Raw genomic sequence first — 288,358 nt, forward strand, 5'->3', positions numbered from 1 at the left:
TTAGGGTCAAAATATCAAATTTTGATTTTGTATTTGGTATATTTAGCTTTGCAAGCATGTTTAGCATATTGTTAGCACAATTTGGATCTTGTGCTGATAGTGTTTATGTTTGATTTTGCAAATTCAGTTGCTAGATATCTTGTTTTGATGTGTTTGTCCTCCTATGATGGGATTAGTTCATGATTTATCAAACGTAGATAGGAGAAACATTGAGTTGTGCGGGTTTGGATACATTCTTCAGATGTCGGATATCCATGTAAATCATGGGATGTTGACCACATTAGAAGAGCTGTTTCATTTAGACTATAATACTTTCCATTTACATATAGGAGAGATTACGATCAAACTTGAGGATGTCTACGAGATTATTAGGTTTCCATTCATTGGTGATAAGGTCAATTATGATTATGCTCAGCGGCCAGGTATCTTAGCTTGGAGATGGATATTCCACGATAAGATGATGCTTGAGCGGGCCATTACCTGGGATGTTCTAATGACTAGGTATAGTGAGCAGTTTTTGCTGGCATGCATGTTAGCAAGTATCATTGCGTGTTTTGTTATGCTAGATAGGGGATAGTAGGGTTTTTTGTGTGGCTGGGATAGGATGCTCGAGAGACTACTGACTCATCCTGAGAGATTATGGTGGGGATCTTGTTTGTTAGCCCATATGTATCATGATATGTATGAGGTTGCATATAGGGATGGGAAGAGAATGGCAGCAGGAGTCTTAGTTTTGCAAATATGGTCATGGGAACACATCTTAGTGTGTAGGTCGATAGTAGATGATGCTAAAGAGCCACACAAGCCTATTGTATATTGCTAATCAGGTTATGTCACTCAGCCCCACCTAGGCAAGACAAATTATTGGAGGAGACAACTCGATGATTTTGATCATGGTAGTATGGAGACCGTATAGGGGTCTAGAGCTATGGGATGATTGGAGAGGGTAGAGGAAGATATGTTTATGACTAGATGTCTCATTCGCTGATCGGTGTGTATCATTAAGTGGTTCGTAGTTTCTAGGGTTATGACGCAGTATGGCAGAGCACAAGGTATATCTCAGGAGTTTACAGCCTATATCTGATATGGAGATGAGGAGAGATGAGGATGGGCTCTGAGATTATCCTACACACTGAGAATGCAAGAGCTAGTCAGTGTACAATGACAATGATGGGATTCTTTGGAGGATATTGGAGATGCGAGGGTATTGCCCTAGTATAGGGATTGGTTCTAGAGAAATCCATTTGCTAGATTCATAGGAACATGTACCAGGTCAGGTCCAAGGATGGGGACAGGTACAGGGATGAGGACAGGTGTTGGGTCAGAGAGAAGATGCACCTAGGCAGCTAGGAGGTGATCCTAGGGCGAGTAGTAGCAAGATACCAGTTAGAGTGAGACAACGATAGAGAGGGGAGGGTGGATCTCTAGGGAGTGTTGGGGTTGAGGCTGGTGGTGCTAGGGTGACAAAGTGCAGAGGTGAGGAGGAGAGAGGAGATCCTAGGTAGGTGAAACAATAAAGAGATGAGTAGGGAGGCGAAGAGCCTATGAGAGAACATGGTGTTGGAGGGGGAGGTGGTGGGGCTGGGAGAGAGAAGGGGGCAGTGGATGTAGTACAATATTTGAGGGCTAGATTGACAGGTTTGCAGTCATAGTTGAGTGTGGTGTAGACGCAACTTATAGAGCAAGACCAAAAGCTTGCTAAGGTCAGAGCAGAGTGAGATACTCTCCAGCAAGAGGTTTTGCATAAGACGAGCCGAGCAGCCTATTATTTTGCCACTTATAGTCTAGCAGTCCTAGTGGCACAATAGGTTGTTCCATATTCTCAGTATATGGCTCGATCTAAGGGAGCTAGGGAACCTAGATATGATGTCAGTCAGTAGGCAACACCTCCTCCACCTGGTGATGAGGGATAGGCAGAGAGATAGATTTTGATATTTCCTAGATTTTGTTATACACCCCATTTTTGTAGCCTTATTCGATTCTTTCTCCGATGAGACATTGTATATGACAGTTGATATCAGTTGTACTGTGAGACTTTTATGATGATATATATGATTTCTTGATTTGATTTCATTGTAGTTGTGTTGAATGATAATGAGACGGATTTCTATATGCTTTATTCTATATGTATGCATATGTTTTCATTATGGATGTGTGTAATACAGATGAATATAGATGTTTATTTTTTATTCTTTTTCATATGAAAATAGTTGATGAAAATGAGTAACTAGTAATGCAAATATTTATTTTCCATGCAATAATATGAATGCAAATGAGTAATAATGGAATGTATGGATCTATATAAGATGCTCATGTATGCAGATAACATCTCAATACACAAGTACTCAATCAGAGAAATGAAGATGAAAAAGAGACCACTTAGCTGAGAAAAGATGATTGCGTCAGACTCTCATTCAAAAGATAAAGAGGTCATTGTTATTATGCTGAAATCACTTGAAATGCATAAAATTTAGAATGGATGCAACCTAAACCTGGTCACTCGATTTGGAATGCTTAATTTTCATCACTGAGTGTTGTACAAACACAACAGGCATGTTAGAGTTCCTTTCTTTTCATATGCAATATTAATTATCTTGTCCGCAATGAACCTTTGTTCGTTCTTATCCTTGGACAAATTACGTATGCATCTGCATTGCACATTAAAGAAATTGCCTCAAACAAACAAAAAAATGAGTCCAACCTCCCTGTAGCATACAAATGAGTGGAGTCGAGGTATGTGTGGTGATTTCATTGTGATGTGAAGACACTTATCACAAACACCCAGTTGATTAGATGTTTCCAGATCATGGGATTCATTCCTACAAGTAGAAAACAAAGAAAAGTATTATAACCTCAATCCTTAATTCTCTTATTCGAGATAGACTTCCTCGAGTTACTCAAGGGAATAATAAGAAAAAGCCAATGTAAAAGACAACACACAAAGAAAATTTCATGCATATCTTAAACAATTTAATGTTTATTTTCAGTAGTCTTGTTTTGCTTGTATACTCAGTGATAAATCTCTTCAGTAGTTGGGAGATAGGTGACTGACTCAAAGTGGATGACCAGGTACCACTGATTGAAAGATAACTTGGTTGATACTTCTTAGGACATGTAAATTGCTCAGTCGATTACCCTAAGACTAGGACATTGATTGGATTCAAGCTATGAGGGTTCCAAAAGAACTAGGATGTCACAAAAGTCACCAAAAGATTTGTACAAGCAAAATCAAAGATGCAAGAAAGTGAGAATGAAAACAGAAAATACCAACATTGTGTTGATAGAGGGAGCGCATGAGTACAAGAAGCACCTATTTACTAGCTTTTCACCTACTTGGCAAAGATCCTTTTTTTTTCAAGACATTTTATGATTTTTAGGATTTCTTTTAGACTTTTTATGATTTTTAGGATTTCTTCAGGACTTTTTAGCTGTATAGGTTGCTAGAGTAGAGTATACTACATGAAGAATTTCTTTAAGTGGATGGTGTTGATTGGCTCACGAAGCTATTCTCCTTCCGAGGTTGAGAGTTGATAGGCACTAGAGCCAAAGACTGCAGTAATGATGTAGGGACCCAACCAGTTGAGTTCAAACTTCCCTTTGTTGTCTCAAAACTGTTGATTCTTAGGATTTTCTCTCAGAACTGTTAGGATTCCCAAAGATACTAAGAGGGGGGGGTGACTCAGTATCTAACTGGTAATTACATTTTCTTAACTTATAACATGAAAAAAATATTAAAACTATGTGTCGGTAAACTAGAAATAATACAACAAATAAGAGAAACAACCACAACATGAAAAGCACACCATAACACAATATTTTAATGAGGAAACCCAGTGTGGGAAAAAACTCGGTGGGATTTGTGACCCACAATATTAACTTATTGGCCAATAAGAGAATATTACTGCTTACAATAGGGGCCTACACATGTAGGAAGGCCAAGTGCCTAGAGCTCACTCCTCAATTACAAAGGAAGTCACACTGACTTCCAAAAATGGATTATACTAATCCAATGTCTTGTACTGCTTTAGATTAGCATCTGCTATGCCAGAGTCAGTACCGATTTAAGCTCTGCTACATACATAAACCCTTATCCAATAGTTCGCATATTAGGTCTGCTACCTTCTATTCATATTTCACATCATATCATTACCTAAATGATCTACAATGATCTCATGCATATATGAGTCATATTACAATCTACCATGTTGGCTTACAAAAGATTTTATAGTTAATTACAAAATACATTAATACAAAATTGATGCTGACCAAGGTGCCGGTATTCTTCCTTTTCGGTGCCAGTGTTCTGTATGTCGATGTAGAGTTTGTCGATGTCAGTGCCTAAGTCTACCTACCGGTATCACATGATTGTAAGGTTGCCATCAATGAAAATACCTTCAATCACCTACAATTTCTCATTGGATTGTGCATATGCCAACAATCTCCCCCTTTGGCATTGATAGCAACACTCATGAGAAAAATCCAAAAAGAATGTGTCCAATAATGGTTTGCCAAAATTGTCTTACCAAAAATGTATGGTTCCCCTGAGCTGATGATGTCATGTTCTGAGCATTTTTCTCATCTCACTACTCCCCGTTTGACATAAATGACAAAGGTTGTCATTCGCTGTTAGTGGAGTCCTACCTAGATTCTTGTAGCTAGTGGGTTACAATCTGAAAAATATCTATCAAAACCAAATTTAAGTTGCCAATGAATCTTTTGCTATCCTATAATGCTTCTTGTGTTCTCTGAACTGTACCTATGAGTATGTGCATTTTCTCTTCTGATGTCTTAAATCTGAGAACTAAAGCCTTAGAAATTTCTTTTCTCAAAGAAATGAGGTAACCTAGTTTAGGACCAAGTTGACATTTTAAGCTCTTTGCCTTATCCTTTATTCTCTCTTTGTCCTTCTCTAACTTCTTAATTTTCTCTTCTAGATCTGCAATTCTCTTTTCTATCTCCAAAAATGAATCGGATGTACCTATCAGATTATCAACAATATTGTTAATCTTATCTTGTGCTTTGCTGATTTCCTTGTCTAGATCTTCTGTTAGAATATTTGTTTTACAAGTGTCTCTATACAGTTTCTTGAAATAAAAAATTGTCTCTCCAAGTTTCGATAATAATGTTTCCATTTTCTCCTTGTTCTTCTTTAAAATTTCATCAAAGAATTTCTCCTTTTCCTTAATCATTCTCTCCTTAAATGTGTCCTCATTTATTTGATCAACAGTCAATATGTTGTTGATGATGAACTTAGACAATGTGTCTAGTTGACCTAAAGAATCCTTATTATCAACAATGCACTTTGGTGCTATCAATTTAAGAATATGAATGGTGTTGTCAATAGCCTTATAAGCTTGTGCGTTACACTTTGTGATCTTCTTTATTGAATCCAATAAGACCTTTGTTACATTTGTAGGTTAGAATTCTACTATAGAAGTACCAGATGTCTGTCCAACTGTCTTCACAATATCCATGCTACTGGTTGTAGTAATCACCTTTCTTTATTCGACCTCAAGTAGGTCAGTCTATGTTTGCATTTCTATAAGTAAAGGTTTGGTCTTTTTAGTTTTAGCCGGTGGCACTATCTTTGTCTGAACTTGTGTCTCAACCTGTTCCTGTTCTAGTTTCTCCATCTATGTCTCAGAAGGTTTTTTTGAGCTCTCAACAACCCGTTTCTTAGGTGTAGCCTCTATATGTACTTCAGGTTTCTCTATTTGTACCTCTGCACTATCCATTGTTGGTTCTCCTGACTGTTTTCCAGTTGTATTTATCGGTTCCTCTAATGGTTTACCAATGGTGTCTTCTGCCGATTGCTCCGTCTGAGTAGGTTTTTCTATGCTTATGTTTATAGTATCATTACCGTTAACTTCAACATCTGCAGCTGGTGACTCAGTAGTCACTTCTTCCTTCTTATCTTCAGTGGTTTCTTTGTCAACCACAACATTTACTTCTTGAGTATCTATATTTACAGTGTACAAAATTTTAGATTCATGATTAGTATCCTCTAGTGGAGTCTTCATACTCTCAGTGGTTGGTTGACTGTCTGTAGTTTCTACTGGTGGAGTATCTAAAGGAGGAGCTGGCACATTATTAGTTATTTCAAGGCTTGGAGGTCCACCTACCTTACCTTTCCCCTTATCCTTGTCCTTTTGGTATATTCTGATAGTCTTGGGTCTTAGTAATTCTTCCTATTTCCCTTTTTCTACAAAGAATATATCCCATGCATCTACTATTTTCTCAGAGACTTCATTCACTCTACCTGCCATCAGTGCTACATGCTAGTGAGCAGTTGAAAATACCGTCTGGTTAGCTTCACTAATTAGTTTGTCTATCTCATCAGGTGAGTTTACTGGATGCACTGCAAGTAGTTTTTCAATTTTTATTTTCTTATCCAGCTCAACAATAGATACCCTTCTAGCTTCTAGTCTTCTATACAAATCAGCTGGTATTTCATCATCAATTTCCATCAAAAATTTCTTGTATATATCTAAGTGTAAGATTACACTATTCTCTATGCTTTCTTTGTCATCAACAGATAGTGTGTTGTATAGTTTCCCAATGTTTTTCAACTTTCCATCTTTAGTTATTTCACTTAAGAATTTATCTAGTGGAGCAATATCTTGTTTTACCTTCTTCTTCTTAGGAGTCAATTTTTTCACTGGAGGCCTCACTGCCTATTGCTTTTGCCTTGTTTTATTGGGTCTAGGAGAGGGTGCCGGTGAGGGTTTTCTTTTTCTTTCAACCCTTTTGAATACCGTTGGTATATCACTCTCACAGGAGGTTCCAATCAGTGAAAAATGAGTTTTCGGTTGAAGTCCTTCCAACTCACTTTCCTTTATACCAGTTTGTTTCAAGACATCTTCCTTAATATTTGTCTTTGCCTATCTGGTTCCTTTCCTTACTGTTTCTTCAACCTTCTTAACCCTTTTTTGAGACTAAATTGCACTTTGAATTGTTTTAGCATTTCCAAAAAAATTCTCAGTGGGTTCCTTTGGTGCTTCAAGGAGGGCTTTTGCATAAGTTTCAATAATATTATCATCTATCTCATAGCCCATTTCAGTTACTCAAATAGTTCTAGGGACAACTGCCTCCATCTAGATTTCATCCTTTTTAATTACAAAGCAAATTTCCTTATGATATTTATCTACAATAGCTTGTGACAGTCTTATTCTAGTTTTCATTCGAGCCTTCAATGCTTGAAAATGTTCATTTAAGTTTCTCTCTCTGTTTTCTCCCATGTTGTTCAATAGATCCAATAGTTACTTTTCTACTGGTATATCAAAGCCAAAATCTCTTCTACCAATACTGGGTACTTGTTTAGTTATGTACAACATTAGACAAACAAGCAAATTTCCAAATCTAAAGGTTCCTTTCTTGTCTCCCTTAATTTTCTTTAGATTGTCTATCAATTCATCTTTGAGCCATTCACATACATCTATTCTAGCATTATCATTGACCATATCATATGCACTTTTGATACATAGGCTAGAAACTGAGTTCAACCTATTTGCATGTGTGGCTTTGTAACCTAAGATCATACTGATAAATCTGACATTGATGTCCTTTACATCATTTACCCTTAGTGATCTTTTGTCAAAAGTTGCACCGGTTAGTTTCATCACTATGTCATTCGAGACCTTGTTTGTTCTGTTAGGTCTGCTACCGGTGGAAGGTAACCCTATTACTGCTTTTACTATTCATTTTGTGATTTTATGACTCGAATCCAACCAGAAGAATTCACCATGGACTCTACTTAGCACAATTGTTATAATATCCTCAAGAAAATCAGGAATGGTAAGAATATCCACAAAGCCTAGGGTTTCTACTATCTTGTGTTCCGGCTTTACATTACCATCTACATCACAAATCATAGTCCTATACATGGTTTTGATCTCATCATCACCTAATTCCTCTATTTGATAATGTATGTATATCCTAGGGTCTTCAACATATACTACTCCCTTAGGAATTTGAAAAAATGCACCAATGCTATCATCTTTCTTTGCAATTTTAGGAACCAGTTTGAATACGGGTCTAGGGCACTTAATAACCTTAATCATAGTAGGGTTTGCAATAAATTCAGTAGCGAAGAAGGATGCCATAGTTATAAATACCTCAATCCGACTTAGGGATGAGTGCTTTGATGAACTGCTTCACTTCTTCGCTAAGAATCCCTTCGCTCGAGAATTTTCGTGCTCTTGAAGATTTGAATGCTCGGTGAATGAAAAAGGAGCCAAAACACTTTCTTTATAATGTTATTTTCTCCAACTACCATATTTAATGCTTGTCGGTTAAGTCATAACTTAAGTCATCTGCCGGTATAGAAGTTGATGCTTTGCAAAATACACAATGGTTAGACTTAAGCCTATGGTCGTATAACATACAATAACACAAGAAACAGTTAGTGTTAATCAACCAAAAACTAGCCTAAGCAGGCATATCAAAAGAGACACTAAAAACATGAAGAAATATTTAACTTGGAAAGTAAATATAATGAGACATCTCCAAATGCCTCCTAACATGCTCCTAGCTCCTTCTCCTTTGTTTCTCTCCTCTCCAAGTTCCAAACTAGTGTAGCTCTCAACATCTGTTTGCACTATGGATTCTTATGGAGGTTCAAGATTCAAATGTTTACTCTAAAATGCTATGCAAATGTGAATTAAAAAAAAAGCTAATATTAGATGCTATAATGCTAAAATGATTTATTTTAGGCCAAAATAACAACATATTAGTGATTTATGCTAAATGCTCTCTAAAATTCTCTATAACTTAGATGCATACAAGTTTTCAGGATCTGGATTATAAAGAAATGTGCTCTATTTATAGGAAAAAATGGAGCAATGGATGGTTGAGATTAAGTAATCTCAACAAGGGTTAGGATTAAATGATATTCAATCCATGTGAGGACTTTCACCCCAATCCCAAGATGACAAGTGTCCATATGAGATAGGTTGAGAGGAGAGGGAATAAGCATTAAATGCTTAACATGACCTGAGAGTTAACTTGGGAGTTAAGGTCAAGGTTAGGTTGAATGAATAAATTTATTATTCAAAGAATAAAGCTTTTATCCAATGGATAAACTCTTGTGCAAAGGCAAAAGGGATAACCATGGTCAAAGCAATAAATGCTTGAGGAGACACATGAGTGCAAGTTGAATTAACCATAAATGGTTATGTAAGAGCCATTAGTGGTTTTGGAAGACTTTAGAGGTTAGATTGTTGAACACACAAAGCATTAAATGCTTTTCAAAGACTTTAAAGTCTTTGAGAAGTGACTCCAAGTTGCTTATGAATGTGACAATAATTAGGGGATGGATTAGGTTAATTAGGAAGGGTCTAGAAAAATCTAGAAGGGGGTTTTAGGATTGCAAGTGGATTTGGTGGGTGAGGGAAAATGGGATTTTTATTTGAAATAAAATTAATTTATTTAAATAAATGTGTGCAAGTTGCATTTGTAGAAAAATGCAAGTGGGGGGATAAATGATTTAAATAAATGTTTTCTTTAATTTATTTAAAAGAGGAAAAGGGGATTAAATGAAATAAATATGATTTATTCATTTAATTGATTTGTGAATTTGGTTGAATGAATGAATTAAAATAAATTGAATAATTTATTTAATTAATAGGAGATTGTTTGAAGATGAATTAATTAAATATTAATTTACTTAACTAATGGCTAGTGGATTTTTAATCAAATAAATACGAAATATATATTTAATTAAAATGGACAGATTTATGTGACTACATTTGCCCCTCTTTGAGACGGTGTAGTTTATCACGTCATTTCAAAAAAAGAAAAATAGGTATGAAGAAATGCCCCATAAAATGTTAATTTAATGGGTGGTATGCCCCCTCGAGAGATGGGCTGAAAAATTTCGAAAAATCGAGCGATCTCTCGAAAAAGAATAAAAAATGGCAAGGTGATAGAAGAGAAGAATTTAGCAATGCTGGTGAAAAATAGAAGAAATCAGAGATAAAATGGAGAAATGAGAGGTTCGGGAAGTTCATGGGGATCACGGTGGTGAGCGGGGAAAAATTAAGAGTACGATGAAGGGTTTATATGGGGGGAAAGGGGTGAAAGCAGGCTCATTTGTATCCGCGACCATAGTGAAATTTTAGCTCTGATAGTGACTTTTTGGAGGAGCAAGCAACAGTTAGGATGCCGGTTCCCATAGTAGAGCACCGATTAGAGCGAGTCTGTTGATTCCAACAGCCAGATGACTACAGATTAGCGGTATGTGAATTTGAATTTTTGAATTTTATGCATTTTTTATGTTTTTTTAGCTAGGTCCAAGTTTAGTCGAGACAATAGCGCTAGAACTTTGTTTTGGTTCTTTTGTCAATTGAATTTGTGCTATTGTGTAGTCGTTTTAGTGCTTCTGCAAAGGGTAGCGCTATTGCATCCCTATTTGAGCACTATTACTGTTAAGTAGCGTTGTTGCATAGTTAATGTAGCACTTTTGCATAAGTGATTAAGCGCTTTTGTTAGGGTAGTAGCGCTATTGTTAGGAGATAGCGCTTTTGTTTGCAAGATAGCACTTTTGTGGAGGAAAATAGATGCCCTAGTGTATGAACAAAAATCTCCTGATGCCAATGATGGATAGATAGAGAGATGAAGGTGAGAGTTGTTTTGAACCATAGAAGCCCTGATGAGACTTAGGTCATTTTAGGATAAATACCTGTTGAAGTCTATGTCTGCCATGATTGCTTACTTGTTGAGACCCAAAGATACTTGATCAAAGTATCTGTTGATAGTTTAGGTTTAAACTTAAGAATGTTTGTAACAAAACAACTGATGATGATGGTTGATACAGTTGTGTAGGAGGATCTTCGCATCTTACAGTTGCGCGAGAGGCATCCTACCACACAGGGGCTACACGAGTGGTTGACAAAGGCCGAGGTGGATTGTATTGCAGTGATTGGCCTGTATGATATGATGTATATGCCCATGATTCAAATGAATCACAATTTGATGACAGCATTGGCAGAGCACTGGCATAGTGAGACATGCACGTTTCACTTGGCGCAGGGGGACATGACTATGACACCCCAGGATATATGGTGCATCTTGCATATTCCTATTCAAGGTGAGCTAGTGTCATATGACAGAGTGTGGGGGACCCTAGCGGTGCAGAGATTTCTTGATGAGGACATCTTTATTGATGATGGTTCGATAGCCTAGGAGGATATAGCGGCTTTGTACAAGCCATTACTAGCAGTGCTATCAAGGATTGTGGGGGGACTATTGTGCCTAGATCATCGATCACATGGACTTGCTATTGGTTGGGGGCAAGTGATTGAGCAGATGATGACAGAGGGGACCCAGTTTGCATGGGGACCATGCATGCTAGCACACTTATATGAGGAGCTACATGAAGTAGTATACCGAGGGAGGGGCTCATTAGCAATGGGAGTCATGCTGTTGCATATTTGGATGTGGGAGCACCTACCAATTACCCGGCTAGTGAGCTTGAGATTTTGGGCAATCGACAAGCCATATGTATATATGTATAGCGGTATGATGAGTCAGCCCCACCTGGGGAAGTTAGAGTGGTGGCGGTGGGCACTGGATGATCTGGATGCAGTGATCTGGAGACCATATATTGAGTGTGAGCCTTAGGAGGATGATGCGGAGGCATTGTCGTATCTGTTCATGACTTAATTCCTCATTGGGAGGATAGCCTATCATGTGAAGAGATAGTTGCCTGATAGAGTTTTGAGACAGTTTAGACAGCGGTAGGGATTGCCTAGGGGATAGGGAGAGTATGCCAGGGTGGTTCGAGAGAGGTACACATGGGGGCCAGTACTACTTTATGATCAGGCATTAGTAGAGTTTTAGATGCTATAAGTGAGACCATGGGATATATGACCGAGGATGGTAGATACAGGGGTGTCAGAGGAGTGTACGCAGTATATGGCGGCTCATTTGATTCCTTGGATATCAGATCCGACAGAGCCGATTCTCGATTTTGAGGAGGATAGGGGATGAAGATGGAGGAGGAGAGGAGGTTGAGGACCTATAGTAGATGGATGAGGGAGAGGGGATGGTGGTGATGGAGGAGGAGGGGGGATGGTGGAGGTGGTGGATTCAGAGGGGGAGGTGGTAGTGGTGGTCGAGTTCAGTGGAGAGGGAGAGGCAGTTTTCCATTGCCCACAGGGGGCTTTGATGTAGGGAGGAGTTAGATTAGGTGGCAGAGGTATGGCAAAGAGGGAGGTACTGATGGATAGAGGGGAGGAAGCCATTGAAGAGGGAGCTACAGGAGATGCATCTATGGATATAGGGGAGGGAGCCACTGGAGATCTTTGAGATCATATGATATTACATTTGCAGACTCGACTTAAAGTAGTCGAGACACAAGTGGAGGATTTGGAGGCAGAGGTTGCAGCTTGAGATGTGCAGCTATTTGCATGAGAGTCAGAGTTTACTGTGGTGCTGCGGGAGAGGGATGATGCGGTGGAGAGATTAGAAGAGCTGTAGGAGAGAGTTTGGGTTGGAGTAGGAGCACAGGGTCCTACTGGGGAGGTGATGAGGGAGATCCAGTGAGCATAGGCTAAGATAGAGTATTGGTGGGGGTTATATGAGTAGGTGGTGCCATCTAGTCAGCGAGCACTAAGCTATTCATAGATGTGGCAGGCCAGATCAAAGCGGTCTCAGAGGATGCAGAGTAGTGGGGGTGTGATGGGTCCTCTATGAAGAGATAGGTCAGGGAATGTAGGAGCTAGTGGGGATTTGATGGGTCATCCATGGAGAGATAGATCAGGTGGTGCAAGCACTAGTGGGGGAGCAGGTGGTGATGGTGGTGCAACATCTGGTCAGAGTGGCATTTGAGAAAGTATTTTGCATGCATGTATTTATATTGTCATTTTGGACTATGTCTTGGATGGCTCTTGGTAGCCGATTTTGTAGACTTCATTGTACTCTAATACATGAGATGATATATATGAGGAGATCCCATATTTTTGTGATGATATGCATTTTGATATGTATGGAGTTTATGCTTATGGTGTTTTTATGAGTTATTCTTAGATGGATACTTGTACTTTGCGATATGTATGTATTTATGAGATGATTCCTATGTTATATTTTGATTTATTCTTACATTATGTCTATATGCATGTCGTATGATGTTGGATGCTAACATGTGGATGTAGGTTGATATATGTGTGCATGGTGTGTTGATGATGTAATGCCTTATGTATGCAATGCCATGATGATTATGTATACATAATAAAATGATGATTTATGATGGTTGCTTGGATTTTGATGAGACAATGAGATAATGATATGCAATGTTTTTAGGGTTTAATGTGGTAAATGAATGATTTATATATGTAAATGCATCTAGATGTTGGTTAGATGAATGTAACAAATGTAAAGTACAAGTTTTTAAATTGATGATTTCTAAATGACGTATATGGATAATAGATGAACCTATGTGGAAACAAATTGTTTTGTTTATGAGTCTAAATGGTGAAAAAAATATGATGACGTGAAATGATAATGCAATGATAATGCAACTCATGAATAATTGCACCTTAATGCAATTAATTAAAAAAATGAATGCATGTTTGTAATGAATCCTCAATGAAATGCATTGAATGAGTATAGAAATATACTAAATGGATAAATGAACTCACTGAACTAATGGATAGATAAATAGATGTATGCAATGATAAATGATGATAAATGATAATAAATGATGATTGGGAACTTGACACTAAATGAATGCATAGTAATGGTTAATACAATCAAGGACAATTTTATTATATGGATGAATCTAAATGTCATGATTATGCAATGATGAAATGATATAATAAGACTAATAAGTGATAAGGAACTATATGTAATGTAATGCAACTAAATGATTATGAAATGCAACTAAATGGAATGATAATGATAGCATGGTGATAGATGAATTCAAGGTTGTTTTAGAATTTGCATGATGCACTTGATGATGTATCAAAGTACTCTGTCGCGATTGTATCCAAAACCAACTCAATTTTCGCATAACTGCTCACATTTAATTTTGTTCACATGTGCATGCGAAATCATGTATATGAATAATGAATGAGTAAATAGATGGACGATATGCAACAGAATGCAATATTATTAGATGAGATGGAATGACAATCCATAGTGCTTTATTATTCATCATCGAGCTTTAAAATGTTGTAAGAAAATACAAGCAACTTGACATAATGATTCTAGATGACCTAAGTATTCCTTACATGGATTTTGATATAGCAAGTTAATACAAACTGTATATACACTTAAAAATGATTTGAAGATAATTAATTAAATAAGAAAGTATTTAATTAATCCTCCTTCCCAATTTAATTGAATTCACTAAGCAATTTGATTAAATCTCTCATTCATTTACTTATTAATAAATCTAAGGATTTATTAAATAGGTTCATTTCATTTCACCCCTTTAATTAATTAATTAATATTAATTAATTAATTAATATTAATTAATTCCCCCCATCAAAATCATTTCTTCTAATCCTAATTAATTAAAACAAATCATTCATGAATTGTTGAGATTAATTATGCTTTTTCATATTATTTGAATTTTTAAATTCAAATTCTCCTAACTTCTTGATGGGATGGGGTTTGGGATAGACTAGCGTAGTCTATGCTCTTGGATCCTTTCCTTGGATCAACAGGTGTTCTAACCATACCCTAGGGTCTCTAGGACTTCCTCTTATTGTGGAATCCCTTGACCTTTCCCAATCCACCCACCAACAATTTGGATTCTCACTCCTAAGATCTCACCTATTCATGAGTTTCAAGGAACCCTTACTTAGGCTAATAAGGGTTTGGCTTGTTCCACACCTTCCTAAGTCTTAGCAAGGATAGGCTAGGTCTAATACATGGTTTTTCCACCCATTCATGTGCCCCCAAGAGGTTTCAAGCTTTCAACCCCTTACCGATTTCACTATTTCGTGTTTTGCCTACAAAATAGGGCTACAAGGATTGTGACTAATTAGGCCTCCTATCCGGTCCTTTAGGGCTCCCTCTTACAAATGATGCATTTTCTTGTGAAACCTCCAAAAAAACTAGCTATTAATTTGTTAAGGACTCAAGGATTTTTCAGGTTTTAGGCCTCGAAGTGTCCGTACACTGCCTTAGGTGGATTGTAAGGTTTTTAAGGGTTTTTAAGAGGGTTTTTAGGACTGCCAGGGTCATCATGTAGGTTTGGTGCTCTTGCCACCTTGTCTGGATTGGTGGAAGTTCCTCCTTCACACAAATGGTGCTTCACTCACCCCTCTACAACTCCTCCAAAGGGTGCCTCCTCCTTTGACCTTCCTTGCTCTCCAAGACCTCTGTAACTTAACCCTTCCTAGTTGGCACTATTTAGTTTCACCTAGGAGTGGGTCTTTAAATGGCCTCCCTACATCTTCAAGGGTCCTTCTTGCATTGAATTATAGTACAAGTTCTATACTCTCATTCCCCATGGTTTCATGGTGACTTCACAATGGGGAATGGAGTTATGAACCCATTTATTCAAACTAGTCCAAAACTCGATAGTGAGAAGTAATTTACAAAAGATTTACAAACACACCACACTTGCCAAACAAAAAACTAATCTATATGCTCAAAATGAAATTATTTACACCATAGAAGACACTCTACATAGTTTTTCTTGCAAATCAATCCATTAATGATCTTTCTTTACTCCATTTGTGCCGACTAGCAACAAAATTGCAGTCACAGTCAAGTCACTTTGCTTGGGCCGTACAATAACTGACATGCAACCCATTAACTTAGGGTTTGCAACTACTTATACTACCCTTTCCTCAGTCTATGTGCCCATATTAGGGTTGTCCATGATAACCTAAATATTTTTACGTCTAGGTGGAAAAGTTACTTGACAACTTTTAAAAGTTGTCATGCAACTTTTGCAACTTGTGAGCAACTTTCTCAATGTTGCTTTTCTTGACTCCTAGGCCCACATTGGGAAAACCTAAGGACACCAACATGCTAAGAAGGACCCCTAAACACCTCAAAGGCACATATACCCTCTATTTTCAAGAAAATCTCAATCTTGACTTATGACCCTAAGACCTCAACTAGGACCCTAACTAGGACCAATGAGCACATGGCTCTTTATTTTATATACATTGGCTTCATAAAGAAGCAAGAACACAATCAAAAGCAAATGGTGGGAGCCCTTTGAAGGGTGCTCCTGCACCACTTCTACCACTCCTAAACCTAACCCATTCTACCTACCACCATGTCCCCTTTCATCCAACATCTTCTAAAACTTTGTGACACTTGTCACTAAGTGTCCCCTTTCATCCAACCCTTCTAGAAGCCTCTTGACACTTGTCACCATAGAGATGACAAATGTTCCCTTTAATCCAGCCCTCTTTGCCATCCTCCTTCAATTTAACCTTTGATATCTTCAGATCTATCTTGACCATTGATTCTTGCCACATCACCCCTAGCCTTGGAAAATCCTATAAATAGACCTCATTTTGGAGTACAAAGGGTCCCAATTCATATCATATCCCATCTCATTCATAGCTTAAGCATTGTTATTATAGGCATCTAGCTTCTAGCTTATTAGTTCTAGCAAAGTTATCATTCTCATTTTAGCTTAATTGCATCTTCATTCTAGTTCATTTTCTAGATCAATCATGATCTCATATAGCTTAATCATGCTATTCTTGCTAGATCATGCATTCTCAGCATTCAAATCCTCCATCTAGGTGTAGTCAAGTCACTGGAATTTGCATAGCAAAATTTGAGAGCATTTTTCACACTCACATTTACTAGGAGGCAATAAGTTGATTAGCTATGGTTTTGTCTTTCATTGTTTCAATTTACTAACCATTGCTTGTAATAATTTATTGAGTGCATTGTGTTTGCAGATACAAGTACAATTCATAGAGCACGATAGTTTGGCACCCACCATGGGGCAGAAATCATCATTTTTGGCCTCTTAAGCTTCAGCAAACTTGATCTCTGCCGAATCAAAATCAGAATGTCATACTAGTTGATTTTCCAACTCGTACGAACTTCCTTTTAGCTTTGGATGACACCTAATCCTGACTCGTACTAGGTGTAATTCTGACTTGTACGAGCTTTTATACTACAAATTCTTTATTCGTACTACGTGTAAATCTATGTCATACGAGTCTATTTCTTGCAAATTCTTTACTCATACTAGGCTGATCCTGTGTTGTACGAGTAGATTTTCACTATTGTACGAGAGCTAATTATGTTTTGTACGAGTTTCTACTTGTTATATCCTGTGTCATACGAGATGGTTTTTGTGTCTATGCAAAATCTACATATTTGTCATTCTATCTAATAAAGCATTTCGTACGAGTCTCTCGTTTTGTGATTTTTTGAAAAACTGCAAATTACAAATTTGAAATTTATCTATACATCGGTAATTTGCATTTTTGAAGGCTTTCTAGTCATTTTTAGCTCTTGAAAGTGCCAAAAGCTAGGTTACTTTCAAAATTTCATCTACAACTCTTGGAGACCTTTCCAACAAGTTAAACGATTCATAATTTCGAGACTAGAGCAGAAAGTTATGCCTATTTGAAGTTGGGCTAAAATTTCATATAGTTTTTTTTGAAAATTTCATAGTTCGGATCACTAATGCTAATCTTGTTATGTCTATGAGATGTTTGCAACCTAACTCTTTTATGCAGGACGCTTGTCAAAGATATGCTTGTCAAAGACAAATTCAAAACACAATCATGACTACTAATGGATCTATTTTGCAGGTTGCCTAAGGATTCAGCAAAAAAAAAACTTTGTGTATTCTTTAAGATTTTTAGGCACATTTCAATTTGGGCTTAAAGAAATGAACTATCATGTCTTATGTGCTTGTGATGATAGGCGAGTATGCTCTCACCTTTCTTAGGTGATCAGAAAGACAAACTCATCTTTTTTGCTTTCATTAGTGCATCTCTTTAGCAGGCCTGCCCTCCCAAGGAGTTATTAACTCTTAGCCCTTAAGGCCAGTGAGAGGGGAACAACCTAAGTGGGAATGACTAACACCAAGTAATCCAACCCACTATAAAATAAATGTGTTTTTGATGAAAATCAAAGTAACGACAGTGCTCGGGAATAGATCTCCTTCGTACCTTCGAGTATATAAAACCTTGGTTTTCAAGGCTGGGAGACCTCTTAATTGAGTTTATACCCCGACGTGTCGAACTGATCCCTTACTAGTGCCGGTTAAAATAGAAGCTACCCGATTCACCTCCAAAAGGGTGATAATATTTGTGCAAGAGAGATAGGGTGATAATCTTTAGCTTGATTGAGAGTCATGTATCACATCATGTGTTTGTTGTGTATTCATCCCTAAATTGAAAAATCAGACACTTAAAACTAGATAACCAAAGTAAAATATCAAAATTCAGTGGTCAAAACTCAAACAAACAAACACTTTTTACACGTATTAAAATACCTATCGTACGAGTCAATATATTCTATCGTACTGCTTGATCTTCTATTGTACGAGTCAAGGTTCTATGGCATACGAAACACTGCTTTACACATGAAGTCACTAGTTTGTCATTCTGAATTGTATCTCTTGTCATTCTATGCTGCATAATCTGTCATACAAAACTCTGCATTTGTCAGTCTAGAACTATGTCTTACATGTCTATTTCAGATTTATCATTTCTGCCTGATCAATTTGCAATAAGCATAAACACCCGTTATCTATCAATATGTGCTTATATTGTCTGCTTGGTTTGCTTGGTCAAGTTATCATCTGTCAAAATCAGACTCTAGAAAATATACACCTCAAGATTTTCAAGTGCTCACCCCCAACAAGTTCAAGATCTAAACATCTTAAAGTGCATTATCACCCTCTTTGATAAACTGATCACTCAAATATAGTTTCTCATCAGGATCAATCATCTTTTATCATGAAACTAAAACATTTGGTCAGGGTAACCTTATCCCACATTGTAGGATAGATCATTCCTACTGGACTTGGTTCTTATCAAATCATTACCATTGCACTCCTAAACCGAAGATCAAAAAACTTGCAAACTTTTAAACACTTGAATTCTCCTTTAGTGTCATATCACCCTATTGCCTTGAAATTGACTATTGATCACTTACCCAAAACAATCTTTTGGACAATCAGATCCTAGCACAATATCAAACACAATGCCCATTTTAACAAGAGCACTGAGACATAAGATCACAAAAACATTTGAAATAGCTGAAAATCATATCAACATGACATACCAAAGAAAAACACAAGAAGAAAATAGAACAAACCAACAGATCAAAGAAATCAAACAAGTTCAAAATCAAAATCCAACTATGTTAAAACCTCACAAGGATTTAAATACATCTCAAAAGAAAAGTGGTTCTTTTATGCACCTCTTAAAGAGATCCCTAAAGGATTTGGCTAAAGAAGATCAAAATCGTACACCCATATCTAACAATGATCCATCCATCCATAAGCAAATTGACTCTCCAAAGGAATCTATTCCTACACCTCATCAGAGCTTACAAGAACCTTCCATAGCATCTTCACCAAATGATACATCCAAAGATGAAGTTCCCCAAGGGATATCCATGATTGCCATCAAGCCTATTTTAGAGAATCCTATTCAAAGCTCATCTCCTTCATATCCAAGAATTGATTCATTACAAAATCCCCATAGTTCTGTTACTACTTACTAAGTTGCCATTAGTTCTATATCCAAAGTCATTCTATATATTTTAGTCGATTACTACTACCGAAATATTCAGTAGGTAAGTACAGAGCAGTCGGTTATAGAAGAAAGTAGTCACAGAGCTTAGTATAGACCGAGTTGTCTACCGAGAAGCAATAATGATATACCGAGTGAACACACACTAAGTGAAACATGTTACCAGATTCATTGAACCTAGACACACATGGGAAATGTGTTACAAAATCGAGGAACAAAGAACCATTATCACATTGGAAATTGCACTTAAAGATTTTGTATGATTTTGAGGTCATCTATCCAATGAAATATTTTCTATGGTTATTCATTCGATGAATCATGTTTATAAGATTGAAGCATGAATAGATCAGCAACATAAGAGATTTATTTATATACCATGAATTAAGGATCAAAAAAAGGAGATATATGAAGCAAGACATGTGCAGTAGATAAGGAAGCACTGAGTATTGTGACTGTTAGAGACACAGAGGTCACCGAGAAGGAGTTTAGAGAATAGTCAAGGAATAGAGTAAACAGAAGGGTTTACTGAGTTATTTTATGGATTACCAAGGTATGCTATAAGCGAGGTAATCTCATTTTGAGCACATAGAATCTGCTATAACATTTCAGATGTAAAGTTGCAGATATTTGTAAAGATTTTATTGTAATATTTTGAGTTGTAAGAGAAACCTTTAACAGGGTAAAAGATTCTAACAAAGTCTATAAATTGTAAAGCCTTTAACCAGGTTCAACATTTAGAATAAGTGTTGTAAAATCCTTTAGCAAGGTAGATCTAACAACCTCGATACTCCTAATAGGGTAAGCTATCAGAAATAGCTAAACATGTAGCTCTAACCAAGCAACCTTTATTATTGCAGTAGTGAAGTTGTGGGTGCCATCCCCACCACAGTTTTTCTCTCTAACCAAGAGTTTCTGCATAACCAAAATATATGTGTTATGGAGTGAATCATGTATGATTGTTATTTATTTGTTTTATCTTTATGTTATGTTACGACAGTTTTTGGTTTATGCATAATAGTAAAGTTATTGTTGAGGAAAGGATATGAAGTACTGATTCACCCCTCCCCTCTCAGTACATTAGCTTTCAATACTGGGCCTAACAATTGGTATCAAAGCTTGAATCTTGGAAAAGGGTTTAACAGCCTAAAGAAAAAGATCTTATCAATGGAAGGCTATAAACAATCTCGGAGAATTGTGTATTTGCAAGAAGAGTCGGATCATGCTAATCAAGTGATTGTAGACATGCAAAGACAAATGTAAAAATCATTGAAAATTAGAAGAAGATTGTCTAATGATTTCCAAGACTCTCAAGAGTTAGTGGAACAAATTGAGAAATCATCTAAGAACAATATATCTGATGAGACTGAAGAGATGATTGGAGAACTGAAAGAAGGGAACAAAGCACTGACTGATCAGCTAAAAGCAATGAAAAGAGCACATGAACATTTCAGCACATAGATGACTGAAAATCTTGATGCATTGAGGACAACCGAGGATAAAGTAAGAGATCTAGAAAGAGAAAAACAACAACTTGAAGCATTAGTATCTGAAAAGAATGATGAAATCACAAGGTTGACTGGGATTCAACAAAATCTATTAGATCAATTGGGTTATGCACATCATGAAGCAAATCTGAAGGATAATGAGAATCAAGCATTGAAACTTGAAGTATCAAGGTTGACTGATGAACTTGAAGCAGAAAAGAAATCCAAAGAAACACTGAAGAAGAGTTATGAAGCATCAAAGATATTGGATGAGCAACTGAATACAAGAAGACCCAAAAAAAATGCAGGACTCGGCTACAAAGGAAAAGACACTACCGAGAGAGGAGAATCATCAAGGAAAGCTAGAAATAAGAAGAAAATCAAAGGAAAGAAGCCTATTTGCAACTAATGTGGAAAACAAGGACATTCTGCTAATATGTACCAAATCAGAAAAGGTAAGAAACTGAATGTCACTAGGTCTAATGGTTATTGTCACAATTGCAATAAATATGGTCACACATCTAATCAATGTAGGACAAAGTTTGTTAACAATTATCAGAAGGCAAAATTCAAAGGGTTTTGTAAAAAATGCAATAGATATAGACATAGTACTGAGAAGTTTTGGTTTAAGCAAAACAACTATATGTGGTCTGCACACCGAGCAAATACTAAAGGCTACCAAACTCACACAGATCCTAACCGATAGTATTCTATAGTACCATGGGATTGCAATACAAGGATATGTTGTGAATGTTGTGGAAGATATGGACACATAAGTGCCAACTGCTTTATACTGTTTGGAATGAACAACTGAAGATCATGGAGAAATCCTTGTATGGCATATTTTCATTGTCACAAAGTTGGACACTTGGCTCGAGATTGCAAAGATCAACCTAGAGGAGACACTAAGGAAATAAGAAGCCAATTACAGATGATTTGGAAAAAGAAGGAATTTGTGTCAAATGAAGAAAGCACCTTATCTACCGAGTTAGGTGCACCTATTCCAAATTAATCAGTAAAGGTATGAAGGGACTACATTATCTCAAAGGTTAAATCTTAACAGTTCCTATTTTATCATGTACTTAATTCAAAATCTGCATAACTAAAGATGCATTAGGAAATTTTATCTAGTCTTCAGGAAGCCTATCAAGTCGATAAATACAGGAAGCCTGTCTTGTCGATAACTATAGGAAGTCTGGCTACTTAGTAAAAGCATAAAAAGGAAGTGGTATCGAGTGCATTTAATGTTTTTGACCTAACTACACGGAGCTCGATAAGGTATATTGTGTACTTAAAGCTTTTGGGTGGTCTTTTTACACTTACCAAGTTTTCAAGAGAGCAGAGCAAAGCGATTCAAAGGCAATCAAACCTCCTACAAAGTGAAATTCAAGGTATTTACACATCAATCTCAAGCATTTCTAAGAGCTAGCTACTGGGAAATATCAGTGTGATTATCTGTTTTATATTTGCTAAGTGGAAAGTGTCTGCCATTTAAAAGTCTTCAAACCCTAAGAATCTTTTGTTAGTATTTATACAAAATTTGCAATGGCACCTAAGATCCAAAAGCCTGTTGTTGTTGAGAACATTGAAAAGCCCTCACTGAAATACTCTCTAACTCCCAAAGTAGCATCTGAACTGGATGATAAAACTGCATTTTCACTCATTCCGAATAGGGTTTTATTAGTTGAGGATGTCAGATTCTTCACTAAGTGTTGTGTTGAGGAACTAGGTCATGTTGAGATCAAGGACACATATGATGAATTGTGTACCGATGGGAAATTGGATAGCAAGTATGAACACATTAAACTCAAGGGATTTACCGAAGCCCTAACCTACCCGCGAGTCTTCAAACCCCAATGGGTAAAGTTTGTTCTGGGCAGAGTTCATGATGATTTCATGTGGTTAGAGGAGCAACCATTTAAAATCACCAAGGAAATCATTCATTTGATCACCGATTACCCTATTTTTGATCATGCTCAAGCTCAGAAAATGATATCACAAAAGGAATTGCTCACTTTAACCAGAGTTGAATCTAGTTGCAGAGGACTGAAACTGAACAATGTGATAGATGCAGAGCTGAAGTTTGCCATTATAGTAATAGGTTATTGTTTCTTTCAATCAGCAAGGGAAAACAGTGTACCCTGTGCAGCAGCCGATTTAGCATATAAAATTGTGAAGAAGGGAATGAAGATTGATCTTTGTGCAGTATTGTTGAAAAACCCGTTTGAGAATCTAAACACCATAAGGAAGCAAAAGAAGAACAACTTGGCTAACACACTGAAGTTTGGATCACTTCTGGTATGCATGTTTTTCTATTTTGAGAAATCATTTCCATCAATTGATAATGTAGTTTGGGAGCTACACCGACCAATCACCCATCAAATCAATGACTTCATTAAATGGATAGGTGATAACTTTAATGATATTATGGATGATTACTTTAGAAAGTTTCAAGAAAATATGCATAACAGGTATAGAATTCCACCCAAGTTAGTAGAGAAATACAAGGATGACATATGCTTTGAAGTAGACACCGACTACTGCTATGTTAATGCTGTGGAACCGAGAACTCAATCTTTGCCACCTATGGGTTATGAGATTGATTTTGACATAACACAACAACAGATAGATGCTTTTCTTACATTACCAAGGCATGCTACTGAGCTAAGATATGGTACATATGAAGAAGTTAAAGAGAAAGTTAAGATGAGTATTGTAGTACCCAAGGCTACAAGGAAAGCAACAAAAATGATCAAGGCATTAACGGAGAAATTTGGAGAAGGTTCTTCCTCCACACCTGTCAAGGGCACTCTAGTCATCACCGAGGAGGAATCTAAAGCCTAAGAGGCAGCTATTACATTGAGCACTGAGTTGCCTAAAGCGAAAGTTTTGAAAAGAAAGAAATAGGATACATCAAAGCTATCACTGACTCCTTCAGTAAAGCACCCAAACACAAGATCATCTACAGCGTCACTGAGTAAGAAACCAAAGAATGTTGCCGCACCAAAGGTAACAAAAACTTATAAGAAATCTACTCAGAGACTCATTTTGACTAAAGAGTCCAATGACACTGAATCTGAAGACAAAAACAAATTTCAGATTGTCAAGAGTAAAAAGGTAGATGTACACAGTGTTGATAATTTTTGTGCTAATCTGAAGCAATATGGTGGATTTCGAGCATTCAGATATGTTAAGTATGAATCTTGATCTGATGATGAAAAGAGACCAATAGAAGAAGCTATCATTTGCACACTTCTGAAATTCCGATTGGTCCCATTGGAAGTAACTAATTCTATTCCAAAAGAATTGTATTTGCATATTGATAACAGGTGGAAGTATGCCATGGACTTAGAGAAATAGATGAGAGAAAGAAGTCTAGTACATCTCTTTCCAAACATGTCGGTAGATGAAATAAGTGAACATCTGAAAATCTACCACTCAAACTTTCTAGTCAAGCAAAGAGCCTTGAAATTGATGAATGGCTTTTATTTGGATGTAGAGAATGAGACCAAGGAAAAATGGCAAGAAATCTTTCGAATCAAGAATGATGGTGATCAATTTGAAGTTGAAATAGTTGATGTCACCGAGCAAGATCCTGTTATCACCGAGCAAGACCCTGCTGAAACTATAAAAATTGATGAGGATATCATGGACATCGAGGCACAAGAACAGGAAATGATAGAAGGGAATGCATATGCCAAACTGGTATCTAGTGAGTCAGTTTTGGAACAAGTTCAACCCTATCCTCCAGTCACTCAGCCTATTTCAACCGAGGCCCCTCAGGATACTGAACAAAGAACAGAGGGTCAAAAGTCTACAGAAGGAGAAGCTACTTCTCAGGCCATCGGGGAACAAACTTCTCAAGCACCTGGAAGCATAGAAACTGTTGCCACCGAGACCCCAAGCATAGATGCACTGAAAAACACAATAGAGGCTATAGGAACCGACAAAAGTGTTGCCTCTACCGAGCAACCTACCAAGGGTAATCAAGCCTCCCAAGACATTGTGTTAGTTCAACTAGTGAAAACCAAAGAAAAGAAAATGAAAAAGCATAGTTTTAAATTAAATTTGTCAAAACCAATAGTGTTGCCGAATGTAGACATATCCAAATTAAAAGGGTAAGTAGTCATTGATTTCGGTGAACTATGCAAAGCCAAAGCAGAACAGGAAAAACAAATGGTTATTCAAAAGAAAAATAAAGTACTTCAGAAGGTGAAAGCACTATTAACAGATATGCTACCTAAAGCTACAGTGTCCAAAGATGCAGCCATCCATATTCAACTGGATGGACTTCTAACTAAAATAGAGACATCTGGAGTAGACACATCTGAATATATTTGAGCAAACTGAAAGACAAAGAGCTCACTCCAAAAATGATTGAAGAGGTACAGAAAGCTATTGCTATTGGAAAAGTAAAACTAGTCAAATTTATTGTTGAGTTGTCCCCTCAACTCAAGCATATTTTTTATTTATTTCAGAAATTCCTTACATTCTCTTTATTCATTAAAGATATCAAAAATAAAATAGAAGTAATTGAGAAAGAGATCACCGATCTCTACAATAAGTTGACCACTGAGCCAAATTCTATTCAGCATTTCTATACAAAGTTACAAAAGCTCATGGCTTAACAATTGGAACTTAGGAATGAAGAGCACAAGATCAGGATGGATATAATGACTCTTCAGACATTATTCATTCCTCATCTTTCATCTGTCCAAGAGCAGATCAACAAGGCTACCTCCCTATCCACACAACAAGAGGGAAGCACTTTAGATGGACTAATTTCACTGTTAGCTAACATTACAACTCATAATTTACTCATGGATAGTGTCAAGGATGCCCTCTCTGCCACTCTCACTGATGCAAGGACAAAGTACAAATCCATTTTGAACTAGTTGCCTCCATCGAATGGTAACTAAGTTTTGATGTTTGTCAAAAAGGGGGAGTATAGTATCAAAGTATCAAAGGGGGAGTGTAGTATACAGGAGGAGTATAACAAGCAGAGTATCCAAATGCATAGTTGAATTTGACAAGGGAGCAATAACCACCATGCAACAATCAAAGAGAAAAGAACAAGTGTAGTAAACACAAAACATTGAACACCGAGCATGCAAAATTAGAGTTATGTATATTGATAAGTGGAGTATATATGAATATACTATTTCATTGACAAATGTATATATTGTCAGTTTAGTCAAATTTTGTAAGTATATAGATTTTTGAGTTATGACTTTGAAAATAGTTTTGTCAAACATCTCAACTAATGTCAAAAGGGGAGATTGTTACTACTTAGTAAGTTGATATTAGTTTTATATCCAAAGTCATTCTATATACTCTAGTCGGTTACTACTACTGAAATATTCAGTCGGTAAACACAGAGCAGTTGGTTATAGAAGAAAGTAGTCACAAAGCATAGTATACACCGAGCTGTCTACCGAGTAACACTCTATGTCTACAAAGCAGCAACAATGATATACCGAGTGAACACACACCGAGTGAAATATGTTACCAGATTCATTGAACTTAGACACACATGGGACACATGTTACAAGATCGAGGAACAAAGAAACATTATCACATTGGAAATTGCACTTAAAGATTTTGTATTATTTTGAGGTCATCTATCCAATGAAATATTTTGTATGGTTATTCATTCGATGAATCATGTTTGTAAGATCGAAGCATGAACATATCACCGACATAAGAGATCTATTTATACAACATGAATTATGGATCAAAAAAAGGAGATATATGAAGCAAGACATGTGCAATAGATAAGGAAGCACTGAGTATTGTGACTATTAGAGACACAGAGGTCACCAAGAAGGATTTCAGAGAATAGTCAAGGAATAGAGTAAATAGAAAGGTTTACCAAGTTATTTTATGGGTTATCGAGGTATGCTATAAGCAAGGTAATCTCATTTTGAGCACATAGAATCTGCTATAACATTTTAGATGTAAAGTTGCAGATATTTGTAAAGATTTTATTGTAATATTTTGAGTTGTAAGAGAAACCTTTAATAGGATAAAAGACTCTAACAAAGTCTATAAATTGTAAAGCCTTTAACCAAGTGCAACATTTAGAATAAGTGTTGTAAAATCCTTTAGCAAGGTAGATCTAACAACCTCGATACTCTAACAGGGTAAGCTATCAGAAATAGCTAAACATGTAGCTCTAACCAAGCAACCTTTATTATTGCAGTAGTGAAGTTGTGGGTGCCATCCCTACCGCAATTTTTCTTTGTAACCAATAATTTCTACATAACCAAAATATATGTGTTATGGAGTGAATCATGTAAGATTTTTATTTATTTGTTTTAGTTTTATGTTATGTTACAATAGTTTTTGGTTTATGCATAACAATAAAGTTATTGTTGAAGAAAGGATTTGAAGTACAGATTCACCCCTCCCCTTCTCCATACATTAGCTTTCCCTACTGGGCCTAATAAGTGCTTCCTTGCAAATTGAAGTCCTCATTCATAGAATGCTTATTAAACATGTCCTAATAGATGGGGGAGCTGGCTTGAACATTTTCTCTATGAATCTTGTCCGTGCTCTAGGATATTTAGAAGATGCAGCTGTTCCTCGGAAAATGGTAAAAATCAAAACATCTGGTGAAGAAGAACATCACTCCAAAGGAATGGTGACTTTACCTATCAAAGTGGGACCTTTGCAGAAGGACGTAGCATGCCAAGTTCTAGACTTGGACCTACCATACAATATACTCTTGGGGAAACCATGGATTCAGGACATACAGGCTATTCTATCAATAGATCACCAGTGCTTAAAATTTCCCTACAATGGGAAGGAAATCACTATCTCAGCAGTCTCAAATCCATTGCAGTGTTGTAATTATCAGAAATCAGCTCAAGAGGTCATTGTTCCACATAACAAAGAGGAAACACCTTCAAGCACACAATCCAAGGAACAATCATTTGAATCAATTTTGTCAAACATGGAAAAAAAAATGCAGCTAAAAGATCAAGGAACTAGAGAATATTTGCTATCATGGAAAAGCAAACAAGAGAAACTTCAAATTGAGAGGGATGAAGAAGCAGATATAATAGTCGATGTAGTTCACACGTATGTAGGAAAAACATTAGGAACTAGCCCACTTGAATTAGAATCACATGTGAATGACATGGACTTAACCAAGGATGATTGAGATTTTCTAATACGAGGTTATTCTGATGAGAGTATTGTTCTAGATATGGAAATACATACTGAAAGCTCTGACATCTCTATCATGACCCCTAATATCTTTGACATAATCCAACCTGAAGATACTTTATCCTTAAGCTATTCTGAACCTATGGACTAGGAAAATGAAGGACATACTACTATTGATACATTTCCAAATGACCATGCCATATCCTTATATCTTGATGAAATCAAACCCGCAACAACTTTCACTAGGGATTTTGCTAATGTATCTTTGAATCAAGTGGGTGTCCAATCTCCTACTCGCAAAAGTGAAAATCAAGAAAACAATATCAGGTCTAATGCTAAAAACCATTTATTGGCAACATTAGATCGAGAAAGAGTAAAAGTAAAGGATGCATCTAATGGTGAAAACCTCCTCAAGGCACCGAAAGATGGGAGATTTTACACCTTACCTGAATGTTATCAAGAGAAGTTATCTATCCTAATAGACCCAATAGAGGCAACTATCATTGCCACAACTGATCTACATCTAGCAACAATCTCTTTATCAAAACTAGCAAGGCAAAAATATTTTGAATCCTTTAAAAGGTGGCAAATCAATTTTACCTGTTCATATACAGACGTTCCAGGGTTTGATCCATATCTTACAATACATCACCTGAATATCAGTTCGAGAGCAGAAATCAATAATGGAACACATCATGCATCAAGAGAAAGCATCAATAATGGAACACATCATGGATCAAGAGCAAGCATCAATAGAAGAACACAACATAAATCAGAAGTAGGCATTCTATTTATCAAAATGGCTGTAGAATGGAACATTAAACAACTTCAAGTCTTTGGAGACTCTTAGCTTGTCATTAATCAAATCAATGATGACTATCAAACAAAAGATGACAAACTCATGCCTTATAAAAAGATGGTGAATGATATCAAGAAGTACTTTGTAGAAATAACTTTTGAATAGATTCCAATAAATGATAACAAAGTAGCACACGCCATGGCTACACTTGCTTCTCTATTGTAGACACAAGAAAATCAACAGCGTTATGAATTCCTGGTTGAAGAGTTATTTCATCCCGCCTTTAATTGTCTTGATTCCCAAACCATCTATCAACTTATTGGACATGATTCCTCCTACTATGACCAAACTTACACATACTTGAAAGATAATATCTTACTTCCCAACTTATTGAAAAACCAAAAGAGAAGCATTATTCGCCAATCCTCCCATTGTACTCTCATTGTAGATACCCTGTATAAACAAGGTCTAGACAGTACTCTCTTAAGATGTCTCGAACAAGAAGAATCTAAGAAGGCCTTACATGAAGTCCATAATGACATTTGTGGCACTCATTCAAGTGGTCTTACCCTTTCAAAAAAACTCATACGTTTGGGCTACTATTGGCTGGCTATGGAATGAGATTCTTTTAAGATAGAAAGAACATGCAAACAATGTCAAATCCATGGGAACTTGATCCATGCACCAGCACAAGAACTACATGCTTTAGAATCATCTTGGACTTTTTGTCAATGGGGACTTGATCTGGTAGGAAAGATAAATCCTTCCTCATTTAATGGACACAAATTCATTCTTGTAGCTACTAAATATTTTGCAAAATGGATTGATGTTGTACCTCTCATCAACATCACATGAAAACAAATTGCTGCATTTATCTTGAATTATATCATCTGTCGCTATGGAATACCAATGACCATTATCACAGATAATGGGCGACCATTCAAGAATCAAGATGTACAAGAGCTATGCGAGAAGTTCAAAATCTAGCACTGATTCTCCACAACATATTATCCATAGGGAAATGGGCAGGCATAAGCATCTAACAAAACTATCTTGAAAATTCTTCAAAAGACAATGAACGATGTTGGGAAAGATTGGCATATCCAACTAAACCCTACTCTATGGGCCTACCACACTAGTATCTGCACACTGATAGGTTCCATACCTTTCTCTCTTATATATGGGTCAGAAGCCATATTGCCAATCGAAGTAGAGATACCTTCTCTAAGTGTATCACTAAAAGGTCTCATCCCAGATGAATAACAAAGAGCATCTAGACTACAAGAGTTAGAGCTGATCTATGAATGTAGACACAATGCCTTTGATCATCTAAAGGTATATAATGATAAACAAAGAATATTTCAAGTTGGAGAACTAGTGCTAAAGGAAAATCCATGCAACCAGGAAGATTGAGAAAAGAAAGGAAAATTGGAACCAAACTGGTTAGGTCCGTTTGTGGTGACAACAGTATTTGGGTTAGGAGCATGTCAGTTATCAACACAAGATGGAGATTATCTTGAAGAACCTATCAATAGAATGCACCTGAAGAAGTTCTATGTTCGAAAAAAAAAAACAAAAAAAAAAACAGTGAAATATCAGAAAAAATGAAAAAAAGGGAAAAAGCAAAAAAATCCTAAAAAGTGAAAAAAAAAGAAGGAAAAAAAATCAAATATCAGAAAAAGTGCAATAAAAACAGATGGTGAAACCTTGGCAAATAGGCACTATCTATCTGCTCACTCTTCCATCTATTAGTTCATGCATTTTTCTTCTTGCATTCATTCTTCCATCAGCGCTGACCATCATAAAGCCTTTGTACATATGCAGACATCCTAGGTGGCTTCTTTGCATGGTTTGGATCATTGGATATATCATAACAACTTTGTTTCTAACCTTGGGGCAAAATCCTGCACTTAGCTAGGGGCAAACAAAACTTTTAATCAATTTTGAGCTTAACCAAACATGTAGAACAATCAGTTAGACAAATCTTATCAAGCAAAAACTAAGACACATCCAACATTGAACATGAGATCAAACTATCAAATATCAAGCTATCACGAAATAAATCTAAGTACATCACACACTTTTTAGTGGATAATATCTTTTTGAATAATGATTGTAACATGATTGTTCAACTTTTCTATATTGCTTTTTGCTATCATGATTTCTGAGTGACTCCAGGATGTCATTGACTAGAGGAACAAGGAAGAAACATGATATTTTTCTTGTCTGTTGTCTGAAAATTGATCATTAATATGTGCAAATTTATCTCGGGACATGATCATCAAAGTATCATTGAAGATATTTCTGATTTGTGTATTGAAATGATTAATACTGCTTGTTTTACGCAAACAACACTCAGGTCATCTCAGTTCAATTATACCTAGATGCTTGTGTTAACTTGCTATATCAAAATCTAGGAAAGTAATGCTTAGGTCATCATGGTTTAATTATACCATTGATGTTTGCACTCACTTCCCACATTTCAAAAGCTCAATGATGACAAAAAATGCAAAATAATGTAGTGACTGGTCCGGTCATAGCTTCACATTCTGTTGCATTTTCATTTGCATTCTAGCTTGCATTTCATTCTTGCATGGGATCCTGAAAGCTCCTTTTATCCAAGATTAGATCTATCACAAGATTCATCAAAGTATCATCACAAGTTTATACGCAATCAGAATGATGACTCATCTCTCTCACGATATTATCAACCTAGCAAAAATCTTATGCTATCTCTCTCAACAGAACCAACAATTAGCATATCCAAATATTTTTGTAACTTGATATCAACAAAATGTCAGTTCTTTATCTAATCAACCTTATCAAATCAAATCAATCAATTAAACCTAATGAATTCTATCATGTTTTATAGAGGGTGAATCCTTCCTAAAACCAGATAATCTGATTCTGATTCATGTCTTATACAAGATGTATCCTTCTTGAAACCAGACATTCTGATCATGTCTTATATAGGATGAATCCTTCCTGAAACCAGACGCTTTGATCATCATTGTCTTATATAGGATGAATCCTTCCTAAAACCGGACTGAATCTAATCAATCAAGATTTTTCAATCTTATCAATCTAATAAATCAAGCTAATCAAAGAACTCGCATTTTCATCAAACCACAGTTGCAGAAATCAGATCAAATCTATCAGGATATCAATCTTGCAAAACTCCAAAGATCAATTATCTCAATTGATCTCCCGAGGGGGCATCATCATACCGAAATTTAGTAATGAAGAGCTAGGGCATCCTATCAAATCAATATCATCATCAAAATAAGATTATTCTTTGAATCAATGTGTCATCACACCTCACTTAAAAAAGGGGCAAAATGTATACACCTAAAAATGGTCTGAAGATAATTAATTAAATAAGCAATTATTTAGTTAATCCTCCTTCCCAATTTACTTGCATTCAATAAGCAATTTGATTAAATCTCTCATTCATCTACTTATTAATAAATCTAAGGATTTATTAAATAGGTTCATTTCATTTCACCACTTTAATTAATTAATTCAAATTAATTAATTCCCCCTATCAAAATCATTTCTTCTAATCATAATTGATTAAAACAAATCATTCATGGATTGTTGAGATTAATTATCATTTTTTGTATTATTTGAATTTTTAAATTCAAATTCTCCTAACTTCTACCACTCCTAAACCTAACCCATTCTACCTACCACCATGTCCCCTTTCATCCAACATCTTCTAAAACTTTGTGACACTTGTCACTAAGTGTCCCCTTTCATCCAACCCTTCTAGAAGCCTGTTTACACTTGTCACCATAGAGATGACAAATGTTCCCTTTAATCCAGCCCCCTTTGCCATCCTCCTCCAATTTAACCTTTGATATCTTCAGATCAATCTTGACCATTGATTCTTGCCACATCACCCCTCGCCTTGGAAAATCCTATAAATAGACCTCATTTTGGAGTACAAAGGGTCCCAATTCATATCATATCCCATCTCATTCATAGCTTAAGCATTGTTATTATAGGCATCTAGCTTCTAGTTTATCAGTTTTAGCAATGTTATCATGATCATTTTAGCTTAATTGCATCTTCATTCTAGTTCATTTTCTAGATCAATCATGAACTCATATAGCTTAATCATCCTATTCTTGCTAGATCATGCATTTTTAGCATTCAAATCCTCCATCTAAGTGTAGTCAAGTCACTGGAATTTGCATGGCAAAATCTGAGAGCATTTTTCATACTCACATTTACTAGGAGGCAATAAATCGATTAGCTATGGTTTTGTCTTTCATTGTTTCAATTACTAGCCATTGCTTGTAATGATTTATTGAGTGCATTGTGTTTGTAGATACAAGTACAATTCACAGAGCACAACACAAACAACTTGATATAATGGGTCAGGTTGACCTAAGTATTGCTTGTGGAACAGACAAGGATGATCTCCTTTCATGCATGACTTGGAACGTCCTCCTTGATCTTTTGTTGATCATATCCTGAGACAAGTTCATACCAAAATAAGAGATAAAAACCTTTATCTAGTTTGGATGAGGTAGGAGGAACCAAAGAAAGAACATTGTACCTGGAAGTAATAGCATTTATAAAGAATAAATAATATGGATCCTCAATAATGGTTCGTGCTCATATGGTCGAGGTATACACTGTAGTCAGCAAGCCGTAGTGATCTATAACTATATTTTTCCTGTGATCATGTAGCTTAGTGAACTTCCCTTGTAGACACCATTAGGATATGCCCCAATACTTCATTGGAATAATGCACCGAAGATAAACAATGTTGTAGGAACTTGATATGAACAAATAACCCACAAATCAACCAAGTATTTGATAGCTTAAATAGAATTTTCTTGTCAAAGAAAATGTCATTTTGTCTTTGTTTTGGTAAGGAAGGATGCATCCTTGTTGAAGATAGTTTGAGTGTTGATGTTGATTATTTGGTTGATTTGATAAGTGATCATCGTGCGAGTATTTTTTAATGCTTGTTTGGTATCTGCTCGGATGAGTATGTACAATGTGTTGCCATGTTCTGTTTGATTTTTGATGCTTTCTAATGTTTTTGGATTTTGTGATTTTTATTTTTTTTGAATGTTTTGGAGTTTGATGATTGTTTTGAATGTTTTTGATATTTTGTGAGATATTTTTCCAATGTTTTTGGATTTTGATGATTGTTTTCCAATTTTTTTGGTATTTTGTGAGATAGTTCTCCAATGTTTTTGGATTTTGTGAGATAGTTTTGAATGAAGAACTCAATGAATCATAAAATAATGTAGAATTTAAGGGCATTTTCCTCAGTTTAGGCATGACTATGAAAAAGGCAGGATGCCAGACGCATGAAGTACTATCTTTGATTGCAGATCAATAACAAGCCATGACTTTGGATGGATGGAGGAATGGATGAAATGAATGTGATCGCAACAAGTTTGAAAGACAATGGAGCCATAGCCTTTATGAGTGGCACTTGTTTGCTAGGTTTTCACCATCGTACTTACCCAAGGTGCCACCAGAGTGGTTGTTCACCATTTGAATGCATGATTTTTCTTTACTATTTTGATGTTTTTGTATTTTCTTCAGGACATTTTTCTGAATTTTTTTGGTGTTTTGCTGGTATGTGTAGGAGCCTGATGCTCTGTGCAGCCTATGTATAAAACTGTTTGAGGTACATGTTGTTGATCGGATCTGTTAGCGGTTCTCCTTCTGAAGTAGCCAACTGATATGCCTTGGACCCAAATACTTCCGTGATAACATATGGACCCAGCCAATTTGATTCAAACTTTCCTTGATGTTCGTGGTTTAGTTGGTTATGAGGATTCTCTCGAAGAAAAAGATCACCTGCCTTGAATGTGCGAGGTCTAACTTGATGATTATAGCTTCTGCTCATGCACTACTGATAGGCCTTGAGTTGATTATATTCAACTTGTCACTTCTCATCAAGTAGCTTGAAGTCCTGAAGACGTGATACCCTGTATGCTTCATCATCTATTAGATTATGCAAAGAAACCCATAGTGATGGTTTCTCAACCTCAATAGGTAAGATAGCTTCTGCACCATAGACTAGTGAGTAGGGAGTTGCGCCTGTAGGGGTTTGAATGCTAGTTCGATATGCCCATAGTGTTGGATTCAATTGAACATGCCAATCATGACCGACATCATTGACTGTCTTCTTGAGGATTCTTAATATGTTTTCATTTGATGCTTTGGCCTAACCATTGCCTTGTGGGTAATAGGGCATGGAAAAGTGGTGTTGGATGTGAAACTTCTCATAGAGCTCATGAACATCTTGATTCTTGAAAGGAAGACCATTATCTATGATGATAGACATGGGTACACCATATCGGTAGATGATGTAATTGAGGATGAATGAGGTGATCTTCTTGTCGGTTACTTGGGTAAGTGGAACAACTTCGATCCACTTTGTGAAGTATTCGGTGGTGGTAATAATAAATTTGTGGTTGTTGGATGAGGATGGATAGATTTTACCCACAAGATCAATTCCCCATTGACAAAAAGGCCATGGTGTTGTGATTGGTTGTAATTCCTGTGCAGGTGCATGTATCAGGTCTCCATGAACTTGGCATTTCTTGCATTTTCTGACAAAGTAGTAGGAGTCTTTTTCCATGGATGGCCAAGAGTATCCAGTGCGCGGGAGTTTCTTGGCTAGTGATGAACCGCTTGAATGACTTCTACAAATTCCTTCATGTACCTCTATTAAGGCCTTTGTTATCTCTTGTTGTTCCAGACATCGAAGGAGAGTACCATCAAGACTGCATCAGTAGAGGATTTCACACCAATAATGGTATATCAAGCAGTTTGGCGAATGAAGGTTTTATGTTCGTTATTCGGTTGATTAGGAGGAAATGTGTGATCACGTAGATAGGTGTAGTACTCAGCGTACCATGGGGATTCAAAACTTACAAGGTGACATATCATCTCAGATTCAGGGATATCATAAGCGGGAATCCAAAGTTGTTCTACCAAGAACTTGTAGCGTGTTGAATTTTGTGGAGGATCTAGGAGAGATGCGATGGTAGCCATAGCGTCAGCAACTCGATTCTAATCTCTTGGTATATGCTCAAAGGTGATAGTAGTAAATGATGCCTTTAATTTGTCCACCATTTGTTTGTATGGCATGAGTTTGTCATCCTTGGTCTGATGTTCATCTGTCGCTTGCTGAATGACTAGTTGGGAGTTGCCATATACTTGTAGTTCTTGTAACTTCCATTGTATGGCTAGCCCGAGTCCTGTGATCAAGGCCTCATACTCTACTATGTTGTAGGTGCATGGAAATGTGAGTCTGTAAGATTTTGGGATGCTGTCAGCTTGAGGTGTGATAAACAGAATGCTTGCCCCCGAGCCATGCCTAGTGTATGAACCATCAAAGTATAGTTTCCATGGTTGTGTTGTTGTGATAATGAATATATCTTCATCTGGAAAATTGGAAATGAGAGGATGATCACCTATGATGGGTGCATTGGCCAACTAATCTGTATAATCATCACCCATTTGGCCAGGCAGCCTGTTAATGTTGCATTGTTGTGTAAGTCTTTGAGAGGATCAATCTTTGTGATGAGTTGTACTTTGTGTGTTAACAGATAGTGCCTCAGTTTAGTGGCTACCAAGATTACTGCTAGGCAAGCTCACTCAATAGGTGTGTAATTGAGTTCATAGCCAACCAGTGTGCAAGAGATGTAGTAAACAACACACTCTTTCCCTTCTACATTGTGTTGTACTAATAGTACACCCAATGCTGTATTTGTTGCTGATATATAGAGTAGTAAAGGCCTACTTGGATCTAGTGGGACCTATGATGGTGTATTCATGAGATAGTCTTTAAGCATCTAGAATGCTTGTTGGCATCCGATATCCCATTGAAAGCAGATGTTCCTGTGTAATAGGTGTGTAAATGGGTGACACTTATCTGCCAGTTGTGCAATGAATCTTCAAATGGATTATAGCCACCCTTGTAGTGTCCTGAGCTAACTAATGTTCTTTGGTGGTGGAATGTCCATGATTGCTTTGACCTTTGCAGGATCAACATCGATGCCTTTGCTTGAGATAATGTATCCTAGAAGCTTCCTTGAGGTTACTTTAAAGACACATTTCTTTGGGTTGAGTCGAACATGATATTGTTCTAGTTTGTCAAAGATTTTCTCTAATATGTCTAGATGGCCATCCCTTGTTAGTGATTTTGCCAGTAAGTCATTAACATAATCTTCCATTATGGTATGCATCATATCATGAAAGATGGTTGTCATTGCTCTTTGATAGGTTGCTCCTGCATTCTTGAGACCAAAAGGCATTACATTCTAGTAGTATGTGCCCCATGGACATGTGAAGGTTGTCTTATGTTGATCCTTTGGTGCGATCTTTATCTGATTGTATCCTAAAAAGCCATCCATGAGTGAAAGCATGGCATGTCTTGTTGTTAGGTCTACTATTATGTCGATGTTTGGTAGGGGGAAGTCATCTTTAGGACATGTCTTGTTCAGATCTCTAAAGTTTGTATAGATACAAATGCCCCCATTTGGCTTGCCGATAGGCACAATATTGGATATCCAATCTATGTAATCAATTGGTCTAATGAAACCAACATCCAAGAGTTTCTTAAGTTTTGCTTTGACTAGTACTGCAACCTGAGGATGCTTCTTGTGAAGCTTCTGCTTGACAAGTTTGGCTCTTTCTACTACAGTGAGGTGATGCATGACTAAATCAGGATGAAGCCCAAGCATGTCTGCATATGACCATGCGAAGTTGATTTGACACTTCTAGAAGAACTCTAAAAACCTAGGTTTTTCCTCCGGAGTTAAAAGAGATGCCAAATGTATGTGTTGAGGAGTTTCAGGAGTCCCTACATTGTATTCTTTTGTTTCCTTAATGAGAATTGTCGATCGGTCCTGCTATGTACTAGAAGGGAGGATGTCAAACCCTTCATCCGTAGGTGCCTTAGAGAGGTTTTCACCATTGGATATGCTCTTTCTTTTTACTTTTGTGGGATCAAACAGTGCCACAGTATGGTTTTCACTGGAATATCCATGTTTTATTGTTATATTTTTGCAGCTGAAAGGTTTGGCATTCGCCCCGAAGTATGCTACACTATTAAATTCAATGGCGAATCTGACTTTGTGATCCCCACTTGGTATGTTATCCCATAGTTCCAAAAAGTCAATGATCGCCTCATCGTTTTGGAAAAGGTCAAGACATGGGGGATTAGGTTGGTTCCATTTGATGAGTTCAGGATGGATAATGGGCATGACTTCATCGATTAGGTTAAGTTCATTAGATGTGTTAGTGAGGGTTAAGAGGTTGTAGTGAAGATTGTTGATGGTACTCTCCCTATCAAAATCAGGCATAGGATGTGACGTAGGGTCTATGGAAGATGTTTCTAGCTCAAGAACCCAAGAGGCCTTTATCTATGCTTCTCCATAAACAGGGATGTCTTTGCGGGGTGGAGGTAGTGATGTGTCTTCCTCATTTGAAGTATTAATCTAGATGGAATCAAATTCCCATTCATGTGAGTTGGTTTATGAGTCACTTTCTAGTATCTAATTACTATACCATACTGGGATGTCCTTTGACTTAAACATTGCAGGTGTGACCGGTTTTGTAGGTGAAGTGATCGGTGCTGTAGGAAGGATTATGGGGATCAATGAATTTGATACGGGGAGTATCGGTAGTGTTGACTCTGCTGCTTCTGTTGGAACTGCTGGTTTGATTGGTGGGATGAAGGGTGTTGTAGATGGTTTTGCTAGAATTTTTAGCCTTGATGGGGTAGTTGCCATGGCTTGCGATGCTGCTTTTATAATCAAAGGTGACCTCTTTGTAATAGGCTGATAGAGTGGCTTGCTAGGTTTTCCTTTGAATCCGAGCTTAGGAAGAATCTCCTTTTGAAATCCTAGGCCAGTATTATCTTTGGGCTTTAATTCTGACTGCAGTGGTTCATGTCTTCCTTGCTTATAATGCCCTAAAGCACTTTGACCATCATATCCCATTCTTTGCATAATGATAAGGCCTTTGCCATACTAATCTGTGGGAAGCTTAGCTTGCAGAATATCGGTGATGATGGGATCTTTATAGATCCATTCTACTAAGTCATCATCTCTTGTTTCTTCTTCTTGCCTCTTTCCCAGGATGAATGGCATCAAAGGACATGCTGGATTGATCAGTGGTGTTTCAAGTAACCATTGAGGTTTGCCATGTGTTCTAAGAGAAGTAGGTATTTGTCCCACACAAAAGAGCTAGCTCAAATTGTATTCCTCATGACCTTCCTCTACTATTTTCATTTTAAGCTTCTCTTGCTTGGGTATAGTGGTGTTTGAACTAGAAAGAGAGGCTAGACTTATGTATGATGTGGAGGAGATGGCCTCTCTATTGTTAGGGATTGTAATCTCTAGTTGATGACTAATATTATGACAATATGCAAAGGGGTTTGCATCTCCCAGGATTGTGATCTCTACACCATTATGCGAAAACTTGATACACTGATGGTAGGTGGATGGAACGGCTTGCATGGCCTGTATCCAAGGTCTTCCTAATAGTAAATTATATGGCAGAGGAAGGTCCAGAACTTGATAGATCATGTGTTTCACCACAGGGCCCACTCAGATTGGTAGCACCATGGCTCCTTTGGATGAATGCTTTGCATCATCATAGGCTTTGATTGTTATCCTCTTGCAGGGATCCACTGATTCAATTGCATATCCCAAAGCTATGACTAATTGTAGAGTATAGATATTTAGGCCTGCTCCATTATCGATCAAGGCTCGCTTGATGCTATGCTGGTTGATAAACCCTTCAATATGAAGTGAGGCATTATGAGGTTGCTAGAAGGAGGAGTTGTCACTTTTTGAGAAAGTGAGACAAAGTGATGATCTTAAATTTCTGACCATGGCTTGGAACTGATCTATATTTAGGTTTGCATGGACTGACGCCTCTTGGAGAGCTTGATCCAAGATTGTTTTATGGGATGGAGATAGGTGCAATAGCTCTAAGATAGATATCAATGCAGGTGTTTTGTCTAACTGTTCCACAAGGTTATATTGCTTTGGGATAGATGTGTTACCTTGTGGAGCGGCTTTTATGGTAATCTTGCTATGACATGTAACAACATTGCAAGTGGAGCTAGGATTTTTTATGGTAATAGATGAAATTTGTTCACTGGCATCATATAGGTGATTCACAGTATAATTATACGCGGCTTGTGTATAATTGGTGGTATTTGTGTTTCTCCCTGAAGTGAAAGGACCCCTTTGATCTTGTGATGGAAGTGGATTTTTAAACATGAGATGATTATTGTTTGTTGTCTTTGGGTCATGTCCTTCGATTTCGATTTCACCTCGGTCAATAAGATATTGAATAAGATCTTTCAATCTGTGAGAATTGCTTGTCTTATGTCCTTTCCCTTGATGGAAGTCCCAATACTCAGTATTCCTCCACCATGAAGGTTTGACTTGAGGTTCATAATGTGATGTTTTGGGCAAGGTCACCAGATTTTGAGAAACCAACTACCGTAACACTGTTTCAATGGGTTCCCCTAAGGGAGTGTATGTTTGCTTTGGTTTTTGTTGATACTATCTAGGTTCGTTCTTGAGATGTGATGCAGCCTTGATTTGGAGGAGCAACTATGTTAGTCTTAGGTGGGGGATTTTGTCCTGCAAGTTGAACTACAGGTTGTGCACTTTTGATAGTTCTTGCATCCACAACTCCATTGTTGACAACATTTTTGTTTTTATTCCAAAAGTTTGGTTTGTCACTATTGAAGCGTGGGTGAGGACCATCCTTTGGTTCATTATATATCTTGATAATCCCTTTCTTGATGAGCCCGCTCACATTTTAAGCCTTTGGAGATCATGTCATTGAAAGAGTCTATGTCTTTTACATTGAGGTGAAATTCCATTTTGTCATTTAAGTTGGAAATAAATATTTCTACTAGTTCTTGTTCAGGTAACTGAAGAGAACGTCTGCTAGACATTTGATGCCATTGTTGTAGAAAGAGTGAAAATAGCTCACACGGTTTTTGTTTAGTGTTACATAGATCAGCCATGGTGATATCACCTTCAATGTTGTGTGAGTAATGTGCTAAGAATTTCTGGACTAACTCTTCAAATGTCCTAATGCCACCTGGTAATTTGGAAAAACCATGATGTGGTTGTTCCTCCCAGGCTTTGGGGAAAAAGGCGCATTAGGTATGTATCCTCATATGCCACTTCAAGGCAAGCTGAATGGAATTCTCTAACATGATCATGAGGATCTCCTTTTCCTCGGTACTTTTCAAACTTGGGTGTTTCAAACCCTCATGGAAAAGGCGGCATATGAAAATTCCTATCAAAGGGACAGGGACAAATGTCATTGAGTGAAAATTGATTTGTGTTTATACCACTATGAAGTTGTTGGGCGAGATTTTTGACTTGTTGCCACAACATGTATATTTCATTTGGAGGAGGAGGTGGGGGAATACCTTGAGGAATGTTATATCTGATGTGATCTCGACCTCTTTCATCCTCATTATGACTTTGATGTTCTGATGCTTGTCTTAGTTGTGCAACATCAAAGTCAGAAGGTAGTTTAGCCCCCTCTTGAGCAAGTCTTGAAAAGTGAGCATCGACATTACTCTTGAGTATCTCATCAAAAAATATATTGAAGAGAGGGTTGTGTTGTGCCCTTTCTACTACCGCAGGAGTAGGAGTGCTTGGATTTTTATCATTTACATTTCCTCCAAGGGCTCCTTGGAACTCATTGATATTTTCTTCCTCTTCCTCTTCAATTTCTTGTTGTCTAGATCGTGATCTAGTATTAGCCATTTTGTTTTGTTTTTGTTGAAGTTGGGTGAAAATGATGATGAGTTGTTGATGAAATGAGAGATTTATGGTTGGTGTGGTGTGTTGCATTTGGATCTCTAGAATTTAAAGGTAGATGTGACCAAAGTTTTCTTCTTGATTTGCTTGTTGTTTTTTATAAGGTTGGATGTGATAAGGTTTAGAGGAATCTGAGATGTGTTATAGACTCAACTACCTAGTAATGAGAGGATTCACTCATAGACTAGTTTTAACCTGTGTAGAAATGTCTATTAGGACAAGTTTATCCTAGATGTAGAGACACTCTAAAAAGTGATGTTTTGTGTTTGATTCAAGCAATATTAGAATAGAACTTAGGACAAAAACCTTTGGGTGTTTTGAGAGTTGGAATGGAGCTGATGAGATATGGATATGATAATGGATGAAATGTTAACTTCAATAAAAGCTTTGTGTCACATATGGGACAAATTCTTCCTCTTCTCCTTCGGGAATTTGTGGTTCTTCCCGAGCTACATTATATGTGATGCAAATGTCTAGAAAGAAGTTAGGATTGATCTTGCCTCCTTTGTTTTTGTGATAACTCAAAGCTTGATATTGCATAAAAGCTCTGCGGTTTAATGACTCTTGATCAAATTCGTTTGATTTCCTTTTAAGATAAAGACTCATGTGACATAAGAAAGTTCTATGAGAGACAAAGATTTGTCTGTTAAGATAGAAGAATTTCCTCCTTTCGATAAGAGTCTTTGAGCTCAATGATCTTTTCTTCAAGTTGATGTTTTGATGAAGATTCTTCTTTCTCAAGATGTGAAGAATGGTCATATAGTTTGATGCTTTTGCTGTTGTTCTTTGTTTTTGATCTTTTGTTGGTGTTTGCAAATGTTTATGTTGGATGAATACTTGTTCTTGGAATTTGATTTTTGATCTTTCTTTGACAAGAAAACAAAGCAAGCACACAAACACTAGAATGTTGCCTTAAAAGGCACAAATAAGTATGGGTCTAGATCAACCCAATCCTTGGACTTTTATGACCCTTTCCTTCAAATGTTTTTTTAGGTGTGTTTCCAAAGCCTGAAGTCAGCTCAACTTGCACTTGGTCTTGACTCAAGAACAAAAACACTTCAAACACTTTTTATCCCTAAGGTCAAATGGCCAGTTGCGATAAATTCAGCACACATCTTGATATTTCTTCAACTTTGGTACTACATACCTTATGAATCCCGTCGTGGCAGGTAAGGATGTGATATACTAAGTCTTGCATGAGCATAAAAAATAGATGATCCCTATGATGGGGGAGTCATCACTTTTATCAAGCCACAAGTGACTTTTCAAAAAGCTATGTTTCTACTCAAGGAAATATGTATGGTGAGTATCTTGGGAGCAAAACCATCTATGCTCTTGCACTGAATTGTATCACAAATATCCTCAATCAATAAAATGGGTGGGCTACTAATTAAAGGTTTTTAGTAATGTTCGATGTTTTTAGACATAAGTTCATTCTACAGTGACTCACTTAAGAGCCTTGTAACTTGTGGTGAGGCCCATTTGTTCTTTCGACAAGTTACACTATAGGAATAGCTATACCCAAGGCTACAACTTTTGCTCTCACCTGATTTCTATAGCGGCTCGAAGGATATACCACATGAGGTCATTCCCAAGAGTAATGTGTCTCTTGTTAGGCCTCTCTTAAAAAGATAAAACTTGAGTGTTACTAACACTTTTCTCTTGCACCTAGGACCACGAAATCCAAGGGAGAGGATAGTGTGTGTTAGAAGTACGACCACTCGACAAACTCTTTTTCACAAGTTTGCCAAACACAAAATACAATTGTTCTTTTTAACTTGTCATTGCAATGATGTTTTATCTATTTGGAGATGTTGCTCCAACAACCATGATGTTCTTTTTAACTTCCAAAGCAATGTGTTTGAGTAAACTAGAATTTGAAATCCTAGTCAACTGAAATTAAAACACGTATGCATGAAGTAAATCATTTTGCAAAATAAGGCAAGTTGATTGTTCTTTTTAATTGCACCAAAAATTGAAGTGTTGATTGTGAGTTTTGCTTAAGTTTGATGCAATAAAATGAAATTTGTCTTGTCTTTGTTTTAAGAATGAAAAAGAGAGTGTATCCTAACTTGCAATGAAAACAAATTTGTGTTAATTTTTAGAGCACCAAAACAGAATTCATCCTAACTTGCAAGAAATGAAATTTTGTGTTGTTCAATTTTAAAACCCCAAATGACAAATTTTAACTTTTGAACAACAAAAGGAGTTAGTTTAAACCTGCATAAGAAATGAATAGTTAGGAAAATCCAAACCTATGGTGGGCTTCTACAAGTCTAAGAAAATTTATTATTGGTTACATATCATTTTTTACAATGTTCTGTTACAATAGTGCTACTCTGTGTGCAAACAAAAGTGCTACTTAACAGTAACACACTAAAAGGAAGAAAAAAGCGCTAAAGAAGGATATTTATGCAGTGGGACAAAAGTGCTAAAACCTAGGTAAAAGCACTAATTAAAAGACAAAAGTGCTAGAATATATGCAAAAGCGCTAAAATTTGGACACTAGCACTAGTTTAGAAACAATAGTGCTAAATGACTAAACGACAATAGCACTAGAACGAGAACGAAAGCACCAAAGCACGACCTATGTGTCAAGCAAAACGGTCAAAAAGTTAGTTTGCCTAAAATAAAATAAAAAAGGTTGTTGGGATTCACGTTGGGTTCACCAAATGATGCTTTGAAAAATACGTAATGGTTAGACTTAAGTCTGTGGTCAGGTAACACACAAAAACACAAGAAATAGTTAGTGTTAATCAACCAAAAACTAACCTAAGAAGGCATATCAAAAGAGACACTAAAAACATGAAGAAATATTTAACTAGGAAAGTAAATATAATGAGACATCTCCAAATGCCTCCTAACATGCTCTTAGCTCCTTCTCCTTTGTTCCTCTCCTCTCCAAGTTCCAAACTAGTGTAGCTCTCAACATCTTTTTTGCACTATGGATGCTTATGGAGGTTCAAGATTCAAATGTTTACTCTAAAATGCTATGCAAATGTGAATTAAAAAAAAAGCTAATATTAGATGCTATGATGCTCAAATGATTTATTTTAGGCCAAAATAACAACATATTAGTGATTTATGCTAAATGCTCTCTAAAATTCTCTATAACTTAGATGCATACAAGTTTTTAGGATCTTGATTATAAAGAAATGCGCTCTATTTATAGGAAAAAATGGAGCAATGGATGGTTGAGATTAAGTAATCTCAACAAGGGTCAGGATTGAATGATATTCAATCCATGTGAGGACTTTCAACCCAATCCCAAGATGACAAGTGTCCATATGAGATAGGTTGAGAGGAGAGGGAATAAGCATTAAATGCTTAACATAACCTGAGAGTTAACTTGGGAGTTAAGGTCAAGGTTAGGTTGAATGAATAAATTCTTTATTCAAAGAATAAAGCTTTTATCCAATGGATAAACTCTTGTGCAAAGGCAAAAGGGATAACCATGGCCAAAGCAATAAATGCTTGAGGAGACACATGAGTGCAAGTTGAATTAACCATAAATGGTTATGTAAGAGCCATTAATGCTTTTGGAAGACTTTAGAGGTTAGATTGTTGTACACACAAAGCATTAAATACTTTTCAAAGACTTTGAAGTCTTTGAGAAGTGACTCCAAGATGCTTAGGAATGTGACAATAATTAGGGGATGGATTAGGTTAATTAGGAAGGGTTTAGAAGAATCCAGAAGGGCGTTTTAGGATTGCAAGTGGACTTGGTGGGTGAGGGAAAATAGGATTTTTATTTAAAATAAAATTAATTTATTTCAATAAATGTGTGCAAGATGCATTTGTAGGAAAATGCAAGTGGGGGGATAAATGATTTAAATAAATGTTTTATTTAATTTATTTAAAAGAGGAAAAGGGGATTAAATGAAATAAATATGATTTATTCATTTAATTGATTTGTGAATTCGGTTGAATGAATGAATTAAAATAAATTGAATAATTTATTTAATTATTAGGAGATTGTTTGAAGATGAATTAATTAAATATTAATTTAGTTAACTGATGGCTAGTGGATTTTCAATCAAATAAATATGAAATATTTATAATTAAAATGGACAGATTTATGTGACTACAGAAGTAATTTCAACTTCTCACCATCAACTGAGGGAATAATAGCATGTTTTTCATTTTGTTGTTAAACCCCCAAAGGATTTTCCTTCAGTTAGATGAAGAGTCTCATGTCGGTGGAGTGTTACTCTATTCTGCTGGTGGAGGAGTATTTCCATCAACATTCTGATCTGACTTTCTGGTCTATTGCTTTAAGAATTCTTGCTTTACCTCTTCAACCTTTTCTTTACCTTTCGAGCTAGGACCTTTGTTATTTGCCGGTGGGGACTTGCTTCTACAAAATTTTGCAATATGTCCAATTTTGTTACAAGCATAACAAGTCACATTGTTTTTTCTGAATAGGTTTCCTATATCCTATGCCAGTATGTGTTTTGCATTGATTAAATAAGTGTCCAAATCTTTCACAAAGATAACATCTTACATTCATTCTAAAATTTTTTGAGTTATGACCAACTTTGTTGCATTTAGAACATTGACTGGTGGGTGTATATGTGTTCTGATAATTTCTAGATCTACACTGATTTTCTCTATGACCATACTTGTTATAGTTAAAGCATTTTCCATTGAATTTGTAAGCATTAAGTTGTCTTACCGATTTTCTATGATCATGATTGTTTGCAGTATCGAAGCTTTCACCAATTTCGAAGTCAAGGCCATTTGTATCACCATTTGGTTTCTGATTCTTGAGCATGTCAACAAGTTCTTCTGAACTTTTCCTGAATTTCTCTTTGTGTTGATTTGCAGCAGTCTGTTCATTCTCCAAGATTCCTTTCTATCTCTTGAGTTCAGCTTTGTCATTTTGTGTATGCATCAGATCTGTCTTCAACATATCATTTTCATGACTGAGTCTTGTGTTTTCATTTCCAACATCATTCATTCTTCTAGTTAAGTCATCTTCATTCTTCTTTCTGTCTTCAATTTCTTTACAAAATCTCATAGTCATGTCTTGCATCTCATTCTTCATTGTACAATTATCTTGTCTCAGTTGGTCCACCAGATCATTAAGCGTTTCCTTTTCATCTTCCTCTTTTTGCATCTTCTCACAATGTTCTCTTTTATTTCTTGCTTTGGTGAAATTTTCTTGAAGTCCTTGATTAATATCTTGAGAAGCCTTGAGATCATCCTCAGGTTTTATATTCTTCACTTTTTATGCATCATAGTTTGAAAGAGTTGTTTCCAATTGCTTTGTCAAGTTTTCCATCTCTACTGGTGTCAAGATCTTCCTCAAGCTATTAGGCTTTTGAAAAAAGAGGACTAGGATCTGATACCAATTGTTAGGATTCCCAAGGATACTGAGAGGGGGGGGTGAATAAGTATCTGACCGGTAATAACATTTTCTTAACTTATAACATGAATAACATATTAAAACTGTGTACCGGTAAACCAGAAATAATGCAACAAATAAGAATAACAACCACAACATGAAAAGAACACCATAACACAATATTTTAATGAGGAAACCCAGTGTGGAAAAAACCTCAGTGGGATTTGTGACCCACAATATTCACTTATTGGCCAATAAGAGAATATTACTGCTTACAATAGGGGCATACACATGCAGGAAGGCCAAGTCCCTAGAGCTCACTGCTCAATTACAAAGGAAGTCACACTGACTTACAAAAATAGATTATACTAATCCAATGTCTTGTACTACTTTAGATTAGCATCTATTATGCCAGATTCAGTACCGGTTTATGCTCTCCTACATACATAAACCCTTATCAAATAATTCACATATTAGGTCTGCTACCTTCTATTCATATTTCACATCATATGATTACCTAAATGATCTACAATGATCTCATACATATATGAGTCATATTACAATTGGCCATGTCAGCTTACAAAATATTTTACAATTAATTACAAAATACATTAATACAAAATTGTTGTCGGCTAAGGTGTTGGTATTCTTCCTTTTCGGTGCTAGTGTTCTATATGTCGGTGTAGAGTCTGCCAGTGCCAATGCTTGAGTCTGTCTACTAGTATCACATGATTGTAAGGTTTCCATCAATGGCAATACCTTCAATCACCTACAATTTCTCATTGGAGTGTGCATTTTCCAACAAGAACAAGATCACCAACTTGAAATTCTCTTTGTTGAACTTTTTGTTATAACCTCTAGACATTCTCTTTTGATATGCTCTCAAATGATCAAACACCACTTGCCGACATTCATCCAACAACTTGAGTTCTTGCAATCTAGATATTCTATCATGTTCATCAGTAACAAGACCTCAAAAAGAAACTCTTAAAGATGGTATTTCCACCTCAATAGGTAAGACTACTTTAGACCCGTACACCAAAGAAAAAGGTGTAGCTCGAGTAGGTGTTCTAATACTTTTTCTATAAGCCAACAATACAGGATTGAGCTGCAGATGCCAATCCTTTCTAGATTTATTTATTATTCTATGTAAGATAGTCAATAGATTCTTGTTAGATGCTTCGGCTAGTCCATTACCTTGAGGGTAGTATATGGATGACCAATGCCGTTTTATTTTGATTTTTTCACAAAGTTCATCTAGATCTTTATTCATGAATTTTCCTCCATTGTTAGTTACAATGGACGAAGGTATACCATATCTATAGATGATATAGTTAAGGATTAATAGAGCTACTTGTTTACTAGTTGCTTTGATGAACGAAATGACTTCTACCAACTTAGTGAAGTACTCAGAGGCAGTTATAATAAACATGTGTTTATTAGATAATGTGGGATATATTTGGCCAATGAGATCAAATGCCCATTGTTGAAAAGGCCAATTTCTAATGAAGGGTATAAGATCCCTTGTTGGAGCATGTATGAGGTTCCCATGTAGCTGACACTTCTCACAAGTTTTAGCAAATTTTATAGCCTCTTTCTCCATGTCTGGCCACTAGTAGCCTACCCTTAGTAGTTTCCGTGCTAAAGTTAGACCATTTGAATGGTATCCACAAATACCTTCATGAACCTTGGATAATGCATGTTGGGACTCTTTAGTTTATAGACACCTAAGCAAAGTACTATCCAAACCTTGCCTAAATATGTCATTAGCAATGATGATGTACCATGAAACATTTCAGATTATGTTCCTTTTCTCATTATGATTAAGTTTAGTAGGGATAACTTGGTCATGTAGGTAAGAGTACATGTGGCTATAGCGAGATGAGTCATGTCTAATAATAGAACAGACCATCGAGGACTAAGGGGAATCATACGCAAGATAATGTAACTCTTCTACCAGGAATTCAAAGAAAAAATTAGATTCCTTTAGCTATGGTATAAATGCCAAGGTGGCCATTGCATCTGCTACTCTATTTGTTGATTTGGGGATCTGCTAAAATGATACAAAGGTAAAGTATTTCTTGAGATCATCCACCATTCTCTTATAATGCATCAGTTTCTCATCTCTAGTCTGATACATATCATTGATTTGGTTGATGATGAGCTGAGAATCTCCATCAATGTGTAATTCAACAACCTTCCATTCGATGGCTAGCTTGATCCCATTTACCAAAGCTTCATATTCTGCAATGTTGTTTGTGCAAGGGAAGAGAATCTTGTAATCTTTTGGGATTGAATATTTTTGAGTAACAAAAAGTATTCCGGCACTAGAACCATGTTGAGTGAAAGATCCATCAAATAAGTAAGGTGCATGATTAATTCATCTAGAAATTCTATGTGTAAAGGTTGATTGTCTTGGAGTGGACCATTAGCAAGTTGATCTGCAATAACCTATCCTTTGATGGCTTTGCATTCTACATATTAAATATCAAATTCTGTAAGAACCATGACCCATTTAGCCAATCTTCCTATAAGTGTTGCTTTGCTGAGAAGATATTTGAGAAGATCAATCTTAGCTAGAAGCTTAGTAGAATATGCCAACATGTATTGTCTTCATTTATGTGATGCAAAGAATAATGCCAAACAAGCTTTTTCTATGATAGTATAGTTAATTTCATAGGACACCAAGGTCCTGCTGATATAATATATAGCTCTTTCCTTTTTATTTTCATCCTGTTGTGCCAAAAGTGCCTCTAGTGATGTATCAGTAGCTGATATGTACAAAATCAATGGTCTACCTTGAATTGGTGGCATTAATATGTGTGGACTAGAAAGATAGTCTTTGATTTGTTTGAGATGTTGTTCAAAATCTTCATCCCAAGTGTATTGTACTCCTTTCCTTAATACTTTTGTGAAGGGTTGAACTTTGTCTGCTAGCTGAGATATAAATTGCCTTATTGATTGGAGATGTCCTTGTAAACTTCTCATTTCACTGATATTCTTGGGCAGAGCCATTTCCATTATGGCTGGACCTTTTCAGGATCAAACTCAATTCCTTTCTTCAAACATATGTAACCAGGGAATTTCCCTAATGTTACTCCGAATGCACACTTTTTAGGATTTATCTGGAGCTTGAATCTTTCCCCTCTATCCAGTATGAGGCCTAGTTCTTGGATATGTGTGGATCTCTTCATGATTTTTACTAGGATGTCATCAATATAATCTTTCATGTTTCTGTGCATCATATCATGCAAGATGGTGTTTACTACTCTTTGGTAAGTTGCTCCTACATTATTTAGTCCAAATGGCATGATGTTCCAATAGAAGGTTCCCCATGCACATGTGAAGGCTATTTTTTTTTTATCCTTAGGAGATATCTTGATTTGATAATAACCAGAGAATCCATCCATTAATGAGTACATCTCAATGATAGTTCTAATACTAAATGTAAGTATAGATCCAATACCCAACAAGATGAGAGGAGGGGTGAATCATACAAACTTAATCTTCTATAAAAACATCAGATTCAACCTTGGTAGCACATACTTCAGTAATATAACCAAAACTGTTAAACATGCAAACTCAAAAGCATATAAACATCATAAACCTAATAACACCAGATTTAACGTGGAAGCCTAAATAGGGAAAAATCGCTGTGGGATTTTGGACCCACTTAGAAATACACTCTTCTAGAGTATGATCGGTTAAAACAAAATCATGTTAAAGATTACAAACACATTGCTAGATGTGACCCAGTTAAGGGATTTCCCTCAGATCTGTTAGGATCTTCACCTTGTTAGAAGTGACCTTGTTAAAGGATTTCAAACTCTCAATCAGAATGTCACCTTGCTAGAGGGTTTTACAAATAAGACTGTTAAGTCCACTTGGTTAAGAGATTTTCTGTCACTTTCACAAAATAACAGTTATAAAATATATCTGCAACTTCACATCTAAAATGCTAAAGAAGAGCCTTATTTGTTCAATACAATCTAGACATAGAACTAATCTTGTCCATCTGCTGGGCTTCTATACTCTGTTATTCAAACAGGTCTTCAAGCTTCTGTGCTCGGTAAACACTATGTAGCAACCTTATGCATACACTTTCCCACATACATTGTTTATCAACAATTCCCTATTTATAAACAATTAGCTAACCACTTAATCTCCTTGATCACATTTCCCATGATCAATCATAGCCATCAGATCTTCAATCTTGTCCAGGTTCAATGCATCTTTCAATCTCAAAACGTTTCACCCAACCTTGGAACTTACATATATTTCTTGGAAGTTGTGCCAGGGTATTGAGGTTCAATCTGAACTGTAGATCTTCATGCCGACTTTCCTTTGCCATAGATTCATTAACAAACTACATTTACGGTATACCAATCCTTTAATCAGTTCCAGCTCCTTAGCTTCCTTCATTAAATAACACATGTAACCATTTAATGCATTATGTTATAGCTCGGTTACAACTCGGTAACAACTCGGTAAATACTAAACTTCACTTGGTAGACATTTTGCCTTCATTAACCGATAGTGATAACCTTAGGGTTTATCGACTAGGTTCCTTAGGGTTTACCGACTAGGTTCTTTGCTTGATAACATAGTATAGCATTAACCTTTACAATTTACAACATATGTATGATGTTAAAATAATCTAAACATCATGAGCTCATCATTCTCTGACTCGGTAATAGTTGCCCATTGAATACCTTACTCATCATAATCTTTCCTGTGCCTTTTACCAACATCTTTATATTCTTCAAATCATACTTCTCAAGATATGGCAACATCATACTGAATTAGAAAATCAATTTCTTGACATCAATGACAAAATAATAATATCAAGATAGTAAACATCCTTAATCAGTTATATCCATAATCATCAACAACCTTCTCAATATCCTTATGAAATGCCAACAATCTTTCATTGTTTATTATAATGCTATATTGCCAACAATCTCCCCCTTTCGTATTGATGGCAAAACCAATTGATTTGACCTTAAAAGATTCAGATTGTTGTGATTTTGAAATGCTGAAATGCTCTCTTGCTATCATCAGACTTTCTCCCCCATACATTAGACTTCTCTTGTTTTCTCAGTCTTTTTTCCAAACTTCAGTCTTCTCCCCTTTTTATTAGTCTTCTCCCCCTTTGACAACAATGCCAAAAAGTAAAGAACTAAAACATAATTTCTTCCTGTATGAAATGAATTCCTACTGTAATGTGTCAATTCAGTCCCAGTCAAAGCATTTTGTCTTTAATTCTTGTTCCTTGTATTGTTTCCCGTAATATTTCTTGTACACCTTTAGAAAACATCCTAAAGTGTATAATGCAGCATCGACTCTTAAAAGATATTTGATAGAGTCATCGGATTGATTCTTTCACCGAACTTAGTCAGTGAGTAGAAGATAGGGGTAGGACCCCTAACTTACTTTTGAGATATTCAAAAGTGTCCCTTGGTAGTGGCTTGGTGAAGCTATTTGCTATTTGTTCCTTTGTGCTAACATACTCCAACACCACTTTCTTCTCTTGAGCTTCTTCTCTAAGATAATGATATTTGATAGAGATGTACTTTGTCTTAGAGTGCATAATAGGATTCTTTGAAATTTTAATGGCACTAGTATTGTCACAGAATACTAATACATTTGGGATCAAATTCCGATGGAGGTTTCTGACGGACAAGGAGCATTGTTTGAAAATTTGATTTTTTTTTTTTAAATGTCCGTCTTCGTCGGAATTCCAACGAACATGGGCATTTTATTAAAAAAGAAAAACTCAATGCATTTTCATTTTCAAAGCAAACCAAAGCAAGACCGTCTTGCCTCCCTGCCCCCTTGCCGGAGCGATCTCTGCACAAACAAGGTAAGGTTTGTTTTGCAATCAAAGCAACTGGTTTTTTTGCGAATTAATCCATTTTGTGCATATCCTGCAATCTTAAAACCATGAAATGACATCTCTTTGAGGTATTCTGTCATACAGTTCACATGTCGTGTGTAAGAACAGATTCAATTTTCTGGAGGCTTTAGGAATTGTTTATTTTTTATAAAATGAAAGTAGTGTAAGTTCAGAAATATTAATAACAAATTATTTATATTTTCCAAAAATTTACATCTTTGCCTGTCGCATTCCTAATTGTTTCTAGGTTACACTGTCTACATTTTAATCAGTTCTTGTAATAGGGGTATTACTTCTTGTAGCTTTTTGTGGGGGCTCAAGATTTGTAAGTATTCCCTGCCCTATGATAAACTTCAAATCTGTTCAACACAAATCTGTTCAACACTTTTTTTCTTTGAGTTAGGGTATAAGCCATGTCATTTGTAAATTGTTTTCATAGTAGGGTGTAGTTCATGTGTTTTCTCACATTCTTGATTCACATTCACTACATTTAGATTATGTCAGTTGCTTTCTCAATAACAGTTGGTGTCTCCTTCAAAAATTTGCATTTGTTTTGTTGATTGTTTTGAACGTTTTGACTTCTTTGCATGGCAGTAATCGAAGTTGACTACCCTTAGATTGACAAATTCATAGCACAAAACTGCACATAATGATATATTTATTTTGGTCTTTTCTAAAGTCCAAATCACGTCTTGGAAACCACATTGCTAAACTTTCATAGAGATGTCCTAAAAAAGTTATGTTTACTACCATATGCACAAATCATTCTCTTTCCTTCCATTTATTGTATATCTCCGAATCAAGATGAATGATAGTTAACTAAGAAAACTAGTGAGAAGTGATTAGAGTTGACAGGTCTTTTCCCATTTGCTAGTTCTAGCTGGTAGGTGGCTTTTAAATTTCCACAGCCAACCGAAATGCCTCTCACCTTGGCTTCCCATATGTATGTTGCATAGTTAAGCAGTTCCAACAAGATTATTGACAGAAAACTTCTTTGAATATGGTGGTCCTTCTTGGAGATGTGAAATTATTACTAGTGGAAAATGTGTCATCTCTCTAAAACCTTTGTAGTAGTTAGAATTCATTTTATTTCTTCGGTTCTATTGAGAATAGTCAAGTAGAAATGTGTAACGATGACCAAAATTTCTTCTTGTCGAGATGTCTGATGAGAGTCCATCAATTCCTTTTTATGTTTTGAAGGTTTGTAATAGTAGATTGGTGTTTTCTGGACTTAATCCTTGCTACTTATTTTGCAACTAAATTACCTTCATCAAGCCATTTAGAGTATTGTTCATATTTGCCAAGGAAAAGTAGATAGTTGTTTTGGAGGGTGTTGATGGTTTAGCTAAGTGATTCTCAATGACTTTGGATGTTTTCTTATTGCAAGTATTAGGTGATGGACATAAAATCTTTGAGGGTATATCACATAGCCTTAAATGAGCACTAGATTTAAGGAGTTGAAGGTGATGGAGTGCAGTTGTAGGTTCAACACCAAGAGAGGTGGACATATTAGCATAGAATATTGGAGGGGGAAAATACAAGGAATGCACACTGTAAATATACATGGGAATAAAATCAGTAGTGTGAGAAGCCTATATGGGATGCACAACAAAGAATCTTAGAAACTGGTACAAATTCAAATTTTTAAAATTAATAATAAGCTTACCCTCGATTTTTTGAAATGTCACTGTTAATGTTAGATTCTTGTGCAAGAACAAGTTTGCAAAGATAAGCATCTTCATCTTTATACTTTTGATCCAATACAATGGTGAGCTAACCATCATTTTTGGTTGGTTACTTTTTCATCTTTGTAAAGGCATCTTAGGAAGGCTTTGTGTTGTAGAATATTAATGGATTCTAGTATGAGAAGTGTGAAAAATGAAATAAATGGAGTGGGGTTACTAAAGTTGAGCTTGGTTAAGGTGTAAATGACAGTAAGAACCTTTTATTAGGGCATTTGTTAGGTAGCACTATTTATCTCTCTTAAGACAAAAATAATCTGACCATCCTTGATGTAGGAAAAATGTTGTTAACATTGCTACACTTGGATTAGATAGTCATCCTTTTTTCATTAATCAAGTGAGGGTTAAGGACCCACTCTAACATTTATGAAAAATATACAAAATTCCTACCATGATGTTTGGGGACGATACCAAAACATTACAACATTGTATGGGTGTTTGATATTGTATCTAGATTACTTACATTGGTAGCAGAAACACTAATAAAAAAAATAACCTAACCAACCCTTAGAAAGAATGTAGATACTGAGATATACAATCTTGATCCCAAAACATATAGCTTATGTAAAACCTACCATTCTATTACCCTCCCATATAGTAAAAGCTTGTTGAACCAACCAAGTAAAGGACTATCACATGCATATGAGTTTGGATGAATAGGTGCCATCTTCTTGCTTGACCATGCCAACTCAACGCGATAAATTTTATCACCTTCTTTGCATTTGGTAGATTAAATCACTTTTGGAAAGAAGAGGATTTAACTAGCTTGCACAATTTGAGCACTTCCATTGATGGGATGTATGGACTAGCACCAACACCACCTTAAAGAAAACCTTGAATGGAATCCACCTTCCTTATTAGGACTTCTAGTTTTGATTCTATTCCTTTGATTGCACCCAAAGACACCAATTCCTTGAACTTGTAGTCTGTGCAATGAAGAGAAGAAAAGTTAACTGGTGTAGCCTTATCCACTACCTCAATCACACTGAATCAGAATTTGTCCTAGACATAATAGTTTCCAAGTGCCTTGGTTAATGCCTTATCCCTTATCCCATATGATCATACATATGATAATAAAATCATTTCTTACAAATATGGAAGAAATATTAGAGCTTACTTGGTGTCTTGTTGCTCCTTGTATAACATAAATGCCTTGCACCACTTGAATTGCTTCCACACATCACCACCTTTAAAGAAGAATAACCTTCTCATTTTGGTCTCTATAATTTTGCTGAGGAAATTCATCTTATTTATTTTTCCTCCCAATTGGAAATAAAGGGTCCATGGGTTACTATTAGAGTATTGGGAATGTTTAAGATAAAAAATAATTTTGAGAATGACAACAATGAAATCTCACAAAGAATCAAAATCACTTTAACAGGCAAATAGAGTAACTCCTCAATGGGAGAGTATTTATCAAATGATATGAACTACCAATTCCACTATCCTCAGTCACACTTGTAATAATTATGATGATGCTCTTCATTTTGATTGATCTCTTGATTGAAATAAAACATGTTATATTCCCATCAGAATTTAGTTTCCATTTTCTTGTTGGTGGGGGGCTTCCATTTGATGTTGGAATGATCTAGGGAAGAAAAATAAGAGTTTGACATCCCATGAAATAGAACCAACTAATCATTTTATGCTTTTTAATGCTATGCCATTTGGATAGAGAATGTCTCACAATCGATCCCACACAAATCTCAATTCTAGGAGAATGCATTGTGGGCTAACTTAGTATTTCCCAGTATTTCCCACACAATAGGAAAATCCTCAGTTTAGACCACTTGTCAAACATATATTGCTTCATATGATTTATGTTGCTTTTGAGATGCCTATGGGAAATTTGGGATGTGGAAACCATTCACCCCATTGATTTATAGATAACATTGTATATATCAGTAGTTAATATGTAACATTTTAATAGCATATAGTATGTACTATATCTATGTGGTTCATACACACAAACTTCCTGAAGTGTAGGAAGCAAGTAGTTAATATATAAATCTCAATGCATTTTCAAAGCAAACTGAAGCAAGACCGTTCTAAACTATTTTGCAACAACTTAGGATGCAACAACTACAGATTTTGTAGGGACCTCCAAATGATTAACTACAAATTTCATCTTCTCACCAATATTTTCCTTGGAGAAACTTAAGACTATAGGAGCAATCCTAAATGCTTGCCAGATTTCCTAATGTATAACTCACATTTGTGACATGTCACTAATGCAATTCCTTAGTACTTGTTTGAGTACTATCTCCTCTATTGTTCTCTATCCACTTTTGTGTCCTTCTTAGAACAAATAATAGATTAATGAGAAGGTGGAAAAGGTGGATTCACCTAAGAGGGAGTGGATTTTCCCAATAATATGTTAGATTCTCCCAAGGATGGATGGACTATACACTTGAAAGGTAGATGATTAAGGATGATGACAAGGAGAATTTTCCTTAGAATGATAGGGTTGATTTTCCTAAGAACAAGTAGATTCATGTAAACTAGAGGATACAAATTTGGACAAAATAATGGAAGGAGACTAAAACTAGATAGATTCACCTAAATGGGGGTGTAGTCATCTAAGGATAGGAAAAATTCACCATTTGCGTAAGAAAGATGGATAAGATAAATGATTTATGTGAAATAGATTCACCTAAGAGAAAGTAGATTCACATAAGGATAGGTGGATTTTCCTAAAGATGAAGGGATAAGACTTAACAAAAAGAGGACTTAGGATGGTGACAAAAATACTAGATCAAGGAATGATACAAGGGTAGATTCACCTAAATATAGGGTAAATTCAACTAAAAGGGTACCCATGAGATTGTGGTACTGAGTACCTATCTATGGATGGTGTATTTGGATACAAGTATGATGAAACCATGCTTGTGTATGATGAAACAAAGTCCAGATCTCTATTATAGGTCCAACATAATCTCTATTATTTGAGACACTATTTTATTAGCATATCCAATTAGGGTAATTTATGGGTTTAATTATGGATCATGTTGTCTATTTCCATGCACTATTGAACTTATTTGGATGTATTGTGATTATTTTAATTTTGAAGTTATAAATAAATTATGTTTGTACCTTAGAAAGGGTAACTCCAATTGATGTTTGGGCAGTTTATTTGAAAACTTATGGTGATTATTACCCTATGTTATGTAATGGAGTTATTTTTACACTAAGTAATTAACTAGAAAAATGAATTTGTATTGTTGTACAAGTATGATACAATACAAGTATGATGAAACCATGCTTGTGTGTTTACATGTTTGTGCATCCTATTGAGAACCAACCTCACTGTTGAGGAATTCAATAAATATGGTGTTAAGTAGAAGAATGGAAAACTCAAGAAGCTATGGTGACATATTGTGGCATTAGTAGGGATTATCTCTATTGACCACACCTTTCAAAGATAGTATCCCCTAGTTCTCCTCATAGAATGGACCATTGGATGGCTCATAGTGGTATCCTATCCTAAATTTATCTTGATGGCATTGCCGATAGTTGGTATGTGGTTCTTGGTATGGGTTTCCTCTTACCCTATTATCTTATTTATATCTTTGTTCCAACATGTGGAGATTGATTTTTGTCATGCTATGGTGATTTTCATGTTTGCATGTGTTTTGACATTATGCAAATAGATATGATGTCACACCATACTTATGTTTTGATATAGTGTAGGTGATGGTTACATGTTGTTGATGGTAGTGATTTGGGTTCAAAGACACAATTCCACACACACACACAAGTATTTGAAGATGCATTTTATATTATTCCTTCTTAGTGGTGATTAGTGTTGGAAGATTTGCACACATGTAGAGAGGAACTCATGTTAGATACAATAGGTTATGTGCCTCATTATGTATACATATAGCTTTGGTGTGTGACATGCATGCACATTTTTCCATAAGACACATTTCTATGTGGCATGTGCCCTATGCATGTCTTCTTTGTGAGGCACATTGCTATGTGCAATGCAGCCCTAGGTGTGTCTTCTCTATGAGGTGTATTGCCATGATATGTTAGGATTTGTAGTGTGCCGGCCACAAATGCATGCATGATGGACTATTATTATAGTCATGTTTTTTGGGCATGTAGCCTAGGCATGTCTTCTCCATTAGGTACATGGCCATGCCGTGTGGGAGTTTTTGTGTTCATGCCACAAATGCACACATGAGGGACTATTATTATTGTTATTGGAATTGAACACATTTATTTGACTTATTATTGTTACTATTTTTTGTTTCTTTCAATATTTATGATCTTTGGTAGTTTAGTGAAACTCTTGCTATTTTTAAATGTTGCCTTCTTTGTTGTGATGTGATTCCTCACCAAGATCGACACAGATAACCTTGGATGAGTGTATATAAGGAATCAAACATTGGGAAAAATTGAGGATAGGGGTAAGTTTTTGTTGTATGGGTAGCTACAATCCACTTGTACATTCTTAGTGATTATTGACGGCTATGTCTTGGAGTTGGCTAATCCCATTAAACAAACAAGGGGAAAGTCATACATAATCGTATGGATCCTCCCTAGTTGTGTGTGGATTCAAGACCATCATTTCATATGGTTCTTGGTTACTTTGTGAGACGATGGCATCCTCTTAGACCAATATGTGAGCCTTGTATTGTTATCCCTGCAATATGGATGAATAAGTGTATGTTAAAATAAATGCTTTGCTTAGAATACTCAAAAATGTCTCTCAGAAAGTCTACAATAGGCAAAATTTTAGTAAGAATTTGTAGACATAATGCTCAGAAATTCACACAATCAGCTACATTAAATACATTCCCCATTAAGTTCAATGGTTTTGGTTCAATTTACAATTTTTGTGAAGCTTTTTCACTAAAGTTTCCATAGCCTGATTTTTTTGCCTATGAAGAAAGACCATGTCAGCTAATATCAGTGAAGAACAAAATAAGGAGACAATTGCTAGATTATGCTCTAACTTGAAAAGAAAAGGTGATGGGAAATGTTATTGTCCCTGCAAAATTTGTAAGGGCTTAAAGACTAGAAGACTTCTAATCAAAATAGGTAAGAAACATTGTAGGCAGCATGGTCACATTTAAGGGGGACATGATTATCATCCATTGGTAAGTTGTTCATTATATCGTTTTAAAAATTTATATACATAAGAAATCACTTGATAATGAGATCATGATCATGGTTTATTTATGTCTATCAATTTTATATAGGTGGAGCACCCTAGAGCACATGGTATGGATCAAAAAAACCCTGAGAATATGGTTTTCGAAGTGGAGGAACATGGAGGTGTGAATATCGAAGCTGAAGATAATGATCCCATGGAAGATGACGATCATGCACCAGAAAACACAATTGAAGATGATGGTACAAATACATTGATCCATGACACATTTAGTACTGGCATAGCTGATCATGATGATCAGGATGACCTTGATGTTCATGATTTACCTCTTCTTGAGAAGGCATATGAGCCCCTTTACAAAGGCTCCCAAACAACTCTTCTCTTTGTTGTATTGTTGTTGGTGAACTTGAAGGTTATGAATGGTTTATCCAACATAACAATCTCATGTATGTTAAGGTGTTTCATACATGTCATTACAGTTAATAAATGGTGAATCATGTACCATTAATATTCTTTATATTAACACCTCAAACTTTTTTTTTTGCTATAGATTAATAGGTGAGTATTTCTTACCACCATCAAATATTCTACCTCGCTCATACCGAGAATTATCTGCCATTATGAAAGATATTGGAATGGAGTATCAAACAATAGATGCTTGTCCCAATGATCATATTATATATCATAAACAACATGAATTTGGAACAGAATGCCCTGAATGTCATATCAGTAAATAGATCAAATAACAAAAAAGGTGCCTCGCAAGGTTCTTCATTATATTCCCATTATTCCATGTATGGAACGATTATTCAAGTGCACTAGCTTGGCACAATTTATGGATTACCATGCACACAATAGAAGTCGAGATGACATTATTCAAATGCCTGCAGATGGTTCAACATTTATGGACATAGAGGAAAAGTGGCCACACTTTAAAGAAGAACCTCATAATCTCAGGCTTTCATTGGTAGCGGACAGTGTCAATCCATTTGGAGAGTTGAGATATGTTTACTCAGTGTGGCCTATTTTTGTTATCAACAAAAATATTCCTCCATGGATGTCAATAAAGAGGGAGCACATAATGTTGGCAATGTTTGTTCTAGGTATTTTATTATTTAATAGTCATCTACATTTAATTATAAATATTGCAGTAAAATGGTCATAATAATTATGTAATGTTTTTGTTCATTCCACTAGGCAAGTACCAAGTTAAAGATATGAATGTATATATTGAGCCTCTTATCAACGAGTTGCTAGAGTTATGGAATGGTGTGACCATGTATGACATCTCTAGACCAATAGGACAAAGACAATTTCAATTCCATGCAATGCTTGTATGGACAATACATGATGCCCCAGGGCTAACACATTTTTGTGGTATGTTATAGTGTTCAAGTTGTGCATGATAATTATAATTATAAAAATTAACAGATTTAATAGAATTATACATTATCTTGTAGGTCTTCAAACAAAGGGAAAATTTGCATGTCCAGTTTGTGGTCCAAAGATGAAATCCCATCATTCAAAAAGTTTAGGAAAGCAGGTGTTTGATGAGTATAGGAACTTCCTTCACAAAAAACATAAGTACCAAAATACTAAAAAACATCTTTTCAATGGGAAAGAAGAGACTACATAAAAGCCATGAAGAATGACTCCTCACTTATGGAAGTTGGAATATAATAGAATTAATCATCAAGGTAATGTCATTCCATCTAATGGTTTATGCTTGGAATTTGAATTTTTCTATCGTGTTTTGTTTACTGATGATGTAATTGATGATACTGAAGGTCATCAAGGCATGAATGGCCACCTTCCAAAGTGACTAAAAAGTTATCCCAGACAATTCAGTAGGTTGCCTTACTACGAGCAGCTACAAATTGTGTATTTGTTTGATACAATGCATATTGGAAAGAAAATAACAGAGACATTATGGAAAATATTGGATGGAAGGCGTGACAAAGAAAAAATTGTCAAAATTTGTAGTGACATTGTGGAATCCAATCATGCAATGAAAAATGTCATTCAATCAAATAGCAATGGAGATCAAATTAATATAAGTGCCCTTCCTTGGTTATTAATGGAGCAGCAAAGCAATTCTATAAAAGAAGTCAGACGAAAAATTTGATTTCCCACAGGATTTGCTGCGAACATAAACAATCTCATATCAAAGAAGAGTGAATTTGGGCCAGGGATGAAAATGCATGATTGGCATACCTTCATTAAGGTAATTCGCGTTCTTGTGTATTTACTATATATTTGTATACTACGCATGTACTTTTCATTGTATTATGTTAGAAAACAATGAAAAGATCATTTTATAATTGTTGCAATACGTTCTACCTCTATCTCTCCCAGACCACTTCAACAATATTATCAAGCAAGTCATATATGATCTTGGAAAATACATGAGGTAAGTAGTGATGTTTGTTCAATTTGTTGTATAGATATTATATTTGCCATTTGCTTTACTTGTTATGCAATATATTGTATATTATTTTGTAAAGTCTCATTTATATATTTTTGCGTCCTCAATCTCTTTAATTAGGTGGTTGTCATCTAAAGAAATCCACAAGGAAGATATAAAATATTGGAAGAGAAAAATCCCTCATCTAATGTGTGAAATGCAAAAGTGTCTACCTTCAACTTTTTTCAATGCACAAGAATAGTACCTCATACACCCAGTTGAGGAGATCAAATTGTGTGGACCTGTACACACTAGGTCAATGTGGATGGTTGAGAGGCACTTGAAATTTTTGAAGGCTTTGGTTCGACAAAGAGCACATCCTGAGGGTTCTATGGTGGAGGGATATATGGTATACCAAACTATGGTGTACATTACTAAATATCTTCCTAAGTTTGCAACAAAAATCCACGTAAATCACATTTGGGATCCCAACCCCATTAATAAATTCGAAGGGGAGCACTTGATGGGGAAAGGTAGATTGAAGAAAGTGAGAGGTAATTATAAGATGTTATTGTGGAAAATTAATTCTTCATCTTCTAAATAAATCAGTTGTAAGTGGTCTATTAATTATTTATACAGTTGGTTGGGAGTGGGATGCACTACATTTGTATATTGCAAACAATCTTGATTGGATGATGGTGTGGATTGAATGATGTCAACATTCTGGTCGCACATTAACATGGGATGGTGTCACTTCATTGGTTAAAGAAGCTCATTATAATGGAGATTCCAATGTTACACAAAGGGAAATTGATTTAGCATATGGTTTAAGAGATCAATAGGTACATATAATTTTATTAATCACCCATATGTTTATCAACTCATGATGCAATAATTTTAATATGTTAGACATATTGCAGGTCAAACACCACAAGGCTATGTGCTGCAATGGTCATAAATTTCGCATCAAACAGCTGGATGACACAAAGAAAACTTGTGATTCTGGGATAACTGCAGTCTTTGAGGTGACCAATATTTCATCTAGAAATGACATACATCCTCAAGTGTCTCAAAATTGATACTATGGCATTTTGGATCATATACTTGAGTGTGACTTAAATTCCTTCAAATTAGTTATGTTCATCGTCAAATGGTATAGGCTACGACTAAATATAAATGATCTTGATAGAATTTCTATCGAACATGATAATGGATTTACAATGGTTAATACAAGGTCGTTTGAACGAGTTGGGGATGAGCCCTATGTTCTTCCAAGTCAATGTGAGCAGGTATTTTACTCAGAGGTTCCACATAAACCGGGTTGGTCATTTGTTGTTAGACATGATCTAAGAGGAAGGCTGATAATGTATAATGTGATGGAAGAAGAAGATACCGAAGAAGTAGAAGATGATATAGATGATCACAATTGATAGTTACTCGATGATGTTCCTGATGGAAATGTACATGAAGAAGAAGCTGATGATGATGATGGTGCTACTGCTGATGATGATGGTGATGGTGATGGTGATGGTGATGGTGGCGGTGATGGTGATGATGATGATGATGACGAACACAATGACGATGATGATGACAATGACAATGATGACGAGGATGATGATGATGATGATGATGATGATGATGATGATGATGATGGTCATGATGATGAGTTGGATGAAGAAGAAGATCAATGACATGAATGAAATGTATGAGATGTGATTATTAAATTATCTATTTAATATTGATGTCTTGATAGAAATTGATTTGACTTATATGGCTACATAAATAATTCATATTTTTTGAATTCTAATGCCATTACTTAATTAATTCATGATGCACCTCTAGCTATGTGATAGATGGTGATTTAAAATACATATGTGATGGATTACATGCTTATGATGATACATGTGACATTTTTTGAACTTTGTGTTTATTTATGGAATGTGGACTACTTATTAGCTATGTGATGGACGGTGATTTATGATACGTATGTGATGCATTACATGTTTATGATGATACATATGTGATTCTTATGATTCTCAATTACATATATGATGATACATATGTGATGCTTATGATGCTTATGATACTACAGTATTTATTGTTTATCAAATTACAAATGTAATGGTTATGATGCTCAATTGTTGGTGTAGGAACCTGAACCCCTTTGACCAGGATCCTGCACAGTCTCATGGATTAGCAGCAAATCTAATAAAGTTATCAACACTTGAGGCCCCAGTTGGACTTACTCAAATTTTAATCTCAACATCAACTTTATGGCTGACTTCTTCATCAATATTACCCTCATTTGCAAAATATCTCTCTCATTACCAACTCTCTCATTTGATGGTGCACAGGTATCACCAAATAGGTATTTGTCAGATGTGTCTTCCTTGAGTAAGCGAAATGCAGGAATAGAAGAGGAAAGTGAGACATGTAGTAGATCTCAAATAGGGAGATCAACTAGAGGTCAAAAGATTAGAAGAAAATTCAATAAACGCATGGAATTTTTTATTGCTCAAGGGTGGTCATGTTCTTATGATGATGAGACCAAAGGCGACATTGAGGTGCCCTTGAGGTACAAACATCTCCTAAAACAATGTATACCCAAGGAACTTCCTCCAATAAACACTGATTTTTGTGTTGATGAGAGGATATATCGCATAGCACCTTCGTTGTTACATGGTTTGGGCCTATTTTCCATGGACAGCATAAAGGTCTGTTACAACAAAGTTGCTGAATTGATGGAGTTTGTTGGACCTTGTTACAATTATAATGATTGGATGCAAATTGTTCGATATAAAAAAAGTATGCATAGGTATGCACTGTCAGCCAATTATATACAACAAAAAGATAATGATCAAAGTAAATGAGTGGCTGTATACATTGATGGAAGGCCAAAAGCAATGGGGAATATTCCAGGTTTTATAAATAGTACATGACTTGGGTCAACTAATAAGCAACCCAATTGCATATTTGAGGCACGTGAAGGAAATTGTATGTTTGTATGTGTGATAAAATCAATAAGTGCAGGGGAAGAACTGCTAATCGATTACAATTTGAATCATATAGATACAAACAAAGTTACTATCATGGGGTGGTACGTACTATATATATACCATTTAAGCCAACTTCCAATTAATGAATCCAATAAACCATTGTATTATTAAGTTTATTTGCTAATTCTATTGGTTTCATTTCGCTAATGTTTTTATATTTTTTCTTTGTCACAAGGCCACATGGATCCACCACATAGAACAGATAGGGGTGTAGGTCCCGACACTTCTACGGAGCAGGTAAATCTCATTGTAATTGTACAAATTAGATAGAAGCAAACTATTACATTATGATCTTTTCTTGAGTGTTTTGAAGTAATTTTGATAGTGTTAATTATATTCTTGTCACAGACGGATGTTCGGGATAAGGGAAAGGAACCTGCGGTACCTCAACACCTCCATAGGGATGTGGGGGGCTCGACAATGTTATACGTTGATGACATCACACTTAGCGCAAACTCTATGCAATTTGTACAAAATAATATTAGAAAAATTAGGCAAGAGATTGTTGATTTGGCAAGCAAGAGATTGTTGATTTGGCAACCATAAGTCCTCAGACTGATGAGATAACAAAGAGGGTGCAACTATTGTTGATGACAATGGAAAACTTGCAAGTAAGCAGTAATGAAAGCTTTGATCATAACAAAAGTTCAATAATGGTTTATATTTTTATCTCTTTTATGTCATTAGCTAAAATATGTATGTGTTGTTTTTACAGAAATTTATAGGGCCTCATCATCCTGGTGGTGATGATCAGGGTATTGCGAGTAGTTCAGGTGATGACCATGTTCTATACATTAAAACCACTCCTTTGGACTTGTGAACTTGCTTTTTTAATGTTTTACATATTTAATGTATTACTCTTCAGGTGCTGACATGGGTCCGAGGTCGAGCCAAACTATATTGCTGACTGCAATGTCAGCAACACGTAGCATGCAAACATCGTCTGTTGCACTGGCTCATGTTGACCTGCCCATTGGTGGTAGATCCCTCTTTTTCTCTCTCTTTTGTTATGTGTTTATTACCCTTGAAGTGTTCTTTCATAGTGGATTCATTTACTATGGTAGGAGATGCACATGAGGATGCACCAAAGGCGAGTACTGCTGATAACATACCATCATTTCCTGGATCTTCCCGTATTGCTAGTACAGGAATGTTGCAGGCCACATTGGAGGTGAGCGACAAAGAATTGATTCCCTTGAAGATACAGAAGGTTCTAGGTACTTTAAAAATATTATTATATATAGTCTAATTGTAATTTACTTACTGATCACTCATTTTGGACTAATGATCCCATGTTTTTTTTGTAGGAAATGATATTTTTTATTAGAATCTTAATGACATTTCATTGCAGATATTTGGGCCCACCATACATAAAAGGTGGAACATCATACGTGAACTAACCCTTATCCACTATTTTGATTTCATATCATTGCTAGAATAGTTTTCCTTTTATCCATTTCTTGAACTATATCAAAGGTAGCTTCAATTTCTTTCTAAATCTAACATGTTTGTTTTTGATTTAAAGGTGGAATGACCAAGAAAAAAAGTTAAAAGATGAACTCACAAACTGTATGGTAGGGTTGTTTGGAAATGACACATTTGACAAGACTAAGCTCCTGGAAAAAGCTGGCACATATTTAAAGTATGTGAGGGACCAATACAGGACACATTTAGAGAAGAACGTAAAGTATGAGCGTCCCCCCCATGATTCCAGAGAGGGAGTGGAAGGACCTGATTTTGGATGCAAAGGAGAGAATTGAAAGGAAAAAAGGAAATACACCACCAGACGCGAGAAGAAGGTATGTGATACTATTAAGAATGTGAATATGTACTAATTATTCATTATATTTATATAATCTAACATATTTCAAACTTTTCATAGATTGAGTGACACATCAAAGGCAACCAAGGCAAGACAAGAAAAGCATGGGCAACACAAACTCGGCTCTGGTGGTTATATGAAACTTGCCGCACGAATTGTAAGAATCAGTAAATTAAGTATCACATCAAAATATTTATAAATTGTAAACAATTTTTTATTTATCAAACAATACAAGAAAAATTCACAATACTAAGCAAAAATGCAGGGCTTTGAATTCAATACAGCACCCACGAAAGATGACAAGAGAATTGGCTACCAGCAAGGCTATATAGCCATGGCTAAACAGCTACAAGAATTGAGTGGGAAAACATGAGATTCTGATGCATCTATCACAACGATAATTAAGCTAAATGAAAATGATTTCAAATTGAATACTTAACCAATAATCTATTTGATGTTAAGTTTCAACATAAAGTGACTATATTTTTTTTAAATAAGCAAGCAATGATAACACTATGCATGACATTGCAATGCAGCATGATAATCATGGAACAGAACCTATACATGAAGGTTTGGATGTGCATCCTAGTAGTGGAGGTATTCATTTGCTATTCAAATTTTTTTATGTTATAATTATTAATACAATTAAACATCTTAAATTGAAAATTAGTGTAGTAATTAATGTAACCTTTATTGTTAATATTTTAGAGCATGTAGTCGGTGGTGACCAAGTGGAGTATGATCCGGGTAGACAACATCAGGAACGTGATGTTCCCCAATCAGGTAAAGAGGACCACTGTTATTCCTTTAAACAAATTTAATTGCAATTGTGTATTGATTAATGTAACGTTTCGTATTTCAACTCCAGAGGATCTAGAGGGTGCTTAGCATGTCGAGGTAGAGGCTAGACAAAATGATGTGGAAGATGATGTGGCCCCATCAAGTAAAGAGTGTAACGGTTGTGTTCTTTAAATTAATGAAATACTTGTAACAATAATAAAATAATGTTTTCAATTTAACCCAATTCTTTGCTATTGCAGAGGACCCCCCTTTGGTTCAGCATCCTCATCCTTTGTATAGGACTAGGCATACATCAAGAGCACAAGAAGAGGGCATAACATCCACAAATGGGGGAAATGATGAAGAAACCGATGTTCCACTTAGTCTTTTCATAGCTTCAAAGAAAAAAGAAAGAAAGAAATGATTGTAATCTACCTTATTTGACAATGACTGATTTTTATGTGTAATGAATGTGATTATGTGCTAATGAATGTTCATGAATGATATGTGTTGATGATTATTGATGAATGTTGCATTTTAATGAAAGTTAATGAATTTTATGTGTTAATGAACGTTATGTGATAATGAATGAATGTTATATTTTAATAATGAAAGAATGAATGAATGTTAGATGTTAACGGGGAATTTAGAGTGATATTAGCGGGGGGGGGAGGGGCCAAATGAGCTTCCACCTTCACGTGGTTGGCCCTGTTAAGTAGAGAATATTAAACTATTCTAATAACAAAGCGAAGCTCAATTATAAGATGTGAAATGTTTGAAAGGTGAGAGTCCACAAACAGATGGGAAATGTTTAAGTAGGCCTCCCAATGAAGTGGATCTCATAGACACAAAGAATCCTATATAGAGAATCATTGAGAGCCCTTGAAGAAGCAAATTTGAACTTCAATGAAGCAATACATGATGGAGGAATATCTTACAAGAGGAAATCAAAGTCATTATGGTGTCATATAGATCTGAAATATGGTCTACTTTTCAAAAAATCATGGAAAGTTCTAGAAGAAGCAACTTTTAATTTTGAAGTAGCAACATGTACAAGAGATGTTCTCATTTGTAGATGGAGTATCAAGAGGAGGATCACTAGTCCATGGACCATGTCATTGTTGTTAAATACCTATGCTTTTGTTCATAATCACTTGGTGTTGGAATGAATTCAATGAGATAGGGTAGGAGATAGGGTATATCCACTCTTGGGCTTAGCATGTGGACAGCTTCGGGTGCCCTATCATGTTTCTCATCCAAGCCCTATTATGGTTTAACTCCAATTATGCATTATAGATATTGTGTAGTTCACATAAAATTGAAATAGTTATGAATATATGCTATCTAAACCTAGTTGAAATGGTTGCTCTATGAATTATACTTTCAATACTTGTCTAACATGATTGCAGGTTTCAAAAATTATTCTAATACCCTGATGGTATTGTTTCTTCATTGGGACTACTCACATGCATTCAAGGACTGCTAAACTATCATATTCACATAATATTGTCTCAATAATAAAAAGAGAACCCTAGGTCATCTTTACCATCATATGCTTTTGATCTTGCAACTCTGTGACTGCAAATAAGTTTTTAGTGGGATTCTAGGACTTCTCCTATGTTTTGATTTTTGCTTTCTCCATTGGGGCTATATTGTTCTAGGGTCTTAAACTAAGACAATGATTGTCTCCTGTAGCTTCATCCCTAGTTGTCATTTGTATAATTTGATGCCAATAAGGACTGATATGCTGCTCCTTTCAGTGAAGTGTCATAGTTCTTTGGAGTGCTCATACCATATTCTAAAATTTTATGAAAACCCTACAATGAATGACTCCTTGACTATCATCGTTGTTTGTATCTTACCATTGTGGATTTGAGTCTTGATTTGACTATATGGCTTCTCTCAATAGAAAACTGTTTAAGGCATTTGTAACTTCTAATCCATGACTTCTCATCAAGCTTTGGCACACTGAGATTGGAACAAGGATCCTATACACCATCACTAGAGATTATCAACAAGAGAAGATTCACCTATTGATCCTTTGAACTAATAATTCTTGATTGCCTTTTTGACTCATCGTGCTTTGTAATGGTGATTATCTTATTTATGGCTTGATGGATATTGATCTCTCTCTCACAAGTGTTTCAACTAATCTTTGATGGATACAAACCCTTCTCTTTTGTTGAGTGCAAATATCATAAATGCATTTTTTTTTCTTAACTATCCATAATGACATTTTCAAATATCTGAGACTACACTTAGGCCTGTTGTCTCTTGATTCTTCATTGGACTGTGGTTTCTTTGATAGTTCTTTGTAGCTTTATCTTTGAATGGTCACTGTCTTATTTGTAGCTTTGTATTTCCTTTATGGTGGCAGACCTCATGTAATGTTTTCACCTTTAAAACCAACACTAAACCTTTCAACAACCATCTTCATAGATAGTTTGATATCAAATTGTGATACAACATTAGTCATTTGACCACTGTTATCAATTATATTTTTGCATGCTCAGTGTCCATGCCTTCATTATGCTTGAGTTGATGACTGCTGCAACTTTATTATTGTCAAAACTTCTTCATGATGTCTTGTATGCATATGACATAATGCTAACCTATTTATCAGTGCTATAGACTTTTCACTTTGTGTCATGGCATCCTTTTATCTTTCATCAAGATCTGGGGGTGAAGAAAATAATTATGACACTAAATACCTATGACCTTGCACTATGAACTGCCCTTGCACATCTTCTAGAACTTCATGGGCTATGTAAATACTGTGATTTTGACCTTTCATAGCCTTTTGATTCTTTTTTGGGCTGCTAGATGGTTGTCTCTGATCTGATTGTAGACCTTGGTGCTTCATATTTATTGTTCTTTCTTCAAAAGACTCAGATTAGGACCTCTATTCGTGCTTTGACAGTGATACTTGACACTGTCATCTCCATATCATGGCCATTGTCATTCATCAAATCTCATATATTGCTGCTCTCAGTGTTATACCTATCAGTTATCTATGTTGAAGACTCTCACACACCTTCTAACACTATCTTAGACTTGTCTTTTTCTATTTAATACAACATAAGACTGTAATGAGGCTGCTGTGTCATTGAATTGACAATTTCTAATTTCTGGTAGATGTCTTTGATGCTCTCAAATTGTTCTTGAAGCTTATATGGCTTGGTTCTGATCCTTATAAGCTTTTAGACTGATTTAGGCACTATGATCTCACTACAAATTTATCATTTATTGGTTGTTCTTTTGTTGATAGTGACATTTATCATGACTTTCATCTGAGGCAATCACTTCTTGATAGTCAAAAGGCTGCCCATCAATTAGTTTTCATTGTCTTTAGCTTCTAGAGACCTCTTATTTATTGATAGAGAAACACAATATATTCTTCAAATCAATCAAACCTACTCAATGTAACCGTATAACTTGTAATTTTCTATTGTGATTGTCTTTGTGTTTTGAACCATAAAAAACTCTTATCATTGTCTTTTTAATTCAAAACCCTTCTTCATTACAAGATCTAAGTAGTCTATTCCTTGCTATACTTATGATTATCTATTAATGCTATTCAAGAATTGGGGAAAAACTAGACACTATTATCAATGTCTAAACCTTCTAACAGATTACTCTACTAGTCCTTACTGTCATTGTTATTTTGGTTGAGGCTAGACTATACTTCATTTGAAACAAACAAACCATCCATACAAATCATGCTTTCTTAAAAATGTGAAATCCTAGACTAGAGTAAAGAAGATAGCTAGCCCAGACATGAAATGATTTGAATTTTCCAGACACATAGCTACTCTTTGTTAGAATTTCCCTTCTAATTTTGCAACATGTCATGGTTCTCCTTCTACGTGGCTGTCATACTGCACCTTTGACTAGAGCTTACCAAACTGAATACTAGGGTTTTCTCCCATCAAAAGTGGAGTCCTCTACCAATGAACTCAAGATCCTCATCTTTACCATAGGTTTATCTTGAATTTTGATTGACCTTAGTTAGAATGGGCATTGAATAGTCTAAGAAAATTACCTCCAAAATGTTAAACTCAAACTTCAACTAATGAATTATAAGGCCATGCAAGTTTTTATTTCTCTTTTGATGAGAGAGGGTGAGAGGAAGAGATAATGACCTAGAGAGGGTAGAGAAAGAGAAGTAGAGAGGGAGAGAAGAAGAGAGGGATGAAGAGAGATAGTAGAGAGGGATAGAGAAGAGAGATAGAAGAGAGATACCAATGTCAATCTTTTTCTATAAATTTTTTTCTTTCTGAAAAATCAGACTACCGTAAGAATTCCAACATCAAAGGGTAAAAATTTTGATAGAGGAGTGCCATCGGATGCATAGCATCCTCATCGGAACTCTCTTGGAGGTCGTCATAATTCCGACACAAAAGGATTAAAATTACGACGGCCTCCAGGAGAGTTCCGACAAGGATGTTGTTCATCCAACGACACTCCTCTGTCAGAATTTTTACCCTTTGATGTTGGAATTCCGATGGTAGCCTGAGATCGCGATGGTATTATTTCTATGTATGAGCATCCATGGTGGCTGTTAGAAAGGTTGGAGCTAATGTTGGAATTGTGACGACCACAAGGATAGTTGGAACTTCCGACAAAAAGTTTTCGATGACTATTTTTGTTGGTAGTGCGACGAAATTGTGTCTGAATTCCGACGATTTGCCATCGAAATTTTGACCCAAATGTACTAGTGATACCTTCCAACAGTTGTTTGATCTATGAAATGTTGGTACAATTCAATGCCGTAGCAACGTATTCAGCTTTTTCTATTGACTGTGAAACACATCCTTGTTTCTTGCTAAGCCAGCTCACTAGTCTTTCTCATAAAAAGAAAGCTCCTCCACTTGTGCTTTTTCTGTCATCAATGTTGCCTGTCCAATCAACATCAGTATAAACTTTTAAATCAAAATCATTTGCTTTCTGATATACTAAGCCATAATCCCCTGTGCCTTTCAAGTATCTAAAAATTCCTTTGATTGTTGTCATGTGTGTTTCTTTAGGATCTGCAGAGAATCTTGCAACTATACCTACTGCATGTGCTATGTCTGGTTTGTTGTGAACAACATATTGAAGTTTTTCAATTATGGATCATAAATTGTCTCATCAATAGATGTAGATTCATCATTCTTTGATAATTTACAGTTGGTAGTCATAGGAGTACTTACTGGTTTTGAATCCTCCATTCCAAATTTCTTCAAGATTTCCTTTATGTACTTGGATTGAGTAATGAAAATCTCATTTTTCATTTGCAGTATCTATAGACCTAGAAAATACTTTATCTCATCAATTAATGACATCTCAAATTCTTTTCTCATTTCATTTCCAAAGTTCTTGCATAAAGAGTCATTTCCACAAAATATAATATCATCAACAAATATGGCTGAGATCAGTATTCCATTTTCATCATTCTTCATCTACATATTGTTGTTCTCACTTGTCCTTATAAAACCAATCTTAATCAAATAAGAGTGCAATCTTTCATACCATGCTCTAGGTGCTTGTTTCAAACCATATAAAGCTTTGTTCAATTTACATACCTGATCTTTATTCTTGTCTTCAACAAATCCTTCATGTTGTTCAATAAAAACTTCTTCTAATATTCCATTCAAAAATGTAGATTTGACATCCATTTGATATACCTTGAAATTTTTGAAACCAGCATATGCCAACAATGTTCTTACTCCTTCAAGTCTAGCAATAGGTGCAAAAGTTTCACCATAATCAATTCCTTCTTCTTGAGCATAACCTTTGCAAACTAGTCTTGCTTTGTTTCGAATGACCTCTCCTTTTTCATTTAGCTTGTTTCTGAAAATCCACTTTGTACTAATTACATTTTTGTCCTTCGTTCTTCGGATTAGTGTCCATGTGTCATTCTTCTTGATTTGATCAATCTCTTCTGTCATAGCATTTATCTAATCTTCAGTGTTAAATGCCTCTTTCACTATTCTCGGTTCAAATTCAGATATCAAACATGTGTTCTGTCTCAGTTTGTTCATTGTCATCACTGGATCATCCTTATCTCCTATAATCTGCCTTGGTGCATGATGTCTTCTGACATACTTGGCTAATATAGGCTCGGTAGGCTCTGCATGATCTTCTTCATCACTGGGTAACTGGATATTCTCTTCATTTTCTTCAACAGTCTTCTCGATAAGACTTCTCGGTTGAACATAGACAAATTCATCATAGTCTTCTGGTTCCTTGGAATTTCCTTGATCATTTCTTTCTACAAATTCATCAATTTTCACATTTGCACTTTCTACTATTTTGTTAGATGATTGATTAGACATTTAAATGCTTTGCTTCTAGAAGAATAACCTAGAAATGTTCCTTCTTCACTTTTTTGATCAAACTTGCCATTTCTATCATCTTTGTGTACATAGCATCTACTTCCAAATATTTTAAAATAACTTACATTAGGTTTCTTATCATATTAGATTTCATATGGTGTCTTCAAAGTACCTTTCTTCAATTGTACTTGGTTCAAGGTGTAAACTGTTTTACTTATTGTTTCTCTCCAAAATGTTTGTGGTACCTTCTTTTCAATCATCAGTGTTCTAGCACAATCCAGAATAGATTTGTTTCTTCTCTCAACTATTCCATTCTGTTGTGGATTTCTCAGTGTAGAGACTTGTCCTTTAATGCCATGATCATTGCAGAATAAGTTGAATTCATCAGATGTGAACTCTCCTCCTCTATTTGATCTAAGACATTTTAGTTGTCTTCCTATTTCATTTTCAACTCTTGCCTTGTACCATTTAAACATTTGAAAAGCTTCTGATTTATCCTTTAAAAACATTACTAACATCATCCTTGAATAGTCATCCACAAATAATATGAAATATTTATCACCATAATAACTTTGAACTTTCATAGGACCACAAAGATCAGTATGCACTAGATCTAAAATTCCCTTAGAAGTGTAAGACTTACTTGTAAAGCTTGATCTTGTCATCTTATCCATCTGACATCCTTGACACATAGCATTCTCAGGTTTTTCAAGACTCGGTAGACCTCTTACTCAGTGCTTCTTACTTATTTTGATCAAATTATCAAAATTTACATGACAAAACCTTTTATGCCATAACCAAGTATCATCTATCTTTGCATACAAACACTTGTTACGAGTTGAGTCAAGGTGAAATGTGTTACCTTTTGTTTGTGTCCCAGTAGCAGCTGACTTTCTATTTTTGTCATGAACTTTGACAATTCCTTTCTGAAATTCTATTCGGTAACTTGTGTTGTTTAGCTGTGCTACACTCAACAAATTGTATTTCAAAACTTCAACCCAATAAACATCATTGCATTTTGCATTGTCAAGAAGTGTTGTATATCCTTTACCTTTCACCGGACATGGTGCATCATTACCAAATCTAACATAGCCTCCATCATAATCTTCTAACATAACAAACTTGTGTTTATCTCCTATCATATGATGTGAGCATCCACTATCTATGATCCAAGAATCATTAGTGTTTATGTGAGATATTAGGGCTTTTTCTTCATACCTTTCTTCATCTGATCCATCTTTGATAGCCACATAAACAATTTCCTCTGTATCAATTTCATCTGGTTTATCATCATGGGATTCCTCATCAGCTATTAAGCATGTCTTTCTATCTCTTCTTCTGAAGTCTCGGTGTCCTCTGTAATGATTATCCTTTTGTCTGTCATCTCGGTAATATCTCTTTTTAGTAGAATCTTTGTCAGGACAGTTAGAAGCTATATGTCCTATCTTATCACAATTGAAACATTTCAAAGGTAGCTTTCCTTTATACTTACCTTTGCTTCTCAATAACCTTCTGGCTAATAGTGCTTCAAACTCATCTTGCTTTCTGATTTCCTCATAAAGTTTGTGTACTTCTTCCATGTTCTTATGAAATCTTTCACTTGCTCCACTGTGGTCTCCTTTAGAGTACTTATACTTTATTTTATTGAAATCATTAGATTCATCAAGATGAAAAGAACTAAATGCAGATTCAAATTTATTTACTGAATATCCACGGTTATCAAAGTTACTTAACTCAAATGCATGTACCTTACCAATAGTAGCATCTAAATAAACTAGCATATTAGGTACAGACCTCAATTTATTGATTGTAGAGACTCGGATTGCATAAGCCGGTAGAAGGGTTCTTAACAACTTACTTGTTATATCCTTTTCTTCAATAGTTCCCCTTGCTCCTTTGATTTGATTGACAATCTCCTTTAGTCTTGTACTGTATTGAGTTATGTTCTCACCTTCATTCATCCTCATAGATTCAAGTTGTCCTCTTAGACTATCTACTTTTTCTCTTTGAACATGTTCATCTCCTCCATACACTGATATGAGCTTATCCCACATTGCCTTTGCATCATTGCAGTCTTCTAGATCATTAAACTTTGAATCAGTCAATGCAGATGTTATTTCAATCATTCCTTGAATATGTTCTTGCTTTTCCTTTATCTCTTCCATAGTCAATGGATAGGTGCTTGGTGTAACAAAATAATTCTCCAGATAGTATACAACATATTCTCCACCTCCTGATAGATGCAACTACATCCTTTTCTACCATGTAGAGAAACTTGACTTGTTTAGCTTTGGTGCATCCCTCTTATACATCTTTGGATCTTTAACTCAAGTGCCTTTAAACTTTTCTTCCGGAGTCCAAAGCTCTGATACCAATTGATAGTTCTGATACTAAATGTAAGTACAGATCCAATAGCCAACAAGATGATAGAGGGGGGTGAATCATACAAACTTAATCTTCTATAAAAACATTAGATTCAACCTCGGTAACACATACTTCAGTAATATAACCAAAATTGTTAAACATGCACACTCAAAAGCATATAAACATCATAAACCTCATAACACCAGATTTAACGTGGAAACCCAAATAGGGAAAAACCATTGTGGGATTTCAGACCCACTAAGAAATATACTCTTCTAGAGTATGCTCGGTTAAAAGCAAATCATGTTAAAGATTACAATCACATTGCTAGATGTGACCTGGTTAAGGGATTTCCCTCAGATCTATTAGGATCTTCACCTTATTAGAAGTGACCTTGTTAAAGGATTTCAAACACTCAATCAGAATGTCACCTTGCTAGAGGGTTTTACAAATAAGACTATTAAGTCCACTCGGTTAAGATATTTCCTGTCACTTTCACAAAATAACAGTAACAAAATCTATCTGCAACTTCACATCTAAAATGCTAAAGCAAATTCTTATTTGTTCAATACAATCTAGAGATAGAACTAATCTTGTTCATCTATTGGGCTTCTATACTTTGTTATTCAAACAACTCTTCAAGCTTCTGTGCTCGGTAATCACTATGTAGCATCCATGTGCATACACTTGCCCACATACATTGTTTATCAACAGTTCCCTATTTATAAATAATTAGCTAACCACTTAATCTCCTTGATCACATTTCCCATGTGTTGGGATTTATTAAAATTGAGTCAAATTTTAGAGGCCAATTTCAAAATTTTGCTCTGCATGTCAGAAAAGCACCTAAATAAGTCAGTTTGAATGCCTAGCTAGCAAGGGGGTAAAGTGGAGCCAGTTGATTTTCAGAGGGAAAGGCTCAAGATTCATGTCCCACACCTTTCATTTGGCCTATTCAGTGATGTGCAACTTTTAGAATTCAATTTGGAGAAGTTTATGAGGTACCCAGTTTGAGGGGTGAGCTGAAAGTGCATTTTAGGCACAAATGTAGATTTTATTGAGTAGCCTACTTTGGGTGTTTATATCTTTTGCCATGTTTATTATCATAAATAATTTCAAAATGGATTGAATTTTATGCATAAATGTGAGTCAACATGCAAAATTTCAAGTCCTTATGAATCCGTTTGCTCAGTTTTCAAAGCTCAATCCGTTTGTAGTTTGTGATGTTTGCACAAGTGTAAAAATGTCCTGGTGAGCATCATGTCAGAATGTTTGTTCCGGGCTAATGTTGGTATAAATGGTGAGATACATTTCAAATTTCAAGGCTCTACCAATCCGTTTGATCGGTTTTCAAAAGAGCTCATTTTGCCATAAAATTCAGTTATCCGCACTCCAATGTTATATCAGTTAATGTAGCTGTTTTGGTGAGCGCACCATTTGCATCCTATTAGTTTGGTGATCGAACTGAGAATTCAAAGATTTAATATGTACTTTAAGGTACTTATGTTTCAAATTTGAGGACCCACGGAGGTCGTTTGATATTTTTGAGAAAGGCATCATGTGTTGCCAGAACATTGACTTCATCAGGTCCGCAGTGTCGACAAAGCCAGTTGGCCGTTTTCGGAAATTAATATCTCTTCGCTCGGGACTCATCTTGAGAAACTGTTTGGTAGATGTCATTCTTGTATATCAAAGTACATGCCTATCAGATGGCGAGCTCTAGAAAGGTGTTTTGACAGGTTTGAAAATTATGTCTTCGGGATTAAATGCGAAAATTGTGGCATAATTGCCTGAAGGATGTAAAATTCAATTTTATGATCCAAAAATGGTGCCGATCGATTCTAGAGGTGTTTTTGAGGTCCGTGAAGCATTCCAGGGGTTAGTTGCATTGAAACAAAAAAATTTTTAGTCGGACCCACTTTGGGGCCCGACTTGGCTCATGCCTGTGCATTAATTTTGTGACAGAATGGTTTTCATTTCGTGGAATTTCAACTTCTAGACATAATCGAGGAAGTGATTAATGCTATTGGCTTACTCAAGGTTGAATTTTCTATAGTGGTGTATTAGAGATTCCAATCTTTTTTTAAAATAAAAAAACTTATGCAATGGAAGTTGATGGTCTTGGAATAGATGTTTGAAACATCAAAAACTCCATGCAATGGCATTATGGTAGCTGGAGTGTGGTATGTGGGTCTTCATGTGTTCTCTTTGATTGCAAGTGTGGTGTGGATCTCCTTTCCTTAGTCTTCCCTGCTATGTAGAGAGCAAATTTGGGAAAATAAATTGAAATCATCAAGCAAATGCAATATGGCAGATTTGATGCCAAATCTCCCATACAACATGTAAAAACCCAGCCAAAGCAAAGAAGTGGCAGCGTGGCATGTAAGGAAATGTAAAAATTTCAAACCAAATGCAAATTTCCTCCTCTCTACATGCATAAGTAAAGGGCATTCAAAGTTTCAAACAAATGCACAGACCGTGGCAGCTGAGAAAGGTCTAATAAACCTTAAACTTAATGAAATTGCAGTTGCATACCAGCACCAAGGGAACTTCAACAAATTGTAAATTGGTAGTCTTCTCCTCCTTGCCATGAGCTTTTGGTAGGTGTGTGAGATTTTGTGAGGTGGGTGACTGCAGAAGGAGGTTTAATGGCATTCAAAACCTTCAATTTAATGCAATTAGCAGCAAATAGAAGCTTAAGCCAATGCAATGGGCAGTTTTGAAACCTTCAAGAAATGTAGAAGCTTTCAAGCAAGTTCAATAAATCCACAATATTTGCTTGCTCCTCCCTCACGGTGCTGTTTGGGCGTTGGAGTTTGAAGGTTTCAAAACCTTAAATGCAAAACGCCATTGAAGAACACTCCGAAATGTTAATAAATACATAGTCCCAAGCTTAATGTTTTAATCCCACATTGGCTGGGAAGTGGTATTTTTTAATCTTTATAAGCAAAAACGCACAGTAGTAATATGTCTAAGCCATAAAGGCTTTTGACAGATGGTGCTTGATGGCACCCAAGGTGGGCCCACATGCGAGCATAGATCCCGAGGTGAAAAAGGAGTTGACTGGATGGGGACTAGGTAGACCCCATGTGGGCATGCTTCTCGAGGCAGGTAGGTGAAATTTTGCATAGAAAGGTCGGGTTAACGAGTGAGCAAGTTCGAGATGGATCGACGGTGCGTGCTATTTCGCGAAAGGAAGATGCACGCGAGTTACACCCTGCGAAATAGCGAAAGTGAACGAGAGTCGTCCACGTGTCATGATAGGTGGCAGTCCAGTGGCGATGACGTGGCGCTGAGGTGGTGTACACGTCGCGGCCAAGTGGCAGTGACAAAGCAAATGACATGGTAGTGATGAGGTGTCATCCCAGGTGGCATCTAGTCAAGCCCATCGACCAATTGGAGGCTGCCACATGGAAAAAGCATCAGGACTAAATGGAGGCAAAAAATCAAAATTAAAATGAATAAATGATATAGTTCTGACTACATTAAAATTCGAAATATTTAAATGACTGAGCACAAATGGGAATTAATTCGCCCAGGGTCTAAAGTTTTGCCAAAATATAAAGTATTATATATCGCCGGAAAGCTATCGGAGTGAGGAATCTGATTATAGGGTTAATTTTGACAAATGTGGGATATTTTGGAGGCAGTTTCCATGGGAACAAAATTCAGTTAGAGAGGAGACACTTGGCAATTCAGTTGCAGATTTGATTTTCTTCCCTCCTCTTTTTATTCCGAATTCTTCTCAGTTGTAAGGGTTCCTGAAATTTGGAAAATGCTCCAGATTTGATGGCTTCCATTTTCTGAAGATCTTGACCCAAGTTTATAAATGCTTCTATTTGGTTTCAGGGTATAGAGATTGCAGTGCACTATTGTAAATATGGTTTTCATTGCAGGTCTTACTTGTGTCAGGCATGAGTAATTTCCCACAAGATTGTCTCTGTAATATGTTTTTTCATTATTATGAATTCAATCCTCAAGGAGGATGAAATTTGTCATCCCAAGGATATTGTATGATTGTTTTTAGGCATTCTTCAATGAAGAGTTTAAATTCTATAGTTAGTCATAAATAATGAAATATGTATCCAGATCTAATGAATTTGTGAATGAATCAAATAGTGCATTAATATAAGGTATTGATGCATGAATATCTTGTTTAAGGAAAACAAACTTGCATCTATGATTCATAGTTGTAGTTCTGTGAGTGACTCTGTTGCCCAATGAACAAGGCACTAGTCTTTGACAGATTTGGGAATGGTCTCAGATATACATTTTAAAAGACAAATCTATTTCCCTTTATATTTAGGGGTTAATGTTCTATCCTTCCAAAGCTCTATTTCACCTATTATTTGTATAAGATCCAGCCCATCTGTACATGTTACCTAATTTGGTGAGCTTGTGGAATGGTTTGTCTGCTCATTGTTGATGCAGTCTTATGTTGTGATTGTTGTATTCAATGCATCAAAAGGGTGTCCCCCCTAGGTCTAGCAGAACCTGATGTGCAGGAGGATCATTAGGATCCTATGTTATGTTGTCCCAGCCCTGAAGTGTTTCATTGATTGAGATTGGCTATCTCATAGATAGATTTACAAGTGTCTTGGGTTATCACTTTTGGTGAACAAGACCATGATCAATCATAGCCATCAAATCTTCAATCTTGTCTAGGTTCAATGCATCTTTCGATCTGAAAATGTTTTACCCTGCCTTGGAACTTGCATATATTTCTTGGAACTTGTGCTAGGGTATTGTGGTTCAATCTGAACTGTAGATCTTCATGCCAAATTTCCTTTGCCATAGATTCATTAACAAACTATATTTACGACATACCAATCATTTAATCAGTTCTAGCTCATTAGCTTCCTTCATTAAATAACACATGTAACCATTTAATGCATTTTGTTATAGCTCGGTTACAACTCAGTAACAACTTGGTAAATACTAAAATTCACTTGGTAGACATTCTGCCTTCATTAACTGATAGCGATAACCTTAGGGTTTACCGACTAGGTTCTTTGCTTGATAACATAGTATAGTATTAACCTTTACAATTTACAACATATGTATGATGTTAAAACAATCTAAACATCATGATCTCATCATTGTTTGACTCGGTAATTTTTGCCCATTGAATACCTTACTCATCATAATCTTTCCTATGCCTTTTACTGACATCTTTATATTATTCAAATCATACTTCTCAAGATATGGCAACATCATACTAAATTAGAAAGTCAATTTCTTGACATCAATGATAAAATAATAATATCAAGATAGTAAACATCCTTAATCAATTATATCCATAATCATCAACAACCTTCTCAATATCCTTATGAAATGCCAACAATCTTTCATTGTTTGTTATAATGCTATATTGCCAACACTCATATCCAACAGTCATATCCACTATCATGTCAATGTTGAGCAATGGAAAATAGTCTTTCAAACATGCTTTGTTGAGATCCCTGAATTCTGTACAAACTCTAATAGATTTGTCTGCCTTTGATACAAATACTATGTTTGATAAATTCATCTTTTAGCAATTTTTCTAGCTCAGCTTTGACTAGTAGTGCCACATGAGGATGCATCTTATGGAGTTTTTTCTTGACTGGTTTAACTCCTGATGTAATAGAGAGATGATGGATGATGAGATCAAGATCTAGGCTTGGCATGTCGGAGTATGTCCATGCAAAGTTGATCTTCTTTTCTGAAAAGAGGTTGCTGAAATCTTTTAACTTTTCTATTGATAGTGATTGAGATAAATGAATGATATGTGGTGTCTCTTGACTTCCACTATTTACTAGTTGATTTGGTTCAATCAATATTGATGACCTTTGTTGGAAGTGACTTTGCAACATATCAAGTATCTGATCCTCAGGTGCCTCAGAGAGGTTTTCACCCTTAGGTACATCCTTTATTTTTACTTTTCTTTGTTCTGACACAACCACATTGTGGTTTTCATCATCAAAACTTTTATTTTTCTTTTTTTGATTTTTACGACTGAGATACTTGATGTCTGTCTCAGTCATGTTCTCACTTTGCTCACTAGTGGAAGAGTTCATTGGTTCAATTGCATTAAGATAGCAAGCTAATGTGTAGTCATTAATGAAGGTAGGTATATTCAAAGGTTGGTTGTAAAGAGTACAGTCAACCAGTTCAAGATGTATCAAGGGTAAATTTTGAATAGGTTTAAGGGAGTTCACCATATTATCATCATAAATTTGGACCAACAAGTCAAGTTCCAGAAAACTACCTTGCATAGGTGTCTCGAGACCAAAAAGAGTTACAACATAATTATCGAAGTGCATGTTAATATTTGGGGGACCTAACCCAACTAACCTACTCCCAGCATTGGCCCCTACTTCAGACTGGACTACATATCGTGGTGTGACAATAAATGGGTCAACAGGCAATATCTCAATATTCATGACAAAGTAGTCATAATATGATGTCGAATAGTTGTTGTCATAAATAGAGCTTCTATCAGTGTTATCAGAGTCATAAGCTGAAGTTTTTGATTCTTCTTCAAGTAATTTAGTAAAAGTATCCTTGATGCTGCAAGTTCCTTCGTGATTTGGTTCATTGATCACTTGTATTTGACATATCTATTGACATAACCTTGATGGTTCTGTTAGTCCTTGTCATCTTTTCCATTTAGCTTCCTTTGAATTGATGACTAGTCCTGCTTTTGTAGCTTCTAATTCTTCTTTGGTGGCTCTGATAGGGAGGCAGTGCAAGTGGAATGCTCAAGTGACTTATATGTTCACTAAGTATAGGACCTTACTATTTTCAAGGATTTTTTTCTATAATCAGAGTGCAAAGGTTCATAGACCATCTCAAACTTCCTCTTGTTTCACCTCCCTAAGTCAAGACCTCTTGTATGCTAAAAGGCTTCAACCCCATAACCACTCTGGCTTGCTAAAACTATGCTCTTGGGGTCTACCCCACAAAAGATGTCAAATTCATGTGAGGACAACTTGTTTCAACTGGCATTGATGTCTTTTGTGTTTTTCATTCACCATTTGTGTACCCGATTTGACCAAAATTCAATTTTTAGGCCTAAAAAGGCTACAAGCAATTAGCCCTCCTTTTGGGGTTTTGTGCTCACCCTGTTCAAGCGATGGACTTCCAGACTGAAAGGTTTATATTTTTGGATACCCTTTTGGGAGTTCTTGAAGATTCATCAAGTTTGGGGGTCCCTAAGTCCTTCTCCATGACTGTCCCAAAAATGGGCATAAAAGGAGGGTTTTGGAAGGGTTTGTTGTCAAAAACCACATTTCAAGCTTGGGAACCTCAAAATGATTCAAAGACACCTATTTCTACCTTTCTGTTGGCTAACAAGACCATAACCAAAAAGGTTTAAACCTCACAAAGTGAAGACCAAGATTTTCATGATATGCATACAAAGGAAATGCAACATTTGACAATTTTACACTTTTGCCTTCCACAAGCACTTTTGTTTTACAAAATTCCAATTATAACAAAAGCATATGAACATAAACGACATTAGAGACAAGAAGGAATCCAATTTTCCCTGCACAAAAGGCATTAGGCAAGTACAAATGGTAAATAGTTCACTATCAAGTAAATGGGACTGCACTTTTCCTCTTTTCACTATTTTTCTATTTTGGACCTGCACTTTGCAATGTTAAAACACATATTTGAAGGTTTGTTTGTGCTCTAAAAGAAATTATCTATATTCTTCATATATGAATTCCTTCATACCTGCAATTTGAAGAGGAGAAAATCCATTTACAACTTCAACAATATGCAAAAATCAGTCATACTTGACTGTGGCAGCCTGCTGGGCGTTTTACATTTTTTTTTTTGCCTAAGGAGATCATTGTTTGATCTTGGATTTTAGATTAGAAAAGAGAAGGGCTTACTCCTTTCTTGTACTTGTTTAAAATAAAACAAAGTATGGACAGAGGTTTTCACACCAATGAATGGTGGAGAGCAAACTAGGAAAGAAAACAACTACCAAACAGTGACTCACTGTTTTGGCTTACAATTCATGAAACTGAAACATGTAACCTTCCTCTTCCAGACTTAGGAAGTCTCTTTTCTTTCTCACAACACTTAGACAATACATATTTCTGCTCACCAAAAGGATGCAAATGCTATGGGAGAGCAAAGCATCATACTTGTGCAAAGACCCTAGCCAAATGGCTTACTTGCCTAGGGCTCCATGGCCACAAAACACCTTGTACCTGCACTCTTGAAACCAAAACTCATATTTACATAATGTTAAAATTGACCAACTGGTTCTTGAGAAGCCATGAACACTTTAAGACTCCAAGAAACCAAGTTGGTCAAGCATTCTTGCCCAAATTCCTAGACTGGGCAGTGAAACTGTGAAATCAAAACAATTTTGCTACAACTTCAAAACTTAATCAAATTTAATGACACCAAAGGGAAAAGTTTAGGAAAACATGTTAGAATCAGAAAATACAAGAACAGTATGGAAAAGTACAACAGGTGTACAGACTGCTGTTCACATGGAGCCAAAAACTAGAGAAAACCAGGTAAAAACTAGTGCAAGTTTGCAAAACTTCTCATAACTTCGAATGATCAACCCTTACAAAAGTTCAAACAGGAGTTTAAATACCTCTCCAAGTTGGTTAACCTCCTATACAGACAGGTACATGTCCAAAGGCACTTAATTTTGACATTTTGATGCCTAAATGACAACTTTTGGTGCCTAGAAAATGCAAGATTGACCTCCAAAACTAACCATCATCTAAAAACACTTCTTATACCTTAAATCCAAACATAAAACATGTCTAAAACTTTTCAAAAACAAAAACACACTAAAAACTCACTTTTTACAACATTTTGTCAGGCAACACCAAAACTGACAATTTTGAGCAAAAGTTGAAAACAGGAAACCAAAACCATTCAATGAGTTCAAAACTCATCCAAACAACCTAGAACAACTTCAAAAAGCATGCTAAACAACTTTCAAACTTAAAATAACACAAATCAAACTTGAGATGAAAAAGAAGCTGAGAATGAGCTAGGTGCTCATGCACCAGGTTCCATACCTAATTTGTCCTATCTCATTAGAGGGGGAATTTGCTTGTGCTCTTCCTTCTTTCAGTTGTTGTTCGTAATCTTCTTTTCCTTGTAGTCTGATTTCCTTTATTTCCTTTTTCAACTTTAAGAGGATTTCCTCTTGTGCTTCATTTATGATATCACTATATTCTTTGGGAGTTTCTATGGTAGGTGTATCTAAGAGAAGATATGGACCCCATTCATACTCATTTGAGTAAGTTCCTGAATCATCTACTTTCTCTCTACTAGTGTATGTCACCAGAATATTCAGTGGTGCAAAAAATTCTTCAATTATTTCTACCTCTTCTCTCATATCCTCTAGGACTTCTTCTCCTTGTAGTGTTATTTCTGATACAATTGGAACTTGCATACCAACTTCTTCTTCTCTCTTGATTGTCAATTCTTCTTGTTCATTTTCATACTCTTCCCAAGTTTGCTGAGTATTGACTTCCTATGATTGTGAAGGTAGTATCTTTTTCCTCCACTTAGGTTGATGGTGACAAGTATGTTTTAGATCTGATGACTTTCTTGGATTGTACACGAGTCAGGATTTATCATTTGCAGACTTAGTTTGTAGCTGAATAGGTTCAACAATACCTTCTTTGTATAAATTGCAGACTTAGTCGAGGAAATTTCACAATGTTGTATTTCTTTGTTTTTACTATCTTCTTTGAAAATCCATTTGAGAACAACATCCTCTTCTATTTCATTTGTGAGGGAAGTAGAGGACTGTATAAAGAGAACATCATAAATGACATTTGGAGTTGAAGTTTGTGGCTTCATAACCTTTGACGGTTTTTCCGACTATCTTGGCGATGGAGGAAGAGACATTAGTGAAAGTACAGGTTCTATTTTGTATCCATCCATTCCAATATTTGTAATTTTCAATTTCTTTTCTAAATATTTCAGCAAAGTTTTTGAACTTTCAGCTATAGAGGTTGCTCTATTATGAGGACCAAAATCATCAATACTCTGCATTACCACATTACATGTATAGCTTGTATCAACAGGAATACTAACTTCAACTCCATTATATGGAAATTTCAAGAACTGATGATATGTAGATGGTACTGCCTTCATTTCGTGAATCCATGGCCTGCCCAGTAAGATTTTGTATGAAAGGGTAAGGTAGAGTACCTAAAAGATAACATCTCTTTCCATAGGTCCTACCTTTATTTGTAATAGTACCAGACCTTTAGAGGTTCTTTCTTCTTCATCATAAACTTCGATCGTTATTTTCTTTGTTATATCAATGACATTTTCAGAAAATCCCAGCTGTGTCAGTAGATTGTAGGTACAAATATTCAACCCAATGCCTCCATATATCAAAACATGTTTAACTCGGTGTTTATGGATCATAGCTTTGATGTGTAATGACCGGTCATGTGGGTGATTCAGTGAGTTATCATCTTCTTCAAAGAATGTGAGGTAATGAGGTGAAGTCAAGTGACCCACCTTAGATTGGAACTGATCTATATCTAAATCTTTTGGGACATTAGTAGTGAGAAAATATTTATCCAGGATCTCTCAATGAGCAGAAGAGATCTTAAGAAGTTCAAAACTGGATATTTGAGCATTAGTTCTTTTCAATTATTTGACGATGCTATAACTAGGAGAGGATGATGAAGACAACTTCTTAGATTTAGTTGTGATTGTATCTGCTTGTCTATTTAAAGAAGTTGGTACGTTTGATGTTGTTTGAGAAGAAGTTGAGGAATTAGCTCCTTGGAGAGTAACCTTCTTTTGACTGCGGGTCACAACATTTGTAGTTTGTTCTTGATTTTGTTTATCTTTGATTATGATCATATTGCAATATTCAGGTTGGGAAGATTAAATCATGTTGATCATGTTGTCATTGTTAGTGTAGGTATAAATGACTTGGGCACCTCCGTGGGATTCTGAGGAATCACCTTGTTCATAAACAGGTAAGGGATCTCTAAAAGATTTTTGATCAGCATTAGTCGTGTGATTTCCAACAATGATCTTGCCAACATCGATGAGGTCTTGAATTTCATGTCTGAGATTCATGTAGTTGTTTTTTGTATGACCCTTGTTTCGATGGTATTCATAGTATTCATTTTCTCTCAACCATTTGGGTTTAACTTCTGGACCATATGGTCTAGAATCATCTGGCAATGTTATCAGGTCATTTGCCAATAAAGTTTTAAAAGTTGATTCATATGATTCATATAGAGGAGTAAAATCATGTTTAGGCTTTCAGAGCCAAGGTTTCTCTTTAAACCATTCTTTTGATTTTTTTGGAGGATTTTCCATTGCATTTTCAGCTACTTTGAGTGCTTGTGTGCCACAACCAAGTTAAATATTGTGGATTTTAATTTTCCTTGAACAATGTCTACCACTCCATCATTAACAACGATTCTGTTGTTATCTTTGTCGTATTTCTAGTATTTGTTCTTTTCTTTGGAACTAGAACCTTGTAATGTTTCTTTCCAAAGTGATATATCTCCTTTCTTTATGAGCACATCTTCCATTCCGAGGCCCATTTTATTGAATGAAGGGTACACTTGCATTTGGATACTATATTTCAATTGAGGGATTAGTTATTGACGAAGATATCCATCTTTTTAGAATCTAGAATAGGCCACAAATATCTAGAGAGCATCTTTCTCCAACGTTCAAAAAATGTGAGAAAAGGTTCTCCTGTTTTCTGTTTAGTGTTACAAATCTCAACCATTGTGACTAGATGATCAATGTTATAGGATTATTGTTGTAGAAGCAATTAGATTAATTCCTCAATTGTTTTGATTCCTATAGGTAGGCTTTAAAACCATTCCATAGCTTGTCCTCCTAAACTTCTCTAACATGGTCTTAAGGATCTGCATTTCCATCATATTTGTCAAACTTAGGAATCTCCACTCTTGAAGGGAATGGAGGCATGTAAAGTTTTTTGTCAAATAGAAACAAGCATATCGTGTCTAGAGAATATTGCTTTGATGTTTTATCCTTATTTTTCAGTTTTGTGATTTCTGTTTACAATGCTTGCAATTGTTTGTTTACTAGCACTAAAGGTGTCTCATTATCTTTAGTGATGAGGGTTTCAATGCCATAATCAATAGGAAGTTTAGCACCTTGCTTTTCTAGCTCTAGAAAATGCTCTTCCTTTTCTGTGAACATGATGATCATCATTTTTCAGAAATGTTTATCATTTATACCTTTATTTATAACAGTTTCTATAGGTTCAGAGACTATGGATTCCTTTGATGAGGAATCATTATCAGTAGCATTGTTGTTGAGGTTGTCATAAGCATCACATTTAGTAGCTTGTCTTTCTTGCCTTTCTCCAGACATGGTGGGAGATAGGGGCTGATAAAAAATTGGTATTTGTGACAATGAAGGTTTATTTGGGACAAGTTCTTCTACAAAGAATGGATTCTCCTTTGATGAAAAGGATACTCCTTTACCTTTGTCAGCTTTCTTGCAATAACTTCTGGTTTGAGTGGGAATTTATGATTGATATGACCAAGAGCTAGATGTGATGCAAAATTCAAGATCAAATTGAAGCTAGTTGTTTGTTTAACATAGTGATTGAGAGAAGTAACTAAGATCTAGTCTGGTTTTAGGAATGGTCTATCCTGTGTAAGATGTTATCTAAGTTAACTGAGGTTTGATAAGATATTGATTGAATTAGCTGGAAGATGATCAACAAAATCGTGCAATGCAACGTCAGGGGTACACTATCAAGATTGTTTTATGTTCAAAATTATGATAACCAGTTTTATGCTCGATGTAGATTGGTTTGGGTAATTTTTGACTGTTTTGATTGACAAGATCAAGAATTTGTATGATAGAGTTTGCAGACCCAGACGATAGTTTAGCAGTTTACAAATGACAAAGAGAATTTTTCGTATGAGTTGCTGCCTGATTTCGTACGATAGTTGGGCAAACACCAGACGATAATCTACTGACTGTGGTGTATATTCATACGACAGACTATAAAATACCAAATGATAGTTGTTCAAATTTGTACAATAGGTTTAACAGAGCTAGATGACAAACTTTTAAAATCAATGAAGACTCGTACGACAAGAGGTATGTAACAAGATGAAAATTTAACAGACTCGTACGACGGAGGACTAGACAAAAATGAAATTTGGACAGACAGAGTTTTTGAATGACTAACAAAGACCAGTTTTTGGAGACACACAAAGTTTCTCACTAAGTTGTTGATTTGTTTGATCTATTTTCTCCAATTTTAATATTTCAGTTTTAGTTTCAGTGATGAAAACACAGAAAACACCCAAGATATATATAATGACTTCAATCACAACACACTAACCCTAGGGAAGTTGGCGTAGAGAAGAAAACCTTTGCTTGTTGACTTAGGTACACACCCAATAGCTAATCAAAATATAGCTACTGAGTCTCACACAATGGATTCTCAATGCTATATTAACCAACTCCAAACACTAATGGGGGCACTATATGGCAAGTGTCTTGGGAGAATTACTATCTCTCTTGTACAAAGATTATCCCCCTTTCGAAGGTGAATCAAGTAGCTTCTATCTTATGGTTCTTAGTCAGGAATTTCGTTCAAAATCACCCCTTGAAGTCACGAAAGCATGATTGAGGCCTATAGGCTGACAAGGTATCGAAACAAGTTGTATTCATGTAAATGTGATTGAGACTGCAAGGCCCTACAAAATCCTCGATATGAGAGATCTCAAAGAGAAAACTCAAATAATACCATCCTCTGAGACTTTAATCACCAGAGGCCTATTTATTATAGTGAGTTGGAATGCTCAGGTCTAGCTATACTCACTTGTGTTTTTCTCATAGGGTAATTACTTTTTCCCACTATGACAGGCCTGCTAAAGGTGCACAAATCTTAAAATTTAGAAAAAGCTTTGAGGTTCTAGATTTCAGATTATCTGTAAAAGACAAGAGCATACTCTCCTACCTCTCTATTTTTTATGAAAACACAAAAGGCGGATTTGTTCTTTAACTAGATAGCAATTTAAGTGCCTAAAAAAATTGAAATTTAAAGAATACACGAAGTTTGGTTGATTTTCTTTAGGCAACTTGCAAAACCAATGTATCAGTAGTCATTTTGATTTTTAGTCTTTGACAGGTGTTTGTTTGATTGATAAATTCTCTAACAAGTGTTTTGCAAGAATATCAATTAGGCTATAAAAATCTGAGGCAAATAGAAGATAGACCAGGGTTAGTGTCAGCGTTACCAAAATCTAATTTCAATTTACAAAAAACCCTAAAAAGTATACTATTTTTGAAACGACAAAACAAAAATTTGTACGAAAAATTATACATTTTTGCACAAGTATTCTCAGAGGCTCGAATGATAAAATACAGAGTCGAATAACCAAAGAAAAAATTCGTACGAGCTTTCTAGCAAAACCATATGATAAAAGAAATGTCTTGATAGAATGTCGTACAATGAAGGAAGTAAACTTGTATGATATTTAGCAAAGGTTGTATGGACGAGACCTATAACATAAAAAAAAGTGATTTTGAGGCCAAAGGATTGAATTCTAAGCCCCACGGTGGGCGCCAAATATGTGTGTGTGACAAGTTGATCTATATCTGTAAGTTGTATCTGAATACACACCACTTCATTTAAGTCATTAGATGCATGACTAGTAAATCAATAATCAATAATGAACAATAAACCATTACAAAGCGACCTATTGCCTTCTAGTAGATACGAGTTTAGTCTTGCTCTCATATTTCATATGCAATACCAGTGACTAGAGTACACCTAAACGAAGGATTTAATCTATATGAGGATGAATTTGAGCTAAATGAATGCAAAATTAAGCTAGATATGTAAGATTTAATCTAACATGATTTAAGCAATACTAAGCTAGATGATTAACTAAGGATGCAATAACTAATATGTAATATCTCAATGCAAAATCTCAATGACCCTAGAGCAAAAATAACATAATAACAATATATTCTTCAGGATCCTTGAATGAGAGATGAAGGCTGGAATTTATAGAAAATTAAGAAAGAAACCAATGACTGAGATCGAATGATGATGAGCAGTCAAGATTTTTCAAGAGGAAGCACAATCCAGGTGAATTGATGTGATTGGCTTCTTTTCTCGGTTTTAAAGGAAATTGAATTAAAATTAAGATAAAATCAGAAAAAACTGATTTATTTTCTATTTCATTTAATTTTGATATTTAATTGCTTTCCCTGAGATTATTTATCAGTTTTTAATTTGATTTTCAAGATTATCTCCAATTGATTTTTTTTCTCAATTTTAAATTATTTTTGTCAATCAATTCCTTTTTTGAAGATTTAATGGCAAATTGATTTATTTAATTAAATATACTAGGATATTTAATAAAATAAATAGGATAATTGTTTAAAAATAATTTTCTTGGAATGATGAATTAATTAAATATTTATTTAATTAATATTTGTTGATTTATTTTCCATGTGACACTGGTGATTTAATAAATTAATTGTGTGCTCGAGATTAAATTTAATTGCCTTTGGCTAGGACCTTGGTGACGTTGTCGAGATTAGGGGCTCATGGTTTAGATGACCATTTTTACGGTATTACAGGATGCTCTACTAGCACTCTTTTGGTCCTGGTAGGTTGAGTGGTTTCTGGATAGTTTGGATCCGGCATGATCCAATAGGCTCTGATATATGTGAGAGTTGAGAAATACAACACCACAGGAGCCCAAAAGATCTTTGCAAGCTGAAATAAACCTGTTACAACGAGATGCAAGGAAGAAATAATAGATTAAACAAATACACATAAAATATGCTCAAAAGATGAGAGCTCAATATTCACAAAATATGTAATGTGATAATAATACAAAGAAAAGAAAATTAACCTCTAATAGGTCTAGAAACGGTAAAATGGAAAACCTAGGCTTGCACATAATAATTAATAAAAGAATGAAATATTATGCACCTAATGTTAGCTTAAGTGTAAAAAGAGATAAAGGGAACTTAAATAATTAAACAAATGTTGTTTAATTAATCAAGTAAAGACCCGATTACTCTAACACTCCCCCTTAAGCTAGACTTAGGGAGAAGCTAAAACCTAGAACAACTACTGAAAGAAGGAAAGATGGGTCCTGACAACAAGGCCTGATCAGGTACCCAAATACAATGAAATCTCTATGACATGATGAAAAAGGAGAAAACCCAGTGGGAAAAAAATCCTCTCCAAAAAGAGATAAGAGAACATGTAGAAAGAAGAAGGAGGAAGGAATGCCTCATAAAGACCCCCCAAGGACAACTTCCTTCACCCCAAGCATTGAGCACAACTGAAGATATTGCGGCAATCCAAAAGGTTTCGTGAAGATGTCTGCAACCTTTTCGGCAGTGGGAATGTACTCCAGAATGAGAGAACCATCCTAAATCAACTGGTGGATAAAATGCATGTGAAGCTCAATGTGATTCTTCTGCTGATTCTCTACTGGGTTGCAAGAACTATGAATAGAACTTTGATTGTCACAACAAAGAAAAGTGGGACTATTAGGAGGACAACATAACTCAACCATCAACTGTCAAAGCGATAAGATCTCCTGACTGGTGAGCACAACAACTCGATACTCAGCCTCTGTAGATAATAATGCATGAGCAATCTACTTCTTGCAAGACAGGTGATAGGACCAGAGACAAGATAGAAAACAAAGCTAGAAGTAGACTTTCGATCAGTGACATCTGATAACTCAATGATGAGCGAATAGTACCAAACTAGTACTAAGAGGGGGGGATGAATCAGTACAGGCAAAAATACAGTCTAAAACCGGTTTGACAACAAACACTTCAAATGATTGGCAGACAATGATACCGGTTTGAAATAGAGTGCAACCGGTAAAGCTAAGAATGTCTGAGTCAAGAATTAACTGGTTACTCACTTAGCTTTTCACTCAACTCAAGACTACACTACCATTTCACCCTTCTGCATAAATAGGTAATCTATCATTAGACCACAATAACAGCTAGTTCAACATGTTTTATTGATAGGCATAAAACACAAAACCATCATATGCTTGACAGACAATAGCAAAGCATCACACATGACACACATATTTTTCACATGGAAACCCAACTAGGAAAAACCACGATGGGGATGAATACCCACAAGCTGTTTTTGAACTCTTTAGAAGTCCGCTCTATTAGAAGCCTTGTCCGGTTAGAGACATTACAATAGGTTATGCTAGGAACCGATCCTGTTAGGGATCACCCGCTTAAGGGATGGCTACAATACCTAGTTAAGGGTTAAACCCTGTTAAAGGTTACCTTGTTAGAGGATTTCAAGAACTCAATACGTAAAGGATTCCAAACTCATTAGCTTTGAATTACCCTATTAAAGGATTTTCAGGAAGCTAGTTAAGGCTACCCTATTAAGGGATTTTCTAGTTGTTGAGGTGGTTAGAGATCAATAGGTATTACAATGATCTTGTAACAGCACTCAATGCCAATACAGATCTGCTTAAGCTCCTCTTCACCTTCTGCACTTACACTCTGCAGTTATCACTTCTCTCCTTTTGGTCTGGCAAGAATCACGTATCCCTTCTCTTGGATACACACACACAACTTTTTGCCAACAACCTCAGAAAGAGACACAACATTGACCTTATAGGAAAATAGATAGGTCGGTAGCATAAACCCTAAACCCTAAACCTGTTAGGTTAAGGAATTCAAATGGTTCATTCCTGACCATTGAGCACACTACATTAAATGTAGCAGATCTTGATCCAAACTCAAGACATTCTCCATTGTCCATTTCCACCAATTTTATGGTGGCTGATAACCCATCACATGTTATCACCATTTTATAGACTTTACACATTCCCAAGGTAGATAGGAACAATCTCCCTCATGCAAGATCCTTCACACACACAGGCTTACATGGCAACACGATTTGTTCTTCTTTACAAAGCTAACTCATCACACAATATCATCAGTTGAGCCATACAGGCTTGAAGCACATCAATCGAAAACCCTAAAGTTGAGACAACCAATCAGTAGTCATACAATGCTTCCATGTGCTGGTTCCCATAACCATATGTCGGTTCACCTTGAACAAGCACACCGCTTCACTTTGGCACAAATGCTAGTTCACAGTGTTATACAGGTTCTACACATATGCCAGTTAACTCCTCTTCAACATATTGATATCAATGACAACATACAATGTCATTATGTCCATATACTGGTTCACATAATGCCAACAACATCAACAGCCTAATCTGAGTCAGTGTAGCCAACCATGTGATGTTCCCCTGATGTGTAGTGAATGCCATGAGAAATAGAGTCCTAAATGTACCACAAAATACATTTGGCAGCTTGCCGGTGACTCTCATGAGGATCATGGAGAATCAAGAGACACGACCAACTGCAAAGGAAAGACTAGGACGAGTGTGAGTTAGGTACAACAAACTGCCAACCAATTACCTGTAAAGTGTAGAATCTACTGAAGGAGTGGGGCAAGTAGGAATCAAAATAACCCCTAACTGAAAAGGAGTGGGAGAAGGCTTGCAATAAAGAATGCCAAAGAGCTAAAGCATGTCAAGAGAATACCTCTGTTAGTAAATGGAGATCCCCTCTAAAAACCAAGAAAATAGTGCAGAAGACTAAGATTTGTCATCTCAAACTGGTCCATCAAAGCATGCTAAATATGTTGAATCATATAGGATGAGCTATCTATTATGAGTAGATCATCAACATATAGCACAAGATTCAGGATCTCACCCTCAAGAAATTGAATGTACACTGTGTGATTTGAATGACTGCGGGTGAAACCTGTGGAGAGCAAGAAAGAGTCCATCTTCTCATACCAAGCCCGAGGGGCCTACTTGAGACCATGTACAATGAATGACAAAGTCTACAAACCAAAGGATTGTCCTACACAATTCCTTGAGGCTGCTCCATATAGATTTCTTCTTGTAGGTCCCCATGTAAGAAAGCACTCTTCACATCCATCTAAAAAATGGACCATCCCCTAGAGGCTACAAGAGATAGTACAAAGAGAATAGAGTTCATCTTGTTGATAGAGGCAAATGTCTAAGAGTAATCAATGCCCTCAACCTACAAGAAACCCTTCACAACAAGACATGATTTGTACTTATCAATCAAACCATCAACAACATACTTAGTGCGATATAACTAGCGACACCTAACCATATTTATGCCCTTAGGAATAGGACAATGATCCCAAGTAATATTCCTCATCAAAGATGAATACTCCTCCATAACACAATCCCGGTCAAGGTGTCCTGTAGCCTCTGAAAACTTTTGAGGATCATTTGAAATAGAATGACTCAAAAGACTAGAACCCACAATATGAGAACAGGTGCGATGAGTATCTAAAGGATCATTGGCTAGAGGTCCTGCCACCTTAATAGTAAAGAGAGTCCACTTGGGCATCTGAGGTGGAGCAAGTGGAGGTGGCGATGGTGGATCATCAATACCATCATCAAAATCATCCTCAAAATAATCCTAAAGAGATGCAATGGGCCAATTAGGCAGAGGAGTAGACACTAGAGATAGAGTATCCACTGTGGGAAGGTGCTCATCAAACTGAACATACCGTTGAAACATGACCTCTTTGGAATAAAGATCAAACAACCTCTACACCTTAACATCCTCACAGTAGCCAACAAAAATGAGAGGTTGGCACTTCCGCTCCATTTCTTTCCTTTGAGGATTATGAATAAATGCCCATTCCTCATTGCGAAACACTCGGAAAAAAAAACATCAAGCTTGTCATGAGACCAAGCCTCCTCAGGAGTCATATGTCAAATTGCCTTGTGAGGCATCTGATTCTGAATATAGTTGGCATAATTGGCTGCCTCAACCCAAAAAAATGAATCCATGGACCTAGACTGAATCATACAATTCACCCCAGAAAAAGGAGTAGGAAATGATATGAGATCACTCTGAATCAACTCCAAGGGTGCCAAAGCACGAGGGTCTCTTCCCTTTGGAAAGGGATCCATGTAATTCTTGTAGAGTACCCCCATGGACAAGAGGTTTATAAGGACATCAAGGACAACCACAACATCTTGCAGAGTACCCCCATCCAAAGAGACAAAACTTGAACCCAAGATTGAAAGCTGAACTGAGTCACCCACTGCAATCTGTGATGTACCACAAGAGGCAAGAGAAGTAACCAACTTCTAAGTGTGAGTCATATGGTGAGAAGCACCAAAATCTAATATCCAAGTGGACCCATAGCTTAAAGCTCGAGTAGTGAGAGAATGACCTTTCCCTATGGAAGGAGAAGATGCCTGAGGTGAGGAGATTTGATGTTGTTGCATGGCTTCCTCTAAAGCCTCTAAACATTTCCAACACCTGGAAACTGGATGTCCTTCCTTGCCACAAAAACTACAAGTGTCTCTTGATTTCTTCTTAGTCTTGGAGGAAGACTCACCAGACTATGAAGATATCCCATGTTTCGAAGGAAATGGTGGTTTAGAATCAGACTTAGGAGGTGGCTTCGAGGAATGCTCATTGCCTGCAGAATTCTTCTTTGGCTTTGGTTTCTACTTTTGCTTCTCCTTAGAGGACTGAGAAACCAATGATTTTTTCTTGGACCCTAAGAGCATGTCGAGATGAGAAAGATGAGACTGCTCACGAGAAAAGTGCTCACAAAACACATCAAAGGTAGGCTTGGTGAAACTAGCACCCAAGCCATCCATGTTGGAGTAGAAAGTAGAGGCAAAAAAATGAAAAATGACCCCGAAGCTTCAAAAGAATCAACTGAATGCACTCTATGTCTGTCTTAATCTTGCCACACCCCTGGAGAATAGATTTGGTAGTCTTGAACTTGTTTAAAAAATCCTCAATGGTGGGAAAGGAATCAAGTGACAAGGAAACCAACTCTGCCTCAATTTATAATGCTTGAATCTCATTAACCCTCCCGAAGAGAGACTCAAACTTCAACCACATAGAGTGAGGAGTGAGCAATGCATCAAGGTGAAACATAAGATTGTCAGAGACATGCAAAGAGAGCAAACCCATGGTGTCATCCATCTTGTTTATATTCTGAAGAAGCTCATAAGGATGCTGCAATAGAGGCTAAACCTCATCCAAACAAGACCATAACTCTCATGCTAGGAGAAGCCTTGTTATGTGATGCTTCCAGGTGTGATAGTTGTGTGATATCAACAACTCAACTGAAGGATCTACCATGAAACTCTGCACCTGCACCTGCTTGTGGTTTTTTTTATTATGTGATCTTTCAAAATAGATAGAAGATGCAGAAGGGTTTGTTTGTTTTGAGAGTTTTCATGTTCTATATTTCTTATATAAATGACAAAAAGAGAGAAAAAAACACCCCCCATAATAGATAAACCCAAACCCTAGTACCTACTGATGAGAAGGAAGTAGTGCATAAGCAAAAAAAATTCAAACTGAAATCTCATGTACCTGATGAAAAATCTAAGAAACATGATCACATATCTAAATAGTGCATGGTGAGATCTTTCCAATGCCTATTTGTTTTCAGAAAACAAAGCCCGTTTGCCCATTCTACGACCCTGAAAGTGTAGAAAAGAGACCCCACTTTGACTAGAAAATAGTATAGTCAAACAAAAAATTTGGAAAAAAAATCCAATACCACAAGGTCCGGCTCGGAACCAGCTTTCCGGTGCCTATTCGTTTTCGAAAAAAAAACTCCGTATGCTCAGGTCATGAAGAAAAAACCAACACCCCCTTTTAAAGGCAAGAGGGAGGCGGTCTAGTGGGCAGTCCGAGCAGAGGTGGCCCATGGGCAGTGCTTTGATGACACTCTAGTGGTGGAGCGGCAGAGCGGCAGAGGAGGGCGGTGGCTGGTGGGTGGAGTGATAGGTGGAAGTGGGTGGGAAGGAAAGCACCGGTGGGCAATAACCGGGCCCGACAGGGGCTGGAGGGTGGGGGTTGGCGGGGACCAGAGGCTGACAGGTGGGACCCACTCTGACAGGGCCAGACTATTAGCCCTCACAAAACCCAAAAAGCCTTTTGCAAAGAATTTTTTATTTTTTTTAAAAAACCTTCTCCTTTTAATGTTTTTTTTTTTAAAATAAAAAAAAAAAAATTGGCCTGCATGCCATAAAAAGGCAATTTTTTTTGAATTTTTTTCTCGAACTAGGTGCCAAGGCCATACAGCCTGGTACTGAAGAAAAAATACCCCCAGAGGCTCAAGAGTCAAAATAGGTCAAGTTTTATATAACCATAGGGGTTTTTGGGCCTTATGAGCATGATGGTGAGGTCTGATTAGGCCCAAAATGCTTAGAAAAAAGACCTATCCCTAGGTGCATAAAAAACTTCTGAAAAACCCTAGATTTGCTTCCAATGCAAAAAATCTCAAAACAAGAATAGATAGCTATAGATCTGAAGCTCTGATACCATGTGAGAGTTGAGAAATATAACACCACAAGATTCCCAAAGATCTCTACAAGCTGTAATAAAATAGTTACAAGGAGACGCAAGGAAGCAACAACAGAAAAAACAAATACATCGAAAATATGCTCAAAAGATGAGAGCTCGATATTCTCAAAATGTGTAATGTGATAATAATACAAAGAAAAGAAAATTAACCTCTAATAGGTCAATAAACCCTAAAAGGGAAAACCTAGGCTTGCACATAATAATTAATAAAAGAATTAAATATTATGCACCTAATGTTAGCTTAAGTGTAAAAAGAGATAAAGGGAACTTAAATAATTAAATAAATGTTGTTTAATTAATCAAGTAAAGACCCAATTACTCTAACAGTATACTCTGGTGATGAAATTGGCTTATTCATGATACTCATGCTCATATTTGGTCAGTTGGTTCTGGTTTGGTGATGAGATGCTATCCTGCTTGCTTAGAAGATTGGTTTCTGGTTTTGGCGATGGTTTGACTGGTAGAGCTTTTGATGGATAGTTTTGATGAATTTTATAAGTGGTGTTGGTGCAGCTTCTGGTGGAGTTTTAGGATGATGATGGTGATCATATTCTAGACCTAGTGGATGGAGATCATTGCTATGCCGTGTGTTTGGTCTAAGGCCGAAATGGTTTTCAATTATGTAATCGGTTTATTGTCTGGTGGCTAACCTAATTGTTTATGGTCGAGGGTTTGCATATATAGATGTAACATCTAATTGTAGATCATCATGGTTATTATTAGAGGTCATGGTCAAGGAATGTAATGTGTGAATAATGTAATATCATTCAAGCAGAGGAGTTGATCGATCATTAGAGATCGAATTGGGTTTATGTAAGAGGATATTTTCCTCCATTATTGAGCTTAACCGGAACTATACTTAGGCATAGGAGATGCTATCTTTTGCATTTCAACACTTCTTTGGATTGTAGTCTTGATTTCTATGTAGTTAGTGAGGCTACTTTTGTGATGAGTAGTGTGCTCTAGCCTGTTGGCCTTCCACCAAGTGCAAGCCCCTCAATTGTAATTCACATACTTACTACAAAATTATTATCTAACTGTGGGTAGGCTTCCCACCATGGTTTTTACCTTTACTAGGTTTTCCACCCATAAATCTTTGTGTTATGTAGATGGTAGTTATTCTGTGATTATTGTTTATGCTTAGTTTGCTTATCTGCTATTCTAATATTAATGTTTTTGATTCCAGTATTAAAGTTTAAATTGCTAATGGTTTTGGTAACCTATGACAACTGATTCGCCCCCCCTCTTAGTTGTGTTTTGGTTATTTGAATTGTCTAACAATTGGTATCAGATCTTTGGTCCTCTCTACATAAAGATTAACCACTTGAGGAAGATCCTATGGCAACTAACAGTTCAAGTTCATCCAGTTCTTCTGGAGCTATCTTTCGAAGGGATATTCTTAGGCTTGAAGGAACAAAAATACAAAGTATGGAAGATTCGGATGGAGACTCATCTAAAATGTCTTGGCAAGGATATTTGGGAGATCACATAGAATGGTGTCACACCCTATAATTTGGGATCTATAAATCCTCCTCTGATAAACCTAGACAAGGAGCTTGAGAATGATTTTAGAGAAAGAGAAGCCCTCTTGTGTGCACTTTTTGATCAGCAAATAATGAGATTAACTGACAAATAATCTAGAAAGGCTATATGGGATAAGCTAGAGACTCTTAATGAGGGTGGCCCTACATTGAAGATGCTAAACTTTATGGTTACCGGGTGAGATATGAAAACTTGAATATGGAAAAAGATGAAAGGATTACTACATATATGTAAAGGGTAAATGAGATTGTTATGGGAATTCAATGTTCTAGTGGAACTCTAAGCGAAGATGAAATTGTTTCTAAAGTCTTGAGAGCCCTACCACCAACTTAAAAAATGAAGGCTACTTCTATTAATGAGTTGAGAATAATGGCTAATACATCTGTCAATAGAGATACTTTGGTTGACAAACTATTTGCTTTTGAGCTTGAATAATTTGGACCTTCTGAAACTATGAAGACTGAACATGATTTTCATGCATCTACATCTATAACCGGTAAGGAAGAATGGAAAGCTTTGTATGCAAAGGAATTGGAAGATATGAAAAGAGAAGATGATGAGTTTGAGCAGCTTGAAGCACTATTTTATAGAAGAGTACCTAAAGGACCGGTACGAAGTAAGTATGAAGAAAAACACCTTTTAAATATTTTGCATGTTATAAGATTGGTCATTTTGCATCTAGATGTCCTGAACAAAATTCAACATTTGAAGAACGAGTTAGAAGATCATTTAAGCCTAACCTTGGATATCAAAACAAGTATAAATACAAGAAAAATAGAGACAAATCAAGCTATATAGCGGATGAGGAAGGCACTACTGATTCTGATGATGAACCGACAGAAGACTCTGCTAGTGGATCTGGCAAGGAGAAGGAATGGGTATTCTTGGCTATCAAGGATGATGATCCGGCACTGGAAGAGAATGTTGTCTTGGTATTATGGATGAATTCATCATGTGTTGCATTGGTTTTGTCATTGATGTCAACACTTATCTTCTTGGAGGTTTACATTGTGTCCACCAGTATGGTTAGTGACTTATGCATAGTCACCGGTATGTGTTCACTAGTAGGTTATATTGTTCACTAGTAGCGATGATGACTTGTTATCATTTGGAGATCATTTGGTTATGTCGAAGACATGGATTGGAAGTTTGGATTTGGTGTTTTGTTTACTGGTCTAATCGAGTTGACAAATTTTCCTTTACCGGTAGATAAGTCTAGGTTATGGACCGGTACTCCAGATCAACACGACACATTATGAAATTGTTTATTGACTGGATATTGTGGTAAATTTATTGAGTCAACATGTTGTATCATATCAAGACTCATTTGAAATTTATTTAATTGTAATATCTTTAGTGAGCCGACCTATACATTTGGTCTTAGGTTTTGTATATATGGTTGTAAGATCTTATTCAAGATCGGGATATGGTATGAGTGTGTACTAGAGAGTGAAAATAAGCAGATCATTATGTGAATCACGTAGACATTATTTGAAGGTTGAAGGAAGGTTATGAAGGTGTTTTGACACTCATGTTCATAGCTTAACTGATACTGAATCCAACATTGGAGATTCTATTTTGTGTAGTATATTATCATTGGATTTAACCATCCAATTATGTAATCAGTGTGACTCCTATTTTGTGATTGAGCAGTGAGCTCTAGGAAGTTGGCCTTTCTGCATGTGCAGAACCCATTTGTATACACATACTATTTGTAGTAGTATCATCTAATTGTGGGCAATGTTTCCCATTGTGATTTTTCCCTAACCGGGTTTTCACGTCAAAATCTATGCGTTAGGTGTTGTTGATGTTGTTTCTCTTTCTGTTTTGTGCATTAAGTTAAACTAGTACTGCTATATCTGCTAATCTATTTTACCGACACTTTAGTTTGGTTTACCGACATTAAGGTTAAATTGGAATAATTTGCATTTGAATTATTAATTATTGATAACTGATTCACAACTGATCCACCCTCCCCCTCTCAGTTGTCCTTCCCGTGACCTAACAACTGGTATCAAAGCTAAGTCCTCTTTTTGTAGAAGCTTAACAATTTGAGGAGATTCTATGGCAACAAATATTTTTAGGAAGGACAGTCTGAAGCTTGATGGAACTAACTATGGCATATGGAAGATCAGAATGGAAACACATCTGAACTGCATTGGAAGAGATATATGGGATGTTACAAAGAATGGCTATGTTGCTCCTATTCCAAATCAACCTTATCCACCAACATTGGCTAATGACATGGGCAATGATTGCAAAGCAAGAGAAGAACTTCTAAGCACATTATCAGATCAACAAATCGTGAGATTATCAGATCGATCTATTGCTAAAACTATTCGGGATAAACCAAAGACACTAAATGAAGGAGATACCACTGTCAAAATTGCAAAACTAGAATGTTATCGGGTCAGGTATGAAAACTTAAAAATAGAAGAACATGAAATATTTTTTGCATTTATGGAAAGAGTTGATGAAATTGTTTTAGGAATACAATGTTGTGGAGGATCCTTAATTGAAGATGAAATTGTGTCTAATGTTGTAAGAGCATTGCCACCAACTTACAAAATGAAAGTGACTACTATTAATGAAATGAGAACAATGCCTAATACTTTAGTTTCTAAAGATACTTTGGTTGGAAAACTTTCTGCATTTGAACTTGAAGAGTTTGGTCTTGTTGCTACTATAAAGACTGATTTAGATTTTAGAGCATCATCATCATCATCTGACAAAATTGATTGGAAAACACTTTATGAAAAAGAACTTGAAGATCTGAGGAGAGAAAGTGAAGAACTTGAAGAACTTGAATCATTATTTGCAAGGAAGATGCCTAAAGGTCCAGCAGGAAGTGAGTATGAAGGTAAAGAACCTTTCAAATGTTTTAACTACAATAAAGTTGGTCATATGGCATCTAGATGTCCTGGTAGACATGCAAGATTGAGGGAAGAAGAAAAAAGGTCATATAAGCCTAACCCTGAATATCAGAGATACATATTTAAGAAAAACAAAGATAAATCATGTTACTATGTAGATGAAGGTGTTACAGATGATTTAGATGAAGATCCAACAGATAGCGGATGGGATTTTGTTGCAATAAAAGAAGATCAACCGACACCTATTGTCAAACCGGTAGAGTAGGCACTGATAGGAAAAATTGACGAAAAAGATGAATGGATTATAGATAGTGGATGCTCGCATCATATGACTGGTGATAAAAGAAAATTCTTATCACTTCAAGAAAATCATGGGGGTCTAGTAAGGTTTGGAGATGGTAAATCTTGTTTAGTCAAAGGAAAAGGCACTATATCTTTGGATGGTAAGCACAATACTGACATTGTTTATTATCTGGAAGGTTTAAAGCATAATATTTTGAGTGTTGGTTAGTTAGTTGAGAAGGAATTTTAGTTACAATTCAAGAATGGAAAATGCAAAATCATAAAAAACTGGATTGGAGATTGCAACTGGTAATCAGACTAAAGGTAATATCTTTCGCTTGAATACCAGTGATAAGACATGCTTGATTCCTCACATTGATGAAAGTTGGTTATGGCATAAGAGACTTTGTCATGTCAGTTTTGATTGTATTGTAAAGATCAGTTCAACTAAGGCAGTAAGGGATTAACCTAAGATTGTGAAACCTCATAATCTAGTATATAAGGAATGTCAAATGGGAAAGCAAGTTAGAACTACACTTAATAGTATTACTGAAAAATTTAATAATATTCTTGATTTAGTTCATACTAGTTTATGTGGTCCAGCAAGAACTAGAAGTCTACAAGGAGGTAGATACTTTATGCTAATAATTGATGATTATTCTAGAACGTGTTGGGTTATTTTTCTCAAGGAAAAATCAAAAGCTTTTTGAAGATTCAAGATATTGAAGGCAATGGTAGAGAATGAAACAGGCAAGAAAATCAAATGTTTGAGATCAGATCAAGGAGGAAAATTAACATCTAGATAATTTAATGCATTTTGTGAAGTGAATGGAATCAAAAGACAACTATTAGCATGCCAGACACCCCAAAAGAATGGAGTTGTGAAAAAGAAGAACAAAACTATTTTGGATGCATCAAGAACAATGTTAATGGAAGAAAATCTACCTCATGGGTACTGAAGAGAAGCATTGAATATAGCAGTTTATACTTTCAATAGAGTTCACATCAAAAGAAAAACCTATAAGACCCCTTATGAACTATGGTTTGGTCATATTCCTACTCTTAAGTATTTCAGAATATTTGGAAGAAAATGCTATATTAGAAGAGATGAGTATATTGGCAAATTTGATCCTAGAAGTGATGAAGGAATATTTCTTAGTTATTCATCTAAAAGAAAAGCATATAGATGTTATAATAAAAGGTTACAGAAAATCATGGAGAGTACTAATGTGAAGATAGATGAACACTTTAGAGGAGATTCAAGATCTATAGAACTAGTAGTTGAAATGATCATAGATCAATCAACACATATTGCACCGGTACAGAATGAAGACCCAGTCACATCGACATCATCAGAAAACTCAACTATGACTAATGAATTGTAGCCTGTGAATGTTAATTAGAACAAACTTAGGTATGTAAGATTGAATCATTCAGAGAAAGCGATAATTGGAAATAAGAATCACGGTGTTAGGACTAGAGGAAGACTAGGAAATGAAGGGGTATGTTTAATTTCTCAAGTTGAACCAACATTTGTTATTGAAGCATGTAAGGATGAACATTGGATAAAAGAAATGTAAGATGAATTAGAACAAATTGAAAAGAATAATACTTGGACATTGGCTCCCTGACCTAAAGACAAAAATGTAATTGGAACTAATTGGGTATATAGAAATAAACTTAATGAAGATGAAGAAGTAATCAGAAACAAAGCAAGATTAGTTTGTAAAGGTTATTCACAGAAAGTAGGAATAAATTATAATGAACCCTTTGCACTGGTAGCCATAATTGATGCAGTTAAACTATTTCTTGCATTTGCAGCTTATAAGAACTATAAATTTTATTAAATGGATGTAAAATATGCATTTTTGAATGGAGATCTCAAGGAGGAAGTTTACATTGAACAGCCTGATGGATTTTCTTTGACAGTTAATAACGATATGGTTTGCAGGTTAAGGAAAGCTTTATATGGATTGAAGCAAGCTCCCAGAGCTTGGTATGCTAGATTGGATAAATATCTTTTAAAGCTTGGTTACACAAAAGTTAATGCTAATAGTAATTTGTATTACAAGGTTACCAATGATGATATTTTGGTTATTAAAGTCTTTGTAGATGATATCATTTTTGGAGGTGAAGATGGACTATGTAAGGACTCTACTAATTAGATGCAAAAAGAATTTGAAATGGCTATGTTTGGAGGTTTACTATATTTGACACAAAGAAGACGTAATATAATGAATGCAGTATGTATTGTTTCAATATTTCAAAGCAATCTTAAAGAAAATCATGAATCAGTAGTTAAAAGGAATTTCCAGTACCTACAAGGCACAACAAATCTTGGTTTATGTTATCCTAAAGATGAAAATTTTGATTTATGTGCATACACCAATGAAAATTGGGCAAGTGATATAGATGACAAAAAGAGTACCACTGGCGGTGCATTATTTATTGGTAGACTTGTACTTCATTATCAGCAACAAAATCAGAATATGTTGTAGCAACAACTAATTGTACTCGGGTATTATGGATCAAGCAAATATTGAAGGATATAAAGGTAACATTTAAAGAACAAATAATAAAGAGAAAATTGCAGATATATTTACAAAGGCTTTGCCTAAGGAAACATTTGAATATCTCAAAGAGCAACTTGGGGTAATTTCCCCACCAGCAGAGACTTAGATGTTGAAAATTGGCATCAAAATGATAGGAACTAATAGAAGAATCTTTTTTCAACTTTGATGGAGGAGAGCTACTTCTCAGGGGGAGTAGTTGGCAGAATGTTAAGTTTTGAATTCTTAACTACTTTGGCATTCAATGTCAAAGGGGGGGAGATATCTATGGAAAAACATTATTCATTGAGGGAGAGGTTATTCATTGGGGGAGAGATATACTCTTTGGATATATGTATTTTGTTTTGGTTCTAAAACGGACTTTGTATTGATCTATCTTTGGGAGATTGATTGGTTTACTATTTTTGGCACTTAGATGTTTTTCCATCTAGTGTTGCCATCAATGCCAAAGGGGGATATTGTTCGTATTATGGATGAATTCATTATGTGTTGCATTGGTTTTATCATTGATTTCAACAATTATTTTCTTGGAGGTTTACATTGTGTTTACTGGTATGGTTAGTGACTTATGCACAATCATTGGTATGTGTTCACCAGTAGGTTATATTGTTCACTGACAACCATGATGACTTGTTATCATTTGGAGATCATTTGGTTATATCGAAGACATGGATTCAAAGTTTGGATTTGGTATTTTATTTATTGGTCTAATTGGCTTGACGAATTTGCCTTTATTGGTAGATAAGTCAAGGTTATGGATCGGTACTCCAGATCAGCACAACACGTTATGGAGATTGTTTATTGATTGGATATTGTGATAAATGTATTGACCTGACATTTTGTATCACATCAAGACTCCTTTGTATTTAATTTAATTGTAATATCTTTAGTGAGCCGACCTATACATTTGGTCTTAGGTTTTGTATATATCATTGTAAGATCTTATTGAAGATCGGGATATGGTATGAGTGTGTATTGAAGAACGAAAAAATAAAAAGATCCTTATGTGAATCATGTAGACATTATTCAAAGGTTGAAGGAAGGTTATGAAGGTGTTTTGACACTCATGTTCAGAGCTCAACCGGTATTGAATCTACCATTGGAGATGCTATTTTGTGTAGTACATTATCCAATTGTGTAGTCAATGTTGGCAATGCACACTCTAATGAGACATTGTATATGATTGAAGGTTTTTTCATTGATGGCAACCTTGCAATCCTATGGCACCGAAAAAGGCATTATACCGGCATCAGCAGATCACACTCTACACCAGCACTCAAGACACTGGCACTGACACAGAAGAAAAGAAGTATACCAGCACAAAGGCCAACAAGATTTTTCTTATATAATATTTTGTTTATTATTGTAAGCCGACTTGGAAAATTGTAAAATGACTCTTATATATAAAGGAGATCGTTGTAGACATTTGTATAAGTGATGTAGAAGCATAAAGGAAAATATTAGGCAGACCTAATGTGCGAAATATAGGTCAAAGGGTATATGTAAAGAACAGAGCAGGAACAAGTACTGAATTTGGCATTGAAGATGCTATTGTAAAGCAGTACAAGATATTGGATTAGTATAATCCTTATTTGTAAGTCAGTGTGACTTCCAATTGAGCAGTGAGCTCTAGGCAGTTGGCCTTCCTGCATGTGTAGGCCCCTATTGTAAGTAATATTCTCTTATCGGCCAGTGAGTGAATATTGTGGGTCACAAATCCCACCGAGGTTTTTCCCACACTGCGTTTCCTCGTTAACATCCTATGTTATGGTGTGCTTTTCATGTGGATGTTCTTGATTCTATTTATTGCATTATTTCTTGCATACCCGTACACTATTATATTATGTTCTGCATGTTTTAAGTTAAGAAATTATAATTACCGGTTAAATACTGATTCAGCCCCCCTCTTAGTATCTGTGGGACCCCTAACAATTGGTATCAGAGCCTGGTCCTCTATTTTTAGAAGCCTAACAACTTGAGGAAGATCTTGACATCGGTAAAGATGGAAAATCTGATGAAGCAACTTGAAGGAGCTCTTACAGACTATGATGCAGAAAAATTGAAAAATATCAAACTAGAAGATGATTTAAAGGCAGCCCAGGACATCATTCAGGCACTTCAAGAAAATTTTACTGTTGCAAGAAATAAGAGAAGAGAACTTTGTGAAAAATTGCAAAATGAGAATAATGAAAAGGAATCACTTAATGATATGATAAGAAAGTTGAAACAAGAGATCGTGACAACAAAAAATGAAATGCAAGATATGACTATGAGATTTTGCAAAGAGATTGAGGATAGGAAGAAGAATGAAGAAGAATTGACCAGAAGACTAAGTGATGCAGCAAATAAGAATACAAGACTTAGCTATGAAAATGACATGTTGAAGATAGATTTGATGCATACTCAGAATGACTCAAATGAACTTGTTATCACTATTTAAAAATTGGGTTCTTCTTTTCCCATAATTGGCTATGGTTCATTAAAAAAATTTCGAATAGGGTGTAATCCCAAGTGCTTCAGCTTTGTTCTAAACCTTAAGGGTTTAAGGGTTTTTTTATTTTTATCCTTTTGTGTTAAACCCTCTGGTTTCTAATCTTCTGTTACTTTATTCACTTAAGATATGGGTCGTGGGGTCATGGGAAGTGTCCCCCCTTATTATTTGCCTAGGCGGTTACGTTGATTATTTGAAAATTTTATGCCTTGTATGCTTTTCTTCTAAAGTTGTCGAGCCCAGTAATTAGTGGTCAATTTGAGAGATAATCCAACTACCCACGCTATTTCGCAAGGGTAAAATGCTCACCCTTTAGGCCTATGAAATAGCGAGAATTAATGAGGACCGTCCATGTGTCATGACAGAGGAAGTAAAGGGTGTAGCTGTCAAAGGTGGTTGGAGCCCCGTGGCTTTCTTCTGGCGTATTAAAAGGTAGCACGTGGCACAAGTCACCACAGTTGGCGGGTTAGGATTAAAGGTTCGAAGTGGGCCCCAGAAATGACCTGGCAGGTACAGCTGTTAACAATCTATTGACACCCTGTGGCTTCCTTCTGGCAAATGACAGAGTGACAAGTCAGCTTTGAAAGTGACAAGGTGCCAAGTGTCCATGACGAGTCCGCGGGCCCACCATTCCTGAGAACCTTTTCAAAAGATTAAATGTTGATCAACTGTAGGGATAATCCAACGGTCGGTGCTATTTCGCAAGGGTAAAATGCTCACCCTTTAGGCCCGCTAAATAGCGAGAATGAACAAGAACCGTCCACGTGTCATGATGATGACGTGAGAGATAGACCTGTTGAGACAAAAGTGGGGCCCCTCGTAGTTTCCTTTTGGTGAATGACAGAGCTACAAATCATTGCCGCAGGTGACTGGATGCCAGGTGTTAGTGACGAGTCCGCGGGCCCACCATTCCTGAGAACCTTTTCAAAAGATTAATTAGTGATCAACTTGAGGGTTGATCCGACGGTCGGCGCTATTTCGCAAGGGTAAAATGCTCACCCTTTAGGCCCGTGAAATAGCGAGAATAAACAAGAACCGTCCATGTGTCATGATGATGACGTGAGAGATAGATCTGTTGAGATGAAAGTGGGGCCCCTCATAGTTTCCTTTTGGCGAATGACAGAGCTACAAATCAGCACCGCAGGTGACTGGATGCCAGGTGTTAGTGACGAGTCCACGGGCCCACCATTCCTGAGAACCTTTTCAAAAGATTAATTAGTGATCAACTTGAGGGTTGATCCGACGGTCGGTGCTATTTCGCAAGGGTAAAATGCTCACCCTTTAGGCTTGCGAAATAGCGAGAATGAACAAGAACCGTCCACATGTCATGATGATGACGTGAGAGATAGACCTGTTGAGATGAAAGTGGGGCCCCTCGTAGTTTCCTTTTGGCGAATGACAGAGCTACAAATCAGCACCACAAGTGACTAGATGCCAGGTGTTAGTGACGAGTCCGTGGGCCCACCATTCCTGAGAACCTTTTCAAAAGATTAATTAGTGATCAACTTGAGGGTTGATCCAACGGCTCGCACTATTTTGCAAGGGTAAAGTGCTCACCCTTTAAGCCCATGAAATAGCGAGAATGAGCAAGAATCATCGACGTGTCATGATGACACGTGGTCAAAGAAGAAAGTGTGGGCCCGCCAAGGTGGAAACGTCGTTGTAAAAAAAAGACACGTGGCCAATATCAAATGGAATGCGAAGGGAATTTTAAGGCCAATGATTTGATGCCACATGGTATTATGTAGCGAATAGAAAAGTGGGACCCAGACTAAAGATAAAGCCGTCAGTAACGAAAAGGTAACAGTGAAACACTTGCAGGAATGTTATGACCTGTTGGAGCGAAAAATATGAATTCTCGTATGAATTCGATTTTGAAGGGACGGCCGAAGCATGCGGAATTAGTGTCATAGTTAAGGCCCTGAGTACAAGTATTTGATTTCCTAACAACCAAGTGAAGATATCTTTCAAAAGATTTTGCAGAAGAACAGACGCAGAGTTATCTTTTTTAGATACAGAACAGGCGGTTTAGTTTCAGAGCGAATTCCTTCAAGCAAGCATCAGGTTCTCTCATATTTTGTAGCAATTCTTGTGTGGTGTTTTAAGTAAAATCATTCTCATGTTGCAAGATTGTTTAAGAGTGATATTCATCTTCTCGCGTTTTCAAATGGCTCCTAAAAGGGAATTTTCTGGCAAGGTTAATTATTTAGAAAGAAGTGTATGTGATGATTTGTTAGAATAGTTGACATTGTCAACTAACCAGGCATCAAAGGTCAAAGAGTTAGTGCCCAGGGCTCCCCGTCTAAAGATAGGAGAAGGATTGTATGATAAGGGTAATTGGCTGAGAGACCCATAGGTGGGACTGTCCGGGTTGGGGTTATTTAAAGTCAGATTTGGAATGAGAAATTCTCCTGCCCCTCAAAACAGTATTTGGGAGCTAGATGTTGGGAAGTTGGTAGTCCCAGGGGTATTCATGGATATAGACTTGTTAACCCAAATGGCATTAAATTATGATCCAGTAACAAGATGCATCTGGGATGTAAATGGGAAAACCCTTGTGGAAATTAATGCAGAAGAATTAAGGACCGCATTTGGGCTTAATGAGTTCACAAACTTCCTGGAACCCATAAATTTCACATCACTAGCCCAAGTGTACAGTGCACAGAGGAGTCATCTCAGGAATGGGCCTCTTAAAGAACTTTTTCTGAAAGTAGGAGGGTTAGCAGTTGTAGGGCCCAACACACAAGAGCCATTTTCATTGAGTATGTTTACCTTGAGGGCTAAAGGAACGTATTGGGCACTTTGCCAGGTTCTAGGAGAGGATGCTGAAGCAAATATGCCAAATCATTACTTGCTAATGATTGTTCAGATTTTGAATCCTTCTCTTGCTATCACATTCAACTATGCTTCTTTTATTGTCGATGCTATCCATGGAGGGTTGATAGGAATAAAAAATGGAAAGGTGGATAGACCTATTGGATGGTATTCACTCTTAATGCACCTTTTTCTCTTCAAAGGTGGTGATTATTTCGCCAGTGGATTAGACCTGGTTAAAGAGAAGGAAGGAGAGAAAATGCCAGCGTAATTATGGAGCACTGTGTTGTCATGGGACAGAGAGGATGCTAGTTTCCTCAAATTTGATAAGTATTTTGCATCTAAAATAAGGACTCTCCTTTGCTCTGATAACCCAAGAGTCCCCAAGGTTCTTTTGGAGTTCATAAGGCCAAAATAATTCGCAGAGAACATCAAAATTGTTCATAACTGGGGCGATATGTATTTATATCCAGTCTCCACGGTTTTCAGAGTTTTTGGTTTCAGGGGTACTCCATTTTTGTTACCTTACCAGGTCCCTCTCAAAGTGGGAATAGCTGAGATTCTTAGACAGATTGGTGGCCTACAAGAGGTAGAGTTAACAGGTAGAGGTAAAGGGACTATTTTCCCTGCAGCTACCATAGCCCACCAATTCGTAATTACAAAAGGAGGCTGGAATTGCTTTGAGGATTTCCTCAAACCTTACCATTTATCCACTGCAGTGTCTAGGTGTGCTGATCCAGAGGACTTCTTTAATGGTATGTTCAGGAAGAAGGTAGCATGCAGAGGTAGGCCTCATCAATTCCAATTTCCTGAAGATCTCATCAAAAATGAATTTGATTTAGATGAGCAAGAATTAAGGAAAGAAAGGTGGGTGGCTTATAGAAAAGCCTTGGATTTTGTGCATCAGTTTGATGCTAGCTATGACCCATTGTCTAGCTTCTTCCCATTGGAAGAAAAAATAAAAATTTTGATTGTTTGTTTTGAAGATGTGATGCAAACGCTGAAGGAGAAGAGGGAAGCTATGATTAAAAGTGACCCTGAAAAGGCTAGAGTGATCCTAAGTAGGTCAACTTCCACCAAAGCAATTCCTCCTGGTGATTACACACTATGAAAGAAATCGGGTTATAGTGTGCTAGTGCCTACTATAGGGGAGCCCTCTTCATCCAAAGGAAAGAGGAAAGTACAAGATGTCATTGACATCCAAGATAGCCTAAAGAAGCAAAGGGTGGGGAAGGAAGTGCAATTAGATACACCCTTGTATTCCCCATCCCAATCCCCTATCCACATAGGAGATGAACAAGTAGCAGTTGTACACCTCTTGCAGTTGGGTAGCTTAGGTGAAATTGCATATACCTATGATGAAGTGCAAGAAGGGATGCCAAAAGAGCTCATTGATGCTGAAATGGACATCACCTCTACTAAACTTAAAGGCCAGGAGTGGGATCCTGAGATAAAAAAGGCAAGTAGTGCCTTTTTTCTGATGACAACTTTGTCACATCAGAAGCATTCATGCAGTTCATTTGGAAATAGCATATAAATAGATATAATGCTAGATGTGAGACAAGGAAGGCTGAGCAACCTGATAAAGACCCAGCCTCAATGGAGGAAGAAATAAAATAGGAGATGATGGAAGAATTCAAAACCATCACTCTTGAACAGGGAAGAGATCTAGTAGCACAAGCTGGAGTGCTCATCTTACCAGAGTGGGATATTGTTGATGCTCTAGTGCTAGATGCAGTAAGGAAAGAAACTAAACCCATGGAAGGGGTTACATTCAGTAAGGATAATGCTGCACTAGTTATGTGGTCCTTCAAGAGAAATGAGGGCAAGAAAAGTAAAGACACCCCAGGGTCAAGTCACCTTGGTGGATTGATGGTAAAAAGAGTGTAGAGTACAGGGGTAGTAGAGGCTGCTAGCACTGTGCTAGAAACTACAAAATTCAGTTTTGTAGTGGCTGGAAAGGAAGCCAAAGAAAAGGAGGCCCTCCAAATTAAGTTGGAAATAGTTTTGAAGGCTTACAATAATGCCAAGGAGGAGGTGAGAGGTAAAGATAGCATCATTGCTAGATTACAAAGCCAGTTGATGGGACAACACCAACAAGGTGAGCCTTCAACATTGATGATTTCCTCCTCTCCTGCAAGACCTCCACCTACAAGCCCTATCATCGAATTTCCACTATCCCCAGCACCTTCCAGCTCCCAAATGATTGAGATTACTCCTCAAGAACTAGAAAACCTGAAGCAGGCTCAGGCCTTGTATGCAGGGAAATATGAGGAGAAAGTAAGGGCCACAATCTCCAGTTTTGCAGATACGATAAATGCCTCATTGCTTCACAACAATGTGGGGAAGATTATGGAGATACGGAATGAGCTGAGAAGAGATAAGGCAATTTTGACACCTATTTTTGACAGATGGAGACCTAGGGAGCAAGATAGAGTTCATGTGTGTATCTTGTGATGAAGAAAGAGCTAATCCCATTATCAAATCTACTTCTGATGTCGCTAAGGTCTTAATGCAATTGGCAATAAAGGTGGATAATGTGGATAAAAGGGTTAAACTACTTAAGAAGGAATACACTGATCAAGTTTGTGAGTTGCTCCCAGGAATTTTTGATAATCCGGATCAGTTGAAAGATAAGCAAATATGGCTTAAAGAGATAGAAGGCAAATTGTCAGCAAGGGTTAAGGGAATCATTGATCTTGATGATACCTCTTTCTTTGTTATAACAATATAGGAAATAGAAAAAATTAAGTCACATTATGGTTTTCTTAATTCAGAAGTCAACAAACTGAGAAATTCTTGGAAAAGGTTGACTAAAATTAAAGATGAAGTGATTAATTTTTCATGGCCGACAGAGGAGACATATAGTGAGTGGGAAGTTAAATATTCCACCCATGATCCAGAGCAGTTGGAGAGCACCCCTAAAAAGATAGAAGAGGTTGCAACTGAACAACCTGTTGAACAAACTGCAGAGGCTGAAAAGAGTGCATAACTGCTTTCACAAAAAAACTATAATCTCTTCAATTTTTGAAATAATTGTAACAAACTCTCCTCGAGAAGTCCGAAGCTTTGTGCATCCATGTTGTTATAAATGGATACCAGGACTAGAGGGAGAGGGATCACAAAATTTTGTAAGAAAACGCTGCAGAAATTTATCTGAGCTTTTCTAAGTATAATGGAGAATCAAAATTTATTGTAATACTCTTTGAATTGAATATCAATATACAGGCCATCAGTTTTGAGTAAAAGCTATGTGTTGTCTTCAAGTTTGTTCACAAATTTATTTACTGTTTTTATTCTGAATAATCCAGGGTTGTTTAGTTTGAATGGAATTGCAAAGCAATCTCAGCATAAGTGTTTGTTAGCTTTTCTCTTTAGGAGGGAAATTAAATACGCGGGATCACTCATACCAGTAAATTCTTTGGAAGGAACTTCGAATTTTGAAGACCATAGCTTAGTCTAGAATGATTGAATTCTTGTATGTGTCAGGCATATATGAGGATTAGTGGAAACCAAGCCGACGGGAAGCATAAAGATATATTGTTTCAGGAGTTTTCTTTGAGTTTAGGTGACTTTGTAACCTTGGATAAGGCACTGGTGTTAATAGAGGTTGTTTATTGCATACTTTGTTGATCAAAAATACTGAAGTTAAGTACAGTTTCTATTCTTTGTATTCAGTTGATTTCAAGGTGAATAAATCCACTGGTTTTTTGGACTGGTTTGCTGTGGGTTTATTGTTTAAAAGTGTGAAATTAATTCACAAAGGTATACCCACCTGGGCTCTAAGGAAGCCCGAAGTGTAGAAGGTCTAATCAAACCTTGTCATATGTTGTCTCTAGAGTTTCCTTATCTTTGATGTTTTCTCTGCACCCAGTTTAGACCATATTATCCTAAGGACATTGAAGGGAATCAAATTTTGAGGAAAACAGAACTAATGAGACAAAAATAAATCTTGGAAAGAGAACTAGAAACTGCAAATCAACACAAAGAAAAATTCAAGAAAAGCTTAGAGGAACTTGGCACCTTGCTGAAGAATAAAAAACCTAAAGGTGACACTTTTGGAATTGGCTTTGAAGTTGGTGAAAGCTCCAGTACTGGAAATACTTAGGATCACAACAAACCAGTAAGACAACCTAATGCTTATAAATTCAATCGAAAATGCTTTAACTATAATAAGTATGGTCATAGAGAAAATGAGTGTAGATCTAGAAATTATCAGAATATCAACACACCCACCAGTCAATGTTCTAAATGCAACAAAGTTGGTTACAACTCTGAAAACTGGAGAATGAATGTGAGATCTTATGTTTGTGGAAGATTTGGACATTTATCTAATCAATGCAGAACACAAACCGGCATAGGTTATGGGAAAGCTATTCAGAAGAATAATGTAACTTATTATGCATGTAACAAGATTGGGCATATTGCTAAATTTTGTAGAAGAAAAGGAACACTGGTAGACAACAAAAGTGCTAGCTTGAAAGGTAAAGAAAAAGTTGAAGAGGTTAAGAAAGAATTCTCAAAACAATGGATTAGAAAAGCTGATCTAAATATTGGGAATACTCCTCCATCGGTAGAACCAATCAATGCTTCACCGAAAGGATAGAGTGATGCTTCACCAAAAGGATAGAGTAGTGCTCCACTGGCAGGAAGTTCTTCATCTAATTGAGGAAAATTTCCTTGAGGCTTTGGCAATCTATTCATACATGTGCTAATTAATCCCTCGGTTAGAGATAAGAAGTTGAAAATTACTTATTACCGGCAAACAATGTTAAGTGAATACTTAACCGACATGCAATTAATGTGGTAGATGGTGAAAAGACACTATAAAGTTAAGGTTTTGGCTCCATTTCATTTCACCGAGATTTCAAATTTTCAGAGAGCACGAAGAGTCCAAGCTAAGGCATTTCAAGCAAGAAGCAAGCACACTCCAAGAAATCATCCATCCAAGGCAGTAAAAGGTATTTAATCATGGCATCTACCTCTGCAATTGAATACATAGGAAACTCTACTGTTGTTGAAGTAATAAAAAGACTTAGGCCCATATTTCAGTTAGTTCCCAAGATAGCAAAGAAGGATGATACCTTAGGTTCTTTTTCTCAAAATCCTAAGGGAGTTGTATATGCTGAAGACCCTAAAATGTACATCCATTGCAACATTGGAGAGTTAGGAGATGAGGAAATTAAAACCATGTATAAAACCATGATATGTGATAATACCAGCAATGTAAAGGATGAACACAAAATCATTGAGACCCTAGGATTTACAGAAATCCTTAACATTCCTGAATTTCCAAAGGATATGATTAGGATAGTTTTAAGTAGGGTACATGGAGAATTTTTCTGGTTATATGCAATCCATAAGATCACCAAGGAAGCTGTGAAAGCTGTCACAGGGTTACCGACCACTGGTAAGAGACCAAATAAAACCAAGAAGGTTTCCAATGACCTAGTTATAAACCTAACTAGTGCAACATTTGACAAAAGGTCTCTAAGGGTTAATGATGTAACAGATATCAATGTGAGATTCATTAGTATGATATTAGGTTATAAAGCTACTCATGCTAATAGACTTAATTCAGTTTCAAGTTTATGCATTAAGAGTTCTTATGACATGGTCACAGATAATGCAAGAATTGACATATGTGAGTGGTTAAAGGATGAACTAATTGACAACCTTGGAAAGATCAAGAAGGACAAGAAGGGAACTTTCAGATTTGGAAATCTATTAGTATGCCTAATGCTACACATAACAAAACAGGTTCCTGATATAGGTTACAAAGAATTTGGATATGACATACCGGTAGGAAAATAATTGACTGACCTATTCAATAACATGGGTGAGAACAAAGAGAACAATATTCATGACTTTTTCCAAGCATTAAAAGCTAAAATGAAGAACAGAGTAAGGTTATCTTAGAAGATTGTAGACAAGTACAAAGATGATATATGCTTTGTCATCAAGAAAGATGAAATCTAGATGGAAGCAATCATCCCAAGGACAATTTGGATAACTGAGATGGGATATGAAATAGATGATCACATAGTTGAAACATATGCTAAAGCACTTTTGGAAGCCCCCAGAGAACCAAAAGAAGAAGTATTTGGTAGTGCTGAAACCATTGAAAGACAAATTCAATCAAAGAAAAGGGTGAAAAAGGTTGAGGCAGTTGTAAGGAAAGGGTCCAGACAAGCAAAAGCCATTAAGGAATATGTATTGAAGAAAACTGGCATAACAGAGGATGAGTTAGCAGCTCCACAGCCTGAAACTCATCTATCACCAGTAGGTACTTCTTCAAGAAGTGACATGCCTACAACTTTTAAAAGAGTTGTAAGAAAAAGAGATCCCTCACCGGCAACCACAACTTCACCTAGAAGGACAAGGCAAAAGCAACATGTTGTGAGATCTTCTGTTAGAAAGGCCACACCAAAGAAGAAATTGACACCCAAGAAGAAGAAGAGGACAAACAAAGACTTGGCCCCTCTTGATATATTATTGAATGAAATCATAGAGGAAGTTAAACTAAAGAAGATAGAGAAAATATATGACACTCTAATAGCTGATGAAAAAGAGCAAGCTGAAAATAGTGTTATATTACACATGGATATGTACAAGAAATTTTTAATGGAAGTAGTCAATGAAATTCCTGATGAATTATTCAAAAGACTAGAGGCAAGAAGACAGGCAATGCTAGAATTGGATAAGAAAATAAAAATTGAGAAGCTACCTGTTGTATATCCAGTAAAATCTCCACAAGAAATTGATTATTTAATTGCTCAAGCAAACCAGTTAGTATTCTCTACTGCACACTGACATATTTCACTAATGGTAGGAAGAGTTAATGAGGTAACAGAGGAAACAGAAGATGGATGGGATATATTCCTGGTTGAGAAAGAAAAACAAGAAGAGTACAGGAACCCTAAATCTATAAAGGTATATCAGAAAGATAGAGGCAAGATGAAAGGTAAAGTTGGTGGACCACCAAGCATCAAAGTTAAAGACAACTTACCCCCACCCTCTTTAAATACTCCACCGGTGAAAACAACAACTACTGAAGATCAACCAGTAGCTGAGAGTATGGATGTAGAGGATAATAATCCTAATTCTGAAGTCCTATACACTATGGATGTTGATACTCAGAAGATCAACATAGTAGTAGACAAAGATACAACTGATAAATCAGATATGGCTAATGAGCCTCCGGTAGTAGGGGAAACAGAGAAACTGACAAAAGATAAACAAAAAAAGGCAAAGACTGAGTCATAGATTGAGGCAATACAACATATAGAGAAACAAATAGAGCTAAAGGCTCTAGAACAACATCAACTGGAATAGGTACATAAGGAAATAGTGCCATCGGCAACTAGTGAAGTAGGAAAACTAGTGCTTAAAGAAATGCAGACACAAAATGACCTACCAAAGGTCAATAAAAGCTTGGTTACTTCCACTGGTACTCCGATTGTTGGATCATCATCACCATATAAATCAACAAATGTGACTGAGGCGTTATTAGATTCTATCAAGAAAATAACTGACTGCAGCTCAGAAGCTTACAAAGCAATTGATGATTCCATACCAATTTTGAAGGTATTAGCTCCCAACTATAATATAGATAATAAAGATTCTTTAGGACAATTGGATACATTGTGTAAGTATATCTCAGAAAACATTGAGAAAATAAAGGAAGAGTCAATGAAGGAAAAGGTAGAAATTGAAAAACATAAATTCTTTGATGACGAAATAAAGAAGTGTAATAGAGATTTTGACACACTTCTACCGGAACTATGATTTATTGAAAGAGTACAAATTTTTTTACAAAGATACCTGTAAAACAAACTTTTTGACTATAGATATTGACAAGAAAATGAGCAAGGTACAGGATGAGATAAATAAACTTACAGATAGCTTTGTCAACTCACCTGATACACTATCAGTTTTTGAAGAGAAGATAACAAATTTTGAGGAAGAACTACTCAAATTGGAAAGAGAGAAAGAAAGAATAATAAATAAGGAAAAACATTTGAGATCTAAAATAAGTCCAAGATTGGACTATCTAGCATCTTTGCGGAAGGGAATTTCTAAGGCATTAACACAAGGAAACAAAACACCGGCAGAGCATTTGCAGCATCTCACCAGTACAGTGAAGAGAACTGAGACAACAATAAAGGATAGTAAGAAGTTTATGGATAGTATAAACTTGATTTTGGGAGATCTTTTTCAGATTATAACTACCTAGCTACAAGGTTGAGGTTATGGATAGTTGAAACCACAAACTCTACTGACATCTTGACAACCTTTGTCATTGATGCCAAAGGGGGAGTAGTGGGATGAGAAAATTCAAAACACAGGAATCATATGCTCAGGGGGAGCTCTCACATTTTTGGTAACATTTTTGGACTGTAACATTTTTGGACTACACATTTTTGGATTTGAAATTTCTCATGAGTGTTGCCATCAATGCCAAAGGGGGAGATTGTTGGCATATGCACACTCCAATGAGACATTGTATGTGATTGAAGGTTTTGTCATTGATGGCAACCTTGCAATCCTATGGCACTGGCAAAGACATTATACCAGCATCAACAGATCACACTCTACACTGGCACTCAAGACACTGACACCGGCACAGAAGAAAAGAAGTATACCGACACAAAGACCGACAAGATTTTTGTTATATAATATTCTATTTATTATTGTAAGCCGACTTGGAAAATTGTAAAATGACTCTTATATATAAAGGAGATCATTGTAGACATCTATATAAGTGATGTAGAAGCATAAAGGAAAATATTAGGCAGACCTAATGTGCGAAATATAGGTCAAAGGGTATATGTAAAGAACAGAGCAGGAATTGGTACTAAATCTGGCATTGAAGATGCTATTGTAAAGCAGTACAAGATATTGGATTAGTATAATCCTTATTTGTAAGTGAGTGTGACTTCCCATTGAGAAATGAGCTATAGGCAGTTGGCCTTCGTACATGTGCAGGCCCCTATTGTAAGTAATATTCTCTTATTGGCCAATGAGTGAATATTGTGGGTCACAAATCCCACCGAGGTTTTTCCCACACCGGGTTTCCTTGTTAACATCCTGTGTTATGGTGTGCTTTTCATGTGGATGTTCTTGATTCTGTTTATTGCATTATTTCTTGCATACTGGTACATTGTTATATTATGTTCTGCATGTTTTAAGTTAAGAAATTCTAATTACCGATTAAATACTGATTCACCCCCCCGTTTCAGTATCTATGGGACCCCTAACAGAAGGAAGGTTATGAAGGTGTTTTGACACTCATGTTTAGAGCTCAATCGATACTGAATCTAGCATTGGAGATGCTATTTTGTGCAGTACATTATCCAATTGTGTAGTCAATGTGACTCCTATTTTGTGATTGAGCGGTGAGCTCTAGGCAATTGGCCTTATTGCATGTGCAGACCCCATTTGTATACACATACTATCTATAGTAGTATCATCTTATTATGGGTAAGGTTTCCCACCGTGGTTTTTCCCTTACCAAGTTTCAACATCAAAATCTCTATGTTATGTGTTCTGGATGCAGTTTCTCTTTTTGTTTTATGCATTAAGTTAAACCGGTATTGCTATATCTGCTAATCTGTTTTACTGACACTTAAGTTAGGTTTACCAACATTAAGGTTAAATTGGAATAACTTGCATTTGGATTATAAATTATTGATAACTGGTTCACAATTGATTCACCCCCCCTCTCAGTTGTCCTTTCCGGGACCTAACATGTACTTGAAGAGATGGCACTTGCTGCTAAAATTGAAGACAAGGATGAATGGGTAATTGAAAGTGGTTGTTCACATCATATGACTAGAGATAAAGGGAAGTTTTTGTCTTTACAAGAATTTGATGGTGGTCTAGTTAGATTTGGAGATGACAATGCATGTATGACCAAAGGAAAAGGGACTATATCATTGGATGATAAGAACAATACTAAGAATGTTTATGATGTTGAAGGTTTGAGGCATAATCTTTTGAGTATAGGTCAATTGATAGATAAGGGATTTCAATTATAGTTCAAGGATGGAAAATGCAAAATCATTAATAGATTTGGCTTGGAGATTGCAACTAACACATAGACAAAAGGTAATATATTTCATTTGAATTTTGATGAGAAGACATGTTTGATTACATAGATTAATGAGAGTTGGCTATGGCATAAAAGGTTGTGTCATGTGAATTTTGATTGCATTGTGAAGATCAGTTCAACTAAGGTAGTTAGGGATATACCTAATATTATGAAGCCCTATAATCCAGTATGTAAAGAATGTCAAATGGGTAAGGAGGTCAAAACCTCTTTTAGGAGTATACAAGATAAATCAAATAATGTTCTTGATCTTATTCATACTTATTTATGTGGCGGGCTGCTAGACTTAAATTTTTTCAAGGTGATAGATATTTCATGCTAATCATTGATGATTATTTTAGAATGATGTGGGTTACTTTTCTAAGAGAAATTTGAAGCATTTGAAAATTTTAAAATCTTTAAGGCTAAAGTGGAAACGGAGACAGGGTTGAAGATTAAATGTTTGAGATCAGATCATGGTGGTGAATTCACATCGAGTGAGCTTAATAACTTTTGTGACAAGCATGGTATAACAAGACAATTTTATGCTCCCCGAACACCTCAATAGAATGGAGTTGTGGAAAGAAAGAACATAACTATCTTAGATGTTGCTAGAACAATGATGATGGAAGCTAGTCTACCTTATGTCTACTAGAGAGAAGTAGTGAGTACAATGGTTTATACATTCAATAGAGTACATATCAAAGGAGAAACCGGTAAGACAACTTATGAATTATGGTTTGGCAATACACCTATAGTTAATATTTCAGAATTTTTGGTAGTAAATGTTATATCAGGAGAGATAATATTATTGGGAAATTTGATCCTAGATGTGATGAGGCATATTTCTTGATTATTATAATGAAAGCAAAGCACATATATGTTATAACAAGAGATTGTAGAGAATTGTGGAGAGTACTAATGTCAAAGTAGATGAGTGGAACAAAAGACAAATCAAAGTTTATGAGAAGGAACCGAAAGTGGAAATGATTATATTTGAGCCGGTAGCACCTTTACCGGAACAGAGAGTTGAACCAATTAGTCTGTCAACATCAGAGAATTCTATAGTAACTAAAGAATAGAAAGTCAGAAGACTCCTGGGTATGTGAGATTGAATCATTCAGAAGATCAGATCATTGGGGATAAAAGAAATGGAGTGGTGACAAGAAGAATATTGCCAACTAATGAGGTATGTTTAATTTGACAAGTTGAACTGGTATTAGTAATTGAGGCATATAAAGATGAATATTGGCTGAAAGCTATGGAAGAAGAATTAGATCAGATTGAGAAAAATAAGAACGTTATTGGAACTGAATGTGTTTTTAGGAATAAATTGAATAAGGATGCTCGAGTTATAAGGAACAAGGCTAGATTAGTTTGTAAAGGATATCCTCAAAAGGAAGGAATTGACTATGGAGAGACTTTTGCACTTGTATCTAGGATTGAAGCTGCAAGATTTTTTCTTGCCTATGTTGCTTATAAAAACTATAAGGTTTATCAGATGAATGTTAAATGTGCATTTTTGAATGGGGATCTTGATGAGGAAGTTTATATTGAGCAACTTGATGGTTTGCAAGATAAGGAAAGCTATATATGGATTAAAACAAACACCTAGAGCTTGGTATGCAAGGTTGGATAAATATATTTTGAAGTTTGGTTTTACTAAGGGAAGTGCTGACAATAATTTATATTATTAAATCACTAATGATGATATACTAATTATTGAAGTATTTGTTGATGACATTATTTTTGGAGGTGAAGATAAGTTATGCATAGAATTTTCTAAGAATATGGAGAAAGAATTTGAGATGTCTATGGTTGGTGAGATGAAATTTTTCTTAGGTTTGCAGATTAATCAAACTGACAAAGGTATTTTCATCTATCAAACTAAATATGCTAAGGAATTATTGAAGAAATTTGGTTTGGGAGATTCTAAAGCAGTAACTACTCCTATGGTTACAAGTGAGAAATTGACAAGAAAAGATGTTTCTGCACTGGTAAATCTTACAAGATACAAATCTATGAATCGAGGTCTTCTTTATTTGACTGAGACTAGGATTGACATTAGGAATTTTGTTTGCATTGTTTCAAGATTTAGGAGTGATCCTAGAGAAAGTAATGAGATGGCGGTGAAAACGATTGTTAGATACTTGCAAGGAACATCAAAAAATATGGCTTGTGGTACCTAAGGATGATAACTTTACTTTATGTCCATATACAGATTTTGATTGGGCTGGAGATGTTGATGACCCAAAAAGTACTTCTGGTGGAGCTTTCTTTCTCGGAAAGAAGTTTGTTTCACGGATCAACAAGAAATAGTCATGTACTTCTTTATCTACTGCTGAAGTTGAGTATGTTGTTGTTGCTACTAATTGTACACAAGTTTTATGGATGAAGCAAACAATGAAGGATATAAAGGTAGATTGTGATGCACTAGTAGTTATTCACTGTGATAACTCTGCTACTATTGATATATCAAAAAATTCAGTATTTCATTCTAAAATAAAACACATATCTATCAAGTATAATTTTTTGAAGGAGAAGGTGGAAGCAAATGAAATCAAACTAGTTTATGTGAACACTAAAGAGCAGATTGCAGATATTTTCACTAAACCTTTATCCAAGGAATCATTTGAGTACTTGAGAGACAGATTGGGAGTTTTTGCCCCTCCGCTAGAGACTTGATTGATGCAGTTTGGAATCAGTCCAACATGCACTATCAGAGATACTATTTATTCTGGCACTAATGTGGGATGCTACTACTTAGGAGGAGTAGTCAGCTTTGTGATTCAGTGGTTTATGTTTTTTCTTTGATATTTTTGTCAGATTTCTAGCATTGATGTCAAAGGGGGAGTGATATTGATGTGAAAAAGAAAAGGAAGGGAGAGTCAGTGATATTCAGAGCTTTACAAAGATATGATTTATAGGGGGAGACTTGTTTGGCATTTCTTGGTACTTAGATGTTTTTCACATCAAGTGTTGCCATCAATGCCAAAGGGGGAGCTTTTTGGCCATTTGGTGGAATTGATTATGTGTTGCATTGATGTTTTGTCATTGATGCTAACACTAACTGTTTGGATGCTTTACTAACACCCTCATAGTCCAGGTAGGTTGAGTGGTTTCTAGGTAACTTGGATCTGACATGATCCGATAGGCTCCGGTATAGTCTAGTAATGGAATTGGCTTGTTCATGAATCACATGCTCATATTTGTTCAGTTGGTTTTGGTCTAGTGATCAGATGTTATCCTTCTTGCTTAGAAGGTTGGTTTTTGGATCCGACGACGGTTTTAGCAGTAAAGCTTTTGAAGGAGATCTTTGATGAATTACATAAGTGGTGTTGGTGCAGCTTCTGGTGAAGTTTCAGGATACTGATGGTGATCATGTTCGAGACTTAGTGGATGGAGATCATTGCTATGGAATGTGTACCTATACTGGGTCCTGGTTGATCTAGGTTATGGACTGACTTTAATGTAATGTGTGGATAGGACCAATTCATGTATTTTTGGGATGCCTTATCTGTTGAGATTATTTGTTTGGTCTAAGGTTGACATGGTTTGCAATTATATAATCGGTTTATTGTCTGGTGGCGGACCTGATTGTTTATTTTTGAGGGTTTGTATATAGATGTAAGATCTCATTGTAGATCATCATGGTTATTATTAGAGGTCATGCTCAAGGAATGTAATGTACGAATAATATAATATCCTTCAGGAAGAGGAGTTGGTTGATCATTGGAGATCGAATTGGGTTTATGTAAGAGGACTTAGTTATTCGGTATTGAGCTTAACTAGAACTATACTCAGGCATAGGAGATGCTATTTTTTCCAGTTCACCACTTCTCCGGATTTTATTCTGGATTTTTATGTAGTCAATGAGGATTCTTTTGTGATGAGCAGTGTACTCTAGGATATTGGCCTTCCCGCAAGTGTAGGCCCCTCAATTTTAATTCACATACTTAATGCAAAAGTATTATCTGATTGTGGGTAGGCTTCCCACCATGTTTTTTCCCTTTACCGGGTTTTCCACATATAAATCTTAGTGTTACATGGATGGTAGTTATTCTGTGATTATTGTTTATGCTTAATTGGCTTATCTCCTATTCCGGTATTAATGTTTTGGATTCCAATATTAAAGTTTAAATTGCTAATGGTTCTGGTAATATGTGACAATTGATTCACCCCCCCTCTCAGTTGTCTTCTGGTTATTTGAACTATCTAAAACTGGTTTCTTGCATGGATAGTTCTAATGATTGGATCATAGATAGTGGTTGTTCACACCACATGACCTGTGACTGGAGTAAATTTCTTACATTAAAGGAATTTGATGGAGGAGTTGTGAGCTTTGGAAATGACTCTCCCTACATGGTAAAAGGAAAGGGATCCATTTCTCTTAATGGAAAGAGCAGTACAGATGATGTCTACTGGGTTGAAGGATTAAATCACAATGTGTTCAGTGTAGCTCAACTAAATGACAAAGGTTATCCATTAGAATTTAAGAATGGAGTGTGCAAAATCTATGGGAGCAAAGGTGGACTAATTGCAACTGGCAAGCAGACAAAAGGTAACTTGTTTCACCTTAATCCTAAAGTCAACAACTATTTAATTGCTAATGTAGATGATAGTTCGCTTTGGCATCGCATATTTTATCATATAAATTTTGATAACATTATCAAAGTCAATTAGTTCAAGTCAGTAAGAAGTTTGCCTTAGTTGGACAAACCGATGAATTCTCTGTGTAGAGAATGTTAGTTAGGGAAGAAGACATCCTCAGCTCTTTAGAGAAAATCTTTCTCAGCAGAATATTTGTTAGATTTGGTTCATACAGACCTTTGTGGACCAATAAGGACTAAAAGTATTCAAGGTGATAGATATTTTACGATCTTCATTGATGATTTCTCAAGAATGATGTGGGTCACATTCTTGAAGGACAAAAAAGAAGCCTTTAGTAATTTTAAGACATTCAGGGCCTTAACTAAAAAGGAAAGTGGTAAGAAGATAAAGTGTCTGAGAACTGATCAAGGAGGTGAATTTACTTTAGATGAATTCACTAGATATTGTGAAGACAATGGAATTAAGAGGCAACTTTCTGCACCTAGGACACCACAACAAAATGGTATTGTAGAGAGGAACAATCGGTCAGTTGTTAAAGTTTCTAGAATGATGCTAATACAAGGAGGTAGAGAAAAACCTTTGTGGAGAGAAGCTATCAGCACAACTGTCTACACTATGAACTGGATATTGGTAAAGAGAGGTAAGTATAAAACTCCTTATGAATACCGGTATGGTAGATCACCTAATGTCAGTTATTTTAAGATTTTTGGTAGTAAATGTTTTATCAAAAGAGGTGACTATGTTGGTAAGTTTGATGCTAAAAGCGATGAAGGCATATTTATTGGTTACTCCACCAAGAGTAAAGCCTACAAATATTACAACAACCAAACAAATAGAATCATTGAAAGTGATGATGTCTGAGTGGATGAGTGTCTTGAAGTTTCAGGAGAAATGAGTGAGGAGAAGAAGGAAGATGAATCTTACATTCTGATTTTGGAACCAGAACCGGTGAAGCCAAAAGTTTGGGAAGTGAATGTTGTAGTACTAGTTCAACTGAAATAGGTAGAATCAAAAGAAGATGATGATAATGAGGAAGAAGAACCTGAAGATAATGATCATGTCATTCCAAGGTATGTGAGACTCAATCATAATCCCAACCAAATTATTGAAGATAAAGATGCTAGAGTATTAACTAGAAGAAGAATTAGAGAGAATTCTTGCATGATCTCCACTATTGAGCCTAGAACTGCTAAGGAAGCCTTTGAAAGAGGAGCTTGACCAGATTGAGAAGAACAATACATGAACCCTAGTACCCAGACTGGTGAAGAAAAATGTGATAGGCATTAAATGTGTATTCAGGAATAAACTGAATGAAGATGGAGTAGTAGTCAGAAACAAAGAAAGATTGGTATGGAAAGGTTATGCACAGGAAGAAGGAGAAGACTTAGCAAGACATTTGTACTAGTTGCTAGATTGGAAGGTGTTAGGACTCTACTTGCATTTGCAACATATAGGGGATTCAAAGTATATCAGATGGATGTGAAGTAAGCATTTCTAAATGGAATACTAGAAGAGGAAGTATATATTGAATAGCCATATGGTTATTCTTTGGCTGATGTAAAGGATATGGTGTGTAAAATACACAAGGCATTATATGGTTTGAAGCAAGCACCAAGAGCATGGTATGAAAGACTACATTCACACATGATGAAGATATGTTTCTAGAGAACCAGTGAAGATGAAAATATATTGTTAGGATAACGGGTGGACAACTGATAGAGTGGGGGTGAATCAGTTGTCAACAAACTATATTAATCAAACCACTTTATAACTGTTAATGGGAGCACATAAACATTGAATATTGTAATAGCAAAAATAGATACTGATAAGCAATAAAAATTAAGAATGAAATAGAGAATTAACAAAATGCAACCATATGACATAACACCATGATTTGTATGTGGAAAACTCGGTAAAAGGAAAAACCATGGTGGGAAGCCTACCCATACTCAAATGATACTTCTGTAGAAAGTATGTGATACAATAAGGGGCCTGCACATGCAGGAAGGTACATTTCCTAGAACGTACTACTCATTACAAAGGAGTCTCACTGACTACAAAGAGGTTATAACCACCTCAACATAATTGGACAATAATCCAGAAGAATGAACTGCTAGAGATAGCATCTACCATGCTTGATTACAATCTCAGTTAAGCTCAATACCAGAGGCCTTTGACCTCTAACTTAAACAAAATTTGATCACCTATGATCGACCAAACCTCCTTCACATATGATATTTTATTCCATGACCATGAACACTTTTCACCATGATCTACAATGAGATCTTACATTAATTTATACAAACCCTAAGGCCTAAACCAATTAGGTCAGCCACCTAAAATATATGATAATAAGATCATTACATACATCCATATTACAATAATATCCCATGTTGGATTTAGACCAAAACAACATTAACTAATCCATAAAACATCCTGGTAACATGTAGAGAATACATTAACATGATACTGGTCCATAACCTAGATAGGTACCAGACCTAAATAGATTCTCCATGCCAAAGTGATGTCACCAATTAGTCAAGGAATGATCAAGGATTACCTTTCGCATCATGAATACCATCTAGAAGATGCACCAACACCACTTATGCACCCTATCAAATATTCTCAGTAAAAGATCTCTTCGTAAAACCTTAAACCCTTACCGGTAACACTAGTTCTTCTACCGGTAACCAAAACTTGTATGTCGGTAACCAACCATAATAGCTAGTGTTTACATCAATGAAAAAACATCAATGCAACACATAATCATTTCCTCCATATTGCCAACAATATCCCCCTTTGGCATTGATGGAAACACTAGATTTAAAATAAACATCTAAGTGCAAAGAAGTGCCAAAAATTTCTCATAGAAGATATAACAATGAAAAACTGAAAAATCCTAGGAACTCCCCTTGAGGAGTGCAGACCAATCTGAAATTGATCTAAATCCCATAAACATTATTTTTCACATATAACTCTCCCCCTTTGACATCAATGCCAAAGATATGACATAGATATCAAAAATTTGTGAATCTCAAAGTTAACTACTCCCCTTGAGTAGTAGCACCACTACATCAACCCGAAGCAAAGGATAAAGATGCTGATGCATACTTGACTGATGGTATGCTCCATCAATTAAGTTTATACCAGAGGGGTAGATACCCCTAACCTATCTCTCAAATACTCAAATGATTCCTTATACAATGGTTTAGTGAATATATTTACAATCTGTTCTTTAGTGTTCACATAAACCAATTTGACTTCATTTTCTTCCACCTTGTCCTTTAGAAAGTTATATTTTATTGAAATATACTTAGTCTTAGAGTGAAATACCAAATTCTTAGACATATCAATAGCTGGAGAGTCAATAGATAATGACCGATTCACTATAATTTACCTTGATATCCTTCAACATTTGCTTCATGCATAAGACTTGAGTGCAATTAGTTGCTGCTGTAACATATTTAGCTTCTGCAATGGATAAAGAAATGCATGATTGTTTTTTGTTGACCCATGAAACCAATTTCTTTTGAAAAAAGAAAGCTCCACCACAAGTTCTCTTCCTATCATCACTATCTCCTACCCAATCTGAATCTGTATGTGCACATAAAGTGAAGTTATCATCTCTAGAATACCATAAACTATATTATGTTGTTCCTTGCAAATACCAGAATATCCTCTTTACTGCACATTTATGATTTTCTTTAGGATTACTTTGATATATTAAAACAATACTTACTACATTCATAATATCTAGTTTAGTTTGAGTTACATACAACAAGCCACCAATCATAGACTTATACCTTGTCAAATTTACCAGTGCAGATGTGTCTTTGATAGATAATTTATCACTTGTCACCATAGGAGTACTTACTGGTTTGGAATTATGCATACCAAAATTCTTCAATAATTCCCTTAGATACTTAGTTTGACAGATAAAAGTGCCTTTGTTAGTTTGAATAATCTACAAACCTAAGAAAAATATCATCTCACCAATCATGGACATTTCAAATTCATTCTTCATATTATTAGAGAATTCCATGCACAATTTGTCTTCACCTCCAAAAATGATATCATCAACAAATGCTTCAATAATCAAAAAATCATCATCAGTGATCTGGTAATATAAATTACTGTCGGCACTGCCTTTAGTAAAACCAAGCTTCAAAAGATATTTATCCAACCTTTCATACCAAGCTCTAGGAGCTTGTTTCAATCCAAATAAATGCTTTCCTTAAACTACAAACCATATATTTGTCATCTTCTAGTGAAAATCCATCAGGCTGCTCATTGTATACATCTTCCCCAAGTTCACCATTCAAAAATGCACATTTAACATCCATTTGATAGACCTTATAGTTCTTATATGTTGCATAGGCAAGAAATAGTCTAACAACTTCAATTCTGACTATAGGTGCAAATGTCTCACCATAATCAATTCCTTCCATTTGAGAATATCCTTTACAAACCAATCTAGCCTTGTTTCTTACAGCTTTACCATCCTCATTTAGTTTAGTTCTAAAACCACATTTAGTTCCAATAACATTCTTATTGTTAGGCCAGGGAACTAAAGTCCAAGTGTTATTCTTCTCTATCTGATCTAATTCATCTTGCATAGCCTTTAACCAATGTTTATCTTTACAAGCTTCAATAATAGATGTTGGTTCAATTTGAGAAATAAGACACACCTCTTCATTTGCCAATCTTCTTCTTGTCATAAATCCCTTGTTCCTATCTCCAATGATTTGATCGTCAGAATGATTTAACCTTACATACCTTGGTGTCTTCTGAACTTTAGGTTCACTATTCTGATCATCAGGCATAGTTGAATTTTCTGATTGTACTGGTGTAACTGTCTCAATGTCTTGTACTAGTTGAGGCATTGTCGGTTCAGTTATGATCATTTCCACTGCTGATTCCCTCTGATATGATATAGATTCACCTTTGTATTTCTCATCCACTTTCACATTTTTGCTCTCCACAATTTTTTGCAATCTTTTGTTATAACATCTATATGCTTTTCTCTGAATTGAATATCCAAGAAATATCTCTTCATCACATCTTCGATCAAACTTCCTAATTGAATCATCCATTTTGATATGACATTTACTTCCAAATTTTTTTAAATATTTAACAGTAGGTGTATGTCCAAACCATAATTCATAAGGGGTCTTACTGGTTTCACCTTTTATATGAACTCTATTGAATGTGTAGACTATTGTACTCACTGTTTCTCTCCTGTAGATGTGAGGAAATTTGGCTTCCATCATCATGGTTCTTGCTACATCCAAAATGGTTCTATTCTTCCTTTCCACTACTCCATTCTGCTGAGGAGTCTAGGGTGTAGATAACTGTCTCCTAATTGCATTTATCTCACAATAACTATTGAATTCATGAGAAGTGAACTCATCGCCTTGATCTAATCTTAGACATTTGGTTTTCAATCCAATTTGTGTTTCCACCTTTTCTTTAAAGATCTTGAATTTTGAAAAAACTTCAGACTTTTCCCTTAGAAAAGTCACCCTCATCAATTATCAGCATGAAGTATCTATCACCTTGATAGCTTCTAGTCCTTGCTTGACCACATAGATCAGTATGAATCAAATCAAGCACATTATTAGATTTATCATGTATTCTCTTAAAATAAGTTCTAACTTGCTTTCCCAATTGACATTCCTTACATACTAGTTTATGAGGCTTTATAATCTTAGGTATATCTCTAACTGCCTTTGTTGAACTGATCTTAACAATACAATCAGAATTAACATGACACAACCTCTTATGCCATAACCAATTCTCATCAATATGAGCAATCAAACATGTCTTATTACCAGTGTTCAGATGAAAGATATTACCTCCAGTCTGAGTACCGGTTGCAATCTCCAAACCAGTTTTGTTAATGATTTTGCATTTTCTATCTTTAAATTGAATTTGGAATCCCTTGTCCACCAATTGACCAACACTTAAAATATTACACTTTAAACCTTCTACATAATAGATATTATCTATATTATGCTTTCCATCCATAACCTTTACCTTTGATCATACATGCTTTGTCATCCCCAAGTCTGACTTGACTGCCATTGTATTCTTGCAGGGACAATTTTTTTCTTTTATCTCCAGTCATATGATGTGAGCATCCACTATCAATTACCCATTCATCCTTGTCTTTAGCTTTTGCTACTAGGGCCTTTTCTTCATTCTTGATAGCCGGTTCCAGTTCATTTTCCTTTAAAGCATAGAATGCCCATTCATTTCCATTGTCGGATCCACTAGCACAGTCTACTGCCAGTTCATCCTCTGAGTCATCACTTACTCCTTCGTCATCTTCTATGTGTCATTGTTTGTTTTTCTTGAATCTATATCCGTTCTTATTAGCCTTAAATTATTTATTAACACTTTCTTCAAATCTTGAATTCCTTTCAGGACATCTAGATGCAAAATGACCAATCTTATTACATGCAAAACATTTAAAAGGTTCTTTTCCTTCATACTTACTTCCCGTCGGTCCTTTAGGTATTCTTCTAGCAAATAAGGCTTCAATTTTCTCAAATTCTTCATCCTCTTTCCTCATATCTTCCAATTCTTTTGCATATAAGGCTTTCCAATCACTTTTTTTAGTAGATGATGGTGCATGGAAAGCAGGTTCAAATTTGGCAACTCTAGAGTGTCCAAATTCTTCAAGCTCAAAACAAGATAATTTCCCAATCAGAATGTCTCTATTAATTGAAGTTTTTGCCATTGTTCTCAATTCATTAATTGCAGTATCCTTCATCTTGTAAGATAGTGGAAGGGCTCTCAAGAATTTAGAAAATATTTCATCTTCACTCAGAGATCCTCCACAACATTGAATTCCCATGACAATCTCATTTACTCTTTCCATAAATGTAGCAATTATTTCATTATCTTTCATCTTCAAGTTCTCATATCTTACCTGGTAACCATCTAGTTTAGCAATTTTGATAGTATGTCCACCTTCATTCAGAGTTTGCAATTTATCCCACATAACCTTTGTGGATGATTTATCAATCAATCCCATGATTTGTTGATCAGTGAGTGCACACAAGAGGGCTTCTCTTGCTCTGCAATCATTTTCAATATTATTGTCCAAGTTTGCAGTAGTAGGATTGCTAGATGTCTGATCATAAGGTTTATATCCTTTCTTAGTAATCTCCCAAATATCCTTGCCAAGACACCTAAGATGAGTCTCCATTCAGATTTTCCATATCCCATAATTTGTTCCATCAAGCTTAGGGATTTCTCTTCTTAAAATAGTTTTCGATGGGTTTGAAGTATTACTGGACATAAGATCTACCTCAAGTGGTTAAGCTTCTGCAAAAGAGGACTAGAGCTCTGATACAAATTGTTAGGATAAACGGTGGACAACTGAGAGGGGGGGGTGAATCAGTTGTCAACAGATTATGTTAATCAAACCATTTTATAATTTTTAATCGGAGCACATAAACATTGAATACCGAAATAGCAGAAATAGATACCAGTAAGAAAAACTTAAGAATAAAACAAAGAATTAACACAATGCAACCATACCACATAACGCCATGATTTGTATGTGGAAAACCAGGTAAAGGGAGAAAAATAGTAGGAAGCCTACCCATAGTCAAATGATGCTTTTGCAGAAAGTATGTGATACAATAAGGGGCTTGCACATGAAGGAAGGCACACTACCTAGAGTGTACTGCTCATTAAAAAGGACTCTCACTAACTACAGATATTATAACCACCTCAATATAATTGGATAGCAATCCAGAAGAATGAACTGCTAGGGATAGCATCTACCATGCCTAATTATAGTCCTAGTTAACTCAATATCGGAGGCCTTTGACCTCTTACTTAAACCCAACTCGATCACCTATGATCGACCAAATCTCCTTCGCATATGATATTTTATTTAATGACGAGGAACATTTTTCACCACGAGCTACAATGAGTTCTCACATCAATTTATACAAACCCTAAGACCTAAACTAAGTAGGTCAGACACCAAAAAGATATTATAATAAGATCATTACATACATCCATATTACAATGATATGCAATGTCGGTCTAAACCAAAACATCATTAACCAATCCATAAAATATCTTGGTAACGTGTAGAGAACATGTTAACATGATATCGGTCTATAACCTACATAGGTATCAGACCTAAATAGATTTTGCATGCCAAAATGATGTCACCAATCAGTCGAGGCATGATCAGGGATCACCTTCTGCATCCCGAATTCCATCTAGAAGCCGCACCAACACCATTTATGCATCCTGTCAAAGATTCTTAGTAAAAGCTTTGCCGATAAGACCTTCAACACTCACTAGTAACACTCGTTCTTCTACTGGTAACCAAAACTTGTCTATCAGTAACCAACCATAACAACTAGTGTTGACATTAATGACAAAACATCAATGCAACACATAATCAATTCCTCCATATAGCCAACATATGTATCTCAAGAGTGAAGGAGATAAGATACTGGTTAGTGAAGTGTTTGTGCATGATATCATTTTTTGAGGCAATGATGACATGAGAGATGACTTTGCAAATGAGATGAAAAGTGAATTTGAAATGTCTCTGGTAGGTGAGATTAGATTCTTCATAGATTTACAAATTCAAGAGATGAAGAGTGGTATCTTTATCGCATAGTCCAAATATGTGAAAGAAGTATTGAGGACATTTGGAATGAGTGAGTGTAAACTAGTTGGGACACCAATGCTTATAGGTTGTAAAGTGTCTAAGGAGGATGATGCCACATCTATTGATGAAAAGGAATACAGATCAATGATAGGTAAATTGCATTATGTTGTGTTGTTCTCAAATTCTGGTTGCTTTGTTTTCCCTACTCGAATCTTAGATCTCTGTCACTTATGGAGAGAAACAACAGGAAATAGAACAAAAGCCAACATATAACAAGGTTTGTACTAAAACCTTCTACACTTCAAGCTTTCCCCTAGCTTAGGTAGGTTTACCTTTTGTGATTACTTTTCATAAGTGTGATTGGAGATCTATAGAGAAGACAAATACCAACCCCTGCAAACCCTACAACCTTGAACATAAAAGAAAGGCTTGTAATCATTTTTTATTGATCTCCAAGAAGCTTATAGAACCTAGCAAAGAATACGAGTGCCTTATCCCGGGCTTCAGAGTCACCTAAGACTAAATAAGAATTCTAAATTGGAAATCCACATACATTTCATCATTCTGACTTCACTAAACTTACATATGCCTGACATACATAAATTTTTATCTTTATACTAAACCCAGTTATCAGATTCAAGTAGAATTACTGATTACTATCAGAGAAATTATAAGTATATTTAATCTCCCTCCTTGAGAGAGAAACCTAAAACATCTCCATGAATTTGCCTTCCAATCATTTAATTAAAAAACCCTAGATTATCTAACCAAACTAGTAAATCAATCATACATACAAGAAGACAACAGGAATCTAGGATCAGAATGCTTTGATCTGTGTATTGATGTCCATCATTGAATCTATATTAACTCAGAATGATCCTTCAGAACTAGAAAGAAGAAACCCCCAAATATATTTTGCTAGAGTTTTTTTATAAAATCTTGTGATCCTTACAAATGGGAAGAAATTGGGAATATGAAGAGGAGTGAAAAATTAGGTCTACAACCGAAATTGCCAGATGTCTCTTTTTCCAACTGAATTTCAATTCTTCTTCTTTCCCATTGAAATTGTTCTCAAAAGATTTGATCTTTGTTGAAAAACACTTCATAACTGCATTCCTCATCTCGAGAGCTTTCTGGTGGTATATGATACTTACCATTTTGACCAAAAATGCAGACCTGAGCGAATCAATTCTTCAAGTGTGCACAATCATTTAAATTTTTGAATTTTTAATATAGTTTGAACTATAAAATAAATCTGCGTTTAACTTTGATTTTTGCTTTGATTGTGCCCTGACATCTTGCCATGTGGTGGTCTCTGATTGGTTTGTAGGGTCCACTGGCCACCACCTCAACTGACACCTCATCACTGCCATGTGTCTGCTACATCACCACCACTTGTTTGTCAACCTATACGCCATGTGTGCACCACATCACTGCCACTGGGATGGGACCCGCCTGCTGGACCACCATGTCACACTGCCACCTATTCACCACCTAGATTTTGCCATTTCGCAGATGGTAACCAGCGTGCATCTTCACCTCATGAAGCCATGTGCACCATCGATCTGCTTGGAACTTGCTCATTTTCGGAGATGCTTTTAGCTATTTCACAGCCCTAACCGGCGAGCAACTTTCCTTCGCAAAGACACGCGAGCCATTCGATCTCCTGAACCTACAAGGTCTTTAATCATCACTGAGCTTTTCACCATTTCGTCTTTCGCCATTTCGTAGCCTCTAACTGGTGAGCATCTCTACCCTGCGAAGTCACGCCAACCATCAGATCATCTCGAACCTGCTCACTGATTAAGCCATCTATTTCCTACAAAAGTCACCCACTTGCCTCGAGATCTATGCCTATGTGGGGTCCACCTGGTCGCATTGGGATCCATGCCCATGCACGTGGGGTCCGCTTGGGAACCCAAAAAGCACCATTCGTCAAAAAGCTTGATGGGTTTGACATATTAGATAAGTGGACATTTATATTTAAACTCTTAAAAATACTCCCGCCCAATGAATGTGGGATATTTCCTTTTAGCCTGGAACTGCATTTTGGATGTTTTCGCAAAGCTTCAATGGTGATTTTTCTTTGCATTTGATTGAAATTTCAATGCCCAAACACCATTCCCACACAGAGGAGAAAAATCTTGGGCTGAGCAAACTTGGGGTTTTCCATGCTATCTCCACATGTCACAAGTTCCAGTTTATTTTGATTCCTTTGACTCGCTTTCCATTCAAAATCTTCAAGGCGACACACATGACCATCTCTCAGGGCGAAATTCCAACATGCCTTGGATTTCCTCCTGATTTGGTACCTCTCCGCAGTGAAGAGTAATTGGAAGCCCTCGCTTTCTAGCACATGTTAATGTTGGCAAAAACGTCTGCCACTCTACAACGACATGGTTTCCTGAAAGATCAATACCATCAACACCAATATTTCTCATCTTCTGTTTTGAAGTCTTCAACACCACCTGCCTTTCATGTGGGGGGGAGAGCTACTGAAGCAATCTGTTTGAGTTTAATCAATGCCCTTCCAACACCTTTGCCATGCTATACATCTTCAGGGAGGACGTTGGCATCATGGAAATTACATTTGCAGAAAGGTTTTAATTGATGAATCATCAATGCCCAAATGTAACACAAGAAAATGTTGCTTTTATGGTCTCTACTACTCCAAGAAAAGGGGCTCCAACAACAAAGTAAGCATAGATATGATCGTTCAACCATTGGTTATAGAGCTTGGGAGCTATTTAGAGCTTTGGCCACTCTGAAAAATAATGGAAGACATTGTTTCCCATCGAATGTGCAAACACCAATGATGGACCTCCATGAAGCTTGAGTGTTGTTTCAAAAGTAAACTTTAGTTTATGAAAATACAAATCTCATTCTTCAAGCATTGAAGCTGATAGCCTCCAATCATATGGAACAGCCAAAATATCATTTGCATCAATTCCAAATTCAACACACCATTTAACCCATTCTCTCCAAACTAAAGATAGTGGACCTGTTATGTAACTAGGATCAAGCTTTGTAATAGCAGATAGGCCAGCATCTAGTCGTGACTTGCATTCTGGATTGTCTGTTTGATTATATGGATCAAGCATCATGCACTTTAGCCAACAATTTACAACAAAAATTACTTGTCATTCCCTATCCCGCACACCCATGAGTAGAATATCCTCCATGCCAATCTCCATGTAGCTCACAAAGTACATCTTGAGATACTTCCATAGATTCTAGTGTTGGATCCCTTGAGACCAAAGAAGGATTTTCCTTTGTCAAATAAGTTTGCCTTCAATCTAGTTTGCTTGCACTAGATTTCTACATTACCAATCCATTCAATTACAGGCTACACCAAGTGAGCATACATCTTCTTTTCATAATGAACAACCATTTAAAATATTACGACATTCTCTTAGTGAACCAAGTTGTCAGTAAAATCAATGCACGGGCATGAGCCAGGTCGGGCCCCAAAGTGGGGTCGACTAAATTTTTTTTTCCTTTTCATGCAACTAATCTCTAAAAAGCTTCACGGACCTCAAACATACCTCTGGAAACTATTGGCATCATTTTCGGATCATCAGACTGAATTTTGCAACCTTTTGGTAATTACGCCACATTTTCACATTTAGTCACAAAGACGTATTTTTCAAGCTAGTCAAAACACCTTTCTAGAGCTCGCCATCTGACAGGCATGTACTCTGATATACAAGGATGAACACTGCCAAGCAGTTTCTTAAGATGAGTCCCGAGCGAAGAGATATTAATTTGTGAAAATGACCAACTGGCTTTGTCGACACTGCGGACCTGATGAAGTCAATGTTCTGGCAACACATGATGCCCTTCTAAAAAATATCAAACGATCTCCGTAGACCCTCAAATTTGAAACACATGTACCTTGAAATACATACTAAATTTTTGAATTCTCAGTTCGACCAAAAGCCTGACTGGATGCAAATGGCGTGCTTATAAAAATAGCTACTTTAACTGATATAGCATTGAAAGTACAGATAACTGAAAACAATGGCTAAATGAACCCTTTTGAAAACCTATCAAACGGATTGGTAGAGACTTGAAATTTGAAAAATAGCTTGTCATTTATACCAGCATCAACTCGGAATAAACATTTTGGCATGACACTCACTGTGGCAACTTTTACACTTGTGTGAAATAGGGCTCCGACTAGCTTTCAAAACAAGGAGTAGTCAAACCACACAAACTGCAAATGGATTGATCTTCAAAAACTAAGCAAATGGATTTGTTAAGACTTGAAACTTTGCAGGATAACTCACATTTATGCATACAATTGAATCCATTTTGAAATTCCTCATGAAAATCAACATGGCAAAAGATGTAAATGCTCAAAGTAGGCTACTCAATAAAATCTGCATTTGTGCCTAGAATGCACTTTCAGCTCGCCCCTTGAAATGGGTACCTCACAAACTTATCCAAACTGAATTTTCAAAGTTTCACATCACTGCATAAGCCAAATGAAAGGTGTACAACAACTTTCCAAATCCTTACCCTTCGAAAATCAACTGACTCCATTTTGCCCTCTCTCTAACTAGGCTATTCAAACTGACTCATTTGGAAATGCAAAGAAACAATTTGAAATGGGCCTCTAAACTTGACTCAAATTTAATGAGTCCCAATAGTGGCTCTGATTGGGGATGGTTGATTGCAAGATCAACACAAGAATCCAAAATCTATGGTTAAGCAGACTACCCAAAATGGATCACTACCACTTCCTTTCTCTTCTAAAAAACTAAGGGCTCCTTATTGTGCCCAAATAGTAGGGCACTTTATTGAAAACCACACAAGTGAAGGAAAGCAACTATACAAGAAATACAAACATACTAAATTGATTATAAGCTTCTCCACTTTCCTCAACATTTACCTCTGTCAAAAATTTGATTTTCATCCCTTGATATCAAGATCCCAACAAAGGCACCTTCCAGTAACAACTAAGCATAATCATTATAATCAAACCTTACCATCATACTGTTGAAACAACTGGTGTGCATTCTTCTTATTTGATTTTGAACTTTATAGTCACACATTACTTCAACAAAAGCAAAATCATGAGAAAAAACACAATAGAGGCCTCCCCACAAGCTGCCATACCTTTCACTGTCCCACTCAACTCTATCATTTGCAAGGGCATCATCATGCTAAACATGAAAAATAAAACACTCATTTTCTACATTGCAATTCCTATCAGCGCATACCTTATTATCATTTAAATCAATAGAATGAGGGACATTACTAACCGACTGATGCAAACAAGGAACATAAACATTTTGGTTTAGATGTGATACTTCACTATGCTGATCACACCTCATACTATCCTTGCTTATCAAACTGAAAACCTTTGCATTCTCAACATCCCATTCATGTAAAAGAATGCATACCTCTGGCTGAAGCAAATCCTCAGCTAACTCTTTGCCTTTCAGGCTTACATCCACCTGAAACACTTTCATTTGTGGTCTTAAGTAATCACCACACAACCCATCCCTCTTACCTTCATCATGAAATAATTTTTTACAACCCATGTTATTGCTGTTTAGAATTTCATCAGTATTATGGACTGGTTTATCATTTACAACATCTGACTGATCAGTTATTTCTTCATACAAAGGGTTAGAAACAAAATGAAGAATCCCCTTATGAACATTATGACATTGAAGTGATTGATCCATATCTATATCAGCATTGAATAGAACATTAGTAAAATTGATAAAGATACCATCCACATTATCATCATAATCATCTTCATTAGACAAAGAAGAAAATGAAACTTGGCTGGAACAATCCTCAGTGTTCCATGTTTCACATCCATAAGATTTTATCCTATGACCATCATTCTGAAAATCAAGATAATCATACTTATCTTGCCACAATTGGTCTTCATCAACCAAAGAATGAAAATGAACATCGATGCCATTTACTTCATCAGATGAGTTTTCAGCATGTTCACTAAAAATTTTTGTCATGAAACCATCTATTAGATCAACATGTTGTTCATCAAGTATACAAACATTTAGTTCACAATCCTTTTCTAAAGAATCCTCTTCACCATATTGCAGAAGGTCTTCATTAGCAGCTCGAAGGCTCTCCAACATTTGAACCTTCTTGTCCACAACTTCAAGAGCTTTCCTAACTTCTATAATCTTTTGAAATTGTATTACACTTTGTTGTTCCATGTGAGATTTTGTAAAAATTTCTCCATCCATGTGTGCTATATTTTCATTGCAATCATGTGTACCATTGAGATTTTCTAAATGAACTTCGTGCATAACTTGTAAAATAGAAAGATTATCAACATGATTAGAAGGAGTGAAATCTGAAGTGAAATCTGAAAATACATTTACTTCATCCTCAACACAAGTGACATTATCAATATTTAAGTGAGGATCAACTATTGTTTGCACCAAACAACTTTGATTTTCATCATATTGCACATTTTCACTTGCACAAACAACAACACTTGGTAATCCCTCTGTATTTGGTATTTCAACATCAAATACATCAGCAGCATGTAAAAATCAATGGTCATCACCATCATTATTTTCATTGTCATTATCCTTGAGAGATGCATGATTCACTTGGTAATTGTTAGTCACATAATCAGCATAACCGGCATACAAATCAAATGGTACATATCCCTTGTATATATCTACCTTTGTATCAACATTTTCACAACATTTCCCACTGATCATTCCATCATTACTCTGAGAGACAACCGGCATTGACAGCAGAGGTTCTTGACTCTCATTTAAATCTGAAACACATGCATCAACAAAACCATTCTGAACTGTAGAGCTTGATGCACCTAGACAAGGAATGATTTGCTCATCTTCACATGGTATTTCACCATTGAAGGTGCTTTGACAAGAAACTACAACAGACACAAATTTCTTGGCTATCCCAAATTTCAAGTTATTTTCCATATCCCTAGCTGTGTTAAACGCTTCATACAAAGTCTTGGGTTCTTTGTTTCTCAATGAGAAGCTCATCTTCTCATCAAATACACTCATGTAAACATCCAGACATACTTTATCATCAAGTTTATACTTTCTACAAATCTTGAACAAAGCTTGTGAAAATCTAATATTAAATGTTGGTACCAATTCATCTTCCCTGATTTGTATATAAGTGAATTCTTTTAGCAAATCACAATCACTCATCTTTTCATCAAATTGGTTTATGAAATCCAAAACTAATTCTTCCCATGAGGAAATACAATCTATTGGCAAAAAGGAAAACCAATCCCTTGCATCCTCTTTCAATGACTGAACAAACAATTTCATGCATACATCTTCCTGGCAAATTTCAAACTCTCCTATCAAATCTGAAAATCTTTTCACATGTTGACATGCTGATTCTGATTTCTTCCCACAAAAAATTGGCAAATACTTTCTAATTTCTATGGGTGTGGGATTTGGGTAACCCGAAATACTTTCAAAATTTAGAGCAGCATAATATTTCATATTGAAACTTTTCCTATTATACGGTTGTTCTGGTTTACTAGGCATGGCTCTATGTGGAAATAATTGGGGGAAAAAGTTCACTACACACTTCTTCTTACTCCCACAAATGATTATACAATCTTGGATAAAAACTTCAAGCACATATCCTTATACTGAAACTATTTCATTAACATTGGTTGACATAAGGTTTTCCAAATTTGTATACTACAGAAGATCATATACACTAGATATTTTTGCATCATAGTTATGCAAATTAATTTTGTGATTCCTCTTGCCCTCTAGACTAGTGTTGTTCACTAAATGGGAAAACAACATTACACATTCAAACTTTCAGAATAAATATCTTGCATTTAACACCTCTGAAAATACCTAGAGATTTGTAGCTATACAAAACTTGTAGATCTGAAGATTAACTTCCACTTTCAGCACGGTCTTTTATCACAGAGTCACCACCTCTTACATAGAGGACATTTTGAACAGAAGAATACCATTCAACACAAATTTAATTCTTTGTTTACTACGTTGATCTCGCTGCAACCAATTCACTCCAAGCTATAAACACGAATCTAGAAAATACATCAAATTCATGTGCAAACTGAAATCTTTTACTGCATTTTTCTTCTCAAGCTTTTATGATGAAAATATCATGTCTGAGCATACAACTAATTTAATCATCTGCATCTTAATATGACTCATCAGATTATCTACTAATCTTGTGAAAATATTGGAATAAAAACTTCCTACAAGAACCGGTATAGAGACTAGAGTCACCACCCAGAAGGAATTGGGGGAAAATTTGCATACATATGCAAGGACTTTCTCACAACTCAGCAATATAAATTTACTGTTACTCCTTCATAATATATGACATGACATATCATTCTACAGATCCAGAACAAGGAATATTCTCTAACATAAAATTCAATTTCAACACTCTGTGCATACATAATGGATAGGCTAGCTAGATAGGAAATTAGGCAATTCTTATTCAGCAATCCCCAGCAGAGTCACCATTTTTGTTGTTCTCAAATTCTGATTGCTTTGTTTTCCCTACTCGAATCTTAGATCTTTGTCACTTATGGAGAGAAACAACAAGAAACAAAACAAAAGCCAACATATAACAAGGTTTGTACTATAACCTTCTACACTTCAAGCTTTCACCTAGCTTAGGCGGGTTTACCTTCTATGATTACTTTTCTTAACTATGATTGGAGATCTACAGAGAAGACAAATACCAACCCCTGCAAACCCTATCACCTTAAACATAAAAGAAAGGCTTGTAATCATTTTTTATTGATCTCCAAGAAGCTTATAGAACCCAACAAAGTATACCAGTGCCTTATCCCGAGCTTCAGAGTCACCTAAGACTAAATAAGAATTCTAAATTGCAAATCCACATACATTTCATCATTCTGACTTCACTAAACTTACATATGCCTGACATACATAAATTTTTATCTTTATGCTAAACCCAGTTATCAGATTCAAGCATAATTACTGATTACTATCAGAGAAATTCTAAGTATATTTAATCTCCCACCTTGAGAGAGAAACCTAAAACATCTCCATAACCAAACTAGTAAATCAATCATACATACAAGAAGACAACAGGAATCTAGGATCAGAATGCTTTGTTCTATGTATTGATGTCCATCATTGAATCTACATTAACTCATAATGATCCTTCAGAACCAGAAAGAAGAAACCCCCAAATATATTTTTCTAGAGTTTTTTTACAAAATCTTGTGATCCTTACAAATGGAAAGAAATTGGGAATATGAAGAGGAGGGAAAAATTTGGTCTACAACCGAAATTGCCAGATGTCTCTTTTTCCAACTGAATTTCAATTCTTCTTCTTTCCCATGGGAACTACTCTCAAAGCATCTGATCTTTGTTGAAACAGACTTTATAACTACATTCCTCATCTCTAGAGCTTTCCGGTGATATATAATACTTGCTTTTTTGACTAAAAATGGAGCCTTGAGCAAATTAATTCTTTGAGTGTGCACAATCATTTAAATTTTTGAATTTTTAATATAGTTTGAACTATATAATTAATCTGCATGTAGCTTTGATTTTTGCTCTGATATTGCTCTGACATCTTGCCATGTGGTGGTCTCTGACTGGTTTGTAGGGTCCACTAGGTGACACCTCAATTGACACCTCATCACTACCACTTGTCTGTCCACCTATATGCCACGTGTGTGCCACATCACTACCACTGGGATAGGACCTGCCTGCTGGACTGCCATGTCACACTGCCACCTATGCACTACCTGGCTTTCACCATTTCACAAATGGTAACCAGCATGCATCTTCTCCTCACAAAATCATGTGCACTATCGATCTGCTTGGAACTTGCTCGACCTTTCACCTTGCTCATTTTCAGAGATGCTTTTCGCTATTTCGTAGCCTGCACTGGCAAGAAACTTTCCTTCACAAAGTCACGCAAGCCATCTGATCTACTAAACCTGTAGGGTCTTTAATCTCTAAGCTTTTCACCTTTTCGCCTTTCGCCATTTCACAGCCTCTAAACGGTGAGCATCTCCACCCTGCGAAGTCGCACCAACTATCAGATCATCTTTAACCTGCTCACTAATTAAGCCATCTATTTCCTACAAAACTCATCTGCTTGCCTCAGGATCCGTGCCTACGTGGGGTCCACCTAGTCACCGCTCAGTCACCACCTTAGTCACATTGGGATCCAGACCCACACGTGTGGGGTCTGCTTGGGCACCCAACGGGCACCGTTCGTCAAAAGCCTTGATGACTTTGACATATTAGATAAGTGGACATTTATATTTAAATGCTCAAAGATACTCCTGCCCAGCGAATGTGGGATAATTCCTTTTAGCTTGGATCTACATTTTGGAGGTTTTTGTAGAGCTTCAATGCCGATTTTTCTTTGCATTTGATTGAAATTTCAATGCCCAAACACCATTCACACGTAGAGGAGAAAAATCTTGGGCTGAGAAAATTTGGGGTTTTTCATGCTATCTCCACATGTCACGAGTTCCAGTTTATTTTGATTCCTTTGACTCGCTTTCCATTCAAAATCTTCAAGGCGACACACATGATCATCTCTCAAGGCAAAATTCCAACATGCCTTGGATTTCCTCCCGATTTGGTACCTCTCCATCGTGACGAGTAATTGGAAGCCCTCACTTTCTAGCACATGTTAATGCTGGCAAAAACGTCTGCCACTCTCCAACGATAGGGTTTCCTGAAAGATCAATACCATCAACACCAATATTTCTCATCTTCTGCTACGAAGTCTTCAATGCCATCGGCCTTTCACGTGGGGGGGAGAACTATTGAAGCAATTTGTTTGAGTTTAATCAATTCCCTTCCAACACCTTTGCCATGCTATACATCTTTAGGGAGGATGTTGGCATCATTGAAATTACATTTGTAGAAAGGTTTCAACTACTGAATCATCAATGCCCAAATGTAACACCAGACAATGTTGCTTTTATGGTCTTTACTGCTCCAAGAAAAGGGGCTCCAACAACAAAGTAAGCATAGATATGATCGTCCAACCATTGGTTATAGAGCTTGGGAGCTATTTCGAGCTTCAACCACTCCAAAAAATAACGGAAGACATTGTTTCTCAACGAATGTGCAAACACCAATGATGGACCTCCACGAAGCTTGAGTGTTGTTTCAAAAGTCAACTTCAGTTTATGAAAATACAAATCTTGTTCTTCAAGCATTGAAACTGATAGCCTCCAATCATATGGAACATCCAAAATAGCATTTCCATCAATTCCAAATTCAACACACCATTTAACTCATTCTATCGAAATTGAAGATAGTGGACCTATTATGTAACCAGGATCAAGTCTTGTAATAGCAGATGGGCCAGCATCTGGTCATGACTTGCATTCTGGATTGTCTGTTTGATTATATGGATCAAGCATCATGCACTTTAGCCAACAATTTACAACAAAAATTATTTGTCATTCCGTATCCCGCACACCCATGAGCAGAATATCCTCCACGCCAATCTCCATGTAGCTCACAAAGTACATCTTGAGATACTTCCATAGATTCTAGTGTTGGATCCCTTGAAACCAAAGAAGGATTTTCCTTTGCAAGATAAGTTTGCCTTCAATCGAGTTTGCTTGCACTAGATTTCTACATTACCAGTCCATTCAGTTACAGGCTACACCAAGCGAGCATACATCTTCTTTTCACAATGAACAACCATTTAAAAAATTATGAAATTCTCTTAGTGAACCAAGTTGCCAGTAAAATCAATGCACGAGCATGAGCCAGGTCCAGCCCCAAAGTGGGTCCGACTAAAAAAAAAATTTGTTTCCATGCAACTGACCTTTGAAAATCTTCACGGACCTCAAACATACCTCTGGAAATGATCGGCATCAGTTTCGGATCATTAGACTGAATTTTGCAACCTTCAAGTAGTTATGCCACATTTTCACATTTAATCGCGAAGACGTATTTTTCAAGCCAGTCAAAACACCTTTCTAGAGCTCGCCATCTGATAGGCGTGTACTCCGATATACAAGCATGAACACAGCCAAGCGGTTTGTCAAGACGAGTCTCGAACGAATAGATATTAATTGGCAAAAATGACCAATTGGCAACACATGATGCCCTTCTCAAAAATATCAAACGACCTCTGTAGACACTCAAATTTGAAACACAGGTACCTTGAAGTACATGCTTCATCTTTTAATTCTCAGTTCAACCAAAAGCCTGACTAGATGCAAATGGTGTTCTTATAAAAACAACTACTCTACCTGATATAGCACTGAAAGTATGGATAACTAAAAACAATGGCTAAATGAACCCTTTTTAAAACCGATCAAACGGATTGGCAGAGACTTGAAATTTGAAACATAGCTTGTCATTTATACCAGAATTAACTCGAAAGAAACATTTTGGTATGAAACTCACTGAGGCAACTTTTACACTTGTGCGAAACAGGGCTCCAACTAGCTGTCGAAACAGGGACTAGTCAAACCACACTAACTACAAATGGATTGATCTTCAAAAATTGAGCAAATGGATTTGTTAAGACTTCAAACTTTGCAAGCTAACTCACATTTATGCATACAATTGAATCCATTTTGAAATTCCTCATGAAAATCAACAAGGCAAAAGATGTAAACGCTCAAAGTAGGCTACTCAATAAAATCTGCATTGTGCCTAGAATGCACTTTCAGCTTACCCCTTGAAATGGGTACCTCACAAACTTATCCAAACTGAATTCTAAAAGTTACACATCACTACATAGGCCAAAAAAAAGGTGTACAACAACTTCCCAAAGCCTTACCCTTCGAAAATCAACTGGCTCCATTTTGCCCTCTCTCTAACTAGGCCATTCAAACTGACTCATTTGGAAATGCAAAGGAAAAATTTGAAATGGGCGTCTAAACTTGAATCAAATTTAATGAGTCCCAACATGTTGTTCTTAGTAGACCAAATATTACTCATGCAGTTGGATTAGTTTCTAGACTTCAAAAGAACCCTAAGGAGAAAGACATGATTGCATCTAAAAGGATATTTAGATATTTGAAAGGTACTATTCATTATGGATTATGCTATCCATATGCAGGTAACTTTAATTTGAAGGTTTATACAGATGCAGACTGGGTAGGAAATGTTGATGACAGGAAGAGAACAACTAGGGTGCATTATTTATTGGATGAATACTTGTATCTTGGAGCAGCAAGAAGAAGAGTTATATATCACAATCAATTGCTAAAGCAGGATATGTTTCAATGTATATGAATTATACCGAGGCAATCTAGATGAAACACATTTTGGAAGGATTCAAGTTGAAATTCACTGAACTGGTAAAGATTTTATGTGATAACACTAGTGCAATAAATATCTCAAAGAACCCGATTTTGGATGCTAGAACCAAGCATATTGAGTTGAAGTATAATTTCTTAATGGAGAAAGTGCAGAGTAAAGATGTGTAACTCGAGAATGTATCTACTAAGGAGTAGTAGCAGATATCTTTACTAAACCTCTACCTAAGACTACTTTTGAGTATCTTAGAGGTCAGCTAGGGGTTGTGCCCCTACATGAGGTTAATTGAGCAGATGTGGAAGATATCAGTCCCAGAGCTAATTGAAGAATCTTGAAGTTGGATTGGTGTAGAGCAGAGCTACTCCATAGGGGGAGAATCAAGCTGCATATTATTGATGAAGTACAGTGAAGTATGACACTGCATGTTTTACTTTCACTTTGGCATTGTTGTCAAAGGGGGAGAAGAACTGCATGATTATGGAGAGAAAAATTGTATGATTGATAGAGAGAACAACTATAGCCAGTTACCAGCTGAAGACATGGAGACTCAGTTGAAGGAGAGTACATGGTAAAATGTAAACTAGGATTCTTATACCTATGAATGTGCATTACTCTCAATCATCACAATCAAGGGTATTGATATTTGTATTGCCATCAATGCCAAAGGGGGAGATTGTTGGCATTTGATTGAAGACTGTACTGATGCAATATTATGTTGTCATTGATGTTAATTGTAACTGGTAATGATGGTGTTACGATGTTGTTCTACAACTGGTAGGTGAGCAAGTGAAGGAACTGGGTATTACTTTAGAAGCAGCGAGATCAACCGGTAACCCTATCTGTTGATGTGCCAAATCCTAATCGATGGAGCTTGGTGAATCAGTTGTATTGATTTATTATTAAATGATCATCAATAATGATTATGCCACATATGCGTGTTATATCTGATAAGTTTCAAGTTAGTTTTTGGCATGTAGAGACAACGGTTTTATCTTAGGAATGAGCGAATACATTGCATAAAGTGGAAACTACATGATGAGTTACAAGAATCGATGATCGGTGATCAAGGAGAGGCCGAGGTTGTCCTGAACAATGTGCTGATGATTGCTATGTAATCTAACGATCATACTTGAACTGATTTGTTTGTAATTTGTATGAGATCTTAGGTTTATGATGTGTTATCGACCAATTGTTTTGCTTATAAGGTCAATGAGTTGTTTTGTTGAAGTGTTGGCAATTTTGGTTAAGTCTTAGTGTGATTGATTGTCAAACCAGAAGGAGTATCTACAGTATGTGTGAAGGCAAATAGGAACATGAAAATGATTTGATCAAGCATAGTAGTGCTATTTACTAGATCAACAAACCCCTGTTGTTCTCTAACAAGTACAACAATTAAATCCCTTAACTGGGTAAGATTTAAAATGCTTATTGCTTTCTAAATCCTCTAACCGACTGATCCATTAGATTGGATTTCAAATCCTTTATCGAGGTTGCTCCTAGCAGGGTATTGCTTCTAACATAACATTATAGTCAATCCCTTAACCGGGTGGTCCCTACCATGATCTCTTCTTAACCAGGTGGGCAAACTTCATAAGAGTTCAAAATACTTGTGGGTATTCATCCCCACCGTGGTTTTTCCCATTTGGGTTTCCATGTCAAAAATTATTGTGTCAAGTAGTGAATGATTTTTGAGGTTATGTTTGATATGGTTAATTTGCTTAACTGTGAAATCCACTTAGATATGGTAAGATGACCGACAGTTATCTAAAATGTTCTTTTACTATTGTCATTAAAGTATTTTGATGTTTTGGTTAAATGGTTTGTGAGTTTTAGTGTTGTTATACTATTATTTTGATATGCCAGTCAAACCGGTAAACTGTCAGTGCTATTGCAGTTTGTACCTTAGTGTTTGAACCAGTTAGTTCAGTGATTGACTTGTGAGATTGTTTTTAAGTTTGGTGAAATTTTAGTCAGTTTTCTATATACTAATTCACCCCTCCCCCCCTCTCAGTAGTTTTCTAGATCCTTATTGATTCATCATATCATCAATTATTTGGTTTGAACTTTGCAAAAGGTTGTTGAGCACTTTCACTTTTATTAGTTTGATTCATTGAAGAGGATTGTTCCAATTGACTCATAGTAAGATGATAATTGTGAAGTACTGTGTACAACTGTGTAAAGGAAGTAAAATTAGAAAAGAGAATTTTGTGTCTAATTTCTTTTTTTGAATTAGAAATGATAATTATTTGAATATCTTGATCAGGCATAAGGAAAGCAATTTGAGAATACAAATGATTATATCTACCAGTAAAATTAGTCAATTTTTCTTTAACACCTTACTTACAATGTATCAAATCAGTCAAAGTAATCTTAGGACCAATGTTACTGTGAAATTGTTGAATGAAAGTATTAGCCAATTGTTGAAATGAAGTAATAGAACAAGGAGGCAAAGATCACTACCATTGCAAAGTTGTCTTCGGACATGTAGTGTTGCAGTGAAAACACTTTGTTGGTGAAGCGGCCACCAAGGTTCAAACCCCTGCTAGGCCATTGTGCTCATAGGCCTTGTGTCTTCGCAGGGCCATTGTGCTCACGAGTTTGAACAACTAAAGTGTGGGGATGAGGTCCCCTGATTGTGGCCTCATCGGTTCATAGCTCTGGGTCAAAAGTGTTTCACTTGTAGCCTGAGGGCGTGTCATGCCAGTATTATCGGTCACAATAAAAAGTTTACTAGGCATTATTTTAAAAAATTAAAAAAAATACCATTGCAAAGCATTATCTCTAGGTGTTATAGTAAACAATTTATCTTAAAGCCTTTCATCAAGAGAAAAGTCACTACACAAAATTTAAAATATTTTCACATGAGTCAAGGGATCACCTTTTACATTATAAAGCTCCAATTGAGGGACTTCTACATGTTTAGGAGGGACAAGACAAACAATATCATCAAATGCAAGAACACTATACTTAGATTGATTCATAGAATTGATTTGTTGTTGCAAGGAAGACACTGTTTGGGCTAGATTATTGATGGTAGCTTCAGTGGATGGAATAAAATTGGACATGTCAGATTGAGAAGGAGGATTAATTTTGGTGTATGAAGGAAGGGGTTGAGAATAAGGAGGGATATTGTTATATGAAGGTGGGGGTTGCGAATAAGGAGGGATATTGTTATATGAAGGTGATGGTTGAAAATAAGGAGATGGAACACTATTGTAGGGAGGTATTGGAGAAGATTGGGTTAAAAAGGGAAGGCTTATAGGAGGAGGTGTAAAATATTTTTGATTATTGCAATTGCCTCCTTTACTAACATGTGTAAGCATATTATATGGAAGTAACCATGATATTAGACATGAAAGTGGGAGCACTAGCCATAGGTATAGTCATAGGAAAAGATGGGTTTTATTGACTCTAAGGTTGTGTATAACCAAGGACTTCAACATAACTCTTCATAGACATGATATTAGTGTCTACAATATGAGTAATACCATGCAACAAACCAACACCAACTTTATCACTTTGAACCATTCTTTTTAATCCTTCAATTAGTTGTATAGCCCCACTTTCTGGGTATTGTTGACTCATCCCTTGTTGAAGATGTTGAAATTGATTGTCAATATTCTCCAATTGGTTAATGAAAACCCTAGTTAGTGATTCATCGACATCATGAGAATTATGTAAATAGTGAGGATAAATGACATCATTTGTAGGATTGGAAAAACCACCAACATCCTCATGGAATAAATTATCCAAATTAGGCTTCAATTCCTTAGTAATTAAACCTTGGGAAGCCTTAATTATACAACTTCTTCTCATGGGGATACTATAGGTTTTACTAATAGTAGTAAAACTCATGCACAAAGGAGGTAAATTTGAAATCTGAATTTTGAAACTTGAAACTTGAAACTTTGAGACTTGGAATGTGAATTTTAAAATAATAAAACAATACATTTTTTTTAAAAATTGTTTCTTCATTAAATAAGCAAATTGATTTGTGATTTTGAAAAGATAAAGAATAATTGTGAAAGATTATGCAACCCACTAGTAAATTTAAATTTAAAACAGAGGGTTTTGTGAAAAGAAGCTCTTAATTTTAAAATTTGAAGTTTGAAATTAAATCTAAGATTGCAATTTTGAATTCAAATCAACTCTAAAATGACAAATTCAAAATTTAAACAACCCACAAGCTTAATTTAAAAAAAAAAATTAGGGTTTTTTAAATTAACCACTTAATTTTAAAATTTAAATTTGAAATTGAACTTGTAAATGAAATTTTGAATTGTGAAATATGAAAAGCACTCAGACCTGAAATAATTAATCCAAATTAAACAATTCATAAGCATAATTTTGAATTTAAGAATTACTGTCTTTTTGTGAAATTAACCTCTAAGTTTTTAAAATTTGCAAGGAAATCAAACTTGTAAATGAAAACTTGAATTTTAAATTCCATAAATACTTAGATCTAAGACCATATATCAGACATAAAGGTGTAAGGAGTCAAGTTCACCAAAAATGTAGTGGTCAAAAATTAGGATTTCCACCATTAGAGGGAGAAAACCACTAATTTTGGCTTAAGATGACCATTACACTCAAAAGAGGGGGAATATAATAGATTCTATCAAAAACTAGAAAGGATTAAGACTTAATACTAATTGGATTAATTAATTCCAGAATCTTTGTTTTGTGAGTTGAATTGCTGAATTAAGATAAAGTGCTAGAAATGAAGGTAAAAACATGAAAATAGTGAGCTACGGATGCGAGATTGAGCTATACACCTAGATCTGAGAAATGTTCACAAACTCGAATTTGATCCCCAAAAAGAACCTAAAATATTAGGACCATGGTGCCTATCGCCATGGTCCGCTGAACTTTTTGTGCACCAAAGGGGAATTGAATCATCACAATAAATAATGTTTATTTTGAAGATCGTATCTCTATACCTATTTCTTACATATAGAAAGAAAAGGAAATAGGTTCGAAATAGGGGATTTCCTAAGTTGAACCACAATTTTGAAATTAACCATGTGAAATTGAAATAAATATAATTGAAATTCTTATAATGGAAGATTCTCCTTTTGGGGGAGATGTCGAATAATGACTGAAAATCAAATGATATGCCTCCTTGTGAAGTTTTGTTTGTCTCCACCTGGGATTAGAGTTTTATGAAGTCTTCAACAAAATAGGATAAAACTGTCTACTTCAATTATTGAATCTTGACTTTATTGTTGCTCCAAGGCTTCAAGGAAGACTTATTATCTCTAAATTGCTTGAATGCTTGATGTCATATGTGTTCTCTCTAATTGATTGATTGTCAACTGAGAGGGGAAAGACTCCTTTTATCCTTGCCCCTTAGGAAAACTAATTAATTTTTTGACATGATCTGACACAGAGTTAGGAATCCTATGCTTTTTTAAAAATACAAAAAAGGGTTTTTAAGGGCCCAAAATGGGAAGGACCATGGCATGGCGCCATGGTCCTAGTGAAGACCGAGTCACTAAACCCTAGTTCTATCCTATTTTGGGGCTAGGACAAGGTCCCAAATTGATTTAAATTGAAAAAATATAGCAATACTTGAGTGGTATGAGCATAATTAGGTCCCAATCAGCCCAAGGGGCATAAATTCTAAAATAGGGATTCAATGTAGTCAAAATTGCAAAAGGGTGCAATTTTAGGATGCTACACATCCACATCATACAATGGACTATCAACCAACTAAATACTATCATAGTCCTTATGCTTTGTGCTTAAGAATTTTTATACTCCCAACATACATTTACCGATTCCTTGGGAAAGTGTGCAAGTTCAAATTCCTCATGAATGTATTAAAACTCTACAAATAATTGCTTGATCCCCTTGGCTCTTTCTCTACTCTCTTTTTCCCTAAATTTTTTGTCCTCGTGTATTTGTTCTTTCCATTCAAGAAGTGCCCCTCGGACACTTTCTAAAGAAAATTTTGTTGATCTAATCTTAATAGTGATCTTACTAATATCTCTCCTTGTTCTCCTAGAAATCTCCCAAGCCTAATCTATTATCTTGGTGGCTACATCTCTATTGTGTATCATATGTAAGAATGTTGATTTTATTTCCTCCATAATGTTCTTCAACATTTGTAAGTCGGCAAGGAAATTTTTTTCTTATCTTGGCTTCTTAGCATGATGAGGATAAAAATTTCAATAGGTTTTTTATTTCATCCAATCTAGATATTGTGGGCATTTCATTTCTAGAATGCACCAAAAAGTGATTCTATCCATCAAACATCTTGCAATGATTGTATATTTCTACTATGATGATGACTAAAGCCAAAGATAAATTCACACCTTTCAGAAATGACTCAATAGCTATCTGTAATCTTGCGTACCTCCTCTTCAAATGTTATCTCATTATCATAATTTTTTCTATGATCAACTTCACCTTAACACATTATTTTTTTCTTAAATACAAGATTTTTCTACTCAAAATAGACTCCTTCAGTGCCATTCTCTATACACAAATCCTTAGGTGAAGTTAGAACAACACTATAGTGAAAGAAAAATTCATCCCAATAAGGATCCCTATCATACATAGATGTCAATACGCCTAGGTAGAAAGTGCTTAAGAGTTGGTTACTTTATTCATTGTGTACCTCAAAAATGATGGATTCTTCAGACAAGTCTCTCTCCAAGTCAAGGAGATTGAAACTATCACAATTGTTCCTCTATTAAAACTTTATTTCAATATGCAACTGAAAGTCGTCTAGACTAGAAAAAATGGAATTAGAAAGGGATCCACCATTTTTATCTAAATTCAATACTTCATTATAGTTTCTTTCAACATGGTCCCTTTATAAATGTGTTTTAGTGATCTCAATTATCCCATCACTTATACTATTTTCATTAAGAAGGTCGATAATTTTAAAAACGTAATGGATAATTATAAATGTGGATCCAAATCTCTTGTTTTGTCTTTTTCTTCATGCTTAGTTTCATCCATAGTAGATCTATCATAAACTCCTCAAGGGGTAAGGAAACCTCAACATGTAGATACTCTACTATGGGCTCAATTCATCCAATTGAACCTCATTAACCAAACAATGTTTCAACTTCTCCCATTGTTGAAACATAATGCTAACCAGCTCATATATAGCTATAGAGATATTTTATCCTTGCCTAAGAATAGCCAACAACATAGATAAAAGGGGTTAGTAAACAGCAATATGTTCATCAATTACTACAACCATAATAGAATGCATGCATGAAGATATATTTTCATCAAGATGTTTAGTAATAAAAGCTATGAAATATTAAAACATCTAAAGAATGTGATTACGACAATCCAAATCAATCATGATAACACATGATCTTACCCTAGCCATCAAAGATATATATTTTCCCTCTTTCGAAAAGAAGGGCTCTTTGTTGGAGTAAAGTAATGTTTACTCACATTCTTAAGTTTACTTAGGCATTTTATCTTTTCCTAAGTGATAGGTAAGGATAATATTATTTTATTAGTTTCTACATCTATTATTTTGTGTGGGTGGTTGTACCTACCTTGCACCTTATTGGTGCTTGCATTTCACTCTTTTCTTTATAAAGAGAACTTATTGTACATTTTATTCATCTCAATATCAGTTATATTTGTGGTGAAATATCATTTCTCTTTATTGTGAAGGTTTATAGCTGTATGTGGTCTTGGAAATTTCATAATTTGTACATGGTATCAGAGCCGATATTCAGCAACTCCTTCCGTGGCTTTTGATAATTTTCATCAATCTGTCTTGAGGTCAAATCTCGCGAAAGTGGATCTGCAGTTGAGGCATTCATGCCCCGAATTAATTGGACATCTAATGCTTTCTTCTATGATTTTCCATTGCCGGCGTTTGAAATTTTTAAAAATTTCTGTTTCGTCGTGTTTGGTGGCTGCGATTGCATTTGATCTGCATATTATGCTTTCATTGTGGTCGTGGCTTTTATTCGCAAGTTCGCTAGATCTGTGGATTTTGTTTAACCAATTATTATTATTATTTTTCGCCCTCATCTTTGTGATTTTGATGGGGTGGTGATTGTTTCATATGATCAATCCTATCCTCAGTTAGGGTAGGTGCTTTCATTTGTTGTTTAGTGATTGGGCTACAATTCGTCAACTGGCGGTTTCCTCTACCCACAGCTTGATTTCCTTTCTTGCATCGATAGCCCGCATGGAGTTCTTCACCAAATGTGGAAACATTTTCCTTGCGCAGTAATCGACCCCCAGCATTCGGCTTTACATTATTTGCATATTGGAAATATTGTTCTATTGGCATTAGTAGAGAACATAGGTCCATTCGCAATCGGTGATCTTCATAATCGGCCTTCATTATTCTTCATGGGTTTGCCTCATGCTATCTATGTTTCTCATGTGTACTGATCATCAACATTTGTGGCATCGCATATGATTGTGGCCTGTTTTGGATCTGTGGCATATCCATTGGCTGTGACCATTGTTCCTGAAGCTGTGTTTGGTGTGGAGATACTCACATAGAGAGGCAACTTTCCAGATTGCGCAGGCTCTTTTGTCGGGCTTCTTTGGGTTGCATTATTACAGTGTGATCAGTTTGGCAGCCCACGATTTACATTTGGAGTTGATATTGACCAGCTGTTAGTGCATATCATTATTGGCAGACGACTTTGTTTGTCGACCCATATTGTTCCTCTGTTGGCTTTGTCTGGAATTGGTGTATCAAGTTGATCTATTCTTGTTGGGTACTTGACGACTATGTTTTTTTGCTAAGATGTTTTCGTGGCATGTCGAATGGTCGTGTTGGTTTCCCAGTAAGCATTTTGTGTGGCATATTTGTGAGGAGATCGACATATTTGTGATCACCGTTATCATGCTTGTCTTCAAACAGGTAGTTTCTTGTTTGATTGCTGGCTGTACTCTTTGTTTGGGAGTTCTATCCCTTCATTTTTGTAGGCCCGTATACCCATTGTTGTGCTCGTGAAGTTCCTTCCGTGTTTGGCGAGCCTGTGTTGGATCGACGTATTTTCATAGCAATCTGTTATTTGTTGACCGACATTGTGATTCCTGCCTGGATCGGGCATCGTTTTGTTTTGGACACCTTATTTGGAGGCTTTCTGCATCGAGCGTTGGCTATTCGAGACTTCCTGCAGTCTATCATTATAGTGTGGCTATTGACAGAGATTGAAAGTGGGCACCACTCAGTGTTTTTGCTCGTTTTAGCTTTGAGTTGTGACTTGTGGAGATCGTGTATGTGGACTTCACGAATTATAGGCTTGCATTGGTGACTTGGTGTATGGTGACTTTGATGCCTCACTGGTAGAGTTGTTTTGCCACGTATAACCGCCAACTATATCAGCTATCGTCTTCTAGCCCCACCGATTTTCTGCCACAAAATCACCTTTTTTTGCATTTAGGTTTATCTTTTATTTTTTGGGGGGGAAGTTTCTATATTAGTGATCCCATTAATTTTTTTAAAGAATTACCATCATGAGTTATCTAATAACTTTGGAGAAAGTAAATTATAGGGAATGGAGTGAATTAATTCTTACCCATCTTAGTGAGTGGCATTTATTGCCTTATTTGTATAATGAGGTTCCTTGTCCTAGCACTCTTGATGAGTATAGTATTTGGAAATGTTTTAGAGCTAGAGTTTTTTGAGCTATTTTTGAAAATGTTGATGATGACTTTTTATAGACCCTTATCCACTTTGAGTGTCCAAATGCTCTTTGGACTCATATTCAAGAGATATATGGAGACCGTGATTCTTTACCATCTCTTGATGCTCCTCTTTCTAACTCAAAAGTGCTTCTTCATTCTTCAGAGTTGATAAACCATGATTTTGATCCTTTGGAGGAGGTTGTAGATGCTTCAGAAGTTCATGATTCTTCATTGGAGATAGTTGATCTACCTTCGCCTAAGACTTCCATTATTCTTGATTTGCATGATTATCATTGTCTTCTCATATTGCAGTTTTGGGAGACATACTTGAGGGGTTTTCTCTTCTCTTTGATGACACTTTCATCATAGTTGAGGATTCCTCTTCACCATCTTTGGAGATTGACATTCATAAGTCTCCTCCTTCACTTGATTTGTCATATTTCATGGTTCAGTTTGATCATGCTTGTGCGATGGATTCTTTGAGCTTGGAGACTCACACTCAGTTTTAAGAGATGCATACTTGGAGACTTTCTTCCTCCTTCCTTCGGTTGGACATGGACTGGCTTTTTCATTAGTTGGTGGACTTGTTTCTTCCAAAGGGGAGATGCGTTGTTTGTAGACATTCGATCACTTTTGTTTGCAAGCATTCTTCAATAACTTTTGTGCTTCTTCATTATGGGATGCATATTATTATGTCTCTTCTTTTCCTTCCTATGGAGAGATACATGATTGTATATAGATGATGTATGTAGTTATTGGGGGGTCTTGAGTCCTCCATGCATCATCATTTTCTTATTTGTTTTCTCTTTTTTGGGGGAGGGTTTTTTTCCCATGTGTTTTTTCTCCTTTTCTTCACTTTATGAGAGACTTCATTTCCCTGCACTTGCATTGTATATGGGTACCTAGCATGGCCTAGTAGTTGGGACCCATCTTCCATAATAATCTTCTCTCTAAGTTGCACTTAAGGGGTGGTGTTGGAGTAAATTAATGTTTACTCACATGCTTAAGTTTACTTAGGCATTTTATCTTTTCCTGGGTGGTAGGTAAGGATAATATTATTTTATTAGTTCCTACATTTAGTATTTTGTGTCAGGTGGTTGTAACTACCCTTGAACCTCATTAGTGCTTGCATTTCAGCCTTTCATTTATAAGGATATCTTATTGTACATTTTATTCATCTCAATACCAGTTATATTTGTGGTCAAATATTATATCTTTATTGTGAAGGTTTTGTAGTATCTTAAAATGTGCCTAGTGCATTTATGATGAATCCAAAATCAAAATTATGTTAATTTGGCATCATGGACTGAAAAGACAAGGTGCCTTGAAATGCATTGAAAGCCTCTTTGGGCCTACTTTTTTATGGATGCAAGCGCGACACAGGGACATTCATGCACCGCGCTAACATCCCAAAAAGTTAGCCGAATCTCAAATTTGGTAGAGAGTCAAAGGCTGGCCGACACGTGTCCTTTGGCTCGCGTTTTGCTGTAACGAATCTCTATGCCCCTTTCCGGTTTAAGAACCCTTCCTATCTCATTTTCAAGGGTTCCTGATCTTATGTTCTTGGCTCTTGGATCTCATTGTGCTCTTGATATCTTACTGCTCTCTTCATGCTCTTGGACATATACTCTACCAATCTCAAGCTACAGTAATCTTGTGGTCGCCTCTTACGAACAAAGCAATCAAGTGGGCTTTGTCACACTCATGAATTCAAATATGAGGGGTTTGGCTTCATGCTCATTCTCCTTCTCTGTTTTACATACCTCTTCTACATGCAATGAGTCCTTTGCATTGTTAAATATTTATTTCCAATATTCTATTGTTCCAATATTCCAATATCTTCCAATATTTATTGCATGCAATAGGAGAGAACTTCTATTAAACGGAGTTTAATTTCCATTTGCATTTACTTTCCAATTTACCAAGTTCCAATTTATTTTTCCTATCTATTTATTTGGTTGTTTGTGGTGATGCAAACACCTAAACGGGGGTCTGACTGAGGCAAACCCCTATACAGCCCCAACAATTTTTCCTATCTCAGTGTGTGCAGGTGACGAACAAGTTTTGCACGCGGGAAACCATTTACAAACTACTTTATAGAATTTTCCTTGTCTGCAGGTTGTATAGACTACAACGCGCCACCCTAGCATCCAGAACTCGAGAGCTCCCCATCCAGAAGGTATAACCTAATTTTGATATTGCACTGTTCTATAAATCTAGTTTTCATATATTTATCATTTTTGTGATGTAATTCTATGTTTTAGTTAGTGTAGTTAATTCTTAGCCCCTAGCTCATTTTAGCACTTGTTCGAAGAGGTAGCGGTGGATAGATTTGCTTTCTAAGATTTATCATCTTGGAGGGGGAAAACCTCCTCCCCTACATTTTGGTTAATTTGATGTGAATGCCTAATGTCAGACCTTTTTCTTTTTGAGTTCGATGCCTTTGATAAGGCATTCTAGAAGGATGATTTTGATATGTTGGATGAAGTCTTGGATGACTTCCTTGATGCACCTTCTCCTAAAAGAGATGTAAAGGGTGAGTCATCCTCCATGACATCGTCACACAAAAATGAAGGGTCTATGAATGTCATTCTTGTTTCTGTGGCCCCGCAAAGGCCTAAGAGACCTTACATCCATGTGACAATGGCAAGTCTTTCTCCTAGGATAATTAAGATAATTAAATTGAAAAACTTTCAAAGGAGAAGATTTTGATTTGTACACTAGATCTATTCAATCCAAGCATCCATCCTATAATACAATTTCTCACTAATATAATAGTCGGAATAACAAACAAGTTCCTAAACCTCAAACCTCTCTACCTCCTTCTCAGCCTATCCTTCCTAAGGCACCTTTACTGATGGACAACCGAATGAGTGATTATGATCTTATCAAGCAACTCAAGGTTACTCCGACAAAGATCTCACTTTGGGATTTGCATCAAACTGCCTAGATGTATCTAGGTATTCTTCAAGAAGCTTTGTAAAAGATTTTTCTACCTTCCTCTGTGAGACCGACTGATGTGAATGTGCTGATGGGTCATATTCATGCAGATTCGTCGAATATTACCTTTTATCTGCATGAACCCCCACCTCCCGAAGTGAGGAATTTAGTAGACCTATTAATGATCATTGTTCATGTGAATGGAGTTGGTATTAGAGAAACGCTTGTTGATATAGGTTCAACACTGAACATTTGTGGTTTAGACTTTCTACCTAAGATCAAGGTGGACCCAAATTCTTTGGCAACCTCCTCCTTGTTCATCCGAGGTTTTGATAACAGTGGTAAGAATATTGTGGGGACTGTCATACTATCCTTGAAGGTTGTCCACTAGTCACTATTCCAAACCTTATCCATGTTATGCGAGGCCCTTTATCATACAATCTTCTCTTAGGAAGACCATGGCTACACGCTTTGGCAGTTGTTTCATCTACACTTCATGGATCTATGATGTTTGTGACTAATAATCAGGTTGTCACAATTAAGGTTGATCCCAAGGCTATGCAGTTATGTCAAATAGTCATGGTTGGTCAGACCTTTGTTACACGTTCCTTTCAAAATTATGTACCCACTCTATCTTCTTCGATCATAACTTTTTCTTTTGTCTCATGTCCCCTAAAAAGAAAGAGTGTAAGAAGGAAGAAGTTTCTAAGGAAGTTGCTAAAAAGGAGAGATCACCTGACAAGAAGGATTCTTCAAAAGAAAAATCCCCAAAGGTAGATACTCCCAAGGTGAAAATATTGGAGTCTACACCTATAAAACCTTCATCACCTTCAAAAGTGAATGCATGCTTGGGTGACGATTCAGTTTCTTTGGATTTCACTAACTCTCATGTTGGTGAGTACAAAGTAGATCCCGTCCACTTAAGTTTTCCTAATATTTCATTTACCTCGGCTACAAAAGATGATTATGCATCTATAAAGCCAACTGATGCTTATCATGTTGATCAGCTTTTCTATGCAAAACCCCCATCATTCAAAAATTACAAAATATCTTTGGTCTTGGATACAAGCTTGTGTCTCAGCTTGGGTATAATGGGAAGGGTTGCGGACCTAGTGAACAAGGTATTTGGATTCCTTTGGAGCCAGAACCTTGTCACTACAACACTGGACTAGGATACCATCACATGAGTCGAAAGGTGAAACCTTGGTTAACTGCTAACATAATTTTGGCTGATCCCCTTCCTTTAAAGCTTGTTCATCTAGAACTCATTGACGCTGCTATATCACCTAATGAGATTCCCTTGGATCTTTTCCCTTCGGAAGAATCCTTGAAGGAATTCCTGGGTCCATATAATGGGCTGCCTTGTTATCATCATAAACATTGATTCCTATATTGCTTGAATGTTTAGGCATATTTTGGAAAATCCATTCAACGAGGGGAAACTCTATCTCACAATGGAGAACATATGTCTATTCCTCATCCAAAAGACCATAGTGTGCTCCTTAGTGGAGAAACTACTAACATCATCCTGAGTGATAAGGCTCCCAAAAAAGTCATAAAAGTGGAAAAATGCTTATCTCCTAAAGAATTCAAAGAATATTCTAATTTATTACATCAATTCCTTGACATCTTCTCCTTGTCTTACGAGTAGATGCCTAGAATTGATGAGTCCATTGTGGTACACAACATTGTGCTTAGCCCTAATGCTAAGTCGGTTAAGCAAATGATTCAAAAGATGAATGCTAAGGTGGCTTTATTAATCAAGGTTGAGATAGAAAAGCTCCTAAAAGTTGGCTTTATCTGCCCCATTGACTATTCACCTTGGATCTCGAACATTGTCCCTGTAAGAAAACCCGTTATATGTATCCATATTTGTATTGATTTTCGGGATTTGAACAAATCTTCCCTTAAGGATGACTTTCCTCTCTTGAATATCAATATGATCATGGATTCAACCACGGGGTATACTCTACTCTCATTTATGGATGGCTTCTCAAGTTATAATAAGATCCATATTAAACCAGAAGATCAATATAAAACCACCTTCAAAACCCCTTGGGGAACCCTTTTCTATGTTGTCATGTCGTTTGGGTTGAAGAACGTAGGATCGACCTATCAATGAGCCATGCCCTTGATATTCCATGATTTCATTCATAAGGTCTTAAAGGACTATGTCGATGATATCTTGGTAAAATCCTAAGCATGAGAAATGCATATTGAAAATCTCCGTCTGGTCTTTGAAAGGCTTCAATTATATAAAATGAGACTGAATCCTCTTAAGTGTGTCTTTGGTGTTGGCACAAGGAAGCTCCTAGGATTGATTGTCTCCACTGAGGAATTGAAATAGACACAGATAAGATCGATGCAATTGTGAACATGCCTCCACCTAAGAATATCTCTCAGCTTCGTAGCTTGTAGGGAAAAATCTATGCCATCCGTCGGTTTGGTATAATTGGCTGATCATACCCTCCCTTTTACACAATTGCTAAAGAAAGATATCCATTTCAAATGGAATGAAGAATGTCAAAGAGCATTTGATTCCATCAAGGATTAGCTAGCTAATTCTCCTATACTCATTCTGGCAATCTCTGATAGTCCTTTCTTCTTGTATATTTCAACCTCATTGCATGCTTTGGCTACATTATTGGCCAAACACGATGATGAAGGGCAGGAAAGAGTAGTCTATTACATTAGCCGCACTTTAATAGGATACAAAACCTGATATTATTCTATGGAAAAACAATGCTTAGATCTTGTCTTCACGACTTAGAAGCTGATTCATTCCATCCTTAATGTAGAAACATGAGTCATTTATAAGAATGATGTCCTTAAGCACATCTTTGTAGAGTCTGATCTCTCAAGAAGGCTGGCCAAGTGGGTGAATGTTGCTCTCTAAATTTGACCTGCAATTCATATCTCAAAATTCAATCAAAGGGTGGGTCATTGTCGATTAGTTAGTTGACGCCCCCTCGGATAAGTCTTTTCCAACCTTAGAACTCTTCCCCAACGAGGATGTTCTGATCATTGACCAGGACTCTGTATGGGACATGTACTTTGACAGTTCAAGGTGTCAAACTGGCCTAGGTGTAGGTGTGGTTTTTATCTCACCCAAAAGAAATCCAATTCCTCTTTCTTTTCTTTTAGAGTTCCATTGTACCAATAACATCGCTGAGTACAAGCCCCTGATAGCAGGACCTCGTGTCGTGATTGCTATGGGAGTAAAGAACAACCACATTTATGGAGATTATGAACTTATTGTAAACCAAGTGACAGGTACCTATCATTTTAAGAAGTTGAAGTTGTCTTAGTATAAGTACTTAGTATTGACCATATTGAAGCAATTCACTACATACATGATTGATAGAATCTCATGGAGGGAAAATCATCATGCAGATGCAATGGCAAGCACAACTTCCATTGTAGGCCCTGATTTTGGTCAGGATGAATACCACTTTGTGGTACAAGTCCTCCACTCTTTAGCCGTATCTGATCAAACTCAATTCTATAACCTTATGTGTTCCCATGTCGATTTGAGAGAATTCTTTGCACACATTTTTAATTAATTAAAAATCAAAATTTTTCCTGATGATGTGAACAAAAGTTTGCATGTGTGGATTCAAAAGATGGCCAACCATTATATTCTCCTATCTAACATGCTTTATAGGATATCATACAACAATCTTGTTTTATGTTGTTTAAAAAAAGATGAGATTCGGCTTGCCCTGTAGGATGCCCATTCAGGCTCTAGAGGTGGGCACTTTGGAGGAAAGTCTTTAATACATAAACTGATTCACATGGGGTACTATTAGGAAATGATGGAACAAGATTCTTTTTCTTTTGTCAAAACATGTCCTCAATGTCAATAGCATAGCAAATCGATTCAAGCCCTTGTGCAGGAGCTCCTCACTCAAGTCTCTCCATGACCTTTCCAGACTTGGGGATTAGACATCATTGGTAAGATATATCCCCCTTCATCAAAAGATCACATCTTCATTATTACCACTACAGATTACTTCATGAAGTGGATCGAGGTAGTCTCACTAAGATCGACTACCACTGATGTGATTTGTGGCTTCATCATGGATAACATCATTTCTCTATTTATCTTGCCTGGTACTGTTGTCTTTGATAATGGTATGCCTTTTAAGAACAAGAATGTTAAGCAGTTTCTTGAAAAATTTCACATTCAACGCTGCTTTTCTACACTTTACTACCCACAATCTAATGGTCAAGCAAAAGCATCTAGCAAAACTATTTAACAAATCTTACACAAGACCATCACTAACCATGACAAAGTGGCATTTGCAGTTAATCTATGTGTTATGGGCCTATCGCATGAGTGTTCGTACGGCTATAGGAATGATTCCCTACAACTTTGTGTATGGTGCCAACTCTATTATGCCACTTGAACTGGAGATTCCATCTTTGTGGGTCTACTTAAAGGGGTTATTTATGATAATTCTTATCACACTCTTTATCTAAGTCAGCTTGAATTGTTGGATGAGCACTGCTTAATAGCCCTTCAACACCTTCAAGTTTATCAAAAGTCTCTATCCAAATAATATAACCAAAGTGTGCTATCTCAGACCTTTAAGAAAGGTGACCTATTTCTTAATGAGAACTAGAGAAATGTTAATGCATTGCTTGAACAAAAGGGAAAATTTAGCTCGAATTGGTTAGGTCCATACATCATCACTTTTATTTATGGTTCTGGTGCCTATGGCCGATCCTCCATAAATGGAACTCATGTTAAAGAGTCAATCAATGACACACACCTACATAGATACTATGCATAGCATGTGTTTCATGTCTGATACCTCAATGCCTAAGGGGGGGTGAGGGACTACATCTTGAAACATATCCTTCATTGATGTGACATTCCTTTTTGTGTTATGAAGTGACTATGTGTAATGTTGAAAAAGGTGAATGATGGAGATCCAGAGGAAAGATTTTCTTCCCTCTGAGGAGAGATGGAAGTTTCACTTCGGATTTCCCTTAAAACACTTTTCATGCATTATATTAGAAGAGGGGAGAAAATACGCTAGATTCAATCTCTAGAAAAAGAGATTGAATTCTGAGTCATATAAGAATAGTAAGTTAATCCCCTCTTCAGGAATGAGATTTGAATTGAATTGTGTACTTATAACCAAGTGAAAAAGTGACAAAGATCTAATTATAACTCAAGATAGAAGTGTAGGATGAAGTCGTGCACTTGGATCTGGCAATAATCTGTCGAGACGAAGCTGCCCTATGAATTTGAGAAAAAGTTGCCCGAACCATAGCGGGAGAGTACACAGTCCTCCAAAAAATCTGCAAAACAAAATGGGACTTTCCACCTCTACAAGTGGAGTCCAAATCTGAAAGTACAGTTGCACACCTACAACCTACACACAAAAAAGAGAGGAAATGGGGTTGGGATTGGGGGATTACCTTCAGGTCAAACCCCATTTTTGGAATTAACCAAATTGTGAAATAAAGTACTTGCGAGTAAATGTAAATGAAAGACTAAAATGTAAATCACCTCAAGGGAGGTTGTGATAGAAATGTTGATAGAATTGTTTGTATGAATTTGAATGTTGGAATGAATCTCCTCTCTAATGGTTGAATCATTGACTTGAATGCAACACCTAGCCTTGAAAGGAGACTTGAGAAAGCTCAATGCTCGAAAATAATTTTTGAATGTGTGATCTCATGTATCTTTGTTATCACTTATCCTCTTGTTTAACTTATACAAATGAAAGGGAAAATGCAATTGATATACTTGTCAATTGGGGCTAATTGACTTATTTTTCATCACAGGCCGACACTGGGGGAGTTTTTCCGCTCAATGCACAACCACCAAAGAAAAATTGGAAAGGGTCCTCCCCAAAATGGGGCAAGGATAGGGGCGCCACACGCCCATGCCTTGCCCTTCTTTTTAGGATAGGATGCAGTTCGGGCAGTGCAAAGGGCAAGAAAGATGCAGTTTTCAAGTGCTAAGCAAGTCTTTGGTTTTCAATCAGACTTAGGGATTTGATTCACATGCATGAGGACACTAATGCGGTCAAAAATCACAAGGTTCACAATTTTATGATGCTATGCTATGCATTGTTACATCCACGTGTGTGTGTGTGTGTGTGCTTGTACATGTGTCATATATAGATTATCATAAGATTTAATCATGCATATGAACATATGTAAATTAAATCATGATAAGCATCTAAATCTACATAATCCATCACATAACCATGTAAAATAACAACAACATCCATCAATGGAAACACAAGATAGCACCATAATATCACATCTCGTATATATGTGTGTGTGTGTGTGTGTGTGTGTGTGTGTGAATATATCATATCAATGTACATGTATCGCATCACTACAAAAACACATGATGTTGTCATATGTCTTTGATATACATGAATACACCCATGCATATATACCAAAAAATTTTGTACATAGAATACATCAAATATATGTCATGACTGGTCTCGTGGCCGCATCCTTGAGGTCGTTGGCATTGCAGGATCCTAGTCTTTGCAAGGAGGGGTGTTTGACTGAGCTTGACTACGATCCTATAGTTGTAGTTCTCCATGATCATGGGTCCCTCAGCTCTCCTCGTAACTCAACAATGGATTGTCATTATTTCATTATCTTCTCCCATGCTTCCATCTCTCACTGGCACGATGCCTCGAGGTCTACCATCAGGTGGCACATTTGAGGATAGTCTAGGTGAGCTGTGACACCCCACTGTGTAGCATCCACCTATACTTGGAGGTCATCAATCAAGCTCTATAGAGCATCACGTGCCCTCTCAGTACTCTCAGCTTGTGTCCTCACCTGGTCTCTCTCTCCGCAAATAGTGCAAACCTCCTATAGGGCCTGATCCCACTGCTCTGTCAGAGTGGCTAGCTATATCGCTCATTGTACGAGCTTTACTTGACCCACCTTATATTCTATTTGTAGCCATGCTACAGGCTCAAACAACTGCACATGTCTCCGTGCTTCTTGGAGGGGCTGATAGATATCCAACACAGGACCCCGGGTCTACACATCAGGGACGACCTCTACAAGTGCCTGGTGGATGAAGCTCAACCACTCTGCTACGACCTCTGTAGACACAAACTATGTCATATCAATACCCATCATGACCAAAAGTATCTATCTAATGAAACTATAAGTGCATACCAGGATCGCCCCTCTGCCAGTCTGGATCCTACAGAGGCACCCTACTGGAGGATCCCTCCATAGTCACTGCTACTACTAGTCACACTCGTTGAGAAATTGGTGGTGCACCTGGCAATGGTGGAAGAGCCCTAGAAGCCGGTACAAGTCTTCGTGGACTAGGACTCCTCATTTGTTGTCTCTATTGTGGCCTCTCACCCTCATTGCTCATACAAGCTTGGTCATCACTATCTCTTGCAAGAGCTCTGGTATCTCCTCCCTCTGAATCTAGTGGGAAGATTGGTGTCACGCTTACCCTACCCCACTAGCCTCCAAAACCTAGTGTGACTCTGAAATTTTCTATGTCCAGCTGTAATGAAATGTTGTCATTGTCACTCCGCTATGGACTGTCATTCACATCTTTGAGTGTGGGATGGGGAGGTCATGCAGTCATAGTGCACTCCTAGTTGATTGGGCATAAGTTGGAGAAACACGTGGGATAGTCTACACTTGCCCAAACTGTTGCATGCATCACCATCAGTAGTATGACATCACAACATAGTCCTGGCAGCCAAGTAGGTTTTAGGTCTCGGAGACAACTGAGAGGGGGGGTGAATCAGTTGTCAAATAAATTCACACCAAAAACAACTTAACCAAATTAATGCTTATTCCCTGTAAACCAATTCAATACGTCGGCAATAGTTTTAATAGTTAATTGCTATACCAGTAAGGCTTAGTGCATGAAACATAAAAACAAAGTCATCCACAACACATAAAACCAATATTTATATGTGGAAACCTTGTAAGGAGGAAAACCACAGTGGGAAACCTTACCCACAATTAGATGATACTACTCCAGATAGTAAGTGTACATAAATGGGGTCTACACATGTAGAAAGGCCAAGCGCCTAGAGCTCACTGCTCAATTACAAAATCGAAGTCACACTGACTACAATTGGATGGTTAAATCCAATAAGAATGTATTGCACAAAATAGCATCTTCATATGCTTGATTCAGTATCAGTGTAGTTCTGATTGTCTTCAAAAACCTTCCTTCAATCTTCAAATGATGTCTGCATGTATAGCTCTACTTATTCTCTCACATACCTTCACACAATCCTTTTTTGCATTCCACACTTGATCTTACAAATAAGATCTTACATTTATACCATAGCCTAAGACCATTTTTAGTAGGTCGGCTCTACAAGATTTTACAATAAAATTAATTTACATATCAATTAATACCTGATGCAATAACCAATTCAATATGTCACTTAATTCATTTACAACAATAATAAGTCATCTCCATAGTGTGCCATGCTGATCTGGAAAAGATAAACCTGCCAGTGTAACCTGGACCTATTTGCTGGTAACATTAAATATGCAAATGCTAATGTACCAATAAACAAAACTCCAAGACAAAGTGTCCATACAATGTCTTCGACTTTACCAAGTGTTTTCCATATCATTCCAAGTGTCTGTGATCATTATATCTTGCTGGTGTACCAGATACTAGTAACTGTGCATGAGTCACTTGCTTGTCGGTGAATGTTGCTGATTCTCCAAAGTGCCAGAGTTGATAAGTGTTTAGTAGTTGTTGACATCAATGAGAAAACCATACCAAAATACCAACAATCTCCCCCTTTGGCATTGATGGCAACACAAGATGGAAAAACCATCAAAGTGCCATAATAGAAATGCCAAATACCCAAAAACCAACAATCTCCAAAAAAGATCATAACCAGAAATCAAAATATAGATACAGAGAGTAATAATCTAAACAACAATCTCTCCCCCTTGGGAGCAACATGTGTTTTCCTTTTGTTTTTCCATACCAGTCTCTCCCCCTTTGACATCAAATGCCAAAGTTAAGCCAACTTCATATACACAATACCAATCAATTTAGTATACCAACTACTCCCCCTAAGAAGTAGCTTCTCATCAAAGATGGAATAAAATATTTCTCTATTAATTCTACCAGTCGATGACAATCATCAACTTCCTAAGTCTCTACCTGTGGGGGTATGACCCCAAGCTAATCTCTGAGATATTCAAAAGTCTCCTTAGGAAGAGGTTTAGTAAAGATATCTACAATCCGCTCTTCAGTATTCACATAGAACCTATTTTATTTCCTTTGCTTCAATATTTTCCCTTAGAAAATTCAGTTTGATAGAAACATGTTTGGTTTTGGAATGTAATACTAGATTCTTAGATATATCAATTGCTGCAGTGTTATCACAATAGATAGTAATGGGTTCCTTGCATTTTATCTTTATGTCTTTCAACATTTTCTTAAGCCATTGTACCTGTGTATAGTTAGTTGCTGCTGCAACATATTCTGATTTTGCTGTTGATAAAGATGTACAACTTTGTTTCTTACTCAACCAAGAAACTAGTCTATTTCCAAGAAAGAATGCTCCATCGGTGGTGCTTTTTCTATCATCCACATCTCCTACCCAATTTGCGTCTATGTATGCACATAATTCAATGTTTTCATCTCTAGGATACCATAATCCAAGATTTATAATACCTTGTAAGTACCGAAAAATCCTTTTTACTGTTGATTCATGATTTTCTCTAGGATTACTTTGAAATATTGAAAAAATACATACTGCATTCATTATATTAGATCTGGTTTGTGTCAAATACAGTAAACCTTCTATCATAGATTTGTATCTAGTTAGATTAATAGGTGTAGATTCATCCCTTAGTGATAATTTGTCATTTGTGGTCATAGGCGTGCTTACCTGTTTAGAGTTCTCCATCCCAAATTTCTTTAGTAACTCTTTTAAGTACTCGGATTGACTCAAGAATATACCTTTATTAGTCTATGAAATCTTCAATCCTAAAAAGAATTTTATTTCTCCAATCATAGACATTTCAAATTCTTCCTGCATTTTAATAGAAAATTCTTTACATAATCCATCTTCTCCTCCAAAGATTATATCATCAACAAATACTTCTATAACCAGGATATCATCATTAGTGACTTTATAGTATAAATTGTTGTCTGCATTTCCTTTAGAAAAACCAATCTTGCATACCAAGCTCTTGGAGCTTGCTTCAATCCATACAAAGCTTTTCTTAACCTGCAAACCATATCTTTGTTATCTATAAAAAAAAATCCATCAGGTTGTTCAATGTAAACTTCTTCTTCAAGATCTCCATTAAAAAATGCATATTTAATATCCATTTCATATACTTTGTAGTTCTTATGTGCACTGCAAAAGCCAAAAATAATCTGACTGCCTCAATTCTAACTACTAGTGTAAAGGTTTCCTTGTAATCAATTCCTTCTTTCTGAGATTATCCTTTATTTTTTATAACCTTACCATCTTCATTAAGTTTGTTTTTTAATACCTATTTGGTTCCAATTACATTTTAATCTTTAGACCAAGGAACTAATGTCCAAGTGTTATTTTTCTCAATTTGTTCTAATTCTTCTTCCATAGCCTTAATCCAAAATTTATCTTCACATGCCTCATTAACTGATGATGGTTCATTTTGAGAAATAAGACATTCCTCTTCATTTGCCAATCTTCCTCTTGTCATAACTCCTTTAAACTTGTTTCCAATTATCTGATCTTTAGAATGATTCAGTCATACATACCAGGGTGTCTTTTTTTGCTATTGTTCCTCAATTACTGTGGAATTCTCAGATGATACCAGGGTAACTGGATCTTCATTCTGTACCAATGGATTCAGTGTAGGTTCATTTGTCAAAATTTCTTTTCCCGGTTCAAACTCTATATACCTTGAAGTTCCTCTGAATTTTTCATCAATCTTTACATTTATACTTTCAACAATTTTCTGCAATCTTTTGTTAAAACATCTATATGCCTTGCTCTTAGATGAATAACCAAGAAATATCCCTTCATCACTTCTAGGATCAAATTTCCTAATATACTCATCTCTTTTGATATAACATTTACTTCCAAAAATTCTAAAATATTTAAGAGTAGGAGTAATACCAAACCATAGTTCATGAGGGGTCTTACTGGTTTCACCTTTGATGTGAACTTTGTTGAATGTATAGACTATTGTACTGACTGCCTCTCTCCAATCAACATGTGGTAGGTTTTCTTCTGATAACATACTTCTTGCTGCATCCAAGATAGTTTTGTTTTTCCTTTCAACAACTCTATTCTACTATGGTGTCTAAGGTGCTGATAGCTATCTTCTGATTCCATTTACTTCATAGAATGTATTAAATTCCTTAGATGTAAATTCTCCTTCTTGATCTGATCTTAGGCATTTGATTTTCTTACCAGTTTCATTTTCTACCATTTCTTTGAATAGTTTGAACTTTCCAAGTGCTTATGATTTTTCTCTAAGAAAAGTAACCCAACACATTCTAGAATAGTCATCAATGATTAGCATGAAATATCTATCACCTTGTAAGCTTTTAGTTCTAGCTGGTCCACATAAATTAGTGTGAATTAAATCAAAAACATTATTGGATTTTTTTGGAATACTTTTGAAACTCGCTCTAACTTGTTTTCCAAATTGACATTCCTTACATACTATATTTTGTGAGGTTTGACAATTTTAGGTAAATCTCTAACTTCCTTAATAGTACTAATTTTCACCATGCAATCAAAATTTACATGACAGAGTCTCATATGCCATAACCAACTTTCATCAATATGTGCAATTAAGTATGTCTTTTCAATGTTATTCAAATGAAAGATATTACCTCTAGTCTGATTTCTGGTTGCAATTTATAAACCAGTTCTATTCATGATTTTGCATTTTCCATTTTTGAATTGTAACTGAAATCCTTTCTCAACTAATTGACCAACACTCAAAAGATTATGCTTTAATCCTTCAACATAGTAAACAATTTCAGTGTTATGCTTACCATTAAGAGATATTGTACCCTTACCTTTTATCAAACAAGCTTTGTCATCTCCAAATCTCACTAAGCCTCAATTGTATTCTTGAGAGTTCAATAATTTACCTTTGTCTCCTGTCATATGATGCGAGCATCCTAAATCAATGATCCATTCATCCTTTACTTCAACTTTAGCTACCAAGGCATGTTCTACGGGTTGAGTAGTAGGTGTTGGTTGATCTTCTGTTATACCAACAAAAACCCATCCATTGTGTGTAGGATCCTCATTAGAATCATCAGTCACACCTTCATCAACAATGTAACAAGATTTGTCTTTATTCTTCTTAAATTTGTATCTCTGATATTCAGGGTTAGGCTTGTATGTTCTTCTAGCTTCTTCTCTTAGTCTAGCATGTCTATCAGGGCATCTTGAAGCCATATGACCAATCTTATTGCAGTTAAAACATTTAAAGGGTGCTTTACCTTCATACTTACTTCCAACTGGACCTTTAGGCATTTTCCTTGCAAATAGTGCTTCAAGTTCTTCATTTTCTTTCCTACTTTCTTCAAGTTCTCTTGCATAAAAGGCTTTCCAATCAGATTTGTCAAATGATGGAGCAGATGATGTTGATGCTTTAAAGGCCAAATCTATCTTTATAGTAGCAACAGGAGCAAATTCTTCAATTTCAAAAGCTGAAAGTTTCCCAATCAATGTATCCCTAGTTACTGATGTATCAGGCATTGTTCTTAACTCATTTATAGCAGTGACTTTCATTTTATATGTCGGTGGCAATCCTCTTAAAACTTTTAAAACAATTTCATCCCCACTTAAGGTTCCTCCACAATATTTAATACCCAAAACAATCTCATTTACTCTTTCCATAAAAGCAGAAATCCTTTCATCTTCTTCCATTTTCAGATGTTCATACCTGACCCAGAAGCTTTCATGTTTTGCAATTTTGACTATGGAATCTCTTTCATTCAGTGTTTCCAAATGATCCCAAATAGCTTTAGCAGTAGACCTATCTGATAGTCCCATGATTTTTTCATCTAATAATGCTCTCAAATGTGCTTCTCTTGCTTTGCAATCATTTTCTTCATCCTTTCCCAAGGTAGTTGGATTGGGTTGACCAAGAGTAGGAGCAATATAACCATTCTTTGGAACATCCCAAATATCCTTTCTAATGCAATTTAGATGTGTCTCCATTCTAGTTTTCCATATGCCATAGTTGGCTCCATCAAGTTTAGGACTGTCCTTCCTGAAATAGTTAGTAGACATTGGAACTCCTCAAGCTGTTAAACTTCTGCAAAAGAGGACTAGGGTCTGATACCAATTGTTAGGTCCTAGAGACAACTTAGAGGGGGGGGGTGAATCAGTTGTCAAATAAATTCAAACCAAAAACAACTTATCCAACTTAATGTTTAATACAGGTGAATAGTTTTAATAGTTAATTGCTATACCGGTAAGGATTAGTGCATGAAACATAAAGACAAAGTCATCCACAATACATAACACCAATATTTGTACGTGAAAACCCTATAAGGGGAAAAACCACAGTGGGAAACCTTACCCACAATCAGATGATACTACTACAGATAGTAAGTGTATACAAATGGGGTCTGCACATGCAGAAAGGCCAAGTACCTATAGCTCACTGCTCAAACACAAAATGGGAGTCACACTGACTACATTTGGATGGTTAAATCCAATAAGAATGTAGTGCACAAAATAGCATCTTCATATGCTTGATTTAGTACCGGTGTAGTTCTGATTGTCTTCAAAAACCTTCCTTCAATCTTCAAATGATGTCTACATGTATATCTCTTCTTATTCTCGCATATACCTTCACACAATCCTTTTTCGCATTCCACACTTGATCTTACAAATAAGATCTTACATTTATACCACAACCTACGACCAATTTTAGTAGGTCAGCTCTACAAGATTTTACAATAAAATTAATTTACATATCAATTAATACCCAATGTAATAACTGATTCAATTTGTTAGCTTAATATATTTACAACAATAAGAAGTCATCTCCATAGCATGCCATGCCGATCTGGAAAAGATAAACCTGCCGGTGTAACCTAGACCTATTTGTCGGTAACAACAAATATGCAAATGATAATGTACCAATAAACAAAACACCAAGACAAAATGTCCACACAATATCTTCGACATAACCAAGTGTTTCCCATATCATTCCAAGTGTCGATGATCATTATATCTTGTCAGTGTACTAGATACCGGGGACTGTGCATGAGCCACTTGCTTGCCGATGAATGTTGCTGATTCTCCAAAGTGCCAGAGTTGATAAGTGTTTAGTAGGTGTTGACATCAATGGAAAAGCCATACCAAAATACCAATAGTAGGAAGTAGTCTCTCTGCATCCATGGAAGCTTCGTGCGGTTTGTAGCCCAGACCCCGATGTCAGGGTATGGTCACTAGATCACATCTCCAATATCGATATGGTCGAAGGTGACCCTCCAATAAGTGAGGTTTCTCATATGTCATCCTTTGTGTCATAGTGGATATGTGTGTGCCCTGTTGGCATTGTGTTGTCATTGATGTCAACTGGTATAGGATGTTACCGGTATCACTAACATTGATGTCAACTAGTGAACAAGAGGTTGTTGACATTAGAGTTTGATGTCAACCAAAATGAAAGATGGACTGGCATGGGAGAAGATATTTTGTGATGTCATCGATGACAACCCAGTGAACATGTTCATGCAAAAGGAAGAAGCGACATGTACTGGTATGCTAGATATGTAGTAAATTGACCACTCCACTTAGTAAAAGGGTTTTTGATTTGGTGGTGCATAGAACTGGAACGAAGACACTACATGATGGACATTGATTATGTTGAAGTGGTGGAATTCTATTTGGATCACACCAACACCGAAGGTGTAGTTTGTGTAGGCCACCAGATTGCTAGTCTAACGATTATTAGCAGGACTCCCACCAGATGAAGAAGCTATCATAGGCTAGGTGATAGGTTGACAAAATATGTTGCCTCTATGTGAAGGATGACATATGGAAAACCACCAGGACATATGTCATGTTGAAGATGTATCCTCCCATCGGTAAAGTCACACTTGTACCAGCATAATGATTCCTTGAGATAGACAGGTGATTGAATGTAGAGAACAAATGTACAAGTGGAAGATGAGGAAGCCCCCAGAGCATGAGATTAGAAATGCACACCGGATAAGAAAGTGAAAATAAGGTGTCCTACCAAGATATTGAAGGAAGTATGAGATGTTGAGATGGCCAATTCAGAGGAGAACCGGTTTGATAAAAAAGGATGCTAGTGAATCTGCAGGAATATACATGTGATACTAGGATGATGAAGGAAGGTTGATGCAGAAAAGTTGGAGTGTGATGACTTGGTGTCATCAATGTGTCTCACCGGAAAGAAGGAAAGTATGTTGTCCACCGATAGACACATCTACCTGAATCTACATGGGTGATAGTTGACTTGTTATGTCAACCAGTGAATCATCAGAGAAGAAACAAGGAAGATAAGGTTCTCACCTGATAAAGAGGATTCCAACAAACTGAAGGTTAAGGAGAGTGTGAGCAGAGATACATAGTAGATAAGCATTTGAAGAAGGTGTGTTGAGTTGCCACCGGTGCAGATCTAATGGAGGATTATGACATCAAGTCATCTAGGTAATTACTAGTAAACAAGGATACTGGTATGCAGCTGAGTGAGAAGAATGTGAAAGAGTGGAAATCCTTCATCTGATGGAGTTACACATATTGACTTACTCCTGATAGTTGTTGAGGACCAAAATGGTTGATGCCCGGTTGATGTACTACACAAGCAAGATTAAGCTGGTGTTGGCATGAAGGTTTACCAACAAGATGTTATATGTTAGTAGGGTTTGTTATTCGATAGATGAAATTGGTTATATGTGTGGTTGGTGAATAGGCATGAACCAACTGAGCAGTGTGATGAGGTGGATACCGACAGTGATGCCACATGAAGATGAAGTGGCAAACTTGCATGAAGTGGCAGATGAAACATGCACAGGTCAGTGGAGTGAGGTCAATGAGGTATTTGAGGTTGGTCCAACATTAATGATGATTGCAAAGCTTGAGGTGGAGTTGTAGAGGTGTGCGACACAAGATCAAATCGACAACATAGATTTAGGATAGATTGATTGTGTAGATCGGATTTGGTGATTGACTTAGTAGTGTCGATAGATTGATTGCAGGTTGCTGAGATAGGAAGGCGTGTTATGGATGGCATGGAAATGGCGTATATGTGTAGGAAGTCATCTCTTAGTTTTGATTTGATCAGATTTGATTAGATTTGATTTGCCTCATGATTTATGGAGAAAACCCTCACCGCCCTTGTTTTTGAATTGGCTTTTGGCAAGAAAACCAGATTATAAATAGGGAAGCAAAAATCAGTGAGAGTGTTGTTGAACAGAAGAAGATAGAGCTGCTGCATGTGAGAGAAGATCAGTCAAGTTCTCTACAAGGAGATAGAGAAGAGACTAAGTGTGAGGGAGAATAAGGTTGAAGTGTTCAACCGATAGAAGTGCACAACCGGTAGTGTCCATACCGGCAGAAAAGAAGAAATGGTAAGTGTAGAGAAGGCAAGCATAGAAATGGGAGAGATTAGTATCGCAGAGAGAAGTAGAGCACCTGAAAGAAGTGATAACTTGTAGAGAGAGAGAGGTGAACTAGTAGGTGCTTGTACCGGTAGGAAGGCAGTTTAGAGGACTTAAGAATAAAACAATGAGGAGGAGATCCAGAAGAGCAAAAGAATAATAGAGGTGAACTAGTAGAGTTTAAGGGTATTAGAATAGTATATGAGAGCAGCAGAAGAGGTGTACCAGTGTAGTAGAGAAGGTGTCTCATTGACAGAGTGAGGTATATGAAATGGTTACAAGATTCACTTGTAATAGAATAACTACTTTTGTATTTGAAGTTATCATTGAGATCACTGAGTTGTAGCCCGGTGTAGGGGTTGAAGCTCCTTTGGGTTATAGCCCATAAACATGATAGGGGTTGGTGCTCCTTGGGTTGGTTCCCTAAAATAGGGGCTAGTTCTCCTTGGGTTGGTGGCCAAAATCAGGGGTTGTAGCTCCTTGGGTTGTAGCCCTAAACGTTGTAACAAATTTGATTGTAAGGCTAGATTGGAGCAGTAGACTCCAACAATATTGCTCACTGACATTTTTCCCATCTTAGGTTTTCCTTGTACATGCTAGTATTATGTGATGTCCCTTTGTGTGTGATTGCATTTGTGATTAGTCTCCTCACTAACCAGTAAGTTTGCATTATGTTAGATCCCATGACTAGTATACAGACATAAGTTAGTTAAAGGGAAAAAGATTAGGAACCACTGATTCACCCGCCTTTTAGTGGTGCATTGTGTCTAACATGGTCATGGCATGTTTAAGGGCATCAACACCAAGAATCCAACTAGCCACATGCATGTGATGTGCTCAAAGGCCCAGACCTATAAAAGATGCATGTTGTGAGGCTATGGTACTTGTGGTGCACATACTGAGAAAGCTCATAATATAAATGGGCTAGCATGCTGCAACCTCATGTGTACATCATTTGCCTCTTCTCCATCTCTTGGATCAAAGGAACAAAACCTGCAGCTAGCTCTGAACCACGTCCGTCTGTCAAAACCTATAATGCAACGATTGTGATCATGATGCGACATACCAAGGGAATTGAAAATCATCCTTGGCCCAACGCTCGTAGGTACATGTGTCCTATGGCATCTACCCTTTGCCCCAGGGCCCACTCCCGCTATCTTCCCAACTTTGCTGCAGAGAGGATCATTGGTGACACTCTCTCTCCTTAGATAGGAAGATGTAGTATATGGTAGACATTGATGAGTGTCAAAATCATCTCTCCTATAGGTAGTTGAAAAGACATGGTGTTTGCATTTCACCTCTCCATCAATGCCCATAACATGGGGCATGGAACTAGAACTCCGACAACATATATTTCCACCATAAACCAACCCTATGAAAGAGTCATTTGTTGGCAACTCATCTAACTGACTTCGCAACATCTGCAACTAGTGCCTTGATGTATGCTCCCACATCTCGAGCAATGTCTACACGTAAACAATTTTGCATGAGTTTTGGTTTCATCTTCCAAACAAACAACTATGCGCCTAAAAGATGGCATCGTGTCTTCTGGATGCCAGAGCTCCTTTAGAACGATAGGACGTCATCCAAACAAACATGTTGGTCTAACACACTGGCGCACAGACCTGATGATAGCATGTCCAAGGGATGCCTATGCAGCCATCTGACCAAAATAAACCCAAAAAGCATTAAAATTACAAAACAAGAGATATTTCGAGTTGTACTTCATTGGGCTCACTGCCATACTCGACTGCAATCTGCAACTCCTCGATCTTACTCACCCTAAGCTCTCATCTATGCGGAATTTTCACTCAGACTCTATGCAAATCTCAGCTCGAATGTGCATAGTGAATAGTAACAATGACTGTTCTTGGGGCCCACTTTCACGTATATAGCCTAATTTTTTCCCGAAATGGCTTTTGCCCATTTTTTGACAAATTTTGGCTCATTTTAGTTCTTGTTTTCCTTGCCTTACGAGGGGCAAAAAATGAGGGGACATATATTCGCCTTCATCTAATTTTTCTCCTGTATCTGTACTAACGCTCCTTAGGCATTCTTCTTGCCAAAGTAGCTTCCTCTATTTTCCGTGCTGACAACTTTTCCAATCTTGTAGTATGGGATTCATCATACCAAACATTGGATTTTCTCATGGATACTCAAGGGCATTTCTCATGATCGTTGACTTGACCTGTGCAACTTCTACAATATCCTTTTTGGCTAAGTATTTATTGCGTCTACTACATTAATTGCACCGCATGAGCTTAATGAACATGTCTTTCCAAAATAATTTAGTGTGACTCATCCCTATAGTTGAATAGTCCACTAAAGTGGGGGTAAAATATAGTGTCCTAAAATGTGCCTAAGGCATTTATGATGAATCCATGATCAAAATTATGTTATTCTGACAACATGTACTCGAAAGACAAGGTGACTTGAAATTCCTTCAAAGCCTCATTGGGCCTACTTTTTGATGGACATCAGCGCGACGCAGGGATGTCCACGCACCACACTAACATCCCAAAAAGCTAGCTGAATCTTGAATTTGGAAAAGAGTTAGACATTGGTTAACACATTTCCTTTGGCTCGCATCTCACTGTAACAACTCTCCACACCTCTTTTGGGTTTAAGAACCCTTCCTAGCTCATTTTGAAGGGTTCATGATCTTGGGTTCTTGGCTCTTGGCTCTTTTCTCTCATTGTGCTCTTGATATCTTACTGCTCTCTTCATGCTCTTGGACATATACTCTACCAATATCAAGCTATACTCATCTTGTTGTGGTTTCTTACCAACAAAGCGATCAAGTGGGCCTTGTCACACTCACAAATTCAAATACGAGGGGTTTGGCTTCATGCTCATTCTCCTTCTCTCTTTTACCAATCTCTTTTACATGCAATGAGACCTTTGGATTGTTAAATATTTATTTCCAATATTGTATTATTTTAATATTCCAATATCGTACAATATTTATTGCTTGCAATAGGAATTAGCTTATGTTAAACAAGCATTTACTTTCCAATTTACCAAGTTCCAATTTATTTTTCCAATCTATCTATATGGTTGTCTGTGATGGTGGAAACACCTAAATGGGGGTCTGATTAAGGCAGACCCCTATACAACCCCAAAAAAATTTCACGTCTCAATGTGTGCAAGTGACGAACAAGTTCTACACGTAGGAAACCATTTACAAGCTACTTTCCAAACATTTTCTTGTATATGAACCGTACGGACTACAGTGCACCACGCTAGCCTCTAGAACCCAAGAGCTCCCCATCTGGAAGGTATAACCTTTTTTTGATATTGCATTGTTCTATAAATCTATTTTTCATATATTTATCATTTATGTGTTGTAATTCCGCATTTTAGTTAGTGTAGTTACTTGTTATCACCTAGCTCATTTTAGCATTTGTTTGAAGAGGCAGTGACAGATAAATTTTCTTTCTAAGGTTTAAAATCTCCTCCCATACAGGTTTATAGTTGTATGTGGTCTTGGAAATTTGATAATTTTTACACTCTTAATATCACCTAATAAATAAAAACTATCAATATTCATTTGTATTGTCTCCCTCAATATGTCATCATTATACAAAGTACTCGAGGAGCTAAGATTGTTATAATTTCACTAAGACAAATTGATTTCAACTCTCATATCATTATCTAATTGGCCCAATTTTGGTAGATTAATTTATATTTCTTCTTACTTGATAAGAAGAGCATGCTTGGTAGACTGTAGAACTCAAATTGATTTCCCATAACATAATGCATATGACTAGCTTTTTTGACTTCAAGTGGAGGGTTGCACTTAATAACACCTAATGATTTTTTGAACTATTCTCTTGAAGGACTATTTATCATGTTTTTCATCATTGAACAAGAAGTTAACTATGAAAAAATTATTTTTTGAAGAATTTTCATGCTCTGATATAACTATTGTGATGATACCCCAAATTGCAATCCAATTTTTACACTTTTCCTTTTTACACTACAATATTACAACTTCCGATACAAGAACAAAAGATTGAAAACATGTCTATAGAACTCATTACACGACCTCCTAAGGTCAAATGAAAATATTGAATTTATGTTGTCGTGTATAGGTTGAAAAAATATGTACATTTATTTCCCATCTCATCAAAGTCTAAAGCTCTCCTAGTAGTAGAGTTGTTCTTCCTAGATATATTTATATTGCATAATTTACTTAAGAATATTTTCATTGATAGAGGTAGTATATTTATGAGTTATTTTTTGAAAGGTCTTTTCCATTTGTTAGAAACACAAATCACACGCAATATAAGCTACCATCAATAAATAGATGATCAAATGAAGATAATTAGATAGATAGAAGTCTACTTGAGAAGCTCTATCTAATCCATAATTTACATTGGCCAAATGGTTGCACTTGGGAGAGTATTGCTACAACACCACTCTTCTAAAATATCTATTGGTATGCAACTATTTTGAGCTTTACGTAGATATGATGTAGTTTCTTTTATTGATTTGTTATTTTCATATGGTAGAGTATTTGTAGCTAGTGATCTTATTAAATAAAAAATCAATATATTTTGAGGTCACTAAAAGAGAATTTTAGGCAAGAATAGAATTATTAGAGATATAATAAGGTAGGAAAAGAAAGAGAAGAGTTTTTTAATATTGTATTTATGCAGTCAAGGTAGGGAGATCCAATGAAGGACACCCCTGCCTTGCAGCCTATAACACAAAAGACCATGCAAGATATCGACAACTCATAGCACAACACAAGATATAACCGGTAAATAGATAAAGAGCAACCCTAACTAGTAGAAGTAACACATGATATAATCGGTAACTAGATAAATCAATCATTACAACCATTTAATAAAATACATATGCCTTCAGTGGCTACACATGCTGGATTGCAACCTAGGATTACAAAACAATCCTTATAACTCAAAACTATGATCTGCATATCATCTGCTCTACAAATAAGCCTCTGGTAATAGTCTTCACTATTTTGCACTAATTTGGACCTTAGTCCATCTTTACTTCAGTCCCCCTGGACCAGAATCTCTCCGTAAACTACATCTTTGCTCGATCTCTTCTTCCTCGAACCTCTGTCTCCTAAAATGATTCTCAAAAGTTTCTTCTATACCAATCGCAAGTAATAACAACTCGACTAAGTCGACCAAAGGCCAACCAGTTCTAGATGAAATGTGTAAACAATAACATGTTGGCAAAAATCACCAAGCACATCTTCAAAATGCATATAACTTCATGTGGACCTCTAGAAACATCGGTCAAGGCCCAAAACAACATCGCTCAATGATCCACAAGCTACGAAAACCACCCACAACTTGATTCATCTTCGTTGCATACACTGCAAGACCAACTGGTAAGAACATACCCACACCGAACCAATATCGGAGTCGATATCTCACCGAAATAAAATCCAAATACCCTGAATATCGAATATGATAAAGACAACAAACTCAAGGTGATAAATCCAAATCCACAATTCTAAACTCTCAAACATGAAGAAATGCAACGATCTCCAAGAAACTCCACTCCTAATTGCTCCAACTAGTTTGAACTACTCTGGTGCTCCTGCTCTAGCCGGATGAACTACTCCGGTACTCCTACATCAAACTCTCGGGGTTAATTTAAAAGTGAGTCCCATCACTTGATCTAGTTTGGCGATCTGTCAATAGGTACTTGCAAGTGCTTTAGGGGTTTGGTGATCTGACTATAGATTCTAGTTGCCTCTCCTTGATGATCTACCAAAACATCCTGTAGCCTATCTCAATTTGGCAATTTGTTTAAGTATCCACCTAGTAACTGCCTCAAGCTCAAGTTCTAGGTTTGGTGGTCTGCTTGCAAACCTTGCACTACCTCACATTGGATGATCTGAACAAGTTTACAAGCTACCTTAACTTCCTTTTCAACCAACTAGTTAACAACTAGTACTTCCTCCAATTTGTTCATAACCAGGTCTTCTTTGATAAACAGGCTCAAAAAACAACTTTGATACCATTTGACGAAGTCAAGGTAGGGAGATCCAATGAAGGACACCACCGCCTTGCCGCCTATAACACAAAACACCTTGCAAGATACCGGCAACTAGTAACACAACACAAGATATAACCAGTAGAAGTAACACATGATATAACCGATAACCAGATAAATCAATCGTTACAACCATTTAATGAATTATATATTGCCTTCCACGACTATACATGCTAGACCATAGCCCAGGATTACAAAATAATCCTTATAACTCAAAAATAAGATTTGCCGATCATCTGCTCAACAAATAAGCCTCCGGTAATAGGCTGCACTATTCTATACTGATCTGGACCTTAGTTCATCTAAACTTTAGTCCCCCCAAACCAAAATTTCTCTAGAAAATACATCTTCACTTGATCTCTTCTTCCTCGGACCTCTATCTCCTAAAATGATTCTCAAAACTTTCCTTTATACCAACTGTAAGCAATAACAACTCAATCAAGTCAGCCAAAGACCAACCGGTTCAAGATAAAACATGTAAACAATAATATGTCAGCCCAAATCACCAAGAACATCTTCAAAATGCATAGAACTTCACATGGACCTTCAAAAACATCGGTCAAGGCCCAAAACAACATCGCTCAATGATCCACAAGCTATGAAAACCACCTGCAAGCCATTCATCTTTGTTCCATACACTACAAGACCAATCGGTAAGAACATACCAACAACGAACCAATGCCAAAATTGATATCTCATCGGAATTAAATCCAAATGCCATGAATCTTGAATATGATAAAGACAACAAACTCAAGGTGATAAATCCAAATCCATAATGCTAAACTCTCAAACATGAAGAAATGCAACGATCTCCAAGTAACTCCACTACTGACTGCTCCAACTAGTTTGAAATACTCTAGTGCTCCTGCTCCAACCAGATGAACTAGTTTGGTGCTCTTGCATCATGTATGGATATAAATAGAATTCATCAAAGAAGAGTGGCACTAAAAATTTGAATTGTAGGTTTTATGAACAATACTTGGTCATAAAAAGAATCAATAAGATAACATATGAGTTGAATTTTCCACCAAATGGTAGGATACTAATATGTTTGATGTTTCTTGTTTGAATAGAGTTTTTGTATACCAAATTGTTTCATCAGATGACTTACCACACTTTGATGATGAATATAAATTGATATTGATTCCTAAAAGGGTCTTGGAAACAAGAGAGAAAAGTTTGAGGAATGGGAGAATTACATAATACTTGATCAAATAAAAGAACTTGGCCATAAAATATGTGACTTGGGAAGGACCGGGAAGATTATTGACAATCTAAATTTTTATTTTATAAAGATAAGATTTTCTCAGGAGGGAGGATGTGTTACATGTCCCCATTTATTTAAAATTAATTTTGGCAATTCATTAACTTGAATTTCTTTCATGGGTTAACGTGCTAAAAACAGGAAGCAAGATTCATTCAATATCTATTAATTTTCATTCATATTTAAATCCAAAATAGAAATCAAATATTAAGTAAAATTCTAATAAGGCCCATTTTGAGGTGTTGGAATTTGTACCCTTTGTTGAAAATGAATAACTTCCAAGAAAGAATGGATTGTTACAAATGAAAGGAATTTTGGGGCAGCTCGATAATCAACAACTCAGCAATCATGATTGACATTTGAGTTTTGTAATTTGTGCTCCTAAATAATTATTGATGGATATAGATATCATGTTTGGTTCATGTTGAATTTCTTTGGTTGATGATTTTATCTTATCTCATATTTACATATTTACAAATAATTTCTTTAGTGGATGAAGAGTCAATGAAGAAGAAGGATTTTAGATGAAAAACCGTGAGCTCTCAATCGTCAAAGGATGAGAACAATTTAATTATAGAAGGAAATATCATTTAGATATTGTATTTTGGTTGAAGGAAAGTTAAAGTTTCTCGGTTTCTTGATTTTTGATAAGTGTATGTTCTTTGTGAGCTGTTTCTGGAATAATTCAAGCATTGTTGTGTAATTGACTTTTATTTTTGAGTCTTTCTGAGGCATCATAGTAGTATGCTACTGTAATTTAGTTTGCAATTAGGTCCATATTATGTGAAGTTTGGAGTAAATTGAGTAGTCCTATTTTACCATACTTTTCAAGGAATGTGCCAATATGACGAACAAAAGAACGTGCTCTCGCGAATAGTAGGGGCCTGCCCTGCTTCAACAAGTTAACAGGTGTAAGCTTTTCTTCTATCGCCCCTCCCTTTCTTCATCGCAGCCCACTGCTTATGTAGCAATTGCAAATCTTGAGTATGTAGCACCGGACATAATCATCACTATGAATTTGGATGTTTTCATTCGTGTGATATGCTCAGAAATCAGTTCCCAACCAACAGATTCAATTGGCCCTATACCTTAGAAATAGTTTTCTATATGTCTCCAAAAGAATAAGATAGTTAGTTGTAATGGAATACATGTTGACTAAAAAAAAGAGATCTCCATTGATATTAGAGACGGTAAAATCCTTGCTACAATTATAGAATTTGATAGATACAAGTTATCAAAATCCAATCAAATTAGAGATATAAATTTCTATAAATCAAACATTAAATCACATAATTAATTTATTTTCTGGAACAATAACAAAGTATATGGTTATATGGCTTTTCTCTAGATAGTTTACTAAGAAAAATTATATAATGTATTTAAAATTTCATCATTATGTAATGATTTAATGAAGAGGTACTATTGCTCAAAAATCTTAATCACTTTCATAATCTTATGAAAAATATATATATTTATATATAAATTATCTATTTAATATTTCTTATCAAATATATCTACAATATTGAATACTAAATATAAGAATTCTGCAATATATAAATAAAATATATTCATTGAATTACTTATCATGTATTATGCATTTATTTTTTATTAAGGACAAAAACTTGTTTTCAAGGGATCCAAAACCCCTTACAGCAAGTTTTAAAGGTACCTTAAACCCTCGTACTTTTCATAGATCTAGAACCAACAAAGGAACCCTCCAGTAAGATACAAAATAGACATATAGCAACCCAGCCACAACCTAACAATATAGATTAAGTTTTACAAAATTGGTGACAAAATAAGAAGGCCTAAGCCACCCCAAAAGAGTTTAGACAGTCATGAACATAGGAGACAAGGCTCCCTCACTGATATTCATGGGTTTTATCCAGGGTCAAACAACCTTATCCTTGAGAGTGATCCCCATGATGAGAAGCTTTCTTTTCAATATCTTGACCTCCATAGGATAAAAGCGAAATAAGAAAATAGAAATGCCATCATTAGCTCCCTTGCAGGCAAAAGACAGGGCTTCATTAGCCCCCCAACAACACTTTCAAGCATATCTAGTAGCATCTACCTCCACCTCAATAGGAGAAAGGTCACCTCCAGCCACATCTATTTCACCCTCCTTAGAAGATGGGACCACCTTTATAGAAAAACCTAGAGTAATCCCAAGATGTAGAAAATGAAACACAACAAACAAAGACATGGAATCAAGAAGGAGAGGGACAAAATAAACCTCATCACAAAGAGACCTAGAAATCAAAAGCTGTAAACATAGAAAACTAGACCCCACATTAATATTTTCAACACCATGGGGTTTTAACAAGATCCCCAAACCATTAGCACTGGGTTTTAGCATGGCTCCCAAAACCATTAAAGAACAAAACCAGAAAAGCCTCCAGCCATAAGCAAGACAAAAGAAAACAAGGCGAATCCACATATTTTACAACAACACCCACATATGAATAGAAGGAGGGCTCCACCTCCATAGGAGCTACCAATGCAGGCTCAAAGAACAAGGCACCAAACACAATACCCTGCATCCACTCAAAGATTCAGAAGCAAAACAAATCTCGACCTCTAGAGGAGATAGAGTCACCTCTATAGAAAAAAATGTAGAAAACCCATGAGTAGGAAAACATAGAGTATACCTAGGAGAGAAGAAAGAAAAATATCCTCCAATATTCGCAAAAGAGGGAAGAAAATAAATATAGGGCAACCAAAAGTTAATAGCCATACCTACATACAGGAAGTCCCCATCAAACAAAACTAGGATAAGAAAAGTGAAAATAGGGGCCCCATCCTCATCAACATCATCCCCATGTGTCAAATCTACCCCATCCCAAGCACCTTCACCACCCGTGCTTCCATATTTTGTATACAATCCTCTCTTTGTGCACATCCAACTTTTCTTGGAGATGATTTGAGACTGATCAACCTGCAACTGCAAAGAGGGGGAATAGGGTAGAGCTTCCAACTACACCATAGGGCAAGACCCATTGTCAACACTAGTAGTTGTAGCTCCCCCCAAAACCCTATCACTCCAAGGTAAACATAAAAGAGGCAAAGAGGCCACTTTCATAGACAATCCTCCAAAGCTCCCACCACGATGACCAATGTCTTGACCAACAACAGACATTTTCCTAAGGAAATAGGACCGCACCAGGAAAAGGGTAGACCCCACCAGGTGGAAAGGGAGGTAAGACCCATAAGAAAACATAGAAGAAGAGCCATGAAGACAATATGCTTCTACATCTTTGTCTCTAACCACCTCTACTTCAAAAACCCTAGAACCCCCTCTACTTGCACTCCCACCACTCGCTAGATGTATTATGCATTTGTTGTAAATATGATTATAATTAATAAATTTTTAGTATTGTTATATCATTTTGGAATACAAACACTAATATATTTTTATGGCAACTACAAATTTAAAAGTAACAAATACACTTATAACACATATTTTATCAATGAGAAGAAAATAATATGTTGGACTACAAGTTTTATTATATTTTTCATTTGTTTCATTAGCTTTCTCTAATGATTATTATCATCTTTTAAAATTGATTTAAAGAGACTATTTAGTCTTATTTTATTAATATTACAAGTTAAAATGGTTTTATAATCACTTTGGATCTAAAGTAAATTTCCAATCACATTTAATTTATGTTGAATTCCATGATTCTTCCCTTGAAGTCTGGCATAATAAATCCTACCACTTGATCCATTGAAATTAATTCATTGAAGTTAAGATCGCCGATTATTATTTTTATTTATAAGTGTCCACTTGAAAAGGGTGTATTATTCTATAAGAGTTAAAACTCATGGATTTAATGAAACTAAAATTTATAAATCTAGAATCAACATATTTTCCACATCTATTGGAAGGAATAGTTTAAAAAAGTGAGTGATATTGATCCAAGGGATTCTGGTATTTACTGAAACAACCAAATTTATAACATACCTACATTGAATAAAGAATAGAAAGTTACAAAGTTTTAAACTAAAATCAAATTGTCTAAGATTTTAATTACTATTGTTTTTACCTAGGATACTTATCAATAGTATAACTCAAACCCTTTCAAGAATCCAAGTGTAACATGTATGTGATAGTTGAGATACTCTAATCTAAATTGGGGAGGTCTCACCACAACTATTCCTCTATAGAACTTAAAGAGTTCAATATAATCTAGGATACTCAAAAGTAATTTTTATTTCAATTATCCTAAATTTCCCCTAAAATTATTTGTGGTACAGTAGAATATTATGTATTTAAAAGAGAAAAAGTTTCTTACATTTTTAGAATACTTATATAGGCCAAGGGAAAAGGTTTTGCATATAGGATGCAATCATAAAATGATATAGATCTAATAATTTTATTTGAATAGTTAAAAGTCTATAGCAATGAAATGGGCCTTATTTGTTTCATTTCCTTTCCATATATTAAATTGTGATATAAAAGTATAGTTAATCTTGTAATGCTAATTATAAACCATAAAATTGTCATATAAAATAATGATTAATATTGTCAAGATTATTATAATTGTTAGAATGTTGTGAACTTTAATTAAAGAATAAAATAAAAAAATTGGTTTGATTTTTGGTAACTCATTTCAAATACCATGATCATTGGCCATTTCAAAAATAAAATTAACAATCTAGAAATAATAAAATAAAAATTATTGAACTTCACCTCATAGTGCAATGATAAGTTGCAACCCATTATTGGGGTCTTTGCTTGCCCATAAAGAATTTATTGCAAAAAGGAGGATACTTTCTTAAAGAAATCTTTACTATAAAATATGTAAGAAGAATAAAAATTTCTAAACCTACCTTTAGATAATATATAAAAATGAAAGAAATTTTATAACGATTTTGACAATAATTTTTTTATTGAAACATTTACATATACAATTTCTACTAATTATAATAAACATGGTATTGAAATTTATCATATGCCTCTTCTAACAATAATACTTTAAACATTTTGACAATAATTTTTTTATTGAAACATTTACATATACAATTTCTATTAATTATAGTAAACATGATATTGAAATTTACCATACAACTCTTCTAGCAATAATACTTTTTAGAAATATTTTTTAAAGAATGTATTGCACAGAAGAGGATACTTTCTTAAAGAAATCTTTACTACATAACATGTAAGAAGAATGAAATTTTCTAAACCTACCTTTACATAATATATAAAAATAAAAGAAATTTTATAACCATTTTACATTAATTTTTTTATTGAAACATTTACAAATACAATTTCTACTAATTATAATAAACATGATATTAAAATTTATCATATGACTCCTCTAACAATAATACTTTTTAGTAATATTTTTTAATTTAATTATTTTTATTCTTATTTTTTAGTTTGATGAATACGTACCTCAGTTTCTATTAAAATAAAATATATAATTCCTTTTATGAAAACAACAATATAAAACGCTACTTTCAAAATTATTAAATTATTAATCAATTGGAAATATTTCCCTACTAATTATAATAAACATGATATTAAAATTTATCATATGACTCCTCTAACAATAATACTTTTTAGTAATATTTTTTAATTTAATTATTTTTATTCTTATTTTTTAGTTTGATGAATACGTACCTCAGTTTCTATTAAAATAAAATATATAATTCCTTTTATGAAAACGACAATATAAAACGCTACTTTCAAAATTATTAAATTATTAATCAATTGGAAATATTTCCCACTTCTCTTTACATTACATTACTCTGTTTAATACCCTTCCTATTTCAGTACATCACACAAAGCTTTCAGCCCTCCATAATCTCTGCTGTACTTTCTTTATGCCCTCGAACCAGAACAGATTCCATATCAATATTAATATATGCCACATTTGCTCACACATTAAACACAACAAACACTATATGGGTAAGGGCTATTTTCCCATGTAAATCCTACTCCTGTAAAAGGAGCTCACGTCAAAAGGCATGGATTGTGGACAAAGAGAAAAGGATTGGTAACACATCAAATGTTCTCTGAGAAAATTGACAAAACAATATAAAACGGGCATTAAATTTATTTATGCGGAGAAACTTTAAGTAGTGGAAAGTTTCTCTTCTCAGACATACTTGAAACATAAATACATAGATATCATATTCCACGGTAAATCCATAACATATTCCAGCATTGCCTAAGAATCATAGCAAGAACGTTCATTCAGTGAAATTAAGGAACACCCTATAAAAGTTTTGTCAACATAATATGCTTTCACTCAAACAGCGTAAATAAAAGTATCTGAAATGTATAGATAAAAATACCTGTGACTTATGGAAGAAAATTGATCTTCGTCCTTCAATAATTTTAGTAGTCGAGGGAACCTATAGCCAAAAAATATAGTAACATTTTCATTTAGAACATTATTTACAGTAGGCATAGATATCTAATCAATAACATTTTGACATCTTTGCAGGCATTTCGATTACTCTGTGGCACAGTTCTCCTCACCTTTCCACCAATTCCCCCTTATTGTATATTCAAGGTTAGATGGATCAGCTGCCTCTTCCAGTTTCCTTACTTCATTTTGAATCTGTGAGGAACAATATGGACTCAAAAAATGAAGCTCTTTACAGGCATATGTTCACCCAGCCGAAAAGGTTATGATCTTATTATAACCATGAAATTTTTACAGTTCATACTGATCTAGCTAATATATTTTTTATTTTTGATTATGTACAATTTTTTCTTATTTAGATCTATCATAGAACATGAAAATAAGACAAGAGAAATGGTAAATCAGAAAGTTTCATCCAAAATGTTAAAAACAAACACTCAGACATGACAAAATCTAAGAAAAATATTAACTAAAAATAAGATCTTACCCTATCTGTCTCTTTCTTTCTTCCATTGAAATTGGCATAATACTCTTCAGGTCCCCCATAGCATACAGAAGAGCCAAAAAAGGATTGCTCTGGAGTAGCGTCCTCCTCCACTGGGTTAATCGCAAAATAATGTTAGATGCTTTATAAACAAAGAAAAAAAGAAACTAGGAATAAACCTATCAACCATAGGCGGCACAATCAACTGTTTCACAACTGCTGAAACAAAGTTGAATGCACTTTATTACTGTATTAGTACGGTCGGTGTGAGGTAAAAATCTATGCACTTTGCTGTAAAAGCGGCCTAAATCGAAACAAGCTCAGACCTTTTCAAGGTGCCATTCTGAATATGGTAATCATGGGAGCTTAACTACAGGCAAAAAAGACTACTTTCCAAAAGGTGTTTAATGTATGAATATGGATTAAAAATTCCTGCTAAATAATTTGCCCAGTCTGCAAAGAACAAAATCTTTTCACCCAAAAAAAGTCTTGTCTTCATGCAAAGGCCAAACTAAGATCAGTAGACAAGTCTTCTAAATTAACAAGAGAAATAAATATGAGAGTGACTAGTACCATCTAGGGGCTTAGAAGTGGCTCCCATTTGATGCCCTTCAATATGCAGATGCTGGTTTTCTTTTCCCACATCTTCACACACGCTTGAATAGACTGAAAACTAAATCAACCACAACATAGATATTTCCTCAAGAATTATAAGACAAGAAGCTTTTTATAGAACAAACAAAACAGCTATTATCTTCCAATAGAGAGAATGAGCTAGGTGGGAAGCGATTCGATAATCTTCTTTTAGTTAAATGTCTTAGAAGAAAGTGAGGTGATCAGCATTAAGAACAATCTACACCATGAAAAATATATCAACTTTAACAATTTGAAACTGAGGCGATGAAATGTAAGTTCTAACATGATTTCAAAGTCGGTAAATAGAAAAACATTATTTCTATCACAGTGCCGAAATGCTGATCTAAAATCTAAAAGAACACAAGCATTCAAGAGGAGGAAAAGATTCATCACTTGTTGGTTCGGTTCAGCGGAATGATATATACAAGTTCCCGAGCTTAAGCAAATTGTGCAAGACTTCTTCTCTGGTCTGTCAGCCATGAAACTCGCACTCCCTTCTTCATTTTCAGCGCTGTCAGGCATGAAACTCTTCCTCCCTCTTTCATTCCCAATGTTGTCAACCATGGAACTCTTACTCTGTCCTTCATAGCTTTCCATTGCAGAAATAATAATAAGAAACTTCTCTATTTTACAGTGGACTGGACCTCACCTTAACTAATGAGTGTTCTGCATACTAATGCACTGGAATGAATGCATATATAGATGATGTAGGTGCCTGTAAGGAATTCTCTATGGAGAATATCACGTTTTGAAGGTGCATATATAGAATAATTACGACGGAGGGAGAAAATTTTATTTGAGTTGAGTACCTGCTCAGAAATGTGACCGTCTTACTCAAGAGGATGTCCAAATATTCCCCAAGGACAATTATACATTCATTACAAAGAAAGTTGTCTACGTCAAAGTAAATTATTACCGTGGATTCGGAAAGATCTCGTCAGAAGTTGAGTGCGAAATAAAGAATGACGACATTATTGACCATAAGAAAACTATTGCTCGCTAAGAGAACACATTCATTATCTAATGAAAACATATTAGTGCTTGCAAGGTTCAAGGTTACGTCGATAGTAAAATATATTTTGGATAAGATATTGGAAGGCACAATGAATAATTACAATAAGTTATACAAAAAAATTTATAATATATTTTGTTTCCAAAATCTATGTAAATAGCTCTATTGGTAGGCAACCCTTATGTGATACGTTCAAGAATATGATTACCCATTGTCATTGTAATTGGTATCTCGTTTAACTTTCAAGTATGTGTGCAACCTAACATGATCTTTGCATAATAATGGGCCCAAAATACTAGGATCAACTTAATTTCTTATTTTGTATTGTCATTGATGCCCATGTTACACCAATATATCTAAAATAAGTCTATTGGTAGGCAATCCTTCTCTGATACATTCGAAAATATGATCATCAACTATCACAATAATTGATATCTCTTTGAACGTTGAAGTATGTGTTTGCATCTCTAAACATATTTACTTTCCAATTCTATTTATGATTCCCATGACCAGCTTTTTATGATTATTAAAATCACAAATTTAGCAAGCAAAAGAGTGATGGAGCTATATAAAATTCTCATAATGAATAAGGCAAGAATAACATAAAAACTCTTTTTTATCAATACAAGACAATAAAATCGTATTTCTCTATTGCATGATAAAAATAGAAATGATGTTACATCTCTTATTAGTTCCTGTCAAGGCAGGATACTATTGCATTCATTTTATTCTTGCACTTATTCACACCAAATAGAATACAAAAGTAAAGAGACAATAGGAAGTTAACTCTGTTGGCATTTGGCATAACTGATATAGATGCAAGTGATGCAGTTGAAGGTGGATGACTGCACCGGTAAAGGACAGAAGTCTATTTGTGATTAAGAGATTGAGGTTCTATGAATATATGACATGATCAGTTATTTGTGTTGTCATTGATGTCAAATGATATTTTTGATGTCTTGTTTTGTCATCTAAGTGATTTGGTTTACAGGAAGACAGGGTTTCCCGGCAGAGAACTAAAGTCTGTGAAATAGGACTTTAACTGGTAAAGCAGAGTTATTTTGATTGGATTGGTCGACCGGCGATGATTGGTGATTTGCGATCTGGATGGTGAACTTGTATCATGGAAAGGTGTATTTGACTGGAACTCAAACTTGTGGAGATTACCAGAAGGCATGTTTCAAATTTTTGATAAAGTTTTGCTAAGGTTTTAGTAGGGTTTAAGACCAGTGAAAAAATCATCAAACCAGTAATGATTTCTTTTATGGCGGTGATCGACGGTGAGTCTACATGAAGTTGGTAACACGATATAACCTGCGTGAAAGATTTAATTATTTTTTTAGCGCGATTCAAGGAATATTTTCTTAAGAATCAGTGAAATGGTTAGTAGAGTGTTTTGAGGATACAGATTGGATTTCCGTGATGGGTTATGATGAACCAACAGTTGATATTGCATTTTAATTTGTTGTAATGATCTGTATAATGATCTGTGGTGATCTCTTATGATTTGAATTGTAAATTAAAGATGTAATTAAGTTTTTGTGGCCGACCTAGTTGAGATGGCTACTTAGGATGACACAGTTGATGTTTATTGTGTCGGTGGTCTTAGAGAATGTGTTAAGCTGTCAAAGTGAAGTGTGACATATGCCTGAGAGTGGCAGAGTGTTGTGCAAGTAAACAAATCATTTTCTTATAGTTGTTCCCTAACAGTTGCAACAGGTTAAATCCCTTAACTAGGTAGGTCCTAACAAAGCATCAAGATCCTAACTGGGTTGCAAGGAAAATCGCTTAATCGGATCACTCCTAACTGGGCGTACTTGAAAAGAGTACAAATATTTATGGGTGCCAACTCCTAGCATGGTTTTTACCTATTTGGGTTTCCACGTCAAAAAATTATGGTGTTCATGTGTGGAATATTTTTCATGTGATGTTTATGTTTCATTTCATGCATCTGAGACACTAGTTATGATGTTCTATCAAAAGTTTATCAAAGGTTACCGGTACTGATAACAAGTTGTTTGTGAAATTTTTTGATATGACTGATAAGGTTAATGATTTGGTAAATGCTCAAGTTTATATGATTTCTTTGGTGGTGAAAGTAATGATAGTTGTTGTAAATGATTTGATTAATGTGTTAAGCAAATTTGATAAAGAGGGTATTAGATCTGATTAAAGAAGTTGAGATATTTGTTAAATGGTTTTAAATCAGAGTTAAGTTTGATTTTTGAGTTAAAGTTTCAATTGGTCTTAATACTAATTCACCCCCCTTCTCAGTATTAATCGGATCCTCATAGGATTAACAATTGGTATCAGAGATTTGGTCCTCTATGCACAGAAAGCCTAGCCGCTTGAGGAAAAGATTCTGAGGAAGTCAAGATGATGAAGAAAGAGGGTCCTAAGCTCAACAAGGATAACTACAAGATCTAGAAAGATGGAAGGAAGATCTACATCAAACATCCTGGTGCACAATATTGGAAGCAAGTTGAAACAACATATGTTTTGCCTACCACTACTCTCTTGACACCAGATGAGCTCAGAGAGAAACAAGATAACATGCAAGCCCTTGAAGCTATTGTAATTACTTTATCTGATTCAGAGTATATTGATGTTGAAGGATTGAAAACTGCAGGTGAGGTTTGGGAAAAGTTAGAGACAATCTATGGCTCGGAGATAAACATGTTCAAAGAGCCAAAGAGGAAAGCTTGAGAGGAAAGTTCGATGACATGAGAATGCTTAACAGAGAGAATATTGGACAGTATGGTCAGAGAATCAAAGAAGTTGTTGGTTGCATAAAGAGTGCTGGAGGCAAAATAGAAGATGATGCAATAGTAACTAAAATGCTCAGAACTCTTCAACCTTAGTATGCTATAAGAGTATTGTCAATACAAGAACTTAGATCTATTTCAAAATATAAGGTAACTATTGATTCATTGATTGGTAAGCTTACAAATTTTGAGTTAAATATTTTTGACAATAGTGTGACAAAATATACTGAATCTTCCTTTAAAGCTTCTGTTACTAGTTCATCTGCTAGAAAAGAAAAAGATATATGTCAAAATCATGAGTGCAAGTCAAGTCATAGAAGTAACTAGGGAAATGAAGAAAATGAAGATCAAGTGATGGAACTTGAGGCACTGTTAGCAAAGAGATTTCCAAGACGCACTTGTAAGTATAAAGGAAAGCTATCTTTGAAGTGTTTCTCTTGTAGTAAAATTGGTCATATTGCTTCTAACTACCCTAACAACGATAAGAAAGAGAAGTTTAGAAGATTCAAAGGAAAGGGAAAGAAACATTGTTATGTTGCAGTAGATGAAGGTGTGACCGATGAGTAGTCGGAAGAAGAATATGACAATGAAGAAATTGTGTTTGTAGTTGTGAAGGAGGAGTTGTCTGATGAAAAGGAACTAGTATCTCATGTGGAGAATAGTGATGAATGGATTATACGCAGTGGCTACTCACACCACATGACCAGAGATAAAAGTAAGTTCATAACCCTCAATGAATTTGACGGAGGTGTTGTTAGACATGGTGAAAGTTAAAGGTTCAATCTCTCTAAATGGGAAGAGTAATGCTAATGATGTATTTTGGGTTGATGGTCTTAAGCATAATCTTTTAAGTGTTGCTGAGCTCAATGATAAAGGCTATTTGCTTGAGTTTAAAAGTGGATTCTGTAGAATTCTTGGAGGTAGTGGTGAACCGTTTGCTACCGGGTAGCAAACTAGAGGTAACTTATTCCATTTGGATAATAATATTAATAACTATCTAGTTGCAAGAATGGAAGACGGTTGATTGTGGCATAAAAGATGTTTTCATGTTAATTTTGATAATCTGGCTAAGATAAGCAAGTCAAGTGTTGTGAGAGGATTACCCCAACTTATCAAACTAGATAGTGTGATATGCAAAGATTGTCAAATCAGAAAGATGACCTATATTTCTTTCAAGAGCAAGAATTGTATCTCTGAGAATGTTTTTAGATTTAGTACATACTGATCTATGTGGCCCTATGAGAACAAAGAGTTATTATGGTGATAAGTATTTCATGATCTTCACCGATGACTATTCTAAAATAATGTGGATGACACTTTTGAGAGAGAAATCAAATGCTTCTAGTAAATTTAAATACTTTAAAGCTTTGGTTGAAAAGGAAATCAGTAAGAATTTGAAGTCTTTAAGATTAGATCGAGGAGGTGAATTCACATCTGATGAATTTGTTAATTATTGTTATGAACAAGGTATAAAGAGATAAATGTTTGCTCCAAGGACACCACAACATAATGGCATAGAAGAAAGGATGAACAAAACAATAGTTGAAGCTACAAGAACCATGTTGTTGCAGGGTAATGTATTCAAAAAACTTTGGAGAGAAGTGGTCAATATTGTTGTATACACTCTTAACTAGGTAATTGTAAAGAGAGGTAAGAATAAGACACCCTATGAGCTATGGTATGGACAAACTCCTTGTGTAAGTTATTTTAAAATCTTTGGAAGTCAATGTTTTATTAAGAGAGATAACTACACTGAGAAATTTGATGCTAAATTTGATGAGGGATTTTTTCTTGGTTACTCTTCTAAGAGTACTAGGCATATAAATGTTACAATAAGATAACTAAGCAAATTGTTGAAAGTGCTAATATAAAAGTTAATGATCTATTTGATAAGTCTGGAGGCACAAGCAGATCAGAACTAGAAAAAGATGATAATGAAGAAAAGTTTGTGATCATTGAACTGGAAGAAAATAATAATGAAGAACTGACAAATGCAGAACTAGGTGCTCAACCGGTAAGCAATGATAGTGAGGAAGAAGATGAAGAACCTAATGAAGAAGATGCACAACCGACATATGAAATACCTAGATATGTGAAACTGAACCGTTCACAAGAGAAGATAATTGGTGATAAGAATGTAGGTGTGCAAACTAGGAGAAAGATCTGAGAGAACTCATGTTTGATATCTGTTGGCATATGTGCAGAGTATGATGACATGATGATATTGTATTGTCATTGATGTCAATATACTGAAGAGTGAACCAGTAATATATTGAAGAGTGAACCGGTAATATGCTGAAGAGTGAACTGGTTTAGTGAAGTTAAGCAACTGGCAAAGAGAACCAGTATCATGTTGTGAACTGGTATATGTGCAAAAGGTGAAGTGGTACATTTGTCCAAGTGAACTGGTATATTGAAGAGTGAACCGGTATATTGAATTTTTTTTATCAAGGTTTAATATGGTATGACTACCACTTGGTAGTCCCAGCCTCAGGGTTTCCAGTTGAAGTGTTTCCAACCTGTGTAATTCAACCGATGGCATTATGTGATGAGTTAATAGTGTAATAGAGATCAGATCATGTTGCCATGTCATCCACGTACGCGTGAAGGATCTTGCATGAAGGAGATTTATCCTATCTACCTTGGGAATGTGTGAAATCCCTACAAACAGTGGAGAACGCGTGATGGGTTATCATCTCTAAGAAGCGGTGAAGAATGAACGATGGAGAATATCTTGAAATCTGTTCAAGACCGTTGTATTCAAATGCAAAGTGTTCAATGGTTAGGATTGAACCAACTGAATTGCTCAACCTAGATGGTTAAGGTTTATGGTATTGACCTATCTGTTTCCTATAAGGTCGATATTGTGTTTCATGTTGAAGTTGTTGGCAAATGTTGTGTCTGTATTTAAGTGCAGAGATACATGATTCTTGCTAGATCAAATAAGACAATTGATACTTGCAAAGTGTATGTGCAGAAGGAAGGAACTAAAGCGGATCTGTATTGGCATTGAGTGCTATTACCATATCATTGTAATACCTGTTGATCTCTAACCGCTTCAATACTTGGAAAATCCCTTAACAGGGTAGCTTTAACTAGTTTGTTGTAAATCCTTTAATAGGGTGACTCAAAGCCATTGAGTTCTTAAAATCCTCTAGGAAGGTAACCTTTAACAAGGTTTAACCCTTAATTGGGTATTCCAGCCATCCCTTAACCGGGTGATCCCTAACAGGATCGGATCCTAACAGAACCTGTTGTAACAATCTTCAACCGGACTAGGCTCCTAACAGAGTAGACTTCTAAAGAGTTCAAAAATAGCTTGTGGGTATTCATCCCCACCATGTTTTTTCTGAGTTGGGTTTCCACTTGAAAAATATGTGTGTCATATGTGATGTCTTTTTCATGTGATGCTTTGTTGTGTTCTGTCAAGCGGTGAATCATGTTGATCTAGCAAGCTATTATATTTCTGATGATAGATTACTTGTTTATGCAGAAGGATAATGTGGAAATGAGGGTGTAAGTTGTGTGGAAAGATAAGTGTTTCCAGTTTATATCTTTCACAATCTCATTGTGCTTAACCGGTAGTAATCTGGTTTAAGACTGGTGTTATTGATTGTCAGTCAAATTCACTATTTGCAGTCAAACCAGTTCAGGAAAAGTTTTCGTGTCTATACTGATTCACCCCACCCCCTCTCAGTACCGGTTTGGTACTCACTAATTATCATTGAGTTATCAATTGGTATCAAAGTTCCCTCCAAGTCCTTCATGTTGTAAGCTTAACCGCTTGAGGGAAAGATCCTATTGTAATGATGAAGAGGGAGGGTCCAAAGTTCAATAGAGATAATTTCAAAATATGGAAGGACATAATGAAAATATACATCAGAAGCATGGGTGCTCAACACTAGACCTATGTTGAGAATGCTTATGTTATTCCTACCGGTACCCTCACCGATGATCAAAAGAGAGAGATCTAGCAGAATAGGCAAGTCATGGAAGCCCTAATTAATAGCTTATCTGACATTGAATTTATTGATGTCCAGGATAAAGAAAATCCCAAAGAAGTATGGGATACTCTTGAGAATATCTATGATGGTGATGAGCAAGTGAAACAAGCTAAGGAAGAAAGGCTTAGGGGAAAGTTTGAAGACATGCGGATGGTTGAAGGAGAGACCATTCAATAATATGGAATAAGAATCAAAATTGTTGTTGGAGAAATCAAGAGTGTAGGAGGCAACAATGATGATTCTAATGTTGTTAGCAAAGTCTTGAGGTCCTTATTACCAATTTATGCAATAAGGGTTGCTGCTATTCAGGAGTTGAGGTCAATAGACAAGACTAAGGTATCCCTAGACTCCATCATTGCAAAGTTGATAGCCTATGAGGTAAATAGTTTTGATGGAAGTATTCAGAAGAATGAATGAGATTTTAGAGCATCTGCTACACCATCTAGAAAAGGAAAAGAAGCAAGCACTAGTGGTGAACCAAGATAGTGTAGAGAAATGGATGATGAGGAGATCCTGATGGAATTTGAAGCTCTTCTTGCCAAGAGACTTCCTAAGGGAACCGGTAAATATAGAGGTAAGCTCCCTTTGAAATGCTTTTCCTATAACCAGATAGGACACATTGTTGTAAACTATCCTAATGGTGATAACAAGGACAAACTAGAAAGGCTCAAGAAATTCAAAAGAGGAAACCGAAGAAACTATTTTGTAGTAGTTGACGAAGGTGTCATTGATGAGGAATCAGAAGATGAAGAAAATGAAGATATTGTGTTTGTTATAGTCAAGGAAGATGTGTCAGACAAGAAGGCTCTTGTCTCCTGCTTTGATAATTCTAATGAGTGGAATATTGACAGTGGCTGTTCTCACCATATGACTGGTGACCGGAGCAAGTTTTTATCTCTGGAAGAGTATGATGGTGGTGTGGTTCTTTCTGGTAATGATGCACCATCTATGGTCAAAGGAAGAGGGTCCATCTCTCTGAATGGAAAGAGTAGTGCTGACAATGTTTATTGGGTGGAAGGTATCAGAAAAAACCTATTGAGTGTTGCCCAACTGAATGATAGTGGACTCACTATGGAATTCAAAAATGGAGTGTGCAAAATCAAAGGAAAGAATGGTGAACTGATGGCCATCAGTATGCAAACCAAAGGCAACCTATTTCAGTTGAATGCAAATAGAAGTACACATCTTATGGCTAAGTTTGATGATAGTTGGATATGGCATAGGAGACTCTTCCATGTAAACTTTGATAACATTGTGAAGGCCAGTAAGATTAAGGCAGTTAGAGGATTGCCGATGCTGGGCAAAATGGAAAATCCTATGTGCAAAGAGTGTCAACTAGGGAAAATGTCTTCCTCAACCTTCAAAGGTAAATCTTTCACTACAGACAATTTACTTGATCTTGTGCATACTAATTTGTGTGGTCCTATGAAAACTAGGAGTGTGTAGGGAGATAGGTATTTTATGATTCTTACACATGATTGCTCAAGAATGATGTGGGTCACATTCTTGAAGGACATGTCTAAAGCCTTTTGAAAGTTCAAATCTTTCAGAGCACTGGTAGAAAAGGAAAGCGGTAGAAGAATCAAATGCCTGAGAACTGATCAAGGAGGGGAATTCACATCTGGTGAATTCAACAAATATTGTGAAGAGAATGGCATCAAGAGGAAACTTTCTGGCCCCTGGAATCCATAGCAGAATGGCTTAGCAGAAAGAAACAACCGGACTATGGTTGAAGCGGCTAGAACTATGTTGATCCAAGGAAAGGTTGCTCACACCTTTTTGAGAGAAGCGGTGGGCATTGCAGTCTACACAATGAACCGGGTACTCATCAAGAAAGGAAAGGATAAGACTCCTTATGAGTATTGGACCGGTAAGACACCAGTGGTAAGCTACTTTAGAGTATTTGGTAGCAAATGTTATATCAAGAGGAGTGAACATTAGAGCAAGTTCGAGGCAAAATATGATGAGGGAATATTCCTTGGATATTCCACCAAGAGTAAAGCTCTCAAATGTTTCAATAATATGACTCAGAGAATCATTGAAAGCATCAATGTTAGGATCGATGAAAAACCTGAGGAAACCAATAGTGAGCATGTAGGAGATGAACCAATAGTAACCTTTTGGGAACCGATTGCAAATCTGCCTAGTACCAGTAGCTATGCTCCTACACCAGTAGATGTTGATGCTGATGAAGATGAGTATGAAGAAGAAAAGCAAGAGGAATGTGTTAAAAATATACCTAGGTATGTCAAACTCAATCATGATCCAAAGCAGATCATAGGAGACAAAGATGCAGGAATTCTTACAAGAAGAAAGGTCAGAGAAAGCTCATGTATGATCTCTGAATTTGAGCCTAAATCATTCAAAGAGGCACATAAGATGAAGAATGGATCAAGGCAATGGAAGAGGAACTTGACCAGATAGAGAAGAATGGTACATGGTCTTTGGTACCCGGACTGGAGCATAAAAATGTCATTTGAACCAAATGGGTTTTCAGAAATAAGAAGAATGAGGATGGCATAGTGGTAAGGAACAAAGCCAGACTGGTATGTAAAGGATATTCCCAAGAAGAAGGGGAAGACTATGGAGAAACCTTTGGTCCAGTAGCAAGATTGGAAGGAGTTCATATGCTTCTTGCATATGCAACTTTTAAAGGATTCAAGGTATACCAAATGGATGTAAAATCTACATTCCTAAATGGAATACTTGAAGAGGAGGTGTATATAGAGTAATCGGATGGGTTTTCCCTATCAGAAGATAGTGACATGGTGTGTAGGATACATAAATCCTGTATGGACTGAAGCATGCACCTAGAGCATGGTATGAATGCTTGCACTCCCATCTTGTGAAGATTAGATTTGAAAGCACAAGTGAAGATAGCAATATCTACTTGAAATCAAAAGGAGATCAGATTTTGATCTATGAAGTATTTGTTGATAATATAATCTTTGGTGGAGATGACAAGATGAGTCATGACTTTGCAAATGAGATGAAAAAGGAGTTTGAGATGTCACTCATAGGGGAGATTAAGTTCTTCATTAGACTATGGATTTAGCAAATGAAAGATGGGATCTTTATTACTCAGTCCAAGTATGTCAAAGAGGTGTTGAAGACCTTTGGCATGGAAGATAGCAAACCGATTGGTACACCAATGGTGACCAGTTGTAAACTATCAAAAGAGGATGACTCAGCATTGGTAAATGAGAAGGATTACCGATCAATGATTGGTAAGTTGCATTATGTAGTGCATGGTAGACTAGACATTGCACATGCAGTGGGTATTACTGCTCGGTTTCAGAAAAGCCTAAGAGAATCCCACTTGGTAGTAGTCAAGCAGATTCTTACATATCTGAAGGGAATTATTGACTATGGACTATGGTATCCATAGAATGATGATTTCAACCTAAAAGTGTTCACAGATGCTGATTGGGCTGGTAGTGTGGATGACCGGAAGAGCACAACCGATGGTGCATTATTTCTCAGTGGTAGATTGGTCTCATGGATGAGTAAAAAGCAGAGTTGTATCTCTCAGTCTACAACAGAAGCGAAGTATGTTGCAGCTTTTATGAACTGCACCTAGATTACTTGGATGAAGCATGTATTGAATGGCTTCAAAGTTCCTCTGTCTGAACTGGTAAGTATATTTTGTGACAATACAAGTGCAATTAACATCTCCAAGAATCCAGTTTTACATGCTAGAACTAAGCACTTTGAACTCAAGTATCATTTCTTTAGGGAAAAGGTTCAGAACAATGAGGTGGTATTGGAACACGTTTCCAGTAAGGAGTAGTTAGCAGACATATTCACCAAGCCTCTATTGAAGGCTACATTTACTTATTTGAGAGGTGAATTAGGGGTACTGCCCCTTCAAGAGGTAAACTAAAGTTCGGTGCTCCACATCAGTTAGATCTTACTTTGCTATATCTTGTCATCATTGATGTGTTGAAGGATGCTACTCCTCAGGGGGAGCAGCATAGTGGAACAAGGATGCTCATGCCTCCACTGTGGCATTATTGTCAAAGGGGGAGAAGATGTGAAGTGGAGAAGATATCTATAGTATTAAGGAGAAGATGTCATCATAAAGAGAGATATCTTTGTATATTGCCATCAATGCCAAAGGGGGAGATTGTTGACATATGCATAGAGTATGATGACATGATGATACTGTGTTGTCATTGATGTCAATATACTGAAGAGTGAACTGGTAATATATTGAAGAGTGAACCGGTAATATGTTGAAGAGTGAACCGGTTTCGTGAAGTTAAGCAACTCGCAAAGAGAACTGGTATAATGTTGTGAACCAGTATATGTGCAAAAGGTGAAACGGTAGGTTTGTCCAAGTGAATAGGTATGTTGAAGAGTGACCCGATATATGGAATGTTTTCTATCAAGGTTTAATATGGTATGACTATTGGTTGGTAGTCCCAGCCTCAGGGTTTCCGGTTGAAGTGTTTCGAGCCTGTGTAATTCAACCAATGGCATTATGTGATGAGTTAGTAGTGTAATGGAGATCAGATCGTGTTGCCACATCAGCCTCATGCGCGTGAAGGATCTTACATGAAGGAGACTGATCCTATCTACCTCAGGAATGTGTGAAGTCCTTGCAAATGGTGGAGAACGTGTGATGGGTTATCATCTCTAAGAAGCGGTGAAGAATGAACGATGGAGAATGTCTTGAGATCTGTTCAAGACCGTTGTATTCAAATGCAAAGTGTTCAATGGTCAGGATTGAACCAACTGAATTGCTCAACCTAGATGTTTAGGGTTTATGGTACCAACCTATTTGTTTCCTATAAGGTCGATATTGTGTTTCATGTTGAAGTTGTTGGCAAATGTTGTGTATGTATCTAAGTGTAGAGATACATGGTTCTTGCCAGACCAAATAAGAGAATTGATACCTACAGAGTGTGTGTGTAGAAGGAAGGAACTAAAGAGAATCTGCATTGGCATTGAGTGCTATTACCAGATCATTGTAATACCTATTGATGTCTAACCACTTCAATAGTTGGAAAATCCCTTAACAGGGTAGCTTTAACCAACTTGCTATAAATCCTTTAACAGGGTGACTCAAGCCATTGAGTTCTTAAAATCCTTTAACAAAGTAACCTTTAACAAGGTTTAACCCTTAACTGGGTATTCTAACCATCCTTAACTGGGTGATCCCTAACAGGATCAGTTCCTAATAGAACCTGTTGTAACAGTCTTTAACCAGAGTAGGCTCCTAACAAAGTGGACTTCTAAAGAGTTCAAAAACAGCTTGTGGGTATTCATCCCCACCGTGTTTTTTCCTAGTTGGGTTTCCACATGAAAAATATGTGTGTCATATGTGATGTATTTTCCATGTGATGCTTTGTTGTTTTCTACCAAGCAGTGAATCATGTTGATCTAGCAAGTTATTATATTTCTGATGATAGATTACCTATTTATGCACAAGGATAATGTGGAAATGAGGGTGTCGGTTGTGTGGAAAGATAAGTGTTTCTGATTTATATCTTTCATAGTCTCATTGTTCTTAACTAGTAGTAATTTGGTTTAATACCGATGTTAGTGATTGCCAGTCAAGTTCACTATTTGTAGTCAAACTAGTTTAGGAAAAGTTTTTGTGTCTATACTGATTCACCCCCGCCTCTTAGTACTGGTTTGGTACTCACTGATCATCATTGAGTTATCAATATCTACAATTGAAGCCAAGAGAGTAAAGGAAGCACTAAAGGATGATGATTGGGTGAATGCAATGAATGAATAATTAGATCAAATTGAGAAGAATCAGACATGGTCACTTGTTCCTAAATCAGATGATAAGAATGGAATTGGAACAAAGTGGGTCTTTAGGAATAAATTGGATGAAGAAGGAAAGATTGTAAGAAACAAAGCAAGGTTAGTCTACAAAGGGTATGCTGAAGAGGAAGGTGAGGATTATGGTGAAACATTTGCACCTGTTGCTAGATTAGAAGGAGTAATGATGTTGCTAGCATTTGCTGCATATGAGGGATTCAAAGTTTACCACATGGATGTCAAGTCAACCTTTCTAAATGGGATTTTAGAAGAATAAGTATACATTGAACAGCTAGATGGATTTTCCTTGACCAATGATAAAGACATGGTGTACATAAATTGCACAAAGCACTATATGGTCTTAAGCAGGCACTGAGAGCATGGTATGAGAGATTACATGCACATTTGATCAAAATTGGATTCCAATGTACTAGTGAGGATAGCAACATTTATTTGAAGACTGATGGAGACTAGATGCTGACATAATTTTTTTAGGAAATGATGATACGTGTATGGACTTTGTTGATATAATGAAAAAGGAATTTGAAATGTCTCTAATCGGTGAAATTAAGTTCTTAATTGGCTTACAGGTCCAATAACTGGATGGTGGTATCTTTATTTGTCAGACCAGGTATATCAAAGAGGTGTTGAAGAATTTTGGCATGGAAGACTACAAACCAGTAGGAACACCGAGGGTGATAGGTTGCAAGTTGTCAAAGGACGATGATTCCCTTGCTGTTAGTGAAAAAGAGTATAGATCTATGATTGGCAAGTTACACTATGTTATCCATAGCAGACCAAACATTGCTCATGTTGTTGGATTAGTGGCTAGATTTCAAAAATAACCTAAGGAGAGTCACATGGTGGCTATGAAGAGAATTTTTTGGTATGTGAAAGGCACAATAGACTATGGTTTATGGTATCCCTATAAAGGAGATTTTACTTTGGATATTTTTACTAATGCTGATTCGGCAGGTAATGTGGATGATCAGAAAAGCACAACCAGTGGATCTTTTCTACTTGGAGGAAGATTAGTGGCATGGACGAGTAAGAAACAAACATATGTTTCTCAATCTATAGCTGAAGTAGAGTATGTAACTACATCCATGAATTGCACACAGACAATACGAATGAGACATGTGCTAGAAGGATTCAAGATAGATATATCTGAACCAGTGAATATCTATTGTAATAATACAAGTGCAATAAACATTTCCAATAATCTTGTACTTCATTTCAGAACCAGGCACATTAAATTGATGTACCACTTCCTAAGGGAAAGAGTTCACAAAAAGGAGGTGAATATGGAATATGTGAAGAGTAAAAATCAATTAGCTGATATCTTTATTAAGCCCTTACCGATGGCTACCTTTGACTTTCTTAGAGGTAGACTAGGGGTTAGACCCCTACATCGGAAGAACTAGAATGATGGAGATCCATCAATCCTGTGGATTACATGACTTTTTCACTAAGAATTGATGAAGGTGCAGGCTACTCCTTTGGAGGAGAAAGTTTGATGTAATGTTTTCATTTAATGCTCTGTTATAATTTTTCTAATTTATGTAGCAGAGATGATGGAAGAGGCAGTAGAAAAATTGAAGACAAGTGATGCATTTGCATCTTTGGAATTGTTGTCAAAGAGGGAGAATAATAGAAATCAGATATGGAAGATATGGGAGAAGTTGAAGATCAGAAGATCAGATTGAGAGAAGCATTGGTTAAGGGGGAGATGACAAAAGGAGGAGAACCGACAAATGATGTGATATCGACAAGCAAGTGCAGATGATGATGTTACTTTGATTGCATATTTGATTAGAGTTTCCATCAATGCCAAAGGGGGAGATTGTTGGCATTTGGCATAACTAATACATATGCAACTGATGCAGTTGAAGCTAGATGACTACACTAGTAAAGGATAGAAGTCTATTTGTGATGAAGAGATTCAGATTATATGAATAGATGACATGATCAATTATTTGTATTGTCATTGATGTCAATTAATATCAAATGATATTTCTGGTGTTATTGATGTCTTGTTTAGTCATCTAAGTGATTTAGTTTATCAGAAGATAGGGTTTACTAGCAAAGAACTAAAGTCTGTGAAATAGGACTTTAACTGGTAAAGAAGAGTTGTTTTGATTGGATTGGTCGATTTGCGATGATTGGTGATTTGTGTTTTGGATGGTGAACTTGTATCATGGAAATCTGTATTAGACCGGAATTGGAACTTGTGGAGATTACCGGAAGGCATGTTTCAAATTTCTGATGAAGTTTTGCTAAGGTTTTAGTAGGGTTTAAGACTGGTGAAGAAATCCTCAAATGGGTAATATTTTTGTTATCACGGTGATTGACAGTGAGTCTACATGAATTTGGTAACACAAAACAACCCGCGTGAAATATTTAATTGTTGTTTTGGTGTGAGTCAAGGAATATTTTCTTGGGAATCAACAAAATACTTAGTAGAGTGTTTTGAGGATACAGATCAAATTTTTTGTGATGAGTTACGATGAATGAACAATTTCTATTGTATTGTAATTTGTTGTATTGATTTGTATAACAATCTTTGATGATCTCTTATGATTTGAATTATAAATTCAAGATGTAATTAGGGTTTTGTGGCTGACCTAGTTGAGATGGCTATTTAGGATGACATAGTTAATGTTTATTGTGTTGGTGGTCTTAGAGAATGTGTTAAGTCATCGAAGTGAAGTGTGAGATCTTCCTGAGAGTTGTAGAGTGTTTTGTATAAGTAGATCTGATCAATCAAGCAGATGAGTGCAAGTAAATATATCATTTTCTTACTGTTATTCCCTAACAGTTGTAGCAGGTTAAATCCCTTAACTAGGTAGGTCCTAACAAGCCTTAAACATTTAAGTTCCCTAACAGGGCAGCTCTCAAAAGAGTGTTAAATCCTCTCATGAGGTTGATCCTAACAAATCATCAAGCTCCTAACTGGGCTACAAGGAAAATCCCTTAACTGGTGACTCCTAACAGGGTCTGCTCCTAATCGGGCGTATTGTGAGCTCCTAGCAGGTCTAAGCTCCTAACAGGGCATACTTCAAAAGCTTACCAATATTTGTGGGTGCCAACTCCCACCATGTTTTTTCCCTATTTGGGTTTCCACATCAAAAACTTATGTTGTTCATGTGTGGAATGTTTTTCATGTGATGTTTATGTTTCATTTAATGCACTATTTCTGAGACATCAGCTATGTTTTTTTGTCAGAAGTTTATCACAGGTTACCAGTACAAATAAGAAGTTATTTGAGAATTTTTTTGATCTAAATGATAAGGTTTCTGTGTTGGCAAGTGATAAAGTTTATATGATTGCTTTGGTGGCAAAAGTATTGATAGTTGTGGTAAATGATTTGATTAATGTGTTAAGCAAATCTGATAAAGAGGGTATTAGATCTCATTAAAGAATTTGAGATATTTGTTAAATGGTTTTAGATCTAAGTTACGTTTGTTTTTTGAGTTAAAGTTTCAATTGGTCTTAATACTTATTCACCCCCCCCCCCCCCCCCTCTCAGTATTAATCGGATCCTCATACGATTAACAACCTCGATTTTATCCACTACATATAAATGAAAGGCAACTAAATGTGCCAAGACTGTTACCTTTCATGAAAAACCATATATTTACTTCGGAAGGGGCCCACAAAACAATTTATGTATTGATTTCAATAGTTGTGGACACAATCAATTATAACCTCATAAGGTCTAACTAAATTCAAAGGTTGCAAACATTTTTTTAATTTTAATTGAATATGATCTTAAAATTATAGAGGAGAGCTTATTAATTTAATATATAACATAGCAAAGATTACCAAATATTTGGTAGAACATATATTTGTTTATTTTATTTAGACAAATAAATTAATTTTTAGATGTTGATTTATGTATAAAGGATAATCAAATCACTCTTTTTTTAAGTGAATTATTTAATATGATCTAAAATAATTAATTTTATTGTTGTTTCTATTTATTTGATAGATTATATTTTTTGTTTTGATAATAAACATTTATTTTTATCTTTCTCTCACTAAACATATATAATAGTAAGAATGCATATATAAATACATGCAAATTGTTAATACTAATTTAATATTTTAAAAGGATAATAAAATAAAAGTACATAAATTTTATTGATTATAAAAAAATTTAAAAAAATTGATGAAAGTGTACGATTCAATAAATGGTATGTAATTTATTATATATTTTGGTTTCTTAATTTATTGTCCTTTCACAATCTAACATCTAAGAATTGTTGATAACTTATTTAATTTATTATATATTTTAATTTTTAAAACTATAATAAAATATGTCTTCACTGGATAATTTTAAAAAATAGCATTTTATTATTAGTTAAAGTTGGTACGTTATAATCTAGAGGTTGGATAAAATTATTAAGATAATAATATTTAAAATTAGAGGTTTATAATTGAACAACCTTAATCTTATGCTCCAAATAAATGAACATAATAAATGTTTAAATTACTTAGATCACATTAAATATTTAAATTGGATAAGGACTCTTCACAAAATATTATTTCATCAAGTATAATTAAGATTGACAGATTTCTATACTTTTTGTTGGTGTTGGAAATAAGCCACACTTGGACCAACGATGGACTGGTCCAAGAGGGACCAGTAGCTCAGTAGTAGAGCACTCCAGCAGTGTATGGAAGGTCCTAGGTTCGAGTCCTAGTTGGTCCATGTCTCAACATGGTATCAGAGTCAAGTCCAAGGTAGGATCCCCAAGCACACAAGAGGTGTGGCTTAAGGGGGGGTGTTGGTGTTGGAAATAAGCCACACTCGGACCGACGATGAACTGGTCCAAGAGGGAACAGTAGCTCATTGGTAGAGCACTCTAGGAGCATATGGAAGGTCCTAGGTTCGAGTCCTAGCTGGTCCATGTCTCAACATATTTAACCTTAAAATATTCATAAATTTTTATTCATTGGTCTTCTTTAATATAAATGTTTAAAGCGTTATTAGCAATTTATGTCCTATATAATGCATTTTATATAGAAATGGAATGTTCAAATAATTGATGGGCATCTCTTTATTTTTATTAGATCATATTTGGATTTATATAGCTATGAAAATCAATGGTCATTTAAAAACTATTTGATGATATTATATTAAAAGTTCAAATAAAAATCTATAATGCAAGACTACAATTCAAAGAGTAATATGCAATCTAAGACATCAATAGGATCTACACTTTTTGGGTTGAACTTTATTTGAACTTGATCCTATCTCTCTTTGTTTCATCTCTCCCTCTACATCTCTCAAACTCTCTTTCTGCCCTCTTTCCTCCTACCTCTATCCTAATCTCTACTTTTATCTACTCTAAAATAACCATGGTAATGGCAAGAACATGATGCTTTGCATCTCTTGTTTTTCTATTCAGAAGAAGGGATTGTCCAAGCCAAGAAATTACAAGATGATGAAACATCCATACCACCTTCAAGAGTTCAGTTCAGCATAAAGTAATGAGAACCCAATGATATAATAAATTGAGCCTAATCCCTTCACATTACCCATTTCTTTTGTTTGGATATTGTGATCTATAAATCCACTTTAATATTTTGTATTTGATTGCTTAATTTGAAGTGTGCCTTTTGTACTTGGATAAATTGGATGTACTCTTATTTGACCCAAATGGTAAATTCTCCATTCATAGATAGTCCAAATCAATAAAAAATGTTTGAACTCATAACTTTTCATTATTATTTTTTATTTGAGGCCTAAATGCATAGAGGCCTAAATTTAGTTTTCATTTGAGTATATTGTCCAATCTTAGTGTATGTCCTTAAATTGAACTTCAAAGACTATATGGCAATCACCTACTAATAAATAAAGCAGGCCAACTCAATGGTGATGGTATTGATATTATAAAGGTGTAAATGACATGTTGAGAATATGCCCCTCTTAAATTGATTAGCAATTGGATGAGAGATAGTCAAGTCTTGATTTAAATAGAGGATGAAACAATGAACCTCTGTCAAATTCACCTAGCATGGCAAGAATTTTGGACATGACTCTTGATGTCTTAATAAAATAAATAAATTTTTATGAAGTCCAAGTGAGGTAAGATAAGAGAAAATGGCACCTCTACAACTGTTCATCATACCTGAGCATTGCTTGAATTAGCAAGTGGATTGGGTAATGCTAACATTTAAAATTATAAGATAGGAGAGACCAAGCATTCACCTCTTGGTTTGGTAGATTTGGCCCTATCATATGTGAGCTCATAGATGGTAATGATTACAGGATATGCACAATGGATGACTAATAAAAAAATATGTTGAATTGCTTAAGTACTAATAAGAATATGTGCATATTAAAACAAATTAACATGGAAAATGAAACTTTGTAGTAAAAATTCTTAACCAAGATAAGGTCCATGTTATATGTTGATACTTGATAAAAATTCACCTTCATCATGTTTTGATGGATGCCCATGCCATTTGCAAGAGCTCCCATTTTATCATAGGTAGGGAGGATGTTGGTACAGGCTATTGAATTTGGATTTACACTTGGGAATTGTATTTTCTTGAAAGTTTCTAAATCTTTTTCAACAAATACTTTTTTGAGCATATCTTGCAATCAATAAGTCATGAGACCACATTTTTCTCCAAGAATACTGCCACATGTTTTCTACACTTTGATGGGTGCCCATACTATATTTTCAAAGCTTCCATTTTGGCACATGCGATGCTGAAAAAATTTGTAGAATTTGGCTTTACACCTGCCAAATGCATTTTATTGAATTTTTCTAAAGCCTTTTCAACAAATCTATTATACCCATGGTGCAATCATTGCATTCGAGGAGAGCACATTCCTTTCAGGTATTGTTTCAAACAGTTCATGTATCTATAGAGAATTTCGAACCATAATATGTGACAAAATACTCAATTTCATTATTCTTTCATTGACGTCCATACCCTATTCCAAAGCTCCCATTTTGGTTCAGGCAGGGAGTATGCTGGCAAAAGTTGAGGAATTTGGCTTTACCTTGACAATTGCACTTCCTTGAAAGTCTCTATTGCCTTTCCAAAAAATCCATTTTGTGCATATTCTCAAACCATTGTAGTTCATGAGAACACATTTCTTTGAGGCATTTTGTTAAACAAGTTACATGCCTTGTCTATGCTTCCAAATTTTTCATGTATGTCTACCATGGTTGTTACAACTATGACATGTGCCTCTATGAAAATTTTGTAATTAGATAACTACAAAGAAGGTAAAACCCAAAACCCAAAATTTACAAAGTGGAAAAGGAAAATAAATAATAGATTAAAGGAAGATGAACATATTGAAGAACATATTGTTTACAACTCTGCTATTCTACTTTTCTTTTGCTTTCCTATATTGTTCTGGGTTTTTTATATATGCCCACAACTTCCTATTCATGATACATTTGAATCTTCTTGAAAATTTGAAACACACGAACATTCCTCATAGAATTGTAGGGGCCGCTTTCAATACATTTAGATAAGAATCTTATCCTTCTAAGAAAAATTTGTTTTAGAAACTAAAAAAACTCCTTAATTTGCAAGAGAAAAAAAATTTAATTTGATTATTAAATTAATATTTAAGTTCAAACATATTAAATACAGCCAATAAAAAAAATTACATGTGATTGATGGAAAAAACAACTTTCCAAAACCATTATTGTTTGGATTGACCAATCACATAAGAGATAAATCATTTAATTTGATTTATTAAAATCTATGCTTAAGTTCAAACATAATATATATCCTATAATATCTCACTACAAAAAATAATGCTTAAAATAGTAATCTACTCTTAACAAAATATTAAAAGTTATGCTTAAAACTATGCATTTGTAATGTATCGTGCCGAAAAGATAATAAGGGAAGATGTTGAATGTCATTTCATTGATATGCCAAACTAATAAAATTCGATGATTCAAAATGTATAGTTTTCTCTGTTTTAGAACAAAATAGCGGCATAACTTAGAAATTTCAAATACTAGATAACACAATAAATCTCTCACTCTATTCTATTTTCCCTTCTTGTATATACCTATGTCCGGAATCATTGCAACCCGTACTAAACATCTGGATAGATAAGCTGATACTCCATTGTTCTGTCGCAACACCATGTGTAAAGTATATTTTCCAGTAGAGAAAAGTATTTGTAGCTTCTTTTAATTCCCGTATTCTGTTGCAAATGTTACTGTCATAGTTTTATATAACTTATCAATTTAAGTTGACTAAATCTAGGTCTCTATTTGGGCTTAATCTAGGTCTCTTTTTAAGTTCACTTTCACATAAGATGTATATCACTAGTTGTGCTAAACAAAAGAGTTCATTCACAAAAATAAACGATACAGACAAGGAAAATGGTATAGAATGTTACAAATATTGAGAGATTTTTTGAAATTATTTAGAGTAGATTCTCTGTTTATAACTAAATGGGGTCGAGGTCAAATTCAATTAAGTAATGGCCTCTTTCGCTGCTCAATCACAAGTGTGTATGGCCTATGAGCTTCAAATGTCAAAATGTCCCCCTTCCCATTTCCACCATGTGTTGACCTCTCAATTTTCTCCTAGATGGAGACCTTGATGTCTGCATGAGGCCTTGCCAACCTGCCACGTAGAGTTCCTCCGCTTTTCTTTAAAGACTTCTCGACTCAAACGGACCTCACGATGGAACACTCCACTTGGAAGCCTCATGAAGCATTGGAGCATTCATGAAAAGAGACTCATAGGAATCCCTTCCAGTGTGCCACGTGTCTGAAGTCTTGGACGAACTATTTGACAAGCCAAACTTGTAGCGAACTGGCCACTTGTTGCCAAGGTGATGCTTCAAGGTATTTTTAGACCCATTAAGAAGAAAAGTGTGCCATTGATCTAGAAAAGTGACTAAATGTAGACACATCTTGACTTAAGTCAAGGGAAAACTACTAGAAACAAAGAACATGAGGATTAATACCAAAATCATCTTGATCAAAATCATGATTAGTCTATGTGAGAGTCATGCTACGTGCATGTGATTAAAAGGCAATGATTTGAGATCTCCAATGCAAAGACAATTGCAATTGTCACCATGATAAGGTGGACAATATAAAAAATATGCAAGCAAAATGTTGGTTGAAAAAATGTTTTTCGATTAGGAAGAGAAATTATATTTAAGCCCATGGGCATTCTTGTAGTAGAGGTCGATTATTAAACAATTTGAATTCAGCTAGCAATACGAAATAATATTTTTGAGCTTAGTAATATGCATTAGTGATCAGATCTCAACATGAGCCTGTTCAACCCAAGGTGGGATTGAGAGGGGGGGTGAATCATTCAAAAACAAAAATAAAATGCAGCACATAAACAATTAAACTTCAACACACATCCAAAAAATGAACACCAAGTTCACAAAAATCTTCAAGAGAGAGGGAGGTGAAGATGCAGAGAGGAATTTTGAATTCAGGTTTAGGTGGGAAGCTTGTGCAGGCACTGTAATCTAGGACACAAGTGGTAAGGATGGATCACGGGATGCTCCCAGGAGTGCAGATTCTCAGGCAGATGGCAAGGATCCCGATGCACAAGCATCCCCAGTTCACATCAATCTTGCATCAACCAAAAACATTTTCCTTTATGTTTTTCTTTTTGTTTGCAGTTTTAGTTTTTCTTTTTGTGTGTCCCAGGTTTGGCTCACTGGATCCTGTGGAGTTGGATTCTACTTGAAGACTTGATCATCTTTCTTTCTTTCAGACCGCATTGCATTTAGATCACTTTCTGGAAAGCTATCGCTACCAGTTTCCATGACAATTTCTTGTTACCGGATGGACATTTCTTTGTTTCCGGTTGTCTGGACCTATTTTGGTGATCTTTTGAAACCCATTTCGATGTTTCTTGGCACGTGGCTGACCTTTTCCTGTGATCTACATTTCATCATTTGGATTTTCTGGAGGAATCTCTTGGTGAAGGTCGACCTTGTTATTTTCATGTTAGCTCTTGTTCTTTGGGATTTGATCCCTTTTGGGCCAATTGGATCCTTTGGATCAATATATATATTCATAATTATGCTTTAGAATGTAAAAAAGGAGAGAATCAAGTAGCTAGACTGTGCATAGAAGATAGATCTTTTGATTCAAGATCCCAGTTGTAACCTATTCTACCAAGCCCGTGAACCGGTATGTTTAACATAGTTATGACTGGTTGGATGTAATTAGATTTCATGCAATAAAACTATCTGTTCTGCATTGTCTTTGTTATATATGTGTGTTTTTGTTGTGTTACTCTTGTTGACCAGTCTAGGTTGAAGATGTGAGTAAAGATGAAGGAGAAGAAGCCTCGACAAAACAAGTAAACCTACTAGCGGTTGATCCAGATGAAGAAAGGTTTTTGAGGGTTTTGAGTAGGGAGAATACTAAACCTCATTTTAACCCACCAAAATATGATGGGAAGTTAGATACAAATGAATTGATGGATTGGATCTTCGAGATGGACAAGTATTTTGATTTTGAAAATACTGCAGAAGAGTGGAAGGTGAAATATGCCAATACTCGGTTGAAAGGTCATGCATCTCTTTGGTGGGAGAACTTGCAAGTTGATAGACAAAGAAGAGGTAAAGAAAAGATTAAGACATGGGATCAGATGATTGCTAAACTAAAATCAAAGTTTGTGTCGGTGAATTATCAAGTGGATTTGTTTCGGAAGTTGCAGAATTTGAGACAAAAGGAATCTACTGTGAAGGAGTACACCAAATCTTTTTACAAGTTGAATATTAGATCCAGACATGTTGATGATGAAGTTGAACAAGTTGCAAGATATTTGAACAGATTGCAGATGTCTATACAAGATGAACTCAGTATGATCAAATTGGAGAGTGTTGAAGAGGCTTACCAGTATGCCCTAAAGGTTGAAGAGAAATAGAACAAAAGACATGAGTAGAGATAGAGAGGTAGAGGTGGAAGGTTTACTAGAGGAATATTTCAAGGAGGAAGAGGATATAACAGATGAAGAGGAACCAGTACAGATCAGAAAAAGCACAAGGACGTGAGAAAAAAGGTAATTCATACAGGAAGGATGATAGAAATTTCTACTGGAGAAGAGAACTGAATGGTTACCAGAATGATAACTTTGGAAGACAGGACAAGAGAACATTTAGAGGAACTTGCTTTAAGTGTGGAGGAGAAGGAAATCATGCATTCAATTGTAAGAAGATAGAGGCTACTAGAAGAGCAGCAGTGGTGGAAGAAAACCCGACTAGATCAGACAATAAATTGGAAGGTGGAGAACTATTGATGATGAGGAGAGCTTTGTGTCATATCAGAGGACATGAAGATCCCATGCAGAGGAAGAATTCACTCAAGACTAGATGTAAGGTATTTAGTAAGTGTTGTAAAGTTGTTATTGATAGTGGTAGTTCAAATAATCTTGTTTTAGAAGAGATGGTGAATAAGTTGAAATAGGAGAGATTCAAACACCCTAAGCATTACTAGATAGCATGGATTTAGGATGAACATAAGTTGTTAGTAAAGGAAACAATGTTTTGTGAAATTGAAAATTGGGAATTATCATGATGAATTTTTGTGTGATATTATGTCTATAGATATCTATCATCTTTTGTTGGGTAGACCTTAGCAGTTTGATAGACAGGTAGTACATGACAGGAGAAAGAATACATACACTATTGTGGCCAATGGGATGAAACAAACCCTATTTATTTAGGAGGAACCTTTGAAGAATGAAGTTTGTACGAATGCTAGAATCTGTTTAGTAGATGGAATGAAATTCATGGATGAATTGAGACATGAGAATATGTGTTTTTCCTTAATTCCTAAGAAGACTGAGAGATCGGAACCAGAAGGAGAGCACCCAGAAGAGATAAAAGATTTGCTGACAGAATATGAGGACAACATTTTAGATAATGTACCTGATAGATTGTCACCTATGAGAAGTATTAGTAATTGGATGGACTTGGTTCACGAAGCTAGTTTGCCTAACAAAGTTGCACACCTGTTGATATCGCCAGATAATGAAGAACTAAATAGACAAGTGCAGGAGTTGTTGCAGAAAGGTTTGATTAGGGAGAGTCTGAGCCCTTTTGTAGTATCAATAGTATTAGCTCACCTAAGAATAATGGAGAATGGAGGATGTGTACCAATTCAAGAGAAATAAACAAGATCACAGTGAAATATCGGTTTCCTTTTCCTAAGATGGATGACATAATGGACTGTTTGAGTGGAGCAAAATACTTTACAAAGATATTTTTGAAGAGTGGATATCATTAGATCAGAAGCAGAGAAGGTGATGAGTCAAAGAACACATTTAAGAAAAATGAAGGACTGTATGAATGGTTGGTGATGCCTTTTGGATTGACTAATGCATCAAGTACTTTCATGAGGCTAATGAATGAGGTAGTGAAGAAATTATTGGGTAAGTTTGTTATTGTGTATTTGGATGACATTCTGAATTTCAATAAGACAAAAGAGGAGCATTTGTTGCTGTGTGGTTAAAATGTGGGGGATGCCTACACCTACAAGGAAACACAAATCACACATACACATGAGGCATTATGTTAGTTAAATCAAGAGATCGAAAATATAAACTAGTCTACTTGTTAGTCCAAGAAATCTCAAGATTGCTAAGCCCATCCCATGCTCCTCTATCTCTAAAGATATCTAAGATTCAAGGTGGCCCTCACTTGGAAGAGCACTTGATCCTCAAGATGACAACCTAGAGAACAAGTTATGAATGATGATTCTAGGATCAAAATGACTACAACTAAGATCCTAGCTAAGATGAGATGGTAGATAAAGATGCAAGATGCAAGATGAATATATAAAATGAGTTCCAAATTTAAAGATTAAGTAAACTAATTAGGCTAATATGAGGATGAGATATGAGAATGCTATGAAAATGATATGAATTAATCTAGCAAGATATTCTAATATGTATTTAAAAAACTAAGCTATAATGCAACTAAGATGGCCTAAATGCTTGGTGATGAGGATTGAGCTCCTTGATAACCTGCACAACACAATTATACTATAGATTGGATGCAATAGAAAGCTTGATGCCTATATTCAAGAAATAGGCTCTATTTATAGAGAAAATAGAGAAATGGATGGTTAAGATTGAGAAAGCTCAACAAATGTCATCTTGAGAGGGCTTTAGAGATGCTAAGAAAGCATTAGATGCTAACTGAGCATTAGGGAAGGCTTCAAGGGATGACATCATTGGATAATGTGTTTATCCAAGGAAGCGAGCTATTTTCCAAGAGGTAAACTCTTGTGCGGGGATAAAAGATCATCAAGTGGACAACCATCATGGGTTAGGGGTGTGCGCTTGTAAGAGGCATTAAATACCTTTTGAAGACTTTGGAGGCTAACTTGCTACAAGAGGAAAACCACTAGTGGTCTAGGGGACAACTTTGTAAGTGCCTTACAAATTTGGGGGTATTCAACAAGTTACCTTGTTGAAAGGAGAAGGTCTTAAATGCATTTTGAAGACTTCCTCAAAATTTGGGAAAGTGACTCCCCAAATTTAGGTATTGGACATGATGAGGAGAATTACGCTAATTAATGGAGGATTGGAGGGATTCTAGAAGAAATTAGGAGGGCAAGTGGGAAATGTAGGATTTGGCAAGTGGGTGAGGTAAAATAGGATTTTTAGTAAATTAAAAATATTTAATTTAGCCAAAATAGGATGCAACTTGCATTTGTAGGATTTTGCAAGTGGGGGGATTTACAAATAAATTTTGATTTATTTAGGTGCAAAGGATATCTTAATTAAATGTAGGTTTAATTATAATCGAAAAGATAATAAATTGATATTTTTAATTAAATGTGAATTTAATTAAAATGGCAAGAGGGGGGTATTTAATTATGTTGGCATTCTACACTCTTATGAGAATAGTTAATGTTGTCATTGATGGCAACCAACTGGAAACTCATTGACAATTGGTTTCTAGATGCCCGACATCACAAACTTCATACACAGACAGACACCAGCACCGACAGGCACTTACACTGCCATTTAGATTACATCAGCAACAAAGCATACCGACACTCTAGCCGACATGGGATAAACTTTTGTTTATTGTAATATAATTATCTTTTGTAAGTTGAAATGGTATATTGTAAAAGACTCATATATGTATGAGATCTTATAGGTCATTTTCAGAGTAAATGAGTTGATAGATATGGTAGAATATAATTGTTTAGTGGCAATGAAGGTTTTTGGATAAGGTATCTATCTGAGCGTAAACTGGTATTGAACCTGGCATTAGAGATGTTGTTTTATGTAGTACATTGTATTGGATTTAATAATCCATTTTGTAGTCAGTGTGACTCTTCATTAAGAAGTGAGCTCTAGGCTATTGGCCTCCCTGCATGTGTAGGCCCCTTACTATAAGTAGTATTTATTCATTGTCCAGTGAGTAAATATTGTGGGTCACAAATCTCACCAAGGTTTTTCTCACACTAGGTTTCCTCGTTAAATAACTTGTGTTATAGTGTGTTTCTATGTTGTCTCTATTATTTATGTTTACTGCAATAATTCTTATTTACCAATACACTATTTTAGGCTGCAAAGTTATAAATAAGTTTAAATATTTCACTAACCGGTTAGACATTGATTCACCCCCCCTCTTAGTTTCTTTGGGACTATAATTGGATCTAACAATTGGTATAAGAGCCTGGTCCTCTATTTGCAAAATCCTAACAGCTTGAAGGAGATTTTGACACCAGTACAGATGGAGAACTTAAGAAAATAGTTGGAAGGATCTCTTGATGATTTTGATGCAGAAAAATTGAAGAATATCAAACTTGAAGATGATCCGAGGACTGCTAAGGAATTCATTAAATGACTTCAAGAAAATCTGATTATAGCACAAAATAAGAGAAAGGAACTTCATGAGAAGATGCAAAATGATGATGATGAAAAAGAAACTCTTAGAGATATTGCAAATAAGTTGAGACAAGGGAACACTAATATGAAGGATGAAATGCAAGATATGACTATGAGGTTATGTAAGGATATCGAAGATAGAAAGAAGAATGAAGAAGACTTGAGTAGGAGACTTAATGGTACTGGAAATGAAAATTTGAGACTTGGTCATGAAAATGATATGTTAAAGACAGATTTGATTCACATGCAACACGATAAAGATGAGCTTGTAAGACAAGTTCGAAATCTAGAAAATGAGTTGGTTATTGCAAATAAACACAAAGACAAATTCAAGAAAAGTTCAGAAGAACTTGATGACATGCTTAAAAGACAAAAACTTGATGGAGATACAAATGGACTTGGATTTAAAATTGGAGAAAGTTTCGGTACTGCAAATAATCAAGATCAGAACAAACCAGTAACACAACCTAATGCTTATAAATTCAATGATAAATTTTTTAATTGCAAAAAATATGGTCAGAAAGAAAATCAGTGTATATTTAGAAATAATTAGAATATAAACTCACCCACCGGTCAATGTTTCAAATGCAACAAAGTTGGTCATAATTCATAAAATTGCAGAATGATAGTGAAATGCTATGTTTGTGGAAGATTTGGGAATTTATCTAATCAATGTAGATCACAAACTGGTCAAGGATATGGTAAGGCATTTCAGAGGAATAATGTAACTTGTTATGCATGCAACAAGATTGGACATATTGCAAAATTTTGTATAAGCAAGAATACACCTACAAACAACAAAGGATCTAGTTTGAAGGGCAAAGAAAAGGTACATGAAGTAAAGAAAGAATTTTCCAAACAATAGATTAAGAAGAGTGATCGGAGAACTGATGAAACTATCTCTGCACTGGTAGAATAGAGTAATCCTCCACCTGTAGGATATTATTCATCTACTTGGGGAATAATCCTTAGGGGGTATTGCAACAAGTTGAAAATCATGCATTCTACCCTTGATTGATGGTGAGAAGACACATTTCTTATTTATCGGCAGATGTGTTAAGTTTTTACTTAATCGGTGAGCATTTAATGTAGTTTTAAAGAACCTTTTTGGCTGTAAAGCACCGAAAAACCTTCATTTCTAACTCACCGAGCATTCAAACAATCAAAGAGCGTGAAACTGAGCAAGGGCATTCTAAGGCAAAGCTGCGAAGTGATTTCTCAAGCATTCAGAGTTTTGATTAAGAGGTATTTATCTTTTGAAATGTCAACCTCATCTTCTTTTCCTAAGTTTATTGCAAAACCTATCATTATGGCAAATGTCAGATGCCCTAGACCCATGTTTAAGATTATCCCCAAGATTACAAAATAGGATGATTCTGTCTGAGCTTTTTCAAAAATTCTGAAGGGTGTAGCATTTGCAGAAGACCCTAGAATCTACATGCATTGAAACATAGAAAACCTATGTACTGAGGATATGAAAAAAATATTTAATGAGGTTATTACCGATGGAAATGGTGTGATTAGACCTGAACATAAGATTGTGGAAGACTTAGGTATTGTAGAGATTCTGAACATTCCCGAATTTCCAAAGGAAGTTGTAAGACTTGTATTGTGCAGAGTCCGTGGAGAGTTCATATGGTTAGATTTAGTTTCCAAGATAACCAAGGAAGCAATTAAGGTAGTTACTGGTTTACCTTCAACTGGTAGTAGGCCTAATAAAACTAATAAAATACCTAACAAGGGATTTATGGAGTTAACCGAAGCCACATCTGATAACAAATCACTTAAAGTGAATGATGTTAAGGATATAAATGTGAAATATGTAAGTATGGTACTAGGATACAAAGCAACTCATACAAATAGACTGAATTATGTTTCTAGCCTTTGTATTCATAGTGCATAGGAGATGGTGAACAATAATGCTAAGATTTATGTGTGTGAATGACTTAAAGATGAACTAATTGATAACTTAAGGAAGATTAAAGGAGACAAGAAAGGTACTTTCCGTTTTGGAAACCTACTAGTATGCTTGATGTTATACTTTACCAAAGAGATACTTGGCATAGGTCACAAGGATTTTGGTTATGACATCCCAGTAGGAAAATAGATATTGGAAGCTTTCACCAGTATGGGCACTAACTATGATAAGAACATTACAGACTACTTCAAAATATTTCAAACTAAGATGAGAGCAAGAGAGAGACTACCACAGAGCATAATTGATAAGTATGACAAGGAAATTTGTTTTGTCATTAAGTAAGATAAAACTTGGATGGAAGTAGTAAGCTCTAGAACTATTTGGGTTACTGAGATGGGTTATGAGGTAGACCTATCTATTCTGGAGACATATGCTAAAGCTCTACTTGATGCACCAAGGGAGCCATCTGAGAAATTCTTTGGTAATGCGAAAACTATTGAGAGTGATGTATCTATGCAGAAGAGGACAAAACGAAGAGAAAATTTTATCAGAGATGCCTCCAAGAAGGTCAAAGAAAATGTCATGAATATACGTGGTATATCCGCAAGTGATCTTGAAAGACTGCAACCTGAAGCACATGTTTCATTGGTTGTAACATCCTCTGATACTGACAGTGGTAAGGCTGCTGAGTTTAAGAGAGTGGAAAGAAAAAATAAAACCTCACCGGTACCTTCTCCTACTCCAAATAAAACCAGGACACTAAGGAAGAAACAACAATCAGTTAGGGAACCGCAGAACAAGCTTACACCAAAGAAGAAACAGACACTGGTTACCCCATCACTCGATGGTCTATTGAATGAGATTACACAAGAAGGTAATCTGGTAAATGTAAATGAATGGTATAACTCTTCAAATGACTCCAGCAAAAACACAATTGAAGAAAGCATTATGCTACATTTGGATATTTATAGGAAATTTTTGATAGAAGTGATTGATGAGTTACCAAATGATTTATACATGAGATTGGAAGCTAAAAGGCTATCTATGATGGAACTGGACAAAAATTTGAAAGTTGAAGCACTCTTGGTTGTACATCTGGTAAATTCTAAGGAAGAAATAGATGAGCTTATTTCTGAAGCTAACCGGTTAGTATTTGTTAGTGGACATCGACAAGTGAGCCTGATGGTTGGAAGGGTTAAAGAAATTGCATATGAGACTGCAGATAAATGGGACATATTCTATGTAGAGAACGAAAAGCAAGAGGAAAGAAGTAGACCAAAAATAGAAAATACATTCAAGGTATATCAAAAGCACAAGGGAAAATTTAAAGTAGGTGGTGTACCTTCTGTTCCCTCCACCAACTCAGGACACCCCTCCATTAGCACCTTCATCACTAGTTCATATAGCTAATCAACCAAATATAGCTACTAAAGGTATAACTCTTGATCATACTAACCTGGAGTCTAAGATACTTTTTACAATGAATGTAGATACTTAGGATATAAACATTGTTATGGATAAAGAAACAACAAAGGTCAAGGTAGATAGTGTTGAGGACAACAAGATTTTTGAGAAACCAACACACATAGTTGACTCTTGGGAAACTGAGATAACAGCTCAAGAAGAGAAATCGAAGACTGAGAAACAAATAGAGGACAATACAACTTGCAAAGGGCCACCGAAATCTGAGAAACCGATAGTGGTATTGATAGAGAAACAATATAAGGCAGAGGTTCATGTTGAGTCTGTGACACCGATAGTTGCAAAGAAGCTTAATCAAACTAAGAAACCATTAAAGGTAGAGGTACAGACACAGACAAATCCACCAAAAAAAAATATAAGTAAAGTGGATGCATCTGATGGAAGTAAAGAGGACATAGTGAAGGTGATTGGTCAGACATTTGTTGAGAAGAAACCTACTATAGAACCAAGAACATCTACGAGTGAATTCAGACCCACTAACATTATAGAGGTACTTTTGGATTCCATTAAGAGGATTATTGACTATCTTGTCTTATCATTTAAGGCAATTGATAACACATTACCTATTCTGAAGATAATTGCACCTAATTGTAAGATAGATCACATTAATGATTCTTTAGGGAAATTGGACACATTGTCCAAATTCATTGTTGATAAGATAATAACTGTAGATAAGGTGAATGAGGACACCATAAAGAAGAGAGTTGACAAAGAGAAAAATACATTCTTTGAAAACACCATAAAGAAATGTATCGATCACTTGGATACACTTTTACCAGTACTTAATTCTACAATTTTGGAGTACAAGGAGTTATATACAGAAGCATGTAAACCTCACTATTTGACAGAGGACATTGATGAGGAGATAAAAAAGACATAAAAAGAAATTGATGACATTGCAGATAATATAATAGGTTCATCTGGACTTACATGATTTTTTGAGCAGGAAATGGCAGTTTTTAAGGAGAAGTTGGGAAAAGTTGAGAAAGAGAATGCAAGAATAAGGTCTAATGCCCGAGAACTAAAGGATAAACTTGGTCTGAGGTTGGATAGTCTTATTACTCAGAGAATTGAAATATCTAAGACAACAGTTCAAGGAGAGCAATCACCGGAGTAGAAAATACACTATCTCACCAGTATGATCCAGCAGACAGAGGCAACTCTAACTGACAGCAACAATATTATGCAAAGTCTGGATCTAGTTTTGGCAGACATCTTTTAGATAGTAACCAACCAGTTACAAACTTTAAGGTAGCAATTTTATACTCTTTTGATTATTTATGACATCCTTTGTCATTGATGTCAAAGGGGGAGTAGTGGAGAGAAAAATGCATGTACAAAGGATATCACTTTCTTAGGGGAGCACATCTTTTTGGATTTTAGTTTTGGGATAACAGTTTTGGATTTTTCTCATGAGTGTTTCCATCAATGCCAAAGGGGGAGACTATTGGCATTCTACACTCTTATGAGAATAGTTGATGTTTTCATTGATGGAAACCAACTGGAAACTCACTGGCAATTAGTTTCTACATGTCTGACATCACAAACTTCATACACCGGCAGACACCAGCACCAGCAGGCACTTACATTGGCATTCAAATTACATCAGCAACAAAGTATACCAGCACTCCATCCAACATGGGATGAACTTTTGTTTATTGTAATATAATTATCTTTTGTAAGATGACATGGTATATTGTAAAAGACTCATATATGTATGAGATCTTATAGGTAATTTTGTTAATAGATGAGCTGATAGATATAGTAGAAAATAATTGTTTAGTGGTAGCAAAGTTTTTTGGATAAGGTATCTATTAGAGCTTAAACTGGTACTGAACCTGGCATTAGAGATGATGTTTTGTGCAGTACATTGTATTGGATTTAATAATCCATTTTGTATTCAGTGTGACTATTCATTGAGTAGTGCGCTTTAGGGTGTTGGCCTCCTTGCATGTGCAGGCCCCTTATTGTAAGTAGTATTTATTCATTGGCCAGTGAGTAAATATTGTGGGTAACAAATCCCACCGAGGTTTTTCCCACATCGGGTTTCCTCGTTAAATATCTTGTGTTATGGTGTGTTTCTATGCTCTCTATTATTTCTGTTTACTGCAATAATTCTTATTTACCGGTACATTGTATTTGGTTGCAAAGTTATAAATAAGTTTAAATATTCTGCTAACCAGTTAGACACTAATTCACCCCCCCCTCTCCATGTCTTTGGGAATTTCATTGGATCTAAAAAATTAAATGTGAAGAAGAAGGGTATATTAATTAAATATTAATTTAATTAATAGGTGATTAGAAGAATAGGGAAATTAATTAAATCTTAATTTAATTAATAGGAATAATTAATGATGATTAAATGAATAAAATTAATTTAATTAGTTGTGCTAGTTCTAGGTGTCTACATTTTACCCCTCTTTGAGTTAGCGTCTGACCACATGTTGATTCAAAGAAAATGTTTAATTTGTCATCAAGATTTTTTGATATGATGTTGCCAAAATTGTTGATATGATGCCCCAGATATGAAGAATTGATGTGATATAAAAATTTGATATGAGACTGATATGAAATTGATGTCGATATGTCCCCTTGAGAGATAAATTGAGAAAAAATACGATTTCCAGGGAAGTGTCACGATGTAGTATGATTTTCGAAAGTTGGATGATTTGAATTGTTAAATTTTCAATATTTATTTGCCGATAAATTTTAAAAAGAATATTGAAGAAATGAGGAAGACTAATGTGGGCATAGTGCGTACATTCCCTACACATCTAGCGAATATTGAAGAAATAAGGAAGACAAATATGGGAATAGCATGTACATACCCCACACGTCCAACAAATATTGAAGAAACGAGGAAGACTAATATGGGCATAACACATACATACCCCACACGTCCAACAAATATTGAAGAAATAAGGAAGACTAATGTGGGCATAACACGTACATGTCCCACATGGCCAGCAAATATTGAAGAAATGAGGAAGAGTAATGTGGGAATAGTGCATACATGTCCCACACATCCATTAAGGTTGCATTGGTATGAATCTTGATCATTGATATGGTTCAAGTGTTGATATGTTCCAAAGGTCGATATGGGTCAATAGGTTGATATGGATCAAACTTGTCGATATGGGTCAAAGGTCGATATGGGTCTTGATTCGATATGAGTTTTGATTCGATATGGATCCTAATATGGGTCCTGATTGACTGATGTTTGATATAGAACTTGGATCTATTGATTTGTGATATGGGACTTGGAATGATTGATTTCGATATGGAACTTGATATCCAGGGACTTTGGACATTTATTTGTTCTGATTGATGATTGGTTCCGACTTGTATCATTTATTTTTCTTTGGATCAGCATGTGGTCAGACATGTGCATGATGAAATGATATGGATGCAATGATTTTAATTTTGATGAGCTATATGATATGTTTTTAATCTATATGAATTTTGTAGATGATGTGATGTGTGTCAGACATAATGTACCACTGAGATGGAGGTGAATCAGTGGTTCTCAAACTTTTCCCTTTAACTATCCTATGTGAGTATATGAGTTATCAGATCTAAGTCAATGCAGACATATTGGTTAGAGGAGAGACCAACACAAATGTGATCACACACAAAGGAGACATCACATAACACCAGCATATATGAGGAAAACCCAAGATGGGAAAAACCTTGGTGAGAAATGTTGATAGAGTCTACTACTCCAATCCAGCCTCACAATGAATCTCTGATTACAATGTTTAGGGAACCAACCTAAGGAGCACGAACCCTTGATTTAGGGCACCAACCCCTGATTTTAGGGCACCCACCTAAGGAGCTACAAACCCTGCACTGAGCTACAACTTAGTGATTACATAAAAATGTTTTATACCAAAGTTAGCTTCTTGTTAGAAATGGATTTTGTAACACTTCTGCAAATCTCTCTACAGGATCTTCTATCCAGTTCACTGTCGATTCTCTCTCTCACCCTCTCACTGCTATAACCTTACTCTTTGTTGTACTCTTTCCTGTCCACCCTCTTCTCCTTCTCTATCAATTATTCTTTATGACAGTTCTCTTTTCTTTCAGCCACACAACTGCTATCCACCACCGTGTTGGCATTGCATGAAGATTGTATTGATGAAGTATAGTGTTGTCATTGATGTCAATAGTAACTGGTAGTGAAGTTATATTGCAACCGATAATGATGCAGTAATACAACCGGTAGTAAAGAAGTGAAGGAAAATGGTATTGGTATTTCAAGCAAAGTGATCAACTGATAACCCTAACCAGTTGATATGTCGAACCCTAACCGATGGAGCTTGGTGAATCACTTGTGATGATCTATGATAAAATGATGACCCGAGATGAAGATGCCACATATGCATGATGCACATGAGGATTTTTAAAGTTTATTTATGCATGAAGATAACCATTTATCTTGGGAATGAGAAAACGTATATCATGAAGTGAAAAATGCATGATGAGCAACAGGATCTAATGTGCAGTGATCCAGGAGTAGTTGAAGTTGTCTAGAACAATGTGTAGTTGATTGCTATGTAATCCAATGGTTATGATTGAACTAATATGTTTATAATCTCTATGATATTTGTTGTTTTGGTGCTATGTTACTGACCTATTGTATTTGTATTTAAGGTTGATGATTTGTTTTTAAATGTGTTGGTAATTTGGTTATGTGTGGTAGTGTGATTGTTGTCGAACCAAAAGGAGTGTGCAGAATGTTGTGAAGGTAGATAGGAGTAGAAAAGGATATGACTAAGCAAGGTAGTGCTATTACCAGATCAAGAAAGACCCTTTTGTTCTCCAGCCATTACAATCGTTAAATCCCTTAATCGGGTAAGCTTTAATAGGCTTGGTGTTGTTTAAATCCTCTAACTAGGTAATCCATTATCTTAAATTTTTAAATCTTGTGCAAAGGTTACTCCTAACAGGGTATTGCCTTTAACAAGGTATTTTAGTCAATCCATTAACTAGGTGGTCCCTAACCAAATCTGTTCTTACAAAACATTATTGTATAAGCTTCTAACAAGGCTTGGCTCCTAATAGGGCGAACTACAAAAGAGTTCAAAATACTTGTGGGTATTCATCCCCACCATAGTTTTTACTATTTGGGTTTCCATGTGAAAAGTCATTCTGTCAGGTGGTGACTAATTTTGTGGATATATTTTGATATGGTTGATTTGAATAACTAGTAAATCTAGTTAGATATGTTTAGATGACTGGAAGTGATCTGAAATGAAATATTACAGATGTTAGTAAAGTGGTTTAATGTTTTGGTTAAATGGTATTTAAGTTTCAAATCTGTTACATTGTATCATTGATGTTTTGGTCAACCGAAGAAGTTTGACAGTGGAGTTGTAGTTTTTTATACAGTGACTAAACCAATTAGTTTAGCAACTTGTTTCTGAGTTGGGATTAGGTTTGGTGAAAGTTTAGGTTATTTTCTATCTACTGATTCACCCCCCCTCTTAGTAGTTGACCAGATCCTTATTGTTTCACCATATTATCAATTGGTATTAGAGCATTCAAGTTCTCATGTTTTTAAGCCTAATAGATTGAGGAAAAGATCTAGGAGAACATGATGAAGAAAGAAGGTTCGAAGTTCAATAGGGAAAACTATAGAATCTAGAGTGATAGAATGAAGATCTATATAAAGATCTTAGGAAGTCAATAATGGGAACATGTTACTAGATAAAACTTGCCTCGTGTGAAATATTACAGATGTTAGTAAAGTGGTTTAATGTTTTGGTTAAATGGTATTTAAGTTTCAAATCTGTTACATTGTATCATTGATGTTTTGGTCAACCGATGAAGTTTGACAATGGAGTTGTAGTTTTTTATACAGTGACTAAACTGATTAGTTTAGCAACTTGTTTCTGAGTTGGGATTAGGTTTGGTGAAAGTTTAGGTTATTTTCTATCTAATGATTCACCCCCCCTCTTAGTAGTTGACTAGATCCTTATTGTTTCACCATATTATCAATTGGTATTAGAGCATTCAGGTTCTCTTGTTTTTAAGCCTAATAGATTGAGGAAAAGATCTAGGAGAACATGATGAAGAAAGAAGGTTTGAAGTTCAATAGGGAAAACTACAGAATCTAGAGTGATAGGATGAAGATCTATATAAAGATCTTAGGAAGTCAATAATGGGAACATGTTACTAGATAAAACTTGCCTCGTGTGATTTTGTCAGATGATCAAAAGGAGAAAGAGGAGAACAATCAAGCATTGGAGGCCATTATTAGTTCCTTGTTTGATTCAGAGTATATCGATGTTAATTGGCTGGAGACTGCATATGAAGTGTGGAAGAAATTGGAAAATATCTATAGCGGTGATGAGCATGTTAAGATTGCCAAAGAAGAGAGTCTGGGAGGTAAATTTGATGATATGCGATATGCAGATGGTTGAAGGAGAAAACATTCAATAGTATGATCAGAGGATCAAAGAGATGTTTGGAGAGATGAAAAGTGTTGGAAGTATAGTGGAGGATACCACAATGTTTAGCAAGGTTTTGAGAAGCCTTCTACCGATCTACGCTATCCAAGTTGTAGCCATTTAGGAACTCAAATCTATTGATAAAACAAAGGTATTTCTTGACTGCATCATTGGTAAATTAAATACATTTGAATTAAATGGTTTTGATGGAACTGTTCAGAGATAGAAATCTACATTTAGAGCCTTAGTTTCAACCCCACCGGTAAGGAAAAGAAGAGAAGTCAGCTATAGTCATGAGTTTAGATCCAACAAACAGGTAGATGATGAAGATAGTTTGACTGATCTTGAAGCATTGTTGGCCAAGTGGTTACCCAGTGGTACTGGTAAGTATAGAGGTAAATTACCTTTAAAGTGTTTTGCATGTAACCAGATTGGACATATTGTAGCTAACTATCCTAATGGAGATAATGAGCAAAGACGTGAGAAGTATAATAAGTATAAAGGAAAAGGTAAAAGAGATTGTCTCATTGCAGTGGATGGAGGAATTACATATAAGGAATCTAAGGAAGATGCAAATGAGGACATTATTTTTATTACTATTAAAGAAGAGACATCAGATTAGAAGGCATTAGTCTCTCACATGGATAGTTCTGATTACTGGATTATAGGAAATGGTTGTTCACACCATATGACCGATGACTAGAGTATGTTTCTTACTTTGAGAGAGTTTAACGGAGGTGTTGTGCGATTTGGGAATGACTCACCCTACATGGTGAAAGGAAAAGGATCCATCTCTTTGAATGGAAAAAGCAATAAAGATGATGTCTATTGGGTTCAAGGGCTGAAACATAATCTTTTGACTGTTTGCTCAACTCAATGACAAAGGTTACCCACTGTAATTCAAGAATGGAGTCTACAAGATTTATGAAAGAAAAGGTGAACTGATTGCAATTGGCAACTAGACCAGAGGTAACTTGTTTCATTTAAGTTCTAAAGTCAACAATTGTTTAATTGCAAATGTAGAAGATAGTTGGCTTTGGCATCGAAGATTCTATCATGTAAATTTTGATAACATTGTAAAAATCACTAAGTCCAAATTAGTAAGAGGTTTTCCATAGTTGGACAAACCAGTGAATGCTTTGTGCAAGGAATGTCAGTTAAGGGAGATGACATCCTCAACCTTCAAGAGAAAATCTTTCTTAGCAGAACATTTGCTAGATTTGGTTCATACCGACCTTTGTGGACCAATGAGGACTAGGAGTATTAAAGGTCATCGGTATTTCATGATTTTTACTGATGATTGCTCAAGGATGATGTGGGTCACATTCTTGAAAGACAAGACAAAAGAATTTAGCAAGTTTAAGGAATTCAGAGCCTTAGTTGAAAATGAAAGTGGAAAAAAGGTAAAGTGCTTAAGAACTGATCAAGGTGGTGAAATTACTTTAGAGGAATTCACTAGATACTGTGAAGATAGTGGAATTAAGAGGCAACTTTCTGCACCTAAGACACCACAATAGATTGGTATTGTAGAAAGGAACAATCAGTCAGTTGTTGAAGCTACTAGGACTATGCTAATTCAACGAGGTGTAGCTGAGACATTCTATAGAGAAGCTATCAGCACAGTTGTTTACACAATGAACTGAATACTAGTTAAAAGAGGTAAGGATAACACTCCCTATGAGTACTGGTATGGTAGATCACCTAATATCAGTTACTTTAAGATTTTTGGTAGCAGATGTTTTATCAAAAGAGGTGATTATGTTGGTAATTTTGATGGCAAGAGTGAATAAGGCATATTTCTTGGTTACTCCACCAAGAGCAAAGCTTACAAGTGTTACAACAACCAGACCAAGAAGATCATTGAAAGTGTTAATGTCTGAGTTGATGAGTTTAATGAGAAATTAGGAGAAACCAATAAAGAGAAGGAGGAAGAAGAACCTTACACACTATTTTCGGAACCATAATTGGTGAAGCCAGCAGTTTGTGAGAAGAACACAGAAGCCCCAGTTCAACTGGACAAGGAGGTCCAACAAAAGAAGAAGAAGAAAGTGAAGAAGAAGAAGAACCTAGAAATCAAGATCATGTCATTACAAGGTATGTTAGACTCAATCATAGCCCCAATCAGATTATTGGAGACATGAATGTAGGTGTGCTAACAAGAACAAGGATTAGAGAGTAATCTTGTATGGTTTCCACCATTGAGCCTAGAACTACAAGAGAAGCATTTGCACATGAAGACCAGATCAAGGCAATGGAAGAAGAACTTGACTAGATAGAGAAGAATAATACTTGGTCATTGGTACCCAGACTAGAGAATAGCAATGTAATAGGTACAAAATGGGTATTCAGAAATAAACTGAATGAAGATGGACTAGTGGTTAGAAATAAAGTCAGACTGGTATGCAAAGGATATGGACAAGAAGAAAGTGAATACTATGGTGAGACATTTGCACCAGTTACAAGATTGGAAGGAGTAAGGACTCTACTTGTATTTGTAGCACACAGAGGATTCAAATTATATCAGATGGATGTTAAGTCAGCATTCCTCAATGGAATATTGGAAGAGGAAGTCTACATTGAACAACCAAATGGTTATACTTTAACTGTAGAAAAGGACACGGTGTACAAATTACATAAGGCATTATATGGATTGAAGCAAGCACCTAGAGCATGGTATGAAAGATTGCACTCTGACTTGGTGAAGATAGGTTTTCAGAGAACCAGTGAAGATAGTAACATATATCTCAAGTTAGAAGGAGACAAGATACTAGTAAGTGAGGTATTTGTTGATGATATAATATTTGGAGGAAAGGATGGTATGTGTCATTATTTTGCTAATGAAATAAAGAATGAGTTTGAGATATCACTGCTAGGTGAGATAAAATTCTTCATAGGTCTACAAATCCAACAAATGAAGGAAGGTATTTTCATCACATAGTCCAAATATGTGAAAGAAGTATTGAAGACTTTTGGAATGGGAGACTATAAAATAGTTGGAACACCAATTGGTGCAGGCTGTAAATTGTCTAAGGAAGATGATTCTCCATCAGTGGATGAAAATGAGTACAGGTCAATGCTAAGTAAACTATATTATGTTGTCCACAGTAGACCAGACATTGCTCATGTAGTAGGATTAGTTGGAAGATTTGTGAAGAGGCCAAAGGAGACACACATGGTTGCAGCCAAATGAATTTTTAGATATCTGAAAGGCATAATTGATTATGGATTATGCTATCCATATGTAGGAAAATTTGATTTAAAAGTCTATACAGATGCAGACTGGGAAGGCAATGTTGATGAATGGAAGAGTACAACCAGAGGAGCACCCTTTCTTGGAGGAAGACTAGTGTCTTGGAGCAGCAAGAAATTGAGTTGTATCTCTCAATCAACTACAGAAGCTTAATATATTGCAGCATATATGAATTGTACCCAAGCAATCTAGATGGAACACATTTTGGAAGGTTTCAAGTTGAAGATATCGTAACCGATAAGGATTTTTTGTGATAACACCAGTGTGATAAATATTTCTAAGAATCCCATATTGCAAGCTAGAAAAAAGAATATTGAACTGAAGTATCATTTCTTGAGAGAGAAAGTGCAAAGTAAAGATGTGTAACTAGAGTATGTATCTACTAAGGAACAACTAATGGATATTTTTACTAAACCTTTACCTAAGGCTACATTTGAGTATCTTAAAGGTAAGTTAGGGGTTGTACCCTTACATGAAGTCAATTAAGGAGATGTGGAAAACATCAGTCCCAGAGCTTATTGAAAAATTTGAAGAAGGATTGGTGTAGAGTGGAGCTACTCCACACAGGGAGAAACTTGTTGTAGATCACTGAAGCATGGAATGGTTAACCTTCACTTTGGCATTGTTGTCAAAGGGGGAGAAGAACTATTTATGATTGATAGCCAGGTACTAGTTGAAGACATGGAGATACAGTTGAAGGAGAGTATATGAAAAAAAGTAAGCCAGGATTCCTATACCTATGTATATGTTTCACTCTCAATCATCACAATCAAAGGGTATTGGTATTTGTATTGCCATCAATGCCAAAGAGGGAGATTGTTGGCATTGCATGAAGATTGCATTGATGAAATATAGTGTTGCCATTGATGTCAATAGTAACCAGTAGTGAAGTTGTATTGCAACTAGTAATGATGGAGTAATGCAACTAGTAGTAAAGCAGTGAAGGAAACCGGTATTGCTATTTGAAGTAGAGTGATCAACCGGTAACTCTAACTAGTTGATATGTTGAACCCTAACCAATGGAGCTTAGTGAATCAGTTATGATGATCTATGACTAAATGATGATCAAAGATGAAGATGCATATGCATGATACACATGAGGAGTTTCAAAGTGGATTTGGCGTGTGAGGATAACCGTTTATCTTGGGAATGAGAAAATGCATAGCATGAAGTGAAAAATGCATGATGAGATACAAGATCCAATGTATGATGTTCCCGGAGTGGTTGAAGTTGTCTTGAACAATGTGTATTTGATTGATATGTAATCAAATAGTTATGATTGAACTAATATGTTTGTAATCTCTATGAGATTTGTAGGTTTTGTGTTGTGTTACCTACCTATTGTGTTTGTATTTAAGGTTGATGAGTTGTTTGTAATTGTGTTAGCAATTTGGTTATGTGTGCTACTATGATTGTTGTCGTACCAGAAGGGGTGTCTGGAGAATGTTGTTAAGGTGGATACAAGCAGAATAGTATCTGACTAATCAAGGTAGTGTTATTACTAAATCAGCAAAGAGACTGTTGTTCTCTAACCATTACAACAGTTAAATCCCTTAACTAGGTATACTTTAATAGGCTCGGTGTTGTTTAAATCCTCTAACCAGGTGATCCATTAGCTCAGATTTGAAATCCTCTACAAAGGTTACTCCTAACAGGGTATTGTAGTCAATCTCTTAATTGGGTGTTCCCTAACCGGATCTATTCTTAACAGGACATTATTGTATAAGATTTTAACAAGGCTTGGCTCCTAATTAAGAAAACTTTAGAAGAGTTCAAAATACTTGTGGGTATTCATCCCCACCGTGGTTTTTCCCATATGGGTTTCCACATGAAAAATCATTGTGTCAAGTGGTGAATGATTTTAAGGATGTGTTTTGATATTTTTTATTTGAAGAATTGGTAAATCCACTTAGATATATTTAGATGACTGGAAGTGATCTGAAATGAGCTATTACTGGTGTTAGTAAAGTGGTTTCATGTTTTGGGTAAATAGTATTTAAGTTTCAAATCTGTTACATTGTATCATTCATGTTTTGGACAACCGGTGAAGTTTGATACTGGAATTGCAGTTTTTCATATAGTGACTAAACTTGTTAGTTTAGCAATTTGTTTTTGAGTTGGGATTAAGTTTGGTGAAATTTTAGTTTGTTTTCTATCTACTGATTCACCCCCCTCCCAGTAGTTGACCAGATCCTTATTGTTTCATCATATTATCACACTAGTCTTGGTAACTTAGTCAGATGTCTACCATTTGATTCTTGTCGGTCCTTAGTTTGCCTTCTCTACAATCCTCTACAACTCTTGTCTACCAGTTGCCTCATTCTTTCCAGTCAAAATCTTCAACCAGTATCTTACTTACACACTCAGTCTCCTTTCTTATTCTCATTTAGTACATAACTGATTTTCTCTCTTATGCTACAACAACACTCTATCATTCAGTAGCATAAACAATATCTTTGGCTCGCATACTTATCTCCAAATTTCCCCTCCAAGATGTGAGTTTGAACATTGGCGTTGTTACGGTTTCCGTCATGTACTAAATCTACATCTGATCTGATCTCAGATCATCATGACATATCAAATCCAATCTGATATCATGTTCTTGATCGATGTTCAACACTCAATCAATGAGCATTGCCCATCTATCTACCCTGTGAAACATGTCTTCTCTCTTTAGCTATTTGTAGCATGTTTTTCGGCCTTTTGTCTGATCAATAATGTGCATGATGAGGTTTCCTTTACCCTCTTTGATCTGCAATATCAGTCTTCTCTCAATCTTGGTTGTTTCCTTCATCTCAAGCCGCAATCCACTATTTTTCTACCTCGGGCCTCGTAGTCATCATAAATGTTGGACCAATCACCAATGACCTCACCAACACATCACATCGACATGTGCATGCATGCCACTTCACCTCCACATGGATCCTTTGTCAACATTCACCTTTGCTAGGTCTTCTATGTTAGTCTAGACAAGATCACCGACCAACCACACAACCGGGTTCATCTACTAGTTCACAGAACCTACTAGTTATACCCTAGCTAGTTTGCCTTAAACCTTGCACTCTCCTTCTCTTCTAGTGGACCACCAAGATTGGTTAGCACATATGCCAACCTACCTCATGCACATTATTATTAGCTGAGAGTCTTCTGCATTTGCACTCTTGTGATGCAGAGCCATCCTTGTTTCCTACCAAACACCTCCAAATGTATGACACTAACCCCCCTAGCACATGAATGGTATTCTATCAAGGCAAGGCTCTACAAATTTAGTACAATCTTCTCACCCTCTCCAAGACTCTTGCTACAACACACTCCATGATACCTCCAAGGGTTACAAATCATTTTCACATTGGTTTTGGGTCATACAAGACTCCCTAAGGTCAAACAAATTACTGGTTGCAAGAATACATGCTCATTCCTTAAGAAACTCACTCAATTAGGCTTAGTTGCTCATAGCTCTATTTAGCGAGTAAAGGGACCTTAAGTTAAAATTTTCCCAAACACATTGGAAAATAAATTATTGATTCAAACACCCTTTTGGAAGTTATACAATTCCCCAAAATGAAGGGTCAAGATCTAAAAAATAAAGGTCTTTTCTAGTAAGAAGTTGACTGTCCTAAAAGGGCTAATTAGGCCTCTTTTTTGAAGCGACTATGCTCAGATGAATGAACCGGTCAATTACAATCCCATGGGAATGTTGGGAAAAAATAAATCAATATGGATTCTACGGTTACACACCTGGAAGCATCACCATTTACACACAAGGTACCTTTTTTTGTTCAAGGTCTTGGTAGCCACATAGATATGTCTACCTAGGGTCACTCCAAACACTACTCTCCCTTGATCCTCCTTCAAAAAACTCTTGGAAATCTAAAATACATTGACCATGAAGGAGGAAAAACCCAAGGTAAATACTATTTTTCTGGGTACCTACAATAAAACTTGAATATCAGGAGCAACACACACAATCAAAAGTTCAAGTAAAAAACAAAAATAGAGTTAACTCTCCTCTCCAACCAATTCACATCATTGGGAATAGACCCCAATCTGTACAAAACATACCATAGACCAAAACTCTAGAATTGCAGGAAAAGCTCAGAATTCTATTAGTTTGTTTCCATCAAAACTCTTATCTGTATAATCACACCCTAGAAATCAGATCCACAAGGTGTATAAACCATTCCTCAACTTCTCTCAACCAAAAATCAAGAGGTTAGAGCCGTTGGAGGAGTTTCAAATTACAAAATGCAAAAAGTGCATAAAAGTTGCTCATGAAAACTTTTGACAACTTTTGCAAAAGTTGTCAAAATGTCATCTTTCGCTTCCTAATGCCTTGGGTCAAGTTCAACCCCTCCTAAAACATCTTAAAACACTTAAACCAACACATTTGATCCCCTATTTTCGATAAGTCCTAATTGGCTCATAGAAATACCAAAATAGGAGTTTGGCTCACAAAATGGGGTTCATTATTACAAACATATAATGCATAATTGAAAACCTATATAAAACATCCTAAAGACATTGTTAATGCGTTATCCTCCCTTATTAGAGTCTAACTTGTCATCTTGAAGGGTTTGATGAGGTGCTCCTGCACCATACTCCCTAGAAGAACAAATCTCAAGTCCACTTGAGATGAGAGTCACCAGGTCTGCACCATGATCTTTGATCTATTCCTCTGTCATCCATACTGCTTCAGTATCAGGTTGTCCTTTCCAAGCCACCAAATACTCAATGTAAACTATACTCCTGGTTCGCTTGGCAACCTTAGTATCTAGAACCTTATGCAACTTTGGTGGTTCATGTTTGGGAATGTCATCATCAACAATATCCTACATTGTGTCTTTGCTTGCATCAACGCTACACTTATAAAGAGTTAAGTCACAAACATTAAAAATAGGTGACAAACCAAGATCAGATGGTAGTTGAAGTTCATAGGCATTTGAACCACATTTCTTCAAGATTTGGTAGGGTCCAATCTTTCTTTGCATCAGCTTTGTGTATCTTCCTTCTCGAAGTCTTTCCTTGTTCAAGTGAACCCACACCAAGTCTCCCATATCAAATTGAACATTTCTCTTCTTTTTGTCAGCATGATATTTATATCTCTCTATAGATTGTTGAAGATGAGTCTTCACTTGGTCATGGATCTCTTGTATGGTAGTAGTAAAGGTTTCTCCATCTGCACTAATGGCTTCTCCTTGAGGCATCTCTCTCAAATTCAGCACACCCCTTGGGTGGATGCCATATACAATCTGGAAAGGAGACTTACCTGTACTCCTATTCACTATATCATTATAGCAGAATTCTATCTGAGACAATATACTATCCCACCTTTCTCCATGATGTCTAGTCAAACACCTTAAAAGATTCCCTAGTGATCTGTTTACAACTTCAATTTGACCATCTGCTTGGGGATGGTAGGCAGACGAGAAGGATAAATTTGTACCAAGCTTTTCCCAAAGGGTCCTCCAAAAGTGACCAATAAATTTTACATCCTTATTAGAGACTATGGTCAAAGGCAAGCCATGTATCCGGACAATCTCCTTATAGAACAGATCTCCTACATAAGAAGCATCACAAGTTGTTTTACATGGCAAGAAATGTGCCATCTTACTGAACCTATCCACCACTACAAAAACACTATCACATAGGCAATCCTAAAATAAAATCTATACTTATGCTTTCCCATGGTCTTGAAGTTATGGGTAATGGTTGTTATAAGCCTACATTGGTAGACTTTCCTTTTGCCTTTTGGCATATCACACATGTCTCCACAAATCTCCTGACATCTATCTGTAGTTTGGGCCAAAAATAGTGTCTTTTTACCAAATCTAATGTCTTGTCAAGACCAAAATGTCCTACCATTGCTCCACAATGTTTTTCCTTAATGATATTCAGTCTCATAGAGCATTTGGGTATGCATAGTTGTGCACCCTTAAACAACAATCCATTTTGAATAAAAAATTTAGAATACTCAACATCAAACCATTCATTAAATGAAGTACATACCTTGTAGGCCTCTCCAAAATCTTCACCATCCTCATACATGGTTTCCAAAGATTTTATTCCAACACTCTCCAACTAAATTTGATTTGGAGTTAGGACTCTTTTGCTCAAAGCATCCACCACCTTATTCTTGACTCCTTTCTTGTGCTTAAGAATGAAAGTGAAATCTTGTAGAGTCTCTACCCATTTCATGTGCCGGTGATTCAACTTTTCTTGATTATTTATGAAGATAAGGGCCTGATTGTCTGTGAAAACTATGAATTCTTTTGGTAGTAAGTAGTGTCTCCATTTTTTCAAGGATTGGACTAGAGCATACATCTCTAGGTCATAAGATGAATATATCCTCTTGGCCTCATTCAACTTCTCACTGAAGAAAGCAATAGGTCTTCCTTCTTGGTTGAGAACTACTCCAATGGCCATATGGGTATCATCACATTCCACTTTAAAGATCTTGTTGAAGTCAGGTAGGGCAAGGACCGATTGTTCTGCAACTTTCCTTTTCAGTGTTTCAAAAGAGTTATCTGCTTCTTATGTCCAACTAAACTTGCACTTTTGTCCTCCCTTTATTGTATCAGGCATAGGGGCACAAATATGACTAAATCCTCTTATAAACTTCCTATAGAAGGTAGCCAAGCCATGGAAACTCCTAACATCATTCATTGTCCTAGGTGTAGGCCAAGACAATATGGCACTCACCTTTTCTTGATCCATTTTCAATTCACCAAATGAGATCACAAATCCCAAGTAAATTATCTCTTCTTTCATAAAGAAACACTTTTCCATGTTGATAATTAATTATTCTTCATACAATCTCCTTAGGACCATGTCTACATGCCTTAGATGTTCTCCTTTGGCTTGACTGAAAACTAGAATGTCATCTAGGTAGACTATAAAAAATTCCCCTATGAAATCCCTTAAGAATTCATTCATTAACCTCATAAAGGTACTAGGTGCATTGGATAAGCCAAAGGGCATGAATTTCCACTCATGCAACCCCTCTTTTTTTTAAAATGCAGCCTTACATTCATCTCCTAGTCTAATCCTAATCTGATGATAGCCACTCTTTAAATCAATTTTTGTAAAATATCTAGCACCCCCCAAATAATCTAACAAATCCTCAATCCTAGGAATGGGAAACCTATACCTGATATTAATATTGTTGATAGCTCTTGAATCGGTGAAAATCCTCCAAGTGCCTTCCTTTTTGGGTGCCAAGACTACAGGGACTGCACATGGGCTGAAACTTTTTCCAATCAATTCGGATTCCAACAATTCTTCAAAATGTTTTTCCATCTCAACATTTTGTTCTTGTGTGAGCTTGTATGTTGCTTTATTAGGCCAGGTGGATCTAGGTATAAGGTCTATACAATGGTTTATGTCCCTCATGGGAGGTAGTGACCTTAACATGCCATCAAAGATGACACCCTTGTATTTGTCTAGTAGTTGTTGCATTGCAGGGTCAATCAATCTCAATCTGTCCTCTTTCTTATCCTCAGACCTCTCCACCTTTGTTACTATTAGAATAGGGATAAGGGCATAATAGGCCATGCCTTCATTTGTCATGTTCTCCATGAACTACTTTCCTCCTAATATCAACACCTTTGCTTCCTTTTGTTTGGTCTCCTCCTCACCCTCCATTAAAGGTAGCAACTCAATCACCTTACCATCCTTGGTAATGGAATATGTATTCCTATCACCATCATGCTGTGCCTTTAAATCAAACTGCCATGGTCTCCCAAATAGGAGATGACAAGCATCCATCTTTGCAATGTCAAACATCAACCTATCTCTATAGGTTCCAATCTGGAATTCCACCCAAGCCTTCTCTTCCACAATAGCTTGTTGTCCTTGTGTGAGAATTGAGACCTTGTAGGGGCAAGGGTGACATAGTCTCCTCAACTTTAGTTTCTCAACCATCTCTAGAGACACAAAGTTCTTAGTTGAACCAAAATCTATTAGGACCTTGCAAACTTTTCCACCTGCTTTGCAAGTGGTCTTGAATAGAGATTTCCTCTGTGGGGGTTCTCTATCAGACATCTTCATAGTGGTTACTGCTCTTCTAATCATGAAGGCTTCACCTCTTTCAAGGTATCCATAACTATCAGGGTTATTGACACTTTGGTATGTGTTCGAACTTTCCACACTTTGTTAGTCTGCCTCTAAAATCAAGTTACTTCTTCTTTCTCCTATGGAACTAGTAGGTTTCTCTTGGCATCTATTAGCCATGTGTCCTTCATGATTGCAGTTATAACATCTGATTGGAATTCTACCTTGAGATCTCCCTCTAAATGCTGGTCTTCTTCCTCTAAAGTTACCTCTCTAATTGTATCCTCCATTGTTATTGGAACTACTCTCTCCTTTAGTGCCTTCTTGACTGGTTTCACTTTGATTTCCAAAACCATTTCCTTTTCTTCTGAAAAAATTTCTTCCACCCCTCTGCTATTTTCCTCTTCCTTTATTATTCTACTCTTGTCTCCTTTTGATCTTCTCTTCTACCTTGATAACAAGTTGATGGCATCTACCAATGGTATCTGAGCTAAGAAGGTTCAATTCTTCTTGAATGTTGTACCTTAATTCATTCAAGTACTAGGAAAATTTCTCACTCTCTTCCTCTTTTGTTTTAGATTTCATGCAAAGCCTTTGAAATTCCTCTGTATATGAGTTCACATCCATCTCCCTCTGCTTGAGATTTTGTCTCCTCTTATGGAGTTGTATTTCATAGTCTTTGGGTACATAGGCCTCCTTAATTAAGGCAACCATCCTCTTCCAAGCAACAATCTTGGGCTTATTGTCCTTCTCTCTTTCCTCTTGGACAAAGTTACACCAACTTAGGGCTGCTCCCTTCAACTTGGACATAGCAATCTTCACCTTTTGGTGTCCTATAATGTATTCACACTCAAATAAACTAGATAGGGAGTCTATCCAATCCATCACAACATTTGGTTCCATCTTTCCAGTGAAAGTTGGTAAATCAATCTTCTGCTCCATGGTTCTCCTCTCCATGGATTTGAGGGCATTATGAAGTGCCTCTAGTCAGGAGGAATTGCCTCTTCCTCCGGCATAGGGATCTCATCCTCATCCCCTTCATCACAACTATCGATGCCTCCATCTTCCTTCTCATCTACTCTGCCTCTCAACCTCTCTAGCCCCCTCTACATTGCCTTGCAAGTAGTGGCAAGCTCTCTTACAATCTTTGCCAATTCCCTATTGGTGATTGGTCCTCTAGGGACCTCTTCTTCTTGTCCCTCTGACATCTCTCAATTTTCTATCTCCTTACCAAAGCCATTACTAGATTTGATACCACTTGATGTAGATCCCTCCTTGTTTCTTGCCAAACACCTCCAAATGTATGACACTGATCCCCCTAATAGATGAATGGGATCCTATCAAGGCAAGGCTCTACAACTTTAGTACAATCTTCTCACCCTCTCCAAGCCTCTTGCTTACTCAATCAGGGTTATCTTGCTACAACACACTCCACGATACCTCCAAGGGTTAAAAATCATTTTCACAATGGTTTTGGGTCATACAAGACTCCCTAAGGTCAGACAAAGCACCCGTTGCAAGAATACATGCTTATTCCTTAAGAATCTCACCCAATTAGGCCTAGTTACTTGTAGCCCTACTTAGCGGGTAAAGGGACCTTAAGTTGGAATTTTCCCAAATACCTTGGCAAAAAAATTATGGATTCAAACACCCTTTTGGAAGTTATAAAAGTCCCCAAAACGAAGGGTCAAGGTCTGAAAAATAAAGGTCTTTGTCAATAGGAAATTGACTATCCTAAAAGGGCCAATTAGTCCTCTTTTGTGAAACAACTATGCTTAGATGAATGAACTGATAAATTAAAATACCATGGGCATGTTGGGAAACATAAATCAATAAGGATTCTAGGGTTACACACTTGGAAGCATTGCCATTTACACACAAGGTACTTTAGTTTGTTCAAGATCTAGGTAGCCACATAGACATGTCTACCTAGGGTTGCTCCAAAAACTTCTCTCCCTTGCTCTTCCTACAAAAAAATCTTGGAAATATAAATGAAATTGACCATAATTTCCTTTCACCAGATCCCATGAGCCTTAGATTGGTAAAGTGCAAGATATGGCCATGAAGGAGGAAAAACCCAAGGTAAACCCTGGTTTTTCGGGTACCTACATCAAAACTTGAATATCAGGAGCAACACACACAATCAAGACTTAAAAAAAAATATAAAAAAATTTAACTCTCCTCTCCAACCAATTCACATCATTGGTAATGGACCCCAATCTATACAGAACCATACCACGGACCAAAACTCTAGAATTATAGGAAAAGCTCAAAATTCTATTAGTTTGTATGCATCAAAACTCTTCTCCATACAATCACACCCTAGAAATTGGATCCATGAGGTGTATAAAATATTCCTCAACTACTCTCAACCAAAAATCAAGAGGTTAGAGCCATTGGAGGAGTTTCAAATTAAAAAATGCAAAAAGTGCATAAAAGTTGCTCATGACAACTTCTTACAACTTTTGAAAAAGTTGTCAAAATGTCATCTTTCGCCTCCTAATGCCTTGGGTCAAGTTCAAACCCTCCTAAAACATCTTAAAACACTTAAAACCAACACATTTGATCCCCTATAGTCCAAAATTTCTAATTGGCTCATAGAAATTCCAAAATAGGAGTTTGGCTCACAAGATGGGGTTCATTATTACAAACATGTAATGCATGATTGAAAACCTATATAAAACATCCTAAAGACATTGTTAATGCCTTATCCTCCCTTATCAGAGTCTGACTTGTCATCTTGAAGGGTTTGATGAGGTGCTTTGATGCCATCTTGTTAGGATTTTTGGTGGACATAAATACTAGTAAACACCTTCATGACATCATGTCATCAATCTTCAACATGCTCCATCTGTTTGCAACTTCTCAACTTTGCTTTCTTCATTCATTAGATCGGTTATCCTATTAGTTTGTTCGTCAAAGTGACAAAAATATCCTTTAGTATCTGTACCAACAACTCATCATTGTCTATCCGGCTGATCCAGTGCATATCCTTGATCTCATGTACATAAGGTAGCTTAGTGTTTCACTAGTTCATTCAGTGTGAGGCTTTGATTACCTACCTTTCACCTTTTGTCTTATCTCGGAGGACTTTGATGCATTTCATGAATGGTAGGAGATAAGCTCCAGTTACCAGTGGTAGTTGATCCTTGTCATTTGCATCCTCTAATGCACTCATGTGGCTTCCTTGTTTGTGCAACATATCTTCAAATAGGCACATGTGATCCGATGTGGGCACATTCATTGTCAATCATCTCTTCACATGGTGACTATATCATTATCCAATGGGAGTCTTATTTTTCTACATCCATACAGTATATCAGTGACCTATACATCCTTCTCCTCATGTGTTGATGTGATTCAGGCAACATTTCGCCTGTTCATCACAAACAAGAGCTCAAGCACCTTGCTCATCTGCTTGTATACTAGTCATAAGATTTTTGTTTGGCAACTAATCACTTTCAACACAACTCTTACTAGTTTAAATCCTTTCCTTATTGGTGCTCTGCAACACAAGGTGATATCAAAGATATCACATCCTTTATGCATTCATGATAGTGTTTCCCATATATCTCTTATACTGTTAGCCCTTCTATACTGGTTGACATCAATGACAACTCAATACCAACAATATACCCCTTTGGTGTTGATATCAACACATGCAGTACCCAACATACTACATAATCTCTCTACTCCTTTGTGTGATCCAATTCTTCTCCTTGTATAATCCATGGATTCTCACACATGTAGTATGCAATATACTACATAATCTTTGTCCCCCTTTAACAACAATGGCAAAGAGAACTGTTAGGGTTTCATTCCTCCTTGTATCTATCAGGAACTAATAGATATTTTTCTCCCCCTTTTCTCTCTACCAGATTCATCTCCTCTTTTGATACCAATTCGTATAATTTCTCAAATCACATTTCTTTGAGATGGAGGACTCAACCATAAACTAACACCAATTGAGCATGCAAATCTGATACAAATTGTTAAGGCACTCAATTTGCAGAGGGATGTGTCAGTGAATACCACATACCTATCAGTCAGACTACATCACCTCCTGTTTGATCCCAAATTTCTTTAGAATCAAGTGTGATTGTACTATGAATAAAACCAACCAAATGTAACATAGATACCCTTAACCATGAAATTCTCTTGGGTATTCCTACATCCATTTCCATCATCTATAGTTTAGGTAGTCAATACACTTATAAGTTCAAACATGTCGACTCTGCTTCAAAAGCACCTGAACTCCCCTTGAGTCATATAACTCATGTCCACCATTTCCTATCAGGTCCAACACTAGGGCTTCAATCAACTCCATAGACCAGTTGAGCTATGCATATGTGATCATTTGATGACATGTTTCAGCTCTATTATATCCACCACAGCCTATGACATGATCTTGGATGTACAAAATGCCATACAATGTCATCATCATGCCAAGAGTTAAACCGGTTATCCTAATCACCACATTCCACGCTACCAGGGCTAATGAAATGATCTTTAACCAAATTTTCTTACATAACCTACAAGTACCTGTTAGCATACATACCGATAACATCCTACACATATCGGTTTCTTGTACTAGTCCATTATCACTACCAGAGCACCTCCCTACAGCTCCTAACATTATGTGATAATTTGCATCTGATTCCGATTGTTAATCTCCATCTGTAGACACATGCAGTAGTGATCTAACTCTGATTTGTAGGTGTGTAGCCAAGGTCACCACTACACACACTTATCTTCTCATATCCATCCTTCATACTGGTAGCATCTTGTTCTTCCATGTGTCCTTCACTGAGGGGGTGAATGATGAGTTCATTATACTACTTCCCCTATGGTCCTATATCTCCTTGAAGCCATAGGAGATATGACCTGTGCAATTAATGCAAAGTGTCAGTCCATGGTAGCATCTTCATGCTTATTCCTCCAAACTTGCTTGGTCACATCCTTCTTCCCATTTTTCAGTCTTGGGAGCATGTCTTCCCTTCTTCTATTGGTGGTTCCTTTCATTTCTGGACTCTACATCATGATCAGAAGTTGTTCTATAGTAGCACACAACATCCATCCCAACTTCATGATTGGGGAATCTCTTAACGTACCATTATGACCATCTTCTTCTAGTCATGTTGTTGTGACTGGCAACCGAAACTGGTGAGCCTCTTGATCCTGCTGGGACATTTCTCCTTTGACTCCATGGAGGTCTCTAACTTCCATATTCTCTATATCTATTTATAAATTGACATTAGCTGCTATCTCGGCTTCCATATGATTGCAAGTACTTTTTCCTGCATTCATAAGTTATATGGCCAATTCCATTTCAGTTATAACAAACATTAGTTGCATAACTGGGAGAGAGGATATGCATGTATCTACTCCTTGATACATTTTTCTCATTTGCATGATATTCATGAGATCCTAGATTGTTCCTTCTAGATCCCTTTCTACATTCTTCTACCCTACGATCATGATCATTACATGAAAAACAATAACTAGTAGAGGATGGCATATGACTTACAAATTTATTCTGCCATGCATGGGGGGATCTTACCATTCTGGCATCTCCATTTCTCCTTAACTTATGATGGATCCTAGGTTGTCTATTCTTTTCATTTCCTCCATCTATTCCTTTCATCTTCCACACTTGTCTTGACACGTGGGTGGTAGCATTTCTTTGTCGTCTACCAGTAGGAGGTCCTCTTTGTTGTCTTCTCATGTTCCTGCATCTGGTGAATCTGTCTTCTCCCATCTTCCCTTTACCTTTGGGATCTTCATTGTTCCTCCTTTTTGCAGCATCCGTCCTCATCCTTATCTGTGTCTCTTCACTAGTTGTGGTTAGATCAACCTTCTTCCGGGGAGCATTTCTAACTGTGAAGGTTTGTCCCTTATTCTCTCCATTTGAGAAGACAAACTGGGAGACATTCTTGTTGGTGGAGCATTCACCGACACTACTTCCTAATCCTTCAGTGTCCTTGGCATGCTTTTTCTTTTTTAATATTTTGTCCAAGGCATCATTGCTGCCATCAAACCAAATTCTTACCTTGGGCTCATCTTGACATTTCTCAAGGTCATTTCAGAGAATATCCATATCTCCTAGAATATTTTGATATTCTTTATCTCTTGCCTCTATCTGAGATGCTAGATCATTACATCGACACTCCTTAGTGCTTACTTGTTGAGTCTTCAACTTGGAGACACAGTTCTCAGATTCTTCAAGATATTTTATCAACCGGTTTTGCTCCACAATTGCAGCATTCTTGAATGACTTGTACTCATTCCTCACTCTACTAAGTTCTTTGAGTGCACTTACAAGCTCTCCTTCAAGATCAACTTTTTCTTGCTCTTCTTCTTCACCTTCACTATCATTTCCAAACACATCTTGCAGGTAGGAGTGATCTGCATGATCATTCTCAGATGTGTGCCTCACATCTTCTACTTCTTGAGCCATGAAGAGGTGGGTTCTTTCATCATCATCTACAGATACATGAGATGCATTTCTTATTCTATCTTCACAAGTTGGTTCTACAGTAGTAGGCTCATTTTGATAGAGATTCTTCAATCTATCCCATAAGTTTTTTGTTGATCTGCATCTATCCCCCTATGAGGAAACATCATCAAATAAACCACAGACTATAGCCTTCATTTCTATATCATTGCATTGGTTTCTTCTTTCTGCATCTAAATTGGTGGGAGAACTTACTTTTCTAGGGCAACCATTTACAATAGACATCCACACATCAAACCCTAGAGAGGATATGTAGATTTCCATTCTACAACTCCAAATGGAATGGTTTAAACCATCAAAAACTAGAGCACAGATTCCCACTAAACAAACTATCATGTCCTTAAGCCAGAATCTACCCAAGCTAGAGAAATCTTATCAACCGAGAACCTAGGGCTCTGATACCAATTGTTAGACAAAATGTACCACTGAGAGGGGGGTGTATCAGTGGTTCTCAAACTTTTCCCTTAAACTATCCTATACAAGTATACCAATTATCAGATCCAACTCAATGCAAACTTACTGGTTAAAGGGGAGACCAACAAAAATGCAATCATAGACAAAGGAGACATCACTTAATACCAACATATTTGAGGAAAACCCAAGATGGGAAAAACCTTGGTAAGAAATGTTGCTGAAGTCTACTGATCCAATCTAGCCTCATAATGAATCTTTGATTACAATGTTTAGGGCACCAACCCAAGTAGCACCAACCCCATATTTAGGGCACCAGCCCAAGGAGCAACAACCCCTACTTTTAGGGCACCAACCCAAGGAGCTACAACCAATGTAGCAAGCTACAACTCAGTGATTACATTATCATGTTTTATACCAAAGTTATCTTTTTGTTACAAATGTATTTTGTAACTCTTCTACAAATATCTCTACTATATCTTCTATCCAATTCATTGTCAGTTCTCTCTCTCACCCTTTCACTATTGCAACCTTACTCTCTGTTGCACTCTTGCTAGTCCAACCTTACTCTTCTTTATTCTGGTTCTCTTTTCTTTCTACCACATAGCTTCTATCCACCACTGGTCTTGGTAACTTAGCCAAATGTCTACCATCTAATTCCTATCAGTCCTTAACTTACCTTCTCTACAATCTTCTACAACTCTTGTCTACCTGTTTCCTCACTATTGCGGGTTGAACTCTTCAACCCATTTCTTACTCACACGCTTAGTCTCCTTTTTTATTCTTGTTGAGTACTTAAGTAATTTACTCTCTTACATAGTAGTAACACTCTATCATTCAAAAGAACAAACAATATCTCTGGCTCGCATACTTATATCCATATTTTCTCACCAAGACATGAGTTTGAATATTGCAACGGTTAGGGTTTTCATCATGCACTGAATATGCATTTGATATGATCTTTGATCATCATGACATATCAAATCCAATCTGATATAATGTCCTTGATCAATATTCAATAATCAATCAATGAGCATCGCCCATCTGTCTACCCTACAAAACACATTTGTAGCATATTTTTCGGCCTTTTGTCTAGTCAATCACGTGTGTTATGAGGTTTCTTTCACCCTTTTAAATATAAAATCTTAGTCTTCTCTAGATCTCTATTATTTCCCTCATCTCAAGCTGCGATCCTTTGATTTTCTTCATCAATCCTTGTAGTCATCATAAATGTTGGACTAGTCACCAACGACCTCACCAAAACATCACACCGACCTATGCATGCATGCCACTTTACTACCACATGGCCCCTTTGTTTCCATTCACCTTTGCTAAGTCTTCTATGTTAGTCTAGATAAGATCACTGACCAACCACATAATTGGGTTCATCTACTGGTTCACAGACCCTACCATTTATATCCTAACCAGTTTGCGTTCAACCTTGCACTCTGCTTCTCTTCTAGTGGAGCACCAAAACCGGTTAGCACATATGCCAACCTACCTCATGCACATTGTCCTTAGTTGGGAGTCTTTTGCATTTGCAGTCTTGTTAGCATTTCCGGTGGACATACATATCGGTAAACACCTTGATGACATCATGTCATCAATTTTCAACATGCTCCATCTGTCTGCAACTACTCAAGTTTTCTTTCTTCATTCATTAGACCGGTTCTCCTATTAATTTGTTTGTGAAAGTGACAAACATATCCTTTAGTCTCTATATTGGCAACTCCTCATTGTCCATCTAACTGATTCGATGCATATCCTTGATCTCATGCACCTAAGGTAGTTGAGTGTTTCACCAGTTCATTCAATTTGAACCTTCAATCACCTACCTTTAACCTTTTGTCTTATCTTGGAGGACTATGATGCATTCCATGCATAATAGGAGATAAGATCCACCTACCGGTGGTAGTGGATCCTTGTCATTTGCATCTTGTAATGCACTCATGTGGCTTCCCTGTTTGTGGAACATATCTTCAAACAGGGACGTGATCCAGTGTGTGCACATTCACTGTCAGACATCTCTTCACATGGTGACTGCATCATTATCTAGTGGAAGTCTTGTTGTTCTACATCCACACAATATACCAGTGACATGTACATCCTTCTCCTCCTATGTTGATGTGATTCAGGTAACATTTTGTCTCTTCATCACATACAACAGCTCAAGCACCTTGCTTATCTACTTGTAAACTAGTCATAAGCTTGTCGGTTAGCAACTACTCACTATCAACATAACTCTTACTAGTTTACATCCTTTTGTTACCAGTGTTCTGCAACACAAGGTGATATCAAATATATCACATCCTTTATGCATCCATGACAGTATTGCCCATACATCTCTTATATCAGTAGCCCTTCTATACCAATTGACATCAATGACAACCTAATGCCAAACAATCTGTGTTTTTTTTTTTATTATTTATATTCTTAGATACTATTTGTAATGATATTATATGTTTATAGGGTGATATGCAAATGATGGTTGGATTTGATGAATGCAGATGTTTCTAACATGTTTTGTGTGCTATGGAATAATGTGATCTATCAATCTACATGTTGTCGATATGATATGCTCGTGTATGGGGATAATGATATGGTTGATCATATGGATTAGATTGAGAAGACTGATCATAATTGATAAAATTGAGGTCAAGTTTGGTTTTAGGAATGACACCTCCTGTATAAGACAAAGATGATCAAAGTGTTTGATTTTAGGATCAATATGTCCTATATAAGACCTGATCAAAATGTCTACTTTCAGGAAAGATACATCCTGTATAAGATGTGATAGAATGGATTAGATGAAATGGATTGATAGAATTGAGGTCAAGTCTAGTTTCAGGAATGACACCTCCTATAGAAGACAAAGATGATCAAAGCATTTGGTCTTAGAAACGATATATCTTGGTATAACTGAACCATAATGACCTGAGTATAACTTACATGAGTTTTGATATTGCATGATGACACAAGTGTTGAGGTATAATTGAACCAAGACAACCTGAGTGTTCCTTGCGTAAACAAACAAGAGTTAACCTTCATTTCATACAAATCCAAAATGTCCTCAGCGATATGCCCCCGATTGCTTTGTAGGACAAATTGGCATGGTAAAAGACTTCACTCACAGATAATAGACAAATAAAACATCACATTCCTTCCTTGCTTCTCTAGTTGTTGAGACATCCTTGAGTCACTTAGGAGATATGATATGAAAAAAATAACAACCATAAGTAAGCATGAATGATATTGGAAATGTATTCTTGTCAAGTAAAACATCTTGCAAATAGATCTTTTATTCAATTCCAATCAATTTAATTCCATGATATCTAGCCTTCTTGCACTATCATTGTCATTTGTTGGTTGTTCTGATCCTTGTTGTCTTGTAATGTGTTTATTCTGATGTTGAAACCCAAAGGCAAATTCCCCTAGTGAGATCACAAACCTGCCCCCACTCTAGATACTACTCGATATGAATATGTACACTTGATCACCAACCCATGGTGGGATATGATGCAAATAACTAATCAAGCAATCAAGGACGATGACTACACTAAGTATGTCTAGGATTGATACTGCATGTATAAGTGTTCTATGATGGATATTGGTTTAGATCATATGGATCAAAGATAGGATGCGAGGATTAATAGATAGAAGAGTTGTTCTCTCACAAGTGGTGTTGTTGCCAAGTTTTCAACATTTGTTTTTATTGTACTTTTGATTTCTGATTTTTTTAATTTTTGAAAGATGAAACATGTACTACCATCAATCGATATAGATAAGGCTAACTAGAACAAAATCCAATAGTCATACTAATCTATGTCATTGTTTTGATTTATTTGATGATTGATAAGAATGTTTGGTTTCAAAGAGTGAGTACCCCATATAAGACCGATCTGTCTGGTTTCAAGTGTACCTATCCCTGTATAAGACATGTTAGTGTTGATATTTATAGATGGATTGAATAACAAGACTCGATGATTGATAGGAATGTTTGAATTCAAAGAGTGAGTACCTCGTATAAGATTGATCTGTCCAGTTTCAAGTGTACATATCCCTTATAAGACATGTTGATGTTGATAGATTTTGAGTGATGAATTAATTAAAAAGACATGTAATTAGTTTTATTATAGACTTTGAGAGTTTTCTTATTATTGATTTGATGGATGGGCCATGCTTTCATGCTTTAAATTTTTTATTTTAATTTGATTTTGTCAATTTTTAGTTGTTTTTAGACATTTTTTATTTTGTAGAATTTTTGGATTAGAAGAAAGATGTATTTGGTTGCCCCAATGTATAGAAAGATAAGGAATGGATGACTAAACCATTGAGGTGGAAATGGATAGGAGAAATATGAAGGTATCTTATAATGGAACATGAAGGAACACGTCAAGAGATTTTTGAAATCATGTTTTTTCCTTAGTTTTTATCAAGTTCAAGGATGGAAAAGGGGATATGGATAGAGATAGGATATGGATATGAGAAACAAGATCATAGATACTGATAGATGATGGAAGAAATGAATAGCTAGGATAGATGGTATGGATAAGAGGGTATGGATAAGGTGAAGCAAGATCATAGAAAGCACTAGATGATAGAAGCAATGAATAGATAGGATATATGGAAATTGGAGGAAGGATAATGGGAGATGTGGTATGAAGAATAGAGTGGATGAAACTTTCACCTCATTCATAGAGGTTTCCATTTGCAAAAAGGAAATATGTACAAGATTGTCACAACATCTAGCACCACCCAGATAGGTTCTCTTGAACTTTTCAAAGATAGAGACCCAACCCACACTTAGAACCTTCAAAAAATTCAACCCAACATTTCTAGTGACTAGAAAGCATACATAAAAGAGAAGAAGAATCCCAAACTTGATCAAGGTACTTAGTCTTTGATTACCTATGTGTGTGTAAGTGGGTTCTATCTGGCTCATATGATCATCATAATCTTCAAAATCCAGTGTGGCTAGCTACATGTGTTACCCTAATTTCAAAAGAATCCTGGATAGAGCCTCGCTGCCAGTGAGCATGCATAGCACCGATGAGGTTATAGTTTTAATCTTAAAAATATTGCTCCATTTTAAGCCAGGCATACATATCCTCAATGGAGTTATTTGCATGTTGCCATAGCCAAGCATTTTGATATTTCATTTCTTTTCTTGATATTTCTTTTATTGCTCATGCTTTTGAGTTTTTGATATTGCCTTTTTCTCTTCTTATTTTTCTTGCATTGGCTTGTAAGTGATGAAACTTATATGGGACTATTAATTATAGTAGCGTTGAAGCAAGATTTTAGATTTTTCAGTAGCCATGTCTTCAACTAAGAGATCGCAATGATTTACGAAAATTGATCAAGTGCATGAGATATAGTAATCAAAAGATATCAGGACCAATATATGATAAGTTGTTCTTTTCTGGATTGAGTGTGTATCCCAACCAAAAGAAAATGTTAAAGAGGAACAACCTTAGATTATAAAGCATTTCATGAATAGATACCTAGGAAAAGGACTAAAAATGAGATTCAAGCACGGGCAAGCATGTGACAAAATTACACAAATACCTACTGAACAGATCAAGGATTTATGCAAAGGACTGAATGAGAGAGATGGAAGGATGGAAAAGAGGTGTTGGATAATAGATAAGATGTTCGAAGATTTGTAAGAGGATAGATGGAAATGTATTCAAGATTATTGTTGGTACACAACTTGAGAAATGATGAAGAGATGGAGGAAAATTGAATTTTGGGACAAAAGGACCCAAAATAGATAAAGGAAGTGATGGAAGAATAGTTTTGGAAATATGTTTAGATAGATGGTTGAAAGAAGTTAAAATATGTGTGCCTTTGTTGATCTTTCTTATGGATCATTTGAGGTAATGGATTGGTGGATGGAGGGAGGTAAGGAACCAAGATGGATGGAAGGGATGGAGAGTTTGATAGTGGAATGAAAGGACTTAAGATAGATTTGGAGGATGAAGAGTTTGACTTTATAATGAAAGGACCTAAAAAGGATTTGGAGGATGAAGAGTGTGACTTTGGAATGGAAGGACCTAAAATGGATTTGGAGGATGAAAGGATTCCTTGATCTTGATCTTGACTTGGAGTAGTATCATTTGATTTTGTTATTTTCTCTTGATTTTTAATTAGATTAGTGAAGGAGATGGAAGGGATATCATTCTCTTGCTTAGGAGGTGGATGTTGAATGGGACTCTAGTCTTGAGATAAAAGAGGATCATCAAGGATGGAATACCAAAAACTTAGGGGATCATCATAAGATTCTTGATAGGTGGGATCTTGATAAAAACAAATATTAGATTGGAGAGCCATGATATCTTGATCTTGATTTAGGCTAGGACTCATTTTCTTTGAATAAGCTTCTTCTTTTGCAAGGAATAAGGGATGGTCATATGAGTGATTAAAGTGTTGGTGTTGTTGGCTGATATGGATACTTCATTTTGATACTCAAGCTTACTAGTCGAGTAGAGGTTTAGTTTTATTCTCCCCCACGACAAAGTTTGTCAAATTATATAAGTCATGTTTCCTGATGTAGAAACTTAATTTGACAACTTGAGGACCTAACTAGGTTTTGTCTGGATAAGACTTATTAGATGATGGAACTCTTGATCACTCTATTAGATACTCCTAAATCTTGTTGGATGAAATCTTATCTAAAGATAGTTGAAGATTTGATAGCTTTTTTTTAAAGGTGCTTAGCTGGAGTTGGAAATTCTCTTCTCTCTAAGGTTGTTTTTTGCTCTTCGTTTTGAACTGATTGTTGTATTGGTTGATTTACAAGATGTTTTAATGCTTATGACAAGAAGACATAGCACACATGAAAACAATGGTCATCCTAATGCTAAAAATTGAGTGTATGTTCTTTTGAGGACATTTTCAAATCCCTGATGTTATCATTGGTTTGATTTATAAAAAAAGACACATCAGATAGACTCTTTATTCAAAGGTCATTGACAATATCATATCCCACTATTCTCAATACTTTATCACCTCAAACAACCTTGGCACCCCCCAGAGGGTGCCCATTTTTTCACCCTTTGCCACAAATTAACCCAAAGTGAATTGCTTCACAGTTGGGTAGTTATCTTGGGAGATATATGGTGAGTAATCTTGGGGATAGATTATTCCCCACCCTTTGTCAACATTTGTATGAAAGATTGCATTAATGATATGTTATGTTGTCATTGATGTCAATTAACCGGTAATGATATTATTGATATTATTATAATATTGTTACTCTAACCAGTAGAAAGAATTTGTGGAGTGAACCGGTAACCGATGTAAACCTTATCTATTTATGTAACCATTAAACCCTACCATTGTTTTTGATAAAACCTAACCGATTAAATTTGGTGAATTGGTTATATTGGTTTATGATCTGATGATGAGTGGTAATGATAATGACAAGTATGATTATTGTATGAAGATAATTCCAAAAGATTTTGGTGAGTTTTTGTTATGGTTTTTGTCTAGGGAATGAGAAAATGTATTGCATCTAATGCAAAGCACGTGATGAGTTACTAAGTTCAATGAAATGGTGATCAAGGAGCGATAAAGGTTTTCTTGATTGATGTGCAGAGATTGCTATGAAATTCAACTATCATACTTGAACCGATTTGTTTGTAATCTCTATGAGAATTAGGTTTTTGTTATGTTACCAACCTAATTGATCTATTTATAAGGTTGATGAAGTTGTTTAGTTTAATGAGCTGGCAAAGAGATAGACAAGATCAGTTGAGTGTGTGGTTGCCAAACTGGATGATGTATCTGCAGTTTGAGTAAAGGTAGATAGGAGCATGAAATGGATCTAATCAAGCAAGTGTAGTGCTATTCAGACAAATCAACAAACTCCTATTGGTTTCTAACAATTACAACATAATTGAAATCCCCTAACTGGGTAAGCTCTAACAAGGTGATCCATTAGCTTGGATTTTCAAATCCTCTACTAAGGTTACTCCTTACACGGTATTGCTTCTAACAAGGCATTTGTAGTCAATCTGTTAATCAATTGATTCCTAACAAGGTTTTTTGTGAAGCTTTGACAGGCTAGACTCCTAATAGGGAAAACTTCAGAAGAGCTCAAATAGTTATCTTTTGAGTCTCATCTCACTGTTGTTTGTACCTATTTGGGTTTCCAGGTCAAAAAATATTTGTGTCAAGTGGTGAATATTTTTGTGGTTATGTTTTCAAGGTTGATTCACTTAACTACTTAACTACTTTGATAAGTCATGATAATCGGAAGCATTGAGATATGAAGAAGTTGTTTACTGTTAATTTGTTGTAATAGACAACCAGTTTATCTAATGAGTATTTATCTTAATAGTGGTATTACATTGTTAGTTCTAAGTTTACTTTGAGAGATTGATTTTTGAAATTCATGAAGTTTGTATAAATTTTTCTATCTACTGATTCACCCCCACCCCCTATCAGCAGTTGACTAGATACTTATTCTTTCATCATACCATCAATTACTATCATAGCATATCAGTTCCTCTAAGGTCTTAGCCTAACAACTTGAGGTAAGGATCTTGTAGATCATGATGAGGAAGGAAGGTCTGAAGTTTAATAGAGAGAACTACAGGATATGGAGTGACATAATGAAAATTTATATCAAGAGTTTGGGTAGTTAGTATTGGAAACATGCCAATACTAAGTATTTTGCACCTACTGGGATGTTGACTAATGATCAGAAGAAAGAGAAACAAGATAATCATCAAGCATTTGAGGCTATTACCAGTTATTTGTTTGATGCAGACTATGTAGATGTTCATGGTCTTGAAACTGCATATGAGGTATGGAAATTTTTTGAAGAGATTTATAGTGGTGATGAACATGTTAAGAATGGTAAAGAAGAGAGTCTAAGAGGAAAGTTTGATGACATGAGGATGGCTAAAGGTGAGAATATCCAACAGTATGGTCAAAGGGTAAAAGAGATAGTCGGTGAAAATAAGAGTGTAGGACGTAAAGTGGAAGATTCCATAGTGATCAGTGAGGTATTGAGAACCCTGCTACCGGTCTATGCTATCCAAGTTACAACTATTCAAGAGTTGAAGTCCATTGACAAAACTAAGGTAAATCTTGACTCCATCATTGGTAAGCTTACTACTTTTGAACTAAATGGTTATGATGGTACAGTGTATAGAAATTTGAGTCTGCATTTAGAGCTTATGTTTCTAATTCATTTGTGAGGAAAAGTAGAGATGCTAGTCACAGTTATGAATCCAGATCTAGTAGACAAGCTGATGATGAAGATAGTCTAGTTGAGCTTGAAGCATTGTTGGCCAAGTGGTTGCCTAGAGATATAGGTAAATATAGAGGCAAATTACCTTTGAAATTTTTTGCATGCAGCAAGATTGGACACATTGCTGCTAATTGTCCTAATGGTGATAATGAACACGAATGAGAGAAATTCAAGAAATACAAGGGTAAAGGAAAAAGAGATTGTCTTATTGTTTTTGATGGTGGTATCACTGATGAGGAATCTAATGGTGATTCTAATGAAGACATTATGTTTGTAGCTATTAAAGAAGAGATGTCAGACCAGAAGGAATTAGTATCCAGGATGGATAACTTTGATAATTGGATCATTGATAGTGGTTGTTCACATCGCATGACCGGTGATTGGAGCAAAATTATTTCTTTGAAGGAATTTGATGGTGGAGTTGTAAGATTTGGTAATGCCTTACCCTACATGGCTAAAGGTAGGGGAACTATTTCTCTTAATGGAAATAGTAGTGCAGATGATGTCTACTGCATTGAAGGTCTAAAGCACAATATTTTGAGTGTGGCACAACTCAATGACAGAGGATACCCATTAGAGTTTAAAAATGGTATGTGTAAAATATATGATAGCAAAGGTGAACTAATTGCAACCAAGAAGCAAACTAAAGGTAACTTGTTTTACCTTAATCCTAAAGCCAACAACTATTTAATTGAAAAGATAGATGATAGTTGGCTTTCACATAGGATATTTTTTCATATAACTTTGATAACATTGTTAAAGTGAGTAAGTCCAAGACAGTGAGAGGTTTGCTTCAGTTTGACAAACCAGTTAATGCTTTGTACAAAGACTATCAGTTGGGAAAGATGACATCATCAACTTTCAAGAGCAAATCTCTTTCATTGGAACATTTGTTACATTTAGTTAATACAGATCTTTGTGGACCAATAAGAACAAGAAGTATTCAAGGTGATAGATATTTTATGATCTGCACTGATGATTGCTCAAGGATGATGTGGGTCACATTCTTGAAGGATAAGACTAAAGCTTTTGGCATGTTCAAGGCAATCAAGGCCTTTGCTGAGAAGGAGAAAGGTGAGAAGATAAAGTGTCTGAGGATAGATTAGGGCAGTGAATTTACTTTTGAGGAATTCACTAGGTATTGTAAAGAAAATGGTATCAAATAGTGAATTTGAGCACCAAGGACACCACAGCAGAATGGTATCGTAGAGAGAAATAATTGATCAGTTGTTGAAGCTGCTAGGATGATGTTGATACAAGGAGGTGTAGCAAAAAGGTTCTGGGGAGAACCTATTAGCACAACTATCTACACTATAAACCAGATCTTAGTAAAGAGAGGTAAGGACAAGACTACTTATTAATATTGGTATGGTAGATCACCTGATGTTAGTTATTTTAGAATATTTAGAAGCAAATGTTTTATTAAGAGAGGTGATTATATTAGCAAATTTGAGGTGAAAAGTGATGAAGGTATATTTCTTGGCTATTCCACCAAGAGTAAATCCTACAAATGCTACAACAACCGGACATAGAGAATCATTGAAAGTGTTGATGTTCAAGTGGATGAAAATCCTGAAGTCTCAAAAGAAACTAGTTCAGAGAAAAAGGATGAAGATCCTTGCATTTTGTTTTTGGAACCAGAAACTATGAAATCTGAAACTGGCAAAGCAAATATTGATGTACTAGTTCAACCAAAATAGATAAATTCAGAAGAAGATAATGATAATAAAGAAGTTGAACCTAAAGATAATGATCATGTTATTCCAAGATATGTGAGACTGGATCACAATCCTGAACAAATTATTGGGGATAAGGATGTTGGAGTACTAACCAAAAGAAGAATTAGAGAGAATTCTTCCATGATCTCCACTATTGAACCAAGAAATTCTAAGGAAGAATTTGGTAATGATTATTGGGTTAAATCTATGGAGGAGGAATTAGATCAAATTGAGAAGAACAACAGATGGACCCTAGTACCCTGACCAATAAGTGGGTTTTTCAGGAACAAGTTGAATGAAGATGTTATTGTAGTTCACAACAAAGCTAGGTTAGTTTGCAAAGGTTATGCATAAGAGGAAGGAGAAGAGTATGGTGAGACTTTTGCACCAGTGACAAGACTAGAAGGTGTCAAAACTTTACTTGCATTTTAAGAACACAAGAAATTCAAGGTATACTAGATGGATGTTAAGTTAGCATTTTTGAATGGGATACTAGAAGAAGAAGTATACATTGAGAAACCATATAGTTATGCTTTGACTGATAAGAAAGACATGGTATGGAGATTGCATAGATTTTTATATGGATTAAAATAGGCATTGAGACCATGGTATGAAAGGCTTCATAGACATTTGATGAAGATAGGCTTTCTGAGAACCAGTGATGATAGTAACATATATCTCAAATCTGAAGGAGATAAAATACTAGTCAACGAAGTATTTGTTGATGATATCATATTAGGAGGTAATGATGACATGAGCAACAGTTTTTTAGATGAAATAAAAAATGAGTTTAAAATGTCTTTAGTGGGAGAAATAAAAATTTTCATAGGCTTGCAAATACAGTAAATGAAGAATGGTATTTTCATCACATAGTCTAAGTATGTGAAAGAGATATCGAAGACATTTGGCATGAGTGACTATAAACTAGTTGGGACACCTATGGTTATAGGTTGCAAGTTGTCTAAGGAAGATGAGTCCAAATCTATTGATGAGAAGGAATACAGGTCAATGACTGGAAAATTACTATGTTGTTCACAATAGACCAGACATAGCTCATGCAGTTGGCATAGTTGCTAGATTCCAGAAGAATCCTAAGGAAACACATCTAATAGCAACCAAAAGAATTTTTAGTTATCTGAAAGGTACTTTTGATTATGGGTTATGGTATCCATATGGAGGAAATTTTGACTTGAAGGTGTACACAGATGCAGATTGGGCAAGAAATGTTGATGACTAGAAAAGCACAACCGGTGGAGCATTTTTTCTTGGATGAAGACTTATTTCATGGAGTAGTAAAAAGTAGAGTTGTACTTCACAATCTACTGTTGAAGTTGAGTATGTTGTAGCTTACATGTACTGTACATAGGCTATATGGATGAGGCACATTTTGGAAGGTTTGATGATGAATATTTCAGAACCTATAAAGATTTTATGTGATAATACAAGTGCTAAAAATATCTCCAAGAACCCTATCTTGCATGCACAAACCAAGCATATTGAATTGAAGTATCATTTATTGAGGGAAAAAGTATCGAGTAAAGATGTGATCTTGGAGCATGTTTCTACCAAGGAGCAGCTTGCAGATATTTTTACTAAACCTTTGCCTAAGACTACTTTTGAGTATCTTTGAAGTCAAATAGGGGTTGTCCCTCTTCATGAAGTCAATTAAGTATGATGTAGATTACATCAGTCCCGGAGCTATTTGCAAAATTTTATAGATGAATTGGTGTAGAAGTGGATTTATTCCACAGGGGGAGCATCAGGTTGCAGATTGTTGATGAAGCACATTGAAATTTGGCATTACATGTTTTACTTTCAATTTGGCATTGTTGTGCAATGGGGAGAAGAATTATGCTATTATGGGAAGGAGAACTAGCGACAACCTGAAGACATGGAGAGCATGGTGAATACTTGGTAGTGTAAACCAGGATTCCTATTCACAATCACGCAGCAATCAATGGTATTGATATTTGTATTGCCATCAATCCCAAAGGGGGAGATTGTTGGCATTTGCATGAAAGATTACATTAATGATATGTTGTCATTGATGTCAATTAACTGGTAATGATATTGTTGATATTATTGTAATGTTGTTACTGTAATCAGTAGGAAGAATTTGTAGAGTGAACTGGTAACCGATGTAAACCTTATCTATTGATGTAACCAGTAAACCCTACCTCTTATTTTTGATAAACCCTAATTGATTAAGTTTGGTGAATTGGTTAAATTGGTTTATGATATGGTGATGAGTGGTAATGATTATGACACGTATGATTATTGTATGACAAAAATTCCAAGAGATTTTGCTAAGTTGTTGTAATGGTTTTTTTCTAGGGAATGAGAAAATGTATTGCATCTAATGCAAAGAACGTGATGAGTTACTAAGTTTGATGAAGCAGTGATCAAGGAGAGATCAAGGTTTTCTTGATTAATGTGCAAAGATTTCTATGTAATCCAATGGTCATACTTGAACCAATTTATTTGTAATCTCTATGAGAATTAGGTTTTTATTGTGTTATTGACCCAATTGATTTGTTTATAAGGTCGATGAAGTTGTTTAGTTTAATGAGCTGGCAAAGAGATATACAAGATCAGTTGAGTGTGTGGTTGCCAAACTGGATGATGTATCTGCAATTTGATAAAGGTAGATAGGAGCATGAAATGGATCTGATCAAGCAAGTGTAGTGCTATTCAGACACATCAAAAAACTTTTATTGTTTCCTAACAATTATAGCTGAATTTAAATCCCCTAACCGGGTAAGCTCTAACAAGCTTGGTGTTATTCAAATCCTCTAACAAGGTGATCCACTAGCTTGGATTTTCAAATCCTCTACTGATGTTACTCCTTACAGGGTATTGCTTCTAACAAAGTATTTGTAGTCAATCCCTTAAGCGGGTGATTCCTAATAGGATCAATTCTTAACAAGACTTTTTGTAAAGCCTTAATAGGCTAGGATCCTAATAGGGCAAACTTCAGAAGAGTTCAGATAGTTATTTTGTGAGTCTCATCTCACCATGGTTTTTACCTATTTGGGTTTCCACATCAAAAAATATTTGTGTCAAGTGGTGAATTTTTTTTTGGTTATGTTTCCATGGTTGAATCACTTAACTACTCAAGTACTTTGATAAGTAATGATAACCGGAACCATTGAGATATGAAGAAGTTGTTTACTATTAACTTGTAATGTAGAAGGGTTAGAAACTGAAGCTCTAAATGCAAATTTAGATTTTTGAACACTACCATCATAAGCATTTAATTCAAAAGGAGTAAACTTACCAATGATGGAGTCAAGGGTTACCTTAGTTTTGTCAATAGAATTTAGCTCCTCAATGGCTACAACTTGGATAGAATAGACCGATAGAAGGGTTCTCAACAATTTACTAATTATTGTGGCATCCTCCACTTTACCACCAGCACTCTTGATCTCACCAACTATCTATTTTATCCTCTGACCATACTATTGTATATTCTCAATTTCAGCCATCCGCATGTCATCAAATTTTCCTCTTGCACTCTCTTCTTTGGCAATATTCACATGGTCATCACCGCTATAGATCTATTCAATTTTCTTCCATACCTTGTATGCAGTCTCCAAACCATGGACATCTACATACTCTGCATTAGACAAAGAACTAATAATAGCCTCCAGTGCTTGATTGTTTTCTTGTTTCTCTTTCTTTTGATCATCAGTCATAATCCTTCTAGGTGCAACATATTAAGTACCAACATGTTCCCAGTATTGACTTCCTAGACTCTCGATATAAGTTTTCATTCTATCACTCCATATTTTACAGTTCTCTCTATTAAACTTTAGACCTCCTTTCTTCATCATGTTCTACAATATCTTTACCTAAAGATGTTAGGCTTAGACCTTAGAGGACCTAAAAGGATCTGATACCAATTGATGGTATGATTTAAGAATAAGGATCTAGTCAACTACTGAGAGGTGGGAGGTGAATTAGTATATAGAAAAATGTATAAAATTTCACCAATCTGAAAAACAACCTCTCAATGCAAAATCTAAATTGACAAGTTAAACATTGAACTTCAAATGCAATAGTACTAATAAGTTAAACTGGTTGACTGTTATAATAGACTAATAGTAAAACAACTATGAAACTCTCATAAAAATTTAACCAAAACATCCAAATACTTTACTGACACAAGTAAAACATATTTCAGATTGTTGTCGGTTAACATATCATATCAAAGTGGATTTAGCAGTTAAGCAATTTAACCAAAGTAAACATAATCACAAAAATATTCACCACTTGACACAATATTTTTGATGTGGAAACCCAAATGGGAAAAACCATGGTGGGGATGAATACCCACAAGTATTCTGAACTCTTTTGAAGTTTTCCCTATTAGGAGCCAAGCCTGTTAAAGCTTTATAATAAGTCCTCTTAAGAATAGATCTTGTTAGCAACCACCCGGTTAAGCGATAGACTATAATGCCCTATTAGAAGAAATACTCTATTAGGAGTAACCTTAGTAGAGGATTTGAAATGTGAGCTAATAGACCACCTAGTTAGAGGATTTGAATAACACTAAGCTTGTTAGAGCTTACCTGGATAGGAGATTTAACTGATGTAATTGTTAGAAAACAACATGAATTTTCTAATCTATTTGAATAGCACTACACTTGCTTGTTCAGATCCTTTTCATGCTCCTATCTTCCTTTACACAAACTGCAAATACATCATCTAGCTCGGTAACCACACTCTCACTTTCAACTACAAATTGCCAACTCTTCAACAAAATAACTCATCGACCTTATAAACAAAACAATAGGTCAGTAACACATCAAAAACCTAATTCTCTCATAGAGATTACAATTAAATTGGCTCAAGTATGACCATTGGATTACATAATAATCACTGCACATCATTCAAGATATCTTCAACCGCTCGTTGGTCACTGCTTCATTGAACTCTATAACTCATCACATGGTTTACATTACATGCAATGAAATTGCTCATTCCCAAGATAAAAACTATTATCTCTGCGTGCCAAAAAACATTTCAAACTCTTCTCATACAACATGCATATGGGTCATAATCATTACCTCTCATCATTAGATCATAAACTAATAAAACCAATTCACCAAACTCCATCAGTTAGGGTATATCATATAATTAGGTAGGGTTTACCAGTTCAGCTTTCCATTTCATAAAAATATCAGTTCCTCCACAAATACACCTACAGGTTGCAGTTCCCTTCACTAGCTCTTCCTACAGGTTAGAAAATAATATCATAACAACATCATTACCAGTTATAATTGACATCAATTACAACATACCATTTCATTAATGAAATAATCATGCAAATTCCAACCTGATCCATCCCATCGATCACATATGTTTGATATTCTTCGAGCCGCACACCTCTGCAACACATCCCATGATTTATAGGGTCTATATTTAATGTCAACCAACTCAGTAACTTCTTTGTTGGTGGACACTCCATCTACCACTTCATGCATGTCTACCACCTTGACTCCATGTGGCACCTTTGTCAACATCCACCTTAGCTCACTAAGTTAGTCTAACTTGGTCATTGACAAATTACACACAACCAGTGTGTGCTCCATACCATTGGTCCCTCTTTGCCTGCTAGTTCTCTAACCCTGCCAGTATATCTATCCTTATCAGTTAACCTTCTTGCCTTCACCTTCCTTATGTCAGTGGATCATGTCAGCCTAGTCATCACACATACTGGTTCTCAGAAGCTATCTAGGGTGACTCACCATGTGCTTCTTCAACTGACTGAGAGCACTTTCACTTTTGTCTCTCAATACACTTTGTTGCATGTCAGTATCCTTGTTTACCAGTTGGGACTCTTGATAACCTCATGCTATCAATCTTCCAACCATCTCCATTGGTGGAAAAAATAATCACCATCTAAACCTTTGTAAATCTAAGTGTACAACTGCAGAGATTTATGTACATCTGATTGGTTCTCCTCTCAACTGATTTTCCAAGATAACAAACACATCATCTCATCTCTTCCTTCTCTATCCCAACAACTCCACATGTTGATCCGGTGTACATATCAGATCTCAACCTCTGGAGGCTTTCTCATCTTCCTCTTTGGTCATCTGGTTTAAGCATCCAATCACTAGCTTTTTATTATTCTGACTATCATATCCCAAAGAGTCATGATGTATTCCATGTATGTTGTGAGATAAGAAAGGTATTACCACTTACCAGTGGGAGAAAAAAGACAACTGCACTTCAATTGCTGAACACTGGTGGAGGAAGATCTATGTCACCTATTGGTAATGATGTGACTTCACTAAGGAGAGGATACATCTCCAAATTGATATATGTCCCAGTACCTTTTCCATATGTCATCTTTTCTCACTACATCAGCACACTTTCTCTCAACATTCTCTTCATCTGGTGGTTGTCCTACTAGATATCATCACACTAGCATATCGGTTGTACTACTAACCCTTCATTAGCTCATACTTCAACAAGCTCTACCAATCACACATTGTCCAGTTCTCATCACTCACTGATCACTTCTCTATAATGCTTGTTCAGCATCAACATGCATACCCACTAACCAGTTCCTTCTTCCTAATACTAAAATGTAAACTAGTTACTCTAACTTTCTTACCTGTTGGCTTCACTATCTATACTATCGATTGATAACACTGTCAGCATATCAACTATTCACCCATCTCGGTTGTGCTTCTTTATGCTATTCCAGTTGACATCAATGACAATACAATACCAACAATCTCCCCCTTTGGCATTTATGTCAACACATTTAGTATCTAGTATACTATAGTTTCTTTCTCCCCCTTTGACAAGAATGGAAAAGGGTCTTGATAGCTAGCATACTACAATCTCTCTCTTCCCTTTTTGTACTGGTTTCTTGTTCCCTTTTTACCACTATGCTTTGCAACCTCTCAACTAGTAGCACTTGAACCAGAGAATTGACACCAATTATACCAATTGCAGAATGAACCAATTTTTGAAAAGTGTGCCAATAAATACTGCTTATCTATTGGTTAAACTACATCTTCACCATCTACTATCAATTGGTTTTAAGGATCAAATGTGATTGTACTATAAGTGCTACAAATTAAAACCAATTGTTGATGCAGACATTGATACCATTTTGATATCAATGAAATATTCTTCCTCTGTAGAGGCTTTCTCTGACACCAATTTGTTTGACATATTCTCCCCCTCTATAGATAACTCACATCTTTGTTGACATCTCCCTATATACTGGTCCACAGTGCAACAACAATGACACTTGATCTCCTCCCATGTCAAGTGTATCAAATACCAATCATAAATATGACTCTGAACTCCCCTTGAATCACAACCCTTTTTTCTTCATTTTTTGTTAGGTTGTAAACTAGTACCCCAAACTGCACATGTACCAATGAAAGTGAGCATCTATGAATGTTGATGGTCTTTCACTTTCATGACATCCATCCCATCTTTGTGACATAATCTTACCTAACCACCATGCCAAGTCATGTTGACTTCATGTCAACTCTCACAGCGGTTGATTTCATGATGTCTCATACACATGGGATTTGCAACTGATCCATCACATTGTGATTTAGGACAACTTCTAATATCATTAGAGACATAAATTCATCTGTCCAAGCCACCAAAGCCACTGCAATGTTACTAGAATGCATTGCAACACATATTCTTCAATACCTATAATTGTCCCTACCAGAAACATAATGCACATGCCAGATTACTGTACCAATCCAATATCTTTGTCAGTATACTTCGTCCATTGGTCCTCCTTCTGGTGTCACATCCCACTTTTACACTTGCAACAGTGATCCATCTTGCCCATGTGAATGTGTAGCCAAGATATTAATTGCACACACTCTTTCATCTCAACTTCTCCCTCATGCTGGTAAATGTTCATCCTTAATCTTTGTCCTTCTCAAAGTTTAGGGGTGAATGATCTGATCAACATGTAGCTCCCCCTAAGGATCTGCATCTCCTTTAAACTTTAGGAGATATCACTTGTGCATTGAATGCACAAGGCTGGTCCATGGTCATTTTTTCTTCCTTCTTCCTCCATACCTGCTTGGACTCCCTCCTCTTCTCATTTATATCAGTTAGAGAAGGTCTCATCTTCTTCTGCTGATAGGTCTTTTATTCACCAAGTTCTATAGTACAACTAGATACATTGTCATAAAATCATACTGCATTCATCCCAACTAGATGATTGGAAGACCTTCTACCAGAACAATTTGATCTTCTTCTCAGGGTCATGCCATTGTTGCTCGCTACCAGTTTCAATTGACTTCTTGATTTTATAGGTGAGGTTCTCCTTTGGGCATAGCTGTTATCATGGTTGCCATGTGTATGGATCATCTTCTTCTTGCACTCATTACTTATGTGGCCAAATCCATTGCAGTTATAACATATATAATTATATTTCTTGAAGCAGCAAATGCTCTAGTTAGTATAACCAGGGGTGAGCTTATGCATGTTTCTACATTCTGATGTTCTATGCCCTAATGCATTACATATTTTAAAAACCAAATTTTTATTCCTAGGAAAAACACCTTTTATATTCCTAGAAATTATTTTACATTCCTCTTCCCTATGGCCATATCCTTTACAGTCCAAACAGTAATCGGATAATGGAGGCTAATTACTTAAAAATTCATTCTACCAGACACAAGGTGATCCTACCAGTTTGGCTTCTCCACTTCTACTTCTCTAGGGTCCAACAACTCTTTTTCTTCCACCGATATGAGATCTTTTAGGTTGCCTTCTTGGGTTCTTGTTTCTGGTGAATCTATCTTCTCTCAGTTCTCTTTTTCCTTTAGGATCTGCATTATTTCTTCTTGCTACACTAGTCTTCATTTTTAGCCTCATGTCCTCACCAGTTGTAGTTAGGTCAACGTTCTTTCTTGGTGCACTTCAAATAGTGAAGGTATGAACCTTGTTATCTCCATTAGAGGAGACAAACAGAATGTGCTTGTGGGAGACATCCATTCTTGTGGAGCATTCACTGAGAGCATATCCTAATCCTCTGGTATCCTTGGAGTGTTTTTGTTTACTCAACATTTTGTCCAAAGTCTTAATACTGCAATCATATTGGGTCCTTACCTTGAGCTCATCTTGACACTTCTCAAGGTCTATCTTGATGTTCTCCATTTCACCTTTTAGGTGCTGACATTCTTTGTCCTTTTTCTCCACTTCTAGCTACTATTCCTCACATCTTCTTTGCTTAGAATCAAAGAATGATTTCAATTCAGGAGTTATTCCTTTTGCCTCCTCTAGTTGAGATGTCAATATGGAGATATTATTATTTAATTCTTCAAGGAATGTTCTTAACCAGCTACATTCTTCATGAACTGATATTTTATAGTTCTTCAATTCATTTCTAACATTTTGTAGCTCTTCTAGTGAACTTATTAGTTCACATTCAAGATCAACTTTGGCTTCATATTCATTATCTCTACCACACACATCTTGCGAGTAGGAATGATTTGCATGATCACTCTCTGATGTGTGCCTCTCGTCTTTTGATTCTTGAGCCATGAAGAGGTGGGTTCCTTCATCATTTATATTGATGCTCACTAATATATCTTCATCTGCAGACTCATGTGTTACATTTTCTTCCTTGTTTCCACAAACTGGTTCTATAGTGCTAGGATCATTTCCATAGAGCTTCTTTAGTCTATCCCATAAACTTTTTGTTGATTTGCATCTATCCACCTATGAGGAAACATCATCTAATAACCCACAGAGTATAGCCTTCATTGATATATTATTACACTGGTATCTTTTTTCTTCTTTTGAATCGGTGGGAGGACTCACTTTACAAGGGCAACCATTTACTACTGACATCCATACATCAAACCCAAGGGAGGATAGGTAGATTTCCATCCTACAACTCCAAATAAAATAGTTTGTTTGAACCATCAAATACAGAAGTAGGGATTGACACAAAATATACCATTGTGTTCTAATACTAGAATCTACCCAAGATGGAGAAAACTTATAAATCAAGAACCTAGGCTCTGATACCAATTATTGAACACAATATACCACTTAGAGGGGGGTGAATCAGTGGTTTCCAAAAGTCTTTAACCTTTTGATCATAAGAATGAGTACTAGTTAGCAAACCAAACACAAGTAAACCTACCAGTGAGATAATGCAAGACTTCACAATGCAATCACATAAAGGCACATCGCATGACATTGGTATATACAAGGAAAACACAAAATGGGAAAAAATTTGGTGAGAAGAGATGCTGGAGACTACAGCTCCAATCCAACCTCACAATAAAACACTTGGTTATAACATTTAGGGCACCAACCCAAGGAGTACCACTTTTTCTTTTAGTGAACCAACCCTAGGAGCACCAACCCTTGATTTTTGGGTACCAACCCAAGGAGGACCAACCCCTACACCAAGCTCCAACTCAGAGAAAACAATACATTATATCAAAATAATACAATAGTTGAATCATGGTTACCAATGAGTTATGTAACCTCTACAAGTAATCTCTCTCTACTAGTTTCTCTCCTACTTAGCTTTGTCGGTAGTGTTCTCTATCATCCACTCTAAGTACTCTCTGCTATTTCACACTCTAGTGCCTTACTAGTTCACTTCCATCTCCTAACACATTGCCTCCTTGTTGTCTGATCTATGCTTACTCTCTTCTTAGTTTGTTGTTGCTGCCTTACTGGTTCATGCTCTACCAGTTGTCTGTCTTTGCACCTGGTTACCAATGACTTCGTCAATACCAGTACAACCCTTCTCTATCCTTCACCTTACTAGATCCCCTTCAACATTCTCTCTACATGAATTTTTCTTTTCTGTCTACTTCTTACTGGTGCAAACCCTACTGGTTTATCCTATTGTTAAACTCTGTAACAGTTTACCAGTTGTCTTGGCCTTATAGTTTAAACCACTTTCAATCCTCTTACCAATTGTACCTCCAAATTCTCAGTTGTTTTACTATCTCAAATATATTGACTCTTTTCATTCAATTGGCATCAGGCATTCTAGTAGACTTTTCAACTCTTGTCTTCTGCCTCCATTCTTATTGCTGAGCTTTCCCACCAAAACACAACTTTAAACTATTAGTACTCCAGCATTTCTTCCACTGATCACAAGGAGTATCAGATCCAATCAAATCACATTTGGCATGAAGATAAACAACCTACGATAAATTGAGCATCACCTACCATCTCTTCTTTCTTCCAAGGAATGCTTGCTATACTTAGCAAACACAAACAGTTGGTTGGCAAGGCACTTGGTCAATCACCATAAATGGTTCAACATATTGCACCACCAACCTCATTTTGCACCTAGACATTCTGCATCAATTGATGCATCCTATCGATCACCTATGTTTGACCTTCCTCAAGTTGCACACCTCTACAATACATCCCATGATTTACAAGGTACATTTAATTTTGACTGACTTTGTAACTACCTCATCAATGCACACTACATCTACTATTGCATGCATGTCCGCCACCTTCACTCCATGTGGAACCTTTGTTGGCATCCACCTTAGCTCACTAAGTCAGATTTACTTGGTCACTGACAAATTACACACAACCGGTGTGTGCTTCATAGAACCAGTCCCTCTTTGCCTACTAGTTCTCTAACCTTGCTTGTATATCTTTCCTTATTGGTTAACCTTCTTGCCTTCATTTTGCTTGTTTTGATGGATCATGTCAGCCCAGTCATCACACATGTCGATTCTCAGCAGCTATCTAGGGTGACTTACCATATGCTTCTTCAACCTACTAAGCTCAATTTCACTTTTTTCTCTCAGTACACTTTGTTGCATGTCGGCATCCTTGTTTACTAGTTGGGACTCTTGATAACCTCATGCTATCAATCCTCCAACCATCTCCATTGGTGGAAACAACAATCACCATCTGAACCTTGGTAACTCTAAGTGTGAAACTGCAGAGATTCATGTACATCTGACTGGTTCTCCTCTCAACTGGGTTGACAACATGACAAACACATCATCTCAACTCTTCCTTCTCTATCCTAGCAGCACATCTTGATTCCACATATTGATCTGGTGTACATATCAGATCTCAACCTCTGGAGGCTTCCTCATCTTCCACTTTGGTCATTGTGGCTATCATATCTCAGAGAGTCATGATGTATGCCATGTATGTTGTGAGATAAGCAAGGTATTGCCACTTATCAGTGGGAGGAATAGACAACTACAATTCAACTACTAAATATTGGTGGAGGAAGATCTATGTCACCTTCTGGTAATGATGTGACTTCACTAAGGAGAACATACATCTGCAACTTGACATATGTCCCACTATCTTTTCTATATGTCATATTTTCTCACTGCAACAACTCACTTTCTATCAACCTTCTCTTCATCTGGTGGGAGTCCTACTAGATGGCATCACAATAGCATACCGGTTGCACTATTGATCCTTTATTACTTCATACTATTACTACTTATCAGATTTTCATTAGTTTTATGTCAAAGTTATACTATATACTCTAGTCAGTTACTATTACCAAAATATTCATTGGGTATGCATAGTCTAGTCAGTTACAGAAGAAAGTAGTCACAGAATGCAGTATACACCAAGCTGTCTACTGAGTATCTTTTCATGTCTACCGAGCAGCAAAGATAACACACTAAGTTGATATACACCGAGTGAAACATGTTACCAGATTCATTGAACTTGGACATGCATATGAAAACGTGTTACAAGATCAAGGCACATCTAACCATTATCACATTGGAAATTGCACTAGAAGAATGTGTGTGATTTCAAGGTCATCTAACCAATGAAATATTTTACATGGTTATAAATCGTGTTTGTAAAATCGAAGCAATGAATTGGATCACCGTCTTAAGAGATCTATTTATACAGCATGAGTTAAGGGTGTATGTATGAATGTAAGAAGACTGTTATAGAGACATAGAGGTCACCGAGAAGGTTTTTAGAGAACAGTCAAAGAATAGAGTAAATAGAAGGGTTTACCAAGTTACTATATGGGTTACCGAGGTATGCTAGAAGCAAGGTAATCTATTCTAAGCACATAGAATCTGCTATAACATTTTAGATGTAAAGTTGTAGATATTTGTAATGATTTTATTATAATATTGTGAAGTTGAAAGAGAAACCTTTAATAGGGTAAAAGACTCTAATCAAGTCTATAAATTGTAAAGCCTCTAACTAGGTGCAACATTTAGATTAAGTGTTGTAAAATCCTTTAGCAAGGTAGATCTAATAGATCTTGTTACTCCTAATAGGGTAAGCTATTAGAAATAGCTAAACATGTAGCTCTAACCGAGCACTCTTTATTATTGCAGTAGTGAAGTTGTGGGTGCCATCCCCACTACAGTTTTTCTCTCTAACCAATATTTTCTGCATAACCAAAATATATGTGTTATGGAATGAATCATGTATGATTGTTATCTATTTGTTTTAACTTTATTTTATGTTATTGCACTATTCAGTTTATGCATAATAGTAAAGTTATTATTCAAGAAAATTTTTGGAGTACTGATTCACCCGTCCCCTCTCAGTACATTAGCTTTCCATATTGGGCCTAACACATACTGCTACAAACTCTGTCGGTCACACGCTTTTCAGTTCTCATCACTCACTGGTCACTTCTCTATAATGCTTGTTCAGCATCAACATGCATACCCACTAACCAGATCCTTCTTCCCAATACTGACATGTAAACTAGTTACTCTAACTTGCTTACCTGTTGGCTTGACTATCCATACTACTAGTTGATAACACTATCACCATATTAAGTATTCACCCATGTTAGTTGTGCTTCTTCATGCTATTCTATTTTGCATCAATGACAACACAATGCCTATAGGTGTGATATTGTGTGAGTAATGTTGATCAACTAAATGCAAATATAATATTGTGTAGTCGGTCATGGTTATTAGTTTAGAGGTTTGGGATGCAAAGTAAGTTACCGGTAAAGGAGGACACTATGAAAAATGATACAGACAGTGCTTGAACCGGAATTCATCCAACATAGTACACTAGTACATTCGGGGCTAATTTTTGATCGCCTATCGTCAAAATTTTGACTACTTTTCATCGGATGCATCGACGACCATCCAACAAGGAAGTATTGTCGGACATACAACATCCTCATCAGATGTTTCTTTAGTTGGTGTCAGAATTCTGACAATAACTAGAAACTTTGTACCAACGAGAATGTTGTTGGTTTGATGGTTTGTCCATTGATGAAAAGTTTAGTTGCATCGTAATTCGGATGGCTATTTATTTGAAATAAAATAAAATAAAATTGATTATTATCTAGACATAAAGCACACCTCATTCATAGGTATAGCGAATGGTATTCTATCCCCATTAGCTACCAATAGGGGGCATAGGTTTCAAGCTAATATGAGGTGCACTGGTTTCAAGATAATATGAGGTGCACCATGGTTGAGATGGTCCAGCTCCTAAGAGGACTATGCAAACCACTGAGTACTGGTAAACCTATTAAAAATGAGATCAAAGGGAGAAGCTGTGGTGTTGATAGGGAATTAGCTAACCCAAATACAAGAGGCTTTAAAGCTAATTTTCTAGAAAAGGAATGGACATCACCAATGGAAGAATAGAAACCCAATCAGGGAGATGAAATGACTTTATCTACTTTATCTAAGTTAGTTTTTCTACTCGATCAACAAGGTTGGAGATCATGTTGTAAAGGAATAACACAAGAACTATTTGTTACAAGTTAGGGCTACCGTTGCACCTAAAGATCAACCTGTCAATGCCTGATACAACCACTAGACTTATAGAATCCATAGGAGGTTGTTAAACCATGTTGTGAATCCCCATGAGGGATGTCATACCACTACAAACAATCCCCCTCCCAGTGTCACTTGTCATGGCCTGCATGATTTGAACCTGTGACCTAGCTCTAATACCACTTTTTACAAGCTAGGCTTGTCGTTGCACCAAAAGATCGACATGTCAATGGCTGATACAACCACTAGACTTATAGAATCCACGGGAGGTTGTTAAACCATGTTGTGAATCCCTGCGAGGGACACTAGACCACTACCCACACTATTGACTATCCTAGAAGGATAGACTGTGACTATTGAAATTACTAGTGTCATTTCTGCAAAACAAAATCTTGTTGGAGGGTTTGGGAGGTTGGAATTCCAAGAGACTGGTCCTAGTTATTATGTAGGTTTTGCAAGTCTTTTTCAAGGGTTTTTTTTTTAAGGTATATATGTGTTGATTTGGCCTTTGGCCATTAACGTTGACAATCCTCATTGCAAAGGACTAGTGACCAATAATGATAGTATGTGTGGCATTGTTTTGATCCACTAATTTGCACTTGTTATGATGTCACAAGCCCAAGACTAGTTTACCATGGTGTTTATATTTCCTTGTAATGTTGGATCAAGCCTTGAAAGGGTTATCAAAGTATAGTGGCCAATAGGTGTGTCCAACGGTACCCATAAAGGATGGGGTATGAAACCATTGTCATTGTGAATTGAAACACTTGTGAATTTTTAATTTATGAATTCTTATGTTATGGATTTTTTGATTATTGCTATCCAGTGATGACCTTTTGGCCATTTCCTTATATTAAGTTCATTTCTATATCTTCTTTAGATCTTATACTTAGTTCTCATAATCACAAGATGATTATGCTAGATCAAGTATTAGAGTGCGACATATATACATACTAAAAATACTACAGGTAGACTAAAATTAAGTAACAATTAACAAAATAGTGGAAGAATGTTAAATTTTTAAAGAACTACTATCATACTTACAAACTTATAATAATGTCTTAAAGTTATTTTCTTTGTCTATCATGTCTCTCAACTATCTTCAATTTCTATTTGTTATCTCTATTAGTTTATCTTAATTTATATATACCGGTGAGCATGATAACATGAGTACAAGGATAATTAAAACTCATAGTTGTTGTCACCTCAAGAAGCATTATGATTGCAAGGTAAGCATAGGATGGGTTTGTTATAAAGGCTTTAGAATCTTTCAAGAAAATGTGATTGGCATGGTGAAACCCTTGTGATAAAAAAATCACACTAAAGAGAAAAATGCTTTTGTTATTCCTTCAAATGGGTTACAAGAATACTTCTCTCTAAATCCCTCTAGCACTATATTACTGCTACAACCAACAAAACAACTTGTCTAACTTCCTAGACCAAGCTCCAATTCACAAAATAAATAAAGGTTAAAACATGGGATGGTTTTGCAAAACATTTTAAAAGCCCAATTTCACATCTCACCAATGCAAAAGGTATGCATTTTGATTTCACAGTATAGAATGGCTTCTCAACTTGTCTATTATGTTTGTCACTTGAGGATAGGCCAATGGGGAGATTGTTAAATTTGGTTGGGAGGTTGGTTTTTGGTGGTTTGAGATTGTAACCCACTTGGATGCACATAAATAGGCCTCTGTCACACTACCCAATTTTGTCTTGTTGAATTTTGAAAGTTTTAATAAATGAAGTTGGAGATTTTTGTTCATACAAAAACATTTCAGTCTGATTCTCATTATTTTTAATTGTGAAATTCATCATATTTTCATTATAAGTCTATTGGATATCCTATAGAAGTGAATTACCTTCATTTAATATTTTGTAGCATTGAGATCCATTGAAATTTGAAGAAGATATCACTATTTTTTCAAAAATATCAAAACACTCACTAGGGTTTCCAATGAGTGGGAAAAAAAAATGTTTTTGGCCTTTTCATCATTAAAAATGCACACCACTAGTTGGAAAGGCTCTTGTAAATATGTATTTTCATTTCTCTTTCTTTCAAGTCTCCAAAACCTCTGAGACACACACTAGATTTGATTGTTTGGTATGATATTCTTCATGTATCGAACCTCTGGGATATCATCATAGAGAAAGTGGAATATAAGATAGGTGAGAGTGAAGTGCCTTGGATGGAATATTGGAAGAGCTGTGTGGGACCCCTCCACACCCCATAGAAGCATTTTGAAGCCATAAAAAAGTTCCATAGACCAAATATTAATAACTATCCTAAGGGTACCAATTGTGACAATCATAAATTTACCAGTGATATTGTTGGCATATGGACACTCCAATGAGACATTGTGTGTGATTGAAGGTTTTGTCATTAATGGAAACCTTGCAATCCTATGGCACCGGCAAGACATTATACCGGCAAAGCATTACATAGGCAACCTTACAATCCTATGGCACCAGCAAGACATTATACCGGCAAAGCATTACATAGGCAACCTTGCAATCCTATGGCACCAGCAAGACATTATACCAGCAAAGCATTACTCAAACAAAACAGTGCTCCAGCATCAACAAAATCAATCCACACTGGCACTGGCATAGAAGATGTACACCAGCACAGAAGGAAATATGTATACCGACACAGAGATCGACACGATTTTTGATATGTAATATTTTGTTTATCATTGTAAGCCAACTTGGCAAATTGTAAAATGACTCTTGTATATAAAAGAGATCATTGTAGGCATTTGTAGGATATGGATAAAAATACCAATAAATAAATTACAAGGCAGACCTAATGTGCAAATTTTAGGTTAAGGGTATATCTAAAGAATAGAGCAAGAACCGGTACTAAATCTAGCATTGAAGATGCTATTGTAAAGTAGTACAGAATATTGGATTTGTGTAAATCCTCATTGTAAGTCAGTGTGACTTCTTATTGAGCAGTGAGCTCTAGGTAGTTGGCCTTCCTACATGTGTAGGCCCCTATTGTAAGTAATATTCTCTTATTGGCTAGTAAGTGAATATTGTGGGTCACAAATCCCACTGAGGTTTTTCCCACACCGGGTTTCCTCATTAAACATCTTGTGTTATGGTGTTCTTTTCATGTGGATGCTTTTGATTCTGTTGTTTGCATTAATTCTTGCATACTGGTATATTGTTACTTTATATTCTACATATTCAGTTTTAAGAAAATTTCATAACCGGTCAGATACTGATTCACCCCCCCTCTCAGTATCTGTGGGAACCCTAACAATTGGTATTAGAGCCTAGTCCTCTATTTTCAGAAGCCTAACAACTTGAGGAAGATCTTAACACTGGTAAAGATGGAAAATCTGATGAAGCAACTTGAAGGAGCTCTTACTGACTATGGTGCAGAGAAGTTGAAAAATATCAAATTAGAAGATGATTTAAAAGCAGCTCAGGACATTATTCAGGCACTTCAAGAAAATCTTACTGTTACAAGAAACAAGAGAAGAGAACTTTGTGAAAAATTGCAAAATGAAAATGATGAAAAGGAATCACTAAATGGTATGATAAGCAAATTGAAACAAGAGATCATGACAACAAAAAATGAAATGCAGGATATGACTATGAGATTCTGCAAAGAGATTGAGGATAGGAAGAAGAATGAAGAAGAATTGACTAGAAGACTAAGTGATGCAACAAATGAGAACACAAGACTTAGCTATGAAAATGATATGTTGAAGACAGATCTGATGCATACTCAAAATGACTCGAATGAACTAATGAGACAAAAAGAGATCTTGGAAAGGGAATTGGAAACTGCAAATCAACACAAAGAAAAATTCAAGAAAAGCTCAGAAGAACTTGATACCTTATTGAAGAATCAAAAACCCAACAGTGACACTTCAGGAGTTGGATTTGAAGTTGGAGAAAGCTCCGGTACTACAAATACCCATGATCAAAGAAAACTGGTAAGACCCTCTAATACTTACAAATTCAATGGAAAATGCTTTAACTGTAATAAATATGGTCATAGGGAAAATGAATGTAGATCTAGGAATTATCAGAACATCAATCCTCCCACTGGTCAATGCACCAAATGCAACAAAATTGGTCATAACTCTGAAAATTGCAAAATGAATGTAAGATGTTATGTTTGTGGAAGATTTGGTCATTTATCAAATAAATGCATAACACAAACCGGCATAGGTTATGGGAAAGCTATTCAGAAAAATAATGTAACTTGTTATGCATGTAACAAGATTGGTCATATTGCTAAATTTTGTAGAAGTAAAGGTACACTAGTAGATAACAAAAGTACTAGCTTGAAAGGTAAAGAAAAGGTTGAAGAGGTTAAGCAAGAATTTTCAAAGCAATGGATTAGAAAAGGTGATCTAAATATTGGGGTTACTCCTCCACTGGTAGAACCAACAAATGCTTCACTGGTAGGATAGAGAAATGCTCCACCGATAGGATGTTCTTCATCAAACAGAAGAAAATTATCTTGAGGGTTTGGCAATTTAATGACACATGTGCTATTATTCCCTCGGTTAGAGAAAAGAAGTTGAAAATTCTTCATTACCGGTAAATAAAGTTGAGTTAATACATTGCTCGCAAACAATTAATGTGGTAGGTGGCAGAAAAGACTTTATAAAATAAGGTTTTTGGCTCCATTTCATTTCACCGTGAATTCAAACTTCCAGAGAGCGCGAAGATTTCCGAGCTAAGGCATTCCGAGCAAAGAGGCAAAGCACTTCAGTAATCAATTCATCCAAAGGCAGAAAAAGGTATTTATCATCATGGCATCCTCCTCTGCACCTAAATTCATAGAAAACACTATAGTAGTTGAGGTTATAAAATGACCTGGGCCTATGTTTCAGCTAGTTCCCGAGGTAGCTAAGAAAGATGACAACACAAGTGCTTTTTCCCAAATTCCAAAGGGTGTTGTTTATGCAGAAGACCCTAGAATGTATATTCATTGCAACATAGAAGAATTAGGTGATGAAGAAATCAAAAACTTGTATAAATCTGTTATATGTGACAATGCCAGAAATGTGAAACCTGAACATAAAATTGTTGAAACCCTAGGATTCACTGAAATCCTCTGCATTCCTGAATTTCCCAAGGAAGTGGTTAGGATAGTTCTTAGAAGAGTACATGGCTCATTCTTTTGGCTTGACTCAGTGCATAAAATTACAAAGGTAGCTGTGAAAGTAGTAACAGGGTTACCTTCCATCAATACCAGACCCAACAAAACCAAGAAGGTCTCCAATGACCTAGTAATGAAACTAACTGGTGCAACATTCAACAAAAGATCATTGAGGGTTAATGATGTGACCGATACAAATGTGAGATTCATTAGCATGATTCTAGGTTACAATGCAACTCATGCAAATAGGCTTAACTCTATTTCCAGTTTATGCATAAAGAGTGCTTATGACATGATTAACGACAATGTGAAAATTGATATCTATGAATGGTTAAAAGATGACTTAATTGACAATTTGGCAAAAATCAAGAAGGATAAGAAAGGAACCTTTAGATTTGGAAATTTACTTGTATTCTTAATGCTACATATGACCAAATAGGATCCTGGTATAGGCAACAAGGATTTTGGATTTGACATACTGGTAGGAAAACAATTGTCTGACTTATTCAACAACATGGGTCAAAACAAAGAAAAGAATATCAATGAGTATTTTCAAGCACTAATGGTCAAAATGAATAAGAGGATCAGATTATCACAGGAAATTGTCAACAAATACAAGAATGATATATGCTTTGTAATAAAAAGGGATGAGATCTGGATGGAAGCAGTCATCCCAAGAACAATCTAGGTTATAGAAATGGGGTATGAAACAAATGACCACATAGTGGAAACTTATGCCAAAGCACTTCTGGAAGCCCCCAATGAACCAAAGGAAGAAGTATTTGGTAGTGCTGAGACCATCAAAAGCCAAATTCAATCTAAAAAGAGAGTAAAGAAAGTTGAGGCATCTGTGAGGAAAGGAAGCAGGCAAGCAAAAGCCTTAAAAGATGATGTATTGAAGAAAACTGGCATAACAGAAGAAGAGTTGGCAGCCCAATAGCCTAAAACTCATCTATCACCGGTAGATACCTCCTCAGAAGGAGATATGCCAGCAACTTTCAAAAGAGTTGTTAGGAAAAGAGACCCCTCACCGGTATCCACTCCTTCACCTAGAAGGACAAGACAGAAGCAACAAGCTATAAGGTCTCCAGTCAAGAAAGCCACACCTAAGAAAAAGTTGACCCCCAAAAAGAAGAAGAAGACAAACACTGACTTGGCCCCTTTTGACATATTACTAAATGAGATCACAGAGGAAGGTAAATTGAAAAACATAGGGAAAATCTATGACACCCTATCAGAAGATGAGAAAGGACAAGTTGAGGAAAGTGTTATATTACACATGGACATGTATAAATAGTTTTTGATGCAAGTCCTAAATGAAATTCCTGATGAATTATATAAAAGACTTGAGGCCAAAAGGCAAGGAATAATTGAGTTGGATAAGAAAATTAAAATAGAAAAATTACTTGCAGTATACCTAGCCAACTCACCTAAGGAAATTGATGATTTGATATCTCAGGCCAACTAGACAGTTTTTTCCACTGCATACCGGCAAATATCACTAATGGCAGGTAGAGTTACTGAAGTTTCAAATGAAACTGAAGATGGTTGGGATAGATTCTTGGTTGAAAAAGAAAAACAAGAAGAATATATGAATCCCAAGCCCATTCTGGTGTATCAAAAGGACAAAGGGAAAGGTAAAGTTGGTGGACCGCCAAGTATCAAGATTAGAGACAACTTACCCCCACCTCCTTTAAATACTCCACCGGTAAAAACAACAACTGTAGAAGATCAACCAGCAGCTGAGAGCATGGACACAGAGGATAATAATCGTAATCCTGAAGTCCTATATACTGTGAATGTTGATACTCAAAAAATCAACATAGTGGTAGATAAGGATACCACAGATAAATTTGATAAAAAAGAGCAACCAGTAGTAGATTCAGAGAAAAAGATGGAATCTGGAACACAAACAGAGCAACCAACAGAGCTAAAGGCTCTAGAACAGACGCCACCGGTAAGAAATGATGCAAGAAAAACTATGCTTAAAGAGATGGAGACACAAATAGACCTACCAGAGGTCAATACCAGCATGGTCACTTCCACCGACACTCAGTTTATTGGGTCACCATCAAATGTAGCAGAGGTATTGCTCAAATCTATCAAGAAAATAACTGATTATAGCTCACAAGCCTATAAAGCGATAGATGATTCAATTCCAATTTTGAAATCAATAGCTCCCAATTGTAATATAGCCAACAAATATTCTTTAGGCCAGTTGGATACACTTTGTAAATATATTTCTAGAAATTTTGAGCAAACAAAGGTAAAAACTATAAAGGAAAGTGTAGAAAAAGAGAAACAAAAATTCTTTGAGGAAGGAATAAAGAAGTGTAACAGGGAATTCGACACACTTCTACTAGAACTGTGCAATTTATTGAAAGAGTACAAAACTCTGTATAAAGACATCTGTAAGATAAACTTTTTGACCACAGATGTAGACAAAAAGATGAGCAAGGTATAGGAAGAGATCAACAAACTTGCTGATAATTTTGTTAACTCACCCGATACATTATCAATTTTTGAGGAAAAGATAACAAATTTTGAGGAAGAATTGCTCAAATTAGAAAGAGAAAAAGAGAAAATAATAAACAAGGCAAAAATTTTGAGATCTAAACTAAGTCCAAGATTGGACTATTTAGCATCTCTGCATAAGGAAATCTCAGAGGCACTAACGCAGGGTAGCAAAACACTGGTAGAGCACTTGCAGCATCTCACCGGTACAGTTTACAGAATTGAGATAGCAATAAAGGAGAGCAAGAAGTTTATGGATGGTATAAACTTAATTTTGGGAGATATTCTTCAGATAATAACTACCCAACTACAAGGTTGAGATTATGAATTGGTACAACTACAAATCTACTAGCCTTTGTCATTGATGCCAAAGGGGGAGCAGTAGATGAGAAAATTCAAAGCATAGGGATCACATGCTCAGGGGGAGCAGTAGATGAGAAAATTCAAAGCATAGGGATCACATGCTCAGGGGGAGCTCTCACATTTTTGGTAACAATTTTTTGGTATACACATTTTTGGTTATCTTTTTGAAATTTCTCATGAGTGTTGCCATCAATGCCAAAGGGGGAGATTGTTGGCATATGGACACTCCAATGAGACATTGTGTGTGATTGAAGGTTTTGTCATTGATGGCAACCTTGCAATCCTATGGCACTGGCAAGACATTATACTAGCAAAGCATTACACAGGCAACCTTGCAATCTTATGGCACCAGCAAGACATTATACTGTCAAAGCATTACTCAAACAAAACAGTGCTCTGGCATCAACAAAATCAATCCACACCGGCACCAGTATAGAAGGAAATATGTATACCGGCACAGAGGCCGATAGGATTTTTGATATGTAATATTTTGTTTATCATTGTAAGCCAACTTGGAAAATTGTAAAATGACTCTTGTATATAAAAGAGATCATTATAGGCATTTGTAGGATATGGATTAAAAAAGCAATAAATAAATTACAAGGCAGACCTAATGTGCAAATTTTAGGTTAAGGGTATATGTAAAGAATAGAGCAAGAACCAGTAATGAATCTGGCATTGAAGATGCTATTGTAAAGCAGTACAGAATATTGGATTTGTGTAAATCCTCAATGTAATTCAGTGTGACTTCTTATTGAGTAGTGAGCTCTAGGCAGTTGGCCTTCCTGCATGTGCAGGCCCCTATTGTAATTAATATTCTCTTATTGGCCAGTAAGTGAATATTGTGGGTCACAAATCCCACTGAGGTTTTTCCCACACCGGGTTTCCTCATTAAACATCTTGTGTTATGGTGTTCTTTTCATGTGGATGCTTTTGATTCTGTTATTTGCATTCATTCTTGCATACCGATATACTGTTACTTTATATTCTACATATTCAGTTTTAAGAAAATTTCATAACCAGTCAGATACTCATTCACCCCCCCCTCTTAGTATCTGTGGGAACCCTAACAGATATTTCCTACTCAAATAAGTTGTGTTCAGAAACCCCAAGTGTGGATATGTAATGGTAATGAAATGTCGTAAGAGTATCCCTTACACCAGTATACACAAACCTTGGTGTCACAATGATGTTGGTGTGGCCTTCAGCCAATGGTAATTGACTGTTACAATTAGGACAAGGATCTCAAACACAATTTATGATGTTTATAACTCTAATGTCCCAATCTACTTGTATATATTTTCACAAAACAATGAACAACCCAACCATAGCTATTAATAAGATTTCCCCATAAAATGCATGCAAAACGTATCATCATTGATAGGATACTTGCATTTAGTAAGAGACCTCAATGAGTGGATTTTCATGCTGAAAAGAGTACTTGCAATAAAGATATTGAAATCAATGAGACATCATGCATTCAAAAATCCACAAGGAAGATCTAATATTTATGAATGAAATTGCAAATCAATCTATGTTACATGTTTGATATCTTACTTATATCATGGCAACATATAATGTATATGTGCACTCAACAAACCTCTTTGCTTGTTTATTTGAGAATGTTTCTAGGAATTAATAGGTGAATGATAGATTGATCTACACATGAATCACTTGTACTTTCCCAATACTTTCATCCCTTGGTCAAGGCCGCGTACCCCCTAACACTTGAATATTGTTTCCACCTTCTTGATTACTTGAAGTCCATGCTAAAATCACACTAAATCACAATAGTTAGTAGAAAATAGTGACCATAGCCAAGGAAGCCCAAATTTACTCTTACTCAACATAATAAGAAATAAACAAATCATCTGGACCATTATTCATAACATAACCTCTTTTCACATCATGGAAGGCCAAAATTTCAAGGATCACGCTTCTTTGAAGGAGCCATTGTTCGAAGCCACCAAACTATCAACAAGAGTAGAAGCTATTAGGCTCATACAATTTTAGGACATATAAAGAGTCACCTTAAAAAACCCACACTAATTGCAAAAGATCAAAAGCTTTCCTAGAAAAGAAGTACAATATAACATAAGGATGGTGATATACTATCAAATAGAAGAATGATCTCCTTATACTTAACTACTCCCAAAATATTAATTATCATGTAGAAAATATATATTAAAAAAAATTTAACATCTAAAATATAATGTTATTATTCTTTTCCTCTATCAATTTTGTTCCATCAAATCTTTTATATAATACTCTTTTAAAAATAGTGAACCTTACCAACATTAGAAATAAGGTGGATGTTGATTTTAAATTTTAAAATAAAAAGTGGTGAGTATGATCAATGATGCTAAGGTTCTATTCATATTGTGTAACAAGCCACAATAGGCTAGGGATAGGAAAGCTTGACTTGCTACTCTTCTATTTCATATGGTAGTTTAATATATATTGTGGACTTTTTTAGATTGTATGTCTTAATATATAATATATTAAATGTCTCTTTGTGGGACTACATGCCCACCATCCATCCTCTCTTTTATACATGGCAATACATTTCTTTTCATTGACCAAAGGTGGACAAAAATATATCATCAAAAGGATATCTTAATCGAATCTCATTGAATTAGAAGCGAGAAAAAAAAAAAGAAAAATTGTTGAAATATAATCTTCACAATTCTGTCATCACGAGTGCAAACAATCTAGTGAGGAGGAAAAAGCTGAATAGTGTGATGAGGATCACAACCATCCAATATAGGAGGCATAATATGAGACTCTTTCTGAACCAATGCTAAGGGATATTATGATTTGAAGCATCTCTTAAATCCTCACATTTTGTTGTCACATAATGAGGTAGAAGAGGAAGATTCAAAGTCTTAGAATGAGGTTGATATATATATGGATGGTAATATTTGAAAGGATATATGAAGGCCATGGTAGAAGATAATATTTACTTCACACTAAGTGAAGTTATGGAGGTAGTTTCCATAGATGTAAAGTGGGGAGTGTAAAGGAATCTTTGGATTCATGAAGAACATTAAGGAGAAAAGGTTAGTTATATCAAAGAAAAATAAAGAAAATGGGAAGTGATAAAGAAGGGAGGAAGAAAATAGGGAAGAAAGTGAGGAAATAAAGAGGGAGATCTAATTTATTTTGGTATGTAGCCTCTACTACTCTTTTTCTTGGTGAATGATTTTGCAATATTTTGAGAAGATTGCAAGGCATGAAGTAATTCTCATAAGGCATGAAGGAACTATATAAAGCACAAACTATACATATGAATACATGCAAGGCATGAATCATACATTTAAACCATGAAGTAATACCTAAATACACATAAGGTACAAGCATATATGATAAAGGTTCTCATGGACTAGACATGTTGAAGACACATTGATCATGAATCATACAAGAGAGAGGTATTCATGGAATAGACATTTGAAAACATCTCATTCACGAAGTAATAAAATGCTAAAGAAAATGACAAGTAATAAAACAAACTTACAAGGATGAGGCATATTCATAAATTTTCCAGTCCGGCCATGGATATCAACACTAGAAGCAACTCATACTGTTAGTGTACATACAAGACAATATGGGAGTTCATTATACCCAACAAATTGTGGTGTTGTTGTTTGTGTTGGCTCTATTGGACCCTGCAATTAAGATTCAATATACATTATTCAATAAGATTAACTGTGCAACATAATGAAATATTGAAAAGTGTGTTATCTTATTGAGCTTCACTTGGTTTTGAGAATAGTTTAATTTTCTCTACTTAATAGGGCCAACCATGTGAAGGTGGAAGCCCATTTGGCCCCTCGCCCCCTAACACCATTCTAAATTCCCCATTAACATCTTATAACAGTCATTCATTCATTCTTTCTACCATTAATAAAATATAACATTCATTCATTAATATTAGATAACATTCATCAACACATAACATTGATTAACATTAGTTAACACGCAACATTCATCAATATTAATTAACACATATCATTCATAATCATTCATTAGCACATAATTACATTCATTAGCATATAAAAATCAGTCATTATCAAATAAGGTAGATTACAATCATTTCTGTTTTTTGTTTTTTTCTTTGAAGCTATGAAAAGACTAAGTGGAACATCAGTTTCTTCATGATTTGCCCCCTCTGTAGTTGTTCTAACCTCTGCTCATGATTTCGATGTATGCCTAGTCCTATACTGAGGATGAGGACACTGAAGTGAAGGGGGGTCCTCTACAATAACAAAGAAATGGGTTAAATTCAAAACATTTTTTATTATTGTTACAAGTATTTCATTAATTTAGAGAACATAATTGTTGTGCTCTTTACCTGATGGGGCCACATCATTTTGTCTAGCCTCAACCTCAACATGCTGAACACCCTCTAGATCATCTGGAGTGGAAATACTAAAGGTTACATTAATGTTGAACACCAATTGTAATTATATTTGTTTAAAGGAATAATAGTGGTCCTCTTTACCTGATTGGGGAACATCATGTTCACGATATTGTGTACCCAAATCATGCTCCTCTTGGTCACCACCGACTACATGCTCTAAAATATTGACAAAAAAAGTTAGATTAATTACTACTCTAATTACAAATTAAGATGTTTAATTGTATTAATAATTACATAAATAAATTTGAATAGCAAATGAATACCTCCACTAATGGAATTTCTAGGGTCATCATTGCTTAATCCTATTGAGCCCACATCCCTAGAGAGGTGCTCAGGTATTGCAACTCCCTTTCCCTTTCCCTGAACATCTGTCTATGTTAATAATATCATTAACAATTACAAAATTAGTCTAACACACTCAAAAAAAGAACATAATAATGTAATAGTTTGCTTCTATCTAATTTGTACAATTAATGAGGTTTACCTGCTTGGTAGAAATGTCGCAACCTACATCCCTATCTGTGCTATGTGATGGATCCCTGTTGCCTCGTGACAAAGAAAAATATCAAAACATTAGCAAAATTAAACCAAGAGACTTAGCACAAAAATTTCATAATAAAATGGTGTATTGGAGTCATTAATTGGAGGTTGCTTAATTTAAATGGTATATAGTACATACCACCCCCATGATAGTAATTTTGTTTGTATCTATATGATTCAAATTGTAATCGATTAGAAGCTCTTCCTCTGCACTTATTGATTTTATCACACATACGAATACATGATTTCCCTTACATGCCTCAAATATCCAATTGGGTTGTTTATTAGTTGACCCAAGTCGCATACTATTTATAAAACCTACAATATTCCCTGTTGCTTTTGGCCTTCCATCAATGTATATAGACACTCATTTACTTTTATCATTATCTTTCTTTTGTATATAATTTGCTGACAATGCATACCTACGCATACTTTTTTTATATTGAACAATTTGTATCCAATTATTGTAATTGCAACAAGGTTCGACAAACTCCATCAATTCAACAACTTTGTTGTAACAGACCTTTATGTCATCCATGGAAAATAGGTCGAAACCATGTAACGACAAAGGTGCTATGTGATATATCCTATCGTTAACACAATAACTATTGTTTATTGGAGGAAGTTCCTTGGGTACCCATTATTTCTATAGATGTTGTACCTCAAGGGCACCTCAATGTCTCCTTTGGTCTCATCATC

The 288,358-nt window shown here is 36.0% G+C and overlaps 1 protein-coding gene across 1 annotated transcript; it reads right to left on the reverse strand.

The window, feature by feature from the left end:
- Positions 1-191,257: 191,257 nt before the first annotated feature.
- On the reverse strand, positions 191,258-193,184 carry LOC131061189 (uncharacterized). The gene is made up of 5 exons (XM_057994716.2): positions 192,846-193,184; positions 192,390-192,489; positions 191,820-191,929; positions 191,446-191,527; positions 191,258-191,318 (listed from the first exon to the last, which is right to left on the reverse strand). The coding sequence occupies exons 1-5, from the start codon at positions 193,047-193,049 to the stop codon at positions 191,302-191,304; spliced, it is 513 nt and encodes a 170-aa protein (XP_057850699.2). The 5' UTR covers positions 193,050-193,184; the 3' UTR covers positions 191,258-191,301.
- Positions 193,185-288,358: the final 95,174 nt, after the last annotated feature.

This window comes from Cryptomeria japonica, chromosome 4 (genome assembly GCF_030272615.1).
Source record: "Cryptomeria japonica chromosome 4, Sugi_1.0, whole genome shotgun sequence".
Lineage (NCBI taxonomy): Eukaryota > Viridiplantae > Streptophyta > Pinopsida > Cupressales > Cupressaceae > Cryptomeria > Cryptomeria japonica.

Coding starts and splice junctions, on each gene's coding strand:
- LOC131061189 (XM_057994716.2), bottom strand. CDS start 193,049: ATGGAAAGCTATGAAGGACAGAGTAAGAGTTCCATGGTTGACAACATT. Junction 192,490..192,845: donor CCGCTGAACCGAACCAACAA/GTGATGAATCTT, acceptor TGGTTGATTTAG/TTTTCAGTCTATTCAAGCGT. Junction 191,930..192,389: donor CACTTCTAAGCCCCTAGATG/GTACTAGTCACT, acceptor CGATTAACCCAG/TGGAGGAGGACGCTACTCCA.